The 245,145-nt window shown below is 42.7% G+C and overlaps 1 protein-coding gene and 1 pseudogene across 3 annotated transcripts; one reads left to right on the forward strand and one right to left on the reverse strand.

Moving 5' to 3' along the window:
* Positions 1 to 3,240: 3,240 nt before the first annotated feature.
* ME3 (malic enzyme 3) lies at positions 3,241 to 225,973 on the forward strand. Of its 3 annotated transcripts, none has more exons than XM_004090597.2 (15): positions 3,241 to 3,552; positions 3,918 to 4,115; positions 109,563 to 109,696; positions 112,691 to 112,840; positions 154,952 to 155,027; positions 165,745 to 165,906; positions 179,756 to 179,859; positions 201,988 to 202,097; positions 216,735 to 216,832; positions 217,131 to 217,244; positions 218,885 to 218,990; positions 219,892 to 220,034; positions 220,596 to 220,769; positions 224,163 to 224,261; positions 225,641 to 225,973. In XM_004090597.2, exons 2-15 carry the CDS (start codon positions 3,933 to 3,935, stop codon positions 225,800 to 225,802), a joined length of 1,815 nt encoding a protein of 604 aa, XP_004090645.2. In that variant the 5' UTR covers positions 3,241 to 3,552; positions 3,918 to 3,932; the 3' UTR covers positions 225,803 to 225,973. The 3 variants fall into 3 exon arrangements, with proteins under 3 accessions (XP_004090645.2, XP_030650542.1, XP_003254599.2); XM_003254551.4 differs by having other exon boundaries at positions 3,368 to 3,578; XM_030794682.1 differs by lacking the exon at positions 165,745 to 165,906 and having other exon boundaries at positions 3,259 to 3,552.
* A 6,956-nt stretch (positions 225,974 to 232,929) lies between these two features.
* Positions 232,930 to 236,824, reverse strand: LOC100594752 (annotated as a pseudogene).
* Positions 236,825 to 245,145: the final 8,321 nt, after the last annotated feature.

The following is a 245,145-nucleotide window of genomic DNA, read 5'->3' on the forward strand; positions in this document are numbered from 1 at the left end:
TGGGATTAACTGAAAAATAATGAATTTTATATTCACCTCCTTTTTAAAATCATGTGTGAGGTCATTAACATCTGCTTTCAGAAGATAAGAGATGTTGTTTTAAGATAGCTGACTGAGTTAAAAATCTGACTTGAAGCCACTTTGTGCCCTTTTAACAATGTACCAAATTTAGTTTCAATTAATTCCACTCCTTGGAAGGTTATGCACAAATTTGAACCATAATTATATTTAATTCAAGAAACTGAGTTAATTCTAAGTGCCAGGCACTTTCCCAGGTACTAGAGATGCAAAGAATTATAAATGGTCATTCTAGTCATCAAGGAATTCACAATCTAGTAGGGAAACAGGTAGATATTTAAATCTCTTTAATCAAAATGGAAAAGCAAAAGTATTAACTATGCCTGGAATATGGAACTGTAGGCTGGAGGAGATGGAATGAGATTCCTTCTATGCCATCCCAAGAAGCATCATTGCAATGATGGCAGAAGTCAGTAAATGCGATATGAAAGGAGAGGGGCCAAGACAAATTATGGAGACCCATTAATTCTATATAGTGCTGGACCAGATCACCAGATCACAAGCCAACTTCCTGGCTGGCTAAGGAAGTCAGAGTTGTATGGAGTTGGAAAGAAGTTCTGTAATGTTTCCATGGTTCTGAACCTGGTCTCTGAAATCCTATATTCAGCTCTAAAAGTAAGGAAGTTGACACAAAAGCAGAGATGGAAATCACACATGCCAATAAAAACAGCTCACAGTTTCTGATCACCCACTATGGGCTAAGCACTTCAACAGAAAATGAGTATTATATTTAGACTTCTAGTTAGTGGTCCCTAGGAACCATTCTCCCCTTCTTCCTTTTAGTAATAGACTCCCCACTGAACTTTAGTAGAGCACATACATGCCTTTCCTTCTACAAACAATATTTTCCAGCCCTCCCTGTAGCTTGATATGAATGTGTGACTTAGTTTTTACCAATGGAATGTGAGTAGAAGTAATATATACAACTTTCATGTCACTTCCATAAAACAGATTTGCTTTGGCTGGGCACAGAGGTTCTCACCTGTAATCCCAGCACTTTGGGAGGCCGAGGCAGGAGGATTGCTTGAGCCCAGGAGTTCAAGAACAGCCTAAACAACACAGACCCTGTCTCAATTAAAAAAACAAATAGATTTGTTTTCCCTCTGTTTCCTTGTGCCCCCTTTCCACGGCTGGAATGCTAACATGGTGTTAGCGCTGTGTAGAGGCGGGCAACAGCTAAAGAAGAGCCCGGCAGCAAAAGAGAAAACCTGGGTCCCTGGACAACTGTATGGAACTGAGAAGCCACCTCCTCTTGCTACTGCCTTCTGTCACTGCTCCTGGTGGACCTGCCTTTAACCTTTCATTTCCTGTCACCAAAGAACAAACACACACACACATACAAAACAACGTTGTAGAATTATGCCTGGGTTAAGAGAATATAGGCCACGGATGAGGACATGTGAGAGCCTTTTATATATAAACGGTACAAGCTTTAGTGAATTGATGCTATAAAAATTGTATTTGCTTGTTTGGAAACCTTTGTTGTTTACATCCTGGTTTCAAATGACTAAAGTTACCTATTAAATATCCTCCAGGGGAGGGAAAGGTCATTGTATTCAGCAAGGGCAAACTGATTCAACAATCAATTTCCAATTATTTGTGTGCACTAGATACCAAAGATGGAAACACACATGATCTCTGCCCCCCAAAGATGTTGACTGGTGGGAAGAAGTGCCAATATAAAAATAGTGTTGAAAGGATTTAGTTAATACTGTTGGTTGCACACAATCACACATCTGACACAAACTGGTTTAAGGCAGAAAAAAAGATCATTTATGAGCTTATGTAAATATGTAATCCAAGAGTAAACCTGACTTCAGGGATGTAAACCCTACTGGATGAGAATCTTCATGGATGGGGCCTGGAAAGCTGTATTTTTGCACCATCCTTATTTCCTACCAGGTAATTGTAATTCTGTTTTGGAAATAACTATTTTATGTAGATTATTCATGTTGAAAATTAGATATTACACAGGGAGGGGAGAGACTGCAGGAGGAGACAATTATTCCTGAAGGGATGAGGGAATCCTGAACTCAGGCAGGAGCAGCCCTTAGCACATTATGCGCCATGATGTCTGCTTGGTACTTACAACGGGGCTAATGCTGGCACGGGGAGCTTTGAAGGGGTGTCAGCAGAGGACCATGCCACCTGTCTGCCAGTAAGTCTAAGGGTTCACGATCCTTATGAAAGTGGCTGTCACTTCCCTCAGTTCACCTAACAACTATTTATTGTGCAACTACATACCAGGCAGTGAGCTAGGCAGTGAGGACACACAGGTTCACAGGCAAAGAGCCTCTCCTCATGAAGCTTACATTCTAGATAGGAGATAGTAAACAATCAGAAAAACAAGCACACTAGTGACCGTGTTAAGTTCTCTAAAGAGAAAAACCCCTTCACTCTATAGTTCCTAGTGCAGGCTGACATTGAATGGAATAGAGGAAAGGCCTTCGAGTTGACAACTTAGTGGAGAACTGAGAGGTGGGAATGAAGCAGTGGTTTGGAAGGCTGGAGTATGAGCCTTCCAAGGAGAGGCAATAGCAAGTGGAAAGGCCCTGCAGTGGGAGGGAACCAAGTGGGGTGAAGACACAGGAAGGAGCAAGTATGGCCAGAGATCAGTGAGAAGGAAAGAGTAGAGGAGGATAAGTCTGAAGAAGCTGGCAAGAGCCGGTTTATGGGAAATCTTGTAGGACCTCAAAGTTTGGATTTTATTCCACACACAACAAAGTGTTTGCTTTAAAAGGAATCTCCTGACTACTGTGTAGAGAAAGTATAAAATTAAGTTTGGGGCTAGATGGACCCCAAGATCCCTGTCTGGCCCCAATAACCCACGGCAAGCTCCATGGGGTCCTCAGCAGTCCTCTTAGTAAATGTGGCTCCTATATCAAAGATGCTCAGTGGAAGTATCAGCAAAACAGAAATGTTCTGTATCTGCATACAAGTGGCTGTCGAACTGGAAATGTGGCTAGCGTGACTGCAGAACTGGATGTTAAATTTTATTCTATATAGACTATTTACATTTATATAGCCACACGTGGCGAATGGCTATTATATTGGACAGCACAAGGCAACACTGAGCACCGAATGCCTGAGGATTTCTACTCCAAATCCTGAAGGCACGCCCTTCCCCGAATGTTGGGAGAGTGCGAGGATATGCTGACCCCTAAACGCAAATCCCCCTCTGTGCATTTAGTCTTGCCAAGATGGAGAGTCTCAGGCGGGCATTCTGAGCTGCTTCTTGTCACTGGGGAAAACCACGTGCACGCAGTGCTGAGGCGCCCCACGCGCGTCCTCGGGGAAGCCAGGCACTGAGAACAAAGGTTGTGGGACCGCTCTTTCAGCAACGCACCAGCTCCGCGAGCTGGCGGCCGCCAGCGCGGTCCACCCATTGGCGGGAGAGGACTCACAGACCGCAGCTCCTCACCCCGCCTGCTCCACAGCGGGACCACGTAGACCTCAGCTCCCCGAGCAGCGCAGGTGGGCCAGGGAAGGAGAGGACCGAGGCAAGCCAACACGCGGGATTAAGGGTTCGGGGACCCCTCGCCGCGCAGTCGCCTCTTTTTCACAGGGATGGGGGCAGGGGTGGCGCCGGCTGTCACCCGCACCAGATCTGCTTCCAGGGCTTGGTTTCGCTTTGCCTGGCTCTTGGCTAGGCCTGGCGCACCGCACGGAGCCGAGCAGGTGGCAGTCGAGGAGTGGCGGGGGCTGGAGCCTTTAACCCTTTGGGAGCCCCTGCCCTCTCCCAGAGGGCGCGTCCCCGGATCAGGCCCGGTGCCCCGCAGCGCGCGTGGGTCCTGGCTGGCTGGAAGGAGGCCCTGACCTTGCTTTCTCTCCTGTGCCAGGTCTGCACAAGGACCATGGGAGCCGCGCTGGGGACAAGCACGCGGCTGGCTCCCTGGCCGGGCCGGGCCTGCGGCGCCCTCCCGCGCTGGGCACCCACCGCCCCCGCCCAAGGCTGCCACTCCAAGCCTGGCCCGGCGCGCCCTGTGCCCCTGAAGAAGCGCGGATACGATGTCACCAGGAACCCTCATCTCAACAAGGTAATGGGCCAGAGGGCAGGACGGCCCGCGTTGCGATCCCGTGGCTGCCGGAAAATTGCGCCCCGCCCCCTGGACCTAGAAAGGATCCTCCCGGGCGCCCTTCCAGCGGTTTTTCTGTTTTTGCCTTGCAGGGGCTTGTTGTGACTTGGTTTGGCTTTCTTGTCCCTCCTCTCCCTTTTATGCTGGAGAGAGGCGACCAGTAATGCAGGGAGCCTAATTTCTTCTGCAGTAGCAACATAGACCAGGTTTAGATCCTCGCGGTCAGTCTGACCTGCGGTCAGCTCTCCCCTTGATGCTTACTAATTTTATTGGTCTTGGGCAGTTCATTTAACCTACATGAGCCTAGGTTTCTTTATCTGTAAAAGAGATATAATTGTCTTAGGAATGTCGTTGAGATCTAAAGAGAAAATGGGGGTAGAAAATGGGGGTACGTTAGCACACTGCCTGGTACCCAGTGGGAGAATAAATAAGGTTATGATTATTATTCTGAGAAAAAGATTAATTTGAGAGCAAGGACGGAAAAGTCTAGACTTACAGAAATTTTAGAGCTTGCAGGAGCATTAGAGATTCTAGTTTAAACCTCTTCTTTTACAAAAAACAAGACAAAGGAAACTCGCCCAAGGTCACCAGCTAGTTAGTTCTGGCTCTGCCACTGGAATCCAGATCTCCAATGCTTTGGTCAAGTTCAACCCACCGCTAGCCCTTTTGTATTTGTTTCCGGGAATAGAGTTTAGTATCTTTGGTTCAGAGGATTGAGTGAGGGAAATAGAAGCAAGAGACTGAGATTTAGTCCTGTCTCCCCCTACCTCCTCAAATTAACTCACACATCTCATTTAACTTATCTGAGGCTCAACTTTCTCCAGCCTAAAATAGATATTATGATAGACCCACCATTTCTATCTCATTTGGTTATTGTGACAATAAAATGAATCACTGAACTTGAAATCACATTTTAAACTGTATAAAGTGCTGAATAACAATTACTGCACAATAAAATTTTTTTATATAATTGCTCTGACTCTGAGATTGTGAAATTCAGGTGAGGCAATCTGTGTGGAAAAGATGTTTTTGAGAAGTAGGAACAACTATATAACGTGAAGTATTGTGATTGTTTCCTACAGAACTAATAGAAGCAGCTAAGGAAAAAAAAAATCAACCTCTATCACATTGGACTCCTGCTCTTTCCAAAAGAAACCTTAAATCGTTTGGATACTACCACTTTCCAAAGTGTTCAAGGTGTTTGTTATCACCTTGAATTACTTTGCTAGTAAGCGTTAGAAAATACAAACTGGCTTAAGCACACAAAGGCTCCTTTATCTAAAGAATCTAGAGGAAGGGTTGCAGGCAGAGCTTGAACCAGAAGCCCAGATGGCATTGCTCAAGATGCAGATTCTCTCTGACTCTCTGCTCTGCCTCTCTGCAAGGTCAGCTTTATCCTCAAGCTCTATTCAGTGAAGTCTCTCACTTCGTTATTGCCACAGTCCTCCATCTCCTGTTCTCACACCACATCATCCAGGAATAGAAAGATACTTTTATTCTGGTAGCTCTTGTGGAAGAGAAAATACCCTTTCTCTGACGCCTCAGAAAGCGAATCCTTCTGCCTTATTGACTCTGATTAGATTCTCTCTTCCCATTCCCAAACCAAAACCAATCACCAATAATTAAAGCCAGTCAGACCCCACCCCTGCTGTTAAAATAGGGTTTAAGGTAGGGCAACCCACACCATCTGGCTTGGAATAAAGGGAATATAGATCCTCACAGTAAATATGGATAGTGTCATCAGAAGGAAGAGGAATGGATGTAGAAAGCAAAACAATAAATTCCCACTACAGGCTCCAATCATTGTGAAAATAATTGCCTTAGAATTACTGGCATGTTACCAACCAGCATTTATTGCTTTGTAAGTAGTTAAGAAAATGAAGGAAGATCTTTAAGCCTTTTTTTAAAACCTAGGTTTTGGTCCCCTGAAATCACTCTTGCCCCTGTCGTTTGCCTCTGATGTAAATTTTTTTTCTCCCAAGTACTTTAAATAAGTTGTTGATATGGTTTGGCTGTGTCCCCATCCAAATCTCATCTTGAATTGTAATCCCCACAATCCCCATGTGTTGTGGAAGGAACCCTGTGGGAGGTAATTGAATCACGGGGGTGGTTTCCCCCCATGCTGGTCTCATGATAATGAATGAGTTCTCACGAGATCTGATGGTTTTATAAGTGCCTGACACATTTCCCCTGCTGGCACTCATTCTCTCTCCTGCCACCCTGGGAAGAGGTGCCTTTGCCATGATAGTGAGTTTCTTGAGACCTTTCCAGCCATGTGGAACTGTGAGTCAATCAAACCTCTTTTCCTTATCAATTACCCAATCTTGGGTATTTCTTCACAGCTGTGTGAGAACCAGACTAATACAGGTGTTATCCATAAATCTAAGGACCTGACCTTTCCATGATGTTAAACAACATCTTTTATATATTCCTGAAGTCAGTTGATGCTTGTCTGGGATAAGAAGGGTATCTAGAAGGAGGCTGACAGCCTGTTGGCATCCCCTGTTCACTCACCCTTGGGGACAGAAGAGGAGCAACAGAGGGAGTGCTTCCTGGGAGGTACTGTGAGTGCCCTTCTCTTCCCACTGGAGTGCCACCCTCTGGCTGTTCTGTTGTCCTCCAATGCTCAGAGAGTCTCCATGGAAGGCTTGAGCCTTGGTACTTTCCATCAGCCAGGTGGGAAGATAGTGCTGAGGTTAAATAGAACAATGAGGTTATTACTGAGGAAGCAAAATGGAAGTGCAGTTTTGAAAGAGTCTTTAGTGCCATGCTTAGTGTTCAGGTCTGTGAGTGGATTTTTTTTCTGTTAGAAGGAGAGCAGAACTGAGTCTTGAACCCAGGCCATCCGATTTTAGGGCTCATCCCCTATGCTGCACTAACACTTCTAGTGTGCAGGTTCCCTCTTACTTGGGACTAGTGCATGAAGTCTGATGTGCTGTGGCCTTTCCAGAGAAATAACTAGTGTATTCCCTGTTCCCTACTGTGGACTTCTGACTAGCTTTTTTCACTTCCACTGGCTCTGTTAGAATTGTAGATTCTTAGAGCTGGAGAGAACTTTAAAGATCACTGGATGCCTTTTTCTCTCCCTTTAACTTTGTGTAATTCTCCCAAGACTGATTTGTTTGTTTAATTTATTCAATAGTCATATTCTGAGTTCCTGTTTAGTTTTAGGCAGTGGAGACACCGTGGTCAATACAATACAATACTCTGCCTTGAAGGAGCTTATAGTGTAAGAGGGGTGCAGGTGAGAACCAGTTAGTAAGGGGCAGTTCTAATTCAGCGGGTAGATGTAACGAGAGGTGCATTCATAGAAGTGCTATGGAAGCATGGAAGAGAGGTGCAGAAACACTTCCAATGGCAATGTTGGCAAAGCTGACACCCGTGGAAGTATCAGAGGTGGTAGATGAAGATGGTGGAGGAGAAGCTATTTATTCTCTCTCAGATCATGAGAGAGAATGGCATTGTCTCTGAGTATAGTCACTCATTACTTTTGTAGCTCTATGTGCAGAAATTGAGCAATAGACGTGTACCCTGTAAGAGACCTCATCTTCAGAGAGCTAAATAATATCATGACATTTCTAATTCTACAAATAGAATTAAAGACATCTCTCCAGTACTTTGACATGCTCTTTGGTTTTGTTCTTTCCCTCACTTTTGTGTTGCACAATGCCTGGGTGCCCCATCCACACTGGGTCCACTTAAAAACTTTGGCATGTTTCAGGGTTCAGCATCTCCGGGTCACCTCCGCTATGACGCCCTCCTCGATAATGCCACATGGCAGTGACTCATTCATCCTCTACATTCCTTTGGCATGTAGCATTTGTACTAGTCATGGCTCTTTCCACATTTGGCCTCAGTGTACATTTATTAGCACATGTATCGCCATCATGTGCATGTGTTTTCTTCAGATCCAGGAGACTGTCATGGGCATCTCATAGCCAGCATGCAACGCCTTCCTCATAGTATAACCTCAATAAAGATTAGTTACATGAATTACTTCTACATTCCCTTCTCCTTGACATATCAGAAACTATATGGTGAAGACTGATGATACACCAGCCCCATCTGTCAGCTCTTTAGAAAAGATGGTGAAAATCTTGACCTGACACTTTTTTAGATCACTCCATGGGGATTGGAGAATTTTGAAAGCCACAAAAAATCTTTTATTTCATCATACAAATTTTGGAAATACATTTCTTTAAGAGAGTTTTCTGCTCTGATGCCATACCTGGTGCACTTCATCTAAAGAATAGCATCTTTGTGATGAGATTATCAATTCTCATCTGTGGGCTGCTTTAAAGACATTAAATTTAGACCTGTTCTAACTTGCAACAGGTTAGAGGATTTGGGGAGTAAAGGAAAGTAGTCAGCTAGAATCAATTTTGTGTGACCCCCTCAAGGGGCATAGCCTGTGACCAGGTATTAGGCAGCAGAGCTCAAAGGCTAAAAATCGAGGGAATTAGAGTCAGAAAAATCTAAGATTCCAATCCCAGCTCTTCCATTCACTAGATATGGGATATTTCTCTGAACCTCCATTTCCTTGTCTGTGAAAAGGATGACAATAAAACATATCTACTTGATAAGTTGCTATAATGATTAAGTGAAGTAATGTATATAAAGCAGATGGTAAGTGTCCAATTAGTTCTTGATTAATCCACATCCTAAAGCTTCTGTTCCATTCTTAACACATTGTGAAGCCCTGTGTGGGCTGCAGAAGTCACAGATGTGACAGAGTTTAGATCTGGTACATGACCCCTGAAAGCATCCAGTCTGGAAGGAGAGGGGAAGACTGAAGGATCAAACTCATTCTCCATGGCCATGGGCTACATCTAATTTTGGCAGACTTGACAGGAGAGGAGTGAGTCAGAGAACAGGCAGACTGGGTGGAGACTTGAGTGATGATTTCCCAGTACTGGATAGAGCTTAAGCCTGGATAATCTAGACATTGGCCTGAGAGAAGCTTAAATTAAAATGTCACTAATTCAAGTGTCATTTAAAGAGCTGGTAGTTCTGGAAGTTGGAGCTGGTGTTGAAGATAGTGGACATCATCAGTAGTCTCAGGATTTTGTCCCAACATTTTGGCACATTCTAACCAAGTTTTAAAAGCTAACTTAAAAAAAATAGATCCAGCTAAATTTGGATCTATCTATCAATCGATTGATTGATCCATCCATCCATTCAGCTATCTTCTATGTCTCTATCTACCTTCCTGCCTGTCACCATTATAACGCCCCCAGTCTCATGAGATTCTGATAGTGAGACAGCAAGTTAAGAGAATGTCTACCATGGGAATTTAGAATAAAAGTTAAAATGTTGTTTCATAGCCAGCTAAATAGGGCATGGCTGAGCCAATTTCACCCAGCTAGCAGTTAGATTGGGCAGGAAGTTTTAAGATAGTCTCCATCCACACTGCCACGGGTAGTTAATAAATACTTGCATACACAATGTGAACCAAACTTTTCTTCTCTGTTGGAACACAAGATGATCATCCCCCAGAAGACAAAGAGGTCATCTTGACTAGCCTTTAGGCTTTAGGCAGATAATATCCTAGCATTTTATCATTATTCTACATAAGTTTTCAGAAGCCCTGAGGGGTTGATGTCCTGTCCAGGAAGTAGGTGGTGAAGGGGAACTCCCTCCTTGAGTGATGTCTGTCTCTTCTACCTACCATCTTTGAAAGGTAGCTCTTTCCTTGCCATATTGAAATAGGGTCTTGAATCAGCCTCAGTCAACTTAGGCAGAGGGCTTTTGAGTCTCTCCATACAAAAACTTGAATATTAAAACAATGCAGATGAAGTGCTTTAATATTAAACAATGTTGTATGTTGCAAACCTAAGCATCTGTTGAGGTAGCTCCTGCTGTCACTCCTGTGTGTCCATTTCTGATGACTGTGTGAGTTCCCAGTTGCCACCCTCCTTTTGAATTTTATGTATTTCTTTGCAGTAACATGATCTTGAAAACATTCCATAAACTGACAGAAAGTTTAGCCTTCATGTCATACTCTCCTTTCTTATCTCTTTTATTTTTGGTCTATTCTAGGCAGTAGATACTTGTTTTGACTGGTAAAATCACTTGAGGTCACAAGGACAGTGAATAGCAATGCAGTTGCTGTTGATGAAACGGGAGTAGAGATGGTTGGTGTAGAGAAAAACCTATTAATAGCCATTTTTAGAAACAGACTTTTAAATCCACCCATCAGAGCTGAAAGATTTCCCCTATTCTCACACTCCCAGAGCTGGCAGCAGCTTCTCCTCACGTCTGAGGAGCCTCGGGAGATGCCTAGCCATGCTTGTGGGAGATGATGGCATGGGTGCCAGTGGGGCAGCTGGCCAGGTGGTGCCAGGAGTGAGGGCCTGCCAAGCAGAGAGGCAGTCCTGCCTCTGGTAACTGGCTTTGACTGCAGGACTGGAGGGTCCAAGCATCCTCAGCCGCTCTCTTGTTAACTGAGCTATTCAATGTTCTGTGATCTACTACTGTCAACTGGACAAAGAGTCAGCTGCCTCCTCTGGGGCTCAAAGTTACTGGCACAATCACATTAAAAATAATAACAATCACTTATATAATGCCTACTTGCCAGTTACTCTTATAGGTGTGTTACATATATTATTTGCAAGCAGAGGAAAAATTGCAGGCTGAGTGCAGTGGCTCACGCCTATAATCCCAACATTCTGAGAGGCCGAGGCAGGTGGATCACTTGAACTCAGGAGTTCGAGACCAGGCTGGACAACATGATGAAACCCCATCTCTACTAAAAATACAAAAATTAGCTGGGCTGGTGGCGCATGCCTGTAATCCTAGCTACTCGGGTGGCTGAGGCAGGAGAATCGCTTAAACTCGGGAGGCGGAGGTTGCAGTACGCCAAGATCACGCCCTGCACTCCAGCCTGGGCGACAGCGTGAGACTGTCTCAAAAAAAAAAAAAAAAAATTGTGAAGAAGGTAAACTTTGCCTATATCTCTCCCATCTCCTGTTTTCATGGCCTCTTCTTCCTTAAAGACCGCCTCATATATGAGGCATATCCTGAGGTTCTTCATGGTACCCCTAAGATGCCGAGGGTTGCCAACCTAAGAAGACCTATTCATCTCACATTATCCTGCTTTCTGTCCTAGAACTCATGTCTTCTTTACTTGCATCCCTGAATCCCTGTCCATCCATCCATCCACCCAATGTTTATTGAGCACCTGCTATCTCCTAGGCACTGTGAGGTATTGATCATAACATCATAAGCTTGCCAGCTATGATTCTTTTTATTATTGAGTGTACAATCTAGTGAGAAAGACAGATAATAAATAAGTGAAAAAACAACATTCTAAAGATGGTTATTTTTTTTTCTAAAGGAAAATGATACCTCAGGAGTCTTTCTTCTAGTTTGGCCACAAGTTAATACAATGGCAAGCATGTAATTGCAAACTGCAGGGCTACATTATCTTTTTTTTATTATTATACTGAAGTTCTGGGATACATGTGCAGAACGTGCAGGTTTATTACATAGGTATAAACATGCTATGGTGGTTTGCTGCACCTATCACCCCATCATTTACATTAGATATTTCTGGTAATGCTCTCCCTCCCCTTGCCCCCCACCCCCTCTGACAGGCCCCAATGTGTGATGTTCCCCTCCTTGTGTCCATGTGTTCTCATTGTTCAACTCCCACTTATGAGTGAGAACATGCAGTGTTTGCTTTTCTGTTCCTGTGTTAGTTTGCTGAGAATGATGGATTCCAGCTTCATCCATGTCCCTGCAAAGGACACAGTCTCATTCTTTTTTATGGCTACATAGTATTCCTTGGTATATATGTGCCACATTTCCTTTATCCAGCCTATCATTGATGGGCATTTGGGTTGGTTCCAAGTCTTTGTTATTGTGAATAGTGCTGCAATAAACATACATGTACATGTGTCTTTATAGCAGAATGATTTATAATCCTTTGAGTATATAGCCAGTAATGGGATTGCTGGGTCAAATGGTATTTCTAATTCTAGATCCTTGAGGAATCCCCACACTGTCTTCCACAATGGTTAAATTAATTTACACTCCCACCAACAGTGTAAAAGTGTTCCTATTTCTCCATATCCTCTCCAGCATCGGTTGTTTCCTGACTTTTTAATGATTGCCATTCTAACTGGCATGAGATGACATCTCATTGTAGTTTTAAGTTGCATTTCTCTAATGACCACTGATCATGAGCTTTTTTTTTTTTCATATGTTTATCGGCCATATTAATGTCTTCTTTTGAGAAGTGTCTGTTCATATCCTTTACCCAATTTCTGAAGGGGTTGTTTGCTTTTTTCTTGTAAATTTTTTTTTAATTATACTTTAAGTTTTAGGGTACATGTGCGCAACGTGCAGGTTTGTTACATATGTATCCATGTGCCATGTTGGTGTGCTGCACCCATTAACTCATCATTTAACATTAGGTATATCTCATAATGCTATCCCTCCCCCATCCCCCCACCCCACAACAGGCCCCAGTGTGTGATGTTCCCCTTCCTGTGTCCATGTGTTCTCATTGTTCAATTCCCACCTATGAGTCAGAACATACAGTGTTTGGTTTTTTGTCCTTGCGATAGTTTGCTGAGAATGATGGTTTCCAGTTTCATCCATGTTCCTACAAAGGACATGAACTCATCATTTTTTATGGCTGCATAGTATTCCATGGTGTATATGTGCCACATTTTCTTAATCCAGTCTATTGTTGTTGGACATTTGGGTTGGTTCCAAGTCTTTGCTATTGTGAATAGCGCCACAATAAACATATGTGTGCATGTGTCTTTATAGCAGCATGATTTATAATCTTTTGGGTATATACCCAGTAATAGGATGGCTGGGTCAAAGGGTATTTCTAGTTCTAGATCCCTGAGGAATCGCCACACCAACTTCCACAATGGTTGAACTGGTTTACAGTCCTACCAACAGTGTAAAAGGGTTCCTATTTCTCCACATCCTCTCCAGCACCTGTTGTTTCCTGAGTTTTTAATGATCGCCATTGTAACTGGTGTGAGATGGTATCTCACAGTGGTTTTGATTTGCATTTCTCTGATGGCCAGTGATGATGGGCATTTTTTCATGTGTCTTTTGGCTGCATAAATGTCTTCTTTTGAGAAGTGTCTGTTCATATCCTTTGCCTACTTGTTGATGGGGTTGTTTGTTTTTTTCTTGTAAATTTGTTTGAGTTCATTGTAGATTCTGGATGTTAGCCCTTTGTCAGATGAGTAGATTGCCAAAATTTTCTCCCACTCTGTAGGTTGCCTGTTCACTCTCATGATAGTTTCTTTTGCTGTGCAGAAGCTTTTTAGTTTAATTGGATCCCATTTGTCAATTTTGGCTTTTGTTGGCATTGCTTTTGGTGTTTTAGACATGAAGTCCTTGCCCGTGCCTATGTCCTGAATGGTATTGCCTAGGTTTTCTTCTAGGGTTTTTATGTTTTCAGGTCTAACATGTAAGTCTTTAATCCAACTCCAATTAATTTTTGTATAAGGTGTAAGGAAGGGATCCAGTTTCAGCTTTCTACATATGGCTAGCCAGTTTTCCCAGCACCATTTATTAAATAGGGAATCCTTTTCCCATTTCTTGTTTTTGTCAGGTTTGTCAAAGATCAGATAGTTTTAGATATGCGGCATTATTTCTGAGGGCTCTGTTCTGTTCCATTGATCTATGTCTCTGTTGTGGTACCAGTACCATGCTGTTTTGTTTACTGTAGCCTTGTAGTATAGTTGGAAGTCAGGTAGCATGATGCCTCCAGCTTTGTTCTTTTGGCTTAGGATTGACTTGGTGATGCGGGCTCTTTTTTGGTTCCATATGAACTTTAAAGTAGTTTTTGCCAATTCTGTGAAGAAAGTCATTGGTAGCTTGATGGGGATGGCATTGAATCTATAAATTACCTTGGGCAGTATGGCCATTTTCACGAATTCATTCTTCCTACCCATGAGCATGGAATGTTCTTCCATTTGTTTGTATCCTCTTTTATTTCATTGAGCGGTGGTTTGTAGTTCTCCTTGAAGAGGTCCTTCACATCCCTTGTAAGTTGGATTCCTAGGTATTTTATTCTCTTTGAAGCAGTTGTGAATGGGAGTTCACTCATGATTTGGCTGTTTGTCTGTTATTGGTGTATAAGAATGCTTGTGATTTTTGCACATTGATTTTGTATCCTGAGACTTTGCTGAAGTTGCTAATCAGCTTAAGGAGATTTTGGGCTGAGACGATGGGGTTTTCTAGATATACAATCATGTCATCTGCAAACAGGGACAATTTGACTTCCTCTTTTCCTAATTGAATACCCTTGATTTCCTTCTCCTGCCTGATTGCCCTGGCCAGAACTTCCAACACTATGTTGAATAGGAGTGGTGAGAGAGGGCATCCCTGTCTTGTTCCCGTTTTCAAAGGGAATGCTTCCAGTTTTTGCCCATTCAGTATGATATTGGCTGTGGGTTTGTCATAGACAGCTCTTATTATTTTGAGATATGTCCCATCAATACCTAATTTATTGAGAGATTTTAGCATGAAGCGTTGTTGAATTTTGTCAAAGGCCTTTTCTGCATCTATTGAGATAATCATGTGGTTTTTGTCACTGGTTCTGTTTATATGCTGGATTACGTTTATTGATTTGCGTATGTTGAACCAGCCTTGCATCCCAGGGATGAAGCCCACTTGATCATGGTGGATAAGCTTTTTGATGTGCTGCTGAATTCGGTTTGCCAGTATTTTATTGAGGATTTTTGCATCGATGTTCATCAAGGATATTGGTCTAAAATTCTCTTTTGTTGTTGTGTCTCTGCCAGGCTTTGGTATCAGGATGATGCTGGCCTCATAAAATGAGTTAGGGAGGATTCCCTCTTTTTCTATTGATTGGAATAGTTTCAGAAGGAATGGTACGAGCTCCTCCTTGTACCTCTGGTAGAATTTGGCTGTGAATCCATCTGGTTCTGGACTTTTTTTGGTTGGTAAGCTATTAATTATTGCCTCAATTTCAGAGCCTGTTATTGGTCTATTCAGAGATTCAACTTCTTCCTGGTTTAGTCTTGGGAGGGTGTATGTGTTGAGGAATTTATCCATTTCTTCTAGATTTTCTAATTTATTTGTGTAGAGATGTTTATAGTATTCTCTGATGGTAGTTTGCATTTCTGTGGGATTGGTGGTGATATCCCCTTTATCATTTTTTATGGCATCTATTTGATTCTTCTCTCTTTTTTTCTTTATTAGTCTTGGTAGCGGTCTATCAATTTTGTTGATCTTTTCAAAAAACCAGCTCCTGGATTCATTGATTTTTGGAAAGGTATTTTTGTGTCTCTATCTCCTTCAGTTCTGCTCTGATCTTAGTTATTTCTTGCCTTCTGATAGCTTTTGAATGTGTTTGCTCTTGCCTCTCTAGTTCTTTTAATTGTGATGTTAGGGTGTCAATTTTAGATCTTTCCTGCTTTCTTTTGTGGGCATTTAATGCTATAAATTTCCCTCTACACACTGCTTTGAATGTGTCCCAGAGATTCTGGTATGTTGTGTCTTTGTTCTCACTGGTTTCAAAGAACATCTTTATTTCTGCCTTCATTTCATTATATACCCAGTAGTCATTCAGGAGCAGGTTTTTCAGTTTCCATGTAGTTGAGTGGTTTTGAGTGAGTTTCTTAATCCTGAGTTCTAGTTAGATTGCACTGTGGTCTGAGAGACAGTTTGTTATAATTCTGTTTTTTTACCTTCACTGAGGAGTGCTTTACGTCCAACTATGTGGTCAATTTTGGAATAGGTGTGGCGTGGTGCTGAAAAGAATGTATATTCTGTTGATTTTGGGTGGAGAGTTCTGTAGATATCTATTCTGCTTAGTGCAGAGCTGAGTTCAATTCCTGGATATCCTTGTTAACTTTCTGTCTCATTGATCTGTCTAATGTTGACAGTGGGGTGTTAACGTCTCCCATTATTATTGTGTAGAAGTCTAAGTCTCTTTGTAGGTCTCTAAGGACTTGCTTTATGAATCTGGGTGCTCCTGTATTGGGTGCATATATACTTAGGATAGTTAGCTCTTCTTGTTGAATTGATCCCTTTACCATTATGTAGTGGCCTTCTTTGTCTCTTTTGATCTTTGTTGGCTTAAAGTCTGTTTTATCAGAGACTAGGATTGCAACCCCTGCCTTTTTTTGTTTTCCATTTGCTTGATAGATCTTCCTCCATCCCTTTATTTTGAGTCTATGTGTGTCTCTGCACATGAGATGGGTTTCCTGAATACAGCACACTGATGGGTCATGACTCTTTATCCAATTTGCCAGTCTGTGTCTTTTAATTGGAGCATTTAGCCCATTTACATTTAAGGTTAATATTGTTATGTGTGAATTTGATCCTGTCATTATGATGTTAGCTGGTTATTTTGCTCGTTAGTTGATGCAGTTTCTTCCTAGCCTCGATGGTCTTTACAATTTGGCATGTTTTTGCAGTGGCTGGTACCAGTTGTTCCTTTCCATGTTTAGTGCTTCCTTCAGGAGCTCTTTTAGGGCAGGCCTGGTGCTCACAAAATCTCTCAGCATTTGCTTGTCTGTAAAGGATTTTATTTCTCCTTCACTTATGCAGCTTAGTTTGGCTGGATATGAAATTCTGGGTTGAAAATTCTTTTCTTTAAGACTGTTGAATATTGGCCCCCACTCTCTTCTGGCTTGTAGAGTTTCTGCTGAGAGATCCACTGTTAGTCTGATGGGCTACCCTTTGTGGGTAACCCGACCTTTCTCTCTGGCTGCCCTTAACATTTTTTCCTTCATTTCAACTTTGGTGAATCTGACAATTATGTGTCTTGGAGTTGCTCTTCTCGAGGAGTATCTTTGTGGTGTCCTCTGTATTTCCTGAATCTGAATGTTGGCCTGCCTTGCTAGATTGGGGAAGTTCTCCTGGATAATATCCTGCAGAGTGTTTTCCAACTTGGTTCCATTCTCCCTGTCACTTTCAGGTACACCAGTCAGACATAGATTTGGTCTTTTCACATAGTCTCATATTTCTTGAAGGCTTTGTTCATTTCTTTTTATTCTTTTTTCTCTAAACTTCTCTTCTTGCTTCATTTCATTCATTTGATCTTCAATCACTGATACCCTTTCTTCCAGTTGATCGAATCAGCTACTGAGGCTTGTGCATTCATCACGTAGTTCTCGTGCCATGGTTTTCAGCTCCATCAGGTCCTTTAAGGACTTCTCTGCATTGGTTATTCTAGTTAGCCATTCGTTTAATTTTTTTTCAAGGTTTTTAACTTCTTTGCCATGGGTTCGAACTTCCTCCTTTAGCTCAGAGTAGTTTGATTGTCTGAAGCCTTCTTCTCTCAACTTGTCAAAGTCATTCTCCATCCAGCTTTGTTCCATTGCTGGTGAGGAGCTGCATTCCTTTGGAGAAGAAAGGTGCTCTGATTTTTAGAATTTTCAGTTTTTCTGCTCTGATTTTTCCCATCTTTGTGGTTTTACCTACCTTTGGTCTTTGATGATGGTGATGTACAGATGGGGTTTTGGTGTGGATGTCCTTTCTGTTTGTTAGTTTTCCTTCTAACAGTCAGGACCTTCAGCTGCAGGTCTGTTGGAGTTTGCTGGAGGTCCACTCCAGACCCTGTTTGCCTGGGTATCAGCAGCAGAGGCTGCAGAAGAGCGGATGTTGGTGAACAGAAAATGTTGCTGCCTGATCATTCCTCTGGAAGTTTTGTCTCAGAGGAGTACCCGGCCATGTGAGTTGTCAGTCTGCCCCTACTGGGGGGTGCCTCCCAGTTAGGCTACTCAGGGGTCAGGGACCCACTTGAGGAGGCAGTCTGTCCATTCTCACATCTCAAGCTGTGTGCTGGGAGAACCACTACTGTCTTCAAAGCTGTCAGACAGGGACATTTAAGTCTGCAGAGGTTTCTGCTGCCTTTTGTTTGGCTATGCCCTGCCCCCAGAATTGGAGTCTACAGAGGCAGGCAGGCCTCCTTGAGCTGTGGTGGGCTCCACCCAGTTCGAGCTTCCAGGCCGCTTTGTTTACCTATTCAAGCCTCAGTAATGGCAGGCGCCCCTCCCCCAGCCTGGCTGCCACCTTGCAGTTTGATCTCAGACTGCTGTGCTAGCAATGAGTGAGGCTCTGTGGGTGTAGGACCCTCCAAACCAGGTGCGGGATACTATCTCCTGGTGTGCCATTTGCTAAGACCATTGGAAAAGCGCAGTATTAGGGTGGGAGTGACCTGATTTTCCTGGTGCCCTCCATCACCCCTTTCCTTGGCTAGGAAAGGGAATTCCCTGACCCCTTGCACTTCCCAGGTGAGGCAATGCCTCACCCTGCTACAGCTCATGCTCTGTGTGCTGCACCCACTCTCCTGCACCCACTGTCCAACAATCCCCAGTGAGATGAACCCGGTACCTCAGTTGGAAATGCAGAAATCACCCATCTTCTGCGTTGCTCATGCTGGGAGCTGTAGACTGGAGCTGTTCCTATTCAGCCATCTTGACTCCCTGTTGTAAATTTGTTTAACTTCCTTGTAGATTCTAGATATTAGCCCTTTGTCAGATGGATAGATTGCAAAAATTTTCTCCCATTTTGTAGGCTGCCTATTCACTCTGATGCTAGTTTCTTTTGCTGTGCAGAAGCTCTTTAGTTTAATTAGATCCCATTTGTCAATTTTGGCTTCTGTTGCCATTGCTTTTGGTGTTTAGCCATGAAGTATTTGCCCATACGTATGTCCTGAATGGTATTGCCTAGGTTTTCTTCTATGGTTTTTATGGTTTTAGGTCTTATGTTTAAATATTTAATCCATCTTGAGTTAATTTTTGTATAAGGTGTAAGGAAGGGGTCCAGTTTCAGTTTTCTGCATATGGCTAGCCAGTTTTCCCAATACCATTTATTAAATAGGGAATCCTCTCCCCATTGCTTGTTTTTGTCAAGTTTGTCAAAGATCAGATGGTTGTAGATATGTGGTATTATTTCTGAGGTCTCTGTTCTGTTCCATTGGTCTATATATCTGTTTTGGTACCAGTACCAAGCTGTTTTGGTTACTCTAGCCTTGTAGTATAGTTTGAAGTCAGGTAGCATGATGCCTCCAACTTTGTTCTTTCTGCTTAGGATTGTCTTGGCTATATAGGCTCTTTTTTGGTTCCATATGAAATTGAAAGTAGTTTTTTCTAATTCTGTGAAGAAAGTCAATGGTAGCTTGATGGGGATAGCATTGAATCTATAAATTACTTTGGGCAGTAAGGCCATTTTCACAATATTGAGTGTTCCTATCCATGAGCATGGAACGTTTTTCCACTTGTTTGTGTCCTCTCTTATTTCCTTAAGCAGTGGTTTGTAGTTCTCCTTGAAGGAGTCCTTCATATCCCTTTTAAGTTGTATTCCTAGGTATTTTATTCCCTTCATAGGAATTGTGAATGGGAGTTCACTCATTATTTGGCTGTTTGTCTATTATTGGTGTATATGAATGCTTGTGATTTTTGCACATTGATTTTGTATCCTGATACTTTGCTGAAGTTGTTTATCAGCTTAAGGAGTTTTTGGGTTGAGATTATGGTGTTTTCTAAATATACAATCATGTCATCTCTAAACAGAGACAATTTGACTTCCTCTCTTCCTATTTGAATATATTTTATTTCTTTCTCATGCCAGATTGCCCTGGCCAGAACTTTCAATATTATGTTGAATAGGAGTGGTGAGAGAGGGTATCCTTGTCTTGTGCCAGTTTTCAAAAGAAATGCTTCCAGCTTTTGCCCATTCGGTATGATATTGGCTGTGGGTTTGTCATAAGTAACTCTTACTATTTTGAGATATGTTCCATCAATACCTAGTTTATGGAGTGTTTTTAGCATGAAGGGGTGTTGAATTTTCAAAGGCCTTTTCTGCATCTATTGAGATAATCATGTGGTTTTTGTCTTTGGTTCTGTTTATGTGATGAATAACTTTTATTGATTTGTGTATGTTGAACCAGCCTTGCATCCCAAGGGTGAAGCTGAGTTGATGGTGGTAGACAAGCTTTTTAATGTGCTGCTGGATTCAGTTTGCCAGTATTTAATTAAGAATTTTTGCATTGATGTTCATCAGAGGTATTGGCCTGAAATTTTCTTTTTTTGTTGTGTCTCTGCCAGGTTTTGGTATCAGGATGATTCTGGCCTCATAAAAACAGGGCAGAGTCCTTCTTTTTCTGTTGCTTGGAATAGTTTTAGAAGGAATGGTACCAGCTCCTCTTTGTACCTCTGGTAGAATTTGGCTGTGAATCCGCCTGGTCCTGGGCTTTTTTTAGTTGGTAGGCTATTAATTACTGGCTCAATTTCAGAACTTGTTATTGGTCTAATCATTGATTTGACTTCTTGGGAGGGCATATGTCTCCAGGAATTTATTCATTTTTTCTAGATTTTCTAGTTTATATGCATAGAGGTGTTTATAGTATTCTCTGATGGTAGTTTGTATTTCTGTGGGATCAGTGCTGATATCCCCTGTATCATTTTTTATTATGTCTATTTGATTCTTCTCCTTTTCTTCTTTATTAATCTATCTAGCAGTCCATCTGTTTTGTTAATCTTTTCAAAGAACCAGTTCCTGGATGCACTGATTTTTTTTTGAAAGATTTTTTGTGTCTCTATCTCCTTCAGTTCTGTTCTGATCTTAGTTATTTCTTGTCTTCTGCTAGCTTTTGAATTTGTTTGCTTTTGCTTCTCTAGTTATTTTAATTGTGATGTTAGGGTACTGATTTGAGATCTTTCCAGCTTCTGATGTGGGCATTTAGGGCTACAAATTTTCCTCTCAACACTGTTTTAGCTGTGTCCCAGAGATTCTGGTATGTTATATCTTTGTTCTTACTTATTTCAAAGAACTTCTTGATTTCTGCCTTAGTTTTGTTATTTACCCAGTAGTCATTCAGGAGTATATTGTTCAGTTTCCATGTAGTTCTGCAGTTTGGAGTGAGTTTCTTAATCCTAAGTTCTAATTTGATTGCATTGCAGTTGAGAGACTGTTAGTTATGATTTCCATTCTTTTGCATTTGCTGAGGAGTATTTTACTTCCAATTATGTGGTCAATTTTAGAATGAGTGCTATGTGGTTCTGAGAAGAATGTATATTCTGTTGATTTGGGGTGGAGAGTTCTGTAGATGTCTGTTAGCTCCACTTGGTGCAGAGCTGAGTTCAAGTCCTGAATATCCTTGTTGATTTTATGTCTCTTCAATCTGTCTAATATTGACAGTGGGGTGTTAAAGTCTCCCACTATTATTGTATGGGAGTCTAAGTCTCTTTGTAGGTCTCTAAGAACTTGCTTTATGAATCTGGGTGCTCCTGTACTGGGTGCATATAGATTTAGGATAGTTAGCTCTTCTTGTTGCATTGATCCTTTTACCATTATGTAATGCCCTTCTTTGTCTTTTTTGATCTTTGTTGGTTTGAAGTCTGTTTTATCAGAGACTAGTGTTGCAACCCCGGCTTTTTTTTTGTTTTCCATTTGCTTGGTAAATCTTCCTCCATCCCTTTATTTTGAGCCTATGTGTGTCTTTGCATGTGAGATGGGTCTCCTCTTTTTTTTTTTTTTTGAGACAGAGTCTCGCTCTGTCTCCCAGGCTGGAGTGCAGTGGCATGATGTTGGCTCACTGCAAGCTCCACCTCCTGGGTTCACGCCATTCTCCTGCCTCAGCCTCCTGAGTAGCTGGGACTACAGGTGCCTGCCACCACGCCCAGCTAATTTTTTGTATTTTTTAGTAGAGACGAGGTTTCACTGTGTTAGCCAGCACACTGATGGGTCTTGACTCTTTATCCAATTTGCCAATGTGTGTCTTTTAATTGGGGCATTTAGTCCATTTACATTTAAGGTGAATATTGTTATGTGTGAATCTGATCCTGTCATTATGATGCTAGCTGGTTATTTTGCCCATTAGTTGATGCAGTTTCTTCATAGTGTCAATGGTCTTTACATTTTGGTATGTTTTTGCAGTGGCTGGTACCAGTTTTTCCTTCCCGTATTTAGTGCTTCCTTCAGAAGCTCTTGTAAGGCAGGCCTGGTAGTGACAAAATCCCTCAGCATTTGCTTGTCTGTAAAGGATTTTATTTCTCCCTCATTTATGAAGCTTGGTTGGCTGGATATGAAATTCTGGGTTGAAAAATCTTTTCTTTAAGAATGTTGAATGTTGGCCTTCACTCTTTTTTGGCTTGTAGGGTTTCTGCCGAGAGATCCACTGTTAGTCTTATGGGCTTCCCTTTGTGGGTAACCTGACCTTTCTCTCTGGCTGCCCTTAACATTTTTTCCTTCATTTCAATCTTGGTGAATCTGATGATTATGCGTCTTGGGGTTACTCTTCTCAAGGATTATCTTAGTTGTGTTCTCTGTATTTCCTGAATTTGAATGTTGGCCTGTCTTGTTGGGTTGGGGAAGTTCTCCTGGATAATATCCTGAAGTGTGTTTCCCAACTTGGTTCCAATCTCCTTGTCACTTTCAGGTACGCCAATCAAATGTAGGTTTCGTCTAGGTTTTGTTTGTTCCTTTTCATTCTTTGTTCTCTAATCTTGTCTTCATGCTTTATTTTATTAAGTTAATCTACAGTCTCTGATATCCTTTATTCCACTTTATTGATTTCACTATTGATATTTGTGTATGTTTCACGAAATTCTTGTGCTGTGTTTTTTAGCTCCATTAGGTCATTTATGTTCTTCTCTAAACTGGTTATCTTAGTTAGCAGTTCCTGTAACATTTTATCAAGGTTCTTAGCTTCCTTGCATTAGGTTAGAATATGCTCCTTTAGCTTGGAGGAGTTTGTTATTCCCCACCTTCTGAAGCCTACTTCTGTCAATTCATCAAACTCATTCTTTGTCCAGTTTTGTTTCCTTGCTGGCAAAGAGTTGTGATCTTTTTGAGGAGAAGCAGCATTCTGGTTTTTGGAATTTTCAGCCTTTTTGCCCTGGTTTTTCCTCATCTTTGTGGATTTGTCTACCTTTGGTCTCTGATTTTGGTGACCTTCAGATGGGGTTTTTGAGTGGTCATCCTTTTTGCTGATGTCGATGCTATTGCTTCCTGTTTGTTAGTTTTCCTTCTAACAGTTAGGCCCCTCTTCTGCAGGTCTGCTGGAGTTTGCTGGAGGGCCACTCCAGAAGCTGTTTGCCTGGGTATCACCAGCAGAGGCTGCAGAACAGTGAAGATTGCTGCCTATTCCTTCATCTGGAAGCTTCATCCCAGAAGGGCACCTCCCAGATGCCAGCTGGGGCTCTCCTGTATAAGGTGTCTGTTGACCCCTGCTGGAAGGTGTCTCTCCTTCAGGAGGCACAGGGGTCAGGACCCACTTAAGGAGGCAGTCTATCCCTTAGCAGAGCTCGATCGCTGTGCTGGGAGGTCTGCTGCTCTCTTCAGAGCCAGCAGGCAGGGACATTTAAATCTGCTGAAGCTGCACCCACAGCCACCCTTTCCCCCAGGTGCTCTGTCCCAGGGAGATGGGAGTTTTATCTATAAGCCCCTGACTGGGGGCTTTTTCTCAGAGATGCCCTGCCCAGAGGGGAGAAATCTAGAGAGTCTGGCTACAGCGAGCTGTGGTGGGCTCCGCACAGTCTGAACTTCCTGGCGGCTTTGTTTACACTGTGAGGGGAAAACAGCCTACTCAAGCCTCAGAAATAGTGGACACCCCTCCCCCCACCAAGCTGGAGTGTCCCAGGTTGACTTCAGACTGCTGTGCTGGCAGTGAGAATTTCAAGCCAGTGGATCTTAGTTTGCTGGGCTACATGGGGGTGGAATCCGCTAAGCTAGACCACTTGGCTCCCTAGCTTCAGCCCCCTTTCCAGGGGAGTGAATGGTTCTGTCTCGCTGGTGTTCCAGCTGCCACTAGGTTACAAAAAAAGTACTCCTGCAGCTAGCTTGGTGTCTGCCCAAATGGCTGCCCAGCTTTGTGCTTGAAACCCAGGGCCCTGGTGGTGTAGGCACCCAAGGGAATTGCCTGGTCTGTGGGTTGCAAAGACAGTGGGAAAAGCATAGTATCTGGGCCACATAGCTTTGTCTCTCATGGCACAGTCCCTCATGGCTTCCCTTGGCTAAGGGAGGGAGTTCCCCAACCCCTTGCACTTCCCAGGTACGGCAATGCCCCACCCTGCTTCTGCTCACCCTCTATGGGCTGCACCCACTGTCTAACCAGTCCCAGTGAGATAAGCCAGGTACCTCAGTTGGAAATGCAGAAATCACCCGCCTTCTATGTTGATCTCACTGGGAGCTGCAGACCAGAGCTGTTCCTATTTGACCATCTTGCCTGGGAACCCTAACAATGGTTATTGGTGGTAGGGAATAAACAAACAGAGTATAGTGTAAGAGAATAACAGGGAATCTACAGAAGACCTCTTAAGGAGGCGATATTTAAGAAAAGACCTAAAGAAAGAACCAGCCAGAGGAGAAGCTGCAGTAAGACTATTTGGGGCAGAGGGAATAGCTTATATCACGTAGAGTCTGGAGACCACAAATAGCTTGGCATGGAAGGCTCTGGGAGCTGACAATAGACAGTCTAATAGGAGTGTGATGAGTAAGGGGAAATTGCATAAAATCAGGGTGGAAAGAGCTCGGGTCAGATTGTCCCAGGCCTGTGAGACTGTGGATGTGGGCTGGGTTTCATCTTCTCTAAACCAGGACACTATTAAATGGTTCTAAGCAAGGAAGTGCTTCTGACTTACATTAGTAAAAGATCTCTCTGGCTGCTGTATGGAGAACAGATTGGAAGAGGGCAAGAGTGGAATCAGCAAGACCAGTTAGAGGCTAGTGCAGTCATTGGAGCAGAAGAAGATGGGTGCTGGGCTGGAGGCATCAGGGAGAGGCAGGAGTGGTAAGATTAGAAATAGAGTTAGAAGGTAGAGCAACCGGGGCTGCCCACTGTGTTCTTGGGATTCACCAGAACCCAGTCTGTATGTTCTGCCCTCTGCCCTCCACACCCCTCACAGTGACCACCACTGCTTATTGCAATTACTTCCCATGCTTCCTCAGCATTCTTCGTAATAAAAGAAAATCATATATTTGTGTTTTACAATTATAAAGTGCTCCTGATTGGTCATCTCATCTGATCCCCACAAAAAGCTTGTGAGGCAGGTGTTATTACCTTCGTTATACAGGGGAGGATGCTGGGGCCCAGAGGACTGACTTGCCCATGGTCTTCCAGATAGTAAGGGGCATCAGCAAGCCTCAGTTCCAGATTCCCTGAGACCATTCACTGACTTATTTAATAAACACTTATTGAGAACCTACTGTGTTCCAGGCACTGTGCTGGGTTCATGGTCCTTGCTCTCAAGGAATCTAGAGTGCAAAGAAGAGACAGACTAGCAAGCTCATAAGAGTAAAGCAGTATGATAGGTTTCATATTATATTAAAAGTATGTTATTAATAATTTGTCCAAGTTTTGCATTCATGGGGAGAAAGACGGGTAAGAAGGTTTCTTAAAGTTGCTGGCCTTTTATCTTAAATTACATAAATAATGTGTTCCATCAAGTGAAAAGGAAGGTTGCTGTAACCTCTTTCCAAAGGTGATTACTTTTTCTTGGCGTGTCATGGCTAAGACCTAAAAGATAGATTGGGATTCCCTGGGAAGAGAAGATGGGGAAAAGATGTTCCGAGCAAATATAGCAAAACTGTATGGCTTGAGAAGATTTGTGGATGGTTCTGAATGGAGGACAGAGTGTGCGGAAGGATGGGGAAGGAGAGAAATCATGGGGTAGGGGGTGTGGGCTGCTGTTTGCCTGCATGAAGAGTTAAAACTTAGCTCTGAAGATGAACACTGATGAGTGACACTATAGGATTTGAACTTTAGACAGATCATCTGGTCCCAGGTAGGAGACAGAAATAGAGTCTGGGAGACTAGCCAAGAAGGAATTCAGTCCCTGTGAGGGAAATGAGGACCTTGTATGACCAATAGTGAGGCAAACACAGACATGAGAGGCCTAAGGAAGCAAAAGACTGGGTTCTTTTCAGAATTCCTTGAGCTCCATAACAGCAGTAATAGGAGTCAAAGAGTTATTGTCAACATGCCAAAAAAACTAATAGAAACCTTATATTTATCCATCATAAATTTACACAGCTTAACCAAGATACCACATTCCTCTGTCTTTGCCTAGAATTAAACGGAATAAAACTATTAATACTGGTTATCTCATGCAAGTATCAAAAGTTCTGCTTGGCAGTTATATGTGTCTTAAACATTGGAAAATAAATTAACTATTAATAAATGCAGGATTTTTCAAAACATGAAATTCATGAAGGGGTTCTTTGAGACTGAGGAATATGTGAGGAATTACATACTTGAGCCCTTTTTATTTGATTTTATTTTATAAGACAGGGTCTTGCTCTGTCACCCAGGCTGGAGTGCAAGTGGCATGATCACGACTCACTGCAGCCTCCACCTCCCAGGGTTAAGGGATCCATTCCCACTTCAGCCTCCCAAGTAGCTGGGACCAAAGGCACAGGCCACCACACCTGGCAAATTTTTATTTTAAGAATTTTTTTGTGAATATTGGGGTCATTGATCTTTAACCATCTTTGCTCTGGTTCTGTTTTCATAAAGCAACACTCTGGTTATAATTTTATCTCCCAAAATAGATGGAAAGCACCAATTTGCTGAGTACATTGTTGCATGAGATGGCATTTTTGTCATTTTGTGGACATTGATCAGCCTCCCATGCAGTAGTTGGCATCACTGCCTACAATCACAAAGACATGGGTGGGACTCTATTGTCACATCTATAAGAGCTCAAGAGACTTCCTTCTTTTTCTTAGTCCCATGGAAAACCAATAATTTCCTACATTAAAAATGGAAATAATGTTTGTAGTTCAGAAAGTATATTTTCTAGATGAGAATTTCCTTGGGTCTATTTTTAAGAAGACTTAGGGTGGAATAAAGACAGGATTTGGAGTTCATGCAACATGAACCTTTCACAAATTTGGCCCTCTATGGGCTAAGTGTTGTCACTTTCTCCATTGGGTTGAATTTTAGCTTGCCTTTCTCTTTTCCAAGTCTTAGTTTGTCTTTATGAACCATGATTCCTGGGGAATAAAAATAGAAAATCAGAAGCTTGCAGGAATGATTTTCTTGGCTAGTTTGACCCAGTATCAGCCACTTGTCCAAGTAAAAAGCTGTTTAAAGTTTTTTTTTTAAAAAAAGAAGTTTTAATAGCATCAGAAACAAAAATACCATTGTGAGCCAGCTCTCATTTTTTGACATTTTTTGGTATCATCTGGACAAGGTCATTTGTCACAGGGTATGACTCTAACCATGATGCTACAGACATCATAGAAAGTCCAATGATGAAAACAATTTTCCAGAATGAAAAATCCTTGGGAGACTAGAAGTCTTATAGTTCTTGCACAATTGTAGAAGATCTTTGGTTTTACACCATGAGTTTTCCAAGTCTTTGATCCTGTGTAACTTACTCTGTGTAGTGTAACTATGGTGGTTTTCTTTAATTCACTTCCTCTTCAAAAGAACAAATTTTTATAATGGGGTCTAACACTGTAAACATTTCATAATATTGTAGCTTCAAAGAAGGCAGGCTGTAAACACATTTGCATCCAGTTAGCCGATGGTTTATAGATCTGAGGGACTCTTGGGTCCTTGCTTTCCATGAGGAAGCATTTATTTCATTGGCTTTGCCTCTGAAGTGCAGTTCCCATCAACCCACTCAGAGAGGAAGTGCTTCATTAGCATCTTTGGTCAAATAATCTTTTCTGTGTTACTTTCCTTTGATTTTCGATGTATAATTCCATTTCTGTCTTGAGTTATTTTGTTAATTTTGCTGCTGTTTTCTGTTTCTTTTCAAGTGGGTTAGAAGAAGACTTTTCTCCTATTTTGTCCTTTTCTACTTGGGGTCAGGACATGGTATTTAGCCCAGAGAATTGCATAAGGGTCAGTAAAAACTATACTTAATTTAAATATATATTATGCATTCATTTTTTTGAGATCTACTCACATATGCCTTTCATTGACCCCACCAATGAAATTGAGAGCAGGTTATATGTGTGCTTAGCTTGCTCCCCAGTTGTTGAACATGATGATGTTGGCCTCTGGGGAGTTGGGAACACCTTCTTCCCCATCTTTCCCTCTGGGGAGATGCGGAAAGGGCAACATCCTGGAGATGAGATCCTGGGAGCTGGGCTGAGGTAGAGGTTAAGTCTCCTGTGTATATCAATGGGGAAACACTGAATCGGGGAGGAGAGAAAAGAAACTGAATGGAGAGGTGGGCCATTGGGAGAGGCCAGGAATTGGATTCTGTATCATGGAGAGCACAATTGAAGGTATAACATGGCAGATAGGAAGAAAGGTGATGAGAGAGAGGAATGAGGATCAAGATCTGCAAGAGGCAAAGTGAGATAGCTCAAGATCAGAATGAGTGACTGCTGAATATCCACTGGGCATTATTTTTTAGGTGCATCTTGACACCTCTTAAAGAGATAAGGCAGCTCCTTAAGAAAACAACCAGGCCAGATGGCTAAGGCCTGTCCAGTCAGTGTGAGAATCTGTGGCCCCAGGTGGGGTTCTGAGCATGTGTTAGTCATGGCTAAAGCTGTTGTTCAAATACTGGGACCACAGCCGCTTACCTTCACAGACCATGGTAGTCACCCTGTGCAGCTACAGCCTGAAGCACTTCAGGGTCACTGAGGTCCATAGAAATAAAAGTCAGAGGCCATCTGGCCTTGGAAAACCCCATATTCTCCTTCTTTCCATACTTTGCTAGCCTTTTGTGCTAGAAGCTAACATGTTCTGTGGATCTTCACCAAGCTTGAACTCTCTGATTGCAGCATCCTATGTACCAGAAGATGTCCTTGCAGGAGTTTGGCCTAAGCACCAGAAGATTGTCATGCAGTCTTATTTTTGTTGTCTCTGCTTCCTATATCAGGGATCTCTCAAATGGTTATTTAATTGTACCCCCTGCTTACTAATAGGAGAATGGTAGAAGCTGGGGCAGAAGCACTTTAGCTGTAGAGTGGCTCAAGTTTGCCTTGAGGCCAAAGGTCAATTCTGGTCTCACCTCCACTCTCTGCCCAATAGAAGATGTTGAGATCACATGCCCAGAGGTGGGCTTTGATTCCCATCAGCTCTGCTCACTCAATTGTCTCATACATCCTGCCCCCAATCACCCACTCATGCCAAACATAGTTGGAAGACTGTGTCCCAATTATCTGGCCTTCTTAGACACTTTGAACCACGTAACCCTGAAAGCAAAACTATGTTTATAGCCTAATTTGAAAGGATATTCAGGTTTCTTTTACCTTAAAGTTTTCTGCTTTAATTTGGGGCTTCATTTTTATACCATTTAGCATCTCAGTTTGTAGAAAATAGGAGGCATGTCTGCTCCAGATATCATCAAGATCAACACAACTGAGTTTATGAATGGTTTTCTCATCTGAGAGAGAATTAGCTTTGAATCCAGACCCAATAGAAAGCTCAGATCCAGGATTCTAGAAGAGGCACCACCACACAAGGGTGTCCTCTGAACCCTTGCTTTGGAAGGCATCATTTTATATCCTGGATACGGATGCTTAGATGTATGCTTTTGTGCCAGCAGGAACTGGTTATGGCAACGTGTGGGGGAGATGTTTATCCTTTGGATGAATATTTGGGTAGGAGGTTTGCGTTTCAAGAAACTGAGCACTAATTGTAAATACAACCATTTTGCTGTGATTGACTCACTTCTTATTCATTCTCTTATAGGATCTTGTGGAAACACATTATGTACATTAGGGAGACTCAGCTCATGCATTTCCATTGAATAAATCTGCTAAAGGAATCTCCTGCTCCTTTTCAGACAGGCAAGAATATAAATCTTGTGATTAAAACAACAATAATAACAGCAAACTTTTATGGGAAACCGTTAATTCCTAAGACAGGAGATCTCAGACAGATATAGTAATAAGAACATTTGCCACGGAGAGAAGACATTAATACAGAGTGAGAGGCTCTGCTTCTCAGCTGTGTTACCTGCAAACTTCTGTTTCTGGGGTATTGTAGTTGATAACCCAAGGCTCCTTCCAATCTAACATTCTCTAGACATAGAATGGGCATGATGACAGTGACTTCTGGCGGGGCTTTCCAGACAGGTTTGGAAGTACGGTGGTTCACATTTTGATGAAGAGGTAAGTCGGGGGAGTAAAGTGGAAGGAGCTCAGGCTTAGGAATTCAAGGGACATGGATTTACATCCTGACCTTGCCACTTACTAGCAGTGTAATCTTGGGAAGGCTACTTGATCTATCTTTCCTGAAGTTTGCTATCTATAGAAAGAGGATAACAGTTCTAACCTCCTAAGGTTGTTTTGAGGATTAAAAGAGATATTATAGCTATTTAAAGTGCTTGTTTAACACAATATCTGACACATTGTAGGCCCCCAGTAAATGCTAGTTTAAGCTCCCTTACCCTTTACTAGCGATGACATCATATTAGTAAGAGTTCTAGAAACTTGAAAGATAATGTGTCATCCACCCTTAACCTACACTTCACATGAGTTTTCATCCTTTTTTGACCAAAAGCTTTTATTTTAACAAAGACACATTAAGTACTACTTATTTATTTAAGTGTGTGCTGTGGTTGTGATTATTTTTTTGCATTTGTATATGAAAAATCAGTAGTAAATGCTGATTTCCTTTTCCCGTAGCTGTAATTGCTATGTTAATTTAAAGGTCTGATTACAGAAACGAATGCGGCTATGCTGCTCTTGCACTGCACAGCCCTGGATGTGCTATGTGTGTACCCAGGCATGCTGCCCTCCCTGTACTTACATCATTTGGGAGGAAGTTTCCAGTACCACAACCTCACAGGCAATATTTAATCACCTCAAACTCTAGCTTTGAGGTTAGCCTGGAAATGAAAAGCCACTTGGGTTTACCACAACAGAAAAGTCAGAGGGTACACCATTTCTAAGACAGCATGTGGGGAGGCACAGCCAGGCCTGGGGGGCTCCTGTGGAAAGCTGGGAGCCATGTGAGTTTCATACCCAGGTGCCATAGCAAAGACAGAACCAGCTTCCTTGTGTGTGTGTGTGTGTGTGTGTGTGTGTGTGTGTGTGTGTGCATGAGCATGTCGGCACATATATATTCATATATTTGCACAAATTCATAGATACATTATTTCTACATATCAAGCCTGTGCCCTGTAATCATCAGTGACTATTTTTCTGTGTGTGCAGAGTTCAGGATCTCATCTGGACATTTCTATGGTCTCCGTATTGATTTCCTTATCTCCAATTTCTCCTACTCCCAGTTCAACTTCTTCATCAACCTCTACCAGATGAAATTGGTAATACACGAACTCCCCTTCTTAAAAAGTTTCCTGTGCTTCCTCCCACCTACAGCACAAAGTTAAACTCCTTAGCACAATACACAAGGCCCTTCTCGATGGGTGTCTCAATCGAGCCTCATCATCCCTACTCCCTGGGCTGTGCTGTGCCTGCTACACAAGACTCACCGCTCCCAAGTGCACACCAGGCTCTCTTGTTCCACATCTTTGTGCTGCCTACTTCCTTGCTTCTCTTAGCCCTGCTGGGTCTAACGTCACTTCCCATGGAAATCTTCCCTGACAACTCTAGACCAAATATGGGCTTTCTCATTGTGTCTGGGTGTTTATTCCACTGCCGTGGCACTTATCACACTCCTGTAATGAGTTTTGCTTTTTTTTTTTTTTTTGTGCTTCTTGTTGTTGTTGTTTACGTTTTACCTTCGGTACTATAATAGGATCTCCCAAGGACAGTGATTGTTGTCAGTTTTTGTAACCCTAAAAGCCTGGCTTGGTGCTTCACACACATGGCAGATGCTTCATAGTATTTGTTAACTGAATGAGTTAATGAAGACTCCCTGAATGTACGTGTATAGATATTAGTTATGTATAAGACCCAGCCACTGTTAGTCTTGAAACCAATTGGGGATTCTGGATACAGGCACCATTACTGATTTGCTCATTTTTTTCGCCATTTTTTGCTTCTTTTACTTTTTACATAGATTCAAGAATGATGGCAGGCAAACAGTAGATTCTTAACACACTCTTGTCCAGATCTTTGGCTTCTCACTTTCTCTGTAATTCTACTCCTGTGGCCTCACAGCATCCTAAAGCTTAGCTTTTAGACCCTACCTGCTACTTACCAGCTGCTGCGTAACTATCAGCAAAGTATTCAAGGAAAAACAGAAACTAACCTTCTTAGGAACACCTTCATGTATCTTTCTCATTTAATTCCCATAACACCCTTTTAGATAATCATTTATCAATTCTCTTTTTTTAGGATGAAGAAACTGAGGATTTGAGAAGTTAAGTAACTTGTTCAAGATCACACACAGCAAATAGAAAAGCCAGAGTACAAATGCAGCTCTGATTCCAAAACTTGTGCATGTTCTACTGGACTGTTTTGTCCTCTCGGATCTCACTTTCTCCATCTGAAACATCACCAGGTTGTTAGAGGAGTAAGTCAGGAATGAGGGCTATGCATGCCCTGCAGGCTGTCATGTGTGTCTGGGCATAGGGAATGTTGTCACTCTGGATGTGCACCAAGGGATGCTTCTCCTGAACCAGTGTTGGTTGCAGTGGTTGGGCAGTGCTCAGCCACTACTCTTCAGTCCTGGCCATGACCTTAGTCCCTCTCTTCATGAATGTTTATGCCAGGCAGTGTCCTAAAAGCACTTCACAGATATTATCTCATTTTAAAGATTCTATAAAAGCTCCAAGGGGCAAATACCTTAGTTAGTCTCATATAGATTAAAACAAACAGACAAAAAAAAAAAAAAAAAAACTGGGTTCAGAGAATGTAATAGGCATCCCTAAGCTCTCACAGATGATTTAACCCAGAAAGTCTCAAACCAGACATCCCCCGCCCTTCCCCCAACACATTTCCCACTACACTGAATTGCCTCCAATTCCTACAACCCCTCAGAAGCTTCAGGCTTCCACAGGGCCCAGGTTTCTTTCTAGGACCCTTGTAGGCTGGTAAATGATCTCTGCCATCTCCACCTGAAAATGTGTGAGCTTTAGCCCAAAGCTTCCCAGGATATGGGGACTAGGTTAAACAAAGCAGCCCCAGAAGAACTAGGGAAAGAAATTATCAAGCCAAAAGACCAGGATTCCAGTTCTGGCTCTACCATTTAACCAGACTGTGCTTATCTCTCAACTTCCCTAAGTCTGTTTCCTTGTCTGCAAGATTAGTATCAACATCACTGAGTTGTTCTGGGAAATGGCATAGGCTGTGTTAGTCCATTTGCTGCTGCTGTAACAGAATATCACAGACCAGGTAATTTATAAAGGAAAAAAAGTTATTTCCTCACAAATCTGGAGCTGGGAAGTCCAAGAACATGGTTCTGGAATCTGGCGACAGCAAGCCTGCAAGACAGAGACAGAAAATAAAGTAGAACTCATCCTTTCTTTAGAAACCGACTCCTGAGATAACTAACCCACACCCAAGATAATAGCATTAATCTATTCTTGAGGGCTCCAATCATCTCTTAATGGTCCCACCTCTTAATACCATTACAACGGAGAAGTAAGTTAGTTTCCAATACATGAAATTTGGAGGACACATTCAAACCACAGCAGGCTATCGTAACAAAATACCATAGACTGGGTGGCTTATTCTCACAATTCTGGAGGCTGGAAGTCTAGGATTGGTGTACCATCATGGTTTCTGGTGAGGGCTCTCTTCCTGGCTTGTGGACAGCCACATTCTCACTGCGTCCTCACGTGGCCCTTCCTCAGTGTATGTGGGTGGAGAGAGAAAGCTTTGATGTCCCTCCCTCTTCTTATAGAGCCAATCACCCAATCCTCTTCTTATAGGGCCAAGGCTCAAGTGATCCTCCTGCTTCAGCCTGCCGAGTAGCTGTGACTACAGGTGTGCACCACCACGCCTGGCTAATTTTCGTAGAGATTTCATCATGTTGCCCAGGCTGTTCTGGAACTCCTGGGCTCAAATGATCCATCTGCCTCTGCCTCTCAAAATTCTGGGATTACAGGTGTGAGCCAGTGCATCCAGTCTGTTCCTAACTTTTTAATGGTGCCTGGTAACATCCAGAACGGAGCAAAGATACAATTTCACCCCTCAAGAATTACCATTTAGAGGTTCTGGGCTTTTTGTCGTTGCTGTTATTGTTGTTGTTATTCTCACAATCACAAGTCAATTAAAATGGATAATCCTGTTTAAATTAACTTCTGTGGTTTGTTATCAATCACAGTTTCAGTTTGTCCTAACAGAGAAGCCAAGGATAGTGTTCAAAGGAACTTTCCATAAGATTTCCAAGAAAGAAGACAATGGACAAACCAGTTGCTATCTATGATGTTTTATTTTCAGAATGAAACACAAAATAAACAAAAAAACACAAAAGACCCAGAACCATTTACTAGCATGTGAATGTGATCCTGTCTCTAACTTGAGCCTTCATGCATAGTAGACAATACCCCAGGTATGGGACTAAAATGCTACCAGTCATTCTTTGTTTTTTGGATAATTTTCTTTTGGCAGCATGATAGTTTATTTCAAACCAAAGTCCATGGCTTTGCTGAGACACAGGTAAGCTGAGCAACAGTAAGAAAGACAATCTCATGATCTGATTGTGAGCTAAGAAAACTGGGAAGTCTAGAGTTTAAAAAGCTGTCCCACGGGCATGCTGACCATTAGCTGACATGCTACTCACAATCAGGATGTCAGGAGGGAGGCTGGGAACATCATAACAGTCTAAGGAGAAGACAGTCCTGGTGGGGATGACCGTGGCGCCCATGTAGAGACACGAACCCATGCTCTGGCTCCATACAACCCAGTTCATTTGGGAGGGGGATTTAAATCAGAGCCCCCACTTCTGACTGACCAGATGGAGGCCTCCCTGAACACCCTCTCAGGTTTCCCAATCTCTCCTCCCTCTACTCTTCCTTCTCCATTTTTTCTCCCTCTTTCCCTTCCTCATGCCCAAAATGGCTGTTCGTAGGAATGGAAGGAGAGGGGTGTATTTTGGGAGGGATTTGGGGACTGAATTAATGGAACATATCAAGGTTAAGAGAGAATAAGTGCAACAAGGAAATTCTGGTTCCTTTTCTTTCCTCCTATCTGGATTCCAAAGGCACCACTGTGGCAGAATCAGCATGGGGCTGTAAGCCAGTGGCCCCACTCTCATCTCAGCCCTGCCACTGATGGTGGGTCTGTCATTTAACTGCTTTGAGTCCAGGTTTCCCCTCTAGATGGTGGACATGTAACCTCACAGCATCACCATGATAACCTCCCCAGACGACCCCATGAGGCCCATGGTAGATGCTTCTGTCTGTGAAGTCCTTCATGATTGCATCAGATGCACAGACTCTCCTTCTCTTCTGGGCCCCTCTAGCATGGTCCTCTGTTGCCCTCTGGCCTATAGAACAGCATGCATTTGGGTTTGAGAGCAACCTGGATTTGCAGCCAAGACACCCATGAGAGTACCTTCCTCTCCCTCACAACCACCCTTCTCATACCAATCAAGTCTCGATGTCCCTAAGCGTCCTGTCTAGCACCTTTTCATTTCTCTTATTACATTTCTCCTCCATGCCCTTACTTTCCAGCTATTTTAATGTGCTCAGTGGAATGTGGCATTTAACAGCATGGGCTCTAGAACCAGCATTACTTGGGTTCAGATTCTGACTTTGCCTCCCCAGACCGTGGCACCTTGGGCCAATTATGTAAGCATGTTGTGCTCAGTTTCCTGATCTACAAAATAGGGCTAATAATAGCACCCTCATGTGGCTGTATGAGAGTTAATCAAAACACACAAAGCCCAGGAAAGTACCTAGCAAATAGTAAGTGACTAAATAGTCTGTCACTGTGCCTATGTCCTTGGTCACATCTCTCTTGTGGGTCAATGAGCTGCTTGGAGACTGTAATGTGGCCTTGGACTTCACACAGAGGAGTTTCTGTGACCAGAGAATAAGCAACCAAATCTTCAGCCTGGCCACACAAGCCGGATGGTGACTCAGTGGTCATTACTGAAATGCATATCGAACTCACAGCAGTTTTCTGTGGGAACCCTCAACATCCTGAACCTGTGTCCCTGGGCACAGGGGCCGTGCAGTGCTCAGGAGGAGAGTGACTAAGTGCTGCCATCCAGCTGTGGTGGCTGACTCATGCATGAGGACTGAGGGATGTGGATTCTGAAAGCCCTTCCTCACAGTATGTTTCCTGTCCATACAGCCCTGCCCCAGGGCCTGGGGCTTCCATGGAGGACCAGTGCCCAGGAGAGATTCTTGTGACTGCAGGGCACCCTGAGTTGCCCTGAAGGAAACCACTGGCCTTCACTATCACTCACTGCACCTGGGCCCACCCAAGGTCTCTGGTGCGCAATTCTGCCCCTGTGGCCTCCTCTGTCCCCTCCTTCGTAGCGCAGGCTGTCACACATGTGGCGGGTTCTCCAACACATGGCCAGAGAATCAGTGTATGCAGTGCTGGAGGGGCCTGAGGATGATGTCCAGGGCCATTCCTCATTTTGCAGACATGGAGTCTAATGTCTGAGGAAGGCAGGGTCTTCAGCAGCACAGTCAGGACTGGAATCCTAAGGACTCATTCCCAAGTCCATGTTCTTTTCAGGAAACCCTGCTAAAGTAAAAGAATACATCTTCTTGGCTGTAGTGTGAGGAACAGGCAGAGGCAGGCACAGGGAAGCGAGTCCAAGATACCTGGCTTATAGAGCCTGCTCTACCCCGCTCCCCTCAGCCATTTTGTCTCCTTTCCTCACTCCCCTATTTAGGCTCTTGGATCAGGCAGTTTCCCACTACTTCCCCAGCAAACTGTGAGGCCTCTGTGAAGCTGCTCTCCCAGAGGCCCTCTGCTCAGGCTGCACTCTCTTGCACCCAGCAGCCCTTGAACACATCACTTTTGGAGGTATACAGTCCACACCACTATGCAGTTGGAGTCAGGCAGGTCTGAGCTGGAATCACAGCAACTATGTGGCCATGGACAAGGTACTCAGCCTCTTTAAGCCTCAGCTTCTTCATCTGCAGTCTTCTTCATATAGGTGAAATAAAATAATTTGGCTGGGCATGGTGGCTCACACCTGTAATCCCAGCCCTTTGGGAGTCTGAGGCAGGAGGATCACTTGAGGTCAGGAGTTCAAGACCAGCCTGGCCAACATGATGAAACCCTCTCTGTATTAAAAATACAAAAATTAGCCAGTCATGGTGGTGGGTGCCTGTAATCCCTGCTATTCAGGAGGCTGAGGCAGGAGAATTGCTTGAATCCGAGAGGCGGAGGTTGCAGTTAGTTGAGATTATGCCACTACACTCCAGCCTGGATGACAAGAATAAAACTCTATCTGAAAATAATAATTTATAGCTATCAGAACAGTGCCTGGCAGCCCATAGGCTTCCAATGTGCCATGCCTGTTATTATTATTGCCTGTTATTTTTAAAGCTTCACTCAAATTGTCTTTATCATGCCCATGATTCCAGATGCATCAGAATTACCTGAGGATTTTTATAAACAAGACAGTCTGATCTATTAGGTCTGAGAAGGAGCTAAGGAATTTTTTTTTTAAAGTTCACCAAGGAGATTCTGATATGTATTTGGATTTGGGAACCACTAAACCCCTTCATTGCCCACGGTTTTCTTATGAGTTTGGCACAAGTTCTCTCACATTCTCGTCACTGCCTGCAAGTTACAGGCAGTTTTGTAGGTGGACTGACCTTAGCTTTGGAAGATCCCAACTTAGATCTGTAACTGATCTATCCCTCCTAATGAGCTACATCTCACCAAGACATTAATGCACAGAGAAGGGGGAGGCAGGAGAGCAGAGGGACTGTGACCACCGGGCTTCAGAATTGGAAATCCCTGTGTTCAATCCAAGTTTTGGAACTTACTGGCTGTAGCTCTTCAGGACAAGCTCCATGACCACTATTTTGTAACTGCTTGTTAAGAGGGATTTTATTCAACCTAACATCTGCAATTCAGTACATAGCATCCTTCCCCTAATCAAGCAGTTCCCAGCAGTTCCTCCAACCTCCTGTTTCCCAGGGCCTCAGGCCCCAGACCTGGGCTCATCTGTGACTCAGTTGGTCCTCCCATCCCAGCCCTCCCCCATTTATGTCCTTCCCACCATCCCTGCCGCCTCCGTCGGAAATGAGACTTCCACAGACACCATCTAACCACTGCTCTCCCTCACCCTGCTCCTTTCCAGGTTTCCTCAGGGGCTCCTGATTAGCTGTGGCTCCCTTTCAAACTTTCACTGCCTGCACACTCCGTGCGGCACTGCACAGGCACTGGCCTCAGCCCTTGAAAGTCCTGACTCAGGTTTCTAACATTCTTCTCACATTTAGTAACATGGTCATTCAATAATAACAACAGCTTGAGGAGATGCCAAAGAGTGTGTTGTCTCCAGGCCACAGGCCTGATTTGATCAAATCTGCTTCATCCTTTTGATTTCTCTTGGCATTTGGACTTGTTTGAGGCAAACACTGCAGGAGGTTTGGTTTTTACCTAAAATTATAATGTTGCTTTTGGGCTTGGAAGCTTGCATGTAAAGCACTTGTGGCTGTTTAAACTCTGCAGCAAAGAAAAGGCCAGAAACACGTTCCTGGTGCTCTGTTTCATGGAAACCCAGAGACAGCACAATCCATAACATCATGAAGGATACAGGAGAGGCTCTGGAGACCAAACCCACTCAGATGTCCAGCTCAGGTCCCCAGATACGTCACTGGAGTTGGAGCCTGCCAAGTCCAGCTGCATTTGGAAAATACTTCAACCAAGCGCTGTCAGTCAGGGCCTCGTGACCAGAAATCCATGCTTCTGCTGCTTGCTTTTTCCCTTTATTGATAATGGAGGTAACTCAAACCTTTAGCTCATATGTTATTGGCATGACCTTGAACTCTCTTCTTCAAAAGAACATTTTTGGGGGGATATACTGTATGTAAAATAGATCAACAAAAGGTTCATCAGAGGATGTAGATCTCTATTGTTGGTGGCAAGTAAATTACTGCAGAACCTCCGAAGTTCCTCCAGGTCTAGAGTTCTGAAACAAGTGCTTGTGTAGGCATTATTCAGACTCAGTTTCCTCTTCTGCATGCTTCATACCGCTTCATTGTCATGGTGCAGGTATAGCAGAATTAAACCTCAACAGTGCACATTTAGACTGTTAATTACATCCAATTTCAGTCACAAGTTCTCAGCCATCTAAGCTGCTAGTGAGGTGCCTGGCAGCAGCGGGTGGGTAAACCTAGCTAGCAGGGTAAGTTCTGTAAGCTGCCTCATTAGATAAGAATGACTGCTTTGCTCAAAGCCTCAAATACTCCTGGCCTGTGTCCTCAGGACTACTCTTGAACTCTGGAAACAAACAATGGGACACCAAGACACAGAAGATACCCAAGACAGTAAGAGCTGACTTTAACATTGGAGGACAGTGTAGAACGGCTGATAAGTTTTCTCAGTAGTTTTATCTTCATACAGTACCTCAGGCTCCAAGTGATGAAGGGAGTCGTAACCAGTATAAGTATACTAGTTCCTGGTGGGAAGAAATGTGTCCTTTACCCACAGGGGAGGGAGAGGGTCTAAACCAAAACACATTTAAGCAACCTCCTTTCTTCAGCAAAAGAGATTGTTTCTCTGTTTTTAAGAACTGTTTTTTTTTTTAAGTTAAGGGCTTCTTTAAGAAAACAAATGAGTACGAGCCCTGCATCTTTCTCTCGAAATGTGTTTTGAAACCCCACAGACAAAGCCATGCCTCTGGGAATAGTCCAGCTGCTCTGAATGTTATGACAAAGGAATACAAGTTCAGGGACATGAACTCGAGATGCTAGACATTCTCATGACCTGGTGAGAAAGATAGCAGGGCTCCAGTTTCCAGGCCTGGGTTTTCTTTCCCCAAAAGACAAACCATCAGTCAGACCCATTGAATTCTCTGTATCACCAGTTAGGTTTTGCAGGAACAAGGGGCATGCATGTAGCTCCCAGGCCTCTCTTTGCAGGCCCTGTTTAATTGGAATTGTTAATGCAAGACTGTGAGGAAGAAGAGCGGACTGGTTCTATGCTTTGGGAGAATCAGATGACAAGCACAGCACTTTCTTTATCTTTGATTTCTCCATCCTTTGCTTGTCAATACTAGATTTAGACGTTTCTCTCCATGTAACGTTTCTCCTTCCTCATAGACTTTTCTGTAAGGAGGACTATGAAACTGAGGCTCACAGGCCCCATAATTGAGTCAAGGCCTACCCAGTGCAGGAGTTGCAACTGCGGTCTGCATGAATCTAAAGTCTGTATTTCCATTTTCTGACGTGGCTACCTAACCCATTACCTAGAAAGGAGCTGAGTTCCTGGGCAGGTGAACAGAAACATTAAGGGCTTCCACGTAAGACTGATGTCTAGATCAGAAAATAGACTTTAGTATCAAATAGTCTACGAGGACAGAGCCACTGTAGGACACTGATTCTCAGCCTTGACTGCACTTTACGGTCATTTGAGAAATTTTTAAAAATACTAATGACCGTCTCACCTCCAGAGATTCTGAACAAATCGGTCTAGATTATGGCCTAGGTGTCAGAATTTTTAAAAGCTCCCCAAGTAACACGAATATGCAGCCAAAACTAAGAACAACTGCTTAGGAAAGACAGAAATAGCATCTTAGAAGGGGGAGCTGGAGCTGTTTAAATATCTGCTACCCCAGGACCAGGGCCCTGAACAGGCTCCAGTGGCTCCCAAAGTATTGGGAGGAGGCTGGAGATGGAGGCAGGCAAGGGAGCTCAGCCAAGGCTGGGAGCCACACACCACGCTGTTACTCACAGAGCGAGCCAAAGGATTGACTCCTATATACTGGCATGTAATTATTTTATGAACTTAAATCTTAACTCTCCAGATAGATTATAAGTTCTCTCAGTTTGAGATGCCAGCGCCCAAAAGATGTCTACCATCTTCCCCATTGAATCATCTGCACCGGAGGGCAGGACCTGTTGCTGTTCTTCTTTGCAGTCTCTCAGGCTGCGTAGCACAGGACCGCACACATGGTGACTGGACATGGAGGGTGGGGGATCTTTAGCTGGAAGCATAGACATCCTGCAAAGGGTGATATTTTCATCTTAATTGATTCCAGAAGCCATTCTGCTTTCTCATCTGAAACTGGGAATTGCTTATGCGTGGTGTAACTGAAGCCACCCTTTCCTTGCAAGCCCACAGGCCTCTTGCCCCACATTCAGCTTCCTGTGCTTTTTCTTTGGTATAAGTATGAAGACTTCGGCTGCACATTAAATCTGCTAGTGAGATGGCCTTGGCAGAGGAGCCTTAAGGATATTCATTGGGTCCTGAGGGTTGTGATTTTGAGGTTGATACTGAATCCTTCAGAGTAAGGAGAGTGGGCAGACTTCACAAATCAGCAGAAAAGCTGCCAAAACTGTGCTTGCCAATTGGTTGTGTACATGATTCTCAGAATCTTGGTAATTTTATTGTGTGTCTGATTGAAAAATTATATTCACAGTCTTGGGCAAGACAAGAATAAAGAAATAATACACTTAATATTCGTATGCATATGGGTAGAAAGACTTTCACTATGTGAAGAAGCCAACTTTGAAAAGCCAAAGTTGAAAACCACAAAGGGCAAGCAAATTTGGTTGCAATTTTGTCAGAAATCCAGCAACAGTCCTTATAGCCATGGTACAGAAAGGAGATAAAAATGAGAAATTGAGATTTGTTGAGCATCTATTAGATTTATGCAAGTTGTTTTCTAAATGTTAGGTCATTTAATCCTTGCCACACTCTATTTTACCCATGAAGATATTTTCAAAATACAAATAGGGGCCTATAACCCAACTTTCTAGAGCTTTTAGAATAGAAAACCAAATCTCTAACATTGTCTCCAAGGTCTTGCACGGGCTGGCCCCATATTGCCTGTGGTTCTGTCTGCTCTGACCACAGCAGTTCTTAAGTGAGCCTTGCTTCCTTCCACTGCGGGGCATTTATACACCTACTTTCCTGTTTTGGAAAACCGTTCTCCCTCTCTCCACCTCCAAATTCTCCTATCACCCTTTACCTACTTAGTTCCAACTCTTCCTTCGGATCCCAAGGAAAATATACCAGTCAGGGTCTAGGCAGGAGACAAAAACCACACCATTTATTTGAAACAGAGGGGATATAATATAATGAATGATTAAATAAGTGCAAAGTTGTTGGCTAGGTGACAGAAGAAAAAAGAAAACGCTAAGCTGGGATGGCAAACTGTGGCCCATGGGCCAAATTCAGTTCATGGCCTATTTGTATGACTGGTGAGCTAAGAATGGTTTTTACCTTTATAATGCTTGTTAGAAAGAAAATGCAACAAAGTTTTTATGTGGCCCACCAAGTTTGAAATATTTACTATCTGGCCCTTTACAGAAAAAGTGTGACAGTCTCTGCTCTAAGGTATCACACGGGTAGCAACTCTAGGAAGTACCTACCATCTTTAGGTCTACAGGAACAAAAGTTGGAATTATTAAAAGGCAGAAAATTAGAGAAGAGGCCAAGAGGTCTGAGACCCAGACTTCTGAGGAGAGGGTACCAACTGCCTCGTGCAGGTGTCTATGAGATGGGGTGCAATGGGGCTGGTTTTACAAATAGCAGAAAAACTGTTCACTATACTGAGCTGTTGACACAGGAGGGAACTGCTGATGCCCAGGTGAAGAAGCATTCCCTGGGTGCCACTCACAGGTAGAGGATGTTACAGAAATCGCTCAGGAAGTAGACAGAAAGGAGCCAGTTTCTTCTTTCTCTTCCAGGCTTTTGGTCTCTCTCCATTGTACTCTTGGCAGAGCCAAGCATAAAGGCAGTTTGCAATGTGGTTTACAGGGTTCCAGCCCCAACACTGCAACACAGACAATAGAGGAGTAGGTTTGGAGCTATGAGACAATAATTTAATAACTGGCACAGGAAGCCTTCTCTGAACTTCCTGATGTAGTCAGTCCCCTCTGTCATATCTATATTGCACTGTGTATCTTTTCTCCATATCATTTACTATAATTAGTGAAAATAAAGATGAATACTTATATAGCACTATGTACCAGCACAATTCTAAGCACTTATCAAGATTTAATCCCACAAAAACCCTGTGGAGGTATATACTCATATTATCCCCATTTTACAGGTAACAGTACAGAGACACAGAGAGGGAAATACCTACTTACTCAAAGTTACACTCAGCTAGAAAGCAGAAGAACCAGACCTTGAACTCAGACAATCTTGTTTCAGGGTCTGTGCTATTAATACTATACTATAGAGCCTCTTAATTTCAGTTTTACATTAATTTGTGAATTCTGACTCAATGTCTGTCTGTCTCATTAGGCTGGCTTCATGACGGCAGTGACTGGGTTTCTTTCTGCTGATCCCCTGTGCCTGGCACAAGATCTGGCACTTAGAAGGCTCTGGATAAATATTTATTGCATGGTTGAATACGTGGAGAAGGAATCTGAGTCACAGAAAGGTTAAGCCAACAGTTACCTGTAAAAGCTGGGATTCAAACCCAGGTCTCTTTGACTCCAGAGCGCATATTCTCCCCAGTCATGAGCTGGCAGATGAGTGCTTTCCAGCCGGTGACATGGGACATTCCTGATTATGTAATTGAGGCACTGCAAATTCATCATTGTTCCTGTATTTTGAACAAATGTTGATGTTCCTTGGGGTCTTTGAGTTATCTAGGATGTATGATCAGCTATGCTTCTTCATTCTTAGATCTTGCTGCATGGAAACAATCCCTGTACTCTGTAACTATGGTCACCAAACTCAGGGTGCTGGATCTTCTACCCAAGCTTTCTCAGACATACTTTGTTAACAATAGTTAATGTCTGGTGAGGAGTTTGGCAATGGGGGTAAGAACACTTCTATTTTTTTATTCTATATACTGTTTAAGTAATAGGATATCTTATAATGAGAATACTAAAGAAAAATATTTAATTAAAAATACTGAAAACAGAAGTGTTTCTTCTAGCAAATTTGAACATGACTAAATGGTATTCTGTTACTTCAGGACAATGTCCTTTCTCCTAAGCATGTCATTTGCCAACTCCTCTCTACCTCTCTGGTCTCATCTCTCTACACATAGTCCAAATACTTGCAGGGCTCCACATGCTACATTTTCTCTTTTCTCTGTGTCTTTTGCAATACTGTTCTTCTCCAAGTAAAGCCAATGTCCTGACAGTGGTACATGAGACCCTCTGTGATCTGGTCCTTAGAGCAGTCCATTTGCCCTTTCTCTCCCACTATCTGATGCCAGAGGAGAAGTTTGGAGGAATCAGATGGAAATAACAGAGAAAAGCAGAAGAGTGGTATGTTTCATAAACATTTATTCATTCAGTTTACCTATTAACCAGCTAATAAAATCGAATCACTCAATGTAATCAGCTAAGTTTTCCACATAGGCTGTTTTTAAAGCAACAAAATCAATCTTAGGCAATTTGCTGTGACCAGTTATCTCAGATGTTCCTATAAATAGTAGCCACTCCAGAAACTCTGCATGAGGTGTGGCCTAGGGCAGTAATCTGGTTGAGTGGGGCATTGGGAATAAGGAGAATAGAGGAGTGTTCTCAAATCTGTATTTATATGGTAAACATATTGTTTTTATTTGATTCTGTTTATTGGCTTGGAGGGGATTTGTCAGAGAATCCACAAATCTCACAGCAACTGCTAATGAAACTAAATGCTAAATCTCTGCTGGTTTAAACAAAAACAAACCTATCTAGATTAAGAGAAATAGGGAATAGGAGGTTATAGGGGGTGTCTGACAAGAGCCAGTTAGTGGAATTCAGGCAGGCTCAGGGGAATACCGAACTAGGGGCTGAGAAGCCCTCCGAATCGTCCAGCTTCTTTCTTATGGCCAATAAGCCAGCTTCAACTTCCCAACATTGTGGGGAACATGGCTGCCCCACAGCTGCCGAAGTTTATATTAAACTTCCGACCTCAAAGAGGTATAAACTCCTGGTCTCAAAAATAAACCATAAGAGAAAGAATAGATTGGTCGAGCTTGAGTTAGGTGGATACTCCTGGTTTAGTCAGCAGCTAGAGGGAAGGGGTCACATTGTACATCAAGCCTGCTGGAAAGGGAGTGGGCATATGTGTGTGGGCAGGCGGGGAGGTGTGATTTTGATCTGGGCAGACATTCCAGAAGACATCTACTCTATTAAGAAACGGCATTCATAATCTCCAGAGGGGAAAAGTATGTTCCACAACACACCTGGGCACACAGAGAACATTTCATTATTGCTTGCTACCGAACTGGAAAGACTCTCAAAGGTACCTGTGAAATGATTGGTTGATTGAGCCATGGATTAAGTTGTTATTTCTATAACATTGCTATTTCTATAACAATGCCTTGGTTACTTGACTCTCGACTGTCTGGCAGCCTTAAACAGTATGAAGCCAAAAATAATAGCAATGACTTACATAACACCTTAATATACTACACCCTGTTCTAAGCACTTTAACTTTTGTTAACTCATTTAAATTAATCTTCATAACAATCATGTGGTAGTATATTAGTCAGGGTTCTCCAAAGAAACAAAACCAACAGGACATATACAGATATGTAAGAGGAGATTTATTATAGGAATTTGCTCAGGCAATTACAGAAGCTGGGAAGAATGCAAAATATACCATCTGCAAGTTGGAGCACCAGGTAAGCCAGTGGTGTGATTCAGTCTGAGTTCAAAGGCCTGAGAATGAGGAGAGCCAGGGTATAAGTCCCAGAGTCTGAAGACCCAAGAACCAGGAGCTCTGATATCCAAGGGCAGGAGAAGATGGATGTCCCAGCTCAAGAGGAAAGTGACAATGCACCCTTCCTCTGCCTTTTTGTTCTATTTGGGTGAGCCCTCAATGGATTGGATGATACCAGATGAGACTACACAGACCTTCTTGACTCATTCTACTGATTCAAATGCTAATCTCTTCCAGACATGCCCTCATAGACACTCAGAAATAATGTTTTACCAGCTGTCTGGGTATTCCCTGACTCAGTCAAGTTGGCACGTAAAACTAACCATCACAGGTAGATATTATTTCCATTTTACAGGTGTGTTAACTGAGACACAGAAGTGATGTCATTTACACAAGGTCACTCTGCCAATAAGAGGTGGAGGTAGGGTTTGAATCCAGGTAGTCTGCCTTCAGGGTCCATGCTCTTAACAGTGCAAGAAACAGGCTTCCAGGGGGAGTGGTTGGGAATAGGTGAAAACTTCAAAGACAAAGCTTCGAAGACAACCTTGATGGATCAATTCACCAAATAAAAGGAACTCTTTCATCAGCCAATGATGGCAGCCAGAGTCAGGAATAAGAGAAGCTGCACCAAAAAGTGGGAGAAGAAACAATAAAACATCAAAAAATATACACAGGAGAAAGAGACCCATAGACAGAAGAGGTGGTACAAAGGACAGTGTGAAGTGGGAAAACCAGGGAACACAACTTTCAGGAAGAAACGAGATACTGTCTCAGTGTTTTTCAGTTGTGGTCCACAGACCTTCTGAGCTCTTGATAAAAATATAGTTGCTGAGGCCTCACCTTTGACTGAATCAGTAATCTATCAGATCTACCAGAAAGCCACCTGTTTTAACAGACACTATTAGGTATTCTCATCTCAAGAGAGTACTGAGTGAGCAGCAAAAAACTTTTTTTTTTTTAATGCCCTCCCACAATCCCTGTAGATATATCACTGGATATGGCAGTGTCTGAAGTATGTAATGCATTTTTAAATGACTCCCATTGATAGGGAGGTATAAAATGAGAACCCACGTGCAGAGCTTTTGTTTTAGCTCTGGCACAACCTATCCATGTGACTATTGGCAGACAATTTCTCTGCAGTCTAAGATTTTTACCGCTGTCAAGGTTGTAAGTTAGACTGGATCCATGAAAGGTATCTGGAACGTGTCCTTCCACACATATCCTTCCACAAGTCCTGCACCACCTACATTCTCACCTGGCCATGGCAAACATCATTAATCAATCATGACACTCCTCGCTGAGGCCTGATGAGGCTACCCAATACAATATTTAACATAGAGCCCTAGGCAGCCACTAACAATGCTGGAAGTTGAAACTTTCCTGTTATCTCTGGACTATAGATAATCCATAAAGCTCCTGTAAGCTCTAAAAATAACTCTCTTAAAGGAAAAAGTAATTTCACATTCTGCTTTACAGGGTTCATTTGCATTTATATAGAAGTGCATTTAACACAGTTTTATATTCTGATTTATTTCAAATCTCACTCAGACCTTCCTTCTCCCCATTATTCCAACCTCGATTGTAATTATGATTTGAATGTTATTTCTCCTGAAAGCCCACTAGATCTTCATTATCAAATTATGCTGAAGTTAGACTAACTTTACCTTAAACTTATATTTTAAGTCAGCTTGAATTTGAATACAACCCTATTCACAAAAACAAGTTCAAAGTTGAGGAATTTGTAGGAAAGAAAGAGAAAGAAAGGAATGAAGGAAAGAAAAAGAATGGAAGGAGAGAAAGAAAGACTCCTGATTTAACTTTAGAAAAAAAACTTTCTGAAGTGATGGAACCAGTCCTGGCCTGATGATTACTCAAGAGACATTCTCAGGCCAATTGTAAATAATTCAAAGTTCTGCATTTTTGCTTAAGAATTCTGAGAATCATGCTAACAAATTAGCCAAGACTGAGGGGGAAAAAAGTTTAAAAACTATGATGCAGCTGACCTTAATTGTTCTTAAATCCCATGAATTCTATGCCAGTAAAAACAATGTTTTCTTACTGGCCTTAGACCTGGATTGGAATTGTTGAAAATAGTGACTTTTCTCCTCTTATTACCTCAAAGAACATTGTGTCAGGATAGGAAATAAATATTTCAAGTTGGCAAACAATTTTCCCAAAGCAATCCTAGCAAAATTTAGAGATGGCAGGAATAAGTGGGTTTTAATTTTCTGATCTGGACTCAAAACTGAAACATTTTGGTCTGGACACTTTATTGTGAGGCCTGGAAGAGTTCCCTCGACATCATTTGTCCCCTGGATCCAAACCCAGACCTTACTTTGGTGGAGGCCTGGTCAGGAGCCTGGGCTGTATTGTATTACTTAACCAATCACAAGCATGAGAAACCTCATGCTCTGCTGGGAAAATGCACCAAGACAAGCGGGCCTAGGTCAGATGGAGCCCATTTTTTAAAAACCTCAGGAAACTGGACTGAGGCCCTAGAGGACAGAGAGATTGGCTGAATTAGCAAAATGTCTGAATTTTAAAATATTTGATCAAAAAAAGATGTATGATATTAAGGCACACAAGTAGCTGAAATTAACTCCTCAAAGTGGGCTACCTGGTAGAGGTGCCTGTATCTTCTTGAAGGCATAAAGGTATCCCCTTGGTAAGCTGCAGAACAAATGTGCAAATGAATGTGAGATAAACTTCCTTTAATGATTGTTCTCTTACATGTGATTGACATTTTCTCTGTGACCATAGAGCATAGTGCTGCAGTTTTAATCCAAAGATCTGATTTCACATACTAACTCCAAAGCCCCTTGCATATCACTCTTATTTTTAGATGTCATCCTAACAAGTTGATTCTCTGGGTTCTCAGTATACAACATATTAGAAAAGAGTAGACCCTAGAAGGAGGCAATGTGACAACAGCTAGCAGTGATCACTGATGTCTTTTCAATAAGAGAAGAGATAGAAAACTTTAAAAGCAAGCTAGAAAAATTAAAAGATTACATGTCTGAGACCATTTCATGAAGGCAAAATGCTCAAACGACTTCACTCACCTGAAATGATATATAGTTATTGAGTTAATAATTATTATAGTCATCAGTAAGATTGTATCATATTCATTAACTCTGTTTAAGAAAGTAGGGATATATGTCATACACTTCAGTTTAAAAAAACGTTTTTTGAACATCTAGTATGTGCCAGGCACTGTGCTAAGTGTAGAGATTTAAGGGAAAATAGGATTTGTGTTTGTAGTCTAGAATATGAAACAGATAATGTAACTTTTTATTTTTTATTTTTGTCCAAAAAATATTGACATGTTAGTACTTAACAGGATAAGATAATTATACTGGAAAATTTACTTGTATGGAAGAGCTTATTCCCTGGATAAATGGTTTGTGGCTGTGAATTATTGTGAATCCCATTGTTGGAAGAACATTAATCAGCTAATCAGTCTCACACTTAAGGGATGAATTTGCTGCCCTAATTAATGTATAATATTTAATCCAAGCCCTTCCTTATTTCCACTTCTAAAAGGTATCATGTTGACAAGTGTATTAGTCTGTTTTCATGTACCTGATAAAGACACACCCAAGACAAGGTAATTTATAAAGAAAAAGAGGCTTAATGGACTCACAGTTCCACGTGGCTGGGGAAGTCTCACAGTCATGGCAGAAGGCAAAAGCACGTCTTACATGGCAGAGGGCAAGAAAGAATGAGAACCAAGCAAAAGGGGTTTCCCCTTATAAAACCATCAGATCTCGTGAGACTTATTCGCCACCATGAGAACAGTATGGGGGAAACCGCCCCTGTGATTCAATTATCTCCCACCAGGTACCTCCCACAACGTGTGGGAATTATGGGAGCTACAATTCAAGATGAGATTTGGGTGGGGACACAGCCAAACCATATCAAGAAGTAAGATCAAATTTGGCAGCCAGAAGAAAACTGAAGTTAATTAGTACCATATTTTTAACCCTCAATGTAATACTTTATTATACGATTTCAGTATTCTATAATTTCTCACATTAATAGTATTTTTCACCAACAAGATTGCATATTTAACATTAGAAACTGTATTAGGCTGTTCTTGCACTGCTATAAAGAAATATTTGAGACTGGGTAATTTATAAGAAAAGAGGTTTAATTGGCTTATGGTTCTGTAAGCTGTACAGGAAGCATAGTGCTGACATCTGCTTCTGGGGAGGCCTCAGGGAGCTTTTACTCATGGTGGAAGGCAAAGTGGGAGCTTACACATAACATGGCATAAGCAAGAGCAATGGCGGGTTGGGGGGAAGAAGGTGCCACACACTTAGAAATGACCAGATCTTGGCCAGGCGCAGTGGCTCATGCCTGTAATCCCAGCACTTTAGGAGGCCGAGGTGGGTGGATTACGAGGTCAGGAGTTTGAGACGAGCCTGACCAACTTGGTGAAACCCCCTCTCTACTAAAAATACAAAAATTAGCTAGGCGTGGTGGCATGTGCCTGTAATCCCAGCTACTCGGGAGGCAGGAGAATCGCTTGAACCCAGGAGGTGGAGGTTGCAGTGAGCCAAGATCACGCCATTGCACTCCAGCCTGGGTGACAGAGTGAGACTCCCTCTCAAAAAAAAAAAAAAAAAAAAAAAACAGACCAGATCTCATGAGAACTCATTTACTATCATGAGGACAGCACCAAGCCATGAGGGATCTGCCCCCATAACCTAAACACCTGGCACCAGGCCCCACCTCCAACATTAAGGATTGCAGTTCAACATGAGATTTGGGCAGGGACAAATATCCAAATTATATCAGAAACACTTGTGACCAGCTCAAGGCTGTGTATGTTTAGACTTAGACTTAGCTAATATTTCTTCATTGCTTCCTAAATGTGACCTCTGTGGAAGGTGTTTTTCACAGACATTATCTCATTTAATCCTTGTATTAGCTCTATAAGAATTTTTGATGTGAATATTACAATTTTTGGAGTAAGAAAACTGAAGCTAGGTGATTTATGTTAGGTAGTTTATGATCCTACTTTTTTTTTTTTTCCTTTTTTTTGAGACAGAGCCTTGCTCTGTCACCCAGGCAGGGGTGCAGTGGTGCAATCTCAGCTCACTGCAGCCTCCACCTCCCAGGCTCAGGTTATTCTCTCACCTCAGCCTCCCAAGTAGCTGGGATTACAGGTGTGTGCCACCATGTCCAGCTAATTTTTTTTATTTTTAGTACAGATGGGGTTTTGCTATGTTGCCCAGCCTGGTCTGGAACTCCTGGACTCAGGCAATCTGCCCACCTTGGCCTCCCAGAGTGATGGCATGAGCCGCTGTGCCCAGCCATGATCCTACATCTTGTAAGTGAATTTGAACTCAGGTCCTAGACTCCGGGTCCAATATTGAATAATGGTTTTTGGCCATGCTCATTTATAGTCTTTGACTGCAGTTTAATGTCATCTCAGAATATTTTTTAGCTTTTTGGATTATTTATTTTTCCTTTGTCATTTAGACCCTAACTTGTAGATCAGGTTTCACATCTGTGCTGCAGTTTAGCACCCAAAAAAGAAATTTTATATATGAAAGAGCCAGAGTATATTTTTCTTTATCCTTTGGTTATTTTTCCTTTCCTCTTCACATAGCTTGTGGTTAAATTATTTTCCTTAGACTTTCATACTAAAATAATTTGCCTTTGGGTAGAGGCCAAGCACAGACCATTTTCAATTCTCTACAAGATTGTTTTTCTAAGCAGCTCAAATGAAAAAATTCCCATGTCTTACAATGGGCATTTGTAAGTTGGTTATTTTGGGCAATCAGTGCTAAAACGTAGAGTCTCTTCAAAATCTTGCATCTTCTCAGTACACCTACCTTTAGGAAACGACCTAAAATAACTGCATAGAAAACAGGAGCAATGACCCCAAAGCCCACATCAGTTATCATTTCCAGATTCATGCAACAGTTTGTCTTCTTTATATTGAGTTTAACTTTTAAACAAGACTTAGTTACCTTAGAGGAAACTAAGAATTGGAAAGAAGAACCTTCAAACTAAACAAAATAAACATATGGCTTACATTTGTTGAGTGCTCACCTTGTGCCAGGAATAATGCTCAGTGCTTTAACTGCATTATTTTCAAAACCTACAATCCCCTGTAGTAGGTAATTTTTTATGTATATACTAGATGAATTAAAGCTCAAGGAAATAATTTGTCCAAGGCCACTCAGCAGTAATAAATGCCAGACCCGGAACTGAAAACCAAATCAGACTGGCTCCAGATCGTTTGTTCTTCATCTTTTAAAAACAAACAAACAAACAAACAAACAAAAACTAAACTTCTATTTTGGAGTATTTTAGATGTACAGAAAAGTTGCAAAGGTAGTACAAGAGTTCATGTATACCCCTTACCCAGTTTTCCCACACTGTTAACATTTCCTTGGTTTTATCATTTAACATTTATCAAAACTAAGAAATTAATATTGGTACATGACTATGAACTAAACTCCAGACTTTCTTTGGATTTCACCAGTTTTTCTGTTGGTGCCTGTTTTCTGTTCTAGGATCCAATCCAAGGTACCACATTACATTTGGCTGCCATGTCTCCCCATCCCCTCTGGGTTATGACAGTGTCTCAATCTTTCCTTATTTTTCATGACCTTGAGAGTCCTGAAGGGCACTGGCTAGGTATCTTGTAGAATGTCCCCCAACTAGGTTTATATGATGTTTTCCTCATTATTAGACTAAAGTTATGAGTTTTTCAAAGGACTATCACAGAGGTAGAATTCTTATTCGTAACCACTTTCTGATGCTGTGTGACTTTCAGATGTGCTTGTACTATAAGTGGGCAGGGTAGTTCTATTTGTCATTCTACCAAAGAATGACCTATAATACTGATATGATTTGGGAAAAAAATAGTTCATTTAAGGAGATAATACAATTTAAAATCCCACAATGACTTGCTTATTTCCATATAGACAGTTAACAGTTTAAGAATTAACATCAGCACTGAGAATTTCCTAATAAAGTGATGTTTCAGATGAAGAGAAATTCCAGTATTTTCATGTTGAAAATATGTCCAAGAGAAGTAAACCTGAATATCATAAAAGTTTTATTCATAAAAGCTCTTTACAGTTATTTATGATAATGAAACATTTAGAAAATAGCACAAATGCCTAACAATAAAGGAATAGTTAAGTAAATTATGGCATATCCCTCATCATGGTATATTATACAAACTTTTAAAAAGATATTTACCAAAAGTGGGTCATAATGCAGACAATATTTAGTGGGAAAGCAGGATATAACATTGCTTTTTGTTTATAGTCACAACTAACAATATATGTACTGTCTTCGAGTGACAAGAACATATACCAAAATGTCAATAGCGGTTGTGCTTTGGTGGTGAGACTATAAGTTTTACTTCCTTCTGCTTATCCATGCATTCTATGCAATTAGGATGTTTATGAGTTTTTTTTAATTGTTATTGGTGGTTTTTAATCTTTTCAAAGAAGTATGCTCTCAAATCACTACAAGAATATTTTGTGACTTTAAGAAGTGGTTGCACAAGAAAATCCTTGAGAGCAAGACCCATGACTTAGGTTTCACTCTGTCCCCCAGCCCCAGCCCCTAAGCCATAGCACCCTCAAGGTCAGAGTGCTGAGATTCTGAGTATGGGAAGTTGAGAAGAGGAAGGAGGTGCTTCACTGCTACTTACTTCACACCACCACCAACACCCCCATGTTTATGGGGTAAGTAGTAATGAAGTACCTCCTCAATAGCTTTCTGAAAGCAAGGTGCAGACTCAGACAGAGGTGAACTCTTGTTAGCTCTGTGATCTTGATAAGTCATCCCACCTGAGGCCTGTATTTCTACCTTGATCAAGATGCAGTATAAAGATGTGGTTAAGTGGAGTGTTACTACCTGACGTTGAGTCTTGGACAGGCAACTTAATTCTCTGTTTCTCCAGTTCTTCATCCATAAAATGGGAATAATACTAGAATGTACTTTATGAGAATTGGGGGAGGACAAAATAATGTATGTAAAGTGCCATTCATGATTGAATAGTTAATCCTTACTTACCAGAAGTTTCAGAATCCTGTACTAGATGATTCCTTGGGTAACCTCCAACTCAAAAATTCCATAATTCCAATTATCCAGAGGCTACAGCTTCTCAAATTGTGGCCTTGAAAAAATATGTGTAGGGTCCAGATGTGGCTAGAAGCTCACTAAGATTTGAACCTATGGAAGAATAGTTCATAAATTCCTGTTTTGATTTCTGAAAGTAAAAAAAAGTTCCAAAAGGACCTCAAACCAAAGGCTATAGCTCTTGGTTTTTCATACTCCGTGATATTTTTTTAAAAAAACGATTTGGTTCTGCCAGAATGTGTGTATTCTTATGGCCAAAAACCCTAAAAGTCATCTCATGGCCACATGTGACATGGTTTAGTATTTAGGACATTTTATCAAAAAGCAGCTCATTAATTTATTGGAAGTGGTAAGTGGTATGGAGCTGGGAGTACCAAGCTCTTAATATGCAATACAATATGAAAAATAATACCTGTGTCAGAGAAGTGGCTGGACCTGTTTATAGGCTAGGGGGATACAGAGAAGATATTGAAAAGTTTAATTTCCACAACACTTAACTCAGGGAAGTGTTTGGCAAATCAAGTGAATATTTGATGTTTGAGGACTTAGCATGGAGAGACTATGAAAAAAAATCCATAGCCACCTGGTTGGTGCCTGTTGCTAAAAAGCTGAGAAGACAAGGAATTGAGGTCGAATATAAGGCGCCACCCTGGGAATTTGGAGACCTGGGTCCCTCAGAGAAGGTTATGCCTGCTTTGAGAAGGGGTTGGTGTCTGTTTGACCCATTGAGAGCCCAGACAGAAAAGAAAACAGGTCCTCAGTCTGCTCAGATGGAGCAAAGAGGGGTTCTGGAGTCACAGCAAAGGCAAAATCCATCCTGTGTATTTTGGGTTTAAGTTAACTCCAAATCAGATCAATTCAAGAGGGGATGTTTTAACGGGCTGAAATGAGTTTATAATTTCTACATAAGTGGTGAAAATACAATCTTAAAGTACTTTGCAGTCTCCAGTGTTGTAATAGTCTTTGGAGTCAGCCAGACATGAGTTTGAATGTCAGCTCCACAGTCTGTTAGCTGAGGCAATAAGTGACTGGGGCAAATCATTTAAGCTCTGTCTTCTCCAGTTCTTTCTTAGAGGTCCTGGGAAGATGATGTGAGATTCTGATTCAAAGTGCTGAGCAAATGTCTGTTTTGGTACCAGTACCATGCTGTTTTGGTTGCTATAGCCATGTAGTATAGTTTGAAGTCAGGTAGGGTGATACCACCAGCTTTATTCTTTTTGCTTAGGATTGTCTTGACTATACAGGCTCTCTGTTGGTTCCATATGAAATTTAAAGTAGTTTTTTTCTAATTCTAGGAAGAATATCAATGGTAGTTTGATGGGTATAGCATTGAATCTATGAATTACTTTAGGAAGTATGACCATTTTCACGATACTGATTTTTCCTACCCATGAGGATGGAATGTTTCTCCATTTGTTTGTATCCTCTCTTATTTCCTTGAGCAGTGGTTTGTAGTTCTCCTTGAAAAGGTCCTTCACATCCCTTGTTAGCTGTATTCATAGGTATTTTATTCTCTTTGTAGCAATGGTGACTGGGAGTTCATTCATGATTTGGCTCTCTGCTGTCTATTGTTGGTGTAAAGAAATGGTTGTGATTTTTGCACATTGATTTTGTATCCTGAGACTTTGCTGAAGTTGCTTATAAGTTTAAGGAGTTTTGGGGCTGAGATGATGGGGTTTTCTAAATATAAAATCATGTCATCTGCAAATAGAGACAATTTGACTTCCTCTCTTCTTATTTGAATACCCTTTATTTCTTTCTCTTGCCTGATGCCCTGGTCAGAACTTACAATACTATGTTGAATAGGAGTGGTGAGAGAGGGCATCCTTGTCTTGTACCAGTTTTCAAAGGGAATGCTTCCAGCTTTTGCCCTTTCAATATGATATTGGCTGTGGGTTTGTCATAAGTAGCTCTTATTATTTTGAGACGTGTTCCATCAATACCTAGTTTATTGAGAGTTTTTAACATAAAGGGACACATAGATCAATGGAACAGAACAGAGACTTCAGAAATAACACCACACATCTACAACCATCTGATCTTCGACAAACCTGAAAAAATAAGCAATGGGGAAAGGGCCTCCTATTCAGTAAATGGTGCTGGGAAAACTAGCTAGCCCTATGCAGAAAACTGAAACTGGACCCCTTCCTTTCACCTTATAAAAATTAACTCAAGATGGATTAAAGACTTAAATGTAAAACCCAAAACCATAAAAACTCTAGAAGAAAATCTAGACAATACCATTCAGGACATAAGCATGGGCAAAGACTTCATGACTAAAACACCAAATGCAATTGCAACATAAGCTAAAATTGACAAACAGGATCTAATTAAACTAAAGAACTTCTGCACAGCAAAAGAAACTAGCATCAGAGTAAACAGGCAATCTACAGAATGGGAGAAGATTTTTGCAATCTACCCATCTGACAAAGGTCTAATATCCAGAATTTACAAGGAACTTAAACAAATTTACAAGAAAAAAACAACCACATCAAAAAGTGGGCAAAGGATATGAACAGACACTTCTCAAAAGAAGACATTTACATGGCCAACAATCATATGAAAAAAAGCTAAACATCACTGATAATCAGAGAAATGCAAATCAAAACCACAATGAGATACCATCTCACGCCAGTCAGAATGGCAATTATTAAAAAGTCTGGAAACAATAGATGGTTGCGAGGCTATGGAGAAATAGGAACACTTTTACACTGTTGCTGGGAATGTAAATCAGTTTAACCATTGTGGAAGACAGTATGGCGGTTCCTCAAGGATCTAGAACCAGAAATACCATTTGACCCAGCAATCCCATTACTGGATATATATCCAAAGGAATATAAATCATTCTACTATAAAGACGCATGCACACATATGTTTATTACAGCACTATTTACAATAGCAAAGACATAGAACCAACCCAAATGGCCATCAATGATAGACTGGATAAAGGAAATGTGGTACATATACACCATGGAATACTATGTGGCTATAAAAAGGAATGAGATCATGTCCTTTGCAGGGACGTGGATGAAGCCGGAAGCTATCATCCTCAGCAAACTAACACAGGAACAGAAAATCAAACACCACATGTCCTCACTCATAAGTGGGAGTTGAAAAATTAGAACACATGGACACAGAGGGGAACAACACACACCAGGTCCTGTTGGGGTTGGGGGGCGAGGGAAGGTAACTTAGAGGATGGGTCAATAGGTGCAGCAAACCACCATGGCACATGTATACCTATGTAACAAACCTGCATGTTCTGCACATGTATCCCATTCTTTTCAGAAGAAATAAAAATTTAAAAAAGAGTAAACAAAACAAAGTGCTGAGCATAGAGCTAGGCACATAATGCATATCCAATAAATGGTTGATATTGGTGTATTGTCTTTGTTCCTCTCAGCAACTTTTTGAGATGGTAGCTATTAATACCCCCATTTTACAGATGAGAAAACTGAGGTTTAGAGTGGCTGAGTAGTGTTTGCCTAAGATCAAACATACAGACCCATAGTAAGAGCCAACAATCAAGGCCCTGTTTTCAGACTTAACTTCTAGAGTCTTCCCATTGCATGATAAGGAAAAGCCCTCTTTTGAATACAGCACTAATCAGATATTCATTTTTCTTTCCCCCTCAAACTTTATCAAGTTATATTTGACAAATAGAAATTGTATATATTTAAGATGTACAATGTGATGATTTGATATATGTAATATATATACATACATTGTGGGATGATGACTACAATCAAGTGAATTAACATATCTATCACCTCACCTTTTTTTGTGTTGAGAACACTTAAGATCTACTCTCTTAGCAAATTTCAAGTATACAATTCTTATTAACTATAGTCACCATACTATACATCAGATCTTCAGAACTTACTCATCTTTTTTTCTCTTTTTGTTTACAAGTGTCTGCCGTAAGGAGAGGCTTTATTTGTAATTAAAAGTTTATACCCTTTGACTAACATCTCCCCATTTCCCCACACCCCAGGCCCTGGCAACCACAATTCTATTTTCTGTTATGAGTTCAACTTGTTTATATTCCTCAAGTAACTGAGATCATGCAGCATTTGTCTTTCTATGTCTGGTTTATTTCACTTAGCTTAATGTCCTCCAGGTTCATCCATGTTTTGGCAAATGGCAAGATTTCTCTCACTCTTTAGGGCTAAATAATATTCACATATATATGAGGTTGAGACCCAAATTCTGAACGCTGTCTGGGAAGTCAGGTTGGCTTGAAGCGATATGGAGTTTGGGACTGTCCAGACCCCAGTGCTACAGCTGCCTGACAACTGGATTGTCTGCCATCATCCACTGTGCCTGGCTTTTCTTGCCAACAGTTGGTGCTGTTTTGTTCAGCAAAACACTTATCACCTATTTGTTGTCAGCCAGTCACTGACTGGGTCTTGAGTTGCAACAAGTCCTCATTGTTTCTCCCAAAGCTCAAAAGCAAATACTCTGTCAGTTATTATTCATGCTTGTGAGCACAGACCCTGCCCCCCCGCCACCCGCCATTGCAGCAATCTGCCTTTGAGTAGCAGACAAGAGCCACCCCCCAACCCCACAGCCCAAAAGAGAACTACAGGACGCCAATAGATTCATGCATGCACAGCCACCCTTAGCAGCGAGGGATGTGAGTCCCTCAGGCTGGGCTTCCCAGGGGCCTTGGAATGGAAAGTGGAAACTCCTTCTGCTGCACCTTCTACCTTTGTGCAAGGCATCACTCCTATGGCATATGCACTGATTTCCACATTTGCTAAATTTTTAGCGCTATCCTCCCCATAATATCTAGGTTCAACTTAAATGCCCCTTTCTCCATGAAATATCAGGAGTAATGGTTCTTTCCTTTGAGGTCTCGAGGTATTTAATTCCTGCTTGCAGATCACTTTATTATAAAGTATGTCAGACATAGGAAAAAATATAAAGATAATATGAAAAATATCCATATACCAATCACCTAGTTTTTTAAATGAAACATTATAAATACATCTGCTGCCCCCTCTATTCACCTCTCTGGTCATGTTCCTTTCATCACCCCTAATGTAATCACTGTCATAAATTTGGTGTTTAATGATTCCCTTGCATGTTTTTATACTTCTACTACACATGTAGGCATTCTTAAACTATAGCCTTTTTGCATATGTTTAAACATGTTAGACATTATACAAAATGTATGTAGCCTTCCTCAACTTCCTCACTGCTAGGATGGGTCTGATGATAGTTTATACCCTTGAAGGGTTGTGAGGACTAAATGGGTTAAAAAATGCAGAGCACATAAAGAAATGCCTGGTGCATAATGTGTTGAGTAAGTGTTAGCTATTATTATCATTATATTTATATATAATTTTGCTTATTGTGTTTCTAGAGTTATCCATTTTATTTTTATTTTTTTTTTTTTATTATACTTTAGGGTTTTAGGGTACATGTGCACAATGTGCAGGTTTGTTACATATGTATCCATGTGCCATGTTGATTTCCTGCACCCATTAACTCGTCATTTAGCATTAGGTGTATCTCCTAATGCTGTCCCTCCCCCCTCCCCCCACCCCACAACAGTCCCCAGAGTGTGATGTTCCCCTTCCTGTGTCCATGAGTTCTCATTGTTCAATTCCCACCTATGAGTGAGAACATGCGGTGTTTGGTTTTTTGTCCTTGCGATAGTTTACTGAGAATGATGTTTTCCAGTTTCATCCATGTCCCTACAAAGGACACGAACTCATCATTTTTTATGGCTGCATAGTATTCCATGGTGTATATGTGCCACATTTTCTTAATCCAGTCTATCGTTGTTGGACATTTGGGTTGGTTCCAAGTCTTTGCTATTGTGAATAGTGCCGCAATAAACATACGTGTGCATGTGTCTTTATAGCAGCATGATTTATAGTCCTTTGGGTATATACCCAGTAATGGGATGGCTGGGTCAAATGGTATTTCTAGTTCTAGATCCCTGAGGAATCGCCACACTGACTTCCACAATGGTTGAACCAGTTTACAGTCCCACCAACAGTGTAAAAGTGTTCCTATTTCTCCACATCCTCTCCAGCACCTGTTGTTTCCTGATTTTTTAATGATGGCCATTCTAACTGGTGTGAGATGGTATCTCACTGTGGTTTTGATTTGCATTTCTCTGATGGCCAGTGATGATGAGCATTTCTTCATGTGTTTTCTGGCTGCATAAATGTCTTCTTTTGAGAAGTGTCTGTTCATGTCCTCTGCCCACTTTTTGATGGGGTTGTTTGTTTTTTTCTTGTAAATTTGTTTGAGTTCATTATAGATTCTGGATATTAGCCCTTTGTCAGATGAGTAGGTTGCAAAAATTTTCTCCCATTCTGTAGGTTGCCTGTTCACTCTGATGATAGTTTCTTTTGCTGTGCAGAAGCTCTTTAGTTTAATGAGATCCCATTTGTCGATTTTGGCTTTTGTTGCCATTGCTTTTGGTGTTTTAGACATGAAGTCCTTGCCCACGCCTATGTCCTGAATGGTATTGCCTAGGTTTTCTTGTAGGATTTTAATGGTTTTAGGTCTAACATATAAGTCTTTAATCCATCTTGAATTAATTTTTGTATAAGGTGTAAGGAAGGGATCCAGTTGCAGCTTTCTACATATGGCTAGCCAGTTTTCCCAGCACCATTTATTAAATAGGGAATCCTTTCCCCATTTCTTGTTTTTGTCAGGTTTGTCAAAGATCAGATAGTTGTAGCTATGCGGCATCATTTCTGAGGGCTCTGTTCTGTTCCATTGATCTATGTCTCTGCTGTGGTACCAGTACCATGCTGTTTTGGTTACTGTAGCCTTGTAGTATAGTTTAAAGTCAGGTAGCGTGATGCCTCCAGCTTTGTTCTTTTGGCTTAGGATTGACTTGGCGATGCGGGCTCTTTTTTGGTTCCATATGAACTTTAAAGTAGTTTTTTCCAATTCTGTGAAGAAAGTCGTTGGTAGCTTGATGAGGATGGCATTGAATCTATAAATTACCTTGGGCAGTATGGCCATTTTCACGATATTGATTCTTCCAACCCATGAGCATGGAATGTTCTTCCATTTGTTTGTATCCTCTTTTATTTCATTGAGCAGTGGTTTGTAGTTCTCCTTGAAGAGGTCCTTCACATCCCTTGTAAGTTGGATTCCTAGGTATTTGATTCTCTTTGAAGCAATTGTGAATGGGAGTTCACTCATGATTTGGCTCTCTGTTTGTCTGTTATTGGTGTACAAGAATGCTTGTGATTTTTGTACATTAATTTTGTATCCTGAGACTTCGCTGAAGTTGCTAATCAGCTTAAGGAGATTTTGGGCTGAGACAATGGGGTTTTCTAGATATACAATCATGTCATCTGCAAACAGGGACAGTTTGACTTCCTCTTTTCCTAATTGAATACCCTTTATTTCCTTCTCCTGCCTGATTGCTCTGGCCAGAACTTCCAGCACTATGTTGAACAGGAGCGGTGAGAGAGGGCATCCCTGTCTTGTGCCAGTTTTCAGAGGGAATGCTTCCAGTTTTTGCCCATTCAGTATGATATTGGCTGTGGGTTTGTCGTAGATAGCTCTTATTATTTTGAGATACGTCCCATCAATACCTAATTTATTGAGAGTTTTTAGCATGAAGGGTTGTTGAATTTTGTCAAAGGCCTTTTCTGCATCTATTGAGATAATCATGTGGTTTTTGTCTTTGGTTCTGTTTATATGTTGGATTACATTTATTGATTTGCGTATGTTGAACCAGCCTTGCATCCCAGGGATGAAGCCCACTTGATCATGGTGGATAAGCTTTTTGATGTGCTGCTGGATTCGGTTTGCCAGTATTTTATTGAGGATTTTTGCATCAATGTTCATCAAGGATATTGGTCTGAAATTCTCTTTTTTGGTTATGTCTCTGCCAGGTTTTGGTATCAGGACGATGCTGGCTTCATAAAATGTGTTAGGGAGGATTCCCTCTTTTTCTATTGATTGGAATAGTTTCAGAAGGAATGGTACCAGTTCCTCCTTGTACCTCTGGTAGAATTCGGTTGTGAATCCATCAGGTCCTGGACTCTTTTTGGTTGGTAAGCTATTGATTATTGCCACAATTTCAGAACCTGTTATTGGTCTATTCAGAGATTCAACTTCTTCCTGGTTTAGTCTTGGGAGGGTGTATTTGTCGAGGAATTTATCCATTTCTTCTAGATTTTCTAGTTTATTTGCATAGAGGTGTTTGTAGTATTCTCTGATGGTAGATTGTATTTCTGTGGGATCAGTGGTGATATCCCCTTTTTCGTTTTTTATTGCATCTATTTGATTCTTCTCTCTTTTCTTCTTTATTAGTCTTGCTAGCGGTCCATCAATTTTGTTGATCTTTTCAAAAAACCAGCTCCTGGATTCATTAATTTTTTGAAGGGTTTTTTGTGTCTCTATTTCCTTCAGTTCTGCTCTGATTTTAGTTATTTCTAGCCTTCTGCTAGCTTTTGAATGTGTTTGCTCTTGCTTTTCTAGTTCTTTTAATTGTGATGTTAGGGAGTCAATTTTGGATCTTTCCTGCTTTCTCTTGTGGGCATTTAGTGCTATAAATTTCCCTCTACACACTGCTTTGAATGTGTCCCAGAGATTCTGGTATGTTGTGTCTTTGTTCTCGTTGGTTTCAAAGAACATCTTTATTTCTGCCTTCATTTCATTATGTACCCAATAGTCATTCAGGAGCAGGTTGTTCAGTTTCCATGTAGTAGAGCGGTTTTGAGTGAGTTTCTTAATCCTGAGTTCTAGTTTGATTGCACTGTGGTCTGAGAGACAGTTTGTTATAATTTCTGTTCTTTTACATTTGCTGAGGAGAGCTTTACTTCCAACTATGTGGTCAATTTTGGAATAGGTGTGGTGTGGTGCTGAAAAAAATGTATATTCTGTTGACTTGGGGTGGAGAGTTCTGTAGATGTCTATTAGGTCCACTTTATGTAGAGCTGAGTTCAATTCCTGGATATCCTTGTTAACTTTCTGTCTCGTTGATCTGTCTAATGCTGACAGTGGGGTGTTAAAATCTCCCATTATTATTGTGTGGGAGTTTAAGTCCCTTTGTAGGTCACTCAGGACTTGCTTTATGAATCTGGGTGCTCCTGTGTTGGGTGCATATATATTTAGGATAGTTAGCTCTTCTTGATGAATTGATCCCTTTACCATTATGTAATGGCCTTCTTTGTCTCTTTTGATCTTTGTTGGTTTAAAGTCTATTTTATCAGAGACTAGGATTGCAACCCCTGCCTTTTTTTGTTTTCCATTTGCTTGATAGATCTTCCTCCATCCCTTTATTTTGAGTCTATGTGTGTCTCTGCACGTGAGATGTGTTTCCTGAATACAGCACACTGATGGGTCCTGACTCCTTATCCAGTTTGCCAGTCTGTGTCTTTTGATTGGAGCATTTAGCCCATTTACATTTAACGTTAATATTGTTATGTGTGAATCTGATCCTGTCATTATGATGTTAGTTGGTTATTTTGCTCGTTAGTTGCTATAGTTTCTTCCTAGTCTCGATGGTCTTTACAATTTGGCATGTTTTTGCAGTGGCTGGTACCGGTTGTTCCTTTCCATGTTTAGTGCTTCCTTCAGGAGCTCTTTTAGGGCAGGCCTGGTGGTGACAAAATCACTCAGCGTTTGCTTGTCTGTAAAGTGTTTTATTTCTCCTTCACTTATGAAGCTTAGTTTGGCGGGATAGGAGATTCTGGGTTGAAAATTCTTTTCTTTAAGAATGTTGAATATCGGCCCCCACTCTCTTCTGGCTTGTAGAGTTTCTGCTGAGAGATCAGCTGTTAGTCTGATGGGCTTCCCTTTGTGGGTAACCCGACCTTTCTCTCTGGCTGCCCTTAACATTTTTCTTTCATTTCAACTTTGGTGAATCTGACAATAATGTGTCTTGGAGTTGCCCTTCTCGAGGAGTATCTTTGTGGCGTTCTCTGTATTTCCTGAATCTGAATGCTGGCCTGCCTTGCTAGATTGGGGAAGTTCTCCTGGATAATATCTTGCAGAGTGTTTTCCAACTTGGTTCCATTCTCCCCATCATTTTCAGGTACACCAATCAGACGTAGGTTTGGTCTTTTCACATAGTCCCAAATTTCTTGGAGGCTTTGTTCATTTCTTTTATCCTTTTTTCTCTAAACTTCCCTTCTCTTTTCATTTCATTCATTTCATCTTCCATCAGCGATACCCTTTCTTCCAGTTGATCGCATCTGCTACTGAGGCTTCTGCAATCTTCGCGTAGTTCTCGAAACTTGGCTTTCAGCTCCATCGGCTCCTTGAAGCCCTTCTCTCCATTGGTTATTCTAGTTATCCATTCTTCTAATTTTTTTTCAAAGTTTTTAACTTCTTTGCTGTTGTTTTGAATTTCCTCTCGTAGCTCAGAGTAGTTTGATCGTCTGAAGCCTTCTTCTCTCAACTCCTCAAAGTCATCCTCCATCCAGCTTTGTTCCGTTGCTGGTGAGGAACTGCGTTCCTTTGGAGGAGGAGAGGTGCTCTGTTTTTTAGAGTTTCCAGTTTTTTTGGTCTGTTTTTCCCCATCTTTGTGGTTTTATCTACTTTTTGTCTTTGATGATGGTGATGTACCGATGGGTTTTTGGTGTGGATGTCCTTTCTGTTTGTAGTTTTCCTTCTACCAGACAGGACCTTCAGCTGCAGGTCTGTTGGAGTTTACTAGAGGTGCACTCCAGACCCTGTTTGGCTGGGTGTCAGCAGCGGTGGCTGCAGAACAGCGGATTTTCGTGAGACCACAAATTCAGCTGTCTGATAGTTCCTCTGAAAGTTTTGTCTCAGAGAAGTACCTGGTTGAATGAGGTGTCAGTCTGTCCCTACTGGGGGGGTGCCTCCCAGTTAGGCTGCTCAGGGGTGAGGGACCCACTTTAGGAGGCAGTCTGACCGTTCTCAGATCTCCAGCTGCATGCTGGGAGAACCACTACTCTCTTCAAAGCTGTCAGTCAGACAGGGACATTTAAGTCTGTGGAAGTTCTTGCAGAGTTTTTGTTTGTCTGTGCCCTGCCCCCAGAGGTGGAGCCTACAGAGGCAGGCAGGCCTCCTTGAGCTGTGGTGGGCTCCACCCAGTTCGAGCTTCCTGGCTGCTTTGTTTACCTAAGCAAGCCTGGGCAATGGCGGGCGCCCCTCCCCCAGCCTCGCTGCCGCCTCGCAGCTTGATCTCAGACTGCTGTGCTAGCAATTAGCGAGACTCCGTGGGCATAGGACCCTCCGAGCCAGGTGCGGGACACAATCTCCTAGTGTGCCGTTTTCCAGGCCCGTTGGAAAAGCGCAGTTAGGGTGGGACTGACCCGATATTCCAGGTGCCGTCTGCTTCCCCTTTCTTTGACTAGGAAAGGGAACTCCCTGACCCCTTGCGCTTCCCGAGTGAGTCAATGCCTCGCCCTGCTTCGGCTCGCGCACAGTGCGCTTCACCGACTGTCCTGCACCCACTGTTAGGCACTCCCTAGTGAGATGAAACCAGTACCTCAAGCAGAAATGCAGAAATCACCCGTCTTCTGTGTCGCTGGGGCTGGGAGCTGGAGACCGGAGCTGTTCCTATTCGGCCATCTTGGCTCCACCCCTAGAGTTATCCATTTTATACATTTGGTTTTAGACCATTTATTTAGCATTCCATCACATCAGTAAACTGAAACTTACTTCTCCATGCCTGTGTTGAAGAACATTTAAGTTGTTCCCAATTTTTGCTATTACAATTTTGTAATCAATATTCTTCTACATGTCTTTGTATACATGGGCAAGTTTTCTGGCTTAAGAGTGCAGAATTGCTGATATATATTCTTCAGTATGTTTTAACTCACTTCTGACTAGTATACTAGGGTTTGGTTAGGGGTGTGTGTGTGTGCATGCATACGTATGTGCACACTTATCATTCCTAGCAGATTGTAAGCTCCTTGAAGACAGGCCTAATTCAATCATTCACTGATTCATTTAGCAAATATTCATTTGGCACCCAGTATAGGCAGTGTACAGGTCTAGGTGACAGGATGCAAAGATTAAATGGCACAGGCTATCTCCCAGAGCTTTTTCTGCTCTGGAAGACACACTCAGGACACGTGTAGTCAGAATCATGGTCATTTCAGAGGGTAAGGGACTTGGTTTTCACTGAATATTCATGATGGACCAGGCACTGTATATACACTCTCAATCAACCACACGTTAATGGCACCACTTACTACTTGGGTACCTGAGACTACCCATTAATCTTGCTGAGTCCTGTACCTCTGATTAGAAAGCACTATTTTATTGTGTTTAAGAGAATAAACCTGAGTTCAAATCCAGGCATCACTACATGTCAGCTGCATGACCTTGTATGAAGGATTTAACTTCTCTAAGTTCTCGCTTCCTGGTCTGTAAAAAGGTGCTAACTATAGAATCTATCTAAAAGGGATTTATGAAGATTACATGAGAAAAATGCCAATAAAGTGTTTACACAGTGCCTGACACATAAGAGCTCAATCATTGGTGGCTATAATCATGATCATGTCAATTGCTGTCCATTATCCAAAAAAATACGTGCCTTTTTAGAAGTAAGCATATCTGGGAAGTCATTATGGAATTTTTACTTTCTTCATTGCACCAAGACTTACCAGTGAATTATCTGATATACCAGTTAATTATATATACCAGTTAATTATCTGATATGCCAGTTACTACCTCTTCTATATGAATGCATATTCACAATGTATTTCATCTCAGCCTTACTGTATTTTAGAGAATAGTAAAGTTTTACTTTATTTTTAATTCTTCCAACCAACAGATTTTGCTTTAATTAACAGAAAGAACCAATAACTCCTCGTATTCATCTTGACTGCCCTCTGGACATGGGCAGGTTTCCAAGCCAAGTTCTGCCAGCAGCTGCACACTTTAATAACCTCTAGAGGGAGCTGAGAGGGAATTTGAGTCCATTGCTCTGACTGAGCAAAACGGCATTTAAATTGCACCTGAAAACATCACTATCCACTATTGTGAGTGCATCCTCAGAGAAAAATCCTGGGATCATTTCCCCAAATCGATTCAACATTGCCCAGATTGCTTCCATCTCATGCATACCTTGTTTTAGTAGAAATGGGCTTCATTACAGAGTGGTCTCCAGCTCCCCATAGTGGCCCCTCCTAGTAATTTTTTCTAAATTAAGGAAGTGTGCGTGGACTCAAGAGCTACACGGCGGTATTTCTTGGCTGCCTCTGTCCCTCTGCAAGAAACAGGAATAACATTTCATAAATAATGAGCTGCAGCTGAACTTTAATCTGCTAGATCCATTTAAAAATGTTTGGAACCCTCCCTGTCTCTCTAAGAATTACCTTCTGGGTTTTTTTTGGCTTTTTTTGGCTTCTTTTGCATTGTAACCTTATATTAAGGAGTATGCTGCTTATGTTTAAATTAATCAATTCTGAAATAAAATGTATTTACTTTCTCCCCAAACAACAGCCTGGTGCCAAGCATGTGGGAAATACCTCACAGGTACTTTTGACACCCAGGGAAAGTCATGGCATGATCTGTGTCCCAACATGCCAGAAAGAATGATTCCAGGGCCCCATTCTCTTTCTGAAGGTCAAAAGGCAGATGAGCACCCCCCCAATATCTGAAGGGCCATCATGTAGAATGGGGAGTAGGCGTATTCTGCATGGCTCCAGAGTCTGACCAAGGACGTATGAGAGAGTTCACTGCGAGATCAACTTTTGCTCAATGTAAAATATGTGTATATAATATATATATATATTTCTTTAAAAAAAAACCACGGACTTCCCTATCTCTAGATGTGCTCTATTGGAAGCTGAAAAAAAAAATCTATCAAAGAGATTGCAGAAGCGAGTGGGAAGTACCTACTCTCTTAAGTCCCCTCCCACTCTAAGATTTTGCAAGACTTTACAGGAAGGACTTACTCTCCTAGTTTGCCTTTTTTCTGATGATATTCACCTGGCTCTATTTGGCTATTTTCCCCTGAAGTTAAAAAAAAAAAAAAACAACTACACCTCTCAACTCATTGTATGTGTATGGGGCTATGAATCAGAGAGGAAGGAATGACCAACAACATGTACGGTGGGAAAAGGGAGGGAGAAAGGGGTTAGGGAAATTTTTGCATGCCTGAGAACATTGAAGGATGAGAGGAGTTAAAGTTCAGCCCCGCCAGTATATCTGAAATATCCCAGTTACCGCCAGGATATCCCAAATAAGAAGTAGCACCATCACCTTAGCAATTTAGAAAGATCACTCAGAGGGGAGAATAGACTGGTAGATTTCTTAATGGCTGTGAATATGTTAAGTTGATAGAATTGTTTCAGGAAGCAGTGCTGCACTTAGTCATAAACTCAGCTAAGAAAATAAGCCTGTGCCTCTATCCAGACCGACAACAGTGACAACAACAACAATCACAAAACCCACAATGTGTCAATGAAAATCAGACTGTTGGTTTACAAGAAATGTAACCCTATCTCCTCTTGTTGGTGCTTGTTGTTGGTTTTCAGGCAAAGCCTAGTTTGGCACTGAATTCTGAATGAATTTGCTGAAAACAGCAACCTCACATATTTACATTTCTTTCTCCTGGTGACACATGGATTAGAGAAAGAAGTAGGAATGATTAAAACAGGAAGGGTAAGCATTAGTTAACCCACAGCCAGATTTTCAAGACAAATAACATCTAAATCAAAACCAATCAACCAACCAAAGACACCACATCCCTCCATTGAAATTCCTCCACTTTTCTGTACTGGGAGAGTTATAAGCACCATGGACTATTGGTCACTTCCCAGTATGCAATGAAGGATTTTCCCATTATGCCCATGTAAGAACATGAGGCCTGAGCAGCATCTGGTGAACATCACTCACTGGGGCTGTCAGATATATTCTGGAAGACTATCAAGCTCCTGGGGCCAAGGGGGATACCTGGTGGAATGAGAGCACTAAAAGGGCCCTGAAAATAGCTTCACTGGAGGCAGGCCACTAATTGATTCTTTAGGGTCAGGGCCAGTGTTCTGAGTGGCACTTGTGTGTGTGGCTATAAGTGGCCAGAGACGCACCCATCCCTTTGCTGTCCACAACAGACAACCCTGATGAGGCATGTCCCTGAGATATTTCCCCAACTGCAGCTCAGCACAGTATGGCAAAGGCCCAGAAGGGAAACAGTGTACATGGAGCCAGGTATGTGACCATCACAGGTGACCTCTCTGAGCCTCAGTATTCTCATTTATAAAATGAATCCTCACCCAACTTATGGAATTGCTGTCACAATCCCATTATATAGTAGAGATCAATGGATAAATTGACCATTGCTATGGAAGGGTCACATGATGTTGTTGTTGTTCAAAGATAAGCTGTGGTAGCTTTGGGGAGGGAGGAGGGGTGGAGTCTTCTCTCTGCAACACAGAGTGAACCCCAGATCCTTCACTAGAAGGGATGCACACAGCCTCCAGAAGCTTTTAGAAAATGGCTGGAGTGGAGAAATAGTCAGATTTTTCTGGGCACTTGTGGGAGGCCCATGGGACTTGGGGTGAGGTTGGGGGTAGGCAAACTTAGAGAACAGAAAATAATTGAAAGAGTGTCCTGGAGGCAGGGATTTAAAGTGGAAAAAAAACTGGTGTTTGGAATCAGGCTGACTGGGTTTGAGCTCTAACCTCTCCCCCTCTGACTGTATGACTCAGGGAAGTTAGTTGTCCATTCCATCTGTAAAATGGGTGTGATTTTTAAAAAATCTATTTTAAAGGTTGTTACAAGGATTTTAAATAAAGTTAAACAGAGCCTTAAATAAAAAACTTCAATGATTAATGACTATTTTAAGGATCATTGACTTCAATGTAATTCAACAAAAAATACTTGTTCGTACAGAAAATGCCAGGTCATAGATTGTCATGGCTAGAAGGGACTCTGAATATATGAGATAGCTAATGTCCAAAGAGACTGGCCTCATGCTAAATTAAGCAGTTTTTGGTGGCAAAGCTGAGCCCCCAGCAAAAGTCTTCTAAAACCAGAATAATTTTTTCAATATGACACCTCTAAAATGCTTTTCAGGACCAATACCTGGTCACAGGTTCTTAAGTCAAAGTCCCCATGACTCAGAAGCACATCCAGCCTTCTAATTGTGAACAGCATGTGCAGATGCCCTGAGGAGGAACCGGTGGCGTAGATTGGAAATCATATTGGCACAGTGGGCCTGGGGTCTTGACTATCAACAAATGAATGGATAAATAATTTGCAGTATGTATATACAATAGAATATTAATCAGGCATAAAAAGCAGTGAAGTACTGATACATGATACAACATGGATGAACCTCAAAAACACTGTGTTGAGTGAAAGAAGCTGTATATAAAAATTCACATATCTCATGATTCCATTTGTATGAAATATCCAGAATAGGGAAATCTATAGAGACAGATTGGTGATTGCTCAGAGCTTAGGGAACAGGAGAAATGGGGAACAACTGCTTAACGGGTGGTGCATCTCTTTTTAGGGTGATAAAAATATTTTGGAACTAGATAGAGGTGGTGATTGAAACCATTGTGAATGCACTAAATGTTATTAAATCATTCACTTTAAAATGGTTAATTTTAAATTAAAACATATAAGATACAATGGATTAATTCAACTTAACTTACTGTAACTAATAATTTTCTTTACTGTCTATTAAGACGTAATTTCTAACCTAGAAGTTTGTCTACTCAAACTACTGTGTCAGCTGCCTCCCAAATTACTCACACTTTTTGTACCTCAGTTTCCTGATCTATAAAATGAAAATAATAATATCTGCCTCATTCGTTTGTTGAGAAGACTAAATTGAGTTATAGGTATAAACCTGTGTAAAACTATTTACATTTATATCATTTTATATGCTTATTTATGTTTACTGTATTTCATTTATAAATTCTCTACCTTTATCCAGTTTTCAATTGTTTCTCAACAGAACAAGCAGTTATAACATGTAGGGAGCAATGGTTATATGGATGGAGGGAATCTTTTTTGTTCTTTTTTTTCTTGTAAGAGACGACCCTATGTAGTGTAAACCAAAAATAAAATTTGAAGCCCTCCACCTCACCCCACAACCATCTGAATGGACTCCCTCCTTAACCAGGGCATTCTAAAATTTAACCTGAAAGACTGGTTCATGACCCGACAGGAAATGGGGGCTGGACATGCCTCATTTTACCCCTCCAGCTTTAACACCAACACAGACCTTAAACCTAATAAGAAACGTTTATAGCGTGTTCTGTCTGAAGTCTGGAGGCTTCATCTGCATGATGAAACTTTGGTCTCTACAACTTCTTATCGCAACCCAGACATTCCTTTCTATTGATAACTCTTTCAACCAATTGCCAGTTAAAAACATTTTAAATCTGCCTATAGATTTAGACATGAGACGTCAATCAAATACATTTAAGATATGATAACCTTAAGGTTAATTTAAGGTTAAAATACATTTAATATATCTTAAATGTATTTGATTGATGTCTCATGTCTCCCTAAAATATATAAAACCAAGCTGTACCCCAGCCACTTTGGGCACATGCTGTCAGGATCTCCTGAGGGCCTTGTCACAGGCCGTGGTCACTCATATTTGGCTCGAAATAAATCTCTTCAAATATTTTAAAGAATTTGACTCCTTTTGTCAATAGTAGCAAGATATACTTTCTTGCTCAAAGGCATTTCCCACGTAGGTATTAACAGGTAAAAAGGTTATGCTGTGTCTAAAGCTGCACATGCTCCAGAGAGCATACTTCACAGAGTTGGGGTGAGGTGGACAAGGAGCTGACAACAGGCTCGTTCCCAAAGACTTCTAGTGTTCCTCCTTCCCTTTCCAACAAGATGTGTGGTTGTCATGGTTTCTACTTCCTCTAAAAGTCCTTTGACCAAAAATAGTCACATGGCCCCAGTCCATTTACAAGAGAGGGTGGGAGATGTGTGGAAGTATATGGACTAATTGTTAAGCTGCTAACTGTCTCTATCACACTGCTCGGGGATACTGTAAGGAACTCTGGGCCAGAAGCTCACTGCTGGTTCTGCCATCACCTTGGAACATGTTCCTTGGAACTGAGCTCCAGATTTTGATTCCAGGTCCCTGGGGCCCCTGCGACCACATCCCTGCCTTGGCAATGCACCTTAGTTCTTATGAAGTGGAGTCCTGCTGCTGAAATGTCATTCACGAGTCTGGGACCCTGTTACCTGCTACTACCTAATCTGCTTACAGCACTTCCATGACCCGATGTCAGATTTCCTGCTCTGCCTGTGCCATCTGTCTAACCAGGGCCTCTGCCTTTTAATGGACTTCTCAGCCAGACTTGTTCCAGCTGCCTGTTGCCAGAGGCTTCCCTCTATGACCTGCTTTCCTTTGCTGAATTTGACTGTTCTCTACAACCTGGTCCACTTTGGTTTGGCCCATCCCATCATCATCTATGACCTGGTTCTGACAGGGAAAACGGAAAATATAAAGAAAAAAGAGGGAAAATTACAGAAAAGGAGAGCAGAAGGGAGGCCAAGTGATATAATGAGTTACACATAGAATAAGGTTCAAGTCTAACCCTTGCAACTTCTTACCTACATGACCTTGGCCAAGTCGTTGAATCTTTCTGAAATTTCAGTTTCTTTATCTATAATGTGAAAGAGGTAGACTAGATGATCCTTAAGGTCCCTTCCAGCCCTGTCACCTCATGATTCTACATGAAGGTGAGAAGCCTTCTTAAAGTCTCAAGGGCTCCTTTGAGAGTAACAGAGAAGGAGGTCAAGACATAAGTACTGAATAGGAAGTAATTTTGGCAGAATTTTGAGTGGGAACTACCTAGGAGTATCCAGTACTCCTGGTTAAACATTTTCCTGGGCTTCACTGAAAAAGCCTGAAACCTGTACTTTGAAAATAGAGGAAGGGGACAGTTAGCTTTAATTTGATTTCATCTAACCATGATGAAAGTATTAAAATTGTACAAGTAGGATATTTACAGGGCACTTTACATTCTGCCCATTTTTTTCACTAGTCAAAAGAGACTGAAATTCAGTATGTTCTCAAATTAGCTAGAGAAAACCCTTGTCAAAGACCCCTCAATCCATCTGGTTATCATTATTAAAGCATTATGGTGTATGTATGCTTTCCATTGGAAAAAAATGAATAATCCCTTCAAATATGTAATTTCATAGGTTTTGAAATATGAAGGCAACCATTAAGGGAACTATCAAAGCAGTCTGAAGTACAGTGTGAGTTGTCAAGGGAAAAATATAAAAGAATGTTTAATAACTGAAAGTTCAACAAATTCTAATGCCAAAGCCTGGGATTGTGAGAACACTTCTTGGAATTTCTAAAGACTGTTGTTTATTGCATGGAGGCATCTGAACCCAAAAGGTAAATTCTGAAACACCTGGACCATATTAGAGTGTCTGGGGCCAAGAAGGTGTGGTGAGGGGTCCACCCAGAGGTGCCCTCTAACACAGCTTATTTCCCCATAACAGCATACCTGGGAGCTTCTGTTCTTCTGGCTGTGGCATTTTGTTCCAAGAGCACCGCACCCTGTGCCAGCCTTGCCTCTTACACATCAACCCATATGCAGAAGCATTTCCCCTTAAGCAGAGTGTAGTAGAAATAGTGAGGGCCTGGAGTCAGGCAGATCTTGAGCTAGATCCCAGTCCCCCGCACTTCCCCTCATGATCTTTGTGACCTTGAGCCAGCACAGTGCCTGGTTCATAGGAGACAATCAGTCCTTCTTGCCTGACCTTTTGAACCAAGGCACGCACTTACTCCATCTGATTGTCAGTTTGCTTCTTATAGGATAGTGTTTAAGAGCACAGACTCTAAAGGCTGACTAATTGGGATCAGATCCTGGCTTTATAAGTACTTAACTCTCTATGCTTCAGTTTCTTCATCTGTCAAATGGAGATAATGCTAGTATTTACCTTATAAGCCAATTATGGTTTCATGAGTCAAAGTGCTTGGACCAGTGACTGATACATAATAAGCTCTCTCTCTTTCTCTCTCTCTCTCTCTATATATATATATATATGTATGTATGTATGTATGTATGTATATGTATATATGTAAAAGAGTGTTCTGAAAATTTCTAACGTGATAAACACTCCAAAAATATTAAACACATATTTTTACCTATTTTATTTCTTAATATTTTGTTTACTTATTTTTATATTTCCATATATATGCTTATCCCCTTTTTCTTATTATAAGCCCTTGTCAAAGTCCTCAACATCCTCCAAAGGCCTCCATTAAAAAAGAGCAAAACTCCCTTCTATTGTTAATGCTCTATAGTTGACCAGGAGCTTTCATGAAAGAGCCTCATTTGATCCTGACCTTACCACCCCTGCAGAGTCCCCACCTAGCTTGTCCTAGCTCATCCCCCACAGAAGCCTAGCATTTGATTGGAGAAACTCATTGCTGACTCAGTCCCCAGACATATCAGGCCCTAACAAGGCACTGATTTGTCATCATTATTTTTTGCTACCTTCAAGGGCTACCTTGCAAAGTATCAGAGGCATTTCCACTCTTGTCATCCCTGCTTTGGGACTGGGATTATTTTCTCATTGCAGGCAGGAAAAATCCTTTGAAATCTGACACTTGGAGAGCACATTTTGTTTTTTTTTTGTTTGTGTGTGTGTGTTTTTTTGCACTGTTTTTTGGGAAAGGGTCTTGCTCTGTCAGTGGTGCAATCACAGCTCGCTGCAGCGTTGACCTCTCGGGCTCAAGTGATCGTCCCATCTCAGCCTCCCAAGTAGCTAGGACTATAAGCATGCACCACCACACCTGGCTGATTTTTTTATTATTATTTTGTAGAGATGGGGTCTTTTTATGTTGCCCAGGCTGGTCTCAAACACCTGGGCTCAAGTGCTCCACCCACCTTGGCCTCCCAGAGTGCTGGGATTATAGCTGTGAGTCATTATGCCCAGCTAGGAGACCAACTTTGGATGAGAACTTAAATGTCTCTTCAATGTACTTGTATTTTATGATAAGGTGAATATATGGAGGTAGAGAGCAAAGGAGAAAAATCCCTAAGGAATGCAATATTTTTATTAAGTGTTGTAAATTAACAAAAATTTTAAATCATAATACTCGGCACTGGTGAAAATGTAGTAAGACAGCTACGTAGGTACTGGAGTTATAAAATAGTTCGACCTTTCTAAAAGTGATTTGACAATATGCCTAAAGATACTTAAAATTGCTGATATCTCTCTAGAATGTAAGCTTCATGGAGGCAGGGATATCTTGTCTGTTTTTTTACTTTGTTTCCTTATTACTGTATCGTCAGTTTATAATGGTATCCAGCACCTAGTGGGTGCTTATTAAATATTTGTTGAATGAATGAATGAGTCATCAGTCTCTTAAGTACACTTATAGTTCAATCTAAAGAAAAATCAGAAATAAAAAGTTTTGTGCTCATTACAGCATAATTCATAATTGTGAAAGTTTGGAAACAATTATATAAAACAGGAATTATTAGATAAAGCTTGCTGTGTTTTTCTGTTTTTTAATAACGTTTTAGGCTGAAGTTTTAGTATGTGGGAAAATGCTAATCATAACATTTTTAGTGGGGAAAAAAGACTAAAATTTTATACATAGTATGATCTCAAGTTTGTTTAAATAAAATTTTTTTAAGCATAGAAAAAAGATTGGAAGAAAACAGAACAAAATGATACAGTGGCTATCTCTGGGTGATGAAAATAAGGTGTGGTTGTTTTTTTCCAACTTTTCTGTGCATAATATTACTTTCAAACTTGGGAGAAAATGTATCAGAAAATTCCTATTGAACTTAGGGAGATGGAGGCCGGGCTTGTGATCCAGTTCTGCAACTTACTGGTTGTATGTTGAGGTTCTGGAGCCTTCGTGGGGCTCATATGATGTACGTGAAAGTATTGTTTTACAAAATATTAAACATGAAACCCAAGTAGGAAATGATAGCTGTTGCTGTCCTTACTACTCTTGCAGCATGTGACACCTTTTGAGAAAGTATTCAAAGCATCATGAGATCCTTTTATGACAGGTGTTAACATTCCAACAGGTTAGGAATGACATTGTCAGTTCCTGGAGGGGGAGCCTACAGTTTCATGTTGTACAGTGCCTGGTATGTTGCAGGCAGTAGCAAACTTTTACTATGTGAGTGAAGGAGGGTGGAGGAAATCATGGGTCTTCCACATTTATTTGTCAGGGTAACAGTGAACTATAACCCTGGCATACAGAAATGAGTCATTTTCCTGGCAGTGAGCCAAGGCCACAGTCATCTCCATGAAGCTTCTTTGTTCTCTTTTCATACCCAGTCATGCTGAAACCTTGTAACCCTATGCAGAGGGGACTGCATTTCACCAGGTTAATAGATAAGGGAGCTGAGGCCCATGGAAGGTTAAATAACTGGCCCACAGTCACACACTTAGTAACCCATGGAGCCAGGACTCAAATGCAGGTGTATTTGATGCCTGAGTTCTGTGCTCTCCCCCATCACTGTTCCCCTTTCTGAAGGAGTGACTAGGTGGTATATTCCCCAAATCTTGCTAAGTTTGGGGGTTCCTGGGATATTCCAGACTGAGCTGTTTTAATTTCTTCTGTTGTTGCTAGTCAGAAACAAGGAAAAACTTGACATCTCTAAATCTGAGTGGGAATTGGGTAAAATGCTCCTTTGTTGCTGGCTTAAGTAGTAACCCTTAGATAAAGGGTTTAATTTCAGATCTGGAGACCAACCTAGTTGCATCCAGCAATTGTCAGTGAAAACCTTGCCTTCCCACTGGTTACAATGAGATTCCCGAACACTGTCTCTATGTTTACCTAATTAAACTCACACTTCTCTCGCCTCAGATGTAGTAATGAAGTCACTGTGGCTAGAGGAACATGGGTTTTGTGAAGTGCTCCTTGACATTTGCTTCCTTGAAGATGGATTCCATTTATATTATTCTTCCAAGTGGTATTTTGTCAACAAAGCTCAATAGTCATTTGAGTTTAAATAGGATATTTCCCCACCTCAAGGCCTAAGAAACTGGCTTTGAGCAAGTGGTGAGAGCTGAGTTATTGGGAGCTTTGTGAACCAATTGGCTGGTGCTTTAGAAAAAAAAGCAGCAGCCTGGATGTTATAACCCAGGGACATTCTTGTTCAAGTGATTGAATTCCCAACACACCTGCCCATCGTTGTCGCAGTGCCCATGTCTGTAATGGAAGTAGGTTAGTGGAGAAGCTGGACTAGCTGGAGCAATTAGAACAAAGAATGTGGTCCCAGTTCCCAGGTGGTGCCTTTTTTCTCCTAGACCAGACAGGCTTGGACTTCATGTGAGATTTTCTTCATAGGAAGTGTATTAGTTTGCTCAGGCTCCCATAACAAAACACTACAGACTGGGTGGCTTAAACAATAGAAATTTATTTTCTCACAGTTCTGGACTCTAGATGTCTGATATGGTTTGGCTGTGTCCCCATCCAAATCTCATCTTGAATTCCCATGTGTTGTGGGAGGGACCCGGTGGGAGGTAATTGAATCACGGGAGCAGGTCTTTCCCACGCTGTTCTCATGATAGCAAATAAGTCTCACGAGATCTGATGGTTTCAAAAAAGGGGAGTTTCCCCACACAAACTCTTTTTGCCTGTTGCCATCCACGTAAAATGTGACTTGCTCCTCCTTGCCTTTTGCCTTGTGAGGCCTCCCCAGCCATGTGGAACAGTTAGTCCATTAAACCTCTTTCTTTTGTAAATTGCCCAGTCTTGGGTATATCTTTATTAGCAGCATGAGAACAGAGTAATACAATCTCCAAGATCAAGATACTGACAGGTTTGGTTTCTCCTGAAACCTCTCTCCTTGGTTTAGAGATGGCCATGTTCCTGCTGTGACCTCACATGGTCCTTGTCTCTCTGTCTGTGTTGTCTGTGTTGTAATCTCCTCTTGCTATGACACCCATCATATTGGATATGGATCCACCCTAACAACCCCATTTTAATGCACCTGCCTTTTTAAATGACTTATCTCTAAATACAATCATATCGTGAGGTACCAGGGGCAAGCACTTCATCTCATGAATTTTGGGAGGACCCAATTCAGCCCACAACAGGGCCTGTGGAGAATCCATATAAAGCAGTATTGCCATATTCCAAACCCTAAGGGCTGGTGTCAGCAACTCCTCCAGTGCTATGGCAGCTCATCTGACTCCTACAAAAGGAAAAATATCTTATTGACCCTTAGGATTCCAGCATAAATGCCAAAGCAGTGCTTAGGAACATAAATGGGACCAGCTCTAACCCACTAGGTTTGAACCATCCAAGGCTTGCATATCTTCTGCCTTCCCCCCATCACCCAACACACAAGAATGAATCGTATCTTGCTTTCTCTCCCTCTGAAATGTACCTTGAATCTATGTTTTCACCTCTACTTCATTTGCACTGGTAGAGCATCTTCGTCCTTCACATGGACTATGGCAGCAGCCTTATCACTTTCTCGTAGTGCTAGTGGGCTCATCAAAGGGAAAACTGGAACAATCCTTGCCTGCTTGATGGCCTTTGCCATTGCCTTCAGTAAAATTAGCTGTTTCTTAGCATGGCACAGGAGGCCATGCTTTAACACCTTCAGTGGCTCCCCACTGCCTCCAGAGTAACATAATTAACAAAGCTTTCAGGACCCATGTCATTCTGGTCCGACCTACCCCTCCAGCTTCCCTGCCTGATGCACAGCTGTCGTATCAGCCTCACCTCCCAGATGGCACAGCACCCAAATCTCCTCTGCCTTGAGGTGCTCTGTGGCTGGTGCCTCCATGCCTGTCCTACTTCCCTTCTCCTGCCTCCGGCTTTGAAGAACTGTCCAAAGTTAAAGCCTAATTGAAAAGGTACTTTTCTGTGAAGCCTTCCCCACTGCTCCTCCCAGCCCGCAGGGGGAACTATTCTCTCCCTTCTCTGCAGTCCCATAGCACGTGACACATTTCTGTGTCTGTTCTTATCATCTTGAATTGTATCATTTTCTTAACCTTGCTTTCTCACTGGGATGCGAGCTCCTTAACAAAGACACTCTCTCTTTCTCATGTCCATATCTTCAGTGCCACAGTTAGCCCCACATAGTAGATCCTGAGTAGATAGGTGCAACATGAGTAGATAGATGAAGTCATGGAAGTCTCTGCATGGCCACGCTGCTGTGAGATTGTTGGGTTGTCTAATAATGTCCTTTGCAAACTTGAGTAACAAACTCCCCTTTGATACTGTCTATGACCAACTCATCTGTGGCAACGCTTTAGTCCTCCGTGGGCCGAGTCTCTTCCCTGGTTTGGGACAGTCAGCAGAAGAGATATAAAGTGCTGAGTAAGTTATATTAAAATTAGATGTGAGAAAACAGAGCTGGGGATAGAGGCTAAAAACACCACTAACCTCAAAAGTCCCACACCCCATCACTGTGATGTGGGGCAGCACGCACTTTAGAACACCAGGACATGCAGGTGCCAGGCAGCAACAGCTTGGCTGTTGGAGCTCTGGCCCAAGGAGAACATGTTGTGGATATTTACAAGTGAGGTCCCTTATTTGTGTCATTCTTCATCAGAATAAGATGCAGAAACGTTTTCCAATAGTGGTCAAAAGCAGAAGCCATACAAATACTTGCCCATCACAGAAAACATCCCAGTTGGAAGAGACCTAAGTGGGGGAAAAAATCTAGCCCAATAATTTTTTCAAATAGTTCTCTTGGCCACAGAATCTTTTATTAAAACAAAATCTCAAATAGGAAGACCAATGTCTAAGACAGATGAGTATCACAAAAGCTGGATTAAACCACAGTTGGGGAAGTAAGACAGGCCTCTGTTTTCCTGACACGCCTTTTCCCACTCCCCACTTGACACCTCTGTGGAATCTCTGAGGATATGCTAGAGTTTTAATGTCCTTAACTGGTATCTCCTAATCAAGTTGGGGACTGATATTCATTCATTCATTCATTCATCATTCATTCATATATTCTCTCTCTTTCTTTCTCCCTCTCCCTCCCCCAACCCCACTCCCATTTATTCAGCTCCTACTACAAGCCAGGCACTAAGGTAAAAATAAATGAGACATAGTACCTGCCCTGAGGAAACCTAAGAGTTTAAATGGGGAGACAGACTTGTAAACAACACTTGCAGTAAATCTGACAAATAGTTTTAGAGCTCTAGGGCTGTGTAGGTGGCAGCAAGTTTACCAAGAAAGGAAAGGGCAGTTGATTCTCCAGTCTGCACCCAAAACAAGGTTGCCTGGATTCCCAGGCCAAAGAGATTTCTTCCCCACCCTGCTGCTGCTAAAGGAATAAAAGAGGAAGCTTTTCTATTAAGGGCCTTCGAGCTCAGCCGTTATCCCCAGTGGTGCAGAGTGCATGGAGCAGGCCCTGGGAGGTGAGGGAGGGCAGGGGGAGGACATCTCTCTCCAGCATTGGGGACACACAGCTGCCACCTCACAATGAGCAGGGCCAGCGCCTCAGCACAACTCTTTTGCCTCAGGCTCTGGGGAGTTAGGAAAGGCATTGTGCCCAGAGATCTTTAAATAATGTTGTCACTCATGAGTAAACCTTAGGGAAACTCAGGCTTTCTTTCACTAGAAATGAATTGAGCCCATTAACAGGGGAAAGGGCCCTCCCCTGCCCTTCATACTTTAGTGGATGGACAGGCTATGGAGTGGGTTAGGCCTCTCCATTCAGTAGCCACATTCCAAGGCTCCACTTGAGGCTGCTGTTTTTCCTCCACAGCCTAAGTCCTGAAACAATGGCTCACCCTGCAGCTTGCTGTGTTGCCCTTTCTGCTCTAGTAAGCCAAACGTATTGGGGTTGAAATATGGCATTTTCTATGGGGTCTCCTTTGACTTAGGAGCCTTGGTGGACATGAATTTAGTCACCTTGCCATAGTTTCCTCAGTGCATCATCTATATTTGTGTGAGCCTGAGATAGTCCCCACTTACAGGGTGAGAGCCCCAGAAAATTAGTTAAGTAATTAATGTGTGTTAGCAAACAGCTTGTTATATTATTGTTATTACTTGTTATATTACTTTGACTGAGAGAACTTAAGAACAGAAGGGGACTAATGGGTATTAGAGGTGTATTCTGAACCAGACATTGTTGCCAGGCTTTCTACACTATGATACTGCCAATTAATTGTGAAACTGTCTCTCTCTCCCTCTGGTCTGTAAGCTCCAGGAGGGCAAGACTGTGCCTATCTTGTTCATGCCACAGCTTAGCTCCTAGCACAATACCTGGCACATACATAGTAAGGCATACAATTAATATGATGCATAAATACACAATTGACTTTGTATGATCTTCTGGTGACCTTGTGGAATTAGTATTATTAGCCCATTTTACAGATGAGAAAATTGAGGTTCTAAGAAGTTGAGTAACTTGCTTAAGGCCATACATCCAGACATTAACTGAGACAGTATTAATCCAGGACTTTCAAACAGAACGCTTATTTATATTTGAGCCAGAAGGCACTCATTTTTGGCAGTGGAACAGAAAAAAGAAGGAAATCCCTTATGTTCCATTGTTCTAAAAGTAACTCAGTTTGTTCTGTTATCTTTTTAAATGAGAGAGACTAGTTATTCTCCCTTAGTTACAGTAATTTTATGTCCTACCAGGTGTCTCTCTAGCTAGGTGGGGAGGATCCTTGCTAACACAAACCATGAATGATGGCTTTTTCCACTGTCTTTCTTTCGAACTGTGATTCTTACTGGAAAAATAAAAACATCTGGGGGAAAGGAGGAAGGTGTGGGCTACAGTAGTCATGAAGGGCTTTATTCCAGGGGTAAGACTTGAGTTAGGCCTCAGGGATGAGTAAAATTTACCCAGAGGGTTGGACATCACAGCGACCATGTGAGCACAGCATGGTGGGGCATGAGGAAAGCGAAGAGACCCACCCATCTGGAACAATGACAATCACATCTTAAAGCCCATCCCTAAGCCACAAGGCTTCCCGGCTGGAAACCAAAGCTCTCCTTGACCTGGGCCTGCCTGCATCATGACTGCCCAGGCCGGATGAAAATGGTCTCAGGGAAAGACCTCCTCCTTTACCACTGGTCCTCTGGGAGTCTGCAGAGCAGCCATGCTGAAGCAAACTGCACTGGCCTCAAGCCAAATGCCTCCTGGGCCTCCGCATCTTTGTGCCTGCTGATTCTTCTACCTGGATGCTTTTCTCCTCCTTTGCCCATCAGCAGAACTTCTACTTGATCCCAGCTGAACTAAGACCTCCTTTACAAAACTTTACCATCTACCTCCTTTGTAACCCTAAGCAGTTAATCCCATTCTTCACACTCATGACTCATTCTTTATTTGCACCTATTTCTCTGTCAGACTTTCAGATCTGCACATCCTTGCCACTTCCATTCTCCACCCCATTTTACTTGGCTTTCAGGAACACCTTTCCCTTATATCTTCAGTTCTTTTCACAAGTTCTATCCAGCTCTGTCTATCAACTAAAACCTACCCTTACCCTGAGTGACTACTTCATCCAAACCCCTCTCATATGGAGGTTGCTTATTGTTTCACTCTTCAGCTCCCAAGTCAGGACACAGCTAGGTATACTTTCTTTCCCTAAAACCATTTTCAGAGCTGTATTCCCCCACCCTGTTATTTAAAAAAACAGCTACCACCACAACAAAATCTGTTTCTCTGCTCCTATTTGAAGAGTTGGGCCATTTAGAGATATTGACCTTTTGTCCTTTTCATCACTGTCATTTACCACCTTTCAATTATTGAGGACTTTGGCACCAGCTTATTGACCTTCTCCACCTAGTCTTGCCATCACCCTGGGTGACTTCAGCATCAATACGTTGGCTTCTCCAACACCCTAGTCTTGACTAACTGGAATACCTTTCCTCAGCTTCTCCCAGAGTCACACCCTGGACCTTGGCATCTTGTGAAATTCCACCATGTCAGAAATCAGTGATTCTAACAACACACTGTCAACCAGAGATGCTGCTGGGTCAGCTGTCCCCTCAGACGCCACCACAGTCTCCAATCCTACTCAGCTTTCCACTTCACATTTTTCCATTCACTTATTGCAGCCATTGCTCCTACCCACTAACCTAATCCAACCCAGCTTGGGTTCCATAGGCAATCATTCCCACTTTTCCTGACAACACCATAAACTGTTTGCCCCTATACCTGGAAGTGAGGATTCCATCCCATAAGCATTTAAACATGCTCAAATATCTCCACCTTTAACCACCCCCTTTAGTAGCCAAGCTTTTTGAAAAAGTTTTATAAATTTGCTGTTTCCGTTTTGTCACAACTTTCCTCAAAACACTCCAGTGTAACTCCATCAACTCTTCACTGGGTTACAAAGAGCCTCCACTTTTCCAAATCCAGTAGATGATTTTCAGTCATCCTAATGATTTGACCTTTCAGAGAAACTCAGCAGTGTTGGTCATGCCTTCCTTCCTGAAACACATCCACCTTTGTCACCTGGTGACAACCCATCTTGTGGTTCTCCTTCTTCCTTTCCGCTGTCCCATCTCAGTCTCCTCCTTTATCCAGCCTTCAAAAGCTGGAGCTTCTCAAAGCTCAGGCCAGGCTCTGTTTTTGCTCTAAGCTCTCTCCACAGAGTAATACATACAACCCCATTATGGTTTAAATTGCCATCTTTTTGTTCATCATTTTCAACTTAATTCTTTACCCTCTAAGACCCAGACTTATAGATATGCAACTGTCCACTGACACCTCCAGATAAATGTCTCAAAGGAAAACTCAATGTATATAAAGTAAAACTTGAGATGAACTCCTCTCCTTCCACTCCCACCCAAAACCAGTCCTGGTCTTCATCATTAGTGTCCCATTTCAGTGAACACCACAACCATTTATCCAGTTGTGATGGCAGTGATCCTTGACCCCTCTCTCTCACTCAACCCCCAAATCTCATCTATCACCAGATCCTGTGCATTTTTTCTCCACCATGTGTCTCTTATCCTCCTGCTTCTCTCCATCTGCATTCCACCATCCTAGCACAAGCTACCATTGCCTCTTAACTGGACCATTGCAGGAAACTCCTAATTTATCAGCACATTCTTGGACCCTTCCAGAATTTCTCCTCACTGCAGCCAAAATGATCTTTTCTAAAGAACACAGATTTAATTATGCCTCTTCTGCTTAAAACTTTCAGTAGTTTCTCATTGCCCTGAAACTGAAAACCTAAGTCCTCAGCAAAGTCACCTACACACTGCACAGTCTTGGTCCTGTCTGTGCACCTTCCCTTTTCCAAGCCTTGAACGTGGTGTTTCTTTGCCTAGAAAGCAGCTCAACCCCACCCCCACCCCGAGCACCACCACCTGGCCTAATTAACTCCTTTTTGTTGTTATGTTTGAAGATATTCTATTATTCTTTATCACAGTTTTTTTTTCACTGTGGTGAGAACATTTGCCATGAGCTCTACCCTCTTAACAGATTTTTAAGTGTATAATACAGTATTGTTATCTGTAGATACAATGTTATATAGCAGATATCTAAAACTTCATTTTTCATAACTGAAATTGTATACCCATTGATTAGAAACTTCCCATTTCCTCCTACCCCAATCCCTGGAAACCACCATTTTATTATTTGCCTCTATGAGTAGGATTATTTTAGATATCTCATATAAGTGGAATCATGCAGTATTTGTCCTTCCGTGACTGGCTCATTGTGTTTAGCATAATGTCCTCAAGATTCATCCATATTGTTGTATATTGCAGGCGTTCCATATTTTTAAGGCTGAGTAATATTCCATTTTATGTATATGCCCTTTTTTCCTCCATTTATCTGTCAAGGGACATTTAGATCCTTTCTACATCTTGGCTATTGTGAATAGTGCTAATACCTCTTTGAGATCTTGATTTTAATTATTCTGGGCAAATACTCAGAAGTGGCATTGCCTGATCATATGGTAGTTCCATTTTTAAATTTTCGAGGAACCTCCATACTGTTTTCCATGGTGGTGTAATTTTACACTCCCATCAACAGTGTACAAGGGTTCCATTTTTTCCACAGCCTCACCAACACTTGTTACCTTTTGCTTTTTTGATAATATCCACTCTAACGGAGGTGAGGTAATAACACATTGTGGTTTTAATTTGCATTTCCCTAATGATTTTTGATGTTGAACATCTTTTCATATACCTGTTGGATATTTGTGTCTTTTCTGGGAACATGTCTATTCAGGTCCTTAGCCCATTTTATAACCAGGTTATTGCGGGGCGGGGGGGTTGCCATTGAGTTGTAAGAGTTCCTTATATATTTTGGAAATTAACCCCTTATCAAATACATGATTTCCAAATACTTTTTCCCATTCTGTAGGTTGCCTTTTCACTCTGTGGATTGTTTTCTTTGCTGTGCAGAGGCATTTTAGTTTGATACAGTCCCACTTGTTTATTTTTACTGTTTTTGCCTGTGCTTTTGATATTGTATCTATAAAATCATTGCCAAGTCCAATGTCATAAAGTTTTTCGCCTATGTTTTCTTCTAGGAGTTTTATAGTTTCAGGTCTTACATTTTAAGTCTGTGATCCATTTTTGAATGTAAGATAAGGGTTAATTTCGTTATTTTACATGTGGATATACAGTTTTCTCAATACCATTGTTGAAGACAATTAACTCTTTATTTATCTGTCATATCTCATTTTGGATATTGCTTCCTCAGGGAAGTCTCTTCTAATCACATACCATTCCCAACACAAAGAAAACGACATCAGGACTCCTGGAGTTCCTTATGTCCTTTAACAGCATCCTCTGCACCTGCTTTGTAGTATTTCTTCGAATGAATTAATTAATTGGGTGATTATTTATTTAACAGCTGTCTTTACTATTAGAAAATGAACCTTTGTTTTTCCCAGCTAACAACCACTGCCAGACATACTTCATTATACAAAGTAGGTGCCCTACAAATTTTTGAGGAGTGAATAGCATCACTTTATTTGATAACCATTTTCGTTTGAATGACAAATCACTACATCTTGTATTAGGTTGGTGCAAAAGTAATTGCAGTTTTTGCATTACTTTTAATGGCAAAACCCACAATTACTTTTGCATCAACCTAATATCTTCTGTGTCAACTCCCCCAGTGGAATGTGAGATTTAGGCTTCATCATCTTTCTTTCCACGTATACCTAGCACTATGTATATCACACAGTCTGTGCTCATTAAATGAAAGAGGGAATGAATGAATGAATGAATGATTAGGCTGAGTAAGCAGGGTGGGTCTGATGGTGGACAGCTCAAAAGAGACAGCATAACCCTTTCTAAGATCCTTATCTATAAGCCTTGGGTTATCTGGTTTGCATTAACTTTCAGCCATAAAAATGCTTTGGAAATTTGTTCCCTATAAAAAGCCAGCCTCTGATCTTGGTTTCTCACCAAGTTTTAACTGCCACTAACGCCCAGATACTTAACTTGAAGCTTCTGTTCTGTCTTCTTTTTTTTTTTTTTTTCCTTACCATGGATAATACAGAGAAAGCCTTTTGTTTCAGACTCGGTGGAAACAACTGGGCCTCTGTGTTGTCTGTAGGTGAGGCAACTGATTTTCTCTCTGTTATAAACTTACCCAGTGGCAGGACTCCCGTGGGGTTTTCAACTAGGGGAAAAGAGATCTCACTACAACAGTGTTGGACCAGTGCCATCACTGTGCTTTAGCAGTATGCAGTTTTTATAATTTAAGGCAATAACATTAATAGATAATTACATTAAGTAGCAGTATTTTTCCTTCTTGTCATTGCTGCTCATTTAAAAAGACCTGTCTTTACTAATAAGTCAGCACTTATCCACTCCCCTTAGGAAATGCTCCAAATTGAATTTCTATTGAGATATTTCCCAAGGACAAGGTTGTCAGCTCTACTTCTGAATGTGTGTTAAGGATTAGCATTTGTACAGAACTTTTATCTTTCCTCTGGTGCAGTTTCTCATAATCACCAGGGGTGCAGGTAAAAAGCCCTGGAACCAACATTTACAGGTAGGGGCCAAGGACTTGAATTTTAACCCACCAACTAAGGTGCTCCTGATACACACTGAATTTTTAATTTTAAATGTAAGTTTGAATCAATGTCTTCTTCATCCTGTAATCCACTGTACTGATTAGTAGATGGGCACAGCCATTCCCAACAGAGGAACTACCACATGCACACAAAGAGGTATGAAAATGCCTGCTTCTTCTGGGAATGGTATAGTTTGCTATATTAAAGGCCACCCATGGAAGAGTGGCTGGTGGCGAAGCCAAAAATGATGCACAGCTTATGAAGAGCCTTGCAGGCTTTGCTGAACATGTTTTAAGTTAGCAAGAAAATTATCAGATTTGGTTTTTGGAAAATGGCAGTCTGGCAGAAGTTCTAAAAGGTGTATTCCAGGGGTAGAACAGTAGGAGTGAAGACTAGAATTCAGGAGTTGCAGGATTTTAGTTTAATAGCAGACAAGGTGTGATTTCAATATTGGAAAGAACTGGGATTATAAGGAGGATGGATAACAGAGGAGGAAATTAGAACTGTTCAGGAGATAGAAAATCACTGAACTTATTAATGACTTGACTGCATGCATATATAGGTTGAGTAGTGAGGAATCCAGGGCGACTCTCCAGTTTTTACTGGGTTACTGGGTAGCTGGTGGTACCATTGTTGAGTAGGGAATGCAGGAAGATGAGTTTGGTTTGGGGCATGTGATGTTTGACATGCCTCTGAGACATGTATGTGGGGATGACCAGCAAGCAGATGAATGTACGCATCTGGAATTAAAATGATTCTGGGGACATAATGCAAAGCATTGCTCTTGCTCGCCATCAACTTTTTACCCAAACTGCTTCACTTAAAATGCAATAGTTGACATTAATTTAGTGAGTCCTTTCTAAGCATCAGGCACCCTGTTGCACACTTTACACACATTATGAGTTATTTTTTTCCTAGGGGAGAAAACTGAAACTTGAAAAGTTAAAATATACCTAGGCCACGCACCTAGTAAGGGTCAGAGTTGACATCCAAACTTTGGCAGTCTGATCCATCACTCATAATCATTATCCTATGCTACAGTATTCCTCAAAATGTTTAAATCACAACCTATCATTAAAAGTACACTTTATACCACAAGCTAGTACACATACATACCTATTACACATGGATGCATGTGTATACACACGCATACCTATTACACATGGATGCATGTGCATACACACACAAACACACACAAGCAAAAGTTTCGCAAAACAGTACTTTTATTAAATGTGAGGCAACCTGATATTTTCTACTGAAGTCTATATATTTTTTTAGATGTTGGTTTCTCCTTACTATTTCACAGCCAGAGTTGGATTGAATTTGACAAACACTGCTGTATTTTATTCCCCTGGGGAGAATATTTCACTTCAATTCCCAGACTCTGTCATTCCCGCCTTTTGGAAGAGAACACTTAAATGTTGTTGTGTGCTTCCCCTTTTCCTCTAGAGAAGGTATCTAAGGTTAAAAACTGGGATATTGTGGGATAAGGCTGACCAGGAAACACCTACTTTTGTCGACTGATCAAACCTTGTCTCTAATGTGGCTGACAAACGTGACTGCAAAATGTCCAAAATCACAACAAAGAATGCAATGCTTAAAATTTGTGCAAAATAATGACTATTTTGCACAAATGGACTGTAGTGGCCAGCAGCACACAGACCTGGGTTTACATTCCAGCTCTACTACTTATTAACTGTATAATCTTGGGTAGGTTTTCTATTTCGTAGGAATGTGGCGGAAGGAGAAAACTGAAATAGTGCCTTAGTTCATTCTATACCTACCACAAGAGTATTTGATATTAAGACTGAAGAAGTAGTGTTAATATCTTTATTAATTTAAGTTATAAAATACAGACCCACAAACTGAGCATTCATCTATAAAAGCAAATTAAAATTTCCACACTATTCAATGATGACCCAATCAATCATTCAGTCATGTATTCAGTCAATCAGCATTAATTTGGAACAAGCTATTAGTAGGTAATCAAAAAGAGACTTTAAATATTGACTTTACTTACCAGAAGATATAGGTTTTAGAAGAGCCTGGTAGCCAAATGGCACTAAATGTAGTCTCAGGCATGCCGTCATTAATTTTGAGGCATTTGGAGGAGAGGTCATTCTGCAGGTCTCTGTGAATGTCAACATTGCTTCTTTCAGGGTCGACAATGTCAATCTAGAACAGCAGAGCCACACTTGCAGGAATTCCAATGACCTTTCCGGAAATCAAGAATGGAAAGGAACAATTTGACAAGGTACATGTAGCCGCTAAACATATAGATTCTAGAGCTAATCATGTTTATGAAATGAGAAAATATTTTTAAAGATTCTCAAATTCATAAGCGCAAGAATTAGATTCTATCTCAGAAAGTGACAAAGAAAACAACTCAATGTTGATTGTATCAGCTAAGCACTGGAAAGAAGGAAAACTCAAAAGGTTTGAAGTTCCAAGGTTCCATATTTTCCTTTCACTTTCTTTTAATATAAGTCTAATAAAAAATGGGGATGCCATTCAAACAGCATTCCCAATAGCTGAACTTCTAACTTGGAATCCAGTCACCTTGGAGTTTCTCTATTAATTTTAGACCTGCATTAGGTCACTATCACCAGTTAAAATTTATCAACCACCTATCCTTAAATTCCAAATAAGTGGTACATTCCAAACTGTAATTATTCCAAACTGTAATTATTAAGGAAAATGAATAGAATGGATTGAGGATAGATATTAAAGGAGGAGGAATAAACAGGGCAAGAAATTCTAAGGACATTCCTAGGCTGCCGTGCCTCTCAGAAACACCAGGTTCATGAATCGGTTGTTCTCCACAGTACTCAGCATCTGGTAATAGCCTGGTCACAGCTGTGTTTAGTGAGAGCCTCAGATGTGCCAGCCAGTAGCTAGACACATGACACTCAGGGAGCTTGGCTATTACGATCTTCAGTCCCTCACTGAGGACACTGAGAACAGAGAGAGAACTTTAGAAAGTTCCCTGTGATCACATGGCCAGTTGGAGCAGAGACATTATTTGAAGCCAGGAACACCAACTTCAAGGCCTGATCTCCCTTCTCTGTGGCCCACTGCCTCTCATGGGCAAGTTTGGACCTGCACACCTGAGCTCTAGTAAATGTACCACTTGTGTTATTCTGCTGAGCATTGAGCCTGCTGGGCACTAAGCCAGCCTACATAATTTGAAATTAATTCTGAAATATGAAAGGGTACAAAGAATACTGGTTCAAATGAAAAGATCATTAGACTGAAACTCAGTGAAGGCAGGGGCTATATATATTTAGTCTCTTAATGTATATCTAATGCCTAGTACAGAGCTGGTACTCAAAACATACTTGTTAAATGAATAATTCATTTAATATGAATGAATTAATGAGCCAACAAGGTGAAATAGAACTCAAAATTCAAGTCTCATTTCTGGAACTTGCTAGGGCCATGATTTCAGGCAAATCATTGAACTCTTTTAGCCTTAACTTTCCTATCTGCAAAATGGGAATGATACTTTCACAGCCTACCACATAGGGCAGTGGTTCTAATGAGTAGCAAAGTTTCAGAAGTACTATCGTAGCAAATAAAACTGCTTTGTAGACCCTAACAAAGCAGTGAAGTGTAAACAGTTGTTACAAACTCAGTCCAAAATGGCCTCTGGATTTTGGAACTCCTGCTTCTTGGTGTCAAGACAGAGAGGGTGACTGATCGCTGTGATCTCCTGTGCACCACAATGGTCCACTTTCTTCAGGACAAAATGACTTCCTTCCTGGTTCACCTGATTAGGTGGCAGAGTTGAGACTGAAGCCCAGGAGAATGAGGATTTGGTTCATATTAGGGCTGGAACAGGTTAACAGCCATCTGCTGGACAATTGCCCTGTCAGATGAGCTTGTCCTTGGTTGTCTCGTGTCCAGTTCTGGCACCCCGCCCACTTATTCGCACGCACCAGGAATGCATGTACAGTGCCTATTCTGAGACCCTCCCAAAGTGTGTCTGTTTTCTTCCTTCTGGTCATAGTTCATCTTTTGACCCAGTCCTCCCAAGCTGAGCCCATCAAAGTGCTGTTGTGTTGCTGGAGGAAAGAGGCTACTTCCCTTGTTCTCTGCTGCTCGCCTGCCTGTAAGCTTCCTCTGCTATTACCCTGTTGAGGTCCAGCTGACTCAGAGGGCTATTAGGGTGCCAAGAACAATATTATTTAAATTTTAAATAATAGTCTCTTGGGAAGAGAGGGTCATGAAACATTCAGACTAACACAGGGAATTTTGCCAAGAGAGTGATTCATAATCTTTCCAACTATCCACCTCTGTTCCCTTGTTCCATCAGGATGGACAAAATCCTAAAGTCACCAAGTATTTCAGGAGCAGATACGGAATTTGTCTTGAAGAGAAATGGAATCTCTTCCACGCTGGTTCTTATCCAACAACTTTGCAAAAACTAATCTTTCAATAGCAAAACAATTGAAATAGCCATTATTCTCACATGTTTTTGTATGGCATTTACTAGCCACACACCCTTGACATGTCATTGACCCATCTAAGCCTCAATATTCCCTCCTATAAATGGGGATAATAAAACCAGCCTGCCTAGGATCAAATGACGTAAGCCATATGAGAGCATTTTAGAAACAACAAAGTAGTAAAAATATGCAAGATATTATTTATCATTGGCAAAGATATTGGGCAAGGCATATAGACGCTTGTGTAATGAATTTTCTTTTCATAAAGCACTTGAGTAAATAACATAGAATATAAAAATGAGCTCATTTTTAAAAAAGTTATGATTCCTTTCACTTCCCCTGGAATGGGAAATTCTTCATTTTGGTTACTATGCTGCAGAAGGCACCAACTTAATACCAACACTGTGCCAAGTGAGGTTTTAGGAGCTGTGTGGGGAAAGTAGTGGCAGCCCTAGCATCTAGCAAGGCACTCAGAACAGAAGAGGCCCCCGACATTTGTTGAATGAACAAGTGAATGAATAAACAGGCTGCAGAACTTCCATTCTTCCATGGAGGAAGACAGTGTTTAGGAAAGCAGCCTGAACCTCCAGAAATCCAAGGTTGGGGTTTGCAGTCTTCTCATTCTCATTCAGCAGAGTGCTGTGAGGACCCTAGCAGGTGTGTGCATGTAGCCCCAAGGCCCTCCTCAGCTTTGCTTTTCTGACCCCCTATCTGTGCAATCTCTTTGGCAATGATCAGGATCAAAATGGACTCAGTGCTGTCTGAGTAACCTTGTTTCTCTAAATGATATTGGGTCATTTGCTTGTGTCCTAAAGCACAGTTGTGTCCACTGAAGGTGAAAACGGACTTTAGAATGGGAACAGGGGAGGGGGAAATCCTGCCCAAAGAGTGATGAGATAAGAAGCTTTCCATCCTGCTTCTACCACAACAGGAATCCAGGGGACTTGGCTGATTATTTGAAAGGAAAGATGGCAGAATTGGGTTTGGAGCATAATGAGCTTAACATTCAGGTAAAGAAAAGATGCAGCCTAGCAGTTTCCAAATTTGAATAGAATCAGAGCCAGCTATGGGAATTTAAAAATACATAGGTTCTCTGATTCCCCAGCATAACTACCAGTTTCTGGGGATGCTTTCAAGTGCTTCTGATGGTTTATCTGCCAGGCTGGGACCCTTGGTCTACCAGGAAGAAGCAAATGTGAGCCCTGAATGAAGAAGCACACAGCAAGAAATGTAGCTGAGGAGGACTTCGGGCTGGGCCCACATTGAGGGGCACCCAATGGTGGTGCAGCAAACCAGAGAGGAGAGAAGGGGCTCTTACCAGTATCTCCAGGAAGGGCACATAAAGGAAGGAAATGGGACCAACAAATAAGTCAGTACTGCAGGGGACAGTGCAAGAGCTGATCTGCCCTGAGCTTGCTCAGGCAGGCAGCACATGGAAGAAGTGGTTCTCTTGAGCCCCACTCTGAGATTTCAGCTGCAGAAGGCTCCAGGAGGGAAGTGTGAATAGAAGCAGAATGGACAGGAGAGGCTGGGTGCTGGGGATGGACACTGTTCCTCTCTCCACCTTGGCCTCCTCTCGCCTCCAAAGGTTTGAAGTGCACTGAGGCGGAGGGGAGGCGGCAGTGCCTGTTACTATCATTAAGATCTGTGTGGCAACTTCTCTTGGCCTCCTCAATTTAGTTACCTCCTGTCACCTCCTCCAAAAAGCCTTGGTTATCCACCTCCCCCATCCACTTTCCTCTAAGCTTCTCACAGAGAATTAATCATGTCCTCATCTTTATTTTTAAGGAACAAATAATGATGTTAGCTACCTACCACTCACTGAGTACTTAGTGCTGGAGACTTGGCATATCTTATTACATATAATCCTCATAAATCAGCATTTGAGGCAGGTATTATAATTCCAGCTTTGTCGATGAGCAAACTTCTGTTCAAGAGTTGAATGAGATGCCCAACATCACAAAACTAGAAGTTGCAGACTTTCGGAGCCAGAACTGCCTGACTCCAAAGCCCAGCTCTTATTCACAATTTCACACTCCACTTTATCAACCACTAAGGGCCCCCTACACCAACTTTCTTGATAAAGTGGGACTCACAGACTTTCATTCATTTATTCATTTATTTAACACATGCTATAAAGTACCTATGTACCAGCATTGTATTGCAGTTGCAAAAATGAATAAGACCAAGTCATGGCCCTGTCTTTGGGGAGAACAGACTCACGAATAGATAGTTGCAAGGCAATATGTTGAAGCCTGGTAGAGGCATGCATGAAGCTCTGAGGGAGCGTGAGTCACTTCACCCAACCTGGGGGAAAGCACGTGATCCACTTCATCTCTTTCTCCTTTAAAAGGTAGCCAAGTCCTCTCAGAAATGATTGCCAACAGTCTCAAGTTTATTCTTACCTCAGAGAAAGGGGCCAATGACGCTACATTAGTTATTCCTATCATTGTTAATAACTTTCATATTTATATTACAAATCACTTCCTTGCACATTATCTTTGCTGAATCATCTACATCTCTGTAAAGTAGATGAGGTACATATTATTCCCATTTCCCAAACAGGTAAAACCAAGGTCTAGAGAAATAACTCCCTTTCGTAATGTGACAAGAGGCTAAGAACATTAGCTAAAGTGGACCCTCTACATCTTTGCCACATTTATCCTAGTAACTTGGAACCAGAAGCTTACCTGAGGTGGAGGTGATAGCAAGCATGGGGAGTTCACCCTGGAGCACATTTTCCAAAGGGTTTTGTCTCCAATGGCTGTTTAATGCATTGGCACAACAGTTGTTAGAAGCACATTTTTAAAATGTTATAAGAAGCTGTATGAAGACCTTGAGATGTGTTTCAAGGGCAGAGAGTAATGCCTTTTTTACTATGGCTGCTTCCCATACACTGAAAGCAGGCCATGTCCACACCCACACCTTGCTGCATCTGAGAACAAGTTGGCCCCTGCCCAGGCTGGACAACCTGTCAGGGTTGCATGCTGCCAGTGTTCACAGAAAATGGAGTGAACATCCTTGGAACTTGCAGATACCTTCACATGGAAGGCTTTTTAAAGTGGTACCTCCTTTGAAACTCAGAAGCTTATAAAGAAAACTTCTTCAGCAGCTGTTTTACAGAGTTTTTTGACTTTAAAAACTTTCCTGCCCCTTCCTTTTAAGAGTGACTACGAGAAAGTTGACGTACTGAGTCCTCTCTCAGATTACAGGAGCAAGCCTCCACATGGGAAGCCTAGCAGTTGTCTGGACTGCTGTGACTTATGACTCTTCTGTAGTCATATGTCACATAGGAACTCTGCCGGAAAAAGAGTTCTGACTGGCATCAGGCCAGTGCCCCTCTGGGACAAAGCTTCCAGAGGAAGGAGCAGGCAGCAATCTTTGCTGATCTGCAACCTCCACTGGTGATACCCAGGTGAACAGGGCTTGGAGTGGATCTCCAGCAAACTACAGTAGACCTGCAGAAGAGGGGCCTGAGTGTTAGAAGAAAAATAAACAAACAGAAAGCAAAGACAACAACAACATCAACAAAAAAGACCCCCCCCCCGCCCCCGCCAACAAAAACCCCATCCAAACGTCATCAGCCTCAAAGATCAAAGGCAGATAAATCCAGGAAGATGAGGAAAAACCAGTGCAAAAAGCTGAAAATTCCAAATGCCAAAATACCTCTTCTCCTCCAAATGATCTCAACACATCTCCAGCAAGGGCACAAAACTGGATGAAGAATGAGATTGACGAATTGACAGAAGTAGGCTTCAGAAGGTGGGTAATAACAAACTCCTCTGAGCTAAAGGTGCATGTTCTAACCCAAAGGAAGGAAGTTAAGAACCTTGAAGAAATGTTCCAGGACCTGCTAACTAGAATAACCAGTTTAGAGAGGAATATAAATGACCTCAATAAAATACTGGCAAACTGAATCCAGCAGCACATCAAAAAGCTTATCCACCACAATCAAGTCAGCTTCATTCCTGGGATGCAAGGCTGGTTCAACATACATAAATCAATAAACGCAACATATCACATGAATAGAACCAATGACAATAACCACATGATTATCTCAATAGATGCAGAAAAGGCCTTCAATAAAACTCAACATCCTTTTATGTTAAAAGCTCTCAATAAGCTAGGTATTGATGGAACATATCTCAAAATAATAAGAGCTATTTATGACAAACCCATAGCCAATATCATACCGAATGGGCAAAAGCTGGAAGCATTCCCTTTGAAAACCGACACAAGACAAGGATGCTCTCTCTCCCCACTCCTATTCAACATAGTATTGGAAGTTCTGGCCAGGGCAATCAGACAAGAGAAAGAAATAAAGTGTATTCAGATAGGAAGAAAGTCAAATTGTCTCTGTTTGCAGATGACATGATTCTATATTTAGAAAACTCCAGTATGTCAGACCAAAAACTCCTTAAGCTGATAAGCAACTTCAGCAAAGTCTCAGGATACAAAATCAATGTGCAAAAATCACAAGCATTCATATACACCAAGAAAAAAAAAAGACTAAAATGTAAAACCCAAAACTATAAAAACCCTAGAAGAAAACCTAGGCAATACCATTCAGGACATAGGCATGGGCAAAGACTTTATGACTAAAACACCAAAAGCAATTGCAACAAAAGTCAAAATTGACAAATGGGATCTAATTAAACTAAAGAGCTTCTCAACAGCGAAGGAAACTAACATCAGAGTGAATAGGCAACCTACAGAATGGGAGGAAATTTTTGCAATTTACTCATCTGACAAAGGTTTAATATCCAGAATCTACAAGGAACTTAAACAAAATTACAAGAGAAAAACTACCAACCCCATCAAAAAGTGGGCAAAGGATATGAACAGACACTTCTCAAAAAAAGACATTTATGCGGCCAACAAACATACGAGAAAAAGCTAAACACCACTGATCATTAGAGAAATGCAAATCAGAACCACAATGAGATATCATCTCATGCCAGTCAGAATGGCAATTATTAAAATGTCAGGAAACAATAGATGCTGGTGAGGCTGTGGAGAAACAGGAACACTTTTACACTGTTGGTGGGATTGCAAATTAGTTCAACCATTGTGGAAGATAGTGTGGCAATTCCTGAAGGATCTAGAACCAGAAATACCATTTGACCCAGCAATCCCATTACTGGGTATATACCCAAAGTAATATAAATCATTCTACTATAAAGACACATGCACTTATATGTTTATTGCAGCACCATTTACAATAGCAAAGGCATGGAACCCACCCAAATGCTCATCAGCGACAGACTGGATAAAGAAAATGTGGTAGATATATATGATGGAATACTATGCAGCTATAAAAATGAGATCACATCCTTTGCAGAGACATGGATGAAGCTGGAAGCCATCATCCTCAGCAAACTAACACAGGAACAGTAAGCCAAACACCACATGTTCTCACTCATAAGTGGGAGTTGAACAACAGACACATGGACAAAGGAAGGGGAACAACATACACCGGGGCCTGTTGGGCAGTGGAAGGCAAGGGGAGGGAGAGCATTAGGAGAAATACCTAATGCGTCCAGGGCTTGAAGCCTAGATGATGGGTTGATAGGTGCAGGAAACCATCATGGCACATGTATACCTATGTAACTAACCTGCACACTCTGCACATGTATCCCAGAGGTTTAAAAAAGAAATTCCCTTTAGTTATTTTGTCCAGGGCTGCCTGCAAATAAGAGCCTTCATACACCAGGTTGTAGACTATTTTATAGCTTTACTGGATGCAATAAAGCCCAGCAAAACCCAGCTGTGAGATGTACTAGCTGTTTCCAGTATATACCCACAAGGGCTTCTGGGAAGAAAGATTCATTCTTTGTTCCACCTGTTATAGGAATTCCTGCTCCTTGGATTTTATTTGCTTCTATTTTACATTCAGTCATTTTGTTTTAAGTTGTCTCCTCATCCTTGACTTTTTAAATCACTCACTGTGAAAGTTGTGCTGCCTCTTCTGAAGTTTCCCCTTAGCCTCACATCGTTAAACTTCCCTTCCCTGGAGGAGCTGGGCTGGCCAGAATGAGGATCCCAAGCTCCTCTGAATGCCTCTCCTGCCTGCTGCCTCCCAGGTGTGGCCACAGGCCCTTAGGGCTCTTCCCTGCCAAGCTCCCGCCCTTCCCTTGCATTACATTCATGTCTAACTCCTATTTACCCTGCCCTCCCCAGCTTACTCCACAAAACAAACCATCACTCTGCATCAAGGTAGATCAGGGTGTCTCCACCACGTGGCCACAGCTGGACCCAAAGTCAGGGTTCTGAGTCCGCAGTTCCCATGCTTTCCATTAGGCCAGGCTGGGAGTGATCCCCAGTGTGGGAAAGATCCGCACTGTCCAATACAGTATGTGACTCTTTATATTTAAATTAATTAAAATTAAAGGAAATACAAAATTCAATTTCTCAGTTGTACTGGCCACATTTCAAGTGCTCAATAGCCACAGTGTGGTGGTAAGCGGCTACCACATTGGACAGCGCAGATACAGAACATTTTCCTCATTGCAGCACTGGGCAGACTAATGTTGCTGTTCTAGTGAGGGCAGGCTGCCACAAACTAGTTATAGGAATGGCTCACCTAGAGCCTATAGAGAACTGGAGCCTTCTATATCTTCCCACTGCTGGTTCCCCAGGATCTAAAATAGGACCAAGCACAGAAGACACTTAATACTTTCTTGTCGAAGAAGTGAATGAATCCATCCATCCATTTATTTATTGAATACTTGTCCTGTATCAGTTACTGTGTGAGGCAGAAGGAACATGCAGTTCATTGAGACAGAGTCCCTGACCTGAAAAAACTTATCGTCTTGCAGGGAAAAAAGTCAAGAAGGGACTACGAAGTGCAATTGCCAAATTGCTTATAACCCTTAACCTAAAAAGATTTAAAACTGCAATAGGCACAGCCTTTTAAAAACTTTTTAAAACCCCATCTTTGAATTCACAGAAATTTTAACATTCTCCTTTAACACAATGACCCAGTAAAGGCAGCAGAGTCAGAGAAGTCAATTTCTCCAGGATCACACAGCCAGGGGAGGAACTGAATGTAGAACTTTTGTCGTCCAGTTCCCTTCCCACTCCCCTATGCTGGCTGTGTGAGCACAGTACCCCATGTACTGGCTGAATCCCATGGAAGGAAAATTGAATTGTATCTCCCAACCAGAACAAGAACTTCTGTGTATGTCACACATGGAAGGTGGTTGCAGGCAGTGCAACCCATGGCACCAGAGCCCAGTCTTTGAGATTTAGGCTGGTTTAGAGTTGGTTCTGGGCAGTAATGAGCAGTGTATCCTCCACTCCCCTCTTAGGAATTTATGATGTGTTTCTGGATCTGTAACGTTGCACCTGATCACAGAAATATGTCTGGGAGGAAGGCCATTCTCAGTCTGTGTCTGTGGAGACTTCCCGATGCTGTGTTTCTGAGATCCCCATATATCCATCTCAGGAGTGTGCTCAGGGGCCGTCATAAAGCTGGGGTTCAGTGCAGGGAACAGCAGCCTCAGTAATCCCATTTCCTGTCTCCAACCAGAATCCCCATCACCCTAACTCATAAAAATCCCAAATAGAGTCAAGAAGGAATATGCACAAGGAGGAGGAAATGCCTCCTGGTCCCCTAACAGCTCATCAGCTTAAACTGTACAATCTCAGAGCTAATTGCCCACAGCTCTATCCCAGCTATGCTACCCTCTATGCTGCCATGGTTGATTGATGGAGGAAGCCGGTTATAGCATAAGCAGTCAGCTCAGAGCATGACGTAATGATGTATGGAACAAAAAACCTTTACTGTTACACGGTGTCTGCTAATCCTTCCTTCCAGTAATGATGCTGGTAAAAGGAAACATGGCTGTGTGTGTGTGCCATGGGCCAAGTGCATGAACTCAGAGGTGCAGGCACACCTGTTTGCAGGTGGGCTGACTGATCTGAGGCAAATACAGAGGAATGCTCAACAGTAGCTGAAATCTGAGATACCTGACTCTGTAGGTAAAAATAATCACATCCCTAATTAAAAAAACTCAACTCAGTCAACAACTTTTAAAATCTTATAAGTCTTGAAGCTGTTGATTAGCTCAGAGGAAAGACTCAGAAGTTTGGAAATATTTAGGCCTGGGTTCTACTCCTGCTTTTCCCACCAGCTTGCTGTGTGACCTTGGGCAAGTTACTTACCCCTCTAACCTCAGTTTCCTAGTCCACAAAGTGGGGATAATAATCATCATATCTTCCTGCCGGAGTCAGAGGATGAGCGGACATGATGAGTGTAAAGTATCTGTCTCAGTGCCTAACCTAACCTAGTGGTTGTCCAATAAAAGGTCATCACTGTTATTATGGATGATGATAATATTATGTGCAACAACCTTGCATTAGCTTCTTCAAAGTATCTGCCTCCCCACCACCCTGAGTTTATAATCTAGTAGTTACACCTCAAGAAATCAAATAGGAGACACATTGCATGTGCTAAACTGTGTGACACTGACTCTGAGAGAAGTGGGAGAGCTGTGTGGAATGGTGGAGGCAGGGAGGCCTCCCAGAGGTTGCAGGTAGTTGACTGTGGATTGGAAGCAGGGGAAGAGGAAGGGGTCAGAGAATGGGGAACAGGGGTGCTGGTGTGAGTCAAAGTGCAACAGCCAGAATGCATGTGTGGGAAGAACACACAGGGCCGCAAACGCCGGCGTGGTGGCTGAGCCCATGGACAAGCAGTTACGTTGTGATGTGGTGATGTCACTTCAGCCACTGTCTTCCAGTCCCTTCTGCCAGACTAGCTCTGGACTGTCCTTCAAGGCTCCTCTCCAGCATGCTCATGAGCTCTCTTATGTCACCCTGCCCCGTGAACACAATGCTAATAGTAAGGAGAACAGCTGGTGTTCACTGAGCCCTTCCTATGTGCCAATTTCTGTGCTAAGCATGTTACCTGCATTATTTCATTTAATCCCACAACACATGAAATGGGCAGCACTTCATTTAATAAGTGGGAGAAGCAGCTTGCCCAAGGCAGAGGCCCAGGATTGGTATTGTATGTTAACCCACATGTCTCCTCTAGTAGACGCTTGAGGACAGTGACCGGGGCCTGTTCTGTTCAACAATCCCCAGTGCCTAACATGGCAGTCCTGGCCCAAAGTAGGAACTCATGGATGTTTGTTGAATGAACGAGAAGAGATTGTCAGGTACACAGTAGGGCTCTGGGTCTAGAGGCACTAGGCAGATCGCAAAGCAGTACTAGGAGACTGACCCCTGGACAAACTCAGACATAAGGAATGGGCACTGGGAAGCCTGGGCCTCTGAACAGCAGGAGGCTGGGATAGAAGTACCATCTAAGGGGCTTGCTGCCTTTGCACCCTACCGTTTGATGGTGGGAGCTATCCTCCCTCTGATGCCAGTAAATTTCATCCTGGTAACTTGGGCAGGGCTGAGCCCATGGGTAGAGTTCAGTAGCTGAACCAGAGATGATCATTCAGGAAAGCTGATGAAATAGGTAAAGTCGGGAGTGATAGTAAAAAGATTTAAAATGGTTCAGCATAAGCACTGACCAGTTGAAATGGTCACAGGTCTTTAGTGCTAGGGAAGGGTCTTCAGGCTTCCTACTATTCCAGACATTAACCCATTGGTTGTTAGATCTTGAGGGGATCCAAAGGTTCCCTGGGAGAATCCAGAGCAGGTGGGGACTACACCTGACTTGGAGAGGTCAGAGCAGTGGCCCTGTAACAGATGAGACATTTAAAACTAGTAAAAATAGTCAGGTCCCTACCAGCATGTCCTCGCTGAATTCCACAAGGGTATGAGGTTAAAATATGACGGTGAGAATCAGCCATTTTTCAAAAGCCGCCTGTCTTATATTGAGAGTTTTGTTAAAACCAGATAATATAATCTGTAACTCTATTTACTAGACACACGGAAACTGTAACTTCTCAATGTGGTAAGAATGAATAAGGGCCCCACCATCAACTCCTCCAACTTGTACATGTTGTACATCCCTACTCTTACCTTCAGACCCCTCATATACCCCACGGCTTTTTTACATATACAGAACAAGCATCTGAGTGCCGATTAGCAAAGTTTATTTCTTTTGTAGAGAAATGTAAGTTCTTGCATTTCCCCTTTAAGCCCTAGTGAACTGTCTTGTGCCTGTCCTGTGTTGGAGGCTGTGGTGCAACTACAGTGCCTTCATTTCTGCTTTGCAGACTTGTAAATCTGAGGTTGCCTTAATATTAGCTTCAGGATGAAAAGTAGCTTCAAGAAGTATTATTCTGTAATCCCTGAAATTACCAGTTGCTAAACAGTCATCCTTTTTCCTCAAATACAAAAGAAGTTGGCGGCAGTCAGCCAAGAAAAACATTTCTCCTTGTAGAGAGAAGTGGACTGTTGTTAAAAGCCACAGTGATCATTAACAAAGATGATGTCATAACTAGATACCTGAGCCTCCCTAGGGTGCTCTGAGCCAAGGAAAGGTGATCATAGTCTTTACGGAGGCAGTGAACAGTCGCCTGCCTAAAGGCATTTGGTGAAAGTGCCCAGTCTCCGGCACTCTTTTATGATAAGTTGTCCTTATTACTTTGTAAAAATACAAAAGAAGCCCAGTATTCAAAGTTTTAAAGATCCCAAATTACAAAATAAAGAGGAAATTGGGAGTAGCCAAGGAGTCTTTCATTCACTCTCTTTCTTTCCCTTTCTTTCTTTTTCTTTCTTCTTTCTTTCTTCTTTCTTTCTTTCTCTTTTTCTTTCTTTTTTTCTTTTTCTTTCTTTCTTTCTCTCTCTCTCTCTCCTCTCTCTCTCTCTCCTCTCTTTCTCTCTCTCTCTCTCTCTTTCTTTTTTTTTTTTGACAGAGTTTCACTCTTGTTGCCCAGGCTGGAGTGCAGTGGCATGATCTTGGCTCACTGCAACCTCCACCTCCCAGTTTCATGCGATTCTCCTGCCTCAGCCTCTCGAGTAGCTGGGATTACAGGCATGCACCACCACGCCTGACTAATTTTGTATTTTTAGTAGAGATGGGGTTTCTCCAAGTTGGTCAGGCTGGTCTTGAACTCTCGACCTCAGGTGATCCACCCGCCTCAGCCTCCCAAAGTGCTGGGATTACAGGCATGAGCCATCGCACCTGGCCACTCTCTTTCTTTTTTTATCCACTTCTTTCTCACAACTCTCCTGACACCCCACCACATTTTCTGAGGTCCGTCTCACCAATGTCCTGAGAGGATGTGTACTACAGTGGCAAGAATACAAATGGTTTTATTGCTTACCTCTAGTCAAAGAAAATCATCAGGAAAAAAATTATCACACTAAATATACTAATTTATTATAAAATGCATCCTGGTTTAAGAAGCAATAGAGTATGAAGCAATAGCCGTGGAACTTCAGGAGCATTATGTAACCTCTCTTGCTTAGCCTTCTCATCTGTAAAGGGAAGGTTGTAAAATCTTCCTCACAATGTGGCTGTAAGGAAAGTATAGAATAAGACAAGATATTCATTAAAGTCTCTTCTTTAGAACTGATGATAGCAACACCTCTAAGGTGAGGATAATCAATATATGGGTTTGGATCTCCCTATGGTTAGTAATTCCCTATCAAAGGGCTTGTAATAATTTTGGATAAAATCATTTTGAGGTGGCAGAGGAATGAAGGGAGCTCTGATGCTCCCTACCTTTGTGAGTTTCCTTTCCCCAAGGAAATCTAGGGGAAGCTGCCTATCAACAGTATAATCGAGGTCTCGTTTATCACCTGCACAGTTTTCTTCACTTTTTGGAGGAAACGTGCATTATTTGGGACTCAGTATAGATAAAAGACTTAACCAGAGTTGCCCCAGCTATGATCAGCCTTAAATTCAACAGGGGTCACATTAGCAGGCCGGCACAATCCCCCCATGGGGATTCTGGCCCCTTCCTTCTTGATGTCTGCCGCCCACGGAGCCACTCAGGGGATCACTAGTGTCAGTGTTGCTAGGGCCTCCCATGAGAAAGCTGAGTGTGTCCAGGAGCTCCAGTGTCAGGGCAGCCCTCACTCCAGCTGGGCCACCCTGAGTTCTATACAGAAAAAGTCTCTGTTTTTCACCATGTGTTGCACCTTCTCATCTTGGGATAAAGGTGGGGCAGCATGTGTCCCATTCTCACAGTGTCTCTTATGAGAACAGTTCCTGCAACTTCTTCCAGCAAACATTGTCTCTACAGGGCTTGACTGTGACCAGGTCAGAGATTCCATGACATCTTATTCCCCATCTCTCTCCCCAGCATTCAAACTAGAAAATGCTGGTCTGTGAAAGACACTGCCAAGAGAATGAAAAGACAAGCCACAGACTAGGAAAAATATTTACATAATACCTGTCCAGTAAAAGGCTTATATTCAAAACATGCAAAGAAGTATTAAAAAAATTTTTTTTAAATATAATTTACATACCATACAATTCACCCATTTAGAGTTGTATAATTCAACAGTTTGGGATATATTACTTTAGTAGTTTTGTAAGCTGTGGTAAAATACATATAACATAAAATTAGCCATTTTGACAATTTTAATTGTACAATTAAGTGGCACTAAGTACATTCACAATGTTGTACAACAGTCACCATTATCCATTTTTAAAACTTTTTCTCACTCCAAACAGAAACGCTGTGACCAATCATCTATAGCCATCACTTCCCTTCCTTCAAGTCCATGATAACTTCAAAGCTACTTTCTGTCTTTATGAATTTGCCTGTTCCAGACATTTCATATAAGTAGAATCACACAATATTTGTCCTTTTGTGTCTGGCTTACTTTACTTAGCATAGTGTTTTCAAGGTTCATCCATGAAGTAGCACAGAGCAGAACTTCATTCATTTTTATAGCTGAATAAATTTTCATTGCATGTATATACATTTTGTTCATCCATTCATATGTTGATGAACACCTGGGTTATTTCCACATTTTGGCTATGGTAAATAATGCTGCAATGAACATTGACATATAAGTATTCGTTCGAGTCCCTGCTTTCAATTCCTTTGGGTATATACCTAGGAGCAGAATAGCTGGGTCATATGGTAATTCTATGTTCAGCATTTTGAGGACCACTACACTTTCCATACAGGCTGTAATATTTTACATTCTCACCAGCAATGTACCAGCCAGAGTTTTCATTTCTCCACATGTTCATCAACACTTGTTTCCGTGTGTGTGTGTGTGTGTGTACATGTGTGTTTTAATTTCAGCCATTCCAGTGGATGTAAAGTGGTACAGTGTATCATATTGTGGCTTTGATTTGCATTTCCCCACTGACTAATAATGTTCAATGTCTTTCCATGTGCTATTGGCCATTGGTTTATCTTCTTTAGAGAAATGTCTATTCAAGTCCTTTGCCTCTTTTTAAATTGGGTCATATTTCTTTTTGTTGTGCTGTAGGAGTCCTTTGTATATTCTGGATATTAAACCATTATCAGACAGGTGATTTTCAAGTATTTTATTCCATTCTACAGATTGTCTTTTCACATTCTTGATGCACAGACTTTATTTTGATGAAGTCCAATTTATCTAATTTTTCTTTTGTTGCTAGCCCTTTTGGTGTCATATCTAAGAATCTATTGCCAAATCCAAGATCAGAAAGATTTACCCATTTTCTTCTGTTTTATGGTTTTGCATCTTATGTTTAGGTTGTTCATCCATTTTGAGTTAATGTTTGTGTATAATGTGAGTTAGGGGTCCAATTCTATTCTTTGCATGTAGAAATTTAGTTGTCCCCACACCATTTCTTGAAGAGACTAGTCTTTCCCCCACTGGATGGACTTGGAATCCTTGTCAAAAATCAATTTGCCATAGATGTATGAGTTTATTTATGAACTCTTTATTCTATTCCATTTACCTATATGTCTATTCTTATGCCAGTCCCACACTGTTTTTTTTTTTTTTCTGTAGCTTTGTAGTAAGTTTCAAAGTCCCTTTTTTAAAAAAAAGATTTTGGCTGTTTGGGGTCCCTTGCTAGTCCATGTGAATTTGAAAATTGGCTTTTCTATTTCTGCAAAAGAAAGGTCATTAAAATTTTGATAGTGACTGCATTACAACTGTAGATCAGAGAACACTTAAAATTTAACAATAATGAAAGCAACAAACCTTAAATGGGAAAAATATTTGAACTGATACTTTACCAAAGAAGATACACAGATAGAAAATAAACATATGAAATACCTAGGAATACAGCTAACCAAGGAAAAGCAAGATCTCTACAAGGAGAACTACAAAACCCTGCTGAAAGAAATCAGAGACAATACAAATAAATGGAAAAACATTCCATGCTAATGGATTGGAAGAATCAATATTGTAAAAATGGCCATACTGCCCAAAGCAATGTACAAATTCAATGCTATTCCTATTAAGCTACCAAGGTCATTCTTCACAGAACTAGAAAAGCTATTCTAAAATCCATGTGGAAGCAAAAAAGAGCCCAACTAGCCAAGCAATCCTAAGCTAAAATAACAAAGTTGGAAGCATCATACTACCTGACTTCAAACTATACTATAAAGCTACAATAACCAAAACAGCATGGTACTGGTACAAAAACAGACTCGTAGACCAATGGAACAGAATAGAAAACTCAGAAATAAAGCCACACACCTATAACCATCTGATCATCAACAAGGCTGACAAAGACAAGTAATGGGGAAAGGGATCCCTATTCAATAAATGGTGCTGGGATAACTGGCTAGCCATATGCAAAAGATTAAAACTGGACCTCTTCCTTTTACCATATATAAAAATTAACTCAGTGCATCAAAGATTTAAATATAAGACATCAAACTATAAAAAAATCCTCAAAGACAACATAAGAAATACTCTTTTCAACATCAACTTTGGCAAAGAATGTTTGACTAAGTTCCCAAAAGCAATAGCAACAAAAACATACAAGAAGACATGTAAGTGTCCAACAAACATGAAAAAATGCTCAACATCACTGATTATCAGAGAAATGCAAATTAAAATCACAATGAGATACCATCTCACACCAGTCAGAATGGCTATTATCAAAAAGTCAATAAACAACAGATACTGGAGAGGCTGATGAGAAAAGAGAATGCTTATACACTGTAAATGTAAATGTAAATTAGACCAGTCACTATGGAAAGCAGCCCAAAGAGTTCTCAAAGTTAAAACAGAGCTACCATTGGACCCAGTAATCCTATTACTGAGTATATGCCCAAAGGAAAATAAATCATTCTACCAAAAAGACACATGCACTTGTATGTTCATCACTGTGCTATTCACAATAGCAAAAACATGGGATCAACTCAGGTGCCCATCAGTGATAGAGTGGATAAAGTAAATATGGTACATATACACCATGGAATACTATGCAGCCTTAAAAAAGAATGAAGTCATGTTTTTTGCAGCAACACGAATGCAATTGGAGGCCATAATCCTTAGTGAATTAATGCAGGAACAGAAATCCAAATACCACATGTTCTCGCTTATAAGCGGGAGCTAAATATTGAGCACACATGGACTTAAACATGGGAACAAAAGACACTGCAGACTACTAGATGGGGGAGGAAGGAGGATGCTGGAGGTTGAAAACACACATATCAGGTACTATGCACACTACCTGGTAATGGGATCTCTGCCCTAAACCTCAGCATCATGCAATATTCCTGTGTAACAAACCTGTGCATGTACCCCTGTATCTAAAATAAAGGCTGAAATTTAAGGGAAAAAAAGAAAAGATACTCAACATTATATGTCAATAGAGGATTGCTAATTAAAGCAACAATGGCATATCACTGTACATCTATTAGAACAACTAAAATCCAAAAAACTGACAATACCAGTTGCTGGAGAGGATGCAGAGCAACAGAAATTCTCATTCACTTCTAGCAGGGATGCAAAATGGCACAGCCACTTTAGAAAAGTTTGGCAGTTTCTTACAAAGCTAAGCATAGTTTTACCATATGATCCAGCAGTTGTACTCCAACATATTTATCCAACTGATTTAAAAACTTATGTTCTCACAAAAACCTGCACAGGAATATTTACAGCAACTTTATTTATAATCATCAAAAGCTGGAAGCAACCAAGCTTTCTTCAATAAGTGGAGAAACAAACTATGGTATAAATGTACAGTGGAATGTTATTCAATGATAAATATACATGAATGAACTCTAGGTGCATATTTCTAAGTAAAAGAAGCCAGTCTGAAAAAGCTACATACTTTATGGTTCCAATTGTATGACATTCTAGAAAAGATGAAAATGTAGAGTCAGTAAAGAAGGTCAGTGGTTGCCAGAGGTTTGGGGAAGGAAGGAGAGATGAACAAGTAAAGCCCATGGAATTTTTAGTGCAGTGAAACTATTTTGTATGATACTGTCGTGGTGGATGCATGACATGCATTTGTCAAAAACCATAGAACTTTACAGCATAAATAATGAACTTTAATGTGTCCAGATTTTTAAAAAATTATTTAATAGGTTGGGGGATTCGAGGAAGGAATGCAGACTATGACAAGAGAATCTAATTGTATTACAGATGTATGTGACAATCTCAGTGAAGAGGGTAGAGGGAAAAAGTTTTGACTTAAGTAACTTTGGAAATGAGTGGACTTTGTTAGACTAAAGGCAAAAGGAACTGCACATAACCACTGTACTCTAATTTATAAAGTTGTTCCCCACAGTAGTACAGGTTAACAGTTTTGAAACTGCTATATGTGTATACTGAAATTAAGCAATTAAGTACATAAATAGGAGATGGTCAAAGCCAAGCTTTTTATTGTTGGAGTGGGAATTCACAGTTTCGCAAGGTGATGGGGCTAAAATGATCCATGTGGTAATGAATTCACATTGGAGACATTAGTATGAACTTACGTTAAGCTTAATATAGGTTCAGATGGTTAAATATAGAAACATTTATAGATATGTGGTTATACTCCAGTTTTAATATACACATGTGTATTTCCTTGCTCTGTCAACTGACGGGGACTAGAAATAAGCAAGGGACACAAGTAGTAAATAGTGCCCAAATCTTGCCTTCTAATACCATGCTCCGAAAAAGGAATTGGGGATCCTTGGAGAAATGGCTTAGTCTAGGACCACGGCTGGCAATGTACAAGATGAATCTGGAGCATCTTGTAGTGCCAGAAAGTAAGGAATTTCAAAACGAAAACAAAAACAAAAAAACAAACAACCCACTACTGCTACATTATGGGTAGTATGTCAAAGAAATCCAAGAGCCAACTGAAAACACTCCCAATGGCCAAGGCTAGGAGTAACTTTACAGTGGAGAAACCTGACAAGCATGACTTTTGGCCACTGATCAAGGTCCATATCAACAGTGATAATCACATTTATTATATGTACCCATGGTCTGATGTGATGAAAATGGCACTCTACTTCTGTGATCTTCCTTCCAAAAACCCATAACCAAAATCCAATCATGAGAAAAACATCAGACAAGTTCCAGTAGAGGGGTATGTGCAAAATACCTGACCAGGGCTTCTCCAAACTGTCAAGGCTGTCAAAAACAAGGGACATCTGGGAAACTGTCAAAGCCAAGAGGAGCCTAAGGAGACATGATGACTAAACTTAATACAGGATCCTGGAAATATATATATATATACACACACACACATATCATTATATACATATATTTATCTATCTATATATATGTTAGATAAAAACTTTAAAAAATCTGAATAAACTAAAGGCTTTAGTTAATAATAATGGATCATTACTGGTTCATTGACTCTAATGAACATGTAATACTAATGTCAAATGTTAATAATCAGGGACACTGGCTGAGGGGGTATATGGGAACTCTATACTGTCTTCTCAGTTTTTCTGTAAATACTGTTTGTATTACTCCATTTTCACACTGCTATAAAGATACTACCTGAGACTGGGTAATTTATAAATGAAAGAAGCTTAATTGACTCACAGTTCCACATGTCTGGGGAGGCCTCAGGAAACTTACAATCATGGTAGAAGGTGAAGCAGAAGCAGGCACATCTTACATGGCGGCAGGAGAGAGAGAAAAAGGGGAAGCACCAGACACTTATCAAACAACCAGATCTCATGAGAACTCACTCACTATCACAAGAATAGCATGGGGAAAACTGCCCCCGTGATCCAATCACGTCCCACCAGGTCCCTCCCTCAACACATGGGGACTATGGATTTGGATTACAATTCAAGATGAGATTTGGGTGGGGACACAGAGACGAACCATATCACTGTTCTAAAAAATAAAATAAAACATATATATATCAAAAAAAAGAAAAATGCTGATGATACAGATAGTTTCCCCATTTTTGCCAATGAGGAAGCTGAAGTTCAGAAGCGTCAAAGTTATTGGCACAAGATGACCCTCCTACTTTAACAGCAGAGGTGGGATTTGAGTTGAGGGCCCTTTCTACTGAGTCACACTGAATTTTACCTGTCTGTGGGTGGGACCCCTTCTGTTCCTTTGTCTCCTGAGTATGCACTTATGTGTGGGTGTTTTTTTTTCTTGTTTTTCCCAGGGGATGGCCTTTACCCTTGAAGAAAGGCTGCAGCTTGGAATCCACGGCCTAATCCCGCCCTGCTTTCTAAGCCAGGACGTCCAGCTCCTCCGAATCATGAGATATTACGAGCGGCAGCAGAGTGACCTGGACAAGTCAGTACCTAGCGTCTGTTCTCTCTGCCCGGTCCTTGGGCTGAGCTGTCTGTTTCCTCTGCTTCACAGAGGGTTTTCTGGAAACTCTCCAGCTAAAAAAGGCTGAGAGCCCAAAGAGATCCTAGACTCAGCCCTACCTTCTAAAGGATTCATGGTCTCCCTGAGAGACAAGGCTTGTTATGACTGAGACACAGCTGACATGTCCTGGGGGAACTGGGAAGGGAAACTGCATTCCAACTAGTGGAATCTGGAAGGGCCTCTGGGAAGTGGTAGAAGCTGAGTCAGCATAAGAAGCACTGATAAGATTTCAGCAGACAGCAATGGGGTTCGGGGAGAACATTTCACTGAGAGGGACGAACTGGAGCAAAGAGGGAGAGACAGGCATGTTAAGGAAGCGGTACGTGGCTTGGGTTCCTGGAATTAGGGGGACGTGGTGGGGGAGAGGGAAATGGACAGGTGACGCCTTAGGATGGACCTAGATGTCATCTGTTGGAGGCTATGGGCAACAGTTAATAACCCTGCCTCCTCTCTGAGTTCTCCTCCAATGGGGATCCAGACATAAAGAGCCAATGGGGAATCACAGGGTCAACTTTATCAGCTTTACTAAAGAAGGCAGTCACTTCCCAGGTTGAATGGCTATAAATGGGCATGGCTAGAATTTGAACACAGAGACCTGGCTCCAGAGTCTATGATTTTCATTTCTCTGCTATGCCACAGCTAAGATGCAGCAGAGACCAGTGGCTACAAGACCAGACTCTAGAACTAGACTGAGTTCGAATCTATATTCTACCTCTTAATAGCAAAAGTTACTTAGCCTCTGTGGGTCTTTTCCCATTGGTACAATGAGTACCATAGGGAAAGCTCATAGGGTTGTTATGAGGATTAAATGCCTTAGTATTTGCGATGTGCTTAGAACAGTGCCTGGCACATAGTAGGCAGTATGTCAGTGTTTGTCAAGTAAATATGTCACCTTGTTATTGGCTCTAGCAGAAACGTAGGAAAAATATAAGGAATCCCCCTCTTAGAACAAACAAACTATAGAACTTGGCCAGTTCTATCTATAGAACAAACTGGCCAAGACTTTGGGTCCCTGAGGGTGTGGCTGTCCCCCTAGAAGCAGAGCTCAGCAGCATGCCAGGGTCACCCTGCACTCATATTCCTCTGTTTCCCTCATACCATCCATTGCTTCTGAGTGGTGATGAGCACAGAAGCCTTGGCTCATACCTCCACCCCTACTCCCAAAGTTCTAAACTCGAAGGATGTTAGTCACATTAACTCCAAGGCCATACTGTAGTCAGGCCAAATATCCTCTCTCCCTTTTTTATCTCACTCTGATTGGGTCTAGCTAAGTCACTCTGAAGAGCAAGCCAGAAATTACACAATGAATTCAACTAACAGGATGAGACACACCCTAAGTTTGAACAATCTGAACCTTCTCCTTTTGTTAAATTTATAAAGAAGAAATCAAGTCCAAAGTGAAATCCTCTTTCCTACATATATTAAGCTCTAAAAGTTAAATTCAAAAATCCTTCCCTCCCCAGTTCTTTCCAGCTAGATGGGCCTCACTCATAGGCCTGGGGAAACATTCCAGGCTCAGGGACAGAAGAGTGTGCCCATCCCTGGGAGCTCTAGAGGGCTTACCGCTGATGCTGCTTGACCACCTTGACCCGCTTATTTCCAGGAGTCCCTCATTTTACAGGGTGCTTGGAGACATGCTAAGAAAACTCGCCATCTTCTTTTGGGTAAGGGCAGTGGTGTGCTGGTAAATCTTTAATAACTGGTTCTCTGTGTGGCGTGAGGGGTGGGGTAGGAAATTATGGTATCTGCCAGATTCCATAGTGTAAATACTTGTACGATGGCTGATTTCAGGTTACCAGTTTGACATAACTGAATGTAGAATTGAGAAAAGATGTGCACAAATGACTACTGGGTAAGAAAATCCCACACTGGCAATGGGCTGAGATCCTGGCTCTTCCTGAGTATCAGTCCTCTCTTGCTAAAAACACCTTCCAGAGCACAGTTTTTAGTTTTCCACCAAAGGACCAATTCCTTTGGTAGGGAGGAAGAGGCTGAGACCCAAGAGGTCACACAAGACTTTCCCAAGTTCACACAGCTAATAAACAGCAGAGCTGGGATTCAAACCCAGGATCCTGATGTCATGCCCAGTGATCATTTCACCAGACCACAGACGTTTTTACCCCTGTTAGAAAATTTCTCCCATCCCACCCCATGCCAGAGCATCAAGTACCTTGGTACTCTCCCCAAGATTATTATCCAGAAAGGTTGTAATATTAGCAGTCACACTTAATTGTGAATTTCAACCCCTAGGTTTTCTCTCACAGAGGTTTTTGTATTCTTAGGAGTCTGAATGGAAGGCTCTTTCCCTGGCTTAGTGATTTCAGGTTTCAGGGATTAGGTAAAAGAGAGATTTTTTGGAAATCACAACTCGTGACAGGAACCAGCCCAGTGTGGTAGGAGAGGCCAGTCCTAGAGTGCTTATATGCCCAGAATTTTCCTTGACCCTACCTCACCCCCAGAATATTATTATGCTGTTGTCATTCATTAATGTTCACATAATATCATAAGCATCTTGACCAGTGGTTGACAGCACAGATTCCAGAGTCAGACTACTTAGATTCAAATTCCCACACTGCCATGAGACCTGGGGTGAGTCAATTTCTCTCTACATTAGTCTCCTTGCCTCTAAAATAGCAAGAATTATAACCCCTACTTCACAAGCCATTGGAAGTTTTAAAGGAGTTAATGTAAAATATTTAGAACAGTATCTACACCATGTATAATAATAAGCACCACAAGCAGGTCATCTTCACATTTCATAGCTGTTGAAGCTCACGCTTAGGGCAGATGGTTTGCCCATAAATGTTCCCTTGTAGCTGAGCAGGAACAGGAGCCCTGGGTCTTTGCACCACACCACAGAGGCATCAGGGCCTGCTGCTACCACATGTCAGCTTGTTTTTTCTCTCCCTTTACAAGGTACATCATTCTCATGACACTCCAAGACCGGAACGAGAAGCTCTTCTACCGAGTGCTGACTTCGGACGTGGAGAAGTTCATGCCGATCGTGTACACACCTACCGTGGGGCTGGCCTGTCAGCACTATGGCCTGACCTTCCGCAGGCCCCGGTGAGCCCCCGTGGAGTGAGGGCTCTGGGAGGGGCTGCCTCATAGAGGGGAATAAATTCTTTCCGCCCTTCATGCTTATTGGGACCCTGGAGGCTAACTCCTGGTTGGGTCAGTGGTCCAACAAAAAGACATTTGATTTTAAGCACTTGCTCAGGAAAATGACCCCGTAAGCAGAGAAATGAGTGGAAAGAGTAGCTAGCAAGGGGATATCAAATCTTCTTCACCTCCAAATAATAAATGCCCAGCATGCTCAGAGTTGGCCTGAGAGAGAGTTCAGGTTGTATTTCTCTCATTATCTACCTGTCACTTCTCTCGCCCCCTCTGGTCACCTCCAAAGTACCAACAGCTCTCCTGCCAATTCAGGCCAATGAATAATGGAGTGTTGGATACCAAAGACCGAATTCTTTTGATGTTTGAAAAACCAGCATATCTTCCTTCAGGCTTGACTCAGATGTCACTCAAATGACTTAAATGTCATTTTATTAGACAAAACTTTGGCCCTCCATTTTCTTTCGGAGCCAAAGAATTTTGAGCAGTTTTCTAAAGCAATCAGTTTTTTTTATAATGACTTCAGAATATATGTTTAAAAAAAAAAGAAAAAATGGTAGAGTCCTTGGTGGAAGGTGCCTTACAAATACATAGTTCTAACACTAATGTTAAAAGAGCTACCTGGTTTATTATATGTAATGGAACATTGTTCTAGTCTATGTTCAAATATGTAAATATGCAACATACTGTGCACAGATATGTAATTTACATTTATGTAGAATTTATAAGTCAGTGTTTGTAAATCACACTTTATGTGGGCAACATGTAATCATGGATTCAAAATGGCTTTTTTTAATTTGGAAAAACAATCTTCTAGTTTTGTAGCCAGCATTTCGGTTGAATATTACAAGATGGTCACAGTGTGTTCCCAGTGCCAGGCCTGTTTCTTTCTGGATCCCACTGTTACCATTGGCAAAGGATAGCACATCAAACCTCATCCTGATGGTGGTGTGTCTGGCTGTTGTAGCAGACACGTCCTCATCACTTGGTACAGCTAAGCTTTTGCAAACCTATAGAGGCTCACTATGCCAGGGCCCCATAATAGTTCTGGTCTTCAACATGCTTCTTTCAACAGGAAAGAGACTCCTGTTCTCTTATTCTCATTCCCAAACAGTGGCAGAGACATTAGCAGCTGATGGTACATTTCTGAAGGATGCAGGACTCTATGTACTTCCCTGTTTCTTCTCAGAAATGATCCTTTCTGCACAGATCAGCTCATGGCATTTCATCTGAGGCATTTAGCAGCTCCCTAGGGCTTAAAGAATCAAGCCCAACAGTCTGAGATATCTAAGCCTGTCACAGCCCAGCTCCAAAATTCAATGTTCTAGCTACTCTGATCTGTTCTCCATGCCCGAGTACACTGAAGTTCTTCTCCATGCCTTTGCAGGTATGGTCCTGTCTGCCTCAAACTCCTGCATCTCCCCTTTCCTTGGTCTCCACCCATCACAATTCTGATTATCCTTCAAGGCCCACCCCAAGGGTCAACTTCTCCACGGAGCCCTCCCAGATCCCCTCAGGCTGAACTGACCACCCCTTTCTTGGCCTCCTCAAAATCCATTACACATACTTCGTCTATCCCATACTTTTGTTTTTGGTTTTCATGTTTTTAGTTGTTTGTATATAACTCTCTTCTACTAGAATACAAACTTCTTGAAGGGGCAAGAAACATGACTGATCTGTTGTGTATTCTACACCAATACTTGGCAAGTAATTGTCACTCGGTTGGGAAAGTAATGCTGTGTACTCACTGTGAAGAATTGGTTCTTTGCAATCAGCCCCGAATTTTAATCTCCTTGACCCTGGGTGATTTTCTTATCCTCTCTCTGCTTTAATTTCCACATTTATGAAATTGAGGTAACAATACTACCTACCTCAATCATTATGAGGGTAAAATGAGAAGTGTGGATCAGGTACCTGGCATAAAATTGGAACCGGATAAATGTCAGTGTCTATTTCTCTTCAGTAACTATTGTAGAAAGGAGAAAGGATTGATAGATGTAGAATCATATTATACATATGCATGTTTAAATATTTACCAAGAAAATTGAATCACTGAACATGTAACAAACACTTTTAACTTCAGAAGGAAACCAAACCCAAGATTATGCAAACATATACAATTTTGCTTTTCCAGAACCAGCTTTTTCCTGAAGAGGACCTTTATCCCCCTAAGGCAAGATTAACCATCTCCCCTGACTGAGATCTTATGGAAATGCAAGTCTACCCCACTCTGGCCCCTATTGCCAGGATGTGTGGAAGCCCTCACTCCATAAGCTCTTATGGAAACTAGATTGTAGTGGCTTCAGTGGTTCCAGATGAACCAGTAGCAGGGTTAGGACCTTGCATATGCAACAGGCTTATAAAAGTAGAATTTGCTTCCAGAGCCCACTCCAGAATCCAGGGACACCACAAGGACTGAATTTACATATCTTAACGCATTTAATGATTACAACCTCCCTAGGAGGTAGGCCCTATTATTATCTCAATTGCAAATGGGAAAACTGAGGCACAGGGAAATAACTTACCCAAAGTCACACATAGTTTCTAACCAGCAAAGCCAGGGCCCGACCCAATCTGAACCAAAGTATAGACAGGCAACCACCACACTACACTGCCTCTTATAGTTTCGGACTGTGCACAGCTGGTGGGCATTCTGGGTGGGATGTCATTGCAGCTCCAGGAATGTTTGACTGCCCAGGGGTCTCAGGAGGGGATTGCTAGATACCATTTCCAGAGCTCTCCTGGGAGGAATTGATCCAACGAGGTCCGGGGGCCTGCAGCTGGGTGAGCTTGAGGCAGGCTTGGGCAGACTTAACCGTCTTCTTGGTTTAGTCCCTCACACTCTTGGTTCAGACTTCCCGAATATGTTGTGCATAAACCCTTCTTCAGATGATTACCCAATTAAGTTATTTGACATGTGACATTCTGAGTTGTTGCTCTAGGTTTCCATTTGGCTGCTTTCCAGGTGTGGATTCCACACCTGCCTTGCTCCTGAGGGTAATAAAAGTCTGGGCTCCACCCAAGCCCTGAACTTCATCTGAGACCTGGCTTGGACTTACTTTGTGGATTAGCATCTGAAGGGAGGACAGTCCCGAGGCCAAGAGGGAGAGAGCCAGCACCTTCTCAGTTTCTGAAATGATAAACACTCCTGCCAGGTTCCCAAGAACAATGAAGTCCTCTGTAACGGTGTCTGGTCCCCCACCAAAGCTAATTACATCCAGCTGATGCTAAATTTGAGCCTCCAACCTGCCTGGGGCTCGGCATCACCTCACTACTGGGGAAAGAGTATCTCAGGGGCACCTGAGTGTCTCTGGGCAGATAGGCACCACAGAAGGTTCTGGGCTCTGGTGGAGCCTCCTCTGCCTCATCCCTCCTCTCACCTGACACATCCTCTGCATGCACCTCCGAGAGCCTGGCTTGAGGGAATGCCCCCTGAAGGTCAGTCACTAGTGTGTGAGCTGGAAGAGGTGAAAGCCAGAGGTGAGGCTGGGTGGAAGCCGAGACAGAACTCAACCCAGAGGAAGGGTGTGGGGAGGAAGCCAATATGGGGTCCAGTGTCAGTGAATACTTTCCCTTTCCCAGGCCACATCCCTGTTGACCAGCCCTGTCTTCACATGCCTCATCCTCTTGGGCTCCAAGCAATGTGCTGCACCCGCCTTTAGACCTAACATTTCCCAGCTTTGGTGTAGGGTCCAACCCGTATAGGTGATGGAGGTCTGAAAGAAAACATTATGACACTTGTTAAAGATGGTAAGGCAGACTTTTTTCAGGAGCTGGAGGGCAGAAGACTACAATAGATATATGAACTATGGCAGAGGAGTCTTGCAGTAAGGGAGAGAGATTGGACTCAACTCTGACTCCAGTAAGGACAAATGGGGATTTATAACCCAGGAACAGCATGGGGGACAGTGTTTGGAAAATTACTAGGAGGAAACATCAAGAATAAGGAGTTTCTGGTTAAATTGATAGGATGGGATTATTGCTGAAGGCAGGCCAGGGTCTTGAGATAACAAGGGTGGCAAGTTACCAAAGGTAGGTGGAGGATTTTAGCCAAACCGACTTAGCAGGATTCTTGCTCTGTAAACCTGCTGAGGCCACCCCAGTCCTCTGAAGTACCGCCACACTCTGTTGTTTGATTCAGACCTGAAATCATCTGTACTTGCACTTAACTAGCAAATCATTAGCAAGTATTTGTGAGGAATCAGAGATTGGGCTGTGATGAGTTAGAAAGGTGAGGCTGAGAAGTGGGACTTGGTTTTATGTAGTTAGAGGCTCTGTGGAAAGTACCTGAAGATGTATTTGGACAAAGCCAGCAGTCCTTGGCCCTCAGCCAAGCTGCTGCCTTTCTTATCTGCAAACAGGTGTCTTCTGCACACTGGCCAATAACATACATACAGGATATTAAGAGTTACCATTTATTGAATGCATGTACTTCTCATGGTGGGCCCTGGTCTAGCTATTTTGTGTGCATTATTGTTGAGCCCTATAACAACTCCTCGAGGTGCTTATTATTTCACTGAGATGAAAACGAAAGCTAACTTATCTAAGACATCACAGCTGACCCAGAGCCAATTTCCTGTGTTGTTCCTGAATTCATAGTCCAGCTTCTGGTTGGCCCTGGTAAACATGACACATCATTCTGGCCTTCACTTAAACTCCCTTGCCAGATAAGTCTGCACCCAGGAGGGGCACACACATGGGTGCACACACACACTCTCGCACTTGGGAGGCATAGTATATCATGTTGGACAGAGCACTTGGGCTGGAGTCAGAGGTAGTGGTTCAGTCCCCTCATCTAAATACCATGTGGCCTTGGAGCTACTCCACAGCCCCAAGCTCAGATCACAGGAACTATCCACCCTGTGGGATCATTATGAGGATCAGAAGGGCTAAACGCATGTGAACATGCTTTATCAATTGTAAAGTTCCTCATAAGCTTAAAGGAGGGGTATTACTTTTTCTTCTTTCCCCTCACCCCATACCCATAAGAGGATATGGTTAAGGTTCACATTTACCTCCTTGGAGTTTCCTGCTTCCTGCTCAATATGTCTGGTATGCTCCCTTTTCTTGCATTGGAAACTTCTTGTCTTCAACCACCTCCACCAGCCCACCAGCAACTCCCACAACACCCAGAGGTACCCCTGGGACATGAATGACATGCCTCTGCTTCCTAAATACCCACTGGAGCCCATTTCCAGCTGTACACAAGACCAGTGAATGCCAACACTTTGACCAAAGCCACTCTGGAAAACAAAGACAACCTTGCCCCAGTAAATGGAGAGATCCCTGACACCCAGGACGTGGTTTTTGAGCACATCACAACACAGTTCCAACCCAGCTGTCCGTTGATTGGGAATACACACAAACACACACACATACTCCCAGCAAAATTGGGAGGCAAGCAGAAAGCAAGGACTAGCATCATCAAACCAGCCTTCTGCCCAGTCTCAGGGCACCAAAGCACTGATTCCTTTGGCCAATGTCCCTGCTTGACATTCCAATTACACCCAGACTCTGCTGCCAAACTTTCAGCTGTGCTGCTGGAAAGGCTTCCTTGAGTAGAGTGTGTACAAGGTCTGCAGCCCGTTCTGGTTAACCTCTCATCTGGCCCTTTTAGTCCCTTGTCTTTGGCTGTTATAGGGAGAGCACTGGATTAGGGGTCAGGAGATCTGGGTTCTAGCCCTCAATCATCCACTTTCTGGCTACAACTCCTTAGGCAAGTCATTTAGCTCATTAGTCTCTAGTAACAGTGGTAGGGTTCTGCTGCATGGCTTCCGTGATCTCTTCTAGCTCTAACATTTTATGATCTAGTAACCCAAATTCTATAAACAAGTTAGAAATAGATCTTTAAATGATCCATGGTAATATTATGCAGCCAAACCTAAATTTCCCCACCTGCAAAATTAAAAGGGTCTAGTTAGAACACCAATTCTCAGTCCTGGCTGTGCACTAAACGTGTCTGGGGAGCTATAAATCAGAATCCCTGAAGTGGAGCCCAGGCATCTCTGGCTTTCAGAAGCTCTTCAGAGGACTCTAATGGGCAGCCAGGGCTGAGAACTGCTGACCTGGGTGTTCCCTGAAATTCCTTACAGCTTGGATCTTCTGTGACTTTTAGGGAGTTGATAATCTGCATCCCGTATTTTCCAGCCCATCCCAACATGGAAGTACTCTTGAAGGCTGAGGTCATAATAAGATAACAGAACCTTCATCTCCAACTCAACCTTCAGCAAGCCAAATTGTTCAGCCCCACCACCCAAGCCCCCTCATCTCATTCACAGGGTTGGGGGGGGAGTTCTACATCTGCCATCCTCCTCTCTTCCCCAATTTCCTCTTGAAGTTCCTATCACTACACAGAAGTCTCACTTCCAAGTTTCACTCTCATCCTCTTGATTCCCTCATGTAATTACCCACTTTGTAATGGTAATAGCTGCCCACTCATGTGATGTCAATAATTGATTAGATAGGAGCAAACATCAGACTCAAGGGTGGTTAATCATTTAGGTAACCGTGTGACCAGTGTGGCCTGGCTCAAGAGATACACTGGGCCAGTTAATGTCCTTTTCAGGAATTTGAAATGAGACATGAAAGAAGTCATTTAGAAAGAATTTTCCACTTGGGAAGAAAAATTAAGGCAAAAATGATACTGTGGTTTAGACTTTAGAGTCAGGTTATGGTAGGCCAGTGGCAAATGCCAGCTAAGAAGGAACAGAAAATAATAGAGCTGGAAGTAAAGGAATATTATGGAGAGAGGAGATAAGGGCAGATGGGAGAGAAACACGGAAAAACACAGAGAGAGTGGTCCCTAGAGCTGCCTCAATTCATGACAGCTTTCCACTCCAGTTCCTGTTCAAAACTTTACAATAGACACTCTTTCTCCAGAGGTAACTTAAGTGAACTTCTGCCTTAGGTAAGTAGAACAGCCAAACTGAAAAAGAGCTATGAAATCAGATGGATCTGATCCCCTTGTGAATAGGTTGGATGAAGCTAACAGGTTAAAGTAAGTATCTCAACTTTCGTGAGCATTAAAATCACCTGGAGGGCTTGTTAAAACAGACTGAGCAAGTCTGGGATGAGACCAGAGAATTTACGTATCAACGAAGTCCAGGTGATGTTGATGCTTCTGGCCAGGGACCACACTTTGAGAACCACCAGACAAAAGGATGGTGAAAGGCAGCTCACTGCAAAGTGAACAGAGACCAACAGAAGGAGGCAGGAGTAGAAGGTATTTCCACGGCCCACTGTACATTAGTAGAAGGAGCTGGGAGTCATGAAATGTGGGTTCCTGTCATGAACTAGTAGCGTGACCTATAATCCCTCCCCCTTTCTGGGCCTCACTTTCCTCATCTATAAAGTGAGGATATTAGTAGGTGATCTCAGGGCTCCTTCCAACCCTTACAGTCTTTCATTTTTCTTGCAGATTAGAGCACCGTGGCTACAAATTTGCCTCTAATGTTTCTGGCATTTAAGGGAGGAAAATGCAAAAGTAAATGAAAACACATACTTTTCATTTTCTGACGAGAAAAAGCTTGCAGGCTTATCTGCAAAGTGTCATTTTTTGCTGAGAGCTCTGATTCACAAATGGGCACCTTCCCAGACAGACCAGCTGGGCAATCCAGAATCTGTCATGGATTATTTGATGCCGTGGCTTGGGAATTGATGCCGGAATAGATCTTAAGAAGGTGGCAGGAGGAGGAGTCCTTCCAAAGCATAAGGTTGTTCAGCTGTTATTTGACATGAATGTCACATGGAGTAAGTTAATTGTATCTAGATCCCACATTGCTGAAATACTTTGGAACAGAAGTAGAGGAGAGAAGGAACATTTATTTTTGTGTCTGAATTATACAGATTTCAATCACTGAGGGAACTGGCTTACTTTTTTAGTGAAAGCTTTGAGATTTGCATCTGAAAAAGTGAGTTTGTGCTTAAATGCATGTGACCTGCCTGGGACTTTAGCATCCAGAAGGAGCAGCTTGCTCTGGGGAAAGGACGGACACGCCTCGGCCATCCGTGAGTTTGGGTGGGAGTGAAGGTGGCAATGGCTGAGCAGCCCCCACAAATGAAGACGTTATGTTTTCCTTACTTAAATGGGAGACAGATGAACTTTATTAACTGGAACAGGATGTTCTGGGTTGACTTCCTTTAGCCAAAGGCATTATTCCCTGGCAATTTAAACAAACCGACTTTTGTTTCTTTTTTATCTGGCTCTGTCCTTTTCCTCCTTTGTCCCTGGCAATCACAGTCATGGTGATCAAAAGGATAGGTGTGGGGAGAATTTCCTAGCCCTGAGAAGGAAATACGTACATACAAGCAGGAGTTGAGTGGACCATTCCTCAGATAACCTTGATCTCCCATTGACCTGTAAAATGCACTAAATGTTCTGTTTGCTCACACTGAGTTTTGTCTAAAAAGAGTGGCTTATTTTTTTTTGTTTTTTGTTTTGAATTACTTATTTTATTTATTTTTATTTTTTATTTTATTTTATTATACTTTAAGTTCAGGGATACATGCGCAGAACGTGCAGGTTTGTTACATAGGTATATACATGCCGTGGTGGTTTACTGCACCCATCAACCCGTCATCTACATAAGGTATTTCTCCTAATGCTATCACTCCCCCAACCCCCCACCCCCCCCGACAGGCCCCAGTGTGTGATGTTCCCCTCCCTGTGTCATTGTTAAACTCTCACTTATAAGTGAGAACATGCAGTGTTTGGTTTTCTGTTCCTGTGTTAGTTTGCTAAGAATGATGGTTTCCAGCTTAATCCATGTCCCTGCAAATAATATTAACTTAACCTTTTTATGGCTGCATAGTATTCCATGGTGTATATGTGCCACCTTTTCTTTCTTTTTTTTTTTTTTTTTTTTTTTTGAGATGGAGTCTCGCTCTGTCACCCAGGCTGGAGTACAGTGGCGCGATCTCGGCTCACTGCAAGCTCCGCCTCCCGGGTTCATGCCATTCTCCTGCCTCAGCCTCCCGAGTAGCTGGGACTACAGGCACCCGCCACCACGCCCGGCTAATTTTTTGTATTTTTAGTAGAGATGGGGTTTCACTGTGTTAGCCAGGATGGTCTCAATCTCCTGACCTTGTGATCCGCCCACCTCGGCCTCCCAAAGTGCTGGGATTACAGGTATGAGCCACCATGCCCGGCTGCCACATTTTCTTTATCCAGTCTATCATTGATGGTCATTTGGATTGGTCCCAAGTCTTTGCTATAGTGAATAGTGCTGTAGTAAACATACGCGTGTATGTGTCTTTATAGTGAAATGATTTATAATCCTTTGGGTATATACCTAGTAATGGGATTGCTGGGTCAAATTGTATTTCTGGTTCTAGATCTTTGAGGAATTGCCACACTGTCTTCCACAATGGTTGAACTAATTTACACTCCCACCAACAGTGTAAAAACGTTCCTATTTCTCCACATCCTCTCCAGCATTGTTGTTTCCTGACTTTTTAATGATCATTCTAACTGGCGTGAAATGGTATCTCATTGTGGTTTTGATTTGCATTTCTCTAATGACCAATGATGATGAGCATTTTTTCATATTTTTGTTGGTGGCATTAATGTCTTCTTTTGAGAAGTGTCTGTTCGTATCTGTCACCAACTTTTTGGTGGGGTTGTCTGGTTTTTTCTTGCAAACTTGTTTAAGTTCTTTATAGATTCTGGGTATTAGCCTTTTGTCAGATGGATAGATTGCAAAATTTTTCTCCCATTCTGTAGGTTGCCTGTTCACTCTGATGACAGTTTCTTTTGCTGTGCAGAAGCTTTTTAGTTTAATTAGATCACAGTTATCAATTTTGGCTTTTGTTGCCACTGTTTTTGCTGTTTTAGTTATGATGTCTTTGCCCATGCCTGTGTCCTGAATGGTATTGCCTAGGTTTTCTTCTAGGGTTTTTATGGTTTTAGGTCTTACATTTAACTCTTTAATCCATCTTGAGTAAATTTTTGTATAAGGTGAAAGGAAGGGGTCCAGTTTCAGTTTTCTGCATATGGCTAGCCAGTTTTCCCAATACCATTTATTAAATAGGGAATCCTTTCCCCATTGCTTGTTTTTGTCAGGTTTGTCAAAGATCAGATGGTTGTAGATGTGTGGCATTATTTCTGAGGCCTCTGTTCTGTTCCATTGGTCCATATGTCTATTTTAGTACCAGTATCATGCTATTTTGGTTACTGAAGCCTTGTAGTATAATTTGAAGTCAGGTAGCATGATGCCTCCAGCTTGTTCTTTTTGCTTAGGATTGTCTTGGCTATATGGGCTTTTTTTTTTTCCCATATGAAATTTAAAGTAGTTTTTTCTAATTCCGTGAAGAAAGTCAATGGTAGCTTGATGGGGATAGCATTGAATCTATAAATACTTTGGGCAGTATGGCCATTTTCACAATATTGATTCTTCCTATCCATGAGCATGGAACGTTTTTCCATTTGTTTATATCCTCTCTTATTTCCTTGAGCAGTGGTTTTTAGTTCCCCTTGAATGGGTCCTTCACATCCCTTGTAAGTTGTATTTCTAGGTATTTTATTCTCTTTGTAGCAGTTATGAATGGGAGCTCACTCATGATTTGGCTCTTTGTTTATTATTGGTATATAGCAATGCTTGTGATTTTTGCACATTGATTTTGTATCCTGAGACTTTGCTGAAGTTGCTTATCAGCTTAAGGAGATTTTGGGCTGAGACGATGGGGTTTTCTAAATACACCATGTTATCTGCAAACAGAGACAATCTGACTTCCTCTCTTCCTATTTGAATACCCTTTATTTCTTCCTCTTGCCTGATTGCCCTGGCCAGAACTTCCAACACTATGTTGAATAGGAGTGATGAAAGAGGGCATCCTTGTCTTGTGCCAGTTTTCAAAGGGAATGCTTCCAGCTTTTGCCCATTCAGTATGATACTGGCTGTGGGTTTGTCATAAATAGCTCTTATTATTTTGAGATACTTTCCACTGATAGTTTATTGAGAGTTTTTAGCATGAAGGGGTGTTCAATTTTATCGAAGGCCTTTTCTGCATCTATTGAGATAATCATGTGGTTTTTGTCATTGGTTCTGTTTATGTGATGGATTATGTTTATTGATTTGCATATGTTGAACCAGCCTTGCATCCCCGGGATGAAGCCGACTTGATCGTGATGGATGAGCTTTTCGATGTGCTGCTGGATTTGGCTTGCCAGTATTTTTGCCTCATCAAAAGGGATGAGGATTTTTGCATCGATGTTCATCAGGGATATTGGCCTGAAAAAGTCTTTTTTTGTTGTGTCTTTGCCAGGTTTTGGTATCAGGATGATGCTGGCCTCATAAAATGAGTTAGGGAGAGGTCCCTCTCTTCTATTGTTTGGAATAGTTTCAGAAGGAATGGTACCAGTTCCTCTTTGTACCTCTGGTAGAATTCGGCTGTGAATCTGTCTGGTCCTGGGCTGTTTTCAGTTGGTAAGCTATTATTTAGTGCCTTAATTTCAGTAACAAATAGACTTGTTATTGGTCTATTTAGAGATTGGACTTCTTCCTGGTTTACTCTTGGGAGGAGGGTGTATGTGTTCAAGAATTTATCAATTTCTTCTAGATTTTCTAGTTTATTTGCATGGAAGTGTTTATAGTATTCTCTTATGGTAGTTTGAACTTCTGTGGAATCAGTGGTGATATCTCCTTTATCATTTTTTATTGTGTCTATTTGACTCTTCTCTCTTTTCTTCTTTATTAGTCTGGCTAGCAGTGTATCTATTTTGTTAATCTTTTCAAAAAACCAGCTCCTGGATTCATTGATTTTTTTGAATATTTTTTTGTGTGTGTCTCTATCTCCTTCAGTTATGCTCTGATCTTCGTTTTTTCTTGTCTTCTGCTAGCTTTTTAATTTGTTTGCTCTTGCCTCTCTAGTTCTTTTAATTGTGATGTTAGGGTGTCAATTTTAGATCTTTCCTGTTTTCCATGTGGGCATTTAGTTCTATAAGTTTCCCTCTAAACACTGCTTTAGCTGTGTCCCAGAGATTCTGGTACATTGTGTCTTTGTTCTCATTGATTTCAAAGAACTTATTTATTTCTGCCTTTATTTTGTTATTTACCCAGTAGTCATTCAGGAGTAGGTTGTTCAGTTTACATGTAGAATGTGCAGTTTTGAGTGAGCTTCTTAATCCTGAGTTCTGATTTGATTGCACTGTGGTCTGAGAGACTGTTTGTTATGATTTCTGTTCTTTTGCATTTGCTGAGGAGTGTTTTACTTCCAATTATGTGGTCGATTTTAGACTAAGTGCGATGTGGTGCTGAGAAGAATGTATATTCTGTTGATTTGGGGTGGAGAGTTCTGTAGATGTCTATTAGCTCCACTTGGTCCAGAGCTGAGTTCAAGTTCAGAATATCCTTGTTAATTTTATGTCTCATTGATCTGTCTAATGCTGACAGTAGGGTGTTAAAGTATCTCACTACTCTTGTGTGGGAGTCTAAGTCCCTTTGTAGGTCTGTAAGAACTTGTTTTATGAATGTGGGTGCTCCTGTATTGGGTGCATATATATTTAGGATAGTTAGCTCTTCTTGTTGCCTCGATTCCCTTTACCATTCTGTAATGCCCTTCTTGGTCTTTTTTGATCTTTCTAGGTTTAAAGTCTGTTTTATCAGACACTAGGATTGCAACCCCTGCTTTTTTTGCTTTCCATTTGCTTGGTAAATCTTCCTCCATCCCTTTATTTTGAGCCTATGTGTGTCTTTGCATGTGAGATGGATCTCCTGAATACAGCACACCGAAGGGTCTTGACTCTTTATCCAGTTTGCCAGTCTGTGTCTTTTAATTGGGGCATTTAGCCCATTTACTTTTAAGATTAATATGGTTATGTGTGAATCTGATCCTGTCATTATGATGCTAGCTTGTTACTTTGCCCACTAGTTGATGCAGTTTGTTCATAGTGTCGATGGTCTCTACATTTTTGTATGTTTGTGCAATGGCTGGTACCGGCTTTTCCTTTCCGTATTTAATGCTTCCTCTAGGAGCTCTTGTAAGACAGGCCTGACGGTGACAAAATCTCTCAGCATTTGCTTGTCTTTAAAGGATTTTATTTCTCCTTCACTTATGAAGCTTAGTTTGGCTGGATATGAAATTCTGGGTTGAAAATTCTTTTCTTTAAGAATGTTGAATATTGACTCCTATTCTCTTCTGGCTTGTAGGGTTTCTGCAGAAAGATCCTCTGTTAGTCTGATGGGCTTCCCTTTATGGGTAACCTGACCTTTCTCTCTGGCTGCCCTTAACATTTTTTCCTTCATTTCAACCTTGGTGAATCTGACAATTATGTGTCTTGGGGTTGCTCTTCTCCACATGTATCTTTGTGGTGTTCTATGTATTTCCTGTATTTGAATGTTGGCCTGCCTTGCCAGGTTTGGGAAATTCTCCTGGATAACATCCTGAAGAGTGTTTTCCAACTTGGTTCCATTCTCCTCGTCACTTTTAGGTACACCAATCAAACATAGTTTGTTCTTTTCACATATTCCATATTTCTTGGAGGCTTCCTTCATTCCTTTTCATTATTTTTTCTCTAATCTTGTCTTCACGCTTTATTTCATTAAGTTGATCTTCAATCTTTGATACCCTTTCTTCCGCTTGATCAATTCTGCTGTTGATACTTGTGTATTGTTCATGAAGTTCTCATGCTGTGTGTTTCAGGTCCATCAGGTCATTTATGTTCTTCTCTAAATGGTTATTCTAGTTAGCAATTCCTCTAACTTTTTTTCAAGGTTCTAAGCTTCCTTGCATTGGGTTAGAACATGCTTCTTTAGCTCAGAGGAGTTTGTTATTACCCACCTTCTGAAGCCTACTTCTGTCAATTAATCAAACTCATTCTCTGTCCAGTTTTCTTCCCTTGCTGGCAAGGAGTTGTGATCCTTTGGAGGAGAAGAGGCATTCTGGTTTTTGGAATTTTCAGCATTTTTGCTCTGCTTTTTCCTCATCTTTGTGGATTTGTCTACCTTTGGTCTTTGATTTTGATGACCTTCAGATGGGGTTTCTGTGTGGACGTCCTTTTTGTTGATGTTGATGCTATTCCTTTCTGTTTGTTAGTTTTCCTTCTAACAGTCAGGCCCCTCTGCTGCAGGTCTGCTGGAGTTTGCTGGAGGTCCACTCCAGACCCTGTTTGCCTGGGTATCACCAGCAGAGGCTGCAGACCAGCAAAAATTGCTGCCTGCTCCTTTCTCTGGAAGCTTTGTCCCAGAAGGGCAACCACCAGATGCCAGCCAGAGCTCTCCTGTATGAGGTATCTGTTGACCCCTGCTGGGAGGTGTCTCCCAGTCAGGAGGCATGGGGGTCAGGGACCCACTTGAGGAGGCAGTCTTTTCCTTAGCAGAGCTCAAGCACTGTGCTGGGAGATCCACTGCTCTCTTCAGACCCGGCAGGCAGGAACATTTAAGTCTGCTGAAGTTGTGCCCAAAGCTGCCCCTTCCCTGAGGTGCTCTGTCCCAGGGAGACCTGAGTTTTATCTGTAAGCCCCTGACTGGGGCTGCTGCCTTTCTTTCAGAGATGCCCTGCCCAGAGAGGAGGAATCTAGAGAGGCAGTCTGGCTACAGTGGCTTTGCGGTGCTGTAGTGGTCTCCACCCAGTCTGAACTTCCCAGCAGCTTTGTTTACACTGTGAGGGGAAAACCACCTGCTCAAGCCTCAGTAATGGTGGACGTCCCTACCCCCACCAAGCCCAAGTGTCCCAGGTCAACTTCAGAGTGCTGTGCTGGCAGCGAGAATTTCAAGCCAGTGGATCTTAGCTTGCTGGGCCCTGTGGGGGTGGGATCCACTGAGCTAGACCACCTGGCTCCCTGGCTTCAGCCCCCTTTCCAGGCAAGTGAATGGTTCTCTCACTGGTGTTCCAGGCACCACTGGGGTATGAAAAAAAAAAAAAAAAAACACCTGCAGCTAGCTCGGTGTCTGCCCAAATGGCCACCCAGTTTTGTGCTTGAAACCTAGGGCTCTGGTGGTGTAGGCACCGGAAGGAATCTGCTGGTCTGAAGGTTGTGAAGACAGTGGGAAAAGCGTCGTATCTGGGCCAGAGTGCACTGTTCCTCATGGCACATTCCCTCATGGCTTCCCTGGGCTAGGGGAGGGAGTTCCCTGACCCTTGCACTTTTTAGGTGAGCTGACGCCCCACCCTGCTTCAGTTTGCTCTCCATGGGCTGCACCCACTGTCTAACCAGTCTGAATGAGATTAGCCAGGTACCTCAGTTGGAAATGCAGAAATCATCCACCTTCTGCATTGATCTCACTGGGAGCTACAGACTGGAGCTGTTCCTATTCGGCCATCTTGCCAGCCACTTCAATAGTGGCTTCTTAAGAGAAACTGCAAGCAGTGCAAATGTTCTGGGGTAGAGGAAGAGTAAAGGATCATTGAAAATTGAAGGTTGCCTTGCCAGAAAAGAACCTCAGCTTGCCAGCCCCTAAGATGCATTACTATATTCATGTCCTTGTGCTAATCCATTGTACCTATGGCAAATTTCCCTTGCAAATTTACTTTGTGCTCTGCAGGGGTAACATTGAAATCTTTATCTATGAACTGATTTCTTATAGACTCTTAATCCAGCATTTCCCAAGCCCATAGGGATTTGGATTTAGGGAGGACTGGTTTTGTTTCATAGAGGGATGTGACGGAATAGATCAAGAAGGTCCTATCTGGGGTGTGTCATACCAAACCCCTATCCACTCCATTGGGGGTGGCACCAGGTTCAAGAGGCCGAAGAGACCCAGAGCCTTGGGTCAAGACATGGGGCTTACATACAGGGCTTACATGTAAGAGAGAGTGTCCAGTAGTGGTAGACTGGATAGGAGAACCACTGTTCCAGTGGTGGCAGGCTGGACAGTAGAACCGCAACAGCTTGCAACAACAACAACAAAAAAAGCATGCAGTTTATGTAGCATTTTCACTTAACCACCTTTCCCTAACAACTTCCACCTGGCAACCATCATTCAATCCAGAACTCGGGGACTCTATTACCTGTATGGCCTGTGTTCCACGGGACGGGACAGGGGCTCAGATGTTTCTTATGGACAAGGAAAGAATCTCTGGGTTGGCCACTTACAGATTCCCTAGCTCAACAGACATTCAGGTGCATCTGCCATACTGAGTCATTCAGGGTATGCTTAAGTTATTGCTGTCAGATATGTTTACCATACAGCTTGCTGGAGATGGAAACAAGGTTCAGGCAGGGTGCCCTAGTGAGGTGTTGTCAGCATTGTTCAGATTTTTTTTAAAGCTCATCAGCTATCTTTAGTGTTACTATATTTTATATGGGGCCCAAGACAATTCTTCTGTTTCCAGTGTGGTCCAGTGAAGCCAAAAGGTTGGACACCTGTGGTCCAGAAGGTTACTGATGGGGACACATGAAAAGATTAAAAGGACAAAGAATAATGTGGGTGGTGGAAGATGGACTTCTGCAGCTTCACACAGTGTATATGATCTCGTCTCCTGAAAAAAGCTATAGGAGAGGAGGAGCTGTGCATTGTTCTTCCCTATATCTGCCATGGTGCTAAGCATGGTGTCTTCAAGCACCTACCAGAGAAAGAGCATAGAGACTGTCTTCTTATTAAATTCAACAAGCATTGGTTAAGCACCATCTTAGTGGTTGGCCACTATAAGTACATGTATGATCCAAATGAAATAATGATATTCATTGATGGTCTCTGTTTTTGAGGAGTTTACAGCTCAACTGAGAACAATTCTAAGCCAATATAAGCCAATGTGTGAACTGTGGCATGGGCTGTCTAGTTTACTTTGCAAGTAATGAGGTAATTCATTATAGGAGGAAATCCCTCCATTGAATTTTTGGTTCTTCATCTAAACCTTGAGAGAAGGATTTTGATTCACATTAGGAAGATGGCCCATCAGAGTCTCTGGCATACAAAGATTTACTGGATGAGTTCCAAGCAGGAGAAACTGCATAGGCAAGGCTATAGGCTGGAAAAGCCAAGAATCATAGACTCTCAGGATTGGCAGTGTAAGGGACACTGCTGGTTGCCCCTTCCTCCTTATTAACAACCCCAATTTTTTCAGTTATCCATCTTCCTCCAAATGGTCACGCACTTTGAGGGAGTCTTGGCCCTTCCCAGAATCAACCAGTAGGTCTCAAATCCAAGCCCTCATAGTGTTGTGGTCCCTTGTCAGTGATTACTTTAGGTGTAGATATATGACCTAATTCTGGTCAAAGAAATGTGAGGTGATTTGCCAGAGGACTTCTGGGAAAAGCTTTTCTCATCACAAGAAAGCCCCTCTTCTTCCCTGGACATTTCCTGGGTAATGGCTCCACTGGCCAGGGTAGGAAAGGTAAGGTTGGATGTAGGGCAAAGTAAGGAGTTTGGATTGGGTCAGGGATCATGATGCACTTTCCAGTGAGGTAGGCTCTAATTTGAAAGCAAGTTTTGAGGAGGTTAATTCTCAAGAGGACTAAAGAGGAGTGCCCACAGGGAACTATAGTACTAACCGAAGCATGAGGAGGGAAGAGCCTGGTGGGTTCCTAGATGCGGAAATGAGAGGTGGAAATCCAAGAGGCCAAGAAAGAGGAATCTGTGGTATGTGAGGGTGGGCTGGATGTGAAGGTAAAACTGAGAGGAAGAGTTGTCAGATTGTGAACTGTGTTGTGGTGGACTGACGGTTGTGGGAAGTTGAGCTTCGGGTCCAGAAATGGAACAATGATTAAAACAACTACTACCACCTACTTTTACTGAGTGGCCAGTACTCAGTAAAAGATAATAAAGTTGTCTTTATTATCTTTGAATCGTACAACAGTCCTAGGAGGTGAGAGTGCATTATTGTCCTTAGACAAGTGGTTCAGAGGAGGCAGAGACTTGCCTAAGGCCATATGACAAGCAAGTGGCAGGATTCAAACCTGAATCTATTCTATTCCAATGTCTTTCCTTGTTCCATATTGAAATCCCTCAATCCTATATTGTTAAAACTTAGCATTTCTGAATTATGTGTGTCCCCATAAATATGCTCCCTCTCCCCAAACAACCACAAGAAAGCAAAATTCAACGACCCTTCATGCTAAAAATGCTCAATAAATTAGGTTTTGATGGGACGTATCTCAAAATAATAAGAGCTATCTATGACAAACCCATAGCTAATATCATACTGAATGGGCAAAAACTGGAAGCATTCCCTTTGAAAACTGGCACAAGACAGCGATGCCCTCTCTCACCACTCCTATTCAATATAGTGTTGGAAGTTCTGGCCAGGGCAATCAGGCGGGAGAAGGAAATAAAGTGTATTCAATTAGGAAAAGAGGAAGTCAAATTGTCCCTGTTTGCAGATGACATGATTGTATATCTAGAAAACCCCACTGTCTCAGCCCAAAATCTCCTTAAGCTGATAAGCAACTTCAGCAAAGTCTCAGGATACAAAATCAATGTATAAAAATCACAAGCATTCTTGTACACCAATAACAGACAAACAGAGAGCCAAATCATGAGTGAACTCCCATTCACAATCACTTCAAAAAGAATAAAATACCTAGGAATCCAACTTACAAGGGATGTGAAGGACCTCTTCAAGGAGAACTACAAACCACTGCTCAATGAAATAAAAGAGGATACAAACAAATGGAAGAACATTCCATGCTCATGGGTTGGAAGAATCAATATCGCGAAAATGGCCATACTGCCCAAGGTAATTTATAGATTCAATGCCATCCCCATCAAGCTACCAATGACTTTCTTCATAGAATTGGAAAAAACTACTTTAAAGTTCATATGGAACCAAAAAAGATCCCACATCGCCAAGTAAATCCTAAGCCAAAAGAACAAAGCTGGAGGCATCACGCTACCTGACTTCAAACTGTACTACAAGGCTACAGTAAACAAAACAGCATGGTACTGGTACCACACAGAGACATAGATCAATGGAACAGAACAGAGCCCTCAGAAATAATGCCACATATCTACAACTATCTGATCTTTGACAAACCTGACAAAAACAAGCAATGGGATAAGGATTCCCTATTTAATAAATGGTGCTGGGAAAACTGGCTAGCCGTATGTAGAAAGCTGAAACTAGATCCCTTCCTTACACCTTATACAAAAATTAATTGGAGATGTATTAAAGACTTACATGTTAGACCTAAAACCATAAAAACCCTAGAAGAAAACCTAGGCAATACCATTCAGGACATAGGCATGGGCAAGGACTTCATGTCTAAAACACCAAAAGCAATGGCAACAAAAGCCAAAATTGACAAATGGGATCTAATTAAACTAAAGAGCTTCTGCACAGCAAAAGAAACTACCATCAGAGTGAACAGGCAACCTACAGAATGGGAGAAAATTTTCACAACCTACTCATCTGACAAAGGGCTAATATCCAGAATCTACAATGAACTCAAACAAATTTACAAGAAAAAAAAAAAACAACCCCATCAAAAAGTGGGCAAAGGGCATGAACAGACACTTCTCAAAAGAAGACATTTATGCAGCCAAAAAACACATGCAAAAATGCTCATCATCACTGGCCATCAGAGAAATGCAAATCAAAACCACAATGAGATACCATCTCACACCAGTTAGAATGGTGATCATTAAAAAGTCAGGAAACAACAGGTGCTGGAGAGGATGTGGAGAAACAGGAACACTTTTACACTGTTGGTGGGTCTGTAAACTAGTTCAACCATTGTGGAAGTCAGTGTGGCGAATCCTCAGGGATCTAGAACTAGAAATACCATTTGACCCAGCCATCCCATTACTGGGTATATACCCAAAGGACTATAAATCATGCTGCTATAAAGACACATGCACACGTATGTTTATTGCGGCACTATTCACAATAGCAAAGACTTGGAACCAACCCAAATGTCCAACAACGAGAGACTGGATTAAGAAAATGTGGCACATATACACCATGGAATACTATGCAGCCATAAAACATGATGTGTTCATGTCCTTTGTAGGGACATGGATGAAACTTGAAACCATAATTCTCAGTAAACTATCACAAGGACAAAAAACCAAACACCGCATGTTCTCACTCATAGGTGGGAATCGATCAATGAGAACACATGGACACAGGAAAGGCAACATCACACTCCGGGGACTGTTGTGGGGAGGGGGAAGGGATAGCATTAGGAGATATACCTAATGCTAAATGACGAGTTAATGGGTGCAGTACACCAACATGGCACATGTATACATATGTAACAAACCTGCACATTGTGCACATGTACCCTAAAACTTAAAGTATAATAATAATAATAATAATAATAATAATAAAAAGAAAGCAAACCCATTCCTAAAGCGAATGAGATCAGCAACAGGTATCTGCAAGAGTCCATGTGCATCAGTCTCAGGGCTCGAGTCCCTTGCAGGGAGATGGGGTGAAATGGGTTTGTGAATTTCCATGCCACATCAAGGTGCCATGTTAAAGAGCCTCAGCAAGAAAGCCAGGGCTTGCACCTTGGGCAGGTTCTTCAGACCTGCACAGGCAGAGCCTTTTAAGTACACACCAAACACTTCATGGAGCTCCTGCTCCCATGATGCCCCCTTAAGTAGGTGTCAGGATGTTTAATGGCCTCCACATTTTGAAACCTCCCTGCACAGCTTGTGGTGCACCCCAGCCAACACAGATGTTACCTGTGTGCCCCCTGCAGCCCACTCCTGAACACTCCTAGACAACTCCCTGCACTGGGTTCCAAGACAGGCTGAGAAATTGCCTCCTAAGAGGCCTTTGAAAAGAAAGATCTCTTCAGCAGGCCTGACATGGGAACAGATGGAATTGATTAGCTTTTAAGAGACCCTTGAGCTCTGCATTTCTGCAGGTTTGCCTTTCCTAGTAGCATACACTGAGAGATTCATGAAGCTATAAATCAATCAGCTCAAATCAAGGCCAAGGGGAAAAATGACTCCCTGCCCCATGGGCAGGGCATGGGCACAAATCAGTGGAAATGATAGGACTAGAACTCAGGCCTCCTGCCTCTTATTTCAAAAGTTTTTACTCCTCTCCATTGTGCACAGTGATAGTTATTCCCTCCACTATTTGAATCAAACTTAATTTGCAATTATTATATTTATGTAGCACTTTGAACTGTTAGGATGAACTCAAATACAATCCTGCCAACTGCCCTGTGCAACGGACAAGGCAGCCCCCTTCCACACAAGGAAATAGACAATTCAGGAAATTCACTGTCTCCCCAAACCTGTACAAATAGAGATATAGCTGAACCTAGGGTTGGAGTTTCCATTTGCCTCCAGGACTCCTTCTGCTACTAAACTATGAACTTCCAATGGTTAGGAGACAAATTTGTTTGCTCATCATTTTATACCCAGCAGCTAGCACAGGGCCTTCCACACAGTTCTTGTCAGATGGAAGGAAGGATGGATGGAAGGAGTAGTGGATAGATAGAAGAAATTTTATTTTTCTGATGACTTCCAATAGAATCCTAGAGGAGTGAGCTTCTATTATCCATGGCTCCTTACTTAAAGACAGAGCTCTAACTCTATAACTTTGTTTAAAATGCATTGTGTGTTAAATTTTTAAAACATGAATGTAAAAAGTGAAAAAATTTCATTAAGGATCTTCAGCAAGAAGACTTGCGTAGGACTTAGTGGGCACTCAGCATGTTTCTGAAACTTAATTGGATTTAAATGCTAGGATGGGGAGATAAAAGTAGTTTCAAAAAGTTTCTGTTACCAGGATAAAGGATAGACTTTATCCATTATTTGCAAAATAACTTTATCCCCAAATCCAGCCTACTAGTTGGGGAGAAATCAATAGCTAGAGTGAAATGAGATTATGTCCTACACTTCCAGAATCCTTAGTTTTGCAAAATTATTAACAATGTCCAATCCTCATCACAAATGAGGTTCCATAGATTGCCCTGGCCTGCTGCTACAAGGTGGACTCTGGATGAGCCAATCTGTGCTTCTCATGTGCAGCCAAGTGGACGACATAGATGTGATGTCATGGTAACATTTTTACTAAGTGGAAGAATAGATGAAGCTAGAGTGAACCTCCTTGGATTACAAGCGGGTGGGAGTGGAGGTAAGAAGTAGTAAAGAGCAGAGAAAATTACCTTTTATTAGACAAAGATGCACAAAGCTTGAATTCAAGTAATAGCAGAACAAATACAGGTAAAATGCTGGCTAAAATAATTAAGATAAATAGGTAAATGATTTTGATTATTAAACTGAGAGGGCAGCATTTGAGAGTAAACCTCTACCTAGGCCAGTGGTTTTAAACCTTCGTTAAGAATCCACTTAGGAAAAATTACAGACTCCAGCTCTCTTGCCAATTCTGATTCATTGTGTCAGGAGTAGGGCCCAAGACTCTCCATTTTAAAACTACTTACAACTTATTCTCCTGCAGGAAGCTTATTCTCCACACAAGTAACAGATGGGCCATATTTTCTTAAACATTACCCTGGGAAAACACAAAGCATCAGAGAGCAAACCCAAGTGGAAGTCCACTCAACTATTCTCACCTTATATCCCTAAGGAATAGGGATATAAGGAATGAAAATATATTTGCACAGTTGTACAGTGTGTGCTTTAAGCTAAGTGTTATTATTTTTTTTTTGAGATGGAGTCTTGCTCTGTTGCCCAGGCTGGAGTGCAACGGCATGATCTCGGCTCACTGCAACATCCACCTCCTGGGTTCAAGCAATTCTCCTGCCTCAGTCTCCCGAGTAGCTGGGATTATAGGCATGCGCCACCCTGCCCCACTAATTTTTGTATTTTTAGTAGAGGAGGGGTTTTGCCATGTTGGCCAGGCTGGTCTCGAACGCCTGACCTCAGGTGATCTGTGAGCCTCAGCTTCCCACAGTGCTGGGATTATAGGCGTGAGCCACCTCGCCCAGCCTAAGCTAAGTGTTATTTAAAAAGAGTCAAAAAGAAAAAAATTAACTTAAAAGTGTATAAAGTAGAAAAGTTACAGTAAGCTAAGGTTAATTTATTATTAAAGAAAATTTTTTTGAAAAAAATTTAGTGCAGCCTAAGTAAGTATACAGTGTTATAAAGTCTACATTAGTATACAGTAATGTTCTAGGCCTTCACATTCGAGTGAATGTGAAGTCACCTCTCACTGACTCACCCAGAGCAACTTCCAGTTCTGCAAATTTCATTCATTGTAGGTGTCCTATACAGGTGCACCATTTTATATATATATATATACCTCATTTTTACCATACTTTTTAATGTTTGGGTGTTCAGATACACAAATATTTACTATTTTGTTACAATTACATACAGTAGTCAGTACAGTAACATGATGTACATGTTTGTAGCCTAGGAGCAATAGGCTATACCACGTAGCCTAGGTGTGTAATCGGCTATACCACGTAGCCTAGGTGTGTAATCGGCTATACCATCTAGGTTGGTGTAAGTGTGCTTTATGCTGTTCACACAATGATGAAATTGTCTAATGATGCATTTTCCAAAACATATATCCATTGTGACTGTATTTTGTTGAAGATTTTTATATCTGTGTTCATCAAGGATATTAGCCTGTAGTCTTCTTTTCTTTGTAGTGTCCTTGTCTGGCTTTAGTATCAAAGTAATGCTGGCCTTGTAGATGAGTTTGGAAGTATTTCCTCCTCTTTTTGGAAGAATTTGAGAAAGATTGGTATTAGCTCTTCTTTAAATATTTGGTAGAATTCAACAGTGAAGCTATCTGGTCCTGGGTTTTTCTTTGATGGATGACTTTTGATCACTGATTCTATCTCCTTACTCACTCTTAGATCTGTTCATATTTTCTATTTCTTCATGATTCAGTCTTGGCAGGTACTATGTTGCCAAGAATTCATCCATTTCTTGTAGATTATCCAATTCTTTGATATATAATTGTTCATAACAGTCTTTTATGATCTTTTGTATTTCTGTAGTATCAGTTGTAATGTCTTCTCTTTCATTTCTGATTTTGAGTCTTCTCTCTTTTTTTCACAGTATAGCTAAGGGTTTGTCAATTTTGCTTATCTTTTCAAAAAACCCAACTGTTAGTTTTGTTGATCTTTTCTATTATTTTTCTAGTCTTTAGTTACTTCTGATCTTTGTTTTCCTTCCTTATGCTAACTCTGGGCTCAGTTTGTTCTTTTTCTAGTTCCCTGAGGTATAAGATTAGGTTACTTGTTTGTGAGTCTTTTTTTTTTTTTTTTTGGGAGACCCCGTCTTGCTCTGTCACCCAGGCTGGAGTGCAGTGATGCGATATCAGCTCACTGCAACCTGTGCCTCCTGAGTTCAAACAATTCTCCCACTTCAGCCTCCTGAGTAGCCAGGATTACAGGCACCTGAACCATGCCCGGCTAATTTTTTAGTAGAGATGGGGTTTTGCCATGTTGGCCAGGCTGGTCTGGATCTCCTGACCTCAGGTGATCCACCTACCTTGGCCTCTCAAAATGCTGGGGTTACAGGCGTAAGCCACCATGCCAGGGCCCTTTCTTCTTTTTTGATGTAGGAGTTTATTGCTATAAACTTTCCTCTTAGAATTGCTCTTGTTGCATCTCATAAGTTACATTATGCTATGTTTCCAGTTTCATTTATCTCAAGATATTTTTAAATTTCCCTTTAATTTCTTCTTTGACCTAAGGGTTGTTTGGAGTATGTTGTTTAATTTCCACGTATTTGAATTTTCCAAAATTCCTCCTGTTACTGATTTCTAGTTTTATATCATAGTGATTAGAAAAGATACTTTCCATAGATAGGATTTCAACATCCTTAAATTTGTTAAGACCTGTTTTGTGGCCTAACATATGATCTATCCAGGAAAATGTTCTGTGTGCATTGGAGAAGAATGTATATCCTGTTGCTGTTGAAAGAAATGTTCTGTATATGTCTGTAGATCCATTTTGTTCAAAGTGTAGTTCAAGTCGAATGTTTTCTTATTTATTTTCTGTCTGTCTGATCTGTCTATTATTGAAAGTTGGATATTGAGGTCTTCTGCTATTATTGTATTGCAGTCTATCTCACCCTTCAGATATTTTAATATTTGCTTTACATATTTAAGTTCTCCAAGGTTAGCTTCAAATATATTTATAGAAGTTATACCCTCTTGATGAACTGACTCCTTTATCATTACATAATGATCTTCTTTGTCTCTTTTTTACAGTTTTTGACTTAATATCTATTCTGTCTGATATAACTAACCCCTGTTCTTCTTTGGTTTACATTTGCATGGAATATCTTTTTTCATCCCTCCACTTTCAGTTTCTGTTTTTTTGAGACAGAGTTTGCCCTTGTTGCCCAGGCTGGAGTGCAATGGCACGATCTCGGCTCACTGCAACCTCTGCCTCCTGGGTTCAAGCAATTCTCTTACCTCGGTCTTCCTCGGTAACTGAGATTATACACACCTGCCACCACGCCTGGATAATTTTTGTATTTTAGTAGAGATGGGGTTCACCATGTTGGTCAAGCTGGTCTTGAACTCCTGACCTCAGGTGATCCACCCACCTTGGCCTCCCCAAGTGCTGGGATTACAGGTGTGAGCCGCTGTGCCCGGCCTCTGTGTGTTCTTAAAGGTGAACTGAATCTCTTGTAGGCAAAATATGTGGGTCTTTTTTTTTTTTTTTAAGCATTCAGCCACTTTAGCCTTTTGATAGGAGAATTTAATTCATTTACATTCAAAGTAATTATTGATAAGTAAGGACTCACTACTGCCATTTTGTTAATGGTTTCCTGGTTGTTTTGTGGATCCTCTGTTCCTTTTTTCCTCTCTTGCTGATGTGGTTTGATGGTTTTCTGTCAACATCAAAAGTTTCTGTTAGAAACTTTTCTTCAAAGAATTAGGTATTTTAATCCAAATGTATCAGGCATTGTGCTCATTACTTTTCATACATTATCTTTAATTGTCACTACTTTATTGGAAACATTTCATTACCCCTATTTTACAGATGAGAAAACTGAGGCTCAACTGTAGTCATTTGTCAAGGTCACTACTAACCAGATGACCTAGAATTTGGGTCTAAGTCTGTCTGAACCTCTCCTCTTAAGCTTCTCAATAACATCAATGTTTTGCAAATTGGAGTGGGTATCCCTGGAACTTATCCCTGACCAGAGACACACACATCTTTTCTCAGTCATTTCAAAGCAAATACTTTTTTGGCCTTTAACGTTCCTGATCTTGAATGTTCTGAGATTCCTTCCTTTCAAGGGATTTGTAGTTTGGAGGCTGAACTTAGCCAAAACAACACATTAGATCAAATGTGTGCTTCTCCCCTTCCCCCTGCTTAATTGCATCTGATGAGTAGTCCTTTCAGACATCTAATTCCAGGCACTTAGCTGTCTCTTACATTTGCTTCCAGGGATCATGGTCCCTGAAGTTGAAGCATATGTTTTCCCAGTGAACTTTTGTGCACTTTGAAAACTGCATTCTGTTCTCTCTTATTAAATTCCAGCTTTCATGACTAATATGCGATGATAGCTCCAGAAATGTTTATCTGGTAAATTAAAGTGGGCGGGGTCTTCCACTCACAAATTACTTCAGGATAGGACTCAGATGCCTTCCCGTAGAATTGCCTCATAAATGCTAATATAAAATGGATTTGAGCTTTTACAATTTCAGCTTGTTCTTGGTTTAGGGGACTATTATCTTAGTGTATCTTCAGAGGGTTCTGAGCTCCTAGCCTATTTCTTAAACTGAGGCTGCAGATTTATGATTCAGTGGAAAAAAATGTGTGACTACTTCTCAAACCTGCTTTGAAAAAACAAGCAGATAGGATGTTTTTCTCTCCCTATCTTGTACTTACATGTAAATAATGACTCATTGGCTGCGCCTCTGAGTCAGGGGGACGGTAATTTCAGAATCGCAGGTTTGATGATTATTTGCTTTGGATATCAAATGTTTTTATTAGAACAGAGGCACATTCTGGGTTACTGCCCAGAGACCCAGATTCACTAGAGGCCTTCTAGACGTCAGGAAGGTGTTTGTTTTATAAAGTGGAGGCATGTGTGGGTCTGTGCCATGTTCACAGCCATAAAAGAAAGTGAAGAGTGTTAAGTGTGACTTTTCAGGGAAAGGGGCCTAAAGCCTCTGATTATTATTTCTGAAGGAGTAAATATTTTAGTAGAAAAAGAAACTTCTTTGTACCAACTCTCTCTGAGTTTCTTGGCACATTTTAATATTCTAGGTAACAGCTGAAACTACATTAACTTTCTCTGTTCTAACTAGAAGCATCTGTGACTTGCGGAATTAGAATTTTTAGATTCTGAAGTGATTTTCTATTTGGACAGAGGTGTCAATTTCAGCTGAAATTTCCTTCTATTCGGCCTTTTTCCCCCTCCTGATTATAAAATGTTCAGTCAGCTAATGATGTGATGGAGGTTCAAGGCCTTCTTCATCAGCTTTTCCATGTACTCATGATTTTTAGTGAAAATTGCACATATACTTCTTCAGCTATTTGCACACCTTATCAGGATTCTTCTTATTCAAGGAGAACAGATGGAGAAACTCTTTCAACCCTTGGAACTCAACTCGAACAATTATTTTCTGCCAAAAAAAAATCTCATAATCAACAAAGAGGATAGAGCAATATCTGAGATTTGCAAATTCCAGGAAGAAAAAAAGAGTACAAACAATTAGAAACCTATTTCAGTTTTTCTCTATGTTAATAGAAGCCTGTCTTCTACAGGGCTTAGTGTTTTACAATCATTACCTGAAACTCCAACAAGAAAGGCAAGAAGGCACAATGGTTTCTTACCTGCTTTCCCTTACTACTTTGACAACTTACCTCAGTGGTATTACCTCATCTTATTGAGCTTCGTTAATCTCAGGTGTAAATGAGAACAACAACATATACCTCCCAGACTTGTGGCAGTTAAGTAAATGGTGTAGCATTTATAAAATGTTCCCAATAGGAGCTAAATAAATGTTGGCTTCTTGTTTTCTTTCTTTCTTACTTTTTACATATGGCAACTCACGCAATAATGACATGACTCAGTCCAAAGATCAGGTCTTCAAGGAGCCAAAACCAGGCCTGAGGTTTGCTGGTTTAACACCTTTAAGTCTCCCTCCATAGAGTTTGGCAAAGAGTGAATTGTAGACTACCAAAAAGTCATGAAGAGCAAAAGACTGTGGGTGATATATAGTCAACCTCCCAGACCCTCTTCCCCACTGGATACCAAAATCCATGGATGCTCAAATCCCTGATATAAAATGGTATAGTATTTGCATATAACATACATATCCTACAATATACTTTAAATCATCTCTAGATTACCTACAATACCTAATACAATGTAAAATCTCTGTAAATAGTTGTTACAAGACTTGGAACCAACCCAAATGCCCACCAATGATAGACTGGATAAAGAAAATGTGGCACATATACACCATGGAATACTATGCAGCCATAAAAAAGAATGAGATTGTGTCCTTTGCAGGGACATGGATGAAGCTGGAACCCATCATTCTCAGCAAACTAACACAGAAACAGAAAACCAAACTCCACATGTTCTCGCTCATATGCGGGAGTTGAACAGTGAGAATACATGGACACAGGGAGGGGAATAACATACACTGGGGCCTGTTGGTGGGTCGAGGAGGGAGCGGGGCAAGGGAAGGGATAGCATTAGGACAAATACCTAATGCATGTGGGGCTTAAAACCTAGATGACAGGTTGATAGGTGCAGCAAATCACCATGGCACATGTATACCTATGTAACAATACATTCTGCACATATATCCTAGAACTTAATGTAAAAAAAAAAAAAAGAAAAAGAAAAAAATAGTCATTACACTACATTTTTATTTTGTGTTATTTTTTATCATTGCTTTTTTTAAAATTGGCCTTTTTTTCTTAATCTGTTTGTTTGTGACAGAGTCCCTTTCTGTCACCCAGGCTGGAGTGCAATGACGCAGTCTCGGCTCACGGCAACCTCCGCCTCCCGAGTTCAAGCAATTCTTCTGCCTCAGCCTCCCGAGTAGCTGGGACTACAGGCATGTGCCACCACACCCAGCTAATTTTTGTATTTTTAGTAGAGATGGGGTTTTGCCATGTTGGCCGGGCTTGTCTCAAACTACTGAACTCAGGCGATCTACCAACTTCGGCCTCCCAAAGTGCTGGGGTTACAGGTATGAGTCACCATGCCCAGCCTTTTTTCCTAATATTTTCAGTCCACAGTAGGTTGAATCCAAGATGTAGAACCTATGGATATGGATGGCCAACTGTAAGCCACTTCATAGAGGCTTTGTGTTATTACCAGGATTTTAATTAATGACTACACAGGGAAAGGACTCAAAATAATGCCACTGAGAGAAAGAGCTTGACTTTCTACAGTAGGCACCTAGCAAATGTAGTTTTGAAATTAGTAGACTGGATCTACAGATCAGTGAGTTTTTGAGAGTGAGAAGAAAAATAAATAATTGTGTTAATAATTGTGTCAAGACACGGGAACCAAAGTATGTGGCTGCCCTGTCCATGAACCATAGCATGAAATTCTGTGTCTCTTGGAGAGGCAGTGACATTCATACCTTTGGCAAACGTTTCTTAAATTCCACCTGAAAATTTATAGAGTGGCTCCTTTACGACTGACTTTATACATGTATTATTTTATTTAATGCTCATACCAGCTTAGTGAGATAGATTCAATGATTACAGCTCCATTTTATTATTATTATTATTTTATTGTTTGAGACGGAGTCTCGCTCTGTCGCCCAGGCTGGAGTGCAGTGGCGCAATCTCAGCTCACTGCAAGCTCCGCCTCCTGGGTTCACGCCATTCTTCTGCCTCAGCCTCCGAAGTAGCTGGGACTACAGGCGCCCGCCACCACGCCCGGCTAATTTTTTTGTATTTTTTAGTGGAGATGGGGTTTCACCGTGTTAGCCAGGATGGTCTCAATCTCTTGACGTCATGATCCGCCCTCCTCGGCCTCCCAAAGTGCTGGGATTACAGGCGTGAGCCACTACGCCCGGCCACAGCTCCATTTTAATAATTAGCAATGGAGATTTGGTGGAGTTAAATAATTTTCCAAAGTTGCACAATAAATAAGGGTTGGATCTGGGCTTTGAACCCAGGTCTGTCTAGCTCCAAGTCACAGGTAACTGTGTGCCTTGCTAGATTATAGTCATGGAACTCTAGAGTTTTGGAAGTTATCTGATCTACCTTCTTCATCTTACCGACTGAGGAACAGGCTCAGAGAGGTCTGGTAACTTTCCCAAACTCACATAGTTAGATATAGTCGTAGAAAAACTTACACTGCTCTTGTTCTAAATGCTCCATTCCCACATTCAGAGAAAGGAATTGACCATCTATGCAGAAATCCCTTTCTGAAGTAGATGCTATGTTTGCAGGGCTGCATTAGGGGACCCATGCAATCAATGGAAGTGGAGGATACAGTTCCTGCCCTTCTGAGCTTTGAGTCTACTGGAGGAAAATCATCCTGCAGGAACAAGAGGGAGGCAGAGAAAGAGGAGGGCCAAGGGGCCCTAGAAGGGACTCCAGGCCCAGCTCTGCAGCTCTCTCACTCTGTGAACTAGCCATTCTGGGCCCGCTTGTTCTCTAATTCTCCTCGGTCTTCAAATAATGTTTCTGTTATACCCCATTGTAAGGTTTTTTGGGTTTTTTTGTTTGTTTGTTTCTGATCTGACTGCATCAGAAAACCCCTCTGGATCAGAGATAAAGTCTTGCTCATACTTGTTTTCCATGTGCTCAGCACAGTGCCTGGCGCAAAGCAGAATGTATGAAGTCAGCACAGGGCCTAAGCACTTGTTAATCTCAAGTGTGGGAAACTGAGGAACCCCCATCCATTCCAGGGAGGTCCCACTGATGGAGTCACATGGACAGATGTCAGGGTCCACACCTTTACACCTGGGCTGTAAAGTCAGGAGCACTCCACATCCACTGGTTATCTGGGAGGGTCAGAAGGAAAGGGGGCCTCCATGGGGCTGGGAGGGGGACATAGCCACTCCCTCTGTAACTTCCCGCCTCAGAGGCGAACAGGATGAGCTTTCCAAGGTACAGGAAGTTAGCTATGGTTGTTCAGTGGGTTCAAATAATCAAAATATTCTTCAGGATAGGAAATAACACCAAAGAAGGATTATGAGTGACCCACCACTAACATGTTCAGTTGTCTGTGGCCACCCCATCCCGCACTGCAGTCACACTTCCCTGAGGACGTTCCACAGAAAGCAGTGGAAAGTGTGATTTTAAAGCTCTTCCAAGGCGTGGACAGTTACCTCACTTGGGTCTCTCCAGTTCTGCCCCCCAGGCCTACAGAGCCTTCGAGGATTTCTTAGATCTGCTTCCTGGGCTTCTTAGACCTACCTATGTTTTCTTGCTGTACTGTTGACTCTGGGAGACTGCTGCTGAGCTCTAAAAATAGCCTCTTGCAGGTCCTCAGAGGACAGGTTCCCTTCCTGCCAAAAAATGTGTGGAATGGTGGTTCCATTGGCAACAGCGAGCCTTTGTTAGAGTTGAAAGTGCGTATCCCTCCTCCTGAGCCCAGCTGCAGTGGTTTGCCTAATGTCACTGACTGTTTTAATTAAGCCCTTTATTGTTGGACTCGGTGCCAAGAAGCCTAAATGAACATTGTCTACTTGAGTGGGTGCTGCTGAGGGTTCTTTTTTTCAATTCTATTTTAGGAAATTTCCAAGAATCACTCTTCTACAGGCCGAGATAAGGGTTAAGAGTCTTTTTCTCAAGAAATAACATTCTCCTAAGTGAACATTATCTTTGTTTTTCTTTCTCTCTCGTGTAACTGAATTCAAACATTCAGGAGGATTTTTCTGGCTCCTGATGGAAACTGAAGATAGTGATATAATTTGCATGCCTTTGTCGGATGGAGGAAACTTCACTTACACTTGCCCTGATGAAATTCCAACAGACTTTGAGCTTTAAGAAATGTACAGGGAAGGAATTGTGATATCACCACTACTCATAGCTACTACACAAAAATTGGATGGTTGGCATATTTGCTTCCTAGGGCTACTGTATGTAACAAAATACTACAAATTGGATGGCTTAAAACAACAGAAATTTATTTTCTCATAGTTCCAGTGGCAAGAAGTCCAAAATCAGGTGTCAGCAGGTCATGCTCCCTCTGACACCTGTGGGGGACACTCCTTGCTGCCCCTTCTAGCTTCTGTTATTTGCTGGCAATCCTTGGCATTCCTGGCCTCTGGATGCATCACTCCAATCTCTGTTTCTATCATCCCATGGGTATTTCTCCCTGCATGTCCCTGTCTTCTCCTGTTCTTATAAGGATACTAGTGCTTTTATATTAGGGCCCACACTAACTTCATCTTAACTTGACCACGTCTGCAAAGACCCTATTCCAAATAGGGTCACAGGCACCCGACAGTAGAATTTGTGGGGAGCTGGAGATCACCTCCACCACCCCCTTATAGCTTTTAGTGGGCTCTTCAGCTGGTTCTAGAAGTCAAATTGACATCAGGCAGATAAACAAGAGAAAAATATACAAATTGTGTTAGTTTTACATATACATGAAGATCTTAAGAGAGTGAAGTCTGTAGAAGTGGCCAAAGCAAGATGCTTTTGTGCCTTTTGGACGAAGAATGATAAATTCGAGAAGAAATGACAGGACAAAGAAAATCTGGCTGGGCGTAGTAAATTTCCTAGGGGAGTCACTGGAAGATATATGGGGAATGTAAAACAGGTGGACGATGATAAGTGTTACTTTGTTAAGTATGTTTATTCAAGTCGATCCCAGCCTCCATTTCCAAGTCTCTCATGATAAGGGCATTTTCTCCCCTGGTATGGAGAGGTTCCCCCTCCCAGAGGAATCTTTATCATAGGCTGCATGCAGGAAAAGACAGGTCAGCTCTCCCTTTCCGAAACTACAATTTCTCCAAGTGTTTTCAACTCTAAATAATCAATTAATGAGATGGCATATTTGGGGATGGGACAGCCTTCACAACTTCAAATTTCAACATATTTTCCTGAGGGATATAACTCAAATGGCTGGAAATTTTTCTCACTCAGAAAAGGTTTGGGTATTTTTCCACTCTCTACCATAAGTAACCAATATCAGCTACCGCTTTTGGAGAATTTACCACATGCCAAGCCCTAGGCCATGTTCCTGATATATATTCTTTTATTTAATCTTCATAGAAATACTTCGAAGTAAACATTATTATATGCCTAGTTTACAACTGTCAAAATAAAGGTCCAGCTCCGCCTCCTTCCAGCACCCATATTCTGAACAAGTCACCATACCTAACACATACATCGCTTATAGAGTACCTGCCGTGTGCCTGGTGCTACGCTAGGCCCTGGGAACAAATGTCATCCTGCCCTCAGGGAACATGAGTCTAGTGGGAAGAGATATGCATCAGAGATATAATTTCCTAAATATCAATTACTACCTCCCAGTGTCATAGCATCATTTCCCACAAGGAATTTTTTTCCTTTGCTCTCATTGCCAGAGGTCTGTTGAAAGCACCGTGGCTGCTGAGATGAAAAGCAGTGCAAAGTCCCTCAAAAAGGGGGTTTCCTCCCTTCCACTTTAATCAGAGCTCCAACATGTCAACAGGTTGAAGCTCTGATTAAATTGGAACTGAGCATCTCTGGACATTTTTATTGAACAAACAAAATGTTTCCTAGCCATATTATGCTGAGGAACAAACAACCCTAAAATCTCAATGGCTAAAGCACAGTTTATTCTGTGCTCTGCACCATGCGCCTCTGACCCCCACATCTAGGGACTGTGCTCTATGTCACCCTCACACCGGATGCAGGCTAATGAAGTAGTCTTATCTGGAACTCTACAGGTTATGTGGCAAAAAGAAAAAGAGAAGATAGTAAATCACACTGACTCTGAAACACTCCCACCCAGAGGTGTCATGTTGCATTTCATTAGCCAAAGCAGGTCACCGGGCTGTGCTTTATTTCAACAAATCATGGAAGGGCAGCCTGCCTTGTGCCTGCAAGAGAGAATAGAATATATTTAGAGAACAGAATGAATTGCTTCCACGAATGGACAGAAAGAAGTTTCAACCCTGTTCCAGGATGAACAGCCCATAACAAATATGCCTTTCAGACCAAATGAAATAAGTATTTGAAGGAATAGATCAGGTACTCAGTGCAATTTTTGTTAAATGACCATTCCCTTCCCTCTCTGCATACTTAACCCAAATCTCCATGCAGCAGAAGCCATGCCCCTTCTCTGACCACTCGTTTGGTCAGTGGGCCCTGATGACCAAGCACCAGCTAAGAGAGAACCTGTGGTCTTTTTTGGAAATAAAAGTAGGAAAGTCCAAATGTGAAAGCCATGAATCAGGGTACAGTGATGTATGTTCCTGAGCAATTCCCTGTAGCTTCCCTTTAAACAGCAACCTCCTGAGTACACATACAATATAATTTTAGATATAGATATTAGGCCAGGCACGGTGGTTCATGCCTGTAATCCCAGCACTTTGGGAGGCTGAGGTGGGTGGATCACTTGAGGTCAGGAGTTCAAGACCAGCCTGGCCAACATATAGTGAAATCCCATCTCTACTAAAAATACAAAAATTAGCTGGGCATAGTGGCACATGCCTGTAGTCCCAGCTACTTGGGAAGCTGAGGCAGGAGAATCACTTGAATCCGGGAGGCAGAGGTTGCAGTGAGCAGAGATCATGCCACTGTACTCCAGCCTGGGTGACAGAGTGAGACCCTGTCTCTCAAAACATATATATATACAGAGAGAGAGAGAGATTTTATTTACACACAGCTTTTCAGGAATAAACTATATTTTATGTAAAGCAAGACATCTATTTGTTTAAACCCTGGATTCCATAGGTAGGCAGCATGCCATATCCACCATATATTTTTCCATCCCTCAAGTTCCAAAATTGATTCCCTGAAGTAAACAGGAAAAACTTGGGAGAAGTAATCAGTAGCTAAAATTATTTTTGTTTTTGTCATGTTCCAGTTAATGGCTATTAAAAGCAAGATTTCCATGACTGCCTCTATTCCAGATGCCCATGTTCTCAGTTTTAGGAGTAGCAAAAGAAGTTGCGTTCTAATGACTCAGAGGAGTCATTAGCCTTGATGAGTGTTCAGGTTGCAGTAACTCACTGCAGGATGTTTAGTGCCTTGGGATCCCCGGGCAGCCTATAATTTGCTCAAAAGCTGGAAATGTTTCTGCACCTCTGCAGAGCCTGGCCCGCGGCTTCCTGTGTCTTCCCACCTTCCTGCCTCCCATTGTGCCTCAGAGCAGGATAATACCACTTTAAACATGTCACATTAGCTGTCAAAGGCAGTGCCTCACAGGACATCATTCATTCCCAGGGGTTTTGAGAAGGAGAGAAGACTGAAACAGACCCAGCTGTGGAATACAGAGAGCCCCTTGGCCCCTAAATCACTACCCCAATCATCCCTAAAGAGCTGCCAGGAAACCATATCAGCGGGATCTCAGGGAGACTCACTTTAGCAACCCCTTCAGACTTACCATACTAGACAAGGTTAGTCAAATATTAAGATTCACGTGTGTACAGGGTTTTAGAGTGTGCAGAGATTTTGCAAATTTGCCTTGTTTGATTCTCACAGTCATTCCTGTAATGGAGAAACCATCGTCCCCATTTTACTGATGAGAAAACTAAGGCACAGAGAGGTGAAGTGACTAGTCCCAAGTCACACACCTATAGGGGCCATGTTTCTGGGATCTAAGACACCTGTGTTCTAATCTCACCTCCACCTTCACAGATCTACCTGTTAATCTCATCTGTAAAATGATGGTGATGCCCTCTGGATAGCATTGCAAGAGCATTATGACAATGTACATAAAGGGCCTGCCAGTGTCCCTGGAACAGAGATACTCAAAAAAAGCTCATTAAATAAAAATAAGTGTTGCCTTTTTGTGACATGTTTTCCCTTGATCTCTTTCTCATTGAATATTAGCTTTTGCGGGGAACATGGAAAATTAGTCCCAATTGTGCATCACCAAAGATCCTTCTATTTTGTAGGAACTCAGTGACCCACATAATGAAAGATTTTCTACCTGCCATACTTTATTTACAACCGTCTTCTTATTTCAGTAACACATATAACTATTCATCATGGCTCCTAACAAACATGCATATTGAAATGGATGATTCTCACTAAAACACTAATTTATAATTATTTACAAACATTTACCAAACACTTACTATAAGCCAAATATCTCTCTGGACATTTTGCCAGCATCTGAGCCCAGGAGATCTGACTCCCGAGCCCACACTTTTAACCTCTGAGCTAAGGTCAGCAACACTAAGAGCTACCATTTATTATGTATTTACTATGGGCCAGCAGACACTGTAATATATTTTTTAAAGATACATTGTCTTATTTAATCATTGTAACAAATAAGTGTATGGTGCAGGTGGTGTCACTTCTTTCATTTTACACATGAGGAACTGAAGCTTGAGGAAGGGAAGTAACTTATTCATAGCCATGTAGCTAGGAAGTAATAGAGCTGGGTTTTGAGCCTGCATTTGCAAAGCACGTACATTAAACCCCTAGTCTATGCTACATTCTCTCTAACATTTCTGTGAACCGTCACTTGAGTTGTTTGAAGCCTCATCACTTGTCAGTGCTTTGTATGATTGGAAATCACTTGAAAATCCCCATTCCAGCCTCAGGGACTCCTGTGGGTCTGAGATCTCAGGGTGAAACTAAGCAGGCCTAGGTAAGAGCACCTCCTGAGGCACCTAAATATTCTTCCTGAAGCCACTAAGAAGGGGTGAGTGTCTGCATTCCTCAGGTGATCAGAATCTCATGTGTATCAGTCCATTCTCATGCTGCTATAAAGAAATAGCAGAGACTGGGTAATTTATAAAGAAAAGAGATTTAATTGACTTGCAGTTCCACATGGCTTGGGAGGCCTCAGGAAACTTACGATTGTGGTGGAAGGCAAAGGGGAAGCAGGCACCTTCTTCACAAGGTGGCAGGAGAGAGAAGTGCAAGCAGGGGAAATGCCAGATGCTTATAAAACCATCAGATCTCATGAGAACTCACTCACTATCACAAGAACAGCATGTGGGAAACTGACCCCATGATCCATTCACCTCCTTCTCTCCGCATGTGGGGATTACATGTTCCTCCCTTGACACATGGGGATTACAATTCAAGATGAGATTTGGGTGGGGACCCAGAACCACCATATCATCTTGGAAACAGATAAGAACCAACCCCATCACTAGTTACTGCTGGAGAAAATGGTATCTTCTGAGTGAAAATAGGCTAAATATGTAAATACATTGCTGAGGTCATTGAAGAGGTGTTCTTCCCTGGGGGTACTGTATCTTCTTTGAGCTGCTTTAGATGCAGTACTTGCCAGGAAATGGAAGGATGGGCAAGGTTCTGGCTGGGACTTGCAATACATTTGCTTATCATCATAATCCCTAGCCCCGCACATTTTACTTCCTCAATATACTTCAAAGAAAACTATTAGGGACCCCAATGTGCATTTCTGTTTGGTACACTTCCCACCTCTAGGTGTCTGTCAAGAACTAGATCCTTGAGAAAACCAATATTCTGCATTAGTGGAAAGTGCATCGGACTCAGGATCCTGGTTCAGGTAGACCCAGCTGCTTATGAGCTGTGTGACCTTGGACAAGTGACTTCACCTCTCTGGACTTTAGTGTCCTTATTTATAAAATAAAGTCTTTGGACTAGACATCTCAAAATCCCCAACCAGGGCAATCCTTTCAAAATCCTTTGTAGCTAGCCGCAGTTTAGGCAATAGATGGAAAAGCACTTTGAGAAGTGGTTAAAAGCTCTTAACGCATTTCAAAAGGTGTTATTTTTGCAGAGCAGAGCATGAAATTATACATGTAGAAAAAGCAAAAAGAGTCCTTTGAAATTTTGGTAGCTCAAATTTAAATGTAAAAATGTTCATTTTAAGTGTCCGTCCTCTCTCTCCTTCTTATCTTCAACAAAGAGGGCCTATTTTAATGTACACAGATAATTTAAGTATTCACACCTATCCTGTGTTTAACCACACCAGAGCTTTGGTAAGGTCTAAAATAGTGCATGGATCTTACCCCTGTTTGCCTTCTCCATTGATAAGAGTTGTTAAGAGTCTTCCTCTTCCTGGTAAGGGAGAAGAAGCCATCTCTGCAAGTGGAGATTTCCTTTATAGAAGTAAATTTCCTTTACAAAAGAAAAACTTGTGCCCTGTTTTGAGAGCTTTTCCTGCCTCTAGTTATTCTAGATGGTCTTTAGCTCAAAATAATCTACAGGTCAAACAGGCACATTTTAGGATGGCATATTCTGGTACCCTTCACCTGGACCTTGCTCTCAAACCTTATGAGTAAGCTAATTCAAATACCTACCCTGCCCCACTTCAGTGTGGTAAATAAAGACTTGGACTCCCCAAGTCTTAAAGTCTGGTGTTTTCCTCTTTCCTGGGTCATCTACCATCTCCACGTGCTCATTTTCCTGCTCTAAGCCACAGGCAATAGCACAACCCACATGATCCTTTGAACATGATACAACATAGCACACACACAAGTTGCCTTTGTTCCAACTCTCTTCCAGCTTTATTCAACACTTTTCATCCTCATCCCTCAACTATCATTATCATCTTTCATGTATTCATTTTCCATTTATTCAGAAATTGTGCATTGGGCATCTATTATGGACTAAGTTTAGGGATACAGTGGTGAACAATAACAACAAAAATAGATGCACACTTTGCCCTCTGAAGTTCACAGTCTAATGAGGGGGATGGGGATTATTAATCAAATAGCCACACAAATAAATGTGACAAGTTTGTTTATGTAGGGATGGAGTACTTTGAGAGCATATAGGAGAGAGCCTCTACTTTGAATTGGAAGTTATCAAGAGCATGAGTATGAATTAACTAAAGAGTGAGGAGAAGCATGTGTATTAGGCAGAAGGAATGGTATGTGAACTTGTAATTGCCCAATGGGTTCTTCTTGCCCACTGTACAGACAAAAGCAATTCACGAAGACCATGGTATTGCATTAAAGGAAGGGTTTAATCAACACAAGGCAACTGAGAGGAGGGAGTGGCTCAGCCTCCTGAGAACTCAGAGGCTAGGGATTTTATGGATAATTTGGTGGGCAGGAGGCTAGGGAATGGGCACTGCTGATTGGGGATGAAATGATAAGAGTGTGGAAAATGGTTCTTGTGCACTGAGCCCACCTCCGGGTAGGGGCCACAGGACCATTTGAGTCATGAGTCATGGGTCTTGGTGGGGTCAGTTGGTTGCCAGAATGCAAAAATCTGAAAAACACCTCAAAAGACCAATCTTAGGTCCTATAATAGTGACGTTATCTATAGGAGCAACTAGGGAAGTCAAAAATCTTGTGACCTCAAGCCACATGGCTGTTGAGCAGTAAGGGATTATAGAAACTATGCCTACATTTTAGCAGAGGTCAGGCCCTTTCCATAATCCTAATCTTGCGGCCTTTCCTTAGTCTTACAAAGGCAGTTTCAGCCCCCAAAACTGAACAAGGAAGGCATCAGTTTCATGGAGAGACTATTATCACACTTGCTTCAAAGTTAAATTAGAAACTAAATTCCTCCCATGGTTAGCCTGGTCCTGCCCAATAATGAGTGAGGACAGCCAGCCTGTGAGACTAGAAGCAAAATGAAGTCAGCCATGCTAGATTTCTCTCACTGTCATAATCTTTGCAAAGGCGGTTTCAAAGTAGCACTGGAGTAGGAAGAACATGGCACATAAAGGAATGGAAAAAGACCAGTGTGGCTGAAGAGTGTGGAGTGAGAAGAGGAGTGGAACGAGATGAAGTAAGGAAGTTGGCAAGAGCCAGACAAGATTCTGTAGGCATGTTGAGGACTTTGGTCTTTATTCTATTGTTAGCACAAGAAGTAAAACGATGTGTCATTGATTTCAAGAACATCACTCTCACTAGCATATAGAAAATAGGAGAGAGGCAAGAGTGGATGTTACAAGGTTATTGCAGCACTTCAGGCAACAGATATTGGAAGCCTGGATAAAGGAGGTAGTGTTACTGATGAAAGAAGTGTTTGAACCAGGAGTTATTTAGAAAGTACAAATGAAGAACTTGGCAATGGGTTGTATAAAAGAAGGGAGGAGACCATTAAGGATGATTTCAAGGGGTTGGAATTGTTAAATTAGTTATGTCGGGGAAATATTCACTGAGAAAGGGAGTAGGAAAGAGAATCAGTTTTGTCTTGAGTCTTTGTTTTTTCTTGTCTTTGAGTCATAATTGTAGAAGATTAGATGATAAATTTGGTTTGGTACATGCTAAGTTTGAAGTACCTTTGAGGTATGCACAGGGAAATATCAGGTAGGCAGTTAAATAAAAGGTCTAGTGCAGTGGCTCTAAAATCAGGGATAATTTTTTTTCCTCCAGGGGACATTTGCCAACGTCTGGAGATATTCTTGGTTGTCACAATGTAGTGAGAGGTGCTATTGGTACCTGGAAAGTAGAGGCCAAGGATGTTGCCAAACATGCTACAATGTGCAGGACAACCACCCCCCTCACAGCAAAGAATTATCCAACCCAAAATGTCAATAGTGCCAAAGGTGAGAAACGCTGGTCTATAGATATTTGAGAGTCATTGGCCAAAAGCCTTGGGTATTGATAAGATCACAAATAGAAAGAATAAGAGTAAGAAAAAAAGTGGCATAGTACAGATTTTTGAGGAACTTTAATGCATAATGGCGGGATGACTTACCCAACATAAGAGACTGAGAAGGAGCTGCAGAGAAGTAGGAGGAAAACTCAAAGAAAATGGAGTCACAAAAGCCAAAAGGTGGGTAGGGGAGTGATGAAAAGTGTCAGATGCTACCAAGAAGACAAAGGAAATGGGGACTGATGAGTGTTCATTGCATTTAGGAATGTGAAGGTCATTTGTAGCCTTTGCAAGAGCAGTTTTGATAGCATGATGTTGAGACAAGACATACTGCAGTGGGTTGAGAAATGAATGGGAGATGAACAAATGGAAGCAGTTAGTGTAGGCAATGCTTTTAGGAAGTTTGGCAATGGAAGGGAGGAGAGTGAAAGAACAGTCCTGGCAAGAAATGTGGACGTCAAGAACAGTTTGGGGTTCAGTGATTTTTTTGGTGTTTTATTTTGTTTTAATTTTTTTATTATGGAAAATTTCTTACATATATAAAGTAAGCAGAATATTACAATGGACTTCAATGTACCCTAGATTCTATGGACCCTGGATTCTGTTTTATTTCTCAGATGAGTAATGTTTGTTCTAGGAGGGAGTTGATTTGGCTGGACTCAAATTCTCAACTCTGTCTCTCCTAATCAGCAATAACTTAAATTTCTGCTTGGTTCTTTCAGATTCCAGCTGTACTTTTTTTTTTTTTTTTTTTTTTTTTTGCCAATCCCCCTGTGTGTGCATAGTTTAGTGGTCAGCCAATAATTTGGGTAGATTGGGGAGTTTATCCTTTCTGCAGCTTATTCCCTTCCAGAACCCACCCCCTCTTCATTTCCTGGCTTCTCTTCTAGCCCCAACTCTATTATCTGATACCTCAAGCTATTAAGACTTTGGTCTTCTGTTGCCCCAAGTTGCCTGCAGATTGGACTGCCTTCAGGCAAAAAGCTGCAAACTTGCAAATCCCAAAAGTTATAATTCCTGCTTTCAAAGCTTGATTCCCCTCCAGTATCTGTCTGCCCGTGGCCAACCCCCATTGCCTTCGCACATGCGTGTGTGTGTGTGTGTGTGTGATGATGGAGTAGCTCAAGACTGTCACTAACCCCTCTTCCCATCCCCAGCTCCATCCCCCACTGCAAGAACCTCATGTACATGTGTCTGAACATCCCCACCCACATGTCCAAGTTTCAGTCACAGACTCAGGCCTAGGGATCCAGCTACTGCAATGTGGTCTGTACTTGGGAGGAGGGACCTGGAGAAGAGGCCCGAACAGTCCCTGGAATCAGCCTTGGGGCCATTCGGTCAGGGAATTCTGGCATCCTGGGTACTGGTCTAGAGGAAGGAAAGAAGGGCACAGACTCTGGGGAGCACAGGCTCCCTGTGGGCACACCCCATGGCCCCATGGACTCCTTGCCCTGTGGAGAGAAGCAATTGGAAGAAAGCCAGAGGATGACCCTCTAAACTGCTGGGGCTTCGGGCAGGAATCTTTCTTGCCCAGGTCTATGGGCAAATTTAATTAATGCAATACCTAGTACTATGGACTTTGCTCAGTTCCTAGTCTGACTGCCTGGTTTCTCTGTGTGTACGTGTTTTATTTCTTTTAGTGGACTGTTCATCACCATTCATGACAAAGGTCATCTTGCAACAATGCTGAACTCTTGGCCAGAAGACAATATTAAGGTATGATCCCGTTTTCATTGCTATTCAGTCATTGTTGGGTGAATCATTTCAGCCTAAACCAGAGTCATTTCCAGCTATAAAATGAGCCATTATGACACTGAAGGCAGCATACTACCCCCATTCCTAAGCCACAGACCTGTTATAGCCAAGTACAAATACACCACAGAGCAGAGGTTTGCATTAACCAGGCATCCATGTGACATTGCCCTTCATTATTGTGATTATTAGTCTGAAGATATGTTCAGCATGTGTTGAGTCCTTGCTAAATATATGATGCCGGTTTCCATGGTAGACACAGAGAGAAATCAGGCATAGACTCTCTTCTCAAGTAGCTGACATGTTATGTGGAAAATAAGCCAAAGGCACAAAAGACTAACAAGGTGGAACTTGTCCAGAGATAGATAAAGTACACGAAAAGAACTGAGGGTGTTCTTCTAGAGGCAATGATGATTTTTAGCCTGAGGAGATTCAGGGTTGACTTCCTGGGGGAAGTGACAGTGGAGCTGGGCCTTGAATTTAGGGGTAGGCTGTGGACAGTTAGGTAGTGGAGAGACTAGGCTGTGGAGTGAGGACATTGTGCACCAAGAGTAAAAGCCTATGATGGACAATATCTTCACACTTGGGTATGTGTACCCTGGGGGTACACAGCAGTGTGGGGGTGGGGATGAGGGGCATAAATGTAGAGTGACAAAATAAACCTGCCATTTCTTCCAGGAGCATCCGTTTTACTCACAAATTTAAGAAGAAAACATTTCTACATACCAAACAATATATATTATAGAATGCAAAAGTTGCCTTAACTTTTTTTTTTTTTGAGACAGAGTCTCACTCTGACATCCAGGCTGGAGTGCAGTCACAGATTATTGCAACCCCAATCTCCTAGGCTCAGGTGATCCTCCCACCTCAGCCTCCCCCGTAGCTGGGACAACAGGCATGGGCCACTATGCCTGGGTAATATTTTGTATTTTTTTGCAGAGATGGGGTTTTGCCATGTTGCCCTGACTGGTCTTGAATTTCTGGGCTCAAGTAATCTGTCCACTGAGGCCTCCCAAAGTCCTGGGATTACAGGCGTGAGCCACCGTGCCTAGTGATGTTAATTTTTATACATAAAACATGCAACTTTGTAGAAATGTATTAGCCTCTGGCTAAATCCCCAGATCTCCTCCTGCTATAGAGATGTCTATGGAGGAGTTTGAGGGGTTCTGGTATCTAAGATCATTGTCACTTCTGGAAACAAAACGGATGAGGCAAAAATGCAGAACATCCACTGGCTGGGTGGTGAGGGCATTTTTGGCACCTGAGCTGGGGAGGGGTTGGTGCTGACCAAGTATAGTACAAGGAACTTTCAAGGCCAATGCTCACATCACCCTGCCTTGCCTGGGAGGCCATGGTACTCCAACACATCCACTCTGGAAGAGCTCCCTGGAGGTTCAGATACAGAGAAGGTATATGGGCCCATATTCGAGGAGCTCAAAGTCTAGTTAGAAAGACTGATCCAGAAACAATGACAGTACACTGTGTCTGTGCTGCCAAAGAGAGGACCATGGCCTCTCTCTCTTTTTCCCTGACCATTCCCTGAGCCCCTCCACCCTTCTCCACTGGACACCAAATATAGCTTCTTTCTGTCTACCTCCCTTTATGTCCCACCCACTCCTGGCTCTCTCCAGGGAATGATATCATTTAAAAACAGACCAGGTTGGGGACAGAACCTTGGCCCTCAGGAGCCAGGCTCGAGCCATAGCCAAGGCCCTGGGACTTTAGTCCTAGCTCATTTTTTACATCTGTGTCTGGGTATCATTTTGCCTTGTGCTTCTCCCTCCTGCTTATCTGCTTAGACTCCAGGTATATGTCCTGCAGGCCCTGCAGGTTTTGGTCCCAGGCCCAGAGAAGCAAGTTTCCAGAGCATGTCTAGCATGAATTTATAATAAAATCTTGAGGACATTAAGGGAAGCCAGCTTACTGGATGGACTAATCTGAGTGGATATGCTGCTGGGGTCCTGTAAAGTTATCTCTTTCACTCACCTTCCTGGACAGTTCAACCATGGGGAAACCTTGGACATAGGAGGCACTCAGTAGATGCTTACAGAGTTGAATGAATTCAGTTGATAGACATGCTTAGTATCTTCCATGTCACAGATACTGTGCCAGGAGGTTCTCCACTAATATTTTTGGGGCTCTTCTGCAAATTATGAGGAACTAGAAAGAATGATGAAAAGGTACCTCTGTTTAAGAAAAAGGCACCCTTTCCTCCAAGCTGACACAGGGGCTTGGTGAGGGGATCATGGACTCAATTTCAGGTTTTAATTGTTCCTCTTATCAGGGCACAACTGTATCAAGGGCCTTGCTGTGAGGAATGCAAAATGAGAAAAACATGGACCCTACCCTCAATTTGCTTCATATTGTGGTTGGGAAACCAAGATGTAAATTCAAAATACAACCTTAGGAGCTAAATATCTATTGACTTCAATAAACATATTTTGAGAACCTTCTAAATACTGAATGCTAATTGCCAAAGAGATGGAGACCACAACCGTTGTGATTTTAGAGGAAGAGAAACAGGGCTTTGGGTACCCTGGAAGAGGTAGGACTCCAGCAGGCCCCAAATAAGAGAGACATCTAGAGCTTCTAGGAGAATGTTAAGTTGCATGAGCAGATCTGGGACCATGATATTGAATTCAGTTGCATTCAACCTTCTTTTAGTAAACATCTACTCTGGAAGAGCTCCCTGGAGGTTCAGATACAGAGAATGTATACAAGCCCATACTCAAGGAGCTTGAAGTCTAGTTAGAAAGACTGATCCAGAAACAGTGACAGTACACTGCATCTGTGCTGCCAAAGAGAGGACCCCAAAGGACAAGGGGCAGACAGGTCACTGGCTGCCCACCCACCCTGTGGTTCTGCAGAGTACACAGGTGAGTGCCTGGGACCACCTCCATACTTTATTCCTGTCTCATTTTGAAGAAACCTAGAGATCAGTCCCAGCGACTATATAGAGGAATCAGACCTGGCTTTGCAATAAGACAGTCCCAGATTCTGGCCTTGAAGCTTCACTTACCTGCTGCGTGTGCAGATATCCTTTCTGAGCTTTGCTTTCCTATTGTGAGGATTAACTCTGATAAAGTCTATACACATCGAAGGGCACTTGAATGGATATTGTCATCACTGGAGGTGGTGGAGGCAGCTGTAGCCTACACCGCAGTACAGTCAGGGCCTGAGGGGGCTCCCTTACCTGGGAATCGCAGGCTACAAATGAGCAGTCAAACAATTTGACCCCTAAACATATTTGATTTGGCTCTTAGTGGTTTTCTAACATTTTGAATTTGTAGGCAACATTTTTAAATCAGGAGATTTCATGAGAAATAGATATCCAAGCACTTGGATTTCTGGCTTCTCTGGAAAAGCCAGGAGCTCTGAATATTGGGCCTGTAGTTTGGCATGTAAACAGGTCCACTAGAGCTGATTGGACTGCCTCTGGCTTACCCCGACCCCTCCCTGCCCTACTCACTGGCCTTTTTCTGGAGGTTCCTCTCCCCCCACCCCTAGATGCCCTTTCAAAGGTTTAGAATTCCAAGCCACAGTCTCTCTTGTTTTCCGATGTGTACTTTCCAGTTACTTTAGAAAGTGGAGAGGAAGGTCTCCCTACCTAGGTAGGGAATCTCTGCTCATCATTCTTTCATAACACTTGGGAACTGATGCAGAACCTCTACTTCATTACTTCATTCTATTCCCACAGTCACTGGGAGAAGTTGGAGTAAGGACTTCTGAAACCCCCAGTGTGGGTCCTGAAGAATGTGTAGGAGTGAGACCAGGCATGGTGGCTCACGCCTGTAATCCCAGCACTTTGGGAGGCTGAGGCGGGCGGATCAGTTGAGGTCAGGAGTTTGAGACCAGCCTGGCCAACATGGTGAAACCTCGTCTATACTAAAAATATAAAAATGAGCTGGGCGTGGTGGCAGGTGCCTGTAGTCCCAACTATTCAGGAGGCTGAGGCAGGAGAATAGCTTGAACCCGGGAGGCAGAGGTTGCAGTGAGCCTTGTGCCACTGTACTCCAGCCTGGGCAACAGAGAAAGATTCTGTCTTAAAAACAAAAACAAAAAAGGGCTGGGCACGGTGGCTCACATCTGTAATCCCAGCACTTCGGGAGGCCGAGGCGGGCAGATCACCTGAGGTCAGGAGTTTGAGACCAGCCTGGCCAACATGGTGAAACCCCGTCTCTTCTAAAAATACAAATATTAGTTGGGCATGGTGGCACGCGCCTATAGTCCCAGCTTCTCAGGAGGCTGAGGCAGGAGAATCACTTGAGCCGGGGAGGCAGAGGTTGCAGTGAGCCGAGATTCGGCCACTGCATTCCAGTCTGGGAGAGACAGTGAGACTCTGTCTCAAAAAAAAAAAAAAAAAAAAAGGATGTGTAGGGTTGTGTCTCAGATGAGCAAGCTGAGGTTAAGTGACTTGTCTGAGGTTACCCACAATTAAGTGTTGGTGCCCAGCCCAGAGCTGTGGTCCTAAGTCACTTCTGCAGCAACTGCTAAGTGGGGGAGACAGAGTTTTTCAAGGCACAGGTATCTTTAGACCTGTTGCTAGCTGCTTGCCTAGAGAAGAGGAGTGGTTCAGAGGAGCCTCTGAATCAACTCAGAAAGTAAAAAATGACTTTCTATGTTTTCCCAGCAAGAAAGCAGAGTTGAAAACTGCAATGTAAGAAAAGCAGGCTGCGAGGGAAATGGAGCCAAAGCCCAGGGCTGGGGAGACCACGAAGTTTTGTGGGCCTTGCTTTTCAGGAAGGAGGGGGTGGGGCGGGCCAGGCCAGGCTGCCTTGAGCTGTCCAGTGTAAATCACAAAGAGGAGTGAGAACTGCTCTTCTGACTCTTTCCCACAGTGGCCATTGCCTGGAGCCTATAGGAAGGTTCAGCTGAGAATAGCCTCCTCCCTAACAGTTTTCCCAAGCTCCTAAATCTCTCCCTCACCCCAGTCCCAGGAGCTTCGCAGGAGGAGGTGCTGAGAGCCAAGGGACCCTCCTCTGCTACTGGGCACATCCTCTGTAAACAGTCACTTAGGTGTTTATACTTAGAGCAGATTGCTAGTGCCAAGTGCCTACCTATCATGCATTGGCCCAGTTTGTGTTAAACCCCACTCTGTGCTCATTGTCAGAGGTTAGATTTCCTGAAAAATAGTCTCAGAGACATATTAGGGAGTGCTCTTTGGTCAGTCAACACTTGTGGGAAGGAAGGAAACAGGATAGAGCAGGAGAGGCTGGGCTGCAGTAAGATCTCAAGCAAGGCTCCGCTGAGCCCCTGAGGAGGCTCTGGAGCTGGGACGGCCCTTCAAAGGCATCCAGAAGTGAGGCAGCAGAGTGGGCCTTTAGATTCCTGTATTGGGCTGCCCTTGGAAGGAGGTGTGGCTTTGGGCAAGGTGGCTCTCTTCAGTAGAGGAAATTCCCCTAAGTGGGCTGATATCTGAGGATACAGCTGGGAAAATAACTCTTTCATTCCTGCAGGAGGATCTGGGCAGCACATCATCGTATCCACCTCATGCGGTATGATGCCAAGTGCTCTACATAGATTAACTCATTGGATTTTCATGGCAACCCCATAAGAGGTAGGGACTATTGTTATCCCCATTTTATAGACAAGGAAGCTGAGAGGTTAGGTTCTTTGCAAGGGAGGAGTGGAACCAAGATTTGAAACTAAGAAGTGTGAGTTATTTTTGTTGTGGAAAGAGAGAGAGGGAGAAGCAGAAGAAGAGGAGGAGGAGGAGAAAAGGAAAGATGAGAAGGAAGGATGAAACAAAAGGAAGAGGAAGAAGAGGGTTGTATAAAAAGCGCTGTGGGCAACCCTTGTAGCTATGACCATAGCTACAAGTCCAAGGAAGCTCCAGAGCAAGCAAGGACATTTGATCCTCAGGTCAGTATTAGGCCAGTCCCATTGGGTCCACCCAAACCAAAGGGTGTGGGCAATAATTCAGAAAAGGCCTTAGGTCTGAGGCAGGTGGGCAAAGGAAGAATATGGCACAGCCTCCCCCAAACCTCCCCCGAGTCATCAGAGAGACAGGGGAGTTATGAATTATAAAACTCTTCCAAACAAGGAAAATGTGATTCTGTTGTGCTAGAAAAGGTTGCTGGGCTTTAAAGCTCAAGGATGCTGCCCAGGTTTGCCCTCAGCCTTTTGACAATTTACAGAACTAGTGGCTCCCAGCATAAGGTCCATTGATGTCACGAAAAACAGGGTGCAGTGTCTTCTCTCCGAACTTATTAATCCACAGCAGGTCTGAACTCTGTTCAGTGCAGAAGACACTTTGTTTTCTCTGTTGGATCTATCACATTGCCCACCATTTGTGTGTGTGTGTATCACATTACAGACACCAAGTTAAGTGTATCACATTACAGACACCAAGTTAAGTGCTGATGAATCAAAGATGACACAACCCATTACTGGCCCCAGTAGAGCTTCAAGCTATTGTGAAGCACAAGGAAATGTACATAACTATAATACAAGGAAGGGAGTGATAGGTTTTGTAGGTGAAGAAAATGCTATGGGAATTCAGAGAAGGAAGTGATAAAATTCAGAGGGGAAGCTTCATGGAGGGAAATGCTTTTTGAACTGTTCCTTGAAACATGCAAGAGTGGTTAAGATTTGTATCAAGGAGATAAAGAAATTGAGAAGTAAAATGGCGTGTATTCAAGAAAGTACAAGCCTTGTGCAAAATTGGAAATATTTCAGTTTGGATGGAGCATGGAAAGAATAAAGGGGAAATTCAAAGGGCATCTTGGGCCTAGCCCATGGAAGGCTTTAAGTGCCAGTCTAAGATGTTTGGGCTTTATTTTACAGATATTGGGAACCATTAGAGAGTTGGGGGCAAGAATGTGATATATCTGGGTGTACTTCAGAAAAAATGAAATGGAATGGGGAAAATCTAGTAGAGAGACCGGTTGGGAGAACAGTGCAGTGGCTGAAGTGAAGATGGATGATCTGATCCAAGGCAGTAGCAATAATATGAAGGTAACTGAACAGATGTTTAAAATAGGAAGCAGGCACAATCAGCAGAACTTGGTGACCAATTGGCTGTGGTTGACTAACAGAGAAGAATCAAAGAAGACTGGACGTTTTCGAACTTGGAAGATACAGGGTAACAGAGAGCAGGAGGACAGCAGAGTAAAAAGGCTCAAAAGGAGTAAGAAGGAAAAGAGGATTCATTTGGTTAGGGACTCGTGGGAATTGGGAAGACTATTGGACATTTGAATGGCAATGTCCAGCAGACAGTTATCTACAGGTGTCATCTACTTAGAGAGGACAGTAGGAGCCATAACAATGGATGAGGATGCCAAGGTTAAAGCTGTTAAGCTTCACATGGCCAGACTTTCTTAAATGTTGCATTTGCCAAGGTCTCCCCTTGGTTTCTTTTTCATTCATTAATTTAACAGATAATTCTTGCATGGTCTTTCTGTGTTAATGCTAAACTGGAGAGATCAGAAATAATTTCAAAGTCTGAGATGTAATCTTTGCCCTAAATAATCATCATCATTACAATCATAAGAGCAGCAACCATGTATTCATCATTCTTACTTTATACAAGGCACCAGGTTAAAATGAGACATATGTTATTTTATTTCATCATTACAACAACCTGAGGAGTTAAGTATTATTATTATTATTATTATTATTATTATTATACCCATTTTATGGAGAATTGAAGCTCAGAATAGTTATCTATTTATCTAAAATTACACATGGCACATCATCAAGGATCCTAGATTCAAAAACCGGTTATCAGACTCGAAAGCACCTGCCATTACCTATGAAGGCTGTTTTGTGAGATAAAATGTGCATTTTAAAACAAAGTTAAATAACAACCCAGCTGCTTTCACCATCAAAGGTTTAAATAACACCTTGTGCGGGTCTTGGCAGGCAGTGGGTCCTTAATACACGCTTGTGAAAGGCAGGCAAGCAGACAGGAAGGGTGTATGGTAGATACAGCAATTCAGGGGAAGGAGAAATTTCGGTAGATTATAATGAGCAGGATTTATGCAGCTGAAGAATAGGGAGAAGAACCCTCCAGGAGAAAGGAATAGAGAGGTTGAGATGGAGAGGTGGTAGGCAAATTCAGAGTGTGTCTGGGAAGAATAAGAAGGCCAGCACAGCCAGAGAAGGCAACTGGGTACAGATGTGTAGCAGGAGATAAGTTTCAGAAGGTCTGTTGGATTCAGATCATTAAAGAGTTAAGTATTTTGGACTCTATTCTATGGACAAGTTCAAAGTCACTAAAGGTCTTTGAGCCTGGGAATGGCATAATGAAAATGGGCTTTTGACATAATGAATCTGACATTGGTTGGCAGCAGAGAATGGAAGGAAGGAAGATGAGAGGCAAGAAGTCTGGTTGTGAAACTGTTGCAATAACTCAACTATAACCATGGTAGGATTGCAGGTGGACAGTAGATGGAGGTGAGACACTCATTCAGAGGAGCTGGGCATGCAGTAGAGTGCCCTGGGGCATGTCCAGGCTGACAAAGTGCCACTGCAGAGCCCTGTCACCATCCTAGGGTTGTGGGAATAACAGCCTGGAGTAGCAGATTTCCACTGTTTAACTTCATGTCACTCACTGCCCCTTCAGCACAGAGAAGGATTCTGACAGAATGGGAACCATAATAAGGAAGCTCTAATTAGGAGAAACGATAGAGAAATGCCCAGAGTTTGGACACCAGGGGCAGCATGAGGGCATAGTCTCTAACAGGGAGATCTACCAAGAGGAGGTCAGATGCAGGCTACAGAGAGGGTGGCGCCAAAGCAGGGCAGGACTTTGCCAAGATCACAGGCACTTTACCTCAGCCAGTTGGGGTGGTAGAAGGAGCCATGAACCAGGAACCCTGCCCTGTCACATTCACTAGCAAGATGACCTTGCTAAGTCATCTAATCTTTAAGATAATTGATGTGGAAACATCCAGCCAGTGCCTGGCATGTGGCCGACACTTAACAAATATATGGAGAAAATAAAGGTTTTGAGCTTCTGTTTGCTCACCTGTGAAGCAGAGATAACGATCTCAGATCCGCCTACCTGCCCAGGCTATGGGGAAGGTCACATGAGATGCAGTCTGTGAGCACTCTCCACAGAGGCAGTAGACCAATCTGAGGGAGAATATCATTATTTTCATGGATCTCTTGCACTCTCCAGAGACCCTTTTCCAGAAGCAGAGGAATGTTTTTAAGAATCTCTACACCTATTTCCACTAAAAGAGAGAGAAAGGAAGTGAGAAGATCCCATAAGCCCTTTGGGTACCAGATCATTCATAAACTCTTCCAGGGAAAGAATGGGTCTTCATCTCTTTACCCCCACTGCCCAGCAATGTACCTTCATGGATTTAACCAAACCCTATGGTGTTCATAGCCCATCAGGACATTTGTAGCCTAAAATGGATCCAAAGCCAGGTTCCAATGAAGGGATGAGGGACCTATAAACTTAACTCTTTTAGAGATAGAGAGAGCTAGTGCTGGTGAGCAGGTGAGAGTGGCCTACAAACAACTTTACCGTTACACTGAGGGGCTCTCCTTGGGCCAGACATTCAAGGCCTTTCACAGTGTGACTCCTGCCTGACTTTCCATTCTTTCCCTTCCTGCAACCTACATCTCCTCATTCCCCAAACACACCCTACATTCTCCCCACCCCCAGCACCTCTACCCTGGATTTTAACTTTCTTTTGTATCAAATGCCCTTATCCCCACCCACACCCCACAGTCTTCACCTGTCCAAGGTAGGGCATGTGTGTCCCTTCACCCATGAAGGGTTACCCTCCCATCTTCTAATCTCTGCCACCTTTTATGCTATTCTGCTGCAGTCCAGCTTTCCTCCCAGAATCATGATTATTAATATACACATTCCATCTCTCCTTTGGCCCATTAATCCTTTAAGGGCTGGGTCCATGCATATTTGTTTTTGTAGATGTGCAAACTGAAGCTCCTCCAGAATTTCTCACAGTGTCTTATGCAAAGTAGGTGCTTCATAAATATGTATTAAATGAATGAATAAAAGAATATCCATTATAATAATACAATTATTCCTATCATCATCATCAGCTTCATTCGTATCTATTAATTCACAGTAGGTAAGCCTTGAAGTAGCACTACATCTAGTACATAGTAGGCCCTCAGCAATTCTTTGCCAAATGCGAAAGGTAAATCCCAGTGCAGCCTGAAACTTTTCCTGATTTCATATGCAATAGTGATCCTAGATGTCACATGGAGCCCTGTTCTTTGCAAATCGGATTTTTCATAATCCAGGAGTAGGTCAGAGAGCACTTAGATTAGCCTCTAAACCCTGGAGCTGTAGCAGCAGCACGAACACTTATTTTTCATTTTCTCCTTTAATTATGCCCTTCCCTCCCCACCACCCCAAGTCTCAGGCTGAGAGTGTCTATTTAGTTTCCTTGAGGGAGAGTGAAGTGACTTGATGTGGTTTCCCTCCAGCTGTTTCTGCAGCCGCCACCTGAAGCTCAGAATGCAAGGCAGGCATCTTTCTGTCATCTCCTCTCAGTAGAGTTTCTCACCAGCCTGCCAGGAAGGACTGGCCACCTGCAGGTGAATAAATGCTCTGGCCGTAGCCCAGACACGCTCCTTCACACCAGCAAAGCCAGTGGGCATCCAGTCGCCAAGCCTGATGGGCTGGGGCTGCTAAAACAAGCACTCTGTCACAGGAAGTGCTGTCCCTGATTGATGGTACCCTGCTGTTTTTCAGGCCGTGGTGGTGACTGACGGGGAGCGCATCCTGGGCCTGGGAGACCTGGGTTGCTATGGCATGGGCATCCCTGTGGGCAAGCTGGCCCTGTACACAGCGTGCGGAGGAGTGAACCCGCAGCAGTGCCTCCCTGTGCTGCTGGACGTCGGCACCAACAATGAGGTAACCCACTGCCCAGGCCAGGAGTTCTGGGGCCAAAAGGTGGCAACTGGGACAGGGTGAGGAGCATGTTTGTGGGTGGTTATATCTACACAGCGATGGGCCATTTCTTTCTTGGCATCCCCCTGACCAGGGCACTCCCTCTACACAGTTGTGGAGTACAGGACCTTCTTCCCTGGTTGCCCACCCCTAGCTCCATCCTGTTCCCTCTCCCACTCCTGGGCCCCCTTGCTCCTCTACCTCCATGTGGCCCTCTATACCCACAATGACCCCAGCTTGGGCTTCCTTCCTCTCTGACCCCCATTACCCCAGGCAGTCTCTATTTCCCTTGAGGTGGGTGTGACCAGTGGGCTGTATTTTTTAGCATTCTCAAGGCAGGCTGCCCCAGTGGAAGGATTAGAATTCAAAGCATCAGGGGCCAAAATGTCTGAATCAGACAGATTAGCGTCCTGCAAACCCAGTGAGGGAAACTGAGCCAAGCTGTAGGTGAGATCCACCTGCAGGATTCCTAGCAGTTTGTGGTTTAAAGAGCTCAGGCCCTAGCCAAGGGTTTCTCTGCTCTAGGAACCACCATGGGCATGTCTGTGATTCGCAGGTCTGTCTCTGTGTCCGAACACATGAAAAAATATCCAAGAATTCCCTCTTAATGACATTTATCTTTGAGATCAGTGCATGTTCATCCTTTAAAAATGGAGGCCGGGCACAGTCACTCACGCCTGTATTCCCAGCACTTTGGGAGGCCGATTGGGGCGGGATCACCTGATGCCAGGAGTTTGAGACCAGCCTGAACAACAAGGTGAAATCCCATCTCTACTAAAAATACAAAAATTAGCTGGGTGTGGTGGTGCACACCTGTAATCCCAGCTACTGGGGGGGCTGAGACAGGAGAATCCCAGGAAAACCTGGGAGGCAGAGGTTGCAGTGAGCCGAGATCACACCACTGCACTCCAGCCTGGGTGACAGAGCAAGACTGTCTCAAAGAAAGAAAGAAAGAAAAGAAAGAAAATTCAGAGAAGTGTTAAAAATAAGATATCAGCCACACAAGCGCTAATCATTGTTTACATATTGGTATATTTTCTCCCAGCCGTTTTTTTTTCCATGTGCTTATAAAACAAAAGTTGTGTTCTTATTATATATACAGTATTTTATATTTCTTTTTCAAATTTAATTGTCTGTCATGAGTTTTCTTTCAGGTCATTAACCATTCTTCCACAGTGTCAGTTTAATAGCTACCTGGTGTATCATAATTTACATAAGAAAACCCCCACAGTTGGGCACTTAGGTTGTTTCTAGTCTTTTTAAAATATAAATTGTGCTCTGATACCCATTTTTGCAGATGAGTCTTTGTCCCTATCTCTGAGTATTTCCTTAGGATAAATTTCTAGAAATGTAAGTATTGAAGCAAAAGGAGTGGTCTTTTTTTTTTTTTTTTTCGGAATGTAAAGAGCAATCTGAATTTATTTTTCTGGTAACTGGTCACAGCAATGTTTTCTTTTTTTTTTAACTTTATTATTATTATACTTTAAGTTTTAGGGTACATGTGCACAATGTGCAGGTTTGTTACATATGTATACAAGTGCCATGTTGGTGTACTGCACCCATTAACTCGTCATTTACGTTAGGTATATCTCCTAATGCTATCCCTCCCCCCTCCCCCACCCCACAACAATCCCCAGTGTGTGATGTTCCCCTTCCTGTGTCCATGTGTTCTCATTGTTCAATTCCCACCTATGAATAAGAACATGCAGTGTTTGGTTTTTAGTCCTTGCGATAGTTTGCTCAGAATTATGGTTTCCAGCTTCATCCATGTCCCTACAAAGGACATGAACTCATCATTTTTTATGGCTGCACAGTATTCCACGGTGTATATGTGCCACATTTTCTTAATCCAGTGTATCACTGTTGGACATTTGGGTTGGTTCCAACTCTTTGCTATTGTGAATAGTGCCACAATAAACATACATGTGCATGTGTCTTTATAGCAGCATGATTTATAATCCTTTGGGTATATACCCAGTAATGGGATGGCTGGGTCAAATGGTATTTCTAGTTCTAGATCCCTGAGGAATTGCCACACTGACTTCCACAATGGTTGAACTAGTTTACAGTCCCACCAACAGTGTAAAAGTGCTCCTATTTCTCCACATCCTCTCCAGCACCTGTTGTTTCCTGACTTTTTAATGATGGCCATTCTAACTGGTGTGAGATGGTATCTCATTGTGGTTTTGATTTGCATTTCTCTGATGGCCAGTGATGATAAGCATTTTTTCATGTATTTTTTGGCTGCATAAATGTCTTCTTTTGAGAAGTGTCTGTTCATATCCCTTGCCCACTTTTTGATGGGGTTGTTTGTTTTTTTTCTTGTAAATTTGTTTGAGTTCATTGTCGATTCTGGATATTAGCCCTTTGTCAGATGAGTAGGTTGCAAAAATTATCTCTCATTCTGTTGCCTGTTCACTCTAGTGGTAGTTTCTTTTGCTGTGCAGAAGCTCTTTAGTTTAATTAGATCCCATTTGTCAATTTTGGCTTTTGTTGCCATTGCTTTTGGTGTTTTAGACATGAAGTCCTTGCCCATGCCTATGTCCTGAATGGTATTGCCTAGGTTTTCTTCTAGGGTTTTTATGGTTTTAGGTCTAACATGTAAGTCTTTAATCCATCTTGAATTAATTTTTGTATAAGGTGTAAGGAAGGGATCTAGTTTCAGCTTTCTACATATGGCTAGCCAGTTTTCCCAGCACCATTTATTAAATAGGGAATCCTTTCCCCATTGCTTGTTTTTGTCAGGTTTGTCAAAGATCAGATAGTTGTAGATATGCGGCGTTATGTCTGAGGGCTCTGTTCTGTTCCACTGGTCTATATCTCTCTTTTGGTACCAGTACCGTGCTGTTTTGGTTACTGTAGCCTTGTAGTATAGTTTGAAGTCAGGTAGCGTGATGTGTCCAGCTTTGTTCTTTTGGCTTAGGATTGACTTGGCCATGTGGGCTCTTTTTTGGTTCCATATGAACTTTAAAGTAGTTTTTTCCAATTCTGTGAAGAAAGTCATTGGTAGCTTGATGGGGATGGCATTGAATCTATAAATTACCTCAGGTAGTATGGCCATTTTCACGATATTGATTCTTCCAACCCATGAGCATGGAATGTTCTTCCATTTGTTTGTATCCTCTTTTATTTCATTGAGCAGTGGTTTGTAGTTCTCCTTGAAGAGGTCCTTCACATCCCTTGTAAGTTGGATTCCTAGGTATTTTATTCTCTTTGAAGCAATTGTGAATGGGAGTTCACTCATGATTTGGCTCTCTGTTTGTCTGTTATTGGTGTATAAGAATGCTTGTGATTTTTGTACATTGATTTTTTATCCTGAGACTTTGCTGAAGTTGCCTATTAGCTTAAGGAGATTTTGGGCTGAGAGAGTGGGGTTTTCCAGATATACAATCATGTCATCTGCAAACAGGGACAATTTGACTTCCTCTTTTCCTAAGTGAATGCCCTTTATTTCCTCCTCCTGCCTGATTGCCCTGGCCAGAACTTCTAACACTATGTTGAATAGAAGTGGTGAGAGAGGGCATCCCTGTCTTGTGCCCGTTTTCAAAGGGAATGCTTCCAGTTTTTGTCCATTCAGTATGATATTGGCTGTGGGTTTGTCATAGATAGCTCTTATTATTTAGAGATACGTCCCATCAATACCTAATTTATTGAGAGTTTTTAGCATGAAGCGTTGTTGAATTTTGTCAAAGGCCTTTTCTGCATCTATTGAGATAATCATGTGGTTTTTGTCTTTGGTTCTGTTAATATGCTGGATTACATTTATTGATTTGCGTATGTTAAACCAGCCTTGCATACCAGGGATGAAGCCCACTTGATCATAGTGGATAAGCTTTTTGATGTGTTGCTGCATTCAGTTTGCCAGTATTTCATTGAGGATTTTTGCATCAATGTTCATCAAGGATATTGGTCTAAAATTCTCTTTTGTTGTTGTGTCTCTGCCAGGCTTTGGTATCAGGATGATGCTGGCCTCATAAAATGAGTTAGGGAGGATTCCCTCTTTTTCTATTGATTGGAATAGTTTCATAAGGAATGGTACCAGCTCCTCCTTGTACCTCTGGTAGAATTCGGCTGTGAATCCATCTGGTCCTGGACTTTTTTTAGTTGGTAAGCTATTAATTATTGCCTCAATTTCAGAGCCTGTTATTGGTCTATTCAGAGATTCAACTTCTTCCTGGTTTAGTCTTGGGAGGGTGTATGTGTGGAGGAATTTATCCATTTCTTCTAGATTTTCTAGTTTATTTGCATAGAGGTGTTTATAGTATTCTCTGATGGTAGTTCGTATTTCTGTGGGATCGGTGGTGATATCCCCTTTATCATTTTTTATTGCGTCTATTTGATTCTTCTCTCTTTTCTTCTTTATTAGTCTTGCTAGCAGTCTATCAATTTTGTTGATCTTTTAAAAAAACCAGCTCCTGGATTCATTGATTTTTGAAGGGTTTTTTGTGTCTCTATTTCCTTCAGTTCTGCTCTGATCTTAGTTATTTCTAGCATTCTGCTAGCTTTTGAATGTGTTTGCTCTTGCTTCTCTAGTTCTTTTAATTGTGATGTTAGGGTGTCAATTTTAGATCTTTCCTGCTTTCTCTTGTGGGCATTTAGTGCTATAAATTTCCCTCTACACACTGCTTTGAATGTGTCCCAGAGATTCTGGTATAGGAATGGTCATTTTTTTAATTCTTGATTCACATTGTCAAGAAGTTATTGTTATTTGCATTGTGCAGTGATATGTCTTAAGAAAATTTGCCAAGACTCTTTACATGGCCTTCCTCTTCCCTAAACACAATGCACCCCCATTTCTTTTCTTTTCTTTCTTTCTTTTTTTTTTTGAGATGGACTCTCTCCCTCTCTTGCCCATGCTGGAGTGCAGTGGCATGATCTTGGCTCGCTGCAACCTCTGCTTCCCTGGTTCAAGCAATTCTCCTGTCTCAGCCTCCTGAGTAGCTGGGATTACAGGCATGCACCACCACACTCAGATAATTTTTGTATTTTTAGTTGAGATGGGATTTCACCATGTTGGTCAGGCTGGTCTCAAACTCCTGACCTCAAGTGATCCACCCGCCTCGGCCTCCCAAAGTGCTGGGAATGCAGACTTGAGCCACCACACCGAGTCCAGGCATCCCCATTTTAAACAAAAGCAAGCACTTTAGATCCTAGTAAGGAATGATGTTTATTCAGGCTTCATCTGCAGATATGATCAAATGAAGGAATGGTGGGCAGACCTTGCTTAACAGCTGGGAAATCCTGGGGGTGGGAATGAGATGAGGGAGGGCAAGAAAGTGGGAAAACTATTGGATGGGGACCTTGGGTCCCAGTATCATGACAAGCCAGGGACCTTGGTTCCAGTACCATGACGAGCCAGAGACCTTGGTTCCAGTACTATGATGAGCCAGATAAGTCATTGCACCTCCTTAGACTTAATTCCCTTTCAGTATATTGAGAGACTAAACCAGAAAGTTACTGAGCATCCTTCAACCTCTAAAACTGCCTGGTCTCCATGTGTCTCCTCACCAGCTCAGGAGAGAGGAGGTTGGATTGGGATACATGCTTTACAGCTGCTCATCAAAACCAGTCTTCAAGTTTTGCTCTGCACAGTGATGCCCTTCCCCCAGCCAGATATCTGAGTTTTGCTGAAATTGTCTTTTGGCCTCACAGAATGCCTCTTTGCAGGCATGGATGAGCGCAGCAAACTTTGTTTTATTCTTCCTCTCCAACACCTCCTGCTGTGTTCCAACTGGATTTAACTGAGACCTTCATTCCTTCTAAAAGCTGGCCTTAGGCAAGAATTGGAACAGATTGAGCTTGATTCTGAGGCCACTGCATCCACTGGAAGGGTGCTGGCTGCCCTGGTGCACTGGGATCCTTTGTCATTGAAGGTCCAGCACTCAGCAATGATATGCTGAAGTTTAGAGCTGGCTGTAACTTGTAACAAATCCACCAGAAAAAATGACTGGAAAGTAGCAGTAATTGTAGATCAGGCCCTTTTTATGGACCACTCAGTTTAAGCCTTGCAATAACCCTGTAAGTGGAGCATCTGTCATTACCCTCTTTTTTACAGCATGGGAAACTGAAGCCCAGAGAGTTTTATTTGCCCAGGAAGATCTGCTAGAAGCAGCAGGGCTAGGAGCTGAATCCAAGTTTGTGCTCCTCTCCCCACATTACACCTGTGTCTAGTTTCTGTTGCTTTATAAGTAAAGATTATTTCTTGATTTTTAGAATTTTCATTGCTAAAATAAATTTAGAACATTATTCAAAATTTTAAAGAAAAAGGAAATGGTATTTCTCCCACAATGCTGCATTTCTGTTTCTTTCCAATATTTTTCTATGCCTATACATAAAGGTAGTTATTACTTAGGTGTAATCATAATGTAATTTTGTTCTAATTTTTTCAATTAAGATTATTTTGTGAACACTTTGCCTTATTTAATAAAAGTTTACTGTTTAGTGGGTGTCAGGCACCCTGCTGAGCCTGAGGGAGATAAATGAGGGTCAGCCCGAATAGAATATTCTAGCTGTCAGTGTTTCAACGCTGTCACCTAATTGGTCACTTTAAGAGTCGTGTGTCACATCTACTCAAAGCGTCTGCTTCTCCATCTGGTGCTTTAGGCCTCTAGAATCACCTCTCCCTGTTGGATGTGGAGTGGAGAGAACCTCCCCTGAGCCTGCTCCTTATGTCAGGGAGGGACCAGAGTACCCCCCCGTCTGGGAGGAGGGAACATGCCCTGATCTGCCCTCTGTATGTGCCCCGGGGGTGAGAGGAAGCAATTCTTTCCCAGTATATTAATCTCCCCCATTTTCAGATAAGGAAACTGAGACTGTAACATGTCAACTACTTACCTCAGGTCCCACAGCTCTAAGTGTCAGAGCTGGGATTGGAGCTAGCTCTCTGGCTCCACAGCTTCCTTGCCCACCTTGGTGCACTGCTCCAAGGGGTCAAGTGTTTGCATTATATATAGATTGGGAAATGGGGGCCAAAAATGAGTGTTTCACACAGGCAGGATCCCATGGACACTCAGGAGCAAGTCAGAGGATAGCAATGCTGTTTACACCATCCTCCCCTCCAGGGAATGGTGGGCCTCCTCCAGACCCACTTGAAGAAACTCAGGACACAAAATTTTCAAAGTTATAAAGTGACCAACATTAGGAAGATGGTGATTTTCCTCTTTTCAAATGGATTTACTATGTGATCTCCCAACTACAGTTCCTTTTTTTTCAATGAATCCTTTTGCAAGATATTCCCCCCAGAAGTCCCAGGGCACACCTTTTGCTCAGAGCAAGCCTGAGATGTAACAGAGGGAAGCTTGGCCTTTTACCACTTTTATCCCACATGTCCACGCAGGGAGGATGCTGTCGTGAGGTTTTTTAGTGTCAGAATAACTTGACCATCTGCGCGAACATCTCTATAAAAACTCCTGAGGCAACAGGAGCTTTAATCACAGTCAAAGACAACACCCCTCCAGGTTTCCTGTTGAAGGAAAACATCTGCTGTCCACAGCCCTGAAACTCTGCATCACTTTTACCTGCCGATACCAAGGAGATTTGGAAAAATAAATATGTGGGGCCATGATCCCATGAAGAAGGGACATCCCATGATTAAGTTCCAAGGGGGTAGGAGAAGGGAGCGCCTGCTCAGCTTTCCCTCATGGCTACGTGTGGATTGGATTTATTTTGTTTCATCCACATGCAGCCAGTCACAGACTATTCAGGTTAGAAGGGGCCTGAGTACCATCTCGTTCAACCCCCTTGTTTTACATGGGAAAAGAGGCTCAGAGCAGAAGGGTCTTCCCCAAGGTTTGACTCCAAACCCAGTGCTCATCCCACCCTGTGCTAAGGCAGGGTGGGGGAATCCCAGGGGATGGGGCTTGGCTTTAAAATGACCCTGCTGAGCCTTGGAGATCTTCTCCTGGCAGAAGTCTTGAGCCTCTATGAATTCACCTCAGAAGGAGATGCTGTGTGCTCTTCTGGAACTGAAGAATGGGTGGAGGGAGGGGAGTCATGTTTGCTTAGGGAAACAAACGTGGGAGCAGATCATCAGCAGAGCCTGGTAAATAGTGCTTTGGATGTTATTGGATTGCCAAGGAAGCATGGAGTTGACAACCAAGCTGGGTATTGCAGGGTTTCTTCTACCTTACAAGATTATCATTATTCAGCATTTGCCACGTGGTACCATCATAGAGCTCACTCTCTACACACATGTAACCCATGAGGATGCCCTTGCTAGGATCTTTGTAGCTTACCCCAGGCTTAGCTGAGCTTCCCAAGGAATGAGTGGTAGGTGGGACTGCCACTGTGAGGAGATAGTGTGCTGTGCCCACGGTGTGAACCCAATCCTGTGACCTCCCAGACCCCCAGGTTCCCTAAGTAACATCACAGCATGCCTGTTGCTATGCAAGATAAATATTTTTTCAACCAGGAGGTTTATCTGTCTTCCAGCTGAAATCCAGTGCTCACTGATATGGGCAGTGAAGAGGAGGAAACCATTTCTTTTTCCATGACATTTTGTCTCCAAGAAAAACCTTACGGGAGGCAGAGCTGGGCAAACAGCCATAGAGAGCACATTCAACCCTCTAACTCCCACGGCAGAGGAGAAAGTTCTGCTTCACCCACTTTGAATAAAGGCCTTCACCTAAAATTATAATCATTGACTTACTTGGTTCCAAAGGGGACTTAGTAACTATCTAACAGAGGGGAAAGATTTAGTCACTCAATATTTAGGTGCCAGGCACCCACTGAACACTGAGATTTGGAAGTGAATAAGCCTGGTCCCCACCCTGGGAAGAGTCCTGGTCTAGAAACCATGATTTCTGCCTTGTTTCCACAAACGTGTTTTGTGACTTTGGGCAGCTCATTTATTCTTTCCAACCTTCAAAAACTCATTTGGAGGAAGCAGAACCAAGTGATTTCTAAGACCTTCTTAATTTTTAATTCAGCATCTCCTTAGCCCAGTCCCAGGACTCTGGCAATCATATCACTAAATGCTTCTCAAGGGCTTATGTGTGCCATCACTGTACAATTAGCTGGGGAGATGTGGATGAATAAGGAGCTCAAAGAGCTTGCATTCTGTGATAAAAATCATTATTCCCTATTTAACAGAGAGCAGAGAAAAGTTAAATACCTTCCCCAAAGCCACAGAGCTAGTCAAGTGACAAAGCCTCAATTCAAACCCAGGTCTATCTGATTTGAAAGCCTAGAGCCCCTTTGGGCCCTACTGAGGATGCTCAGAGGGGAGCATCTTGACCACAGCCGCCAGGTCCAGCAGTGTCCTTTCCCCTGCAGCATGTTGCCTCCAAACTTGAAGATTCCTCTGCCTCTGTTGATAGGGTTACCAGATTTAGCAAATAAAAATACAGGACACCAGTGACATTTAAATTTCAGAGAAGCAATTCAACATTTTTTAGCATAAGTGTGTTCCATGTAATACATGGGTCACACTTAATTCTAAACATTTCTTATTGCCTATCTGAAATTCAAATTTAACTGGGCATCCTGTATTTTATCTGGCAATACTATCTGCTGAAATCTTCTCTTCTAAACACCTATGAAGAAGTCCAGAAAGAGGAGGACTGCAAGGAGAGGGTCCAGGCAGGTTACTACTCCCACCCCTTGCTCCAGGCATTCTTATATCTGAATCAGTTGGCGGATACAGAGCAGAATGTGGGCTTCTTGTTCCATGTTGTGCCAATTCAGCCATGGGAGCTCTGCCCACTACTGTTTTAGAGAAGCCATTTCTACTCCTGCTAGGGAGAACCAGCTGACTAAAGATGTGGATATAGCCTTTCCTCTGAACTCATTCCAGCTCTCCTCGTTCCTCAGCCTGGTCTGCAGGTCAAGAGCCTGGACCTTCCCAGCCACTACTGACCTCTTCCAGAAGGACCCGGTAGAGGGTGAGGAGCTGCCCCTTGGCTCCCTGGTTCCCTGGCCCCCACAATATCAAGTGATGGGACAAAGACGATGCTTCGTCATGAGACCCAGACAAAGCTCAACCTCAGTGTAGCTACTTTCTGGCTCTGTGAGCTTGGGCAGTTTATTTAAACCCTTGAACTCCAACCTCCTCTAAAATGGGATGAGAAGAGGTCAGACTATTAGAAGGAACAAATGAGTGAATTACTTGAAAGTGCTATACAAACATAAGAAGCTATTTTTTAACGTCATATCCATATGGGAACTTTTTTTCATTTTTTGTGGTTAAAGTATCTGAGACATAGAACATTTTATTATGAAAGCAAAATATAAGGACTTTTTAAAAGCTTTTTATAGTCACCCTTGTATCTCAGCAGTATCTCATTATGGTTGACCTTTGATCTTTACTGCAGTACACTGAGAAATTTTTTGAAAATCTAAAAATCCCTTAGTGCTACTGGGGAACTTAACTTACCCCAGAAACTGCATATGCAGGATTGAGAAATTCACTCTATGCTGCCTGATGCACTAAGATTCAAAACTGTGACTTGGCAACATTCCAAATTATAACTCACCATGGACTCTTTTAATCTTTGTAAGAACTGGCAAAGTGAATGTTTTCTGCCAATGCCAAGAGTAACACTATTTTCAGTCATTTTTATGTATGTCCTTCCAAGCTCTGTATGTGTGTTTCAGAGAGTTATAATTATGATATCTGTGTAATTTTGTATCCTGCTTTTTCCACTTTAAATAGTCTCTTACAAATTTGTCCAGGTGACTACAAAGTCTCAAAACCACCAATTTTAATTACTGCCTAGCTATTCATCATGTTACTCTACTATCATTTATCATTTCTTCTTTCTGGATGTTTGATGCTTCTAAGTGGCTTTTGATGGTCACTTTGAAGGTAGCATGTGGAAGGGTAGGCACCATGTATGCACCACTTCCACCCTTTAGGTCCCCGCCACTGACACACACACGCACATACCTCTACCAGTGAAGAATCCTAAACAGTTTAAAGGGTGTCCAATCCAGGGGATTAGGAGAGTGAGAGAGAAGGCCAGGACCCACCATTTTTCTAAATGTAAACCTGTGGTATCTTTGACAAAGTGCTAAACCCAGCTTAGATCTTATGTGTACGCAGGACTTGGGGGTGAAGGGTTAACAGATAATTCCTGTTCTTTTCTGTCCCTTAAACTACACCCTCCCCCACACCTACTACAGTGATATCAAAGCAGTGTGGACCCAGAACAGTGTCCTTAAAAAGAAAAATTGATTCTTGCTGGTATGCAGAAGAGCCACCCATGCAGCATGACTGAGTGCTCAAGACCATAAACTCTGGACCCAACAGCCTGGCTTTGAATCCTGACTCCTGCACTTATAAGTCCAAGGTCTTAAGCAGGCTGCTTCACCTCTCTGTGTCTTGTTGCCTCATTTAAAAAATGGGGGAAATGATGAGACCTACCTCTCGGGTCCTTTAAGAAATAGATGTGTGAGAGAGGTACTGGGGAGACACCTGTGAAGAATAAAGGTGGAGGGAGTGGGAGGAGTTGGGGGTGAGTGGGACCTTCAGACTGTAGTAGAGGTCAGACAGCTGTAAAGGGAGAGCAGGAGGGAGTGAGGACTGACTAAGAGAGCCCAGGGAGAGTCTTCCCAGGTCAGTCAGGCCAGTGGGAAGTTCCTGCCCCAGCAGAGTCTCAGTTGGGCAGGAATGGTTTCCCCCATGCCTCCTCCATGCTCAGTCATTAAGCAATCCAGGGGGAGTGTGGTGGCTGAAGGCTGTCCACCAATTGCCCTCCCTCAGCAGGTTCCTTTAAGATAGTTCTAAGCCACAGACCTCCATGGCTGACACAACCTCATTGGGGTAAGTAAAGCACTTAGGGCAGTACAGGACACATTGAGGCACTGTGAAAGCTAAAACTGCTACCACTGTTTTATAGCATATGTTATAATTCACCAAGCTCTTTCATATATATTTTTCCACTTGATCATCACAATCAGCCCCATGCAGCCCACTTGATAGATGAGAAGAAGGCTTCAAGAGGCCCCATGACTTGCCCAAAGTCACACAGCTCACAGTGGTGGAGGTGAGACTCGACTGTAAGCCCCTGAGGGTTGGAGTGTAGGCCCACTGGTCCTTATCTTTGTGTCCTGCAGCAGCAGTTCAGATGGAGATGAAGATAACACAAAACCTTGTCCTCTAGGAACTTATATTTTTGGTGAGTTAGACAAAAAAGTAGATAATTCCAGGAAACTAACCCATGGAATTACTTCCCATTTCCCAAATACACCAGGTATTTCTACTCCTCCTGCCTCCAGCCCTCAACCTTTCTTTGTGCTGACTTCTCAGCCTGGAGGCCCACCTGCTGAAATCTGCCTATCTCTTCTTACCTGACCATTTTCTTCATGACACAATCCCAATCTGTCCCCCAAAGGGAATTTCTTCACTTATCACTGTGCCTCCACGTGCCACGCTTTGTTCCAAACCACCGTCGTTCTGCCCTGCAGTAGAATATGTCTGTTTACTCAGCAGCCACCTGTCAGCACCTAGAAGGCAACAATCATTTCTTGCTCCTCTACAAATTCCCCGCTGGGCCCAGTGTCAGCAATAGTAGATGAGAAATAAATGTGTCATGCATGAATGAGTCCACTGACTCTGTGTAGGGGTGGCAGGAATGGAAGACGTGGAAAGTCGGCCAGCGGGAGTGGTCATTCACACCAATGCAGACACAGATAACCCAATAGCATATGACTGCTGTGATGGAAGGAGCTGCAGGAGGTGGGGTGGAGGGGCCCTGAACACAGGCTAGGTGTTAAGGTGAGCATCTCTCTTGAACTGAAATTCCTGGTTGTTTCATTCTATGCTTGTATCCCTAGGGCCCAGCACAATGTGAGGTACATGGTAGGTATTCAGTAAGATTTCAAGGAGGAAGGGAGAGAAGTAAGGAAGAGAGGAAGGGAGAGGAAAAGAGAGGAATGGAAATGAAAGGAGGGTGGGTTGGTTTTCTAACATGAGTCCAGACCAGGGACTCTGGATGCGACCCAATAGTTCAATGAAGATGCTGCCTAAAGTCAGCTACAGTGGTTCTCAACTGGTGACAGTTTTGTCCCTAAGAAGACCTTTGGCAATGTCTCAAGACATTCGTTTTTTCTTTTTTCTTTTTTTTTTTTTTGAGACAGGGTCTCATTCTGTTGCCCAGGCTAGAGTGCAGTGGCACGATCATGGCTCACTGCAGCCTTGGCCTCCCAAGGTCAAGTGAGCCTCCTGCCACAGCCTCCTGAGCAGCTGGGACCAAAGGCATACACCACCATGCCCAGCTAATTTTTAAAAATTTTTTGTAGAGATGGGGTCTCACTGTGTTGGCCAGGACAGCCTCAAACTCCTGGACTCAAGAGAACCTTCCACCTTGGCCTCCCAAAGTGCTGAGATTACAGGTGTGAGCCACCACATCAGGCCTTGAAGTCATTTTTGATGGCCACAACTGCAAGTGTTACTGGCATCTAGTGGCTAGAGGCCAGAGATGTTGATAAATATCCTACAGTGTGCACGTCAGGCCTCACATTAAAGAATTATCCCAGCCAAAATGTCAGTAATGCCACTGTTGAGAAATCCTGAAATAACCCTAAAGCCTGCAGATGGATGTTGAAAGACTGTGACTGAAAGAGGCTTGCCTGGTTCAAAGCATCCTTGGTTTCCAAAATGAGGACCATCTGAGAGTCCACCCTCAATCACTGGCTTAGCCTTCAGACCCTTTCAGAAATGACACCTGGGCGGGGGGGATCCAGTTAGCTTCTTACTCCCCCGTCTCCTCCCACCTCCTGGTTCTTCCCAGTAATCCTGGATACTTGTTGGGGAAAAAAAAAAAAAACAGGAACACCAGGAGTAGGCTCAGTCAATGGGTGCTGTCTGTTCCAGGAGCTGCTCAGAGACCCTCTGTACATCGGCCTGAAACACCAGCGTGTGCGCGGGAAGGCGTACGATGACTTGCTGGACGAGTTCATGCAGGCTGTGACAGACAAGTAAGTGGACCAGTCTGTCCCTTTTGAAAGAGGACTTTTAAGAGATGCCGTGACTAAAGTCAACACTGGTTTTGGCTGATACACAAAGCAAAGGCAGTAGATGCTTTTCCAGGTATTCTGAAAATTCTAACTTGACCCCTTGGAGTGATAAGACTGGACACCAAATGGGCTCATTCTCTGAGAGAATGTCCGGGAGCAGTGAGGGGAGGGAATGAGAGGGTTGATGGCTGAAGGCTGTGATCTGGAGGTAGTTAAGTATCGTTGTCCCAGGAGAAAAACCCCCTTGGCCTGAGCTGTTTAGGGTTCTCACCACAATTAGGGATGTTGCAAGTGATGGAGGAAAGATGTGTGCCCTTCTGATGAAATGGTTTTGGAAGGCAGCTTGTCACATTTGGTTATTTTCCACCTCTATGTGAGAACAAGGAAGTGTTAATGAGGCACTGTGGCAGACCACACGGGCTCTGGGCCTGCAAGATTTATGAGGTGTCATCTCTTCACTGGGGAAGCTTCACAGTACTGGCAGCTTCCACCCCACTTGCCTGCCCCATCTGTCTGCCATCGTGGCCACCCGCTCACACTGCTGTGGCTGACGTGCCACTGGGATGGAGGCCTGATGACAGCCCTCACACACCCATGTTTATTCTGAGAGAAAAGCTGGTCAAGCCAGAGTTTCAGCAGCTCAGTGAGCCTCTGAAGACAAAGCACGTTCCCCTCTCACTTGCAAATCTCCAGCCTTCTTGCTGCCCCAAGATTGCACAGGTTTGGCAGAGATGGCCTGCCCATCCTTGGCAAAGTGCTCCCTTGCCCAAGCTCAGCTTCTCCAACCAGAACAGCGGGCTGGAGCCCACAAACTCTGCACAGTCTCATCTGGGTGGGCTTTAGGGGTGGGCAAACTGTAATTTGACCTTTGACCCCTCCACTTTTCAGATATGTGACCTTGGGCAGGTTACTAAACTTTTCTGAGTCTCCTTATCTGGTTTCCTTATCTGGAGATAAGAAAACAGTTTTGTTGGTGTTGTGTTTTGTTTTTTAAGACGACAGCAAAATAATATAGTGGTTATATAAGGTGGAAATGATCCTGTCAAAAGACGAAATGAATGATGGACTGTAGGATGGGCGGAAAAAGTCCTTGAGTAAGCAAGCAGGAAAAAGGATCCAGTGCACACCTGAAGAGCTTAGTCTTGGAGCACAGAAAACCATCCACAGGGAAAAAGGGAAGGCAGAGTACTGGGCACTGATGGGGCAGGTGGGTAGATGTGGTGGTGGGAGTGAGGGGGAGTCCCATCTGCTTGAAGACAAGGACATCAGCATAGAGTGAGGATGGGGAGGTTTAAGGATAGAGGAAGTGGGACCTAGTTATCTAGGAGAGTGTGGGAGAATGTCCAGACTGGGAAGCTGGATCATGATCACCATGCAGCTCTCTGGGCCCCCTTGGGGTTACCGTTTATGAATTTAACTTAAGCTAGTTAACCTGTTTCTGTGCTTCCTCGAGCCAGGTTCAACTGTCTGGGTCCAAGGGCAGGAAGACGAAGAGAGCAGGGTGTAATCAGGGTTGGGGATTTTGCCAGGCAGGAGAAAACGGGAAAGAGCAAGGAGTTGAGAGTCTATTCAAGGGAATGGTTATAATTGTATCATGAGCTCTAGGCTGGGTAAAAGGGGAGAGAATGGGAGGACGTGGTAGAGGGGTGGGACAAGGGACAGTGAAAGGGTGATCAATGGATAGTAAGTCCTAGTGAGGTTTAGAAACTGTTGAGTTGGATAGTAGGTGGAATAAGCTGGAAAGAAAGGAGGTGGTGATCAGAAAGTTAGATGTTTGCAGCTAAGATTATGGAGGAAGGGCTGCTATTGGGATGTGGCCACTAAATAAAGCAAATTCAAGGGTCAGCTGCATTAATAGAAGCATAGCATCTAGGACAAGGGAGATGAATGTCACAATTCATTATCTCCATTTCAGAAATCCTGAATACCACATCCAGTGCTAGAGAAGCTACATTGAGGGTTAAAAATTACCTAAAGTGCCTTTGGAGCACAATAACCACGATAGTGAAGAGAACCAAAAGCTGAGCCTGGTAGAGAGAAGACTCAGAGACTGCTCTGTCTATATCAGGGACGTGCTAGTACCTCCAGATTCTAAAAGCTCTTCTTTCAGAAGAGAATTGGACTTGTTTGTATAGATCTACATGGAAAAGAACCAATTGGTGGAATGCTAAATGAAGCAGTTTTCAGCTCAGAATAATTCAGAGCTGTCTCACATTGCACTGGACTATCTGTAGGAATGAGTTCCCTGTCACAGAAAGAGATCAAGGATAGGTTGCATGGCTTATTTCTGGTGATATTATAGGAAGGAATTCAAGCATCAGATGTTCTTTAAGCTGCCTTCCCACCCCAGTATTCTATTCTAACCTCTTAAAAAAATCCTCTGTAGCCAACCAGATAGGTATTATTATTCCCATTTTATGCAAGAGAAAACTGAGACTCAGAGAGGCCAAGTTAGCTATCTCAGGTCACACAGTACATGTCAGGACTACAAGCTGAACCCAGGACCACTGACTCCAAGTACAGACTCTTTCTACAATGCTGTGTCACCTGTGGATGAAAAGAGAAGGGAATGAAATTGGCTTTGAAAGCCCACTGTTTGCTTCCTGTTTCCAGGGCTCACTGCTTATCTAATGAGTCAGTAATCATTCTGTGATTCCCCAAAGAAAAGTATTGCTATTCGTGTGAGAAGGTTAAATAAACTAGGATGTAAGAAGCTGTTCAAACTATCATCAAAATCAGTTCACAGTTTTACAGACATACACAGGCAGTCCAAGGGGGGGGATCCTTGGGGAGGAGCATGCGTCAGCCAACAGGAATGTGTCATTAAACAGAAAAGATGATGGATTGATGGTTAGTTGTTTTGACTTTCTAATAAGCTATAGCAGATGTTTCTGTAGATACTGCAGTTGGGGAATGAGCTGGTCTCCCCAAGCACTCTTGGGAATACAGTAGCTCCAAGACAGAATGCCCGGCCTGGGGGTGAGTCAGGAGTTCCAAAGTCAAACACAATATATTTTAAGAAAGAACCTTGGGAAATGTTGACTCCTACTTTCAACATCCTCGTCTCTGTCCAAACATCCTGCTAATAACCCCTACCCACTAATAGGGATGTATGTTAAGATTTTTTGGCCTGAAATAAACTTACTATGGCTCAGTTCCTGTCGTGGAGCTTGGCCACTGAGGAGAACCTGCCAGGACAGAAGGAATCTCCATTTAAGTCTGTGAACCACAGCAACAGACAGCTGGGAGTGTCCTTCTCAAAGCTGAGACAAAGACTGATGGCAAGGACTGATTGCCCCACTCTTCCTGCTCTTTCCCTGTCATGCAGTGGATGGGTGCATTGTACCCAAGCACCACCTCCTGCTGTCACGAGTTTTCCCTGACGGTTTCCATTCACGTTTTTCATTTCTGTTACTTACAGTAGCATGGAAGGGAATTGACTGTTTTCTGAGTTTGCACCTGGAGCCCTAGCTCTGTCTGATAATTGGCCTGGGCTGGACAGAAGCTTGATGTCAGCAGCAGCTTTGGCCTTTAGGCAGGCCAGGAAAGGAAACCACCCGCTTCTTCCCTAGTTCCCAAACCCTAAATACAGGGATTCTTAAGCTGCTTAGATGAGAGTGTTAAAGAAGGGAAATAATAAATAAACCTTTTTTAAAAGTCATCTACTTTTTAGCTCTAGGAAAAATTCTTTTGGTTTAGCCTCTCCATTTTTTTGTCTCTGTGCATTCATTCATTCATTCTCTCTCTCTCTTTCCCCTCACCATAATCACACACACACACACGTAATCCCTGAGACACACACCATATTGGAAGTCACAATTTCACTATTAGTGCTCTTTGTAGAAACTTCTAGTTTTCAGAGAAATTCAGACAGCCCTGGGCCTCTCTGATATCTGGAGCCAGTTACCACAGGCCCACTCCTTAATGTTACCTTCCACAATTGATGTGAGCCCCTGTCCTTCTGGAGCCAACCCCGCTTGCTCCAGCATTCATTCTCTGTGTCACTTCAACCTAAATGGGACTCCTCCCATTCCATCTCTCCTCTGCTACTCATCCCACTTGTTTCTAACCTTTACATTTGGAGGGCTACCCTAAAGGTTTCTGTTCAAATATATGTGCTGTCAAAATAACTAGATGTCTCTACTGTGCCCTGATCAGATTTACAGGGATCAAGGGAATTGCTACTTGCCAGGCATTTGTACAGAGCAGAGCACCAAAGTTAAAGCTAAAATCAAGGAGATAAGATTCCAAGACTGTTCACTTGCCTCTTGATCTGTGGTGTCAAGGAACACAGCTGTTTCTTTTGCTGTGTAAAAAACCATCCCAAATCTTAGTGGCTTAACATTTTATTTGCTCTTGATTCTTGGAAGCTGAACTGACTCAGCTGGAGTGGTTCTTCTCCTGGTCTTGCCAATGGTCACACATATGGCTGCTTTTAGCTGGCTAACTAGCTGGGAGCGGGCTCAGCTGGGACACTGGAAAGGTTGGGCTCCTCTGTCTTTCCATTGAGTCTTAGGGTCTCTCCTTCTTCACATGGCCTCTTCTCTTCACAGGATAGCTGAACTTTTTACATGATAGTCTAGGGCTCCTAAGAACACAAGAGTGGAAGCTGCCAGGCCTTCTTAAGGATGAGACCTGGAACTGGCACAGTCTAACTTCTCCCACATTATACTGGTTGAAGCAAATCACAGGTCCATACTAGATTCCAAGGGAGGAGGTTATACAAGGAAATAAATACTAGGAGGCAGGGTGCATTGGGGGCCACCAATGTCAGAGACTACCACACCCCATCTAGCCTAGGTGGGATGAGGAATGGGGCAGCCCTCACTATAGGAAGGCATGAGAAAACAACAACTCAGTTATGCAGATAAGCAGGGGAGTGGTATATAAAATCAATGAGCATGTCTACCTAGTACCTGCTGTACACCAGACACTGAGCCAGGCATAGTGAGCAATACGCAGAGAAATAAACAGTCCTCCTCTCAAAGAGCTACATAGTCAAAAACATTTCGTATGTATCTATTGAAGTTTAGATAACCTGAGACTCTACATTTTCTTAGCCTCTAAGTGTCTGTGTAAGTCTGGAGCTCAAGAAGAGTTCTGGGGCAGAAACATAAAGTTGGGAGTTGCCAACCCATAGATAGTATTAATATCAAGAGAATGATTGAGTTTGCCCAAAGAGAAGAGAAGAGAATATGACTCACCTTGGTTTTCTGAACTGTGTCCTATGGATAACTGCAAGTCAAAGTGCTCAACAAATTTTAGGACTAGACTAGGATATTGTTGGTAAGAATGGCAAGGAGGGTAAAAGTTTTCATTCCTTGTGCCAGCTCTGATTGCTTAGGACTCTGAACCTCTCTAAGTTCAACAGGGATGAGCATCATGGTTGATTAGTAATGTCTGCCCTGGGCAGGGAATAAGGGGTGGCAGCAGTGTGCTATCCTTTGCCCCCTTTGGAGCTGTGAGGAGCCTTGTGACCTAAGCATCTGTGACTCTGTGAGCACTCATGCCAGCTGATCCTGCAACTCCCACAACTAAATAGCAACTCCCAGGCTAAAGGAGCCTCTGGGTTATTTTTCTCCAGGTGTTCAGGATATTTCAAGAGCTAAAGTAGGCCTTTATTTTAGTCCACATGAAGCTGCAGCTGCTTCTTCTGAGTTACAAAAACATGCAGGAATATGCTCTCATGGGTACACTCCACCCCCACACCCACTCCCAATACACTCTGGAGCAAAGCAGTGGGTCTAATAAAAGTAGGCATGCTAATACTGACCTATGGTTCCTAAATCTGGCTTTGCTTCTGAGTCATCAAGGAAACTTGTCAAGAATACAGACTTCAGGCTCATATGCCACAGAAGGCCTGGGTTGAGACCTGGACATCCGTATTTTTGAAGCTGTCCTGATGATTCTGATAGCGCTGTGCAAAGACTGAAATTTGGAAACTCTTCGGCTGAGCACAGTGGCTCACACCTGTAATCTCAGCACTTTTGGAGGTCAAGGTGGGAGGATTATTTGAGGCCAGGAGTTCAAGACCAGCCCAGGCAACATAGTGACACCCCTGTCTCTCAAAAAAAAAAAAATCAGCTGGGTGTGGTGGCACTCGCTTTTATTGCCAGCTACTTGGAAAGCTGAAGCAAGAGGATCACTTAAGCCCAGGGATTCAAAGCTGCAGTGAGCTATGATGGTATCACTGCACTCCAGCCTAGGCAACAGAATGAGACCCTGTCTCTTAAAAGAAAAATAAAAAGAGAAACTAACGGACCACATCCCCAGAAGAGGCAACTTGTGCGGCCCCAGCTCCTCCCACTTTCAGAGTCAGACTGAAGCCCAAGGTGAGGGTGTAAGGACCAATACACGGAGACTTTCCACAGTTTTATCAGCAGGGACCTACATTAGGAAAGACCCAGTGTGTTCTCTGGGCTCACCCTGCCATGGAGGTCTACCTTGCAATACACGTACAGCTCTGGCAGCTTCCTTTTAGTCTGGAAACTTCCCAAGCAGAACTGTGCCCATTGTTTCTGCTGGAATCCGCTTTGACCTGAGGAACTTCAGGTGCTTTTATGCGGGGAATAATTGCATTTCTACATGTGGGGAAAGCACTCAAACATCTGGGTACCCCGGCCCCGAAGACATGTCATGGGCAAGAATCAGGCCTGCCTTTCCCCACAGGCAGGCACATGTTGGGCCTGATTCCCCACAAAGTGCCTTGACTTCATGACAGTGAAACTTCCTGCTTGGGAAGTTTCTGGACAGTGAGCTTGGAAGAGGGAGATGGCAAATTCATTAGTTAGGTAAAGACAGTGGTGACTGCCTTGTTTGGGAAATTTCTTCTAAAAGGCTTCCTGTGAAAGTACACAAAATCATATCACCTTCCCAAAAAATATGCCTATTTGGGAATTTGACTCTGCAAACTGGAAAGGGTATACTTATTCCATGAGGGAATACATTTTGTCAGCAAAGAGATAGAAACAGTAGGCACTGCAACCAGAACTCTGGGAAGTGAGCTTTATTTTCATAACTGAGATGAGAAAACTCATCATCGAAGCTTGAAGCAGCACTAACAAAGCATGTAGCTGATCACGCATTTCCAGTGCTTCTGAATAATGACTACATATCCAACATTCTACTAGGCACTGTAATGAGATTCAAAAGAAATAAAAGACATCAGCTAGGCCAGGCGCGGTGGCTCATGCCCACAATCCCAGCAATTTGGGAGGCCAAGGCAGGTGGATCACTTGAGGTCAGGAGTTCAAGACCAGGCTGGCCAACATGGCAAAACCCCATCTGTACCGAAAATACAAAAAAAAAATTAGCCAGGTATGGTGGCACACACTTGTAATCTCAGCTACTCAGGAGGCTGAGGCATGAGAATTGCTTGAATCCAGGAGGTGGCGGTTGCAGTGAGCCGAGATGGCACCACTGCACTCCAGCCTGGGCGACAGAGTGAGACTCCATCTCAAAAAAAAAAAAAGAAAAAAAAAAGACATCAGCTGTGTCCTCAACAACCTTACAGTCCTTCCAAGAAGACATTTTTGAATAGAAAATAATTAGGGAAGACTTAAGTACCCAACTATTTGGTGTTGACCCTTAGTTCAATGGAAATTCAGAGAAAGGGGCAATCAGGGATGACTGGGAAGAAATGGAAATTGTACAAATTTAGGACCGAATTCAAGTAAGCAGCAGGAGAAAAAATGATGTTCCATATAGAAGGTACATCATGAGAAAAGCAAGAACACAGGAAAAGCAATGAATATGCAGGGAAGGCAATGAGTATCTAGAAGAATGGCCCAACTAAAGATGAATGTTTAGTGATTTTAAATAAGGTTAAATAAGAATGGTGCTGGCTACATCTATTATTTAGGTTTCTCCAGAGTAACAGAACCAATAGGATATTAGGTATTTAGATGGATGAGAGCAGATTATGAGAATTGGCTAACATGATTATGGAGGTAAAGAAATCCCATGATATGGTGTCTGCAAGCTGGAGAACCAGGGAAGCTGGTGGCATAGCTCAGTATAAATCCAAAGTGGGGCCGTTGGTGCACATCCTGCAGTCAGAAGGCCAAAGAGCCTGGAGTTCTGATGCCCAAGGGCCAGAGAAGATGGGTGTTCCAAATTCAGAAGAGAGAACAAATTCACCCTTCCTCTGCCTTTTTGTTCTATCTGAGCCATCAACCAATTGGATGGTGCCTGCCCATATTGGGTGAGGGTGGATCTTCCTTATTCAATTCACTAATACAAATACCAGTCTCTTCCAGAAACATCCTCACAAACATACCCAGAAATAATGCTTTACCAGCTATCTGAGTATCCCCTAAACCAGCTAAGTTGACAACTAAAATTAACCATCACACTAACATAGGCCTTGAAATACAGGCAGAAGGTCATGATTATTAGAGTTCAAAAGTGGAAGGGGCTACAGTCATCTAATCCAGTGGTTTTTAAACCACGCTTCCCTGGGCCCCAGGACTCCAAAGAAGCATATCAGGAGTGCTAGAAATGAAATACTTTCCACCAACCATAAAAAATTTAAACCACTTGAGGAAACACTTTATTGTTTTTCACTGCCTTCTATATCTGGTTTCTGCTCAATGTTTTATTAAAGAATTATTCTGCTAAAAATGTTTGAAAATTACCAATCCACAAAATACCTTATTTGGGACTTGATGTAGTGAGCAATCGGGAGCCATGGTAGGTTCTTGAGCAACAAAAGTATTGTATTAAAATTGACAAGATGTGGGAAGAGATTAGAGGCAGAACCCATAACAATGCCCCAGTTCAAATTCTGCCTTCCCTAGGGAATCTACTCTGACCAGCCTGGCCTGTTACTCTTGCCCTGACTGTAATCTTACTGGCTGTAGAATTCATTTGCTAATTAATCATGCACTGCATTGTGACATCTCTTCTAAAATGGCCTATTGCTTTTCTTTAAACTTTTTTTTTCTTTTTTTTGGTCCTTAGGCTTTCATTGTCAGAGGAGAGATTGGGCAAAGATGAGTCTGGACTGTTGTAGAAGGGTTCAAGAACCGGCGTAGATGGCCTTTATAGATCATTCCTATCTCAGGTCCTATGACTCAGTAACATCTCTACCAATGGTAGTTCCTAGGAAGCGTGGCTTTACTCGTGCAGTAAATGGTGAGGGTGGGAGTTGGTTGATTGGTGGGTGGTCAAAAGTCCACACCAGGCTAGCTACCAATTAGAATAGACTGAAGGCTATGAATCTGACCACGTCGGAGGAAGCACAGAGGAAGGAAATATGGCATTCATTCTGGCTTGTCTTGACTCTGAAGGAGCAGAACAGTTTCCCAGTTTCAGCCTGATACGGCTCATTGTCGACAGTCCAGCTCCTCCATGTTCTCAGCAGAACAAGAGCCAGGTTTTGCATGGTGACAAACTCCTATGCATGCAAGGAATCTGTCCTGGGTCACAGGCTAGGAGACTGTATCAAAATGCATACTAGCACCCAACTCTCTAGGACCTTTTCACTTCCATCGCACCAAGCAGACTGCATAATTGAGTGAGTTTGCAGTTCGCTAGTTAAGGTCCAGCCTCAGGACTGAAGCCAAAATGTGCTGGAAGAAACTCACTGCCTGGGGATATGATTCAATGACACTAGCTGGCTATTTCCTTTTCATTTTCTCTTAGCAGCCTGATTTTATCGCTTGGTATCAAGAATAGGAACAAAATCATCCCCAGACCTGAAACTTTTAGTTTATGGCAGAAGAGATGAAGGAATATAAGGGTCTTATGGGTGGCGGGGAGCAGGGATCTGATTCCTCTCAATGAATAAGTACCAATAATAACAATAATAACTCTTATTTATTTAATTGCTTACCATAAGCAGACACTGACACAAGCACTTCACACAATATTAACTTGTCTAATTCTCACAACAACCATATGAGGTAGGTACTATTATTCACTTTATTTTAAGAGATGAAGGAACTGAAGTTTACCAAGTACAAGTACCTCATCTGAGAAAGGGGACCCTAATTAAGACCCTACCCACTAACTGCAATTGTTAAAAGCATGAATTCTAGACCTAGACTGCCTGAGTTCCAACCTCTTATTAACAAGCTACTTATTAACACTTATCGACAAGCGACTTAATTCATCTGTACCTCAGTTTACTCCTCTCTAAAATGCATTTTTAAGACTGGCAAAGTATTTATGATGGATAAATGAGGCCATCCATGTAAAATGTTTAACATACACCTCAGTGATAGTAAAAAAATCATGTTTGCTATTATTATTAATTTAGGCAGTTTCCAAAGCCGTTCTCCTTTAGGCAGTGTTTCAGTGTGCCCACATTCATGCATTCATGTTTGAGTTAATATATCCATTCACATGTCCACCACTGCTGTCTACAGTCCCTGACCCATCCCTCCCCTTCATTCCAATATTACTTTTCCTCTCTTCCCCAGTGCTAAAGCTAGGAAGGAAAAAACAAAAACAAAAATGAAACAGCCCTAGGTGTGATCCATTTCCATTTTAGATCCCTGGTATGTGCAATTAGTAAATGCTTGGTCTTCATCCCCACCACCAACACATACCTATTCAGTTTTGCTCTCCCTCCTCCAGGGGACAGTGTTGTGTAGATTCACGTGTACATAGAGGGGAGCAGTATGGTCTGGGTGTTCCTGAGGGTGAGGTGTTCTTATATTTTTTTGCAGCTGTTTGAAGCTGAGTGTTACGTGGGCCTTTCAAACTCACCACTCAGAGTGAGTCGCCCCCTCAAGTAACCAAACATCTTTTCATGAGACACATTTATCCGTATAGAAATGAGAAACAGAAGCTTGCCCAAGAGAAAGCTGCAAAATTGCTCTGAGATCACCCACTGATACTGACCTATTCAGAGGCTCCACAAATAGAAGCCTTGTACTTTGCCCTCAGAGCTGGAAGGATGCCTTTGATGGCTCCAACTCCCACCCCTCTTCCTGCTGCTCCTTAAATGTGTTGTCTTTGTTACAGCGGCAGTGCCTTCGTGCTTGCTATTTCCCCAGCTTTGAATGTCCTTTCATTTTCTGGGCTGTTTCCATCTCATCATTCAGGCCTGCAGATAGGTCCACAGCAGGCAAGGTCAAGTGTGGAGGTCTGTACAAGACAGGATGTTAGAACTGAGCGTCCTGCCAAAAGCTTAGCTGACGTTCTGTAGCTCCAAGCTTCTCCTGTTGGTTTTAATACAACGTACGCAAAGAAAAACCCCTAGGCATATAGCATCCAGACTACAAAGGAAGTTTGAGAATTTTATTTTAATTTTAAAAGATTGTGAAAAGCTGTTAGGTCTAAGCCCTGATTGCAATGTTTCACAGGGGTGTTCACATTCTGAGTCCCTCTCAGCATAGAGGGTCACTACTCAGCATATATATATATATATATATATATATATACTGAATATTAGGAATGCCTTCTATGGTTCAGTCTGTATCTTAGAATTCTCATTTTCCCACTGGGATCCAGCCTAGGACTTTAATCTTGCATTCTTGGAATATCTGAGCAAGAAACAACCCACTCATTTGATCCAATTTCCTCACTTTTTAGATGAGGAAACTGAGACCCAAAGAGAAAATTATTTCCCCAAGGCCAGATAATGAGAAAAGCTGTGGGAAATTAAGGAAAACTTATCCAATTATGTGCCCTCCTTCACGTAATTCATGAAATTTCCTCCAAATTTTCAGTCTGTATTTATCGTGTGCCTTCTCTGTACCCCACAATGTGGCCAATACAAATGTATTAGTTCCTTCTCACATTGTTATAAAGAAATACCTGAGACTGGGTAATTTACAAAGAAAAGAGGTGTAATTAGCTCATGGTTCTGCAGGCTTTACGGGAAGCATCTTGCCAACATCTGCTCAGCTTCTAGGGAGGCCTCAGGAAGCTTACAATCATGGCAGAAGGCAAAGCGGGAGAAGGTATATCACATGGTGAAAACAGGAACAGGAGAGCGAAAGGGGAGGTACTACGCGCTTTTAAACAACCAGACCTCATGTCAACTCACTACCATGAGGACAGTACCCAGAGGGATGGTGCTAAACCATTCATGAGAACTCCTCCCCCATGATCCGATCACTTCCCACCAGGCCCAACCTCCAACATTGGGAATTACATTTCAATATGAGATATGGCTGGCAACACAAATCCAAACTATATCAACAAAGACTTGTCCTGAAGAATTCAATTTTCCCTGTGATTATAACATGGACACATAAAGTCACCAGAAAAATAGTTTAAGACCACATTCAGTTATTTGTTTTCCTATTTATTCATGTATTCATCCATCCATTTATTAATTCATTTATTGAATATGGCAAGAAGTCAGAAATAGACTTTGCTGTCAAGGAATTTATAAACTACAAGGGAAATTCCCAAATAATTACTGCTGGGTTTGCATAGATTTAATGTGTACACAGCCAATGGCCTTGCCTGCAGTGTTATCAAGGTTGATAAAGGGCATAAGGTGGTCAAAAGATCTGGCACATTTACTTGGACTTTAAAAGTCATGACCTTATTCCCAGGAAAGCGCTAGCAACTGAAGAGAACACTCAGCACGGGCCTCATTAATCAAAGAACCTTCATGGAGGACACCTGTGGCCTCATGCCAACCTGATACGCACAATCTAAGGACAAATATGGGCTGACATAAATGCTGAAGCCCCCAAGTCAGCCAGTGGGGTTGGTGGCCAAGAAAAGTGCATGGGCTTTCTAAGCAGGAGGTTGAGGAGTGAGTTGCCATGCCCTAGAGAAAACCTCTGTGCTGCCACTGAACTTTGGGAGGTTGAGAGGCCAGCAGGTCAGCCACCATCCCCTCCCCAGCACTGAGATTTCTGGCGCCATTTGGTGTGCTTGCCCCGGAACTCAGACAAACAGGGAAAATCAGGAGGAAAGCCAAGCTGTTCCTGAGTGTTTTCTGTCTGGCCGGGACTTGCCGTCAGAGCTGTGACTGAGGAATGGCCACATTATCCTGGGACTTTTGCTTAGAAGTTACTGCTTCCTGTGACTATGTTGCGAGTCAATGGGAGTTTTCCCCCTTAGGCCAGAATCCCAGTCACAGGAGCCTGCCAGTCTGGCTGCCAGACCCCAGCACACCAGGGAATCTCCCAGTCTGGGAGCTGGGAAGGGAAGGGCCTCAGAGGTCCACCCTCACATCGTGGGCTGAAATCCCTTCCACGACTTCCTTGCCAAGTGGAGCTCCGGTGACCATGGACTCACCTCCAGTGACCAGCAGTCTCTTTCCAACCAGTGTTTGAAATCTCTGTCTTATATGGCACTGGAATCTGTGTCCTTCTGACTTCTACCCATTGGCTCTGCTTTTGCCTCAAAGCCATACAAAATCAATCTGCTTAAGTCCTTGTCCACAAACGGTCGTTCCTATGATTGAAGATAATCATTATGCCCAATTACACTTGCCCTTCTCAGGCTCCGTATTCCCTCTTTCTCCAATCCATGGTATCCAGTTTTGTCACCCATGGAATAGATTCCCTGTCATCCTTGTGAATCCCTCCCCAAACCATGACCCCCTCTTCTCATTCACACCCCCAGCAGAATAAGTCACTCCTCACGCAAGTCTGTGGCAGAGTTGTGCTGTGACGGCCTCTTATCTGTCCTATGACATCTGACTGTGTCTTCTTCCCATTCTAACTGTGCTCTAGCCCCCACCTCCTCCTAGCTCCTCAGGATCTCACCAGCCCTGTCATCTCTCATCTCCCCTCCATTCTGACTCCTATATCTCATATGTATACCTCCCATCCCCAAAACAAATTCACCCTTCAGTCCCACTTCCCCCAACAGCTGTCACCCTACCTACTTCACAGCCAAGCTTCTTGAAATTTGCGATGACCGACATTTCCTCCCCCTCCATTTTCACTTTAACCCCATGCCAGATGGTTCCCTCCCTTCCACTCCACCAAAAGTGGTCTGCAAAGGTCACCAGTGATCCTCTAAACAACGACTCCAATGTACACTTTGTGGTCCCTGTTTCACTTGACATGTTGGCAGTATTTGATGCTCCTGACCACGGCCCATTGCGTGGCTCTGGTAGCAGCTGCTGTGTGGGCCCAACCTGCTCACTATCCTTGGCTGGACTTTATTCTACTGCCTCTCTCTGCTCCGTGGATGCAGGGTGTCCTGGGGTTGTGTCCTTGCCCTGCTCCCTGCTCTGTGCACAGGCGCTGCCTGAGAACCCTCATCCAATCCCACGGCTTCAACTGCTCACAGTGCCCTGAGCTGCCTGTTCTCCTCCCCTGACCTGCCTGTTCTCCTCCCCTGACCTTATGTATAGCCCAGTGCTTCATGAACACATTCATTAGAACATTCCACAGAACCTGGCACTCCTCATGTGGCAACCCCGCCTTATCGAGTAAGTTTGCCTTTCTTTCCCCATCCCCAACCTTGATGAGTAAAGGACTCCACCCTCCATCCTCAGCCCTTCCTGGGCTCCTCCTTCTCATTCATCTCCACATCTGGTCTATTATTAAATCCTGTCCTTAATAATCATTGCCTCCGTGGACTCAGTGCCTATAGTGCGCTGGAATTTTATATATATTATCTCATTTAATTTGCACAACAGGACTGCAAGAGAGGTATTATTAGCCCACTATTATCAGTGAAGACTGAAATTTGTATCAAGTACCTTTCCTGAGGTCATGCATTTAGTAAGTGATGGAGCCACACCTGCTCGATCTCAAAGCTGTCTATACTCTACCACACTTTGTCTTTCCTCCAGGCTACTCTTTTCACTTCCTTAACATATTTTACCCAGCTTCTTCTCTGCCTACATGTCTGCACTGCCTTATATTAATACCAGGACTTCACAATCTCTCACTGCAGTTCCATGCCTCCTTTTCTCCAGTCTGTCCTCCCAGCTGTCCATCCCATCATCCATTTCTGCCAGAATGAACTTGCTAAAACACCCGCCACCTTCCTGCCTAAAGCCCTCAGTGGATCCCCCTTGCCCTCCAGATTGCTTAGGCTCTTTTCATGGGCATGGAAAGGGGTGGCTCCTGCATTCCACCAAGGCTCATTTCTCCCCATGTCCTCCCCATCTTCAGCCTCCTCTGGCAAGATCCGACTCTGTGTATTTTCCTGCAGCTCCAGGAAGGCACCATACTCACTCAGTCCTCATGCATATGCTGTTCCCTTTCCTTGAGATGCCCTCCTCCCTCCTTCCATCCCCACCAATCCACAGTCTGTCTGGGAACCCCTGCTCTTCCTTCAAGCCCCACCTCCTAATCTTCTGCCCTGTGAAGCCCTCATTTCCTCTCCCCCCTGCAGAGCTGCCTGCCCTCTTTGAGGCTTCCCATGTACCTGGCACATATCTTTATTATTACCGATGCCACAGAGTATTGCAACTGTTTTTTTATTTTCCTGTGTCCCCATTCAACTGTGAAATCTGTGAGGTTTTAGCGAGTAGTACAGTCCCTTGTTCATAGTGGACACTTTGAAATGTTTGTTTTGTTTTGCTTTGTTCTTCTAAGATATGGGCCTCACTATGTTACCCAGGCTGGCCTTGAACTTCTGGGCTCAAATGGTCTTCCAACCTTAGCCTCTTGAGTAGCTGGGATGACTGGCATGTGCCACCGTATCAAGCATAAAATGTTTGTTGAATTGAATTTTTATTACATCATACTTAGTATAGTTTCTGGCACAAAGAAGATAACTTGCCCAATACATTTCTTTAATTGAAACAGAAATGTCAATAAGTAATTGCAATACAATGTGACATATATTGTTACAGATATGTCCAGAATATCATGGGAGCCCAGAGAAGACAAGAATTAGCACTATTTTAAGGGCAGGGAAAGAGAAGTGTCAAAGAAGGCTTCTTAAAAGAGGTTACAGTTTAAGATCTGGGCCTACGTCTGTAATCCCCGCACTTTGGGAGGCCAAGGTGGGTGGATCATGAGGTCAAGAAATCAAGACCATCCTGGCCAACATGGTGAAATCCCATCTCTAGTAAAAATACAAAAATTAGCTGGGCTTGGTGGTGCACGCCTGTAGTTCCAGCTACTCGGGAGACTGAGGCAGGAGAATTGCTTGAACCCGGGAGGTGGAGATTGCCACTGCACTCCAGCCTGGTGACAGAGCAAGACTCTGTCTCAAAAAAAAAAAAAAAAAAAAAAAGCTCTGGGCCTTACAGTTGAAGTAGGGGTTGGCCTGGATAAAAAGAGGCCTTCTAGACAGAGAGAACCAGCAGCTTGAGCAAAGACAGGGGACCGTGCAAGGGCCCACAGTGGTTAGGAAGCAGCAAAATGTGCCTAGAGTGTCAGAAGACCTGAGTAGGTGTTCAGCAATAGAGCTGGGGCCAAAGTGAACACTACCTAAGGAATTTGGATATAACCCCACAGGCAGTGGAAGCCCTCTTAGGATTTACAGAAAATAAGTAGCCGACATAAACTTGTGTTTAGAAATATGTGGAAGATGGATTGGGAGAGGGGAAAGAAACTTGAAGGAGGTGAGATCAGTCACTGTAGGGTCCTGGACAGAAGCAGCAATGGCAGTAATTCTGGGGAGAGATGGCCTTGCCCTGAATCCACCCAGTACCCCCTGCACAAAGTTCTTCCTGCAGAGCCATGTCTCCCAAAGTGTGTTCCACCATAGGTGGTAAGGGTGAGATGCAACAGGGTAAGGTCTCTGGTCAAATAAGTATTGAACATGCTGGGTTAAACACGTTTCTTATTGCAAGATTTTTCAGAGCTTTCAATACACATTGTATACGCTATGTGTAACACACCGAGTTTTCCAAATATACTTAACCACAGAACCTCTCTCTGAGACCATCTCAAGGGACTAGAGTTTAATGGAATATGTAAAATAGAAAAAAAAGACCACGAGTTTTTATGATTCTGTCAGATCTAGTTCCTGGAAAGAAATAAAAAAAGAAATAGCTTTCCATTGGGTGACAACTGATAATCTCACTGAACGCTCTGCTGTGGAAGTCTTGCATGTGGGTTTTTTCCTGAGGGGAGGGGAACAGCGTGGACTCCCATGGAAACACCAGAGGTAGCTTTTAGTCATTCTATTTAGAGGCAGGTTGAACAAGTTCACCTGCTCTTCCCAGTCCCTCAAGTTTGTTCAGGCCTGAAAGAGGTCAGACCCAGGTGTTTGAAAAAATGGCAGGTCCTGACCTATGGAAAAGAGAAACTAGGTCTGCAGCCCCTGGAATGTTCTGCACCACCAACATCCCTCACTCTGCATTTGGTTCACACGCTGGGGAAAAGGGCAGAACAGCCACCTCAGACCCTCCTACCCATGGGAGGATGAATCCCAGGTGGCAGGTGCTAGCACTGTTGGTCGTGGCCTGGGTATCATCACACTGTCACACACAGCTCACCAGAACTCCCAGGCACAGGTCACTGTTTGCTGGCTTCCCTTTGCCTGAGTACTGGAGGGAAAAAAAAATCAAACATCCACTCATTAGCCTTGTGTCTCGAAGTGAGTCCTGGCTTTGGAATGCCTTCCCTGGCCACTCCAAGGCCATTTCCCAGCTGAGTCCCCAGGGTTGGGAAGTCTGGGAAGCTATCTGTGTGGCTTGGGAAGGTGCCTCTTTCTCCATTGCAGGAATTCTCCACTGGAGAAGCATCAGATGTTCCTCAGCCCCTGCCAGGGCTGCAGGGTGAAGAGTTCAAAATTGCAAAAGGGGACAGATAAGCAGGAGCCTCCTCCGTAAGGGTGAGCTTCTCGCAGGACAGAAGGACAGACAGCAGGCTGCTGCCAGCACTAGAATCGGGAAGCTGCCCAGAGCCCTGAGTAGGGAGCTGAGAGCACGGCTTCTTGGGAGGGGTCCCGCCTCTGTTCCACAGTATGACCTGGAGGGTGCCTGCCTCGCTCTGCTCACTCAGCTGGTCCGGTTTGCGTAAGCACAAAGGGCTCTAAGACACTGACCCCCCATATTTTCCTCACATGTTGCTCTCACAGAGAATGTCTAACCTCCCTGCTCTGGACTTGAAGAAATATCTGAGTGAAGCTTCTAGTATTCAATTCCAGCCCCAAATATTCAGTAGGTTGTGCTACTCCTCCAATGCTCTCAGACCAGGAAACTGAGACCCAGACAGAGAGAGGGGACTCAGCCAAGACTCCTGCATTTTTTCTGTCTCCCTGGTCAATGTTTTCTTCACCATACCTACGATCTTTCCCAATGGAGAAAGCAATCCAGCTTTATTACCTATTTAGCTTTTTTTTTTTTAAGAACCTGTAAGGCTATCAAAATTAAACTGAGGCTGGTTCTTGAGTCAGATAGAACCAGATTTAAATTCCAGCTCCACCACTTACCAAGTGCAATAGAGTAAATAGCCTGTGGGCAAATAACTTGCAATCTGTAGCTCCAGATTCCTTCTCTGGAAACAGCACCTACATCATAAGGTGATGTGAAGATTAATTAAGATAATGTATGTAAAGATCTCAGCGTGGTGCCCAGCAGGTAATAAACACTAGATAAAAGCTAGCTATTTTTTTTTACCATTGTTGTTAGTATTTTAATGAATATGTAAGGCAACTGATAATTAACATTTAAATTAGTGTTATGGTGAAAGCTCATTACCTGTATTTGGATGTACAGGGATGAATTGAGAAAAGTTTTTTTATCCACTAAGCCATTTAAATTTCTACTTTGAAATTTTCTCTTCTTAATTGGTTTTTAATTAGTTTAAAGAGTTGGCAGGCAAACTCCAGACATTAAGTTTCCACCAACTCCTTCATGGATCCACCCCTTCCTAAAACATTAAACTACAGTATCAGATCATCATAGGTGCTCAATGAAGGTGTTTGGATGGATGAATTTATGGATGGGTGAATGGATGGATGGATAAATGAATGATGGATGGATGGATGATGGATGGATGGATGGATGGATGGATAAATGAAGGATGGATGGATGATGGATGGATGGATGATGGATGGATGGATGGATGGATGGATAAATGAATGATGGATGGATGGATAATGGATGGATGGATGGATGGTTGGATGATGATAGATGAATAGGTGGATGGTGGTTGAATGGATGGTGCTAAGATAGTAGCACCATGAAGTAACCACCTTTGGTTCAGACTGGATAGTGGTCTGGTTTCATGAAAAGCCATAATGGAGAGTCTGAGGGACTGGGATAACATGGTGAAGGGCTCAGAGGTCTTGGTGCAGACAAACAGCAGGTGCAGTGGAAGTGAAGAGACATAGAAGGAAAGGCTGTGGTCACAGACTGAGATGGGACAGTGTGAAATCCTAGAGTAGGAGTAGTTCCTGGCGATAAAAGGTCCAGGAAGCAGCCAGGGGATGGTTACCCAAGGTGGAGAGGAGTTCTGGGGTTCCTTAAATCCAGTGAGTTCTAGGAACTATGAGTCCAGATTATTGGATGAGTGATTCACATGGCCTCTTATGCAATTCCAAGCTAGGATTAAAGTGATCTCAATTAATGAGGTTTTATTCTATATTCCATCAAATTGCTCCATGGGAGGGAGGGGGGTTTCTTATATAAAATTGAATTAAATATAAATAATAATCATGCACTGAACAAAGGTATTTATTTATAATTCTTGCCTTATTTTTACTTCAGTGAATGAATGGTGGTGTTGCTTAAAGGAGTGTGTGTGTGTGTGTGTGTGTGTGTGTGTGTGTGAGAGAGAGAGAGAGAAAACAAAGAGACAGACACACACACACAGAGACAGAGAGAAAGAGAGACAGAAAACGTTCATCACATTGTTTCGTTGTCTGAACTTTTCAGCATTTTAGCTCCAGGCCAGTTGTGGGGCAACACTGGGAATCTTGTGGAAATTATATATAGCAAAATGTCACCAGCAACCAAAGACATTCTGTTCCTCCCCACCCAATCCAAATACTTGAAATTCACAATAAATTTTGGCTTGGTGAGCATGGCATTATATTTGTGCATGGGAGGTTTTATTTATGATTTCTATTCACAGTACAAGGAAAAGAGGGCTGGATGGTGGGCCCCCCACCAAACCTCCATCAGCATTTGTTCTATGACTAGGAAGAAGAATTGTGGCCAGAATGGCATTTGTGTTTAGCATTTTATGGTCTAAAAATTACCCGCAGGCTTCAGTTAGTAATACTGTATTGTATACTTGAAATTTGCTAAGAAAGTAGATCTTGAGTTTTCTTACCACACACACAAAATAGTAACTATGTGAGGTGATGGATATGGTAATTAGCATGGTTGTGGTTATCATTTCACACTGTACACATATATCAAATCATCACATTGTATACCTTCAATATATGCAATTTGTATTTGTCAATTATGCCTCAGTAAAGCTGGGGGAAAAACCTCACCCTCAGCTTTTAACCCTCACAATAGTTCACATATGTTGGCCAGGCAGATATTATTGTGCCCAGTGATGGATGGGAAACTGAGGTAGAATAGAGAGGTGAAGTGACATGTGCAGGTAACTCAGTTGAATGTGGAGAGCCAGGTCTGGCCTATGGCCTTCTAACCCACGCCCAGCACTCTAAGCACTGGACTGTGGCAAGTCACTGTCCCTGTGTTTCTGCCCCTGTAATGTGAATCCATCTCCCAGTCCTTCTACCAATAGCCTTGACTAGCTAAGGTTCTGGAAGGACCATGGCAGGAACAAATATTTGCCCGCCCACTGGTATTTGTGCTGGACAGCGTAAGCCATGCACAAAATTATAAGGTTGGAAAAAATGTTTTGTGGGCCATTTCAGTGCTCCTCACTCCCTCGTCGCCACCAGCCTCATCAGAAAGATGCCCCGAGAGCACAGGAAGCCCCCCAAGTGTGTGTCCCACCCACCTTCTCTAACAAGGTAATAAATCTTTCCACGGCTGGTCCCAAGCTGGTCCCAAGCCTGTAGGTCACACCAGGTTGGAAGGGCAGGCCACTTCTATCTGTTACATGCCCTGACACCTCTTATGGATCAATCAGGACATTTTTTCTCAATGACATGACCTCAGATGCTGTTACTCAGCCACAAATTGACCCATGAGGTGAAACCTATTTTTATCCATGTATTAAGTAGTTTTTAATAATCCATACTACACTTGCTTCCAGAAAGGCTAAGAGACACAAACAAAACTATCAAACCAGGATCAAAGAGCAAGAATGCAGTAAAGGGGAAATCTGTGTGCAGAAGCCCACAGAAGCTGAGGGGGCCTGTTACACATGAGCGAAAACTTCACTCTCAGCTTCTTTACAGGCAATGTTAAAAGGAATAATAGGTTACAAAACTCTAACAAACTCAGTCATTTTTAAGAGAAGGCCATGAAATCTAGGAGGCAATGCTAGCATGGATTTTAAATAAGGCATATCAAGCATCTTAATGGCCATTGTCTTCACCCACAAGGCATTGTTTCTCAGGGTTCTCTGGGCTGTCAGAATCAGAACCATCTGGGGTGCTTGTTCAAAATGCGGGTTCCTGACCCCATCCCACACTCACCGAGTGAGATTCTGTGAGATGGGCCTGGTGACCTGCTTTTTAAACAAGGTCAGTCATTGATTCTTCTATACCCACAAGTTGGAGAACAACTTCACCAAGATGTTAGTAGATAACAGTGTCTTAATGTAGTGGCCTTTCCTAACCATCCTTTCATCTTACCAGAGAACAATGCCTGGTGCCAGAGGAGTCTCTAGTGGAGGAACTCCAGGCCTCAGGGTCCAGCAAGAGAGATATTTGGAGGATGCAGGGGCTCCCCACCTACTTGTGGTGGGGAAGCTGGGCTGTCTGCATGCTCTTGGATATGGAGTGAGCTTTCTTCTGGGATCTCAGGTGGCCACAGGCTACAAAGAGGGCAGGCCCCTCCTTGGCCCTCTTGTCACTCCCAGGGCTGGCCATGGCAGCCATGGGAGCCATCAGCGCATCTTAGCTACAGTGATGCTGGCTTGGCTGACCACCAAACCCAGGGTCCTACTCTCTCCCTTCCCCATCCTCATCCATGATAGGGCAGGCAGAGCTCCAAGCCCAGGAGTCCAGGAGCCAGCCAGTGGCAAAAACACAGACGAAGGAGCCATGCCACCTGCCACCCCCTGGCCTGCACCTCCCCACCCCACTGTGCAAGCTGGGATCTGCCAGGGATCTGCCTCAGGGAGGCAATCATGGGTTTCTTCCTCTCCCTCCACACAGGTTTGGAATAAATTGCCTCATCCAATTTGAAGACTTTGCCAATGCCAATGCCTTCCGCCTGCTCAACAAATACCGTAACAAGTACTGCATGTTCAATGATGACATCCAAGGTAGGTTTCCACCCCACCTGATGAAGCCACGGGGGACTAACTTATATTCTCAAACCTCACTGGGATGCCAAAGGAGTGAGGAAGGGCTGTCACCTCATAGCTGGTTTGCTGCCAGCAGCTGTTGAAAAAAGAATATTAAACTTAGATTCAACTCCTACTTGGCTAATTCTTAATTCTCTGAATTCAGTTTCCTTTTCTACAAAATGAAGATCATTACTACTTCAGAGGTAGGTAAGAATACATGATTTAATGTATGTAAGAAATTCTAAACAATGCTGTAATTTACTAGCAAGTTAAACGTGAATCAGTCACTTCTCTGACCACAGTTTCATCATCTAGTCAATAGAGAGGATAACAACTGCCTTGAAAGAGCATGGTGAAAATTTACAAAGCTAACGCTATAGAAAGTACTAACTCATAAAACTCATCAGACCAAAGCACCAATCACCATAAAAATGGCCTTCCCCAGCCATAATAACTTGCTTTTAGACTTTCCAAATACAAGGGGTGTCTCTGTTGGGAGGTCAGGACAATTCCTTCTCTGGTTTTGACTGAAGTGTTTTTGCTCATAATGACCCTGAGAGAGACACTGACACCAGGAACCCAGAGCCTTCCAAAGCCAACATGAAGCAGCTTCTAGTTCAGGTTCCCTTTGATCATATATTCTGTGACCCAGAAATATATGAAGGTACTTGCTTCTTACTGTGGAGTTACCAGTGTCCAAAGCTGGGGTGGAAAGGGATTCATCTCACTTGATCTAGGAGTGCACAGGAAGGAGCACTGTGAGCTGTTCCTAGCATTTTGTAAAGTCCGAGAGAAACCCTGATGATGTTTTAACAAATGAAGTTTGCCAAGCAATCTTTTAAAAATCAAAGATCCATGTCAGGTGGAAAGAATAAGTTGGCAAGAGACAGGTGTTGGCCCTGGATTGTTAAAGGTTGGCCAACTTCTCATTTTGCAGAGGACTTCTCCAGAGGCCCAAAGAGGTCACAAGTTTTCTTCAAGTGAGTCAGGGATAGATCTAAGAGAACTCAAACTCAGGTAATAATAGCTAAGGTTAATCACTGAATGCTCATTGTATATCGGGCACTGTTCTAAGCATGCTACAGTTTTAAACTGATGAGACATTAGCATCTGTCTTATGAATGAAAACACTGAGACAGAAAAAGAGTAAGTAACCTTTATAGCCATTAAGCATAGAGTTGAGATTTGAGCCCAGGCATTCAGACTCTAAATTGCAGTCTATAAGCATTCACCATGCCATTCCCAGGTCTTATATTACAAACCAAGTTGCCTTTTTTTCCCCATTATCGTCCATATTACAAGGTATAAGAAATGTGATAGACTATTTTTTGTATTTGTCATAAATTTCCAAGAGGCAAGATAGCACAGTTAGAACACACTATTAGAAAATTTAGTTTAAAATATACGATTTCAGTGCCTGAAGAGTGGGTATCCAGAGGGAGGGGAGACCCAAAAGAGAAAGCTGGGACATGGTGCCCCCTGCCAGCCTGTCTCCATTCTGTCTCCCCCTTACCCTGTTGCATAGACCTGGGACAAGCATTAGCTGGGCTAGGCCAGCCTCACCCACACAAGCCAGGACACTGCGCAGACACGGCTGTGCAGTCCAGGAAGATGCGCTGGTGGAGGGAAGCATTCTCTCACTGCCCTCACTCAGCTCAGCAGGTGGGAGTGTGCCTTGGCCCTGAGGAAGCACCTGCCTGCTAGACCCTGACCGGCTCCCCAGCGTGAATTCACCCATGAATCAGCAGCAGGACAGCCAGTCCCCTGAGCCCACTGGGCTGCCAAGGCCAGAGGGTGGAAGTGGAAAACAAGTCCATGCAGGCGGCACACGTGGTGCACAGCCTCCAGCTGTACAGACACACAGACAGCCACATGTGTATACATCCTCCTAAACACAGGCACAGGAACACAGCCAGGCCCTGCAGCCCCCCAGCCCCCATCCACCCCCAAACTGCTGCCAGAATGTGCCTCTGAGATGAAAGTATCACTCACTATGCCGCCCTCTTTCTTCATGAGAAAGTTCGCACTCCTTCAATGAAAATATAAGACTTCGGGATCTCGCTTCTGCTCTCTGACCTTCCCTTTATTTTACTCCTCTGACCTCCTTACCTGCCATTTCTTTCTGTGTTTGAAAGCCCTGCTCACCCTTTCCCATCATCTTTACCTGAGTAACTCCTACTCACCCTTAAAGACTCAGCTCCAGGGTCTCCTGCCCAGGGAAGGCCCACCAGCCCCTGTTCCCTCAGTCTGATTTGGGTGCCCCTCAGGTGTTCCCCTTTGTCAGTTCTCTTACTTCATTGTACCCCAAAAGCCTGTATTGCATTGTCTGCCTTCCCTGAAGATAATAAGCTTCTGGAGGCAGGAACTATGCCTTATCCATTCTTGTTCCCCAGCTCCCAGCACCGCACCTGCTACATGATAGATGCCTAATAAATGTTTAAGAATATATGAATGATGTCTACACACACAAACTGACATCCTTATAAGCACACCCACCTGTTCATGTGGGTATGTCTACACTGGACACCTGCCCCTGCAGCCTGTTATCCGGGTCATCATTCATGTACAGCTGACCCTTGAACAAGGTGGTGGTTACAGGTGCCAACGCCCCACACAGTCAAAAATCTGCATAACTTTTGCCTCTCCAGAAACATAGCTACTAATAGCCTACTGTTGACCAGAAGCCTTACTAATAACATCAGTAGTGGATTAACACATAAATACACTAGTATCTACCCCTATTTTATGTGTGCATGACATACCTAACTTCTTAAATTTTTTGATATTTCTAGGCTACACAGTTCATCTGTGAGTTTTTTCAAATTGTTACAAACCTCCAAAATTTTTAAAAACTATGTATTGAAAAAATCTGCGTATAAGTGGACTCACGCAGCTCAACCTCATGTTGTTCAAGGATTGACTGTGCTCACATATAAAAGCACCTCTACATGTGCTCATACATATTCACATGTGTACCCCACATGCAGACACATGGAGCTGTTTGTTTTTAATTAAATCAATCCATTTGTTTACATTCATTGGTTTTTGTGTCTTGCCTCTATAGCCAATTTTGCTCCCAGGCAAAACCAAGTGGGATAGTTTTCTGGGTCCCCCAGCAAAGAGAAGAGGGATTTCCCATTCTTTTCTCAGAAATTCAAGACTAAAGCCATCAATCTAGAACTCATGAGGACAGCTGGCAAATAGTGCTGGAATGGCAGGAGCCCTGTAAGAACCAGCCTTTGATCAGCTCAGCCTGATGTTTAGGTGTGACCGTATCATTAACAACCATAAAGAGGTGGGCATGAGCATGCGCCACCCAGATCCTCCTTCAAGGAAAGATTTGTTGCCCAGCTGACAGCATCATGCAGAGCCTCAGAGAAAGAGAGCCACCTCACCATCCCACCAGGGGCCGGCCTCACCCAGTGATGAGGGAATATGAAGGCTTAACTATTTTAGCTCAGTGCAGGACAACTCAAGCTCCCCATGGAGTTGGCTGAGGCTTTGGGGCCTGCATCACAGCTCAACTTCCCCCTCAACTCATTCTGCTTCCCTCTCTTCCTTCCCACAAGGGCACTTCCTAAAAACATCCTGAACACTCCAGTATAACTCAGAATCTGCTTCCAGGGGACCCAAACTGTACCAAATAACATTTTGCATGCACACAGAACTTTAGGTTGAAAGTGCTTTTCATCCTCACTATCTTACAAGTGCCTGGCAACATCCCCTCCCCCCCGCCAACTGGGGGACACACACAGCTGTCCAATGTCACTAATGAGGAAACTGAAGCCCAGGGGGTTAAAGCTTGCTCACGGCCACACAGCCAGACAGACACAAAGCTGGAACTGGAACCCCCTTATGTCTGACTTGGAATTCTCCACTCTCTCCATGGCATCAGGCTGCCTGTTGCTCCTTCATGTGTGAGGTGGTGGAGGGTGTCTTCTCGTTAAGGATGAAATTCCAGACCCTGCTGAAACAGTGTGGGTGTCGCTGCTCCCTGGCATCCTGCTGCTCTCATCCTGTCCTCCCCATCATTCCCATTCCTTCCTCTAACTCCTACAGAATGCAGACCTGAAGATGAGGCCCTCGGTCACGAGCTGGTTAGGGATGGGTCCAGGCCAGAAGCCTGTGATGTGTGTTCTCATTGTTAAGTGGACAATGAGAAGACTGGTAAGGAATTCCAGGACTAATGAGCTAACATGGCAGATACAGCCCATGCTGGAATGGTCCCCCTTTATCTCCAAATACAAAGTAAGGAGCAATGCCACTTAAGACTACAAGCCATGCTCATAATGGGAGAGGAGCACCTCCATGCACAGAACCACAGAGGGTTGGGAGTGAAGGGGTGAGAGGGAGTGTGGGAGGGAGGAGGAAGCAATGCAGAATCATAGTCATAAACAGAAACCACATCACACCACACGTGGGAGCTGGAGACAGATTCTCAGAATCTTCTTGGGAACCACACATGGAGGGGGCTGGAACCGAGCAACCCACATGAAAATGAGACTAGGGTCATGCTACCTACTCTGAACACCAGCCTAGCCTCACATCCTCAGTGGATAGATAGAATTAAATCCTCGGGAGCTCCACTCTACTGATCTCCCAGAGGGCAGGGCCATGCCTGGTGTACAGCAGGAGCCCAGGGCACATTATTTGACTGTTTCCCAACCAGTCCCACTGTACCATGTGCTCAGAATCACTGACCCCACGGGGCTGGGGCTCTGGAGCCCCAGCACTTAAAGGGAAGAGAGCTCCCCAGGGCTTCTGATCATCTCTGCCTCCCACCCCAGCTCAGACCCACATAAAGCCTCGGCCCAGGCCCAGGCTGGTCCTTGGTGATCAGAGCCGCCAATGCACTGACTCATCGCTGGCAGCCTCTCAGGAATTTTGGAAAAGGCAGAGGCTCAGGTGACTTTTGTTGTTTCAGCTGGGACCAGAGAAGCATCTCTGTTCTTAGGGAGGAAAGAAAGGCCTAAAAGGGGAAATGCAGTGGGAATGGTCACGCTGGGGACAGGGGAAGGAAGGAGAGCCACACAAGGGGCCAGGTCCAGGGTGCTGCCGGCCCAGTTTCTGTGGGTCTCTGTCCTCCACGTGCAAGCTGACCACACAGCACGGCTGGAGCCAGGAAAGCCCCACTGGCTCATCAGCTCTGCAGCATCCTTCACCTGGCCAGCCTTCCCTGGACTGGCATTGCCTAGCAATCCTGCTAAATCTCCAGGCCAGACAGCCCATCAAGGCTCCTGTGTGTTATGTCAGGCTATTAGCACCCCCTGTGAGCCCAATGCTTAACAATCAGACATTGCACCAAGACAAGCCTACATCTGAATCCCCATTTTCCTGCTTTGTGGCTTTGGACAAGTGGGTGAAATTCTCAGTACCTTCCTTTCCTTATCTGTAAAACGGACTTAACAGTTTTAACAGCCACAACTGCTCGTCAGCTAGTACCACCAGAATGGTCAGGGTGCTTTTATAAGACCAGCATCTGTTATGGTTGGTTGCAGCCTATGCCAATTCCTTGATAAGTATTTCCAACACCCGTTTATGGCACTGAATTGTTGTAAGGATTGAAGTGATGTATAGGTAGTGACAGGCATGTAGCAGTACTCAGTTCATGGTACCTATTACTAAAATCTCTGATGCCTGACAGGCTCCTGACACACAGATATGGGAGGGAAGAAGGAAAGAAGAGACTTAAGGCAGAGATTTTGATGGAGGTGAGGAGAGGGCCACATGTGAGCACAGGACTGGGGAACTCTGGGGAGAAGAGAAGCAGGGCCCCACCTCACTTTTCTCCCCTTTCCCACATATTCCCTATTATTCCAGCCCATTGTACTAGTCACTCTTTTGTGAGTTTTCTGCCAACTCCACGATTTTGAATGTGCTGGTCCCTCTGCCTAGAATTATCTTCCTGTTCTTCACTACTTTCTGTTTGTCCGTAAAGGCTCATTTCACTTCCCCCAGGATAATGCATCCAGGGCCAAGCCACAGACTCTAAATGATCCCACTCTTCCCCAGGATCTGGGAATGACACTGGACGGTGGTCACCCACTTTACAGAATGCTTCAAAGTGAGCCAGGGGTGGGGCTCTCAGCCAAGAAATGCAAAATACATCCCTGGAAGATGATGACCTTGTTGGAGAGGGAAGGTGTTGGGGACTTTGCACAGGCTTCAGATGCCACAATAGGGAAGAGGCAGACAGGCAGGAATGGCTCATCTCTGAAGACTTCGTGCAGCTCATTTGTCTTGTTTACAAGACGCCAGGGATTATTTCCAGCTGTCGGGGGTCAACTGCCCTCTCTCTCACCCACCACCACCACTACACACACTGAGTAGCAGTTCTAGGCCTTTCCTTGATCTCTCCCCCTGCCGTGAACTTCTCCTGGTCTCTTCAACCTTTTCTCCCCTCTATTCCCAAAGCCTTCCTTTTCACTAAGTCCTGTATTCTGAGGCTGTTCTTCACTTCCAGGGCTGTTCCTAGTCCTGAAGTTCATGTGGATCTCGTGTATCTGGCTCCTCCGAGATCTCCCCTTTTAGCTGTTGCAACAGCCGAACCTCCAGAGAAGCCAAGAAGATGATCGTCATTCCTTCTGGTTCCTTCCAAATTGTGGCAAAACAGGCCTAAACCCTACCTTCTCCATCGGCCAGAGAACTGCCCTCTAGAGAGACCAGGAACTCCAGAAAATTCCCTTATGACACAAAATTGCAGTGAAGTAGTGTAGAAAGCCTTTGCTTGGTGTCCAGTAAAGGGGAACCTGAATTTTTGGAACACTTATGCTGGCAACTCCTTGAGAGTTTTATTTGAGAACAAGACTTTTTTTGTCTTTGTTTATTCAAGGCCTAGCCCAGAGAAGGCCCAGAACAAACACTCAGCACATACTAATGAATAAATGAATGGCAGTAGCTACTGTAGAAAGGTAATTCTTATAGATCGTGGAAGCAGGTGTAGCCTCATAGCAGAGGTTGTTCTGTCCCAATAGGGATCCCGGCCTCCAAAGCCACCGTGGCCAGACCCTGACAGAGCCTCTTTCTGTCCTGCTTGCTGCCTGGGTCAGAAGTTTTCCCTTACCTGATAAAGCAGTAAATTCTTTCCTCCAATAATCTATTGTTCAGCATGGAAACTCCTTTAACTTTGTCAAATCTGACTATTAAAAGCAGAAACTACATTTTCAGCATGCTATTTCCTGAAGCTACAACCTCAAGTACTCAGTTTGCAGGAAATGTAATTATGGAAATCTCCCTCTGAAAAAGAAAACTTCTTTTATCATGAATAGGACCAACCAGCCACACTTTCAGCTGCCCATGGCATTCATGGGCACAAGCCATGTTCCAGCACATCCCTGGACCCATGGGCTTCTCAGAGTGGTTACCTTGAAACAGCTAAGTAGCTTCCTTTCCAGTTTTAAACCCCTAGTGCATAGCCTAAGAGCACCCCAAAAATGCAAGTTAATGATGGAGATAACTTTATTTGCCAAACTTTGTAATTTGGAGCTTAAGAACCACTGTTTTTCCTCTTGAGTTCTGACCAAGTGCAGAAATAGTTTCCCAAAGGAAAAAAATGGGCAACAGTACCAAATGCTGCTGAGAGGTCAAGAAAGAAGAAGGCTGAGAACTGATTACTGAATTTGGCCACCTGGAGGTACTTGGGGACCCTGACAAGAGGTGGGTCATTTGACTGGACTGGGTTTCATGGGAACCAAGGAGGAAGGAACTAGATGCAATTAATATATTCAGCTCTTTAGAAGAGTTTGGCTATAAAGGAGAGCAAGAAATAGGGTGGGACATATAGGACCAAGGGAGGGCCTTTTAAAGATGGAAGTTTTACAGTGTATTTGTATGCTGATGAGAATGATCCAGTAGAGAGGGCAAAATTGAATATGCAGGAAATAGGAGTGGGAATAATGGGACAAGTAGGCAAAAATGATGGGATCCATTAGACAAGTGGCGCTTTAGCTAGAAGCAGGGAGGCATCGATGGTAACGGGGAAAGGCAAGTACTTGGACATTGGAGGCAGAGGGTCTGAAGACTTGGTGGTGATAGGATTCAGAAGTTCTGTCCTGATTAGTTCTATTTCCCTTGAGCCTCACTCTCCACTTTTAAGGGCAAAAAATAGGAGCACAGTAGTCCCTACTTCATGGAGTTGTTGGGAAGATGAATTGAGCAAATGCTGTGCTGGTAAGCACATAGCAGAGCCAAGGCCACAGTAAGAGTGATCAATAAATGGCAGCTGACCTTGCATCCTTTTATTGTAATGTGTCACTCTGTCCCATCAGATTTCCCATTGTTCTGAGTTCCCCTCCCCTTCCAGAGGTACAGCTGAATGTTGACATCTACTGCCTAAGTTCACTTCCCTCTGCCTCTGCTACCACCCTACTCCGTCCTTCCCCAGAGAAACCCCATAACACCTCTCCTGCTGCCCTCAACTATAGTCAGGAAGGGCTGTCTGAGCAGCAGAGATCGTGAAGGGATGGAAGCAAACCTGGGAAGGAAACCCCCAGGTTTCCTTGCTTTGGGTGACTGACAGGGCCAAGCCACCTTTCTCTGTCAGTTTCCTCATCTGTACAACTATTAAATGCCATGATCTCCAATCCCCATCCAGCACTGAATTTCTGTGAGTAAGCCCAGTTATTCAACCTGCAAATAACCCCAGAAGATGGCTGACACCCAAAAAGAAAAAGACCCATCCAGAGTGTAGTGTCTGCGGGATCATCTCTGATGGAATACCTTTGGCGCCATCTGGTGGCAAACGCTTTGCGCAACCCCTCCTTTTAGGGAGGCAAAAGGCTGTCCTGAAACAGACTCCGATGAGCAGAAAACTCCCTCTAGCCAATGGCAGGAAACTAGTACCTCACCTGGAGAGGCCATCTAGTTCAGTGCATCCCAAACTTGAATGGCATACAAGTCATCTGGAGATCTTTTTAAATACAAATTCTGACTCCGTAGAACTGAAATGAAAGAGGGTTTTATGGGTGGAGAGTAAGAAGCATGGAGTTACTTGCAGGGAGGCAGAGAAAATGGGGAGTTCCACATAATAAGTGGACTCTGGAGAAAATTAAGGACAAAGGGGATTTGGGGATTTCAGGAGAGGGTCATACAATGCAATTCTTCTCGCCCTCTCTTTAAGTGATTTAAATACTTATTTAAATTGCTTGTTGATACTGCCTTGGATGTCAGCTTGGTGTTTCTTTTGAATGCAGTAAAGTGCTGAGCCTGACCATGATATAGCCCAGCTTCATTCAGGTTAGATGAAAAAGTAGATATGGGAAAAGGAGGCATGGTTAAGGATGCCTGGGGTAGCAAGGAATGTCTTGCTGATCATTTGGGCTGAGTCTTAAGGAATAATGAACTGCAAAAGGGTCTTCTAGATAGGGATAATAGCAGGGGAAATGTACATAAGTATAAACATGCATGATATGTTTAGGGAACAATGAATAATGCTACTGGTACATGGAGTACACGGGGAGGCACTGCAGAGGTAGGTTGATACTGATAACATACTTTTCTGTACATAAACTAACAAAAAGTATGTCATGAACAACTGTTTTATAACAGCCATCACACTTGTAATCATTTAGTAATTTCTTTCCTTACAAACAGAGATGAGCTCAGTCCATTTTGTTACCATGGTATCCTCAGTACCTGAGCCTGGTTCATAATTGATGCTCAAAAAATAAATGAATGTAACAATTTCCAGTGATCTCTGACTACCCACAGTGTTCTGCTGTTTTGTGCCCAAGTTTTGGTAAACTGGGAGTTCTCTGATGCCAGGGATCACGTTTGATTCATCTCTGTCTTCCACTGTGCCTCGCATGGTGCCTGTCACTTCATAGGCCCTCAGAGGGTGCACACTGCATACTTTGGGGACCATGGGAAGGATGTTAGGAAGTCCCAGTATCCTCAGCCCTGTCTCTGGGACACTGCCAACAGTTTAGCACTCCCTCCAGGCCACAGCTGTGTGAAGACAGGGGTGCCTGCACCCCATCTCCTGAGAAGTATGATCCTGCATAGAGTCCCGCCTTCTGATGTCCACAATGATGAATGTGCACTTATTGGCCACCAACTGTTTGCTGTACCCCCCTATCTCAGCCACTGAGCCAAGTATAAATCTAGGAGAAGGCCCACCCCAGAGCTAGCAAAAAATAAGCCACCTGGAAAACTGGAAACAGAAAATATAGAAAATTCACTCATACTCCCACCCTGCAACCATTAGTGTTTTGTAAGTTCCTTCTGGATTCTATGTGTGTGATACATTACAATTAGAATCATCATATGCATACTGTTTAATGTTCTCTTCCTTCCAGCCAACTCAATGGAACATAGGTTAGTGCTTAAGCACACAGGCCCTAGAGCTTGATTCCCTGGATTCACATCCTGGCTCTGTTATATGATCTTGTACAATTCAGCAAACCATACCTTATTTTCCCAATCTGTAAAATAAGGATGGCAATAATGAGGATTAAATGAATAACTGTCTTCATGTTAAGACATATAAAGTACTTGGAACAATATCTGATGTTAGTGACTAGCTTCACAGCATTTTCCATGTTGCTGTATAATATTCATGATGATCATTTTTAATAGCTATAAAACAGTCTACTGTGTCTACACTGGCTACTTTACTTAATCATTACTCCTTTGTTAGATGTGTCGGTTATTTCCAGCCATTCTGTATTATAAATAACACTGTCATAAATATCCTAGTATATACGTTTTGGATTTTTCCATTTAGAGATTCTCGAAAGTATAAGGTCAAAGGGCAAAAATATTTTATGCCTTTGCTCTAGATGGGGAAACAGTTCTCCACTAAAGATTGTAGCACTTTAAGACACAAAGTATATTGGAACATTTTACTTTTCATTCCTCCCTCCCAGGCATAGATGACAACAATTTTTTTAATTATCCAAATGTAATAAGCCATAAATAGTCCTACATTAATTTCCTTTTGCTTTGTTTTGTTTTGGTTTCACCATCGTGGAGTGTTGCTGATTGTGATTACTTTATTGTGAGCTCTCTGTATCAGAGTCTATACCACTTGCTTTAACAGAGAACACTTAATATTTTTAAAAATGTTAATTGTCTATTAAAGAATTCAAAAGCTAAAAAAGAAACACTAAGGATCTGCTACAACTCCTGAGGCTAAGGGAACAAAGGAAAGAGGAGGTAGCAGTTAGTGGCGCTGGTGTCACTGAGTGGCAGCTATGAGGCTGGTTCTCTCAGTGACGGCCAAACTGCAAACTGGGTTCAACTTCCGTTTCAGGAACAAACGGCTGCCGTGGAGTTGAAGAACTAAGGCTGTGGGGCTGCCAGATTTAGCAAAACCAAATGCAGGACGCTTAGTTAAATTTTGGTGTTAGAAACAAATAATTTTTAGTGTATTTATGCTCATATTGCACAGGACATACTTATACAAAAAACAATCTTCTTGTTTATCTAAAATTCAAATTTTACAAAGTGTCCTACATTTTACCTTGCAATCCTAACAAGATGGATGATGCTGGGGTTGGGGGGAAGCATATTATCCCCCTCATCTAGCCTTTGTCTCCCTCTAGCACCTACTATTGGTAGAGCCCAGCATAGAGCAAGTTGGCAAAGCTGAAAAGTGGTTTGCAGACAAAGCAGTGTAAAGAAGCTGATAAACAATTACCCAATAATTGGTACAGTCCACCCTTCTGGATACTCAGCATCCATATACACTGTCTGGCAAATGTGTACTTCCACACAACAAAAAAAACTCTGGCCAGGTGTGGTGGCTAAAGCCTGTAATCCCAGCACTTTGGGAGGTCAAGGCAGGCAGATCACCTGAGGTCAGGAGTTCGAGACCAGCCTGGCCAACACGCCAAAACCTTGTCTCTACTAAAAACACAAAAAATTAGCTGGGCATGGTGGTGGGTGCCTGTAATCCCAGCTACTCAGGAGGCTGAGGCAGGAGAATTGCTTGAATCCAGGAGGCAGAAGTTGCAGTGAGCCGAGATCCCACCATTGCACTCTAGCCTGGGTGACAGAGTGAGATTCTGTCTAAAATTTAAAAAAAATAACCTCTAACAAAATGCCTGACAACATTCTACTATTTTTCCAACAAATGAAGACATTCTCACCTTTTCTCTGATATGGGGATAGAAAATGTCCCAACAGACATTTTAGTCAACTCTGGAAGATAGTCACTGTATCCACCTCTAAGCAGAATTAATAGCTCATAAAATTCAATCATATTTGGAAACTCTGTTATCTAAAGACTAACATGTGGAATTAACCTCCAACAGAACTTATATAAAATAATAGGGAGGAGAAGGGAGAAGAAATTAGCTCATGTGTACCATTATATACAGTCACATTATGATCAAGGAAGAAAAATATGCATGGCTGCTACCTTCCTTGTTTCTGTAACCAGTCATGATGTCAAAGATGATTTTTATAAATTTCTTCCTCAACCTTCCATTCCGTGTTTTCTTGTCCTCAGACAAGACCTCAGGTGGCTGGGATTCTTTACCCAGTACAGTGACCCAAACCTTCATTTCTGAAGGATCTGAATCCTCCATAGTCCTGAATATCCTTGGTTGCAGTAGTATTTATTAATATTTACTATTGAGCATGGAAATATGAAGATACTCCTCTAGAAGACTCCCCTAAGCTTCAGACATAGTCCTCCCTGTCCTCACAGTCCCTTTGATTATCAGGATGAATCACAACAGCCAGAAGAGTAATCCCCTTCTTTGCCCACTGATTTAGTGGCATGAAGAGCCCCAGCTGGCCAGGGAGCTGTTTCAACTCCCAATTCAATAGAACCATGTTGTAAATCCTAATGGAAGTATTTCCTTCTTGGCAACTAAGACCTCCAATCCAGTAGAGCACAAAATTAAAGAGACAGGAAGCAAAAATTCTGTACGTGGGTTATTAGGTGAAATGGTGAGAGGAGCCCCTCCCACTTCCACCCCATGATTTCTAGACCCATACATTTTGGCTATGAGAGAAAAACACAATGTCTTGCTTGCTAAGTCATCATACATTGCATCCCATAAAACAGAAGCTCATTATCTCCATAAGGTGTTGCTTCAACTTAAGTCTTAAGTAATTCTTCAGTAGGCCATTCTACTGATCTACTAAGCCAGCTGCTCCTGAATGGTTGAGTACATGTTAAGACCAGTGAATTTCATAGGCATGAGCATATTGCTGCCCATCTTTTACTGTGAAGTAAAGTCCTTGATTAAAAGCCTTGCTGTCTGTAATATATCTGGATGGCGAATAGGTATTCCAAACATCCATAGATAATAGTGCTGGCAGAAGCATTACAGACGAGGAAAGAAATCCATATCCAGAATGTATATCTGCTCCAGTTAGGACAGATTTCTTTCCTGTCCATGATGGGAGTAGTCCATTGTAATCATCCTGCCACCAGGTGGATGGTCCCCCCCAGGGAATGGTGCCCATCAGGAGCTCAGCATCGTTCTCTGTGTTTGACAGGTTAATCATTCAACAGTAACAGTATCAGGCCAGCTTGGTAAGAGGAAGCCCATGCATAGCCTCCATCCTTACAACCATGGCTGTTTTATGCATAAGTCCATTAAGCAAACCCTGGGCGACTAAAGAAAGATGCTGTCTAAAATACACAGGTCATGCCATTTTGTCCACCTGATTATTGAAAGACTGTTTTCATCATGTCCTTTGATAAACTCTCACATGGGGCACAAATATCCTCTTACTCTGTACCTATCCCAAGAGGTCCATCCACCTACCGTTTCCCCAGACCTCCTGATCACCAATCTTACTATTTTGTTCTTTCCAAGTCCCTGACCATCCAGCTAAACCATTAGCAACTGCTCATGAATCAATGTAGTGCTAACCATCCCTTGGACCAAAGTATACAACTAAATTTACCACTTGAAGTCATGTCCACTGTCCTTCACCATTACCTTTTACTGGGGCTGTGAAGCTGCCACCTTATACTTCTAGTTGGTGCCAGCATATTATTCACAACAACTTGTAAACCAAGCCCAAGTTTTTTCTCCTTGGTCAGCTGCTCTTAAGGAGTCCCCAGTGAGGCCTTAGATGTGGATTCAGGGAGAAGAAGTCATGTAGCAGTGGTTCAAATGAATCTGAGCCACCTACTCATACAACTTACTTGTCCCTTCCAGACATACTCGAGCCATTTGATGATGGTGTGTGACCAGACACAGCCAACCTTATGACTTGGTGGATAAGATGGGCAGCTCAGGCCATATGGTCATTTAATGCCTCATGGCCAGGTTGTGTTCTCATTTTTTAAAATGTTTTTATCCATTTAGTCCTTATATAATTCTATGAGGCTCATGCTTCTTTTTGTCTTCCATTATATTTATCTTTGTCAATTTCTTTATGAATGATGATGGTAGCAGCACCTGGCTATCTTATCCCATCTTATGGGGTCAAGTAACAAACCAGGAGCTGTTTCTCAACTTCAACAAAAAAGTTACCTGCAAAAGAGAGCATGGATTTGCACCAAAACTTGCATGCCTTCAGGGCATAAAGGCTAAGAAAAGTTGCCTGTTCCTCTACAGTCTAAGATGTGGGGAACTCTGCCAAGGGTCTTCTCTTGGGAGCTGGGGGCCTGTGGCCAGAGGTTGATCTCAGGCCACTCTGTTTCAGGCACAGCCTCCGTTGCTGTGGCAGGGATCCTGGCTGCTCTGCGAATCACCAAGAACAAGCTTTCCAATCACGTGTTTGTTTTCCAAGGTGCAGGCGAGGTATGTGGCATTGAGGGTTTCTTTTGTTGCTCTAGGAAGAGAATAAGAATGGGTGGAAGCATATCAAAGAAGGGAGGCATTCTGGGGTTCTGAAAAGAGGAAGCAGCACAGACATATTGTGATCATTGCAGCTGCCTAGGCTCTGACAATTGGGTGTCTCAAGGCAAAGACTTAATTGGGCCTCCTGGGAGTCATGGAGGTGGGGGAAAGAAGAGGGGGTCATTATGGTGAGACATCAGATAAATGTTCAGCAGCTGTTTGCCCTGTGTCTGAACATCCACCCTATGGTACCTTCCAGGCAGCTATGGGCATTGCCCACCTCCTTGTCATGGCCCTAGAGAAAGAAGGTGTACCGAAGGCAGAGGCCACAAGAAAGATCTGGATGGTGGACTCTAAAGGGCTCATTGTCAAGGTACTGTCAGTCTGGAGACCCGGAGGTTTCCTGACACCTTACAGCTCCCAGGAACTGGAATGGAAGAGGTCTCCAAGAAGTCAACTGCTCAAACAGAATAGAGAGCAAAATGAGGGCAATGGCCTAAGCTCCAAAGCAAAAGATTCGTCCCAAAGTAGCCTTAATTGCTTCTGTCCAAAAGTTTGTGCAAGTGTGTAGATGTGTGCCCCTTCTAGTCTTGTCCCCCACCACTTCCTGACTTGCACTAGCCTCCAGCTACATTAAATCATAGTTTCCAAAAGCAGTCTGCTCTCTGTCTTCCACTTCTTTACACATCTTGTTCTTCTGCCTGAATTGCTCTCCTCTGTTTTTCCACATGCCAACTCTCAACCCTTAACCCCTTCCCAGTTTCCTCCTTATCTTCTGATAGTGCTCAAATGTTACCCCCTCCAAAAAGCTTATTTCCTGCATCTATGCTCCATATATTGTGCTTACCACACGGTAGAGAAGTTGTCCCTTTCCAGTTTCCCCACTAGACTACAGTCTTGATATCAATGCCTGGCACATGGTAAGTGCATAATTAACGCGTGAGGCATGAGTGAAAGAATGAATGAAGAGAAACAGTCCAGCTTCCGGCTAGCATGTGTTGAGAGACACAACTGAAGGACCCCTCCATTAGAGCTACACTCAGTGCTTTAATTCCCAGAACTTCACTAACATAGAATGTCAGTGAGAGACAAAAAATTATGGCAGAGGTGAGAACAGGGGAAGTACATAAGGATATTGACCAAGAATGGCAGAGATCCTCAGCAGAATTGACCTTCCTATTGTTCCATATGGGGCCAGATTTCTGCTGGAAGGAACTTAGCCTTGGAGATTCCTCTTCCCACCCACCCCTACGTCTTTCCAGAGCATAATCTGGCCACAGGTGTAAGCTGCCAGAGACAGCCACTCTTCCCTCTTATCCATCTTTCAACATCATTTTTCTCATTCCATTAACCCTAGCCAAGGAGCTCTCAAAGCTGACATCTTTGCACTGCTTCCTATGAGGCCAGCTAATCCAAAGCAGTCATCAAAAGCATCTGAACCCATTTACCAGCACTTATGCCAGCCTGTCACCTACCAACTTCCATTTGAAGAAATGTAAGGAACTGGACCTGGTTGGGCATGGCCCGTCAATCTAAGACCTTCCTGGAGCTTAGTTTAGTATTATTCACAGGGGAATTAATGGCTCTTATAAGCATATTCAAATTAGCTCCCTGACCCTGGCTGGCACAGGTCCCCATCCCTCAACTGAGCTTGGGTGCTGGATGCCTTGGGCCAAAGGGTCTTGGTGAGACTCAGGCATTGCCCAAAAGCCTTTCTGTCCTGGCCCAGGAAGCCATAATCCTAACAGCTCAAATAAATTCTTTATGGATTCTCCATATGTGGTTTGGGTTAAAGAAACACGCACATACACACACATACCCCACTGTCACACTCAGGTCCCACCATAGGTTCTGCCAGGAAATGTAGTCAAGAAGATGGGCCCCCAAACATCCGACAGCTCAAACCAAAGCATGGGGCTCAGCAGGAAATGCTCTCAGAGTTTCCAAATGCATCTGTACTCCTACCCAACAGGCCATCACAACCACAACTGCTCTGTGTTCCTTTTCCTATAGGGGAGGAGCCACCTGAACCATGAAAAGGAGATGTTTGCCCAAGACCATCCTGAAGTCAACTCCCTGGAGGAGGTGGTGAGGCTGGTGAAGCCCACAGCCATCATAGGTAGGAAGAGGGAGGGTACCCACTACCCAGCCCAGCTAACCCGCTTGACTTGCAGATGGAGAGACAGAGGCTCAGCTAGGAAGCCTAAGTAACCCACGGAAACAGCTCTTTCCCCTATCCCATGTGCAATTCAACGCCACAAACTTTTATTGAGTGACTATTGTATAGAAACCATGGAACTAAGGCACCAGAGTTAGGGCTCAGTGATGCAGAAATATACAATGCAGTGAAAAAGTGCAGGGCTGGTCTGTCTCTCTCTGTCCTTTTTTTTTTTTTTTTTTTTTTTTTGACAGAGTTTAGCTCTTTTGTCCAGGCTGGAGTGCAATGGTGTGATCTCAGCTCACTGCAACCTCCGCCCCCTGGGTTCAAGTGATTCTCCTGCCTCAGCCTCCCAAGTAGCTGGCATTATAGGTGCCCGCCACCATGCCCGGCTAATTTTTGTGTTTTTAGTAGAGACAGGTTTTAGCCATTTTGGCCAGGCTGGTCTCAAACTCCTGACCTCAGGTGATCTGCTCCTGCCCCACTGCCCCCCAGCCTCCCAAAGTGCTAGGATTGCAGGCATGAGTCACCACACCTGGCCTGGTCTCTCTAACCACAATGAGATGGGCATTTCTCTCCCAAGGCAGACCCTGGCATCTCCCTGTGTCCTGAGGAGCAGCTCACTCTCCATGGAAATGCCCAGGAATGCCTTCACAGGAGCAGCTTAACTGGCAGGGACCTGAGGTGGACCAGTGGTCCCTGAGATGAAAAGGAGGTCTCAGGCAACTCAGTCCTTATGGCAGATGCTGGGACCAAGACCGAGTCTTTCATGGTGTTCCTAGTTCCCCCACCACTACCAGCAGAAGAGGAATGGGTTGTTTATAGACAGTAGGCATCCCCACTACCCCCCTTTTCCCTGTAGGTGTTGCTGCCATCGCAGGAGCCTTCACGGAGCAGATTCTGAGGGACATGGCCTCCTTCCACGAGCGCCCTATCATCTTTGCCCTGAGCAACCCCACCAGCAAGGCCGAGTGCACGGCTGAGAAGTGCTACCGGGTCACCGAGGTCAGCGGGGAGTCCTTCCTTCCCCCGGCTGAGAGGACATAGTAACAATTACTATGAGTAACCCCATGAGGGTGAAAAATATTCCTACATCGCTGATGAGCAAATTGAGTTTCATGCCCAAGGTCACAGAGCTAATAAGGAGTGGAGCTGGCTGTCAAACCCAGGTCTGACCCCAAAGCCCAAGCTCTTACCTTTGTGCTATGCTGCTCAAGGTTCACCCTAAATAACACAGAGCTTTGACCAGAACCCAAAACCTGAGGCACTTGTAGACTCTAGGCCACATCCTGTCATGTCCTGGGTTGGCCCTGCCAGGAGGTGACAAAACTGGTACTGTGAACCCCATCACCTTTCAGCAGTTTCTTGGCTGCTAGATAACAGGTGAGGGCTGAGCTTTCTGGTCAAATGACAAATGTGCTTTAAATACCTGCCATGTTCTCAGCACAGTGCTGGGCGTTTGGGAGAGGATGAAGAAGGGTCCAACATTTGGAAGATAAGAATAGGCCACTATTATTACCCCAAACCAATCTCCAAGTTCATCTCTGGTTTTCCTCCTGCCTCCAGGGCCGAGGGATTTTTGCCAGTGGAAGTCCTTTTAAGAGTGTGACTCTGGAAGATGGCAAGACCTTCATTCCTGGGCAGGGAAACAATGCTTACGTGTTCCCTGGGGTGGCACTGGGAGTCATCGCCGGCGGGATCCGGCACATCCCAGATGAGATCTTCCTCCTGACAGCAGAGGTATCACTGTCCGTGCTCCCTCAAATGCTTGCAGTAGGGTCTGTGGGTTGACACTGGGTCCTATACCAGATCTCTCTTATCTCTTCTGCCCATCTGCCCCAACGTTGCCAGTGGATTCCCAAAGTGCTTAAACCTCAAGCATCTCTCATGGCCACCTTGAAGCTTGACTTCTTCAATCACACATGGGGCTTTTGAGGGGGAACGGGGAATAGTGGTGAAGGGTATTAGCAAGAGGCACTGACAGAGGAGGAGACATGCCTCATACTGCCCCCTGTGCCCTAGCAATGCCATCTAGATGCCTAGACAGAAGAGATGCCATCAGAGCCACCTGAAACTGAGGGCTTGTGGACCATGATAGGTGATGGATTCTTCCAGCCACAGGCCTTAACCAAATCACTGGGGTAACTGGCGGTAGTAAGCCCCACTAGGACAGCTTTCTGTAAGGGAGGGGGTGGGTGTCATACTTGTTTTTTTCTCCTTGGAGGACCCAGATCTTGAGCACTGATATGAAGTGTTGGAGATGTACCTATTCCAGGTATCTTACTAGAAAAGTGCACAAAAGGGTTCGTTACTAGACATGATGAAAACCATGAAAGAATTCATTAAGAATGACAGCCTATATTCACACTCATGGTTATTGATAACAGTTACAGTGGCTGAAATTACCAGGTAGTTACCGAGTGCCAGGCACTTGACATTTATCCTCACTCTGACAAAAGCAAGGCATCGAAATGTCTCTGTTGAGAGGTTAGGCTAATCAAAGCCGTATACAAATATTAAACATATTTACACGTAACAAGCTCCAAAGGCTCTCCTGTGACTTCTAACATCCTTCTGCATTTCCTTCTCACTGAGGCACTGGTGAAAGCCTGAAGCCAGTGAGACATGGGTATGGCTTCCACATAGCCCTGTCTGGATCCACTTCTGTGAGTCCCACAGGGAGCTACCTCATGTACCAGGTCCCTTCTTACTATGTCTAGTCTTTGAGCCCTGGCTCTCCAAGGCTGTGCAAATAATGTCTCCCAAAGGCTTTTCAGCTGCCCCCAGCCCCCTGCACACTACTTATGACTTTGTGTTACAGTTCTCTGTTCCCCTTGTCTGAGTATTCTGTTTATCTTTCTTCTCATTGCTGTGATGGGTGTTCTTGTCCTGTAGCTGTGGGCAGGGCTGTGTGAAGCCCCCATTGGATGGAAAGAGTCACTTTCTGCTTGAAGTCAGCCTGAAAGCAAAGTCCTCTGTTGAGTAAAAACACAATTGCTAGAGTCCGGCCTAAGTAATACCATGGGACATCCACACATCTGCCCCACTACCTCCAGTGCCGTGAGACAGTTCAGCTCCATCATTTCATGAACAGTGTCCATCAATTACACAATAACCTCTCCTGGATCTACTTATTATCACCTGCTGTGAGCAAGATAAGGCCCCTCCCCTAAAGAGCTCACATTATGGTCTTCAAAGGCCTGCCAAGTTATATTTCTGAAAAGGGTACTTTTAGTGAAGATAATTTAAGTTGAATTTGATTTTCCCATGGAAAATTAATATAGGCTTTAAGGAGATGTGCATTCACCACCTCCTTTCATTGTAACAACTCTGTAAAATAGGTAAAATTCTTACCCATATGTGAGTTTAAGTCACTTGCTCAAGGTCACTGGTCTTGTGAGCCCAGGATGGCTCCAGACAACTTGACTCCCTGCTGAAGAGCACTGCCAGTGCCTACCATCTTAGATGTGATCACACATACCATGATATATCTCTTCTCAGGATAACTTTTCTAGATGCATATCTAGCCATGGAAATCTTGCTTCTCTCTTATCAATCCATCTTGTATACCTTCACAAAGAGAATCCTTCAAAACATAGGTCAGGTCAAGTCTCTCCCCTAATTTCAGACCTTCGTATGGCTCCTTGGTGCATACAGGATAAAGTCCAAACTCCTTCCCATGATTTCCATACAAGGCACTTCATAACCAGGCCCTCCTTTCCTCTCCAACCTCACTTTTGGTGTCTCCCTACCATCGACCTAACCAATGTGCTGTTTTCAATCTTTTGTCCATGCTCTCTCTCACCTCCCAGCATTTGCATGGGCCACTCTCTCTCCCTTAATTCATGCTTTGTCCTTCAGGTATCAGCCTGTGACACTTCTGAGAAGCCTTTCCTATACATGGTAGACAGGATCCTGCCATCCTCCATGCCTATATGTCCCCTCTCATTGCACTCACCCACTATAATTGCTATAATCATTTGTTACTTGTCCACTGACACCAGTCTCCATAAGAGAAAAGACTATGGCTTCTCCACCATAGAATCCTTCCTTATATGGCTCCTCAGCACCTAGCACAGAGTCTAGAGACTAAAAGTGAGGCTGAAGAGGAAAGGAGGGCCCAGTGATGAAGTGCCTTGTACAGACACCATGGGAAGGAGTTTGAAGGAGCCATATAAAGGTCTGAAATTAGGAGACAGCCTTGGCCTCCTCTGTGTTTTGAAAGATATAGTAGAGCTCAGTGAATGTTTGACTGAATAAATGGAAAAGAAAGATAGAAGTGTGAGAAGGAGGTAGAGGGGGAGGCCCACTTCCCTAATATCTGAAAACATTGAGGGGAGACCAACTTCTTAGCCTTGTCACTTCTAAGACACACAGTTCTCAGAGAGCACCAGTGGCATTTCCCAAGTCTAAATTTAACACCAGAAGACTTGGTGGGAATAGATTCAGAACTACCACATTAAAGAGGCTGATTTGCAAGGCTGAACAAACTCCAGCGTCTGAGCCTGGAGGATGAGGGCCTATGGCAGATGAGGCTTAACCCTCAGAGGCAAGCTCTGAACCTGGAAGGGAAGCTGTTGGAGGCTCTGTTCTCAGGATGATGTGCTTAGGACATTTATTCCAATAAGGTGTAAGACTCAATCACTCACTGGAGGAGAAGCCTTCCTCAGACTGAGACCAGGGCTGGAAGGAAGAGCTCCAGGAGACTGAACACAAAGACATAACATAGCCTAGATGGTCACTCAAGATGGTACCAAGCACGTGGAAGGAGGCTGGGACCCAGGAAGTGAGGGACCCAGGGATCCCTGTGCAACAGGCCGGACCAGCCAAGAGGAGATCTCATAGCCTTTGCTTTGCAGGCCACAAATTTATTCATCTTGGCTTTAGTGATTTTCCTTTGGAATTCAGAGACACTTAACGTTGTTTTAAGCCTCAGCCAGTCTTATAGTACAGAAAGGATGTGTCCTCTCTTACGCCCAAGCATTAAGCTTCCCTGGTAACAGAGTCAACAGTTGGAACTGCAGTGTTTGACCAACTATGCAGGGTGGGGTGAGTCTCTGGGGTAACGGGTTGGGCTTGTTTTGGGAAGGCAGAGACTCAGCTTATTCCTCTCGGTTCTCTCCTTCTCCCCAGCAAATTGCCCAGGAAGTCTCTGAGCAGCATCTGTCCCAGGGGAGACTGTACCCACCACTCAGCACCATCCGAGATGTGTCTTTGAGAATTGCCATCAAAGTAAGGGGCATCCTACCCCTGTAATATGGGTAGTGAGGCTCAACCACTTTCTCTGTCTATGACTTCAGGAGGGTTAAGGGGATGGAAACTGTGGAGACACTGGATCTCCTTGAGCTGCACTACATGTAACCCAGAGGCTGGGTGACAAACCCTTGTTTGCAGCTTGAGCTCCACCCCAAACACCCACCCAGGCCAGTTCTGGGAAAGCTCCTGGATTTCCCCTAATACACCAAGCAGAAAGGTCATCAAAGTCCATGGACCAGAATATGGGAATTTTTTAGAAATGACTCATAAGCGCCCATTTATAAGAAAGGTCAGCTTGTATAGAATCATGGAAAAAGCTCAGGCTTTGGTGCCCAGCTCTCCCAATCAATAATGGTATAATATTGGCCCAATCACTTCACTTCCCTGAGCCTCAGTTTCCTCCTTCTTCAAAGGGCCAGTATTTCCCCATTCTCAGAATTCTAGAGATTGGCAGAGAACAGTGAAAAATCTCCATACCCAGTGCTCTCTCAGCCAGGGTAAATCTCTTTCTTCCCCTTTTTCTCAGAATGGCTGGCTATGGGGTGATCAGCTTCATGGAATATTCCAGACTATAAGACTGTGCAGAGATGATGGGTTTTCAAAGAATCAGAACATGGTACAATAAAGACTGGCCCAACATTGATAATTGTTAAAGCTGGATAATAGATACATGACAGTTTATCATACTATTATTTCTATTAGTGTGCATGTTTTACATTTTCTATAAGTTTTAAAAATAATTTCAGAAAATGCATTGTACAACAGCACACACTACCCATGAGTTGTCTGGTACAGCATCCAGAAACAAGCCTCAAGATTAACAGTCCAGCTCAGGGTCCAGCTTCACCCCGTCAGTTTCTTCCTTTGGGCGATATTTAGATTCACATTCTCCTGAAGCCAAATCTAATACCCAGAGAACAGTGTCCAGGCTGTTCATCCAATTTAACCCATATTCAAGTGGAAAAAAAATCAGGTTCTGGACACATTTGCCTCTTGTCTAATTTTATCTTAACACTGCTCCAGAGAAAGGTCTCTTTACTCTCATTTTACAGATGAGGGAACTGAGGCTCAGCAAGGATAATATCACCTCTGAGGACCCAGAGGCCTTTGGAACAGGCAGAATTTATGCTGAAGCCTCTTGACCCTGACTCAGTATTTATTCTACTATGTTAAAGCTGCCTGTCCAGAAAGAAAGCTTAAAATCCTTCCTATCCAGTTGTTTCATGAGCCATACTCAGGAAAGAAGCAAGTCTGGTCCCTTAAGGTGTATTCCCCTCCCCCATGCTCCCAAGCAAGGATCCTTAAGCAGGTTTCCCCTTAGATCCGGTTCCTTAGCCAAACATGTTTTTCCCTAGGTTCTCGACTACGCGTACAAACACAACCTGGCTTCCTACTACCCGGAGCCTAAGGACAAGGAGGCTTTTGTAAGATCCCTGGTCTACACTCCAGACTATGACTCCTTTACACTGGACAGCTACACTTGGCCCAAGGAAGCCATGAATGTTCAGACGGTCTGATGCAGTCTCAGAGGCTGGTATGGGGCTAGATGAAGCCCAGAGTAACACCCACAATATAAATGGGTTCCAAAATGGCCCAAGTGAATCCTTGTTGCTGTGTTTTTTCTTTTAAACTTTCTGCTGTGAGAGGAGATGCCAAGGCATACAGTGAATAAAAGCCTTGTCTCTGAAGGCCCTGGGAGTTCACTTTTCTGAACCCTCCTCTGAGTTCCTTCCTAAGTATTTCTTCATCCATTAATCACCAACTATTGGCCAGGCCTTGTGGGAAATGCAGAATCTCATCTAGAATCCTGCTTTTACAGACTCGGGCTCTAGTGGAGGAGATTGGACACAATTCATTTTGCCACAAGGGAGAAAGTGGTAAGTTCATGAAAGAAGAGCAGATAAAAACTCAGGGCAGTCAGAAAAGGGAGAGGATACTTCCTATGGAAATGTAAGAGAAGGCTTCAGGGAGAGCAGTGTTTGCACTGAGTCCCAACAGGAAAAGATGGGTGGGAGTCATGTGGAGATGAAGAATGCAAGCACAGTCACTAGCCAGAAAGCACAGCCCACCCATCAGGGAGTTTAGTCCATGTCAGCAATACACACCCTTCAAGTCTCGGCAGTGTGTGAAGGCTGAGTGGCTAAGGGCAGCTCGCTAACTATTTAGGTCACTGCCCTGTGGGTTGTTGAGTCTTAGACATTCTTTTTTCTAAAAGGAAAACCAGAGAAATGTGGGTGGGGAGGGTCAGCCTGCCAAGGAGTGAGGAGGAAGAGAGGCAGTGAGAGGAAGAGCACCATAGGGAGTTCTAGGGAAGACTTGATTTCATTTTCCTGGCTCTGGAACACACTCTGGCTTCCATCCTTCACTCTCTGAAGTAGTTGAGCAACCCAAAGCAGTTTTCTTAGTGAGTAATATCAGTCCATCCTGGGTGTTTCTTAGACCAAGTTCAGTGCTAGCCTTCATCTCTCTCATGTTCAGCAGAGTCCATATCATAGGGGTGGGGGCAGGAGAGAGCTTGCAGCCCCCTGAAATTAGATACTGCTAAGATGTTAAAACATGTTGAGATGGCAGCTTTCAGCCTCTAATTTCATTGTATAATAAAGGCATCAATAAATCATGCTTAGGGCCCTACTCCTGCTGCTACCTCAGCCTCAGGATCTCCACTGCCAGCAACGAATAGGTCCTATATGACCAACTCTCAAGGACAGACTAGATGGACTATTAGAATTCTAGAAGAGTAATTAGCAGAGATACCACTCACTTCTTGCTCAGGTCTTATTCTTCCAAGAACTGCTTCCTCGGTGCTGGTGCTCAGCCAAGAATATCCTGAGAAAACATCCCTCCTCTGTGATCCTTGGGATCACAGAGAATGAAAAACTATTCAGAAGAGAGTTTGAAGAGTGAAGCTGGAATCTGAACACCATGGAATTTTTGACACTGTCTTTTTACATCATGTCCCACAACTTCCTCTGTACCGTGGCTACATATCCTTTATAATCAATATAGTAGAAAAGAAAAACAATAGTAGAGAAAATAAATGAAAGCAAAATAGGTTCTTTGAAAAGATCACATAAACTAACAAACTTTAGCTATACTAACCAAGACAAAAACAAAGAAGACACAAATTACACTTCCTTTGTTCCAGCCACACTGAACATCTTGCCAGCCCTAAGCACGTGTGCTTTCAAGCCTGTGCTGATACTATCCATGCTTGTTCTCTCCTTCTGGGAAGTCCTTCCCTTCCCTTTTTTTCTCTTTACTGACTAAATTTTAGTTCACTCTAGCTTTCTGCCTGGAAACGGCATTCATCCTTGGAATTCAAATGCAATTGGCTCTAAAGAGTAACAGAATTAATAACTAAATTAGAAATCAACAAACAGAAAACTATGGGAAATTCCAAAATATTGGAAAACAATACATTTCAAAATAACCCACAGATCAAAGAAATCACAAGCCAAGTTATATATGTTGAACTGAATTTTTAAAATCATATCAAAATTAATAAGATGTAGCTAAAGCAGTATGTAGAGAGAAACTTTATAGCTTTAAATGTTGTCATGGTTAATTTTATGGCACCACAGGGTGCCCAGATATTTGATCAAATGTTATTCTGGGTATTTCTGTGAGGGTATCTTTGGATGAGATTAACATTTAAATCATTAAACTGAGTAAAGTAGATTGCCCTCCACTAATTGCCTTCCTCCAATTAGTTGAAGGCCTGAATAGAAAAAATGGATTGACCCTCCCTTGAGTAAGAGAGACTGACTCCTACCTGATGCCTTTCTAACTGGGATATTGGTTTTTTCCTGCCTTTAGACAGGAACTATACCATCATCTCTCCTAGATCTCCAGCTTGCTGACTCACCCTATAGATCTTAGAATTTGACAGCTTCCATAATCATGTGAGACAAGCCAGTTCCTTATAATAAATCAACAGAGAGAGAGAGAAAGATCCTATTGGTTCTGTTTCTCTGGAGTAGCCTGACTAATGCAAATTCCTATATCAGAAGAGAAAGAAAGAGAGAAAGGAAACAAAAAAAGTCTCAAATCAATAATTTAAACTTCCTCCTTAAGAAAATGGGGGTGGGGGAAAGCAAACAAAATTCAAAGCAAGCAAAGATTAGAGCACAAATCAATATACCTATAATAAGTAATGAAATTAGTAATTAAAAAAATCTTTCCCCCAAGAAAAACCATGTCCAGATGGCTTCATTGGTTGGAATTTATCAAATACTTAAGTAATAACGCCAATTATTCAGAAACTCTTTCAGAAAATAGGGGAGGAAACACTTCCCAAATCATTCTATGATACTAGTATTGCCATATCAAAGCCAGATAAATGTATCACAAGAAAAGTACAGGCCAATATCCTTCATGAATATAGATGAAAAAATCCTAAACAAAATATTAGCAAACCAAATTCAGCAACATGAAATTTAAAAATTACATACAACAAACAAGTGGGCTTTATCCTCAGAAACATAGTTTTTTAACATTCAAAAATTGTTCAATATGGTTGTTCAATTACATTAATAGAATGAAAGACAAAAAAAAACATGATCATGCCAATAGATATGAAGAAAGCATTTGAAAAAAACCAACGCCCATTTATGAAAAAACTCTAAACAAAGTAGAAATAGAAAAGAACATCCTCAACCTAACAAAGGACATCTATAAAGAGCCAAAGATAACATCATATTTAATGGTAAAAGAATGAATACTTTCTCCTTAAGATCTGGAACAAGGCAAGGATGTTGCTTTTACCACTTCTAGTCAACATGGAGGGTGTTTAGCCAGTGCAATGAAGCAAGAAAGAGAAGCTAAAGGTGTCAAGATTGGAAAGAAAGAGTAATACTGCCTTGATTCACAGATGACCTAATCCTGCATGTAAAAAATGCTAAAGAACACACACACATTCATTCATTCATTCGTTCTCTCTCTCCTCTCTCTCTCTCTCTCTGTCTACTGGAACTAATAAATTAGTTTTGAAAGGTCACCAAATACAAGGTCAACATACAAAAACCAGTTGTATTTCTATATGGCAGGAAATGATCTAAAAATAAAATTAAGAAAACAATTTCATTTACAACTGCATCAAAAAGAAAAGATACTTAGAAATAAGCTTTAGAAGTACAAGTACAGTATACCAAAAACTACAAAATATTGCTGACAGAAATTAAAGATCTAAATAAATTGAGAGAGATTCTTTATTCATGGATTTGAAAACTCAATATTGTCAAAATTGCAATTATATTCAAATTGATCTATAAAGTCAACACTACACCTATCAAAACCGTTGTAGGGTTTTTTGGTGGAAACTTACAGGCTGATTCTAAAATGTATAAGGAAATGTAAAGGATCTCAAAGAGTCAAAAAAATTATAAAGAAGAACAAAGTGCCCTATTCAATGTCAAGAACCTACTATAAAGATACAATGATCAAGACTGTGTGGTCCAATAGCAAAGACATGAAATTAATCTAAGTTTCCATCAGTCGATGGCTGGATAAAGAAAATGGATAAGAAAATGAATATATATGTGCAATGGAATACTATTCAGCCATAAAAAAGGAATAAAATCATGTGTTTTGCAGCAACATAAATAGAACTGGAGGCCCTTAATTGAAACAATTCAGAAACAGAAAGTGAAATGCCATATGTTCTCATAAGTGGGAACTAAATAATGTGTACACATGAACAAAGAATGTGGAATCTCACTGGAGACCTGGAAGGGTGGGAGGGTGGAAGAAGAGTGAGGGATAAGAATTTACTTAATGGGTATAATGTGCAGTATTTTGGTAATGATTACACTAAAAGTCCGTACTTCACCACTATGCAATATATCCATGTAACAAAACTGCACTTGTACACCTTAAATTTATACCAAAAAAAGAAGACTGTGTAGTCATATAAATAAATCAAGCAGAACTGAGAGTTCACAAATAAGTTTTTACATTTATGGCAAATTGACTTTTAATCAAAATTACTAAAGTAATTCATTGGGGGAAAGAGAGTCTTTTGAACAAATTGTGCTGAAACAATTGAATATCCACATGCAAAAAAAAGTTAACTTAGACACCTCACACTAAACACAAAAATTAACCTTTACACATCTCAAACCAAACAAAAATTAACCTGAAATGGATCACAGACCTAAATGTGAGAGCTAAAACTGTAAAATTTCTAAGAGAAAATACAGCAGAAAATCTTTATGGCTTAGGTTGAGTTCTGAGATACAACTTTAAAAGCATGATTCATAAAAGAAATAAATTGTACTTCATCAAAATTTAAAATTTTGCACTTTGAAACACTTTTTTTGGGAGGGAAAAAGACAAGCAGCAGACTGGGAGAAAATAATTGTAAATCATATATCTGATAAAGACATTGGATCCAGAATATATAAAGAACTACTTCAACTTAATAAGAAGATGACAATTCAAATTTTAAAATGAGCAAAATATTTAAATCAGCATTTTATCCAAAAAGATAGGTGAATGGCTAACAAGCACATGAAAAATACTTAACATTATTAGTAATATGAAAATTAAAAACACAATGGCATAACAACACTCACCAGAACAGCTATAATTTAAAAAAAAGATCTGTTGGTAAGAATGTGGAGAACTTTGTCTCCTAAGCACTATTAGATTCAAGGAGAGTTCCCTTGCCTTTTAAGTCTTCACTCTAACTCCTCAGCCTCCCATACATAGCACCAGTATTCAGCAAGTGTCATTTAAAAGAGTGGATGCTGTGGTTGCACCACCTAGATCCTGCCTTGGGTCTGAAACACTCATTCCTCCAGATGCCATTATCAGCTGAGGGCCCACAGCTGCATCGCTCTCTAGGAATTGCCCTCGACTGAAGGTGAATGCTTCACCCAAGATTATGCCATCATCCCCAAGGGAAGCCTACAGGCAATGACTGGTTGATTCAAGGGCCCAAAGGCCAGCTTCCTAGCCTCAATTGAGAACATCTCTAAATAGCCATCCCATCCTCAGAGCTCCCTATGAGACTGGCTGAGGCTACTGTTGCAACTGCTATGTATCACCATTCAACTTCTTATGCTCTATCCTGTTTCTCTTGCTCCCCCATAGATGTTCCCTGAGAAGACACCCCAGTAATCCTCTGGATGCGAATCTCAGATTCAGTGTCTGTTTCCTGAGGAACCCAACTTATAACAGGTAGAAGAAACTGGCCAAAGTTCTTAATTTTCCAATTTGTTGCACCAGCCCCACGTGACCACCAAAAGCTTTTCTGGGTTTCCCTTTCCCTCAGGACAGACCCTCTTCACAGACCAAGCTTAATCCTTATTAGTCCATGTCCAGAATCAGTAAATGTCCCTAGAAAATAAAATGGCCACTTATCTCAGGAGGCCTCCTCCCTCTCTGGAATTCCCATTCACCTAGTCCTTATTGCTTTCATAGCTCTCACATATCTTTAAATATGATCTTTATAATTTTTCCATCTTTTTCTAGTTGTTGCAGGCAAAGTTTTAGGCTGCCATGACCTACTACATCCTATTTAGAAGTGGAAGTCTCTAGAGAGATTTTCAAAATTACAGATGTGTGGATGTTAACTTTTTTCCTAATTTAATTGAATTGTGGTGAGAGAAGTTGTTCTGTATTATTCAAATAGCTTAAAATTTGCTGAAATGGGTTTATAAACAAATATATGGTCAAATTTAATAGTTCATGTACTCTTATAAATATGTATTCTCCCACTGTTGGATGCAATGCCCTTTATATGTTCATGGGATCAAGTTTGTTGACTGTTTTGTGTAAATCTGTATCCAAAATCTTGATTTTTGTCTACTTGATCTGCTTCTGAAAGAGGGACAATAAAATTTCCCACTGCTATGGTAAACTTGTCAATTTTCCTTGTAATTCTGTCCATATTTGCTCTGTTTACCTTGGACCAATGCATCTTTACCTTTTAAAAAACATTTACTAAATTAAAAGTCCTAGACCATATGTTCTGCACAAGATCAAAACAACATTTTACTAGAAATATTTCATAGTCTCCTCTCATTCTGTCTTCAGGGCCCTCTGTGTTAAGTTATATCCCAACCGTAAACATTAATGGTAAGGCCTTTTTATTTGAAGACATTCAACACATGTGCTTCTGTACAATGTGGATTTTGCATGAACTTTCAATCAGACGTTGATTTTTCAAAATGGAGGTTTTCATAACAAAATGAGATTAGAGAAAGACATCAAATAACCACAAGATGTGTAAAGAATCCAACAAAATCACCTGTTGGACAAACCTGATGTATACTGGGACCCGTGTAGGATGGCAAACATGAAGCAGGCAAATAATCATATAGGCCCTACTTGCAGTGACTTAAGGAATGAGCTAAAGTTATAGTTCCTGGAGTTTTAATTCTATATGATACTAAAAATATACAAATTTTGTGCTGGGGATCTTGGCATCTAATCTTTAGATTTCTTATGTATTTTTTCTGGCATGGGAATAGCACTAAGCCAAACATAGAAGTTGCATTTCTGTTAAATTTGTGGCTTTTCAATATCCCTATGGAAGCTTCATCAGACTTATTCACTAAGCCCACATGTTGGCTAAAATGTACAATAAATTAGATCTTTTCTCAAGTCCCACTTTCAAGGCAATAGTATCAGGCAGCCAGGTTTATTGAATACAATAGTTATTTCTGTGACCACTGGAGTCTTTGAAGCTGAGAGGTGACAGCGTGCTGGCAGCCCTCACAGCCCTTGCTAGCTCTCAGCACCTCCTCGGCCTTGGCGCCCACCCTGGCCACGCTTGAGGAGCCCTTCAGCCCAACACTGCACTGTGGGAGCCCCTACCTGGGCTGGCCAAGGCTGGAGCTGGCTCCCTCAGCTTGCAGGGAGGTGTGGAGGGAGAGGCGTGAGTGGGAACCGGGGCTGCGCGCGGCGCTTACGGGCCAGCTGGAGTTCCAGGTGGGCGTGGGCTTGGCGGGCCCTGCACTCGGAGCAGCCGGCTGGCCCTGCCGGCCCCAGGCAGTGAGGGGCTTAGCACCCGGGCCAGCAGCTGCGGAGGGTGTACCGGGTCCCCCAACAGTGCTGGCCCACTTGTGCTGCACTCGATTTCTCGCCAGGCCTTAGCTTCCTCCCTGCAGGGCAGGGCTCGGGACCTGCAGCCCACCATGCCTGAGCCTCCCCACCTCCGTGGGCTCCTGTGCCACCAGAGCCTCCCTGAGGAGTGCTGCCCCCTGCTCCACGGTGCCCAGTCCCATCAACTACCCAAGGGCTAAGGAGTGCGGGCGCACAGCGCGGGACTGGCAGGCAGCTCCACCGGTGGCCCCGGTGTGGGATCCACTGGGTGAAGCCAGCTGGGTTCCTGACTCTGGTGGGGACTTGGAGAACTTTTATGTCTAGCTAAGGGATTGTAAATACACCATTCGGAACTCTGTATCTAGCTCAAGGTTTGTAAACACACCAATCAGCACCCTGTGTCTAGCTCAGGGTTTATGAATGCACCAGTCGACACTCTGTATCTAGCTACTCTGGTGGGGACTTAGAGAACCTTTGTGTCCACACTCTGCATCAAGAAAGAGAAAGTCAGAGAAAGAGACAGAGAGAGGAAGAGACAGAGAGACAGAAAATGTAAGAGGGAGTCAGAAACAGTGACAAAGAAAAGGAGTCAGAGAGAAAGAGGGACAGACACAGAAAGTCAAAGAGAGAGTTAAGAAGAGAGGAAGAGACAAAGAAGTCGAAGAGAGAAAGAGAGATGGAAGTAGTAAAGAAAAAACAGTGTATCCCATTCCTTTAAAAGCCAGGGTAAATTTCTGTCTACCCAGCCAAGGCCTATTTTTCTATGTGGAACATTGACCTATACCTGCCTCCCCACTAACTGGACAGGCACCTGCAACTTAGTCTTTCTAAGTCCCAACATTAACACTGCCCCAGGAAATCAGACCTTATCAGTACCCCTCAAAGCTCAAGTCTGTCAGTGCAGAGCCATACAACTAATACCCCTACTTATAGGGTTAGGAATGGCTACTGCTACAGGAACCGGAATAGCCGGTTTATCTACTTCATTATCCTACTACCACACACTCTCAAAGGATTTCTCAGACAGTTTGCAAGAAATAACGAAATCTATTCTTACTTTACAATCCCAAATAGACTCTTTAGCAGCAGTGACTCTCCAAAACCTCCGAGGCCTAGACCTCCTCACTGCTGAGAAAGGAGGACTCTGCACCTTCTTAGGGGAAGAGTGTTGTTTTCACACTAACCAGTCGGGGGTAGTACGAGATGCCGCCTGGCATTTACAGGAAAAGTCTTCTGAAATCAGACAACACCTTTCAAACTCTTATCTGGAGTTGGGCAACATGGCTTCTCCCCTTTCTAGGTCCTGTGGCAGCCATCTTGCTGTTATGCGGCTTTGGGCCCTGTATTTTTAACCTTCTTGTCAAATTTGTTTCCTCTAGAATTGAGGCCATCAAGCTACAGATGATGGTCTTACAAATGGAACCCCAAATGAGTCCAACTAACAACTTCTACCGAGGACCCCCGGACCGACCCGCTGGCACTTCCCCTGGCCCAAAGAGCTCCCCTCTGGAGGACACTACAACTGCAAGGCCCCTTCTTTGCCTCTATCCAGCAGGAAGTAGCTAGAGTGGTCACTGGTCAAATTCCCAACAGCAGCTGGGGTGTCCTATTTAGAGGGGGGATTGAGAGGTGACAGCATGCTGGCAGCCCTCACAGCCCTTGCTGGCTCTCAGCGCCTCCTTGGTCTTGGCGCCCACCCTGGCCATGCTTGAGGAGCCCTTCAGCCCACCACTGCACTGTGGGAGCCCCTTTCTGGGCTGGCCAAGGCTGGAGCTGGCTCCCTCAGCTTGCAGGGAGGTGTGGAGGGAGAGGCGTGAGCGGGAACCGGGGCTGCGCACGGCACTTGCGGGCCAGCTAGAGTTCCGGGTGGGTGTGGGCTTGGCGGGCCACGCACTCAGAGCGGCTGGCCGGCCCTGCCGGCCCCAGGCAATGAGGGGCTTAGCACCTGGGCCAGCAGCTGTGGAGGGTGTACTGGGTCCCCCAGCAGTGCCAGCCTACCAGCGCGGCACTCGACTTCTCGCCAAGCCTTAGCTGCTTCCCTGCAGGGCAGGGCTCAGGACCTGCAGCCCGCCATGCCTGAGCCTCCCCACCTCTGTGGGCTCCTGTGCCGCCCAAGCCTCCCCAACGAGCGCTGCCCCCTGCTCCACAGCACCCAGTCCCATCCACCCAAGGTATGAGGAGTGCGGACACATGGCGCAGGACTGGCAGGCAGCTCCATCTGCAGCCACGGTGCAGGATCCACTGGGTGAAGCCAGCTGGGCTCCTGACTCTGGTGGGGACTTGGAGAACCTTTATGTCTAGCTAAGGGATTGTAAATACACCAATCGGAACTCTGTATCTAGCTCAAGGTTTGTAAACACACCAATCAGCACCCTGTGTCTAGCTCAGGGTTTGTGAATGCACCAGTCGACACTCCGTATCTAGCTAATCTAGTGTGGACATGGAGAACTTTTGTGTCTAGCTCAGGGATTGTAAACGCATCAATCAGCACCGTGTCAAAATGAACCAATCAGCTCTCTGTAAAATGGACCAATCAGCAGGGTGTGGGTGGGGCTAGATAAGAGAATAAAAGCAGGCTGCCCAAGCCAGCAGTGGCAACCCACTCAGGTCCCCTTCCACACCGTGGAAGCTTTGTTCTTTCGCTCTTTGCAATAAATCTTACTGCTGCTCACTCTTTGGGTCCACACTGCCTTTACGAGCTGTAACATTCACCACGAAGGTCTGCAGCTTCACTCCTGAAGCCAGCAGGACCACAAACCCACCAGGAGGAACGAACAACTCCAGACACGCTGCCTTAAGAGCTGTAACACTCACCGCAAAGGTCTGCAGCTTCACTCCTGAGACAGTGAGACCACGAACCCACCAGAAGGAAGAAACTCCGAACACATCCGAACATCAGAAGGAACAAACTCCAGACATGCTGCCTTTAAGAACTGTAACACTCACCGCAAGGGTCCGCGGCTTCATTCTTGAAGTCAGTGAGACCAAGAACCCACCAATTCCGGACACAAAGCGAAGCCGCATTTGAGAATGATATTTCTCCAAATACAAAAGTTGCTTGCTGTTAAAAGTACTGTGCCATTTATCTCTAATAAACCGTACTGCATCTTCGTTTTTCATTCCACTTTCAATTAATGCTAGGACAACAAGCACTGGAGTCCTCCCAAGACCTGCAACACAGTGAACGGCAATACAACAACCAGGTTCTTCACGAAACTTAACGTCTACAAGACTTAACCAGTCATCAACAATCTGGTTGGATGGTGATGAACCATCATCAAAAGGCCAATCCAGAAACTGGATTGGCCTTCTTTCTCCACAAGAGAAGGGTCATAAGTTGTTTCACATACTCTTACTATTGTGGTAACCCCGTATTTCTTAAGTTCTTCTGTAAATCTGTTTAAGGTCGAATTGGTTGGGTTGTGTATAATAAGAAATCTCATGTCCCCGTATGTGACTTCCACTGGAGCTGGGTGATTCACTGGAGCCATGTTTAGTTAAAAAAAAAAAAAAAACTACTTATATGGTTATGAAAAAAATTAAAAATTTTTGAATACAGAAATGATGTCAAGAAACTGAAGTCTATGCCAATATACTCCACTTGAAATTCACAGAGCTTTGAATATGAAGTTGGTAGTGACAGGAAATGAAATGAACCTTCCAACAAGAAGCCGCGATTCTTCAATTCAGTAATTCTGAGCCAATGGAAAGGAGGTGCACCAAGGGTTACGCCACCTAGGTCAGAACTCTTGTAAAATGCTCTGATGATCTCCGTTCTACATTTCTGTGTCCAGGTGACACGCCCTGCAGAGGCTTCCTGGTGGGGCAGTAATGACTTTCCACCATTCATTTGTCCTCATAAAGTTCGTGCTGAACCTGGCAGTAATCTCCAGGGCCCTTCAGAAACTCCATAAATGCATGATCAAGAACACCACAGAAAGGAATATGTTTACTCAGGAACGATGGTGGCCTAACCATACAGCTGGGCCCGCGGCGGCCGCAGCATTGCCGGGAGCAGCCGCAGTCGTGGAAGGGCAGCGGCGGTGGCGCACCAAACTCTAGGAGGACCAGCGGAGCGCTTCCACTGAGCCAATACGCGCACCCCGAGGTGCCCTTGGGTCGCAAGTCCTCTCTTTCGTAGAGGGCTCGCCACGCACGAACCCGTTCACCCATCGTAGTTGGGCGGACCATTGAGGACGTCATCACGGCCGCCGCCGACGGGAGCCCGTTGCTAAAGCGAAGGAGCGCTGGATGAATGCTGAGTTTCCCTGTCTCTCACTAGAGAGGAGAGGGGCTGAGGAGCGACGAGGGGGTGGTGGAATAGGAAGCCTGGAAGAGGCTGGAGAGAAACTGGAGGAAGACAGGTAAGGTAGCGGAAGGTTTCCCAGCCATTGACTCTGACTAGTGTATCTTTTTCTACCTGCTTCATGTTTAAGTATGTCTCTTGGGAACAACATAATATTTGGCGCTTTTTTTCCGCATCAGTCCAGTCTGACAAACCTTTTTAGCGGAAAAAGTGCACGTATGCACTTTTGCCCTCTTATTTTATGCTATTTGACCTATATTTCTATATTTTTTTACCTTTTCTTGACATCTTTTGGATTAAGATTTTCCCTCTACTCTTTTGGAAGTTTTCATTGGGGCTAATACTTCCTTAGGACTTATTTTAGAGTAAGCACTGTTCTAAGCTTTATATAAATGTAATACAAAGCCCCTGTGAATTAGATACTAGTGTCATTTCTACTGTCCTGACTTTAAAAACCTAGGCACAGAACGGTAATTTGCCCAAGGTCACACAGCTAGTAAATGGCAGGGATGAGGCTTTTTTAAAAAATAATTTTAACTTTTATTATAGATTCAGGGGGTTCACGTGCACATTTGTTACATGGGTATATTGCGTGACCCAGAGTATGAATGATAATTCTGTCACCCAGATAGTGAGCATAGTACCCAATAAGAAATTTTGCAAGGGCTAAGATTTGAATCCCGCAATTTTGGCTCTGGAGTCTGCCTCTCTAATACATATGGTCTATTATATACCCTGTTTCTGTTCTTTTAGTGCTTAAATAACTTAGAAAAAGTCAAACATGGTTCAGAATCTTTTCCTGCCTCTTGAAGGAATTCAGTATGCTGTAACTATTAATGTCGTCAAGCATCTTAATCTTTTAACGCCACAAATTGGACATTATTGTTTGTACAAATCCATGTTTGTTTACATTTATTCATGTTATCAGTTTCTTTGCTCACTCTTCCTTCCTGAAGCTCCATTGTTTCTGAGGTTACTTTTATCCAGAAGCATTTTTTTGGAGATTCCTTTGAGTATCTGATCAACTTTGATAAATGTTTTATATATGCTAGAAAATCTCTCACTATTGAATCCATTTCCCTTAATATTAGTAAACTATATTTTGTTTTTTCCTTCAGGTTTCTTTTTTGGCATTTTTCTAAAATTCTTTTATTTTGCCTTCATTGTTAAAAGTTTTGCTGGGTACACAATTCTTCATTGACATTTTCTCTCAGGCTTTTGAAGGAAAGAAGAAATAGGGCTTTATTGCAAGGGGCCATGTGAAGGCCAGGAAGCAAAGTCTAGATATTTTAGAAAATTCTAACAGCTGTTACAGAAGAAACCTGAGAATAAGAATATCTTCAGAGGACTGAGACAAAATGTCAGTATAGAATTGTGTACTCAGAAAAACTATGTAAAAATGAAGGCAAAGTAACAGAATTGTAGGGGGAACAAAAAAAAACAAAAAAGAAAAGTGAAAGGGAATTTTCAAAAGCAAATTAAATCCTTTACTTTTGATAACCTAAGCTTGTAAAAATGGTGAAGGAAAGCTATCTAGAACAGGGATTCTTGGCCTGTGGTCCAGGGGGGTCTATGAAACTTCTAACTGCATGCAAAATGTTGTATAGGAATATATACCTGTTTTTAGGAGAAGGGTATATATTTTTCATCAGATTCTTAGAAGAGTCCATGACTGTCCAAAACATTGAAAACCACTGAAATAGGGAATCTTTTGGTATATTAATCTGGTCTGGCTGTGCTGTATTTCTGGAAAAGACAGAACTTGATGATAGCGAGCTGGGGTTAATGACAGAGTTAGACTAGTACAAGAATAATAGTTAACAATGAGGATCACTGAAGAAGATCCAAATTATGAAGACTTGCTCAGAAATCAGCTGTTTAGTGACGGACTATAATAAAGTTTGATTCTTAAAATGGTTGAATGATAGAAAACATATTAGACCTCATATCTATATAATTCATATAACCATGCCTCCATCTCAGTCTTGATAGACTGGAGCACACAGCCTTGACATCTGTTGTCATGACCCCTTCTTCTCTTCGCCTGGCTTTTTCCTCTTTATCCTTAAAATTCAGCTTGGGCTTCATCTCCTCAAAAAGCTTTCCCTCTTTGTGCCATGGTAAACTTACCAGAAGGAATCTACCTTGTTTTTCCAACAACCAATGCACAATGATATTAGGTTTTTACTTTGTTATACAGGGGTTTTCTAGTTTTTACCTTGTTATACCAGAGGTTTCACAATGGTATGAAACTAGAAATCATTAACAGGAGGAATTTTGGAAAATTCACAAATACATGGAAATTAAACATGCTCATGTTTAATTAAACAAGATCTAAAAGTATCTTGAGACAAACAAAAAGGAAAACACAACATACCAAACTTTATGGAATGCAGCAAAAGCAGTTCTAAGAGGAAAGTTTATAGCAATAAATGCCTGCACCAAGAAAGAAAATTACAAATAACTAAAAGTTACACCTCAAGGAAATGTCTTTAAAACCATAAGCCCAAGTTAGTGGAAGGAAAGAGATAATAAAGATCAGACCAGAAATAATCTAATCTCTATTTTATTTCTGCTCTGGAGATTAAAAAAAAAATACAAAAGAAACTAAAAGTTCATTTTTTGAAAAGATAAAATCGAACAGCCTTTAGCTAGACTAACCAAGAAAAGAAAAAGAGAAAAGACTCAAGTAAAGTCAGAAATAAAGAGATGTTACATTTGACAACACAGAAGTACAATAGATCATGAGAGACTATTATGAACAATTATATGCCAAAAACTTGAATTACCTAGAAGAAATGGATATATTCCTACACACATACAACCTGCCAAGACTGAATCATGAAGAAATAGAAAATCTGAGCAAACCAATAATGAGTGAGGAAATTGCATCAGTAATAAAAAGTATCTCACCAAAGAAAAGCCCAGGAACAGATGGCTTCACTGCTGAATTCTACCAAACATTTAAAGAAGAACTAATACCAATTCTCCACAAACTGTCTCAGAAAACAAACAAACAAACAAAAAAAACGAATGGGAGAGAATACTTTCAAACTCTTTTTAGGACCAGTATTACCCTTATACCAAAGCTACACAAGCACATCACAAGATAAGAAAACTACAAGCCAGTATCCTTGATGAGCATAGATGCAAAAATCCTCAACAAAATACTAGCAAACCAAATCCAACAACACATTAATAGGATTATTCACCATGATCAAGTGGCATTTATCCCTGGGTTGCAAGAATGGTTCAATATTCTCAAATCAATAAATGTGATATATCACATGAACAGAATGAAGGACAAAAATCATATGACCATCTCATTAAATGCAGAAAAAGCATTTGACAAAACTCAACATCCTTTCATGACAAAAACACTCAACAAATTAATTACAGAATGAATATACTTCAGCACAATAAAGGCCATATATAATAAGCCTACAGCTAACATTATACTCAACAGTAAAAACTTGGAACTGTTTCTTCTAAGATCTGGACCAAGGATGTGCACTCTTGCCACTTCTGTTCAACGTAATACTGAAAGTCCTTAGAGCAATGAAGCAGAAGAAAGACATCCAAGTAGGAAATGAAGAAATAAAACTACTGTTATTTGCTGACAACATAATTATGCATACAGAAAACCTAAGGCCAAGTGTGGTTGTTCAAGCCTGTAATTTCAACCCTTTGGGAAGCCAAGGCAGGAGGATCACTTAAGGCCAGGAGTTTGAAACCAGCCTGGTCAACATAGTGACACCCCATCTCTACAAAAAAAGAAAAACCCTAAAGATTTTAACAAAAAGCCATTAGAATTGATCAACAAATTCAGGAAAGTTGCAGGATACAAAATCAACAAACAAAAGTCAGTAACATTTCTTTATATTAACAATGAACTTTCCAAAAAAGAAATCAAGAGAACATATCATTTACAGTAGCTACTAGAAATAAAATACTGAGGAATATATTTAACCAGTGAGGTGAAAGATTTATACAAAGAAAACTATAAAACATTAATAAAAGAAATGGAAGAAGACAAATAAATTGAAATATATCCCGTGTTCATGGACTGGAAGAATTAATATTGTTAAAATGTCCGTACTACACAAATGATCTGCAGATTCAGTTCAATATCTATCAAAATTCCAATGTTATTTTTCATAGATATAGAAAAAACAATCCTAAAATTCATATGGAACTACAAAACAAACAGCCAAGGCAATCATGAGCAAAAAGAACAAAACTTGAGGTATCACACTACCTAATTTCAAACTATACTACAAACTGATAGTAACTAAAACAGCATGATACTGGCATTAAAATAGATATTTGAACAAATGGACAGAATAAAGAACCCAGAAATGAAATCATGTATCTACAGTCAATTAATATTCACCAAAAGTGCCAAGAATATACAATGGGAAAAGGACAGGCTATTCTGTAAATTGTGCTGGGAAAACTGGATATCCATAGACAAGAGAATGAAATTGGACCCTTATCTCACACCATATACAAAAATCAACTAAAAATGAATTAAAGACATAAACATAAAACCTGAAACTGTAAAACTACTAGAAGAAAACACAGGGAAAACTACATGACATTGGTCTGGGCAATGAATTTTTAGATTTGACCCAAAAATGCAGGCACCATGTGCAAAAGTGGACAAATGGGATTACATCAAAATAAAAAATTGCTACACAACAAAGAGAGCAATTAACAGAGTGAAGAGAAAACCTACAGATTGGGAGAAAAATATTTGCAACCCATAGATATGATAAGGGATTAATAGCCAAATTATGTAAGGAACTCAACTCTATTAAAAAAAAAAAGAGAGAGACATGGGCAAGGAACCTGAATAAATATTTCTCAACAGAAGACATATGAATGGCTAACAAATACACCAAAAAATGCTCAATATCACTAGTCATTAGAGAGATGAAAATTAAAACTACAAATAGCTACCACTTCACATCTATTAGAAAGGCTATTATCAAAAAGACAAAAGATAACAAGTGTTGGCTAAGATATGAGAAAAAGGGAACCTTTGTACACCGTTGGTGGGAAATATAAATTAGTACAGCCATCATGAAACACTGTATGAAGATTCCTCAAAAAACTACAAATATAGTTACCATATGACCCAGTAATCTCACTTCTGGTTATTTGTCCCAAGGATTTGAAGTCCAATATGAATATGTCAAAAGAGATGTTAATTGCAGCACTATTCACAATAGCCAAGATATGGAATCAACCAAGTGTCCAACAATAGATGAATGAATAAAGAAAATGTGGTATATATACACAATGGAATAATATTCAGCCATGAAAAAGAATGAAATGCTGTCATTTATGGCAACATGGATGGAACTGGAACTTAGAGAAATAAGGTAAGAACAGAAAGTTAAACGCTGAATGTTCTCCCTCATATATGGAAGCTAAAAAATAGTCGATTCATAGACATAAAAAGGATATGTGGATAGCATTGGAGAACATTATGCTAAGTGAAATACACCAAACACAAACAAATACCACATGTTCTCATATGTGGAATCTAAAACTCATATAAGCAGAGAGTAGAATGATAGTTCCCAGAGGGTGGAGGATGGGAGGAATGGGGAGATGATAATTGAAGTGTACAAAGCCTCAGATAGGAAAAATAAGTTTGTTTTTTTTTTTTTTTTTTTTGAGGCAGAGTCTGGCTCTGTCACTCAGGTTGGAGTGTGGTAACATGATCTCAGCTCACTGCAACCTCTGCCTCCTGGATTCAAGCCATTTTCCTGCCTCAGCTTTTCGAGTAGCTGGGACTACAGGTGCGTGCCACAACACCCAGCTAATTTTTTGTATTTTTAGTAGAGACAGAGTTTCACCATGTTGGCTAGGCTCGTCTCGAACTCCTGACCTCAGGTGATCTGCCTGCCTCGGCCTCCGAAAGTGCTGGGATTACAGGCATGAGCCACCACGCCCAGCCAACTTTGATATATTTTTGAGATCTGTTGCACAGTGTAGTGAATATAATGAGCACTGTACATGTCAATATCGCTAAAAGAATAAATTTTAAATATTCTTATCACAAAAAGTTAAATAAGGTGATGGACATTTTAATTCAGTTGATTTAATTATTCCACATTGTATTCAAAAATCACAATATCACTTTATACCCCATAAATATATACAACATAAATATTACAAATAATTTGTCAATACATAATTTTTAAAAATAGTTTTTAAAGGGTCTGACTGTAGTACTGACTGCTACCTGTGACAGTAAATTATAAGTTCAATTCCTCCAGTGAAAAGGTCTATGAAGTTAAATCTGCTCACCTGAACATACCAAAATTAACTTTTTTTCTTTAACAAGGAATTCTTTTTCTTTTTTTTGAGACAGAGTCTGGCTCTGTCACCAGGCTGCAGTGCAGTGGCACGATCTCGGCTCACTGCAGCCTCCACCTCGGGTTCAAGCAATTCTCCTGCCTCAGCCTCCCGAGTAGTTGGGACTACAGGCACGTGCCACCACACCCAGCTAATTTTTGTATTTTTAGTAGAGACAGGGTTTCACCATGTTGGCCAGGATAGTCTCAATCTTTTGACCTCATCAAAAGATTTGATCCACCCGCCTCAGTCTCCCAAAGTGCTGGGATTACAGGGATGTGCCACTGCACCCGGCCAGCATTCTATATTTTTAAAAAATATTAGTACAACACTATTATAGTAATTTATTATATATTAGAAACAAATTACTTCAAGGGTGCAGCAGATGTAGATTCAGGCAGGTCAGGCAGTCTTGGGGAAAGCCTATTGTTTTAAATATTGGTTAATGATGGTTGGCCCTCCATAGAATGATTTTTTGAGGAAATGAAAGGCAGAAATGGAGAAAGATTAGGGAAGAGGTTCCAAAAAATTGTGATCATCAGCAGGTATGCTTGTTTCATAGAAAAAGATAACATTAGCAACAAAATTTGCCCAATATCAGCTTGAGTGAATATTTTCTCCGTAATTATTCAGGGCTCAACACATTCCTATTTTGTATTTGTAGTAGGGCAAAATGAAAGTTTAAATGTTCACAAACATCTTCCCACATAAACTTTCCCTCATTTCCCAAGGGAGAGATGTGGCAGGCAGAGAGCAAATAGTCTAAAAGACGTCCTTCTTAGCTTTTGTATTTCAGAAATCTAGACTTCACTCTATTTTACCTCAATCGGTCAGACAGGGCAGGGAGAGGAGAAGAAAGTGTACCTGAGCGAGTTAGAGAAAACGCCACACTTTGAGACAATTAAGAGTCCGTTTAGCCGGTGGCAGAGACGGCCAACACTCAAAGTTCTCTCAGCCCTGAAGAAGGGGCTAGATTTTCTTTTATACTTTGGTTTAGAAAAGGGAGGGGGGTCAAGTTAAAACAATTTTACAGAAATAAAGTAGGCAAAAAGTTAAAAGGATAAATGGTTACAGGAAAGTAAACAGCTCCAGGTGCAGGGGCTTTAAGACTATTACAAGGTGATAGACTTGGGGCTT

Source organism: Nomascus leucogenys, chromosome 15 (assembly GCF_006542625.1).
Source record: "Nomascus leucogenys isolate Asia chromosome 15, Asia_NLE_v1, whole genome shotgun sequence".
Taxonomy (NCBI): domain Eukaryota; kingdom Metazoa; phylum Chordata; class Mammalia; order Primates; family Hylobatidae; genus Nomascus; species Nomascus leucogenys.

Coding starts and splice junctions, on each gene's coding strand:
- ME3 (XM_004090597.2), top strand. CDS start 3,933: ATGGGAGCCGCGCTGGGGACAAGCACGCGGCTGGCTCCCTGGCCGGGC. Junction 4,116..109,562: donor GGAACCCTCATCTCAACAAG/GTAATGGGCCAG, acceptor TGTTTTTCCCAG/GGGATGGCCTTTACCCTTGA. Junction 179,860..201,987: donor ATGCAGGCTGTGACAGACAA/GTAAGTGGACCA, acceptor CCCTCCACACAG/GTTTGGAATAAATTGCCTCA.